Here is a 288,358-nt window from a genome sequence, read left to right as displayed (position 1 = left end):
AATAAATGGAGAGATATACAGCATGAGGTCTATATTTAATAATGCTGTATTGTATACTGGAAATTTGCTAAGAGAGTAGATTTCAGGTGCTCTCACCACAAAAAAAAGGTAGAACTATGTGAGGAAATGGATGTTTAATTTGCATGACTGTAGTAATAATTTCTCTATGAATATGTATATCAAAACATCCATCGTATTGTATACCTTAAATACATGTGCTAAAAAATTTTCACCAGACATATTCTTATTTTCTCACTAATGGAATTTGTAATGAGATTTTTAAAAACTGTCTAGTAAAAGGATGACAAACTATCACTGGAAAAGTTGGACTTAAAGACAATTTAGACAGAAAGGTTGCATTCCACTATTGATAAAGAAAACCACTTTATATCCCATGGAAATCTTGCCCATTCTGTGCATTCAAATATGGGCAAGGGCTAAAGCATTCTGGCAAAAGTTTCTTTCCTACTGGGCAATGTAACCTTAAGAGACAAAGTTCTGTTTGCAAATTGCTTAAGTTTCTTCAATATGACCCTTCATCCTGGAGTTGCTGCTGTTAACTGAGCAAAATAACATGGCTTTGAATTCCCATTTTCTTCCCAGCTGCTGATCTTCTATCTGAAAAGGATAATTAATGGAACTCACCTCCTTGGTGATGAGTTGATTATATTTTTTGCAGAGGAAAAATTTGGGAAAAGGCCATGAGTAAAAAATCTTTCCAACTTGAAAATGCATTAGGTTAAATGTGAATAAGTCAAAGTGCTGGGGGAAAAAATAACAATTTGTACCCTGATTTCTTCTCATTTTTCAGTTTGATAAAGGTGAAATAGAAGACCAAACTTATTAGTAGACACAACAAATGATAATTTCTCCCATCCTAGTACTAACTAGGCCCAACCCTGCTTAGCTTCCCATATCAGACGAGACTGGGCACATTCAGGGGTGGTATGGTCATAGACAGAACACATGATAACTTCTAATTGACAGAAATCTCTTATTTGGGCTAAGCTTAAACAGCTACTGTTGTTTTTTTTTTTTAATTTCAATAAATTTAGGGGGTACAAATTTTTTTGTTATATGGATGAATTGCATAGTGGTGAAGTCTGGGCTTCTAGTGTATCATTTAGAAGTCTAATGAATGACTATATATTTAAGCACCTTTTACAAATATGGAAGCTTTAGTTTTCTTCTAGAAAAGTGGGCAGCGGTGAGAGTGAGGAGAGGCAAATATAGAAGAGTAATGAGATTGTGGACAAATTGGATAATACTATGCATTTAGAACATTACTTTGGTCACTTTCCCATAGGCTGGTAGCTATTTTGTTATATCAAGTAAGCCTGTCATAAGAATCAGACAGTTACTAAAACCTTTTATAAACAAATCCAGTTTTGACAAAAATACAGCCTAAACCATGTCTGTTATTGAAACAATCTCCAAGTGAGGAGAATCATGTGTCTTTGGGACCTTGCTGGAAATGGCACGCAAAACCCTTAGACCTGAAGCTGGCTCTGCCCTCCTCACTCTGTGACCTCGTGTTCCTTTATCAATTCTGTGAAGGGGATACTTTGATGGTTATTAAAGGGAAGAAATAAGACCTTGCCTGGCTGCAGGCTCTGAGTATATGGTGCACATAACACCATGCTCCAAACCTGACCCCCAAACGGCACACCAGCCCAGCTCCCTCTAACTAACGTGGCTGCCCACAGGATGAAGTCCTAACTCCTTACATGCAAGGCCCTTCATGATCTGTCTCCTGTGTACTTCTCCAGCTATGACTCCTGACACTTTCTTAACACATTGACTGCCACACAAAAAACCCAGAAACTTTTCCTTGGGGCCACAGTGTTTTATTACAAAAATAGAATTAAAACTTTGATTGTAATTTAAAGGTAAACATAAATAGAAATTGACTTTCATTTAATTCACATTTTTAGAATTAAATTGTCAGTATTTATTGTAACAATAAGAACATCACCAAGATTTTATATATGCTTCATGCAGCTCCGGGGTCAAAACTAGAGTGAGTTAAGTACAACTCTCATGGCAGTTAATGTGTTAAAATCATCCTTAGCTGTAGCTGGTTCTGCAGACATCTCATGCAATCTCATTCCTCTATGCATTCTTAAAGGCTGGTCCCTCTGCCTGAAAATCCACCTGCCCCCAGTGCCCCCAACTTCCCCATTTAGCTAACTCCAGCTTGTCCTTTGTTATCAACTTAGATTTCACCTCCTTCAGAAGTAATAGTGTGTGACATTCAGATGTGATCATTGTTTATACCACGAGTGGGGAACCTCTTCATGTTGGAAGGCTGCATTAATTTAGCTATAATAAAATAAGGCTACATTCAAGAAACTTCAATTAGATATACTTTAAAATGTACATTATTTTGTAAAAATCTAACTACTATGTACTTAATAATTTCAAGAAATTTCAATTAGATATACTTAAAAATGTACATTATTTTGTAAAAATCTAACTACTATGTACTTAATAATTTCAAATAATGAGAACTATTTGTTAATCTTAAAGTTAACTAACCTTTCAATGTCTTTGTTGTGTCTGCTTTTTGTTGGAAAGTGTTTGAATATTTGGTTGCAGCATGGAGGTCCACAGTTTAAGTTGATCCTCTAGATGGGTGTCAGTCATTTGTGACCTTAAGGGTGTCTTGATTGGGTTAGGTAGGAAAATGTAGATTTGCAGCAATAAGTGGTTGAAAAACAAGAAAGCATTTTTTGGGCATGTTGCTGAAGGCATGGGTATTCTATTTCATTTTTCCATATTTCAGTTGGATCTTTCTTAGCATCAAACAATGACTTTAAAATGTCATCTACTGAGAGCTCAATCAATTTCATCTAGGCCAGGCGCGGTGGCTCACGCCTGTAATCCTAGCACTCTAGAAGGCTGAGGTGGGTGGATCGTTTGAGCTCAGGAGTTCAAGACCAACCTGAGCAACAGCAAGACCCCGTCTCTACTAAAAAAAAAAAAAATAGAAAGAAATTATCTGGACAACTAAAAATATATAGAGAAAAAATTAGCCAGGCATGGTGGCACATGCTGGTAGTCCCAGCTACTCAGGTGGCTAAGGCAGAAGGATTGCTAGAGCTGAGGAGTCTGAGGCCGCTGTGAGCTAGACTGATGCCACGGCACTCTAGCCTGGGAAACAGAGTGAGACTCTGTCTCAAAAAAAAAAATTTCATCTGTAGTTATTTAGGTGCCTTGGTGATATCAACTAGGTGAGGCTGAAATGCTAATTTGAGTGTGATGTCAGGATTCTCAAAGTCAGTGAACCTTTCATTATATTCTCCAATTAATAGGTCTGTAACAGCTGCATAGTCTTCAAATGATTTACATATATTAGCCTGCCCATCAATGACCTTTGCTAACTGGAGAAAATGTTCATCTGAAATTTCCTTTTGAAGAAGTGTTTTTTGGCTGGTCCGAAGGTAATGAGTTATCTCACTTGATTGTTCATAGTCAGTTACAGATTGAACTCCTTGTTCTACTACTTTCCCCCCTTCTCACTATTGCACTTGACTAGTCTTAAAAAAATAATAATAAAAAAAGAAGAAGTGTTTTGAAAAGAGATAGCTTTGTTCAAAATGCTTGATTTTTTTTGGCCACATATCATATACAGACTTAGTTTTACCTTGCAAAGAAATATTTAAGTCATTTTTTTTTTTTTTTGAGACAGAGTCTCACTTTGTTGTCTGGGCTAGAGTGAGTGCCGTGGCGTCAGCCTAGCTCACAGTAACCTCAAACTCCTGGGCTTAAGCGATCCTCCTGCCTCAGCCTCCCGGGTAGCTGGGACTACAGGCATGTGCCACCATGCCCGGCTAATGTTTTCTATATATATTTTAGTTGGCCAGATAATTTCTTTCTATTTTTAGTAGAGACGGGGTCTCGCTCTTGCTCAGGCTGGTCTCGAACTCCTGAGCTCAAACAATCCACCTGCCTCGGCCTCCCAGAGTGCTAGCATTACAGGCAACAACACCACGCCTGGCCCAAGTCATTTTGATTTGACATGATATCACACAGAAATGCTGCAGTCCTTTAGAAATCTTCTCTCAATAATTCACATTGCTAATTCTGTTCTTCATAAAATTTAATTATCTATTCTTACAGAGATAAAATTTTGGCTAACACCTGTCCCTGCAATAGCCAACACACTTTAGAATGATATGGCAAATCCATACTGAATATCTCATTGTTCAATTTCGCATGTTACAAAACTGAGGTTGCCATGTAGCATTTGCACAAATATAGTTAACAATACATATAACTTGTTGCAAAGTGTCACTTAAAATAGTAGCTTTAGCACAGAGATTTTGCTGATGCAAGATAGAATGAAAAGAATTGAGAGCATCTAGATCTGTTAATACTTTTTTTTCTATCTGTGCTGTAAACCCTTCATATTTTCCTGTCATGGAAGGTGCACTGTCTGTACATACCCTCACTAAATATAACAAATTTAGTCCAACTTCACAACATTTATCTTGAAAGTTGTCAAAGATATCTATTCCCCGTGTTCTGTTCACAAGAGGTGTTAGTTGATTCATCCAAAGCAATTGAATAATATTTTTTTGAAGTATTGCATGAAGTTGTTCTGTTAAGTTGAAAGCTAATTCATGCTGCCGATCAGTTATGGTTCTCCTTGAAAGAGGCAGTTGTTTGTACTTTGAAAGGTTATCAGGATCTAAGCATTCTACAACTTCGACAGTGCATTCTTTCACAATTTCTGCATCACTGAATGGCTTCCCTATTTTCTCTGAGTATATAAGCCACTTTATAAGTTGCTTCAGTGGCATGATTTCCATGTCTTATTGCTGCTTGAAACAATTTTCTTTTCTTTTGCTGTTCATCTTTTAATTTCTGCAATACAACCTTTCACACACACCTTTCCCTCTAGTTTATGCATGGTCCTTATGAGTGTTATAATGCTGACAAGCATTGAATTTCTTTAATGTTGATATTGCAGTATCACCAAGCAAGCAAATCATCTTATCTTTAGAAACAAGATAATGTTGCAATTCTCAATCCTCATTTAAAAAATCTGTTGTCTTCCCTTAGTGTTCTCTTGGTCTTCTTTGACACGACAGGTGGTTAAGTAGACAGAATTAAAAAATACTATTGAGCTGTGCAACTATTTACAAGTTCCACTTCAAACAGAAACAGAGTGCACTGTTGTCAAAAGCTGATAACAGACTAGTGTACTCAACCCCATAAACTCTCGCTAACCAGCTTTGTGTGGCAGTGGTGCCAATCAGGTGGGGGAAATTAGAACTAAATCATAAGCATAGCAGCCGTCAATTTAGCCTTTATGACTTACTAATGTTCTAATTGTGCTGGTCAATCTGGGAGGATTATTTCATTGGAACCTATTTTATTCTTTGATATTTTAAATACATTCACTTTTAAAATAAAATAAAAATATAAAAGATGAACAAAAATGTGTTAATAAAAATAAAAGGATTTGTTCTGTAAAATTTGGATTCAGCCAAAAGGCTACACTTAAGGACCTAGAAGGCCATATGTGGCCTTAAGGCCACAGGTTCCTCAGCCCTGGTTTGTACTTTCTGTCTCTCCCTTCAGGATGTGGGCTTCTTGAGGGCAGAAATTATTAATAACTTATACCACTCACACTTAGCACAGTGACCCTAACTTACAATAAACACTTCAGAAATATAGGGTAATAATATTTCATAAAGCCTTTGCTGTGTACTTCGTATTCTAGAGATATTTTACACTGGCTTATTCTCCTCAACATAATTATTCAATGTTGGAGTGTCTTAAAGCTTCGTCCCAGCCTCTCTTCTCTTTACCCTATATTCTCTCTCCTTCCACCCTCTTTCTCTATCTCAATCATCTATACCCACTTTTACAGTTTATCTCCCATATAAAGCTAACTGCCAAATTCATATCTCCAGTTCATATCTATTCTTGGCTCCAAAGCTTACATCTGTTTTGATGGCTCAATGACACCTCAAACCCCATGTGTCCAAAATTGAACATTTGATTTTCCTTCCCAAACCTGGTTCCCCATAGTGTTCTTTATATTTCAGTGAATGATACTCTTATCTGACCAACTGGGAAAGCCAGAAGTCTTATAGTAAGTAATACCAGACATCCTCCTGTCTCTCACCCTTCCCATGCAAAATCCATCACCAAGTCCTATCAATACTATCTCCTAAATAAATATACAGCAAATCTATTCACTTGTACTTCCACAACTATTATCTTCTGAACTACAGCATTAGCTTGCTACCTAGTCTCCCTATGTTATTTCCTGCCTTTTGTAGTTTATTCTTCATTCTGTAGCCAAGGTGATCTTGCCAAAACCCAAATATGATTATATGACCCCTTCTCTTGCTAAGTCATTTTAATAGATTCTAAAGCCCTTTCCATTGCCTATGAGGCTGTGCATGCCCATCTATATCTAATGATGCACCAACTTCAGCTTCAGCCTTATTATCTGGCCAAATCTGCTTTTCAGGTTTAGTTATGGCTTTGGCTTTTATATTTAAGGGCTGAATAGCCAAATATCTTCTTCAACATCAAATTACTTAGCTTTTTCTGCAGCAACAAACAACCCTAAAATTTCAGTGGTTTGCAATAACAGACATTTCCTGTTCATTTTACATGAAGGCTAATGGTTAGCTATAGTTTCCTGGACTTGGCTGGGTTCAGGTGGCTCCATGAATCTTCTCATTCAGGCACCCAATCTTAAAGAACTGCCACTCTCTTAGGCACACTCTTCTTTTGTTGGAAATCAAAAGCTCAAGGGAGACAAAGCCAAACCATGAAAGGATATTTAAAACTTCTGCTCTGATGTAGAGTATATCATGGCCACTGTATTAATCATCTATTGCTACATTACAAATTACCACAAACTTAGTGGCTTAAAACAACACATATTTTTTTTTGAGACAGAGTCTTGCTCTGTTGCCCAGGCTAGAGTGCCATGGCGCCAGGCTAGCTCACAGCAACCTCAAACTCCTGGGCTCAAGCAATCCTACTGCCTCAGCCTCCCGAGTAGCTGGGACTACAGGCATGCACCACCATGCCCAGCTAATTTTTTCTATATATTTTAGGTTGGCCAGATAATTTCTTTCTATTTTTAGTAGAGACGGGGTCTCGCTCTTGCTCAGGCTGGTCTCGAACTCCTGAGCTCAAACGATCTGCCCACCTCGGCCTCCCAAGTGCTAGGATTACAGGCAACAACACATATTTATTACTTCACTGTTTCTGTGGGTCAGGAGTCTGGTCATGACTTAGTTGGGTCCTCTACTTAAAGATTTTACAAGGCTGCAATCAAGGTGTCATTGTACAAAGGCATGAATGCCAGGAGGTGAGGATCAGGCAGGTCATCCTAGAGTCTGTACATCACATCTACTTACATTCTATTGACTGACATAAGTCACTGGCTAGTCAATCCTAAGAACAATGGGACAGTAAGGTACACACTACCTACAGGGTGGGAAAGCACTGAATAATTTTTAACAAATAATACAATCTACCAAAAGCATTATTTTTGATATTCTTAAACTTATATGTGTTCAACGATTATATGATCACCTACGCTGCTTGTCATGTTCATTAGCATAACAATGACAGTATTATGAATAATACGTGTCATTTGGAGTTATTGTTAATATCTTGATATTCACTTTCAAACATAGATAAACATTCTAGATATAACCTGGAGAGAAAATCTCATATGTTCTGTATGTTTTAATTCTATCAATCAGTTGAAAGATAAATGTTTATCTATTCTTACAAGAGTAAAATACAAAAATAATGCTGATTATAAGAACTGTTAATTTTATCTCAATAAAACTTAACAACTTCCAAATAGTTAAATATATAAGTAGATTGGCAGTTAATATAATTTATGAGAGTGTACACTCACTAGATAACCTTAGGAAGAATATTATATCAATTTTGAGACAAAAGCCCTTTAAAAATTTAAATAATAGAGATCCAAGTACATTATAATTCTAAATTACAGATTTGTTTGATATATTAGCATTCACAATAACCAAAATAACCTGTAAGTACATACTTAATTTTTAGTTAATAATTTCATGATTCTTTCAAAAAATCTTATTTACGAATTTTTCATATCTTATGAGGATGACTTAAAACCAGTATGTCAACTTTGCCAACCCAAATTTTTCAAGGAAGAAAAATCTCCAAAATGGAAGTTAAGGAAATCTTTCCAACGGAAGTCACAATTCAACTAAAACCTGAAGGAGTTAGCTAGGCAAAAATGGAGTGAAGGAGGGAGAGGAACATTCCAGGTAGAGGGAGTAGCAAATGAAAGACTGAGAATGTTGAATACAAGTCAGAGGGGCTGAAGTGCTGAGGGGGAGGTTTATTCCTCTACTATGCTACCACAACTTAATGACTTAAAACAACACACATTTATCATTTCACAGTTTCTGTGGGTTAAGAGTCCAGGAACTGCTTAACTGGGTCCTCTCTAAGGCTGCAATCAAGGCCTGGGCCAGAGCTGGGCTCTCATCTAGAGGCTCAACCAGGGAAGGGTCCACTTCCAAGCTCACTCTAGTTGTCAGCAGTTCCTTTCCTTGTGGCTTTAAGACTTATGGCAGGTTGCTTCTTCAAAGCCACCAATGGGGAGAGAAAGAGACTCTAAAGTCTGCTGGCAAGACAGAGTCTTCTATAATGTAACCACAGGAGTGACATCCATCACACTTGCTATATTCTATTGGTTAGACTCTAGCCACAGGTGCCACCACACCCGAGGGGATGGGATTACACAGGGGCATGAACACCAGGAGGTGAGGATCATAAGGGCCACCTCAAAATTTGTCCCCCACGGAGAGGCATGTGGTATAAGCTAGGTGGTAGAGGTTCACTTAATCTACAGTTTGGCCAAATGCTTCTTGGCCAGGCATCAAAATCAATATCAAGCCAAAGTTAAATCCAAATCCAAAAATCCTCATTATATATTGAAATCCTGATATACAGGCATAAATTTGAAATTATATAAAAATGTTAATCATAACAAATTTATTATAAAAATGTTAATAGCCAATTTTTTTGTTTATTATTACATTCTGGGAACAAAATTTGCAAGTAATGTCATACTTCTTGCTACACTATTGATCATTCCTTCATACCATTTTTACAGCCACAATGTTACATTTATTTGTATGACTTGCTCTTTAATATTTGAGTCCTGTGCTTGACTGTAATCTCCAAGACAGCAGTTGCCTGTGTCCAGTTTTGCTCATAATAGTACTTTTGGTGAAATAGGGTTTTTGGCTCCCAAATCTCCTTTGCTCCTACATATCCTCACCCCTGAGGGGAAGAGAGACTTTTAGTGTCATAAAATTGCATCAGAGTTACTCTATAAGAGGTAATCAGTAAATGGCCAGAGAGGGGTTTATCAACAAGGGAGTTAACTTAAAAATTTTTAATAATTGTGAAACCTTGGAAACAATTTTCCAACAGTAAAGAAATTGTTAATTATACCATGGTATATCCAATCCATGCAAGGAAAATGCCTCTATTAGGTGGTTACCCTGACCAAAGACACAGAAAACAAATGAGACTGTTGCCCAAGCAGTACCACATGCATTTCCTAATAACAATGTAGTAAAAAATTAATCCAAACAGATCTTTATTCAAACTCTAATTCTATCAATCTCGGATGGCCAAATGGAGGTCTACCTATCCTGAAAGAGGTTTGTCTAAAGCAGTGGTTCTCAAAGTGTAGTCCTTGAAGCAACAATGGCAGCATCACCTGAGAACATGTTAGAAATGCAAGTTTTCAAATCTCACTCCAAACATACTGAATCAGAAACTAGGGGAGTGGGGCCCAGCACTCTGTTTTAACAGCCCTCTAGGTGATTCTGATGCACACTCAAGTTGGTGACCCCAAATTAAACTCACATCTTTTTTTACCCAAGACCCTTGGTTATTGTGGTTTTCAACCACAAGGTGGCAACCTTTGTCTAAAGTCCCATAAGTTGACCAATGGTTACAGTAAGTGTACCTGGTCTAGGTACCTAACTGTCCAGAAGTAGTAAGTAGTGATGTAGGCAGTGATATGACATAGGGATGTGAGGGAGAAGTGGGAGGAAGAAAAGAGATGGAAGGAAGAATGGGAACTAGAAGAGGCTTTACCTCTGCTTTGAACACAGCAAGCAAAAGTCCCCAACCTTTTTGGCACCAGGGACCATTTTCACGGAAGACAATTTTTCCATGGAGGGGGCATTGGTAGGAGGCGGCACAGCTCTGCAGCCCAGCCCAAGAGTTGGGGACGACAGAGCTAGATGGGAGAGTGCTGAGGGTGCTGATATCAGGTTGTTTACTACCTAAAAATTCAGCCCATTCTGGATACAAAACAATGTGAAGCAATGTTGGGGAGTTTGTGGACAGCCAATTCCATCTATGCTTTTGATCCTTGTTATCCCCAGACACCACCCAAAGGCAAGCACCTCCCCCATACCATCACCTATCCTCTTCCTACCCTCATACTCAAATCATTAATTCCTTCCCCAATTCTCTTCCATCATTGATTCTCCTCTTTTTAAACCTTTCCCCATTTCTCCCTGGAACCCTGTTGCACAATAAGACAAGCTCATCCCATGAAAATATACAGAAATGTTGTTGTCCCTATTACTTGAACATTCCCTCCACATCCTTCCTTAATTGACACCTGGGACTCCCCTGAAGATTCTACTTCCCATACCACTTTCTCTGATGAAGTCCAATAATTTTCTCTTTCTCCATATGTTATAAGGTTTGACAAAGAGGGTAGAGGGTAGGAAAACCCAAAGACAGAAGTCTCAAAGGAGGATAAACTTTTCTCATCTCTGGGAATTGGATCCATGTAGACATGTCACCCAGTACTTTAACTTCTGAGCTCCATTGAATGCCTCAATTCTACTTCATGTCAGCCACTGTCATACAGGGCCACACAATGGATGTTTTCAATGCTTAGAGGAAATCCACATTGGAAGTCATTTTTGACTCATTTATTTTTTTCTTCTTTCCCTTTTTCTACTTAATAGATTGGATTTTCTTCTTCTGGTTTACAAGTTGTACCTTCTATTTTTGTTCTTAAGATGGTTGCCCTTCACTTAACACCCCTGTTTATTTAACCATATTAGTTTCTTAAATTTATCAATATCTATATTTTCCTCTTAACAATACAAGTACTTGAAAATGTTCACATGTACCTTGGATCGCACCACATCTTCCCCATCATTTTGAAAATGTTTAAAAATATTTAGTTCTGAGTTACTATGGAAATGCTTTTTCTTCTTTTTTGCTCAGTATTTCTGAATTTTTCAAGTCTCCAATGATCTACACCATAATATACATTCACCCTTACTTTCCATGTCTCTTGCAGGATCACCTATATTTTTGCTCTTTTCCTTTGAAGACCTCCTCCAAAATTGTCTTCAACGAGGGTCTTTGTGTGACAAACCTTGTGAGATATTGTATGCCCCAGAATATTTTTACTACTCTGCTATGTTTAAAGTAAAAAATGGCTGAATATAAAATTATAGGCTCAAAGTCATTTTAAATATTAGAGGTCCAGTCCTTTAAAAATATTACTGGATTGTCTTGTTATATTCAGTGTTGTTAGTAATATGTCTGTAATCAATTTAATTCTTTTCTTTGTAGAGGATTTAATTTTTCTATCTGGAAGCTTTGAGAAGTTTATTTTTGTGTTTGATATTCTTAAATTCTATAAGTGTGTGCATGTGTGCTTTACCTTCTCTCTATTAGTCTGTGTCAGCCTCAATGTGTTTGAGGAGTGGGGAAAGGAGATCCCCAGATAGCACAGAATGTGTTGTTCATTCCCATTTGCTGCCACTCTATTAGCAACTGCTGAGATCAAGGCTTCATCTTGAAACTCTTTGAAAGAGGCAGCACTGGGAGGTGTCAGTGTCCCCAGGTTGTAATCCACCAGCTTTAGTGATTTGAAAGGGGTGGAAGAGTAAATGGCCAAGAGGGGTTAGACCCTGTCTGTTTAGAATAGCCTCCCACTCAGGAGGGCTTTTTTGCTTCCCTAATATACTCTGATATTCCGCCAGACACTGGTAGCTTTGGTTGGGGATGGTTCTGCTGATTTCTGTAGGGAAAGGGTAAATAATGGAGGCAGACAATTAGAGGAGAGACAAGAACAAAATTTTAAAAGCTTTCCTTAAACTTATCCTCTCACTGCTGCCTCCAACTACCCTCTATACCAGGCTGCTGAAGAAAACCACACAGCTATACAGATTGAAGCCACCACAAAGAGATGGCTTCTTTTCTCAGCTGGACCTTCAACATCACTCAGCCATCTTTTTACTTGTCAGCTTCCTTTCCCACTTTTTCAGTTCCTATTCAAATCTCCACTGTACTCCTCAAGCCCTTCAAGTCCTTCTTACTTTCAGCAGTGGGCTGAGAAACAGCACCTTGCACAACTTCAGAGGCACCCTCTCCTATGTGATTGACAGTGCTAAAACACAACATAGAACATAGTGAGAATTATACCTCCAGTGTTATGCAAGGCTACAGCTCTGCAAGAGCTTTGATTCTTACTTCAAAGGAAAATGAAGACAAACAAAAAGACAAAAAGGAAAATTATAGGCTAATTTATATATCCAGTGAAAATATCCTTCAGGAATGAAGTAGAAATCAATACATTCTCATACAATGGAAAACTAAAAGAATTTTTCAGTGGTAGACCTTTGCTATGGCTAAAGTAAGTTCTTGAAACATAAAAAATGATTAAAGAAGGAATTTGAGAACATCAGAAAAGAAGAAAGACCACCAGAATTTGGATGGTCCTTTTTCCAAAAGAAGGAATTTGGGAACATCAGAAAAGAAGAAAGACCAAGGAAAGAGTAAAAATATGGGTAAGTGCGATAGAATTTCCTCCTCCACTTGAGTTTTCTAAATAATGTTTTTGATGGTCGAAATAAAAATTATAACATTATCTGATGTGGATGTGGTTCTTAATGTATGTAGAGGAAATATTTGAGAAAATTATAAATGGGGGAAAGTATAGGAATTTAAAGGGAAATAAAATTTCTATACCTCACTCAAACTGGTAAAATCTCTACACCACTGTAGACTTTGATAAGTTATATGTATGCATAATGTAATACTTATAGCAACCACTAAAAAACTATATGAAAAGATACAATAAAGAACACTATAGATAAATAAAAATAGAACTCTAAAAAATGTTGAAGTAACCCAAAGAAAGCATGGAAAAAAAAAAACCCAGAGAAATGAAAAGCAAAGGAAACAAACAGAACACAAAAAACAAAATGGAAGACTTAAGCCCTGACATATCAATAGTTACAATAAATGTAATGGTCTAGGGACTTTGATGCAGACAAGATGGCATAGACTCATTTCTCCCTGCTTCTGCTCACTAAGTACAATAACAACATAACACAAGAGGCAACCATAGGCAGACTCTGAATGGTGGAGAAAGGGGGATGGACTGGCTAGGGACCCCAGTACTAGAAGAACAACACAGCAGTTGTGCTTCTTACTACCCCTCACCCAGAGACAGAAGGCAACCCAAGCCTGGCATCTCCTGATCCTAATATAAAGGACCCTAATATAAAGGTGACTCAAGTAGGATCTAGCCTTCTCCAGATCAATTGGGAATCCTGCTAATAATTCTAGTTGGGCATAGTAGCACTGACAGAGGTGATCAAATGGGAGCTCCAGTAACAAGAAGTGGCCAAGGAATGTGCTTTTCATTATTGTGGGCCAGAGAGTTCTTTCCCTCATCTAGAGACATCCAGTGGCCACAGTGGCACCAGAAGGGGTGATCCCACCACAACAAATGGCCTAGCCTGGAAAGTATTCTTTGTACTCTGTGGGCTAGAGACTCTCCTCGCCCACCTAGAGACACTTGGAAGCCTACAAGTATTGGGGAGGGGAGCTGAATCACACTACCACAAGTGACCAAATATAGGAATACAAGGACAGGCAATGTTTTCCTTCTTATATGAAAAGTCCAGAAAAAGACAACATGTTAGAGAAGAAAGCAAGTTTCCTGGGATTGGGGATTCAAGGAACTGGTGGCAGGGGGTGAAAATGTTCTAAATTGGATTTGGTGATGGTTGTATAACTCTACAAATTTACTAAAATTCATTGAAATGTGTACTTATCATAGGTGAATTTTATAGTATGTGAATTATAGCTCAATAAAATATTTAAAGGAATAGAAGGACCTTCCTTAACCTAATAAAGTATATCTATAGCTAACATCATGCTTAATATACAAGATTGAATACTTTTCCCTTAAGGCCATGAAGAAGACAAGCATCCCCATTCTCACTACTTCTATTTAACATCATACTGGAAATCCTACCTAATGCAATAACACAAGAAAAAGAAATAAAAGGCATACAAAATATAAAAAGAAGAAATAAAACTATTTCTATTTACAGACAACATGATTGTCTATGTAGAAAATTTCATGGACTCTACAAAAGAACTATTAGCACTAATAAATGAGTTTAGCAAGGTCTCTGAATAAAGGTCAATATACAAAAATTAATGATATTTCTGTATACTAGTAATTAACAATTAGAAATTAAAAGTTTTTTAAAAAGTACAATTTACAATCACACCAGAAAAATGAAATACTTGGGTAAAAACCTAACAATATTTTCAAAGTATGTATACTGAAAGCTATAAAACATATATGAAAGATATCAAATAAAAACTAAAATAAATGGAGATATGAATTATGTTCATGGATTGGAAGACTCAATATTGCTAAGATGTCAATTCTCTCGAAGTTGATCTATAAATTCAATGCAAACTCAATTAAAACCCCAGCAGGACTTTTTCTAGATATTAACCAGCTGATTTTTAAATTCATATTGAAAGACAGGGGAACTAAAATAGTCAAAATAATTATGATAAAGAACAAAGTTGGAGGGCTCATAATATCTAAGTTCAAGACTTACTATTAACTATGGTAATCAAGATGGTGTGGTATTTGGAGGTATCACTCCATCTGATGTTAAGATTTACTATACAGCTGCAAAAATCAAGGTTTATTGTATTGGCAGAGGGGTAGACACATAGAACAATAGGAAAGAATTTAGAACCAGAAAATAGCCCAACACAAATAGAGTCAACTAATTTTTGACAAAAGTACAAAGGAAATTTAACAGAAAAGGTAGTCTTTCAACAAATGGTGCTGGGACATTTGGATATCCATATGTTACAAAATGAACGCTAATCATTTTTATATAAAAATAAACTCAAAATGGATCACAAGGCTAAACGTAAAACTACGAGACTTTGAGAAGAAAATATAGGAGAAAATCTTTGTGACCTTGGGTTAGAACCAAGAGTTCTTAGATACCATACCAGAAGCACATGTTATAAAAGAAAAAAGATTGATAAATTAGGCTTCATCAAAATTAAAATATTCTGCTCTGTGAAAGACATTATTATTAAGAGAATGAAAAGACAAGCCACATAAAATATTTGTAAAACTCATATTTGATAAAGGACTTGTATCCAAACATATAAAGAACTCTTAAAACTCATCAATAAAGAAATGATCTAATTTAAAAATGGACAAAAGATCTGAATAGACAACTCATCAAAGAAGATATGCAGATGGAAAATAAGCACATGGAAAGATGCTCAACATCATATGTCGTCAGGGACTTGCAAATTAAAACAATGAGATACTACACTGCACACATTTTAGAATGGCTAAAATCCTGAACACTGACAAAACCAAATGCTGGCAAGGATGTGGAGCAACAGGAACTCTCATTCATTGTTGGTGGTAATGCAAAATATTATAGCCACTTTGGAAGACAGTTTGGCAGTTTCTTACAATGCTAAACATAGTCTTGCCATATGATCCAACAATCATCTTCCTAGGTATTTAGCCAACTGATTTGAAAAAGCATGTTCACACAAAAACTGTGTGCAAATGTTTATATTAATAGCAGCTTTGTTCCTAAATTTCAAAAACCTGAAAGCAACCAAGGTGTCCTTCAAGGTGAATGAATAAACAAACTGTAGTACATTCATACTATGGAACACTATTCGTCAATTAAAAGGAATGAGCTATCATGCAATAACATGGATGAATCTTAAATGCACATGCTAAGTTAGAAAAGCCAGTCAAGTCAGAGAAAGCTACATACTACATACCACTTATATGACATTCTGGAAAAGGGAAAACTGTAGAGACTGAAAACAGATGAGTGGTTAACAGGGATTTGAGGAGGATAAAGTGTTAACTAGGTGAATCACAGGGGATTTAATAAGGCCAAGAACCTATTCTGTATGATACTGTACTGGTGGAAACATGACACTACACATTTGACAAAATTCATAGACCTTTACAACATAAAGAGTAAAATTTAATGTATGCAAATTTTAAAAGTCAATTAGGAAGTTGGGGATCTTGGAATGGAATGTAGACTGTAAAAAAATAATTTAACTGTATTATGTATTATAAACGTATGGCATAACCTTGCTGATGGGGATGGGGAAAAAGAGGTGCTGACCTAAGTCTCTTTGAAAATGACTGGACACTGCAAGACTAAAGACAATAGGAACTGTGCATAAATACTTTACCACAAGTTTTTTTCACGGGACACAGCTTAACAATTCTGAAACCACTATGCATGTTATACCAAGATTGAACAAATAAGTGGATGGTGGGAGCCAGGTTTCTCACTGTTGGAGTGGGAGGTTACAAATAAGCAAGAAAGAAAGGCTAGAATGAAGTGCGTAGTATTGTTCTGGAGTTGGAGACATCAGTGTGAACTCATGTTTATCTTAGCATAGATACTGATATAGAAAGAACTATACTTACCCATGGGTTAGTATACATACATATATTCCCTAGCACTGTCTACTGAGAGTGCCTAGAAGCAATGACACCCTAGTAGCAACAAGCACACCTAGCACCCAGATCTTGGTTTTTAATGTCATTTTCTAATAAAAGGAAGCAAGGCTCCTTGGAGTAATGACTGATTCTAGCCTGGGGCAAGAAATATTCAAGATGAGCCTGGAGCATCTTATAGTGCCAGAAAGTAAGGAAATGTTCAAAATAGCTACAATGATAGGGCTATGTTAAAGGGACACAGGTGCCAACTGAAAGAGCTTCCAATGGCCAAAGTTGGAACAATTTGAACAATAAAATAAAGTAGTATTGGATAATAAGCCAAAGTATAAAATAAATATCCATAAGTCCATACTGATACAAATAAGCAATTTTAAAAAAATAAATGGGGGTAAGACAAATCTTCTATGCATATGAATTCAAAATAATTTCTGTAGACACTCTACCCCCAAGGAGATGGAGCATAACTCCCCATTCATTAAGTATGGGCTGTGCATACAGACTTCCTTTCAAAGAGTATGATAGAGAAAGGAGGAAAAAAAGAGTAACTTTACAGTGGAGAAACCTGACAAACACTTACGTCAGCCAGGCATTCAAAGTTAACATCAACTATGAAAAATCATGTTGACGGTATGTACCCTTGATATGATGTTATGAGAATGACACTTTACCTCTGCGGTCTTCTCCAGAAACCAATAACTCCAGTGTAATCTTTAGAAAGACATCAGATAAATCTCGATTGAGGGACATTCTATAAAATACCTGACCAGCACTTCTCAAAACTGTAGAAATAATAAAAAACAGGGAAAGTCTGAGAAACTGTCACAGCTAAGAAGAGCCTACAGAGAAATGATGACTAAATGTAATGTGGTATCCTGGAAAAGGACATTAGGTAAAAACTAAGGAAATCTGAATTAATTAAGGATGTTATAAAATAATAATGTGCCAATATTGGCTCATTAATTATAAAAAATGCACCTTCCTAATCTAAACTATCAATAATAGGGGAAACTAGATGTGGGGAATTACGGGAAGTTTCTGTACTATCTCTGCAACTTTTCTGTAAATCTAAAACTGTTCTAAAAGTAAAGATTAGTTAAAAAGTAAAGGTGCTTGGCAAAGTGCAAACATTCTCAATATCATTAGACATTAGAGAAACGTGAATTAAAACCACCTCAAGGTACCACTATACAGCTATCAGAATGGCTAAAATTGTTTAAAAAGAAACTGACAATACCAAGTGCTGACAAGAACGCAGAGCAACGGGAACTCTTGTACATTGTTAGTGGAAATGAAAAATGATACAGTAACTTTGGAAAACAATTTGGCAAGTTCTTTTAAAGTTAAATATATACTTACCACATGATCCTGAAATCCCAATTCTGGGCAATTACCAAACTGAAATAAAAACTTATGTTCACACAACAGTCTGTACACAAATGTTTATTGCAGATTTATTCATAATTGCCCCAAACTGCAACAACCCAACTATCCCTCAAATGATGAAAGAATAAACAAACAATGGTACATCCATATAATGGAATACCACATATCAATGAAAAATAAGGAACTATCAACACATACAACAACTTGGATGAATCTCAAATGAATTATGCTAAATGAAAGGAGCCAGACTCTAAAGACTATATGATTCCATGTATATGACATTCTGGAAAAGGCAAAACTATAGGAATGGAGAACAGGTCAGTCAGTGACAGAGGTTAAGGGTTGGGGAGGAAGGTTGGACTACACAGAGGAGGCTTGGGGATATTTTGGGGGGTGATAGAATTATTCTATATCTTGATTGTGGTGGTGGTTAAACAACACTATGCATTTGTCAAAACTCACAGAATTGCACACCAAAAAGAGTAACTTTTACTATATCTAAATTAAAAATAAAACCTAAAAATTAATTACATATCTATGTTCCATTGACAAACAGAAAACAAAATTCTTAAAAGACACTCTTATATTAGCATCAAAAAGTACTGAAGACCTAGCACAAGTCTAACAAAAGATGTGCAATAACTCTTTAGGGAAAATTATGAAAATTAATTGAGAGGCATATTGAAGATCTTTATAAGGGTGGAGATACACCATATTCATGAATTGGATCACTCCTATAAATACTATAAAGATGTGAGTTCTCTCCGAATTGATCTATAGGTTCAATGCCATCCCAAAAATAATACAAACAGGATTTTTGGTGAATGTGTGTTTAGATATTGACCCATTTATTCTAACATATATGTGGAAATGCAACAAGGACAAGAATATTCAAGGCACTATTAACACAGAAGAATGAGGCAGGAAGACTTGCTTTACCAGATACCACAACTTGTTGTAATTAAGGTACTATGGTATTGACACAAGGATACACAAGTAAACCAATAAGACACACTGGAATACACCAAAGCAGTTTTTCACATATGTGGACACTTGTTTTATGCCAACATGGCAGTACAAAGCAGTGGATGAAGGAAGATTTTTTTCTAATAAATGGTGCTAGGAAAATGAGATATCCACATGGGAGACAAAATTAAATAGGAACCCTACTTCACATCAATATCAGGTAGGTTATAGACCTAAAATTGAGTGTCAAGCCTATAAAGCATTAGAAAATAATATAGGAGAATATTGTCATAACCTTGGAGTGGGATGAAAATATTTCCAAAACATATAACCCATAAAGAACTTGCATCTACAACATATATTTTAAAATCCTACATATCAGTAAGAGACAGCCCAATTGAAAATGAGGATAAGACTCGAGAAGTCACTTCACAAAAGAGGAAATGCAAATGATTAATAAACATAAAAGTACACTCACCTGTATATCTAAAATTTAAGAGTATGACAAATGGCAAATATAAGAGAGGATGTGGATCAACAATAACTTTTATACACCCATCGGTGGGAATGTAAATTGGTACAAGGACTTCGGAAAACAGTTTGGCATTATCAATTAAATTTGAAGATATTCTATGACCCAACTGGCATATCCTGGATAATAGACAGTACAGAAAGTTGTGTACGTATACACCAAATGATACATAGCTTTATTCATAACAGCCCAAACTAGACACAATCCAAATTTCCTTCAAAGTGGAATGATAAATTTTTTTCTGTATTCATATAATAGACTACCATACAGCAATTAAAATAAAGATATTACAGTACATGAAACAACATGGATATATCCCACAAACATAATCTTACACAAGAGAAGTCAGACACAAAATAAGATATAGTATATTATTGCAATCATATAAATTTCAAAAGAAACAAACTTTAACTGTAGTGTTCAGGGATACACACCTAGGTGGGTTAAGGTATAAAGAAATGCTAGGAAATGGTTACCACAAAAGTCACATCACAGTTATGTGATGGGGTAGAGGGGTAGTTGATAGAAAGGAACACTGGTAGGGGCTCTTACTGGGTGCTGACATTGTCTTATTTCTTATCCCAAGTGATGGTTACATATGTGTATTCACATTGTGATCATTCGTTGGGCTATACACTCATGATTTGCATACCTTTCTGTATGATACTTACATTTCATAATTTAAAAAATCTTTCAGAAGAAAAAATGGAAGGGCATTGAACATAAACTCTCTCTAGCCTCAAGGATAAGGCATCTCTTCTGCTACTCTGAGTCCCTTCACCACCAATTATCCTCTTTCTCCAACATCTTCTACCTCTCTCATTACACTGCTTCATCTTATAAATATGCTAAAATAATATAGTATGGCCCAACTCTTTATTTCTTTCTTCTTTTTCACCTTTCCCCTCATCTCCTTTCACAGTCAAACTTTTAAGAGATTAATTTATATACACACTGTCTCCATTTCACTCTTCAATCAATTGAAATCTGGTTTCCACACTTCCTCTCACTGCCCTTCCTCTTTATGTTCAACAATGGCCTCCTTCCTAATTGTCAAGGCCAATGGTCAAGTTTTAGGTGTCATCTTTTTGGTCCTTTCTACTGTATTTGATACTAGTAATCAAATTCTTTGAGATGCTCACCTTTGGCTTCCAGGTACTTTCATTTCCTGGGGTTCCTTTTGCTACTGTCACTACTACTACTAAGTAGAAATTCATCTTATATCTAACATGATATATAGTTTTTTCTATGTCCTCAGTGGCATTCTAATCATTTACATACAGTAACATGTTTAATCCTCATACAACTTCATATAATACATATCATTGCTATCATGCCCATTTTACAGATAAAGAAATGGAGGGACCACAAAGGTCACCAGAAAAAGTGGCAGAGGTGAGATTTGAACTCAAGCAATCTAGCTCTCAAATCTATTCTCTTAACTTCTACCTCTCTTGCCTACACACCTTTGAGACACACCATCGTGAGCTCTCTTTCCTACGTTTATTCTTGAACTGTTGGTGTTCGTTGGAGTTTATCCTCAATCCCCTCTGCTTTTCTCATTCTATGACTTTTACTTAGATAAACTCATCCAGTCTCATGATTTAAAAGATCATCTATATGCCAATGACTCCCAAATCCCTACCTTCCACCCTGACTTCTCGGCTAAGTTCAAGGCTAGCCTTGTGGACATGTGACCTGTGCAGTCTCACAGGGCCACATGCTTAGAAGGACCCTGCATTTGGTTTAATGTTCTGCTGTTGCCACCTTAAAATTCTTTATATTAATATTTTTTGAACAAGCAGCCCTACTTTTTAATTTTGCACCGGGACCTGCAAATTCTGTAGCTGGTCCTGTTTAAGCTTCTGACGTACATCCAGCTGCCCACTGGACACCTCTACCATTGTCTGTCCAAATCTTCATTCATATCTTTCCCATCCCAACCTTTATAATATTCCCCTATCTCTAGTTGATGGCAACATCCAATCACCTAACACAGAAACCTGGGGGTCATCCTTCACTTCCCCCTCTCACTCCTTTTCTACATCCAAACCTGCCAAGTCCTGCTACCTTAACTTTCTACCTTTTCCTTGAATTGTCTTTTCCTCTCCATACTACAGCTAATGCTCTAGTTCAGGTCCTTATTATCTTTTGTCTGGAATGTTGTAATAGTCCTCTTTAAGTGGCTGTCCTGCTTCTAGTCTTATCCCTTTAAAACCTCTCCTTCATAGTGCTGCCAAGCAGGGCTGCCACATTGTGTAACTCTAGGTACTATCATTCACACCATGCAATGTGTGGCCCTACTAACAAGACTGGTTTTTCTTAAATGCAAATATGGTTATATTAATACCCTACTTAAAACTCTCTAATGGCACTCCATCAACTGCAGGATGAATTCTAAGCTCCTTAGCATTCCATTCAAATACTCCATGATCCAGGCCCCCAAACCTCTCCTGTCCTTCATTTCATATTCTATAAAAACAGACCTATAGTCAGAATTTCCTGTTCACAGCATGCTTTTCTCTCTGCCTGGAATGTCCTCTCTCCGGCCTCCTACTCCTTAATTCTTCCACCTGGGTGATTTCCGTATCTATTTCAAAACTCAGTGCAAACAATCTCCTTCAGGAAGTTGCTTGAACTTTGACCCTCAACCCCAGACTGGTCTAGAAATCCCTCCCTCTATTATAGTACTTATGACACTGAATGATCACTCTCAGTTTATATGTCAGTCTCCCTCTCTGAGTATGAGCACCTTAAGGGCAGATTCTCTGCGTCCTCAGCACCTTAGCTAAGTGCCTGTCCAAGCTGAATTGACCCAAACACAAGACAGACTCTACCCTAACCTCAGGATATAAAATGATTTTTCAGAAATCTTCTTAGGACTATTCATAATGGTAAGGAACATGTTTAACAAGTAGCCCCAGCAGAGAGGATGAAAATGATAAATATATCCAGGGCTTATGTGAAGCTGGTACCCAATATTTCAGCCATAATGGTAGTAGAAATATCGAAATACTTTCATACCAAACAGTAAATAGCAATTTACTCAGGCTCTCCAAGTAACTCCATCACTATTGTGGGCCCTCCCCTAAAACTCTGTCAGATCTCTCCAACCAGCCCAAACTTGCTTCTACAACCCTGCTGTAATGCTATACATTGACTTTGTAACCTGAGACTTTCCTAAATTTATCAATTCCAGTAGTCTCATGGCAGAATCTTTGGGGTTTTCTAGATACAAGATCATATCTTCAGCAAAGAGTGATAGTTTGACCTATTCTGGCCCCATTTGGATACCCTTGATTTCCTTCTCTTGTCTGATTGCTCTGGCGAGGACTTCCAGCACTATGTTGAATAGAAGCAGTGATAGAGGGCAACCTTGTGTGGTTCCAGTTCTAAGCAAGAATGCTTGCAATTTTTCCCCATTCAGTATGATGTTGGCTGTGGGTTTGTCATATATACCTTTTATAATTTTTAAGTAAGTCCCATCTATGCCTATTTTATTAAGCATTCTTATCATAAAACGGTGCTGAATTTTGTCCAATGCTTTTTCTGCATCTATTGAGAGGATCACATGGTCTTTATTTTTACTTCTATTTATGTATTGAATTACATTTATAGATTTTCATATGTTGAACCATGCCTGCATCTCTGAGATGAAGCCCACTTGGCTGTGGTGGATTATTTTATTGATAAGCAATTGAATTCGGTTTGCTAGAATTTTCTTGAAAATTTTTGCATCTATATTCATAAGGGATATTGGTCTGTAGTATTTTTGTTATTATTGTTGTGTCCTTTCCTGGTTTTGGTATCAGGGTGATGTTGGCTTCATAAAACATGTTGGGGAGGACTCCCTCCTTCTCGATGCTGTGCAATAATTTCTGCAGGTATCGGTTCTTCTTTGTAGGTCTAGTAGAATTCGGGTGTGAAACCATCTAGTCTGGGACTTTTCTTTTTAGGAAGGTTTTTTATTGCTGCTTCAATTTCATTACTTGATATTGGTCTGTTCAGGAATTCTATTTCTTCCTGATTGAGCCTAGGGAGGCTGTGCGTTTCTAAGAATTTGTTCATCTCCTCCACATTTTCAAGTTTATGTGCATAGAGGTTTTTACAGTATTTATAGACCATATTTTGTATTTCTGTGGTATCAGTTGTGATTTCTCCTTATTCATTCCTGACAGAGCTTATTAGAGTCCTTTCTTTTCTGCTTCTCATTATTCTAGCAAGAGGTATGTCAATTTTGTTTATTTTTTCAAAGAACCAACCTTTTGTTTTATTAATCTTCCATATAGTTTTTTATTATAAATTTCATGCAGTTCTGTTCTGATCTTTGTTATTTATTTTCTTCTGCTGGGTTTGGGGTTGTTTTGCTCATCCTTTTCCAGTTCTTTGAAATGATTCATTAGATTGTTGATTTGTGATCTTTCTGTCTTCTGGATGTAGGCATTTATGGATATAAATTTTCCTCTCAGGACTGCTTTAGCTTTGTCCTACAGATTTTTATAACGTGTGTCTCCTTTATCATTTAGTTCAATGAATCTTTTGATTTCCAGCTTGACTTCCTCCTTAATCATTCAGCACAAGGTTGTTTAGTTTCCATGACTTTGTGTAGAGATGAGAGTTTCTGTTGGAGTTGATTTCTAATTTTATTCCACTGTGGTCTGAGAAGATGCATGATATAATTTCTATTTTTTTAAAATTTGTTCAGACATGCTTTGTGGCCTAGGGTATGGTCAGTCTTAGAGACTGTACCATGAGCTGATGAGAAAAATGTATATTCAGTGGTTTTGAGGTAGAATGTTCTGTAAATGTCAGTCAGGCCCATATGTTTATTTTCTGTTTGGAAGATCTGTCCTGTTCTGTCAGAGGGGTGTTGAAGTCTCCAACTATTATGCTTTTGTTGTGTATCATTTTGTTTAGATCAAGTAGGATTTGCTTTATGAATCTGGGTGCACCAGAGTTAGGCACATAAATATTTAGAAATGTTATGTCTTCTTGTTGAATTGTACCCTTCACCATTATATAGTGACCATCTTTGTCTTTCATTACTTTTGTTGATTTAAAGACTAAGTCATCTAAAATCAGAACTGCCATGCCATCTTTCTTTTGGCTTCCATTTGCTTGAAATATTTTTTCCATCCATTCACCCTAAGTCTGAATGCATCCTTGTGGGTTAAATATGTTTCCTGAAGACAGCAGATACTAGGCTTGTATATGTTTATCCATTTGGCCAGCCTATGTCTCTTTAGTGGGCAGTTCAAGCCACTCACATTTATTGAAAAAATTGATAAGTGGAGCAAATTTCTATTCATCCTGTTGAGTGGAAATGTGTTGCTTTGTTTTCTCTCTTGAGCCATTGTGATATCTGGCCTTTGACCTTTAGCTTTTGGATGATTTTACACTGGTGAGTGTTTATTGTGCTGATCTGTGTGTAACATTCTTCTGAGTACTTCCTGGAGGGCAGATGTTGTCTTGATGAATTCCTTCAGTCTTTGCTTGTCTGAAAAGGTCTTTATTTCTCCTTTGTATACAAAACTTAGTTTTGCAGGATACAAAATTCTAGGCTGGGCATTATTCTGTTTGAGAAGTGTGAGAATGGGGCCCCAGTCTCTTCTGGCTTGTAAAGTCTCAGTTGAGAAGTCTGCAGTTATTCTGTTTGACTTTCCTTTGTAGGTTACCTGCTTCTTTCACCTTACAGCTTGTAGGAGGGCCTCTTTGGTGGTTATTTTTGTCAGTCTCATGACTGTGTGTCGTGGTGTCTTCCTGTTTGCAATGAATCTCCCAGGAGTCCTTTGAGCTTCTTGTACCTGGAGATCTAAATTTCTAACAAGGCCAGGGAAATTTTCTTCCACTATATCCTCAAATAGTTTACCCAATCTGTGTAATTTCTTCTTCACTCTTAGGAATGCCTATAATTCTCACATTAGGCCTCTTCATATAATCTCACATTTCTTATAGGCTTTGTTCTTTTTTCTTATTTCTCTGCTCTATCTCTGCAACTGACTTGTTTAATTGAATTGTGTTATCTTCAGTCCATGAGATTCTTTCTTCTGTTTGATCTACCCTGTTCTTGAGGCTTTCCACTGTGTTTTGTAATTCCTTGAATAAATTCTTCATTTCCAGAAGTTCAGTTTGATTTTTCTTTAATATTTCAATTTCTTTAGTGAATTTTTCTTCCAAGTCCTGTATTTTTTTTGGTGGTTTCTCTGTGTTGGTTATTCATTTTCTCTTGCATTTTATTCATTTTTCTTACAATCCATGTTCAAAATTCTTCTGTCATTTTAGTGTTCTGAATTTGGTTGATATCCATTGCTAGATAGCTGGTGTTCACCTTTGGGAGTATCCTTTCAGTTTGATTCTTCATACTTTCAGAGTTCTTTTGTTGATTCCTTCCCATCTGGAGCAGGCATTGCTTCTTACCTTTGGATTTTCATTTAGATAATGACAGGCCCAGTTTAGTCTCTAAGCCAGTAGGTGGTGCTTGTGGGTGAGATTTGACCACACCCTGTTTGATGAATCAGTAAATGCAATAAAAGGACGTGCAAATTGACCTCTCTGTCAGTAGGTCAGTAGGGAGGAGCAAGCTGCAATGTTGTTTTTGGGTCCTGTAACCAGCTCTCCTTCCTCTGGAGAGGCATTCTAGTGCCTCAGGTGGTGAGTGGGGCCCTGGGACTTCTAGGTGTGTCCTTATTCTGCACCTTAGCAGGGGCAGCTGAGGGAGTGAGGCTGGGCAGGGCTGGGTTGAGTGAGCCTGCTCTTAAGCTCCACAAATGGTGTTAACAGGGGTCAAAGATCTGTTCTCTGCTTCTGGATAAAGCTGCCAAGGAGGAGCTGAAATGGTCCCACTCAGCCAAAAAGTCTGTGTGTGGAGGTGGGGCCTGTATGAGATCCACAGTCTAGAGCAAGCCTCGCTCCTTTCCACCCTCCCCTATTCTGCAGTTTCTCCTGGGCCTCTGCCGGTAGGCAGGACCTCAAGCCAGCAGAACTCCCCTGCTTGTGATGGCAGCCGGGAGGTTCCCTGCCCAGGATTGCAGCCTGAGCTGGAAGCATGGCCCTCCCATGGGGGGAGGGTTGCATCTTGAGCACACTGCAGCTAAGACCCACTCTTATCTGCCCCTGAAGGCATACATACTTCAGTAGATAGTTCACAAATATCCCTTCTATGCCCCTGGGCAATGCGATTGAGACCTGGGTGTATGGGATCTGGCCTGCAGGCCTGTCCTTTGGGCCTCAGAGATCAATCCCTAACCCTGCCAGGGAGAGGAATGCTGTTCTCAAGTCACCCACAGGGTGCCCAAGCTGGATCAATGTCTCTGTGAGTTGGGGTTTGCCCCGCTCTGGTGGAGTCACCAGACGAGCTGCACCAGGGAGGGCTAGGGGGGTAGGGAGCTCACAGTGCAAGTACCCCTCAGTCTGCTGCAGGGCCCCCAAAAGAAAAATCCCACTCTCTGTGGATGCCTCCAGGTGGTGGCTAATTTGTCTCTCTCAGCAGCCTCAGGTAGGTGAGGGGGAGTGGGAGGCAAGATGGCGGGAGAAATACCTCTAGCCAGAGTATCTCTGCAAGAAGGAAAGATTTTAGATGAAAGTGAAAAAAACAAACAGATCGAATGAGGTTCGGAAGGAAGGGTACCTGAACCTACAGGAGATTCCATGGGAAGAGATTGGGGAGCAGAACTGGAAGGAGAAATGCATCAACAGGGTCTAAACCCTGAGAGGATTGGAGACCAGTGACAAAGGTAGGTGGAGCAGTTAAATTTCTCCTCCCTTGCATCTGGGACTGCTGGTGGGTTCCTGAGCTGCTGGAGAGACCTGCCGACAACAGCCCAGAGACAGCTGCTGCTAGTGAGCCTCTTGCAGACAGGGCACTGGGTTCCCAGCTCCCTCGGGTCACTTTCCACCCCGCAGAGCCCTGCTGTAGTATTAATGTCTCTTCTGATTGGTTAGTGCCCAGATTAGGTTAGTTGTTAAATATTTTGGACATCATCTTTGAATCTACTCCTCCCCAATTGTGCAGCACTTCCTTCAGTAACATTTTCAGCTTATCTTTATGTTTCAGGGTCCTAGGGACCCTGGTTGCTCAGCTTAGACCCTAAGCTGAACAACCAAACATCCACTAGAAAGAGTAAACTACAGTCAAAGGGGATATTTAGTATCATCATGACTGATGGTTTTCAAGCTTTCTCTGGCATTGGATCTTCCCCACCACACGCACCTTTTTTGTTTTCCAAATTAAATTTTTATGTACATGGCAGGGTGATATACTACTAACTTAATGTCCAAATATCTTGCTCTTTAGCCTTTCAGTGGAATGGATTAATAAACGATAGCAAAACTTATGTATTCCACGTTTATGCCTACGCTGGAATTTATATAAAACAAAGCAAAAGCATAGTTCACAATAAAATACAATTTTCTCTATTTCTCAAATCAGAGAATCAATTTTAATTAAGCACTTAAAACATAGGTTACCTTACTTTTAATTTCTGATTAAATTTTTTATTTGGGATAATTATAGACTCACATGGAGTTATAAAAAATAATATAAAGCGTGGACCACCCTTCATTCAGTTACTCCCAGTAGGAAATAGTACAGTATCACACCTATGATATTGACATTGATACAATCCACTGACCTCATTCAGATTTCTCCAGTATTACTTGTACTCATTTCTGGGTATGTGTGTGTGTGTGCCTGTGTGTGTGTGTGTGTGTGTGTGTGTGTGTGTGTGTTTAGTTCTACACAATTTAATACATGTGTAGTCTGTGTACCTACCATCATAGACAAGATAGAGAATAACTCCATCACACATTTTGCTCTTTTATAACCACACCCACCTCCCTCCGCTGAACCAAAACCCTAAGTCCTGATAACCACTAAACTGTTCCCAATTTTGATGATTTTGTCATTTCAAAAATTTTATATAAATGGAGTCATACAGTATGTGACCTTTTGGGATTGGCTTTTTTCACTCAGCATAATTACCTAGGTTTTTTTTTCTGTTAATGTATTGTTCAGTTTGCATTTGGTTCTTTTTTTATAACTTCTGTTTCTTTGCTGAGATTTTCTATTTTTTCATTTGTTTCTATCATGTTCACAATTGCCCATTGAGGCATTTTTATGATGGGTGGTTTAAACTCTTTGTCAGATGATTCTAACATATGATTCATCTCGATATTGGCGTCATTTGGTTGCCTTTTCTCATTCAAATTATTTTCCTGGTTCTTAGTATGACATGATTTTTAAAAATATATTCTGCAAAATATCCACATTTTTGTTATTGTATTAGGAAACTCTGATAATTCTATGTAAATTCTCTATTTTAGGCAGTCTCTTTGTTTAGATTTAGCATGCAGGTCCTGTTCTACTTTTGTGTGCTGTGGTTCCAATGACAGTTTAATTTTCAGAGCCTTTGCTGTGCTTTGATCTGTTTGGTTTACCTGGTGCCTCTGAGGCTCTCACTGGTCTGTGCTGATACTGCCTGTGGAGGCAGAAAGTGCTTCCCCAGGTTAGGTCGTGTGGTGCCTCTAGGTGGGGAAAGGGAGTCTCCGTAAAGGACAAGGCTTCTGGCAGTTGGCCATGTGTTGTGCAAGATCCTCCTTCCCAGGGCAGCCAGGCCTCTCTGTGTGGGGGAGGGGGTTCTCAGCCCATGGACACAAGTAGCTTCCGGGCTGGGTCACTCATTCTGGAGTGATCCCACTTACAGGTTGACCTTCTAGCCACCAAGTGCAGTAGGGAAGAGAGTCTCAAGGCCCGCAGGAACAAAGGGGTTTATTACCAGAATTTATAGTTGTACCTAGTAGGGAGGAGCAAGGAGAAAAGAGACTATGTATGCCATCCTATCTGGACCACAAGACCTCTTTATTCTCTTTTCTGCCAGTTAAGATATTTTAGTATTAAACTCATCTCTTCCCCTTCTAAATTGTATAGAGCATTTTAAAAATATTGTTTTTGTTTTACATTTAAGAAACCTAACATCATCTCTAATTTCTATAGCTAAGTGGATTATTCATCAATACATTAACTGGAGCAGTCACTAGTGTTTTAGTCAATGTTATCACTTAAAAAAAGAAACACTTTTTCTTGAAGTGTAACAAATACAGAAAAGTGAATACATCTTAGGTTTACACACCAGCAAATTATCGCAAAATGAACATGCGGATGTATTTTCTTCGATTAAAAAAAAGAATCTGGAGATCTGTTTCACAAAAAATGTGAATGTAATTAACAATACTGAACTATACACTTAAAAATGGTTAAGATGGTAATTTTTATGGTATATGGGATTTTTTTAACCACAATTTTATGAAAGAATCTTAGGAGACAAAGCAGCTAAATTCTGGAGGATACCAATAATGTCTCCAGACTCACAGGCTAGCAGAGGTTGCTCACTGGAACAAATTCCCAGCATATAGGCCCTATGTCTTAAGCTTCTTTTCTTCTCCCAGAGTCAGGATTTATTTTTTATCTACCAAGAAATGATAAAGAAATGTGACATTTGTTGCACTTTAATTGTTGTGAACCCAAGCATAGCTGCTCTAGTTGAAGTCAAGATAGTATTAATAGAACAGCCCTGTCCTTTTCACTGGACTTTTCACCACACAGTCATCCTGTCATCAAGACGTTTGTGCAAATTAAGTGAAATAAAATAGGTAAAAGGTCTGCTACATGGCAGATGTTCTTTGAAAGTTTGCTGAATATGGAGATGAAATGAGACAGTAATACAGATCAGCTCATATTATTAATATAAACATATGGTTTCCTCTAAAAAGGAAAACGACAAGAGATATGCTCTTTATTTACTGCCAGGGAAGAACAGACAAGAAGTGGGACTTACTTTGTGTGTCAAGCACCATGAAAGCTGATTTATAAACGATATCTCATTTAAACCCCTACAATTAATGCTAAGAAAGACATACTATTAATTTTCCCACCTGACAGATGAGAAAACTGAAGCTCAGAAAAGTTAGGTAACTTGCATAGTGACACACAGTGAAAAAATAAAGGTGGTAAAACTAGGATTTGAACATCTACCCTCTAGCCCAGATCCAAAGCCAAGCCTGTCCAAAGAATAAAGCTCAAACCCCTCTTCATGGAGTGCAAAAATCCAGTCCAGGCAGATCTTTCCAGCCTTTTCTCTCCTCACTTCCCTGCTTTGTATTTTTTGCTCTGGTAATTGAATACTCCCTCCCTCAACCCTCCCTCAGCCAACCATTACACATTTGTAAATGTGTACCCTGCTGTTTCTCACTTCTGTGCCTTGTTCCTACTGTCCTCAGCTTGACATCATCTCCCCCTCCCTCTCCCTTTTACATGACTAAGCCACCTCTTCTTGGAAATCTTCCCAAGTCTCCCACTGTCCCTGTCTCCAAAACCTGCCCTCCATGCACTCCTACTATATTTTGTGTTTATCTATACTGAATTACCATTGTACATATTCTTTTCTGTGAGATCCTTGAAGGCAAGAACTATTTCTTATTCTTTACTCAGCTCTCTATTGTGTCTAACATAATATTTGGCACATAATCGTTATTCAGTAAATGTTTATTGAATGAATAAATGACTGAGTGAACAAATGAATGACTCAGGACAGTGTTTCTTCCACTTCAGCCATTTGGCTATCACATTCTAAATTATAGAGCCCTATTCTTGTGCCATCCACCTCTATTATTATTATTTACTTAATATGTTTCTTTGACTCAAGTCACTTTTCAGTATTTTAGATCAATTTAGCCTTGGCAGGGCACGGTGGCTCACACCTGTAATCCTAGCCCTTTGGGAGGCCGAGGTGGGAGGATTGCTTGAGGTCAGGAGTTCAAGACCAGACTGAGCAGACCGTCTCTACTAAAAATAAAAAAATTAACCAGGCACAGTGGTGTGTGCCTGCAGTCCCCAGCTGCTTGGAAGGCTGAGGCAGGAGGGTTGCTTGAGCCCAGGAGTTTGAGGTTGCAGTGAGCTATGATGATGCCACTGCACTCTAGCAAGGGTGACAGAGCAAGACCCTGTTTCAAAAAAAATTAGCCTTGTTTAAACAATAATATTTGTGAAATTACTGGCTGCATGTGTTGGGGATAGATATATATTTCTAATATACATCAAGATGAATACATAATTATTGAAATTAAAAATGCTCACCTGTTTATCTCCTAAATAATCTTGTGTACCTCTACTGATATGCATACTATGATTAAGGAAATAGTGACTCAATGTCACTGCTGCTGCTGCATTAAGCCTGGATCTGGTGAGCAGAGGAATCTGGGGAGGACGAATGGCAGCTTTCTACCTTCGTGATAATTGTCACTAGCGGGCAAGTCAGTCAATACTGAGACTGTCTTGACTGAGGCAAGAGATCCCCCAAACAGCAGCAGTTGCACATGGTACTGCTTTACCAGTCTCTGGACTATGGCATCCCAGAGTTGGCCCTGGGATGGGAAAATTTTCAAATTTTCTGAACTTTATTTTTATCGTCTGTAGAATATGGATGAAATATACATGTATATGCATATATATATTTGTGTGCATATGCATACCTCATGCAGTGGGTTCTCAACCCTGGCTGCACATTATAATTATCTGAGGAGCTTTAAATTCTTTTTGCTAGAAATTCCTATTTAATTGGTACGGTGGAGCCTGGGCACTGATTTTTTTTTCAAGTTCTCCAACATTTAGCTGAAGTTGAGAACTACTGGGTTCATTGGAGAATTAAATAAAAACATGCATAAAGCACCTGCTACACAAGAAATACACAAGAAACATAAGCTATCATTAATATTCTTATCATTTTATTAGGCGTATTCATCGGTTACCTTTTCTGGTTCTGGTAACCTATCCACAACCTGCCTTACTCTGGCAAACCCATGCATCTCTGGCCCCAAAGACCTGCCAAGTTGTTTCAATCATGTCTGCTGATGATGGCTTTGAACATCATAATTTGGCCTCCTAGCAGAATGTCTGTGATGAGCCCCTGCCATTGGAACAACAGGTATTCTACACACTCTGGTTGAAGCCACTCATGGCCAGGTTTGTGGGTGATTGTGAATAAGCCCCCATGTCCTGCTTCTCTGTGGAATCTGAGATGCAGCGGGTGGCCATGGCAATCACACGTTGCCTCTCTCCCCCTCCCTCTTATCCAGGGACATCAGGTTACAAGAGAACAAGCTGTTCTTCTGTCTTAGTAATGGGGTGGGGGAAGGGGAAAAGGACAGCTGTATGCATATGAGTCACATATGAGCTGCATATGAACCTCAGGTAAGTTTGTTGTTATGGATGTTGTTTTGCTTTTTTTTTTCATGCCATTAGCTACAGAAGCTGGCTTTGAGCCTAAGGAAGGCTGCTAATGTGGCTACTTGCTATGATCACCCTAAAAGCAGTAGTTAATGTTTATTTAACACCATGTACTATATTAAAGTGCTTATATATGGATGATATTATTTAATCTCCAGAGCAACCCTTTGAGACAGGGTCTATTTTTATCATCTTCAGTTTTTCAGATAAGAAAACTGAGAGGCCCAGAGAGGTGAAGTAATCTGTCTCAAGGTAGCAGAGGGAGAAGCCCAAGAAATTTGGCTCCAGAGACTGTACTTTTAACCAGATTTCTAGATTTAGTCCTAAAGACACAAGAGACCTGAGAGATCACCCAATCCAACTCCCTTATGTTATCAGTGGAGAAAACTGGGATGAAGCTAGAAAAAGGAAAATTTTCCTGAGCCATTAGCATCTTTTAAGGAAATTCATTTAACAAACATTTTGGGGCATCTACTAATGCCAGGCCCTGTGCTAGGTGCTGGAGATACCCAGCATTTTTTAAAAAAACAAAAATCCTTGTCCTCGTGAAGCTTATATTGCAGAGGGGGAGACAGATTATAAATAAATTAGTGAAGTAAATGTAGTATATTAGAAGATGATGAATACTGTAAGAAAAATAAAACAGGGAAGAGGCATAAAGTAGTATGGGTAGCTTAAACTTTAAATAAGGTAGTCAGGGAAGATCTCACTGAAAAAGGATATAATCTGAATTAAGATCTAAAGGAGATAAAGCAGTGAATTATTTGAATGTTTGGGGGAATATTTTTCTGGGCAGAGGGAACGGATAGTGCAAAGCCCCTGTGGCAGGGACGTGCCTGTCATATCCAAGGACCAGCAAAGAGGCCACTGTGGCTGGAACAGAGTGAATATGAGGCAAAATAGTAGGATGTGATATCGTAGAGCTAACTGAGGAAAAAAACCATGCAGGCATTTGTAAGCCATTTACTCTGAATGAGATAGGAAGTCATTGGAAGGTTTGGAGCAAAAAAAAAAAGTGGCATGATCTGACTTGAGCATTGGAAGTATTCTTCTGGCTGCTGTGAGGAAAACAGACTGCAGAGGGGCAACGGTGGAAATGGAGTGATGAATAAGGACGCCAATGAGTGAATGGTGGCTTAGAACAAAGCAGTAGTGGTGAAAAGGATGAAAGAGTGTTGTGAAGGTAGACCCCGTTGTGAGAGAAGAGCAATTATGAGGTGTGAGAGAAAAAAGATGAATCAAGAATGTCTAGTTCAGACTCCTCCATCACACTGTCTGTTGTGCCCAAGAATTACTTTGACCAAGAAGCTGCCATTAATTCTCATCCTCTCTTCCTGGTTTCAGTCCAACTCTGAGGATATTTAGTAGGTTGGTTAAGTGCACTGAGTCTACTGTCCTCTAGGGGATTACGGGAAAGAGCTGAAGCCAACAGAAACGTTGAGCCACTGTAGTGAAGGTTAGGCAACTTAGCTCGATGTGCTCTATCCCAATGCAGATGACCTGCCCCAGGACCACCGCAAAAAAAGAGAATATTCTGAAATTTGAGGCCATATGTGCCCATTTGCCTGCTGGGCAAGCCAGCAATTATGGACTCAACAAGAAATAGTGTGGCTCTGTGGCTCCCTGGACAAAGTCTGGAGACCCATTTTACAGACTGCAGATAGAATCCCAGATGGAGAATCCATTCTACCCCCTTTTCAGGTCACCTTTAAGAAGTGCCTCAGATCCCTAGGGAGACATTTGGAACTTCGGGAAGAGAAAACTCTTTGGTTTTCTATACTGAGTGACAGCTGTACATTAAGATATTTGCAGACATGTGAAAAGTGATTGGTTTTGCTCCTCTTCCCTCCCTGTTTTTTTGGGTCCTGTCTACTAGGAGTTACAGTTTCAAGGTTCTTGAGAATATCAGCTAATTCTACTCATGCTTTCAATTGCATGCCTCTAACAACTACATTTCCAGGAAGACATCAGGTGGGTTAAAAGTTTCCTTAGCAAATCCAAAAAATAAAATGGTAGAGTCATAACACTTCATCAGAGAGCAAATAGGGTGTACTAGGAAATGGGAAAGGTCAGAGAGCCAGCAGAATACCAAGACAGAACATGTGTTCCCACAGTTATTCACTGCTATCTGCCCAGAATTGGATGGATATAGATAAAAGAGACCAAGCAATGCAAACATCTCCAGAGTCTGGCAATGACTTTTGGACCAATATTAGGAAGAGAAATTGAGCTATATAGCCTCACTCTTTTTTAGCTGTTCCCACCCCAGTGGTAACACCCCAAAGGTCTCACCACCCCCAGGAATGGTGGGCACATATTTGGGGCAGCTTCTCTAACCCAAGCCAGTCTTTGGTCATACTTGCCAACTGGAAGGAAGGCACCAGCAACACAAGGCTATACAGGGCTCAGTAGTCTGAGTCACAAGCTACTAGGAAAGGAAATGACCCAAAAAAGTAAATGTGTTTTAACCAGGAATTTCACTTAGATGGGCCTTTGAGGAGTCACTGACTAAGAATATTAAAATACTTGTTCTGCAGCCTATGCTGAGAACTCTACAAGTCATAAATAATAATATTAAATAGTCATAGCTTCCACTTACAGTGATCTACTCTGTACTGGACACTTTATACACTTTTATTCATTTAATCTTCACAGCAACCTTACAAAATTAGTATTGACATACCCAGCTGAAAGATGAGGAAATGGAGGCCACCACTGACTTTGCCCCATGTCACATAACTAATCAATGGTAGATTCAGGATTCAAAGCTGGGCCTGCTGTGCTTGTTCTACAATACTTGATGCAAGTCTCTAGAATTCAAGATTCTTTGAAGTTGGCTCCCTCCTTACCTATCGAACTCTCCCACCTCATGGCTTCTCAGTTTCTGTAATACAGTTGGGCCTCCATCTTCCCACACGCTCATGAAAACACCTTGCACACTCCAGGAGGTAGGTGGGATATTAGTTAAGACTGCAGACTCTGGAGCCAGACTGTCTGGATTCATAGTGCCTCTTCTACCACTTACCTATGGTGTGGCCTCAGTTTTCTCATCTGTAAAATTGTGGTAATAGTACCTGTCTCATAGGGTTTTTTGTTTGTTTGTTTTTGAGACAGAGTCTCACTCTTGCCCAGGCTAGAGTGCTGTGGTGTCAGCCTAGCTCACAGCAACCTCTAACTCCTGGGCTCAAGCAATCCTTCTGCCGCAGCCTCCCGAGAGGTTGGGACTACAGGCATGTGCCACCATGCCCAGCTAATTTTTTTCTATATATTTTTAGTTTTCCAGCTAATTTCTTTCTATTTTTAGTAGAGACGGGGTCTGGCTCTTGCTCAGGCTGGTCTCGAACTCCTGACCTCAAACGATCCTCCTGCCTCGGCCTCCTAGAGTGCTAAGATTACAGGCATGAGCCACTGCGCCCGGCCCCCATAGGGTTGTTTTTGAGAATTAAATGAGCTAGTCCACATAAAGCTCTTGGAATGGTGTTTGGTACATAGTAAAAAAACTTTAAGTGTTGTGTTATTATTCCTATCTCTTTTCCTATTTCTGTTATGTTTTATTTAGAAAACTGTTCCTACCCTCTTCTTTCCATCCAGATACTTCTTAGCTAACCTTCAAAGCCCAGTTCAAACCCCATCTCCCCCAAGATTTCTCTTATCACCACAACTCTCCGGTACTTACTGTTGACATATTACTGACTCATTCTGTGTTCATAGTCCCTAGCCTAAGCCTGGAACCTAGGAGGTGCTCATTAAATGCTTGTGGAGATGCACAAATGTGTAAATAAAGGAGTGTTGTTGCTAGCTGTTTTTTATATGTGAAGATTCCTTTCAACCAACCCTGCCTCATGTCCAATTAGGCAATGTAGGCATTCCTGTCCTTTTATAACTTAGCCTAACAAGACTTGGATTTCAGGGTGGAATTTTTTGCCCAGGCAACTTGCTCATTTCTTACTCTCTCGCTGGTTTCCAGGAGAGAGACAAACACTAATTTGCCAACACTTTGCCTTCCTAACTAGGTATCTTAGCTATATAGTGGGAAAAGCATAACTTTCCTCCTTTATACTGGTCTGAGGAACACTGAGGGATTCTGATTTAAGGTTTTGAAGCTTCTCTTCCTAATCCAATTCCTGGGCTTTCTTCTCATCCCACTCTGTACTCCACCTGGGTGATTGCATTTATTCACATAGTTTTAATTACCACCTCCATGTTAATAGTTCCCCATGCGCTGGTGTGCTAGTAAATGTTTAACCACTGGCTCTCTGTCATCAATGGATGGGCATTTGGATTGTTTATACTTTTGGCTATTGTGAATAATGTTGCTGTAACATCTACCTCCTTTTAGAATACCATTTCCTCATCTTCCTTCTCTGGTAATTTCAAGTGTGAGCTCAGATGTCTGCACCTCCAAGAAGCCATCTTAGGCCTGTGTAAAAATTATGTAAGTTTCTACGTTACCCTTTGCCCCTACTTGGTACTTACCAGACTATATTGTAATCAAGTGTTTCCCCTCTTATTCCACAGGTAACTTGAGGGTAGAGACTATGTTTCTTTTTTTTAATTTCAGCTTATTATGGGGGTACAAAAGTTTAGGTTATGTATATTGCCCATGCCTCCCCCCACCCCTGCCCGAGTCAGAGCTTTAAGCGTGTCCATTCCCCAGACAGTGCACACCGCACTCATCATGTAAGTATATGCCCATCCCCACATTTGGGAATAACACCAATTGGGTGTCAGGTAGATGTGGGGGGTGGGGGGAGACTATGTTTCTTTTGTTGTTGTTGTTGTTTTTTTTTTTTTTTTTTTTTTGAGACAGAGTCTCGCTCTGTTGCCTGGGCTAGAGTGAGTGCCGTGGTGTCAGCATAGCTCACAGCAACCTCAAACTCCTGGACTTAAGCAATCCTCCTGCCTTAGCCTCCCGAGTAGCTGGGACTACAGGCACACGCCACCACGCCTGGCTAATTTTTCTATATATATTTTTAGCTGTCCGTATAATTTCTTTCTATTTTTAGTAGAGACGGGGTCTTGCTCTTGCTCAGGCTGGTCTCGAACTCCTGACCTCGAGCAATCCACCTGCCTCGGCCTCCCAGAGTGCTAGGATTACAGGTGTGAGCCACCGTGCCTGGCCTGTTTCTTAATCTCTGTATCCCCAGCCCTACCACAGTGTATGTCTTATAAGAAATATTCAGTAAACATTTGTGGAATGAGTGAATCAGCTCTTTCTTTACCCTCACCCTCCATCTCAATACATTTGTATCAGAGACCTTGCTCAGTCTGTTACCTTAACCCCCACTGAGAGCCCCCACACACTATTCTTCCTCTCTTTCCATTGGCACTTTTCCTCAGCCTATTGACCCTCTCTCTTTCAAACATTTCATTCATTGCCACCCTTCTTAAATGAGTCTTTGGAGCCCCCACAGGCATTCTCTCACCACCCATTCCTTTCAGAATTCTGTTAGGCTACGAGAACTCTATGGAAACTGCTGTTTTAAAAGCTTCCCTGCTGCCAAATTCAAGGGCACTTTCTCAGAAGCGTGCTCCCCTTTAGTCTAGCCTGAATCTAATATGACACATTCCCTCCCTACACATACAATTCCTCAAATTCTCTTTCTAGTCTTCTATAATAGTATCCTATGCAGGTGATCCTTCCACCTCTCAGGCTGTGCCTTCTTTGTTTTCTTCACTGCAGCCTCTTTGCCCCCTCATCACATTGGTAGTGATTCCCCAAATTCCATCTTGTCCAACTGAATCTTAATCAACATCCTCCAGAAAATTTCCCCTCTCTTTTTTCCTTCCCCCACACTCCTCTCACTTTGTGCCTCCAATTACAGACTTCTGATAAACGTTCCCATGTAGGCTACTCACTTCCTCTGCATCCCCTGAAAATTTCACCACCGAACCTATGAGCTCCCTCTCCTAATGAGCATTCCTACCCAACTTTCTTTCCTCTTTCAATGGATTAAATTTTTATGTCATCTTTGAATTCCCTTCCTTTATTCCAGAGGATCAATTAATTTCTAAATCCAATCACTTTTTTCTCTTTCCTCTCCACCTCTTTCTCTCTGGCCCCACTATAACCATCCTCTTCTTTACCCTCAAAACAGTGTGCTTGATCTTGTGCAGTAGCCTTTCAGCTGTTCTCCCTCCCTCTCTACCTTGCCACCAGTTCCAACTACTAAATGAATATTACTCAAGAAAAAACTATAATCATGTTCACCAAAAGACATGTACAAGATTGTTTATAGCAGCAGTACTTTTAAAACCTCCAAAGTTGATGCAATCTAAATGTCTAGCAACAGTAGAATGGATACATATATTGTGATATTTTCTATTTGTTTTCTCTGCTTTTCATTTTTCTATTTTCTTTTTTCTTCTCTCCTATGGTTTACTTAAGCATTTTTTAGAATTCTATTTTTATTTATGTATGGTGTTTTGGGATATATATTTTTGTTTTCATATTTTAGTGGTCACACCAATTATTTCATATATATATTTATATATACATAAATATAAAATATACTGATGTTTATGTTTTACCAGTTTGAGTGAAGCGTAGAAACCTTACCTCCCTTTATGTCCTTTTACCCTTCTCCCATTATTTATAATATAAATATCTCAAGGTCCCTAACTCTTCTACTTTCTTTTCTCCACCTTTTGATGCTTCTATCTAAGTTTATTTTACATGTAGTGTCCAAGGATTTTATCTGTACTTAGTTGGAGGAATATGAAAATGTATGTCTACTCCATCTTTCCAGAAGCATAAATCCAGGACATTTCCATTTGGGGTGATGAAAATGTTTTAAATTTAAATTTTAGTGATGGTTGTACAACCCTCTGCATGTATTTAACACCACTGAATTGTACACTTTCAATGGGCTATTTTATGATATGTGAATTACATCTCTACATAACTGTTAAAAAGTCAAAACAAAACCAGAAAGCAGTGAAGAGGTAGTTCAGTAGCTACAGTAGTAAATGAGGTGTTTTAGTTTGTTCTAAGGTGAATATCAAGGGAGGGGCAGCCTCTATTTCCGCCTCTCAATATTATTTCTGTTTGTTAATGACTGGCTCCAATGTCACAACCTCTGTGTTACCTTATCCATGAAATTTTTCTCCATGGCAAACTAAGTTTGTTGAGTGCCTACCTCAGCATTATTGTAGACGCTATGATAGCCATTATCACACTCAATCCTCCCGATGATCCTGCATGGTAAGTAGTGTTATTCCAATTTCAAAGTTGAGGAAGCTATGGTTCTACGAGGTTAAGCAACTTGTCCAAAGTCAAACAAATGAGAAGTGAGGAAGCTAAGATTTCCACTTTATCATCTTGCTGCTTTTACAGTGTTCTTCACTGTCCACCTTGCAGTACAGATATTTGTAAATTAATACCACTATCTGTACTAGGTTACAAGCTTCTTGAATACAGGAGTAATGTCTTATTCACATTTGGATGTTTTGCAGTGCCTGACACATAAGTGTCATGCTCAATACTGAAATGTTTGTTGAATGAATAGATAAATCAATGGCTGCAGTAAAGTCAATTAAATAAAAAAATATTATACAGTTGATCCTATCATCTTCCCCTGTTGGTAAACAGGAAGCCTTCCCTGAGTGACCCTGAATGAGTCAGGTTAGGAATAAGTGCCGCTATTCAGTGCTTCTACAATCCCCTGGGCTTAACTCCATATATAAATGTTTTCACACTAGGCTATAAATCTCCCTTTATATGTCTGTCTCCTGCTAAACTGTGACGTCCTTGAGGGCAAGGACTGTGTCTCAGTTATCTCTATACTGGTATTTTCTGGCCCTTCAACACCCTGAACAGCACCCAATAAAGATAGGTTGCCCAATGGATAGTTGCTGAATGAAATAATGAATCAATCAATCTTTATAATGCAGTTCCAAGGAGGGTAATAAAGAGAACTGGACTCTTTTTGTCTCACCACCCCATCCAATCCATCATCCAGTCCTGCTGGTTCCACCTTCAAAATATATCTCAAATCCAACCACCTTTTTCATAGCCCTCCGCTGCTGTTACCCTAGTACAACTTATCAACATTTTTAGACTGGACTATTTTAGAAGCTTCCCAACTGGTCTCTCTACCTCTATAGTTGACTCTTCCTACATTCAAACCTTCAAACAGCAGCTTTAGGAATCTTGTTTTTTGTTTTCTGGGGTTTTGGGGGGGGGCAGGGGGAGGTTGGTTTATTTTTTTAACAATCAGTTACCATCTTCATTCTTTTATTTTTTAAAAGTTCTCCATCTACCACCACCATAATCAGGATATCAAGCAGTTCCATTACTACCAAAAATATATGCAGGTTATCCCTTTATATAGCTACACCTCCCTCCCTCACACACACACACACACACACACACAATCTCTGAAAACCATTGATCTATTATGCATCATTATAGTTTTGTCTTTTCAACATGTAACGTGCATGGAATCATGCACTATGTAACCTTTTGAGACTACACTTCTTTCACTCAGCATAATGTCTTTGAGATTCATCCAAGTTATTGCATGTTTCAATACTTAATTCCTTTTTATTGCTGAGTAATATTCCATTGTTTGGATATACAGCAATTTGTGTATCTGTTCACCGTGAAAGGCCTTCTGAGTTTATAGTTTTGAATGATTATGAATAGAGCTCTTATAAACATTAATGCACAAGTTTTTGAATGAATGCAGTTTTTGTTTCTTTGTTATGTTTCTGTTTTCATCTCTCTAGAGTAAATACACAGGAGTAGGGTTCCTGTCATATTGTAAATCCATGTTTAACTTTATGAAAAACTGTCAAACTATTTTTCAGAGTGGCTATATCATTTTGCATTCCCGTGAGCATTATATGAGAGCTTCAGTCACTTGCCATCCTCACTAGCAGAATTGGTATTATCAGTAATTTTTTATTTTAGCCATTCTAACAGGTATGCAACGATATCTCATCATGGTTTAACTTGCATTTTCCTAATGGCTAATGATGTTGCACATCTTTTCATGTGCTTATATGACATCTTTATATCCCCTTTGTTCAAGTCTTTTTTTCACTTTTTAAAAGTTATGCTGTTTGGTTTATTGTTCAGTTTGAGAGTTCTTTATATATTCTGGATACAATTCCTTTGTTAGATATACTATTTTCAAATATATTTTCCCAGTCTGTAGCTTGTCTTTTCATACCCTTAACAATGTTTGTCACAGAGTGAAAGTTTTTAATTTTGATGCATTCCAATTTATGTGTATTTTCTTTTACCAGTATCACTTTTGGTATCATGTCTAAGAACTTTTCATCTAACCCCAGGTCCCCAAGATTCTCACCCATGATTCCTTTTTAAAGTTTTATAGTGGCTCTATGATCTATTTGAGTTAATTTTTGTATAATGCTTAGGTAAACATCCATTTATTTATCAATGACTGTCCAATTGTTCCAATACTATTTGTTGAAAAAAACTCTATTTTCTCTATTGAATTGCTTTTGCACATTTGTCAAAAATCAAATGGCCATATTTTTGTGGGTATATTTCTGGACTTCCTCTTCTCTTCCTATCTTTCTATTGCTTTGACTCTCATACTGTTTTGACTATTGTAGCATTATTCCAATTCTATAATCTGTTCCATTGATAAGTTTATCTATTCATTCACCAGTAGTATGCTGTCTTGATTACTGTAACTTTATAGTAAGCCTTAAATTCAGGTGGTGTCAGTCCTTCAACTTTGTTCTTCTTCTTCAGTATAGTGTTGGCTATCCTGTGTCTTTTGCCTTTCATATAAATGTTAGAATCAGTTTGTTTATAACCACAAAATAACTTGCTAGAGTTTTTATTGTGATCAGATGATTTTTGCTTTTTAGCCTGCTGATGTGATAGATTACATCAATTGATTTTTGAATGCTGAACCAGCCTTGCATATGTGGAATACATTCCATGTAGTCATGGTGTACAATTCTGTTTATACCTTGCTGGATTTGATTTGCTAATAGTTTGCTGAGGATTTTTGTATCTATGTTCATAAGAAATATTGGATCGCAGTTTTTCTTTCTTGTAAAGTCTTTATATGGTTTTGGTATTAGGATAATGCTGGCCTCATAGGATGAGTTAGGAAATGTTCCCTTCCATTTCTATTTTCTCAAAGAGATTGTAGAGAATTGGTATCATTTCTTTCTTGAATGCTTGGTAGAGTTCATCAGTAAAATTATCTGGGTCAAGTGCTTTATGTTTTGGAAGATTATTAATTATTGACTTAATTTCTATAATGGATATAGACATATTCAGATAATCTATTTCTTATTGTGTGAGTTTTGGTAGTTTGCGTTTTCCAAGGATTGGTCCATTTTATCTAGGTTATGATATTTGTGGGAATCAAATTGTTCATAGTATTCCTTTATTATCCTTTCTTATGCCCATTGGATCAGTAGTAATGACCTCTCTTTTATTTCTGACATTAATGATTCATGTGTTCTCTATTTTTTCATGGTTAGCCTGGTTACTGGTACATCAATTTTACTGATCTTTTCAAAGAACCAGCTTTTGGTTTGATTAATTTTCTCTGTTGATTTCCTGTTTTCAATCTTATTGATTTCTGATACAATTTTATTATTTATTTTCTTCTGCTTACTTTAGACTTATATTAATCTTCTTTCTCTAGTTTGCTGAAGTAGAAACTAGGATTATTGATTTTATATTTTTCTTTTATAATATATGCATTCAATGCTATAAATTTCCCTCTAAACACTGATTTGACAGCATCCTACAAATTTTAAGTTGTATTTTCATTTTCATTTGGTTCAAAATATTTGAAAATTTCTCATGGGACTTCTTTTCTGACCCATGTGCTATTTAGAAGTGTGTTACTTAATCTCCAAATATTTGGGGATTTTTCAGCTATCTTTCTGTTATTAACTTCTAGTTTCATTCCATTGTAATCTGAAAGGATATTTTGTATGATTTACATTCTTACATTCTTTTAAATTTGTTAATATAGGTGTTATGGCCCAAAATGTACTCTATCTTTGTATTGTTCCATGCAAACATGAGGATAATGTGTATTCTGCTCTTGTTGGATAAAGTATTCTGTAAATGTCAATTAAATCTAGTTGATTGATGGTGCTGTTTAGTGCATCTACATTCTTACTGATTTTCTGCCAACTGGATCTGTCAATTACTGATAAAAGGGTGGTGATGTCTCCAAGTATAAAAATGGGTTCATCTATTTCTCCTTGTATGTCTATCAGTTTTTGTCTCACATATTTTGATTCTCTGTCTTTATGTGCATACACATTCAGGATTGTTATATCCTCTTAGAGAATGTACCCCTTTAACACTATATAATATCCTTCTTTATCCCATAAACTTCCTTGCTCTGAGGCCTGCTTTCTGAAATTAATATAGCTAACCTAGCTTTCTTTTTTTTTTTTTTGTAGTTAGCATGGCATATCTTTTCTCATCCCTTTACTTTTAGTTTATCTATTTCTTTAAGTTTAAACATTTCATTTACACAACATACAGTTGGGTCTTGTTTATTATTCTACTCTGACATTCTCTGCCTTTTAATTAATGTAGTTATACCATACACATTTAAAGTAATTAGTGATATAGTCAGATTACTATCTGGCATGTCTTTAACTCTTTTGTATTTGTTGCACTTACTCTTTTTTTTCTTTTTTATCTTCTCTTTTTCTGACTTCTCTCATTTGAATTGAGTATATTGTATAATTCCATTTTCTCTCTTTTCTTAGCATATGATTATACTTTTTATAATTTCAGCAATTTTCTTAGAGTTTCAGTATACATTTACAATTTAGTATTATTTGCAATTAATACAAGTCCACTTTCAAATAATAGTATACTGCTTCACAGGTAGTGCAGGTATTTCATAACAGAATAATTGCAATTTCTCCCTCTCATCCCTCATAATGTTGCTGTCTTTCATTTCACTTATCCATAAACTACAATCACCAAATATATTGTTGCTATTATTATTTTTAGCAAACAATTATCTCTTAGATCAATTAGGAATAAGAAAAATAAAATATTTTATCTTACCTTCATTTATCCCTTCTTCAACATTCTTCTTTTACGTAAATCTGAGTTTCTGACCTGTATCATTTTCCTTCTCTCTGAAGAACTTTTAACATTTCTTGCAAAGCAGATCTACTAATGACAAACTCCTACAATTTTAGCTAGGAGTTAAATAAGGTTTGTGAAAGTTTTTATTTCTCCTTCACTTTTGAAGGATGCAGAACTCGAGGTTGATGGAGTTTTATTTTCTTTCAAAAATTAAATATTTTACTCCACTCTTCTTTTTGCTTACATGAGTTCTGAAGGGAAGAATGATGTAATTATTATCCTTGTTTCTCCATAGATAAGGTATTTTATTTTCCTCTGGCTTCTTGCACAATTTTTATTTTTCTATGGCTTTTTTCACAATTTTCTCTTTGACTTTGATTTTGTGAAATTTGAATATGATATGCCTAGGTGTAGATGTTTTGGTATTTATCCAGATTGGTGTTCTCTAGGCTTCCTGAATCTGTGCTTTGGTGTCTGTTATTAATTTTGGAAATTCTCAGCTATTATTACTTTAAATATTTTTTCTTTTCCTTTCTTTCTTTTTCTTCTGATATTCCCATTACACATATGTTACACCTTTTCTAATTGCCCTAAATTTTGTATTTTCCACTCTTTCTCCCTGCATTACAGTTTTGAAAGTTTCTGTTGATATATCGTCAAGCTCACTGATTCTTTCCTTAACAATGTCCAGTGTACTGATGAGCCCATCAAGGGCATTCTTAATTTCTGTTATGGTGGTTTTTTATTCCTAGAATTTACTTTTGATTCTTAGAGTTTCCATCTTTCTGCTTATGCTTCTGATCTGCTTTTGCATGTTGTCCACTTTTTCCATTAGAGCCCCCATCATGTTATTCATAGTTATTTTAAATTACCAGTCTGGTAATTCCAAAATCTCTGCCATATCTGAGCCTTGTTCTGATGCTTTTTATGTGCATGTCGTTTAGTGCTCCTTGTAATTTTTTGTTGAAAACCGGATATGATGTATCAGGCAATAGAAACAGAGGTAAATATGGTTTTAGTGTGTGGTATTATGTTTATCTGGCTAGGAACTAGGCTGTGTTAAATTTTTTTCTTTAGATGTAGGTAGCATGAACTTCAGTTTCCTCTAATGTCCTTGTTTTTGTCTTCCCAGATGTCTTTGGGTTTGGCTAGAAACTCCTTCCTAAATAGAGCTTGCAAGTTCTTTCAGCTATTAATATAATCCACTATTATTATAAAGGAAACCTGTTGATGTTGTGGTTAGATGTGAAGGAAAGGTAAGCCTTCTATAATCCTATTACTAAGTATTATCTTTCAGTGGGCCTGTTTTTTGTTTTGTTTACTTTTAGAGACAAGGTCCCACTCTGTTGCCTAGGCTAGAATGCAGTGGTGGGATCATAGCTCACTGCAACCTCAAACTCCTGGGTTCAAACCATCCTCCTGTCTCAGCCCCCCAAGTAGCTGGGACTACAGGCATGCGCCACATGCCCAGCTAATTTTTTATTTTCTTTTAGAGATGGGGATGCTATGTTGCCCAGGTTGGTCTTGAACTCTTGGGCTCAAGCAATCCTCCCACCATTATCTCTGGAGTCTCTTCTTACTTATCAAAATATGCTTTGATAGTCTATCTTTTAGGTTTTTCTTTCTCTACCTGCACCTTCAAACTTGAGTTTTCCCAGATTTCTCTCCCTATCACTTCTTCCTCTATATACTCTCCCTGGATAATCAAGTTCACCCTTTTGGTTTTAAGTACTACTGATATTAAAGCACCTCCCAAATTTACATCTATATAACCTACCTGGAACTTGATAGTTATGTATCTAAAAGCCCACTGAAAATCTTCACACAGCTGTTTATTTATTTGTTTTTTATTTCAGAATATTACAGTGGTACAAATATTTAGGTTACATATATTGCTTTTGCCCCACCCGAGTCAGAGCTACAAGCATTCCCATCCCCGAGACAGTTCACACTGTACCCATTAGGTGTGAATATACCCATCCCCTCCCCACTACCTGCCCGACACCCTATGAATGTTACTATCATATGTGCACATATGTGTTGATCAATTATATCCCTTGGCTATCTGGCAATATCCACAAATTCTTCCAGACTCATTTCCAATACCAACTCCTCCTTAAGATCATCCTTGACACCTCTATACTAAGTTAGCCATTTTCTCCTTCAATAGACCTGTGGGATTCCAAGTATAGTGTTCATTTCTGTATTTATGAGGCCTATCACAGTACCTAGCATATAACAGATGTGCTTTAAATTTTCAATAAACAAATAAATGATAGTTACCACTTACTGAGTTTCCATTACATGAAGGGTCCTCTACTATTTCTTTCTTTTTTAAAAACAATCTGTTAGTGCAATCCTGTCACTAGCACTACACAATTTTTGTTATTATCCCTATGCTATGGTTTGGATATTGTTTGTCCCCTTCAAAACTATGTTGAAATTTAATTGCCATTGTGAAAATATTGGGAATGAGACTTTTAAGGTGATTAGGCCATAAGGGCTCTGCTTTCATGAATGGATTATTGCCATTATCGTGGGAGTGGGTTTGTTATAAAAGGATGAGTTTGACCCCTTTTTGCCTCTCTCTCACACTCTTTTTAGCCCTTCCACCTTCCGCCATAGGAAAACACAGCAAGAAGACCTTTTCCAGGCGCTAGCCCCTCAATATTGGACTTTACAGCCTCCAGAATTGTGATGAAATAAATTTTTGTTCATTATAAATTACCCAGTCTCAGCTATTCTGCTATAGTAGCACAAAACATACAAAGATACCCTCTTTTACATAAGGAAACTGAGGCACAGAGAAGCAGAGCCCCTTGCTTAACGTCATGTGGCTGGTCAGTGGCAGAGCCCAAATTGGAACCCAGTTCTTCAGGACTCTGGAGCCTGAACATTACAAACTTCTGGAATGAACCTCAGTTGGGGGTACAGAGAATAGTATAAGGTACAGAATTGAGGAGACAGAAGACATATATGAGGAACAGTAAATAGCTGATGTGTAGACTTGCAGAAGCTGGCATAGTAGGAAGACATCTGAATGCAGATGGCCTAAAATGCCAAACAGAAACATGAACTTTATTCATCAGACATATATTGGAGTGACATGATGGATGTGTCCTTTTGAGAATATTAATCAAGTATTGCTACTGTGCAAGATGAATTTGAGGACAAGAGACTGAAGGGCAGGTGTCAAGTCAGGGCCCTTGATGCTACTTAGCAAACTTCTTGTTCCTCAGCACCTCCCTGTTTCCTTCCTCTCAGCAGTTTCTAAGTTTTAATACTTTTCTTTAAGCCCCTTAACCATCCTCATTACTTGCACTTTCAGCAGCTGACCTTTATTGAGCAAGTTAGAGGACTTAGGTAGGAATGTCTTCCATTTTTGGCTCTCTACTGCCATATTTACCCCTAGCTTACCCCTATCCTATTCTCATTAGTAATAATAGCTACCATTTTGATCAATTACTATCTTGTGTAATCCTTACAACTACACTGTGAGAAAGGTTTAGTTATTCTCAATTTGTAACTGAGAAAATTGAGACTTGAAGTGGTTAAGTACTTGTCAAGTTCACCCAGATAGCAAGTGGTAGAGATGGGATTTCAACCTAGGCCTGTTTGATTCCAAGATCACCATCATAACTACTATACTCTGGGAGTGAGTAATAACTGCATCACTCTCCTCTTGGGTGCCATTCTATCCTCTCCTCCATCTCCTTGGGGTCCCTCTCCAGCAATTATCCCCTGTCTTTCTCCTGTAAAGTCAAATTCGCTGTTCCCATGGACTTTTTCCTCTGAGTAAATATATACCTAAAATCTCATCTGCTAAAGAATGATATCAAATCGACAAAAGAGTCAACTTCACCATGTTTTTACCCATGAACATCATCTTAGATCATACTCTTTATTCCAAGTGTCTATAAATATTTGCCTACACTGTCTCTACTTCCTCACCTCCCCACAATGAAATCTGATTTCACTCTCTATACTACATGATATCACTTTTGCTAGAGTCACCAAATTAACCAATCCTATTTCAGTCCTCATATTAGTCTCTTTGTTTCCAGTACTCTCCTCCATTCCACTCTTCCACTATGTTCTCTCTTCTCAGTTTCCACACCATTACTTTACTTCAGATCCCCATCACCTCTTTCTGGATAAATCTGTTTCTCCACTCTTGCCATCTCCAATCCATTTTTCACGTTGGCTGTAAGAGTGGACTTTCTAAAATGTAAATCTAGCCACGGAACTGTCCCACTTAAAATCCTTCGACTCAAATACAGAACTACATAGTATGTAGTACATGGCTCTTATAGAATTATGGCCTTTGTTTAGGCTTTCAGACTCATCTCCCCCATCTCCTTCCTGTACACCCTAGGCTCCAGCCATATTGAGTGCCTTGCTTTTTCATACTATCATGCCTTTACATGTACTTTGCTCCCTCTGTTTCATACATTTCTTCTCCTTGGCCACTGGTTGAATTTCTCTTCCTTCAAGACTTAGTTGAAATGTAATCTCCTTTGTTCTGTCATTCCTGACTCACCTCCCTGCACCCTTTCCACCCCTGCCTCTTCTCTCATGTCCCAGTTTGTTGCTTTGCCCTCTATTTTAACAAAATGCCTCTAACAGCACAATTACAGAATCATTATATGCCCCATGAGAGTATCAATTCCTCAAAGTCAGAAACTGGGTCATAAACATTTTTTTTTTACCTTAAGTGCCTGGCACATATTAGGTGCTCAATGAATGTTTGTTGATCTTAAAGAATTAATGAGGTGGTCGATTTTGTCATGTATATAAAATAACAGAGACCCAAGCTATGGTAGCAGCCATAGGAATAGGAAATGGAAGAAAGAGTAGGCCTTGGTGAATGACTGAGTGTGAAAAAGACAGGGATGAGCAAAGTGGCAAAGATGATTGGGAATAACTGGGTACATGATAGTATCAATGGCAGAAAATGGAAAGCAAATAGGATGAGTTTCAAATGCTGAAATAGGACTGGCTATGGTGAATGTAAACATGACACATCCAGGTGGAGATTTGGGGCCATTAGAAATAGAAGTATGAAGCTTAAGAATGAAGTGGATGTTTCCAATAGAGAAAAGACCTGGAAATAGCCTTCTCTTATACAAACCAGATGTCAAAACAGGACTCAGTTTGATTGAAATTTCCCTGCATCACTTTCTTATCTCCCACAGATTTGGAGAATACAGTTATTAATAGCTAATAACAAGCCAGAACTAGATTATTGTAGTTTCAGGTATGTAAGTGAATGAGCGATGTGGACAGATGTTCAGGTTCCCTTTCAGTCACCCATTCATTCAACAAATATTCAGCAAGCACCTACTCTCTACGAGGGTCTGTGCTAGGTGCTGGTCTGAACAATAGACACTAAGTCACTGCTTTCACGTGACTCATTGGATTGTGAACAAAACACCATAAAACAAATAACCATATGAATATATGGAAAATAAATCATAAATTAGAAATTATGAAAACTACAATAAAGTAAAAGTAAAAATAATGGGGGCAACTTAAACTAGAGTGGGGCAGAGTGTGCAGTCAAGACTTCTTTGAGAAAGTATTATAACAATATCTAAGATGAGACCTTGATTTTTATCACTCTTTTCAGTGTTCAGTTACTTATAAATAGGGCAAAAACCATAAATAAGGAGTCATTCAACACTGAGGAGCTCAGTTGCATGTTTGCCTGATTTCCTCAACCTGATTCCTGTAAATATACACACCACTACCACCATTATCCCCATTCCACAAATCTCCCCAGTTATGGCTGCAGAGGGGCAAAGACAGGATTGGAGGATGGGAAGGGCTCTGTGGAAGCTACTCTCCAAATATGACCCTCCTCCCGCCCCATGAACTATCCTTTTCAGTGTTCACACTCTTGTATAGTTTCCTCCCACATTGACATTGGGGTGGCCCTGTGACTCATTCACCAATAGAACATGGCAGAAATAATGCTTTGTAACTTCTGAAGTTCATCTTAAAAGATCTGAAATTTCTGCTTTCAGCACTTGGTACACACCTTCTTGAGCTCATCTGTGTTGCTGTGAGGAAGCCCAAGCAGCCACATGAAGTGGACCATGTGAAGAAAACCCCAAGCCCTTAACCAACAATCCCAGATGAGCTCCCAGACAACAGCCAGCACCAAATGACCAGCCATGTCAATGAGACCATTTTGGACCTTCCAGCCATCTCAGCACCTCAACTGACAGCACATGAAGCAGAACTGCCAAGTCAACAAGCAGAATCATGAGAAATAATAAACCATTGTTGTTCTAAGCCACTAAGTTTTGCAGCAGTAACTGAAACAGATCCTTACAGCCTGGAAAGACCAAAAGTAAGACAATGTTTTAGGTTCAGTCTGCATGTATTATCTTCTTTGTGCTTTTTGGTTGTGTTTATTTTGTATTTTCCAGCCTTTTTTCTTTTATAATGATCAGCAATTTCCTTTATAATTAGAAAAAAATAAACATTTTCAGAATTAAAAAATAGCAGCATTCCTGGGGTGATTTAGATGTAGCCTTGGCCAGAGGCTTGCGTGGTCAGCCTGAGAGATGACTGCCCACACAATCCCTTTGATGACTCTCTGTTGACTGCACTAATGAGGACTGCATGTTTTTACAGAGCCAATGCGGTATTGGTAAAGTATCTTCCTGACTCACATGAGTCCAGGCTGCTGTTAGAGGTTGAATAAAAGGCATCCCAAATTATTTAAAGATTTGGAATAGAATGGAGGGAAGCAGGGAATGAAATTCAGTAATACAGAAGGAAATACACCAGGCAGCTAAAAGAGGTTGGAAGTTTTGAAGTCTTGGGCAGAGAATGTCTGAACATTTCTGAAAACATTTAGAACCATGCTAGTAGGAGAAAAAGTCTGGCGCAGAGACTAATAGGTATCTTAACAGGACTCTGGCTCTTATCAGTTCTCATCTTCCTTCTACTGATTTTTTTTTTTTTGGTTTGGCAAGAAGTATGCAGGTAAAGTAGGTATACTTCAACTTTCCAAATAAGCAGATCAAAATGATAGTCGTCCAACTGATATTATCTATTAGACAAGAATCCCTTTTTCTCTTGGTGAGATGACATCCCAGTTGGCACTCAGAAACTTTATGGCAGTAAAACAATGAAGAAAAGGAATTGGACACAAAAATGCATTTTCTTGTCACTTGCCACAAAAGCAGTAAGAGTTGGAAAGGCTACTTCAGCCTTTAAAAGAAAGGGGAAAAAAGCTTTTTTCATTTGGCAAAGGAGAGGTGAATTTTAAGATTTTTCTCCTCTATTATTCTATTCAATTATCAAGTGACAATCCATTTTCATCCAATATGTTGATTAAATGTGCATTACCTTATTCAAATTCAGTCAACCACCAACTTTGGTGATAGTCTCCTCCTCAGTGTTTACAGACATCAACAACTTGATTACAAATATTTCTGTTTTAACAATACATAATGCTATTTATTGCTCACCTCCAAATTAGAAATCAAAGCCAAGTTCAACATTCAAAATAAGACTAAACTCATTATGAAATAGCATAATGAGAGAAGAAGTGCTTTAACAATTTCAAGACGGACCAACAGTCCCAAATTTGTGGTTTTGGGAAAAGCTTTGCTAAAACCTGATTGTTAAAAGACACAGTCAAAGAAACACACAAAGGCATATGATTGGTAGGTTCTCATCTCATACCTTGATGATGTGGATGTTAGATTGTGCATGAGTTAATGGTGCAAGAAAATTGACTCTTGATAGCAAAAAGTGCTGTGCTCTACTTCTTTTTCAATCAAACATGGTTTGAAAATAGTCTCCCTGTTACCTTGGACTAGACTTACAAAAATGAAATTAATATGTAAATGCATTCTGGTTCAGCGAAATATCTGTCTGTGAAGATCAAGGTCTGCTGAAGTATGGAACCTTGCCTCCATTACAAATGGAAAGGCTAGTAGGGAGATGACTGAAATTAGTGCTCTTGGAGAAAATATGGGTTCTGAAATCAATGATGAAGGCTTTAAAACATGACCAGTTTAGGTATAGTTACTTCAAAGGTTGGGTACTTATAAGGAGCCTTAGTTCTAGGTGATTCTGTAGACAACATATAAGGAAGCTACAATATTCAGAATTTGACAGAAAGAGCCTTATTTCAGTCACCAGAAAAACTGTAAGTAAAAGCTCTGGTTTTAAATGAAAAGTAGTATTCATTCATTGATTTATTGAAAATTTATTTATTGAGATCCTACTCTATGCCATGCCCTATTATAGATGGTGGAGATATAGCAGTGAACAAAATAAATTCTCTGCTCTCACAGAGCCTACATTTTAGTAACTAAATTGAAAATGTCAGTAAGCACAATTTTAAAATACTTCTAAGAAAGGGATCTATTTGTGAGTGATGCTTGTAATTTCACTCATACAAGCTATGTCTGACTCATGAACAGCTAATTTAAATTACCTTATGGGTATCTCTGTATCAATATCAGGAAGCCACTCCTGCCCTCAAGATTCTCCTCTGTCTGCTTTAGCTCCTGCCCAACCATCCTTCATCTCCCTGATGCTGACCTTTGGGGATCAGGATGAATTAAGAAGTGAATGTTGACTCCACCTTGTAGAATATGCACCTCAGCTTGTGCTAGAGTCTCTAGCCTCAAAGGAAGGCCCTGAGTATCCCAATACATTGGCTGTAGGTCATGCCAGGTAAGAGAGGCTAGTGAGTGTGAAGGCAGGCCCAAAAGTAGGGGAATGGAGCTAAATTCTGACTCTAGTTGGATAGTTACTTTACTAGTAAGAGGCAGCTTTCTGTGGGACTATAAAACCAAGAGCAAATGATGCTGCCTGTGAGTAGTCAGACAGAGAGAGAGAGAAACAGAGAAGGACCATAGGCCAGGAGCAAATAGAATCTGAATCAGATTGTTAATAATTGTGCTTACTGGGTTAAAGAAATTTTATAACCTCCTGAATAAAAACATACAAGCCTTTGCTGCTTTTGTGAGCTAAGAAAAAAAAAACCCAAACTGAAAAATAAAGCAATCCTAATCATAGCTGGTACACATATGTGTAGTGTGAAAACACACCTGAATCAGGATAATTTTTGCATAAGTTTTGAAGTGAAAGTAAACATAAGGAAGAAGTAGCATCATCAGGCTCTAATGCACTTGAAACTTTCCAGAAGTTCCCTTCAGAATTTCCACAAAACTCTCAATCTGATCCTCCGCTAATTTAACCTGATTTTCCTCAAGCACTAGCATTTCAAATACATAAAATAGTTTCTTATTTGATTTTGTTGTTTTCTCATTTACTTATTTAAAAATATCACTTTCTACTCTTTTACATCACAAATGTCCCCATACTTCAGCTATATTGTAGACTAAATTGGTGTTATGGGCTAGCCTTGGAACCTAGCAACAACTTATAAAATATTTTTCTATGAAAAAACAAATTCTGTACTTCAGACAACTGACATACAAATCGACTTTGCAACTCAGACCATTTGTAAATTACTCATGATCTGTTTGTGACTGATAAATGTCAGATAATGTTACAGCCAATAGATGCTATTAGAATTCACGTGGAAAGAGCCCTCTGTATTCAAGATTCTGGTAGAGTATTTATAGGTGAGACAAGAAAGCATCCTAGGCAAGTGAACAGCAAGCAGTAGCTAGGGCATTAAAGCAGGAATTACCTAGGATGTATTTAGGGGATATTTCTGGAGTAAATGACTTGGATAGAAAATATGGCATGGAGCCAGATTATAGAGAGTGTGAGAGTCTAGAACTTCATAGCAAGAAATAGCAGTACACAGGGAACCTGAATTTCTATGATCTCCCCTGTTAGTATTCTCAACCAACTTAAACACAGAGCAACAACACACAGTTAGATGTAGGTCTCTGCATATATGTGTATGGAACTCAGTGCCTTTCACTCCAAATTATGGTCCATCTTTCCATTGTACCCCTAAACTCAGTGAATGACACCACCATCTACCCATCTGTACCAGGTAAAAACCTGATTAATTTTCCTCTCTATCTTCTTCACCTTCATTTCCACATACATGTCATCAGCAAATCCTGTGAGCTCTACCCCATAAACATAGCCACCTCTCTCCAGCCATGCTAGCCTCTACCGATTACCTCCATAGTCCAAGCCACCAACATCTCTCACCAGGACTACCTTGATATCCTCCTGCATGCATATTTGCCACCTTCAACCAATGCATTCCACACCACAGAGTGACCTTTACGGAAAGCCAATCTGATTGTGTTATACACACTCTTTAAACTCCTCAGTGGTTTCTCATTGCTTTTTGAAAACCAAACCACTTAACATAGCCTTTCATAGTGTGTCTCCTACTGCATCTCTGGTCACACCTGAAAACACACACCCCTTACTCTCTACACTCAGCCACATGAGCCTTGCTTAGTCCTTCCTCCTTCCCATGTTTCTTAGAGCCACAGGGACTTTGAACACACTGTTCCCTCAGCTTTGTATGTTATTCCTTTTCTTCAAATTTCACCTGCTTAATTCCTCTTCATTCCTCAGATCTCTACTACACAGCAGTGTCTCCTAAGGTTTCCTTGATTTGCCAGTCTAACTTAGGCCTTCATATTATTCTCTCACAGGACATAGAAGCTTTCCTTCCCAGCACTTTTCAAAGTTGGACCTTTAGATTTGCCTGTGTGATTATTTGGTATCTGTCTCTTATTAGACTATAAGCTCCAGGAGGGCAAGGAGTGGATTTGTTTTGCCTTCCATTGTATTCCTGATGCACAGTGAATGGCATACAGTTCGTGGTCAAAAGACATATGAATCCAATCTTCTTCCTCCCTTGAATTTCTAGCCACACTAGCCTCCATACTGTTTCACTAACCTGCTCCTCGAACACTCCTGTGCAGGGACTTTGGCACTTGCTCTTCTTTCTGCCTGGAAAATTCTCCCACCAGATCATTTCTTCACATTATCAGACCTCTGCTCTAACATATCCTCTTTGAACAGATGTTTGCGGCATGCACCGTTGCTCAGAGTGTTGCTACTTGGTGATGGTGAGGATTATTAACATAGCCCCGGTGGAATACAAGCTTCATGAGAACAAGGATGTTGATCTGTTTTGTTCACTGCTATATCCTTTAATGCCTGGAACACCTGGAATATGCTTGGTTCTCAACAAACATTTGTTGAAAAAATGGATTATCTCCAGGCACATAAGCAAAACTCTCTATAAGTGTTCTTATCTCTCTGCATCCACGCCAATGTTTATTGTTTTGGGACTTTTTGATCTAGCACCTCTTGTATTATCCTGGATAGAGCTGGAGTCCATTCTACCAAGGGAAGTATCACAAGAATGGAAAAACAAGCACCCCATGTACTCACCATCAAATTGGTTTTAACTGATCAACACATAGGTGCACATATAATAGTAACATTCATTGGGTGTTGGGCAGGTGGGAGGGGGAAGGAGGGGATTGACGTATTCACATCTAATGGATGTGGTGCACACTGTATGGGGGACGGACACGCTTGAAGCTCTGACTCGGGGGAGGGGGCAAAGACAATATACGTAACCTAAATATTTGTACCCCTGTAATATGCTGAATAAAATAAATAAATAAATAAATATAAACTGCCTATACCACGTAACAGGACAATTTGAAACACCATTGAAAAATGAAGATCATTGAGGAATTAGTGGGTGGATATCAGAGGCACTATTTATGAGGAGTAAATGTTGGCAGATTTACCAGTTCTTGGAGATTGTTTTTTTCCAGCTTTATTGTGATATAATTGACAAATAAAAATTGTATTTATTGAAAGTATATAATGTGATGTTTTGACATATGTATATATTGTGAAACAATCACCACAATCAAGCTACTTAACATATCCATAACCTCACATAGGTATTGAAGATTATTTTGAACTTAGATTATATTAATGGTGAGCACATCTTTTTAAATTTTTTTTTAGTTCAGCATATTACAGAGGTACAAATGTTTAGGTTACGTATATTGCCTTTGTCCCACCCGAGTCAGAGCTTCAAGCATGTCCGTCCCCCAGATAGTGCACACCACACTTATTAGGTATGTATATACCTTGCTGTAAAGTTGTGAATAAGACCAGATGTCTATACTTCAGAGTTTTACCAAACATACGAAGAAGAACTCATACCTATACTACAGAAATTATTCCACAACATTGAGAAAGATGGTATCCTCCCTAACTCATTCTACAAAGCCAATATCACCTTGATACCAACACTAGGAAAGGACACAACAAAAAAATAAAACTACAGACCAATATCCCTCATAGATATAGATGCAAAAATCCTCAACAAAATTTTAGCAAATCAAATTCATCAGCATATCAGAAAAATAATTCACCATGACCAGATGGGCTTTATACCAGAGATGCAAGGCTGTTTCAACATACGCAAATCTATAAATGCAATTCACCTCATAAATAAAAGCAAGAACAAAGACCATATCATTCTCTCGATAGATACAGAAAAAGCATTTGACAAAGTCCAGCACACCTTTATGATAAAAACTCTTAACAAAATAGGCATAGATGGGACATACCTTAAAATTATCAAGGCCATTTATGACAAACCCACAGCCAATATCATACTGAATGGGGAAAAATTGAAACCATTTTCATTTAGAACAGGAACCAGACAAGGTTGCCCACTATCTCCACTTCTATTCAACATAGTGCTGGAATTCCTTGCTAGAGCAATTAGGAAAGAGAAGGGAATTAAGGGCATCCAAATGGGGGCAGAAAAGATCAAACTCTCACTCTTTGCTGATGATATGATATTATATCTAGAAAACCCCAAGGATTCAACCAAGAGACTCCTGGAATTGAAAAATGAATTCAGTAAAGTCTCAGGATACATAATCAATACACACAAATCAGAGGCATTCATATACGCCAATAACAGTCAAGCTGAAATTCAAATCAAAAACGCAATACCTTTTTACAATAGCCTCAAAGAAAATTAAATATCTAGGAATATATTTAATGAAAGAAGTGAGAGACATATACAGGGAAAACTACGAGACACTAAGAAAAGAAACTGTAGAAGATGTAAACAGATGGAAAAATCTACCTTGTTCATGGATTGGTAGAATCAACATTGTTAAAATGTCCATACTACCTAAAGTGATCTACAAAATTAACACAATCCATATCAAAATATCATCATCATTCTGTACAGATCTAGAAAAAATAATTCTATGCTTTGTATGGAACCAGAGAAGAACCTAGTATAGCCAAAGCAATCTTAAGAAAAAGAACAAATTGGGAGGTATTAGTCTACCAGACTTCAAGCTGTACCACAAGGCTATAGTAACTAAAATAGCATGGTACTGGCACAAGAATAGAGACATAGGCCTTTGAAACAGGACTGAGAACTCAGATATGAAACCATCTGCATATTGTCATCTAATCTTTGACAAAGCAGACAAAAATATACACTGGGAAAAAGAATCTCTTTTCAATAAATGGTGCTGGGAAAACTGGATAGCTACATGCAGAAGATTGAAACTGGATCCCCACCTCTCACCTCTTACAAAAATCAATTCACGATGGATAACAGACTTAAACATAAGGCATGAAACCCTAAGAATCCTAGAAGAAGATGTAAGGAAGACCCTTTCAGACATCAGCCTAGGCAAAGAATTTTTGACGAAGACCCCCAAAGCAATCACAGCAGCAAAAAAATAAATAAATAAATGGGACCTGATCAAATTAAAAAGCATTTGCACAGCCAAGGAAACTATCATTAGAGCGAATAGACAGGCTACAGAATAGGAGAAAATATTTGCTCTCTACACATCCAATAACAGGCTGATAACAAGAATCTATGTAGAACTTAAAAAAATCAACAAGAAAAAATCAAATAACCCCATCTATAAATGGGCTAAGGACATGAACAGAAACTTTTCAAAAGAAGACAGAACAATGGCCAGCAAACATATAATAAAATACTCAACATCTCTAATCACTAGAGAAATGCAAATCAAAACCACAATGAGATATCACCTAACCCCAGTGAGATTGGCCTTTATCAAAAAACCCCAGAATAACAAATGCTGGCGAGGGTGTGGAGAGACAGGAATACTCTTACAGTGCAGGTGGGACTGCAAATTAGTGCAACCTCTGTGGAAAAGAATCTGGAGATACCTCAAAGAGCTAAAAATAGAAATACAATTTGCTCCAGCAATAGCACCATTAGGCATCTACCCAAAAGAACAAAAGTCATTTTATAATAAAGACATCTGCACCCGAATGTTTATGGTAGCACAATTCACTATTGCAAGCATGTGGAAACAACCCAAGTGCCCATCAATTCATGAGTGGATTAATAAAATTTGGTATATGTAAACAATGGAATACTACTCAATTACAAGAATCGATGGTGATTCAGCACCTCTTATATTTTCCTGGATAGAATTTGAGCCCATCCTCCGAAGTGAGGTATCACAAGAATGGAAAAATAGTCTCTACATGTACTCGCCATCAAAGTGGCACTAACTGATCAACACTATGGTGCTCATACAGTAGTAATATTCTTCAGGGATTTGGGGGTTGAGGGTGGGTAAATGCATAACTAATGGACGCAGTGAGCATTGTAGGGGTGAAAAGGCACACTTCAAATCATGGTTAGGGTGTGGCAAAGTCATAACATGTAACCAAAATGTACCCCCATAATATCCTGAAATAAATATATTTTAAAAAACCAAAAAAATAAAAAAATAAAACAAAGTTGTGAATTGGTTTCCTCATTTGTTTCCAGAAAATAATTTTAGTTATGAAGTCCCCTCCTCCCCCTCCTATCTGCCCAACACCCGATGAATGTAATTACTATATGTGCACTTAAGTGTTGGTCAGTTAATACTAATTTGATGGTGAGTACAAATGGTGCTTGTTTTTCCATTCTTGGGATACTTCACTTAGTAGAATGGGTCCACATCTTGAGGTCTCTCAGAAAGTCTCTCAAGTTTGAGTGTGAAGGATGTCTCAGCTTATATTATCTTCTTCCTAGAATTACCTAACCTTGACTTGAAATTTGTCCTGATATGGATTAGTCTGATCTTCCCAACTACTATAAACTCCTCAAGGCAAGGGATTATGTTTTCCTCTTGTCTCCAGGAGAGACTCAATTGTTGCCAACACACATGGAATGAGCCTTATTTAGGGAAATACTTCTAAAGTTTCATCTTAACTTTTGCTAGGGACCAATGCTCCCCTGTTCTTTTTTTCCCCTTCTCCCAGAAACACTGGAAGTCATGGGGAGAGGGGAATGGAGTTGTAACGATTGCTTCAGGAATAATCCCTGAGTGTTTCCATATAAGTAAGAAAGTTGTTTATTTCCACAGATGGGCAAATCAGTATATTAGAGAAATAGAATAGAGATGTTTTTCTTAATATGGTTAAAAAATGATGGCTTCTTCTCAATGGATCTAAAGGGCAATGGACTTCATAACTAAAATTATTTGCTAGAAACAAATGAGGAAACCAATTTACAACATTACAGCAAGGTTTATAATTCACATCACTGAAAGGGGTCTTTAGAATTCATCTAATCAGTCTCACAGGGCCCAGAGTGTGGTTCAAACATCAGAAACCAAATGCAAAGTGGACTAAAAGAAAGTTTTCAGCATTTTCGAGGTTACTAGTTAACAAACCTAAAGTTTTGGTTTTTTGTTTACTCTTCCATAGGTTTTGTGCCCTTTCAAGCTTCTTAAATAGACTATAACAGAATAATAACTAAAGAATGCAAATAGGCAGACTTTGAGGTTCTTGGGTGAAAATGAGTTTCAAACTACCACAACTATTATTTCCAATTATTCCAACAAAAGAGGAAAGGTGGTGGGTGCCTTTTTGTTTATTGTTATAAAGATAAGACATCAACTGAGCATTGCCAGGTTGCCTTTATAGAACTGACGGACCGTTATAATAGGGAAAGAACCAAACACCACAATACACACACTTCAAAGCCTTCAACCTACCAGGCCCATTTACAATGGACCCAATGTGTGGGTATGGAAAAGGTGCCAGGCAGGGGCCTGCCTTGGCACTGTGAGTTGATTCTTTGCAGCTTCCAATCTCCTGTAAAGATGACCCTCTCCCACATGCTAGTCTCCTATAAGCCTCTTGTGACATATGAGGCACATATTAAAATGCTCCCAGGTATATGGACAAGGGAATGTCAGATATGTAATCAGAAAAGGGAAATGGGCTACAAAACCAAAACAATCATATAGAATAAGAAACCAGCTTTGCCATATTTCAGACTGGTTTTAATTTGTATTCTTTTGTTTTTCAAGGGTAAGATATCCCCAAAGCCCACCCCCTCTATTGTTAACTGTTAACTATCTTGTCTTACAGTTAAGTGAGCAGATCCTAGAACCAGGCTACTCTATTCAAATCTCAGTTCTGCCATGTGAGCCTTGAGAAAATGAATTCATTCTCTGTGTCTCAATTTCCTCCTCTGTAAAATGGGGCTAATAATAGTACCTACCTCCTAGAGTTTCTGTGATAAGAAAATATGTTATAAATGACTTAATACAGTGCACAGCTCAGCAGACCTTGATGCTCAATAAAGTGTAATTATTATTATTATTCATTTAGCTAAGGGGCAGGGTAATTAGTCAGTTGTATCAGCTGGAACAAACTGCTTAAACTTAAGATTAAACATCCATGGTTTCTGAACTTCTCTCTTTCAATATGTTGGCATCTTGCTTGCTTTCCCCCTGGATTCCATTTTTTTTAAAAAAAAATACCATTTGGGTTCAAATCATGCCTACCACTTACTATTTGCATGACATTTATTAAGTTACTATACCTCTCTGTCTCAGTTTCTTCACTTACAAAAAGTGTAAAACAATAGCACCTTTATGAGAAGGTCATTGTGAAGATTAAAAGGGTTCATTCACATAAAATCCTTAAAACAGTGCCTTCTAGAAAGATTGGATGGAACTAGGGCAAGATTGAAGAAAGCCAGGGATGGTCAACTTCAAGATCAGGAAACTGGAAAACAGAGAGGTCAAGTAATGTCTAAAATTTTACAGCTAGAACTGGTGGGTCTAGGATTTGAGTACATTCTGAATGTATTAATACTTTTTTTCCTAGAGTTTTTTTCCCTTCCCTTCCCCAATTTTCCCTTGCATGAACTGCCTCCTTCAGGGTAGTATATTCACTGGTCCTCAGATATACCTTGTCTCAACACACCTTTGCACACACTGTATACCTTTCTCACAATGTCCTTTTCCCTTTCTTTATAGCTCTCTGAATCAGGCCCCAAATAAAATTCCACCTTGCAAAATGGAGCCCCACTGACTTGCTCTCCAACCTACACTGATTTCTTTGCCTCTCTACCCTGGAATTCACAGTGTTTACATCACACCCTTGACAGTACCACCAGTGACTAACACTTACTGACTGCTTAGTGTGTGCCTAGGCATCAGGCTAAGCAGTTACATGCATGGCTTCACTTAATCCTTCCAAAAAGCCCAGCTCCAAGTACTTTCATTATCAGCTTCATTTTGTAGATGAGGAAACCGAGTCTCAGCAAGGCTAATTAATTTGTTCCAGGCTAGTAAGTGGAGGACACAGGGTTTCAATCCAAGCCATGTGATCCCCAAGACCACACTCTTACCCACTCCACTCCACTCCACTGACTGGTGTCCTTAGGTTTCTCTTCACATGTTTCTCTTAGCTCCCCAGCTTGACTCTGAACTAATTGAGGGGAACAACTGTGTCTTATTTATCTTTATAGTTCCAGTGTATCTAGTAGCATAATGCTTGGCAAGGAATAGGGATCATAAATATCTATTTAATAAGAATCAGCTTCCAACTTAATCCACAATTTCACCTTGAAAATCAAACAGAAACAAACATGAATCATGTTTATGAATGAAATTAGGCAAGGTAGTGGAGCTTGATCATCAATTTCATTAGTCATCAGTGGCAGGGTGATGTCTGCATATTCTGGAACCCGAGATAAGCTCCTTTTTTGTCTTTTCTGTCTTTCTTTCATCATTCATTCATTCAACAAACTGTAATAGAGGTAAAAGCATGAATAGTGTGCTGTCGGAGCATAGAGAAAAGAACGGACTGGGGGAGGTAGGATGGGCAGAGGGAGGGAGATGGGGAAGGTTTCTCTGAGAAGGTGGCATAACCCTATTCAGCAACCACTGCAATATCATTTCAATAAGTGGATGAGTAACAAATGGCAGTAATAATATTACCATTACCTAAGTAAATAGTGTAAATGCAGTAGAGTTGGCAGAGATCACTTGATTTTAGAATTTTTAGTGAAAGTAAGTTAGGGAAAGGACCTTGACGCTTAAGGGCATGGAATTTCCAGGGCTGAAAGTATAGATTCTTTGTAAGAAATGTCCAATTTCCTTAAGTACTAAGTTTGACAGTTGATATCTCTGACATTTCACTTTTACACATCTTGTTTTATGTTTATTGTGAAGGTACATTCTTAGTCTTTCAAACGTACATTTTGGCTTGTGATTATCTTTCAAATTTTTTTTAGAACAATATTTGTGAAACCATGGATAAGTCCAAAATTCGTGTCATTTTCAAATATGAGTTCTGTCATGGAACCAGTGCAATGCAGACAGCTCAAAATATCAACAAAGTGTTTGGGAAGGATGTGGCTAATGAATGCACAGTACATTGATGGTTTGAGAAGTTCTGTTCTGGTGATTTTAATCTTGAAAATGAGCCATGTGGGTGACCAAGGTGGATAATGATGAGCTGAAAGCTGTAGTGGAAGCGAATCCATCTCAACCTGTGCATGAATTAGTGGCAAGGTTTGAGGTTACTATTCCAACAAAATTGGACCATTTGAAACAAATTGGCAAGATAAAGAAACTGTATATATGGGTTCTGCACAAATTAAATAAGCATCAGAAGAGAAATCATCTCAAAGCTTGCCTTCTTTGCTATCACGACATAAAGGTGAACCATTTCTACTCTGTATTGTTACGTGTGATGAAAAATGGATTTTTTTTTGACAATCGCAAGCATTCTGCACAATGGCTGGATAAAGATGAAGTGCTAAAACACAGTCCAAAACTGAATATCATCAAAAAAAGCTAATGGTGTTTGTTTGGTGGTCCAGCGCTGGTATTATCCACTACAGCTTCATGAAACCTGGTCAATCAGTTACAGCAAGTGTCTACTGAAACCAATTGGACAAAATGATGAGGATGTTTGCCATTAAGCAGCCAATATTGGTCAATGGCGACAGGCCAATCCTCTTGCAAGACAACACTGGACAACATGTCGCACAAACAATGCTGCTCGAACTACAGAAGCTGGATTTGGAAACTCTCCATCATTCACCATATTCACTAGACCTTGCACCAACTGACTACCACTTCTTCGGGGATTTGGATCACTGCTTGCAAGGAAACATATTGAATTCTCAACAAGCTGTGGAAAATGTCTTTCATGATTTCATCACCACTCACTCTCCAGGCTTCTTCACTGCTGGCATAAACAAGCCACAGTAAAGATGGCAGAATTGTGTGGATAGTTTAGGCACATACTTTGATTAATTGTACTGCTTCTTGTTTGAGATATAATAAACTACACTTTTGATTTGAAATCAGACATTTCATATTTAATGACCTAATAAAAGATGGGGGAATAAAAAAAGAATACCTAGACACTGAATGTCTGATAGATGACAGATGTTTTAGGTATGTTATTTCATTTAGTCCTCAAAGGAATCATATATGAGATGAGCATTTCCTCCCATTTTATGGTAATAATATTGAGGATAGGATTGTGAAGTGACATAAACAGTGAAGATCAGTTTGACTTCAGTTTCAGTGCTCTTTTCATGAATACTGGTGGCAGACCTTTATAGAGAGATTCTTACGTACCAAGCAGGTTTCTTACAGTGTTATATTTGTTAAGTTATTTAATCCTCTCAACCCCCACAATGAAGTAGGCACTAATATTATCATATTATTTTATAGATAATGAAACTGAGACACAAGAAAATTAAGCAATCTGGCCTAGATCAAACAGCAAAGAAAACAATGGAGCCAGAATTCAAACACAAGTCATCTCTCTCTTAAACCGCATACACTAGGCTGCTTCCACTATGTTAGCTAGAAGGAGACACTTTCCTTCCTACTTCTACCTGGCCATTTTGTACAAACTCTTCCTGTGACGGTGACTGACTGGGGTAGGTGGGATAGAGAGTTAGGAAATGAGATCGGGGGTCAGCAGAGGAAATCAGCATTTCTTACTGCCTCTTTTCTTCCCTTGCTTTCTCTGAAGGTCAAAGAGGGATATATGGCAGCCTAGGGGTATAGAAGTTACAAACGGCTTCCTCATCCTCGTTCCTGAGTCTAACAAGGGCATTGTCAATCTTTTTGGAGATACCCCTGTGACTAACCTCCAATCCCTTCCTAGAGAAATGCATTCTAGAGAAATTGGTGCTAGAGCCTTAAATTTCTCCTCAATTTTCCCTAATTACCAGGATGAATTCTATGCCAAAGAGAAATGCCAGAGAGAGTTAACTAGTGATGGGGTGTCACTTTTAAGGATCACAGTTAGGTGTCCCTCTTTAACACTATTATTAACATTCCTAAGATATAATTGTGATTTTCAGAGTCCCACAGTCAAGGGGCAGCAGCACATAGGGATAACCACACAAAAGGGGGCCTCTCCAATCTCCATTTCCAGAATGGAAGGGAATTGGCAAATTGGTAACCATCCCCAGCTTTCCTGGGGCTGGCTGGTATGGTTTAAGCCTTCTCTCAGTGTGGTAGAGACAGAAGGTTAGAAGAGGGCTGCTGAGCCTCAGAGGGGAATAGACTCAGACTGGGAAACCAGGAGACTAGGTAGGCTAACCATGATGAACAAAGACTCCTGGGTACAAAAGTTTGAACTTGTTTAGATCCCTGTTTCCTCTTTATTAGGCGGGGTGAAGCACAGACTAGAGGAGGAGGGGCATGACATTTTCTATCTCTGGACTGCAAGGACCCAACTTAAGAAGTGAAAGAATATTCCAGAATCCCCATGAGAACTCCCTGTCCTTCCAGCAACAGACCTGTTGATTTGTCCTGATATGGATTGTCAAAATCAATGTCTCCTCTTATCCTACCCCCCGACTATTCAACTTACATTTCATGTCTGTTGCCTTGTTTTTTGACAAAGTAGCTGGCTATATATCATCAACATTTGTAATGTCACTTTGGTAAATGCATTTCAGTAATGTTTGCTAGTTAGTTTCAATGGATAGCCAAGTACAGCAGACAGGAACCTTTATCATGGCTCTAGTCCAGACTGTATTTCCTAAAGCCACTCCTATCTGAAATACCAGTACCTTGCAGACATACCACTCAATGGCGTTCAACTCAGGCCCCTCCACATATTTGGAATTGAGCTTATCATGCCAGAGCCCCCACTGAGATAGCTAGGACATCCTAACTTACAGAAAGGCATACCTCAATTGAAATGGGCACCCCCCATCCTATCATGAATAAGAAATGAAGTATATACATGATCCCACCCATGTTTCCAATTTGCAAGTCAGTACAGATGATTGTCTGTAACAAGCCAGAGAATTACCATTCTAAGTGTTCTGCAGTTTGACTTTATTGTACATTTAATCAAATCGATGTGGTGGCACCTACCCCCAGAAGGGGTGGTAAAGGAAGATTAGCTCAGAGGATTTCTGAGGGAAGAAAGGGCATTTCCAACCTGTAGACAGAGAAAAACATTGGCTGAAACCAAGCCTACAGCAACTGTTCTGGGAAATGAAAGAGGGAGAAGGAAGGAGGAGGGGAAAGGAGATAAGAGACATATACAGAAGGGTGAAAGGGAATGGAATACTGGATGGCCAAGACCAGACAGAAAGTGAAAGATGCAACAGCTGCTGATCAAGCCCCATAGCACAGAACTGAGGTATCTGGAAAGGTTTTATTCTCTGGGAAATAACTAGATCAGTGAGCATATTAAGAACCTCACCCAGATAACAAATGTTGATGGGGGTGTGGAGAAAAGAGAACCCTAGTATACTGCTGGTGGGAATGTAGATTGGTACAGCCATTATAGAAAATAGTATGGAGGTTCCTAAAGAAATTAAAAATAGTTACACACAACCCAGCAGTCCCTCTTCTAGGTATGTACCCAAAGGAGATGAAACCACCACTTAGTAAAAATATCTGTGCTCCCATGTTCACTGTGGCATTTTTCACAACAGCCAAGGTATGTAAACAACCTAAATATCTACCAATGGATGAATGGATAAAGAAAATGTGGTGTGTATATACACAATGGAACACTATTCAGCCTTAAAAAAGGAGATCTTGCCATTTACCAAAACATGAAAGGCCCGAAGGACATGATGCTAAATTGAAATAAGCCAGATACAGAAAAAAATTTACATGATCTCACTTACATGTGGAATGTTTTTTAAAAAGCTCAAATACACAAAGAGAATAAAAGAGTGGTTACTATGGGCGGGTAGAGGGGAGAGGAAATGGAGAGGTATAGGTCAAAGGTTAGAAAGTAGCCAATCTGTAGGATGAACAAGTCTAAAGAGCTAATGTACAACATGAGGACTAAAGCTAATAAAATTGTATTGTATTAGGGATTTTTGTTAAATAAATAGATTTTAGCTGCTTTTGGCACAAAAAACTAACTATGTAAGATGATATATTATTGGGTTTTTTTGAGACATGGTCTTGCTCTGTCACCTAGGCCGGAGTGTAGTGATGTGACCATAGCTCACTGTAACCTTGAATTCCTGGGCTCAAGCAATCCTCCTGCCTCAGCCTCCTGAGTAACTGGGACTACAGGCACCAGTCACCACACCTGCCTAATTTTTCTATTTTTTGTAGAGACAGGGTCTCACTATGTTGCCCAGGCTGGTCTCAAACCCCTGGCCTCAAGTGGTCCTCCTGCCTCAGCCTCACAAAGTGCTGGCATGATAGATATGTTAGTCTGCTTTCCTATATTAGTCATTTTACTATCTATCTGTATCCCATAACATCATGTTGTAAACCTCAAATATACACAATAAAATTTATCTTAAAAATAAAAATAGAAAAAGAACCTCATTTAGCAGCACTTTGACTATAGCTGCTGTAGCTACGGAGTGGGGAGAGCAAAAGACAAGCTCTTGGATGTGGGAATGACTTGAGGGGGTGGAGGAGGATAGAGAAAAAAGGGAAAAATGCAACAATTTCTAAGAGAATAGAAAAAAAGCATTAAAGGGGGGATTCAGATGTTGACATTCTTTTTGTTGTTCGGTGTCAGAGTCTCACGGGGAAAGAAAGAATTGCACAATCCTCAAGGTGAAAGGAAGACACGTGCAGAATCACTGAGGGGAAGAGAAAACATCAGTAAACCATTCAGATGATGATTTGTTGTCAGGATTAGATACTCAGTGATATAAGTAAATATTCACACAGAGACTGTGTGGTGGGAGCATTAATAATTCATACATTGGGATGCTTTCCAGGGATCTATTTGCTACGATTCAAATCTGAGGCGTGACAGAATTTGATGTAAGTTGGAGGCCCCAGGGACAACTGCATATTGTGGGGTTAGAAATAAAGCTACAAAGGAAAGAATCAGATAAATTTCAGAACCAAAGAATCACCTAATTGAACTCCTTGACAGATAAAGACACCGTGGCTCAGAAAAGAAAGATATTTATCCAGTAAATTACTATGGGATCTGGGCTTTTAGGCCAGAACCCCATCCTTATCCCCATACAATTGGTTGCTTTTGCCACCTGTGTGGGTCCAGAACTAAGGAGAATTGGGACAAAGAGACACTCCAGCCAAATGCAATCCCTCCCCCCACCCCCATCTCCAGGAATCAGGAAGTGGAGAGATCCTGAAATGGGTAATAAACAAAAGGGGAAAAATGCCTGTAAGAAAGGCGGGGCCGCCACAGCAAGAAAAAAATGGGCTCTTCATCTCATTAGGTGAATTAAATAAATGAAAACAGCATCAAATCACATGAGGCCAAAATAATGCTCTAGCATTATCTATAAATCAAAAAGTACTTTTTGAGATACTTCTATGTACTCCATGGGTGAGACTGTGAGAGATGTGAGGCATGATACCTAATTTGCTCTTTCAAAGGAAATCTCTGTATCCGTGGGGAAAAATACTTCCAGCACAAGTGAATTTAGGGCTGGATTTTCCAGGTAGGCCCTCATTTAAAACATCAAGCTCCTTGATCCCCTTTGTGTGTTCATAGTTGCAAAACAGTGTCTCAGACTACTTGGGTTAGAAATATGATCCTCTCATTCATTCTTTTGACACGTACTTATTGGGTATCTGCTTTGTGACTAGCACTGTACATGGTACTAGGGATACAATTGTGACCAAGACACAGTCCCTGGCTTTGTGGAGTTCATGGTCTGGTTAGAGACACAGACACATAAACACATAATTATAGTCATATGGGATAAGTGTTATCAGAGACTGAAACATAACAATGCTACAGGGACATGGAGAAGGGGACACTTCTATGCCTTCTGAGGGCTAAAAGGGCTTCTGTGAGGAAATGATGGCTAAGCTAATGGCTGATGGACAAGTAGGAATTCACAAGGCAAAGGAGAGAGTGAGGAAGGGGAAGGAAGGATATTCCTGACACAGGGAATAGCATATACAAAGTCCCAAAGACAAGAAAGCAAAATATGGAAGTTATTTAAGATCAATTAAGTGTTAAATTGTTGGTTACAAACATTAAGTATATTACAGGGTCAGAAGAAGGAAAAAACTTAAATTTTTTGTTGAGGAGGGTGAGTGGGAACAAAGACTGGGAGAAATTCCAAAATGCTGGAAATTGGCAAATACAATTCTGACTTTCAGAAAAATGGAAACGAAATGATTCTGAAAACTATCGATCAGAGTGTTTGATGTTACTCTAGGTCTATATTTCTAAATGTATTGTTAATGGGCTGGTTTAAAAACATATTGTTTTTGCAGAGAAAGTAAACAAAGCAGAGCTTAGCAAGTGTTAGCCATGGCAGCCTAACTTCATTTTCTCTATTTATGGGATTACCAACTTAGGGAAATACTATAAACAGGGCTCCTGCTATCTTTTTCAACAACTGGAGAAATGAGTCTGGATGATAGTAGAATTTGATTAATTCCCAATAGGATGAATGACCATCCCCAAACATTCAAATGATAGGATATCAAATATGATGGAAAACAGAATAAGGAGTCACAAGGATCTTTTTTCTCAACCAGGCCATGAGTGCTCTATAATTTATCATCCAAACTAGAAGGTTTTCAGAGTGACAGGGGACATTTTTAACAATTATGTCAGCAAAACAAGCATAAACTAGGACTGTCCACAGGTAGACTGGGGGTATATGATCCCTGATCTATAATTATTTGTTGAATGAATGAATGAACAAATGCACCAGTGGATCTCATCTAAGAACTCCACTTCTCCTTAAGTCCTTTCTGGTGTGCCATAGTCAGGCAACAGTGTCAAGTATCTTTCTAGTTCTCTTCTGTTACTTCCAAAGAATTACTCGTCATGTAAAAGCCCTCTTTTTTTTTGAGGTTCATATCTTCAGCAGGTGGTCAATACCATATAAAAACCTCCTGGTAATTCTTCCACATTCATTAAATATTATGGAACTCATTCCTAATTTCTCCCTCTCTCATCCAAGCCTCCTGCCATCCCTGGGGGACTTCAATGATCACTAACCCATTCAACCCTCTGGTCTCACAGTTTCTGGTTCTCCTTAATTCTGATGACTTTGTCTTTTCTGCTTCAACTGTAACCACACCCTGGACTTTGTTGGTAATTAGAACTATTCCATTTCTGAAACTTTTCAGTTGAATATCCTACTGTCTGATCCCACCTTCCTATTCTTCCAACCCTCTCACTTCCTTACTCCTAGGACACCAATTCTTAAATCTCATTGTGACCTTAAACTATTTTCTTTAACCAGTATAGAACCCCTAAGTGACAACTTCACCTCTTCACTCTCCTCTCTCTGCTCTTCCCTTTGCATTTTGTCCCTCACAACCAAATTCTAATATGGGTCATCTGATCTTTCCTCACCTATCCCAGACTGAGTATGATTAGAGAAAAATCACACAAGTATGTGAATAACTACCACTATAAAATCTTGATCTCCAACCTTAGCTCAATCTTCAAGCAACCAGATAATCTTCCTATGTGACCCTAATCAGTTACCTCTCTCAATCTCCTCAGTGGTGATTTGAAACTTTCATCACATGCTTCAAGTCCCCTACCCATCATATCTCCCATCACATTTAGTAGATGACCTTCCCTCCTAAATCACCAAGAAAGCAGAGCTTATCAGGACAGGAACTCTCCCACCCTTATTCTTCTACCTGAAAACATAGCTGTACCTGCAACTATCCTAACCTGATCCCTCATGCCTCAGAGAAAAAGAGGTGGCCCCTTCTAAACAGGGTTTATCCCTCCACCTGTGCTCTTGGTCCCACACCCTCTGCTTCCTCAAGAACCTTGCTCCATTATCTTTTCTCTTTTCTGTATCTTCAACATTTCCCTCTTCACTGAAATGACTCTTTCAAAGGACTCCAGTGACTACTTGGGACACAAAATCATTTTTTTTTCAAAATTTGTTTAACTTTTTACTTTGAAATAATTACAGATTCACAGGAAATTGCAAAGAGAATACAGAGAGGTCTCATGTACCCTTCATTCAGTTTCCCCCAAAAGTAACATCTTACACAATTATAGTATACTATCAAAACAGGAAATTGACACTGGGACAGTGTGTGTGGATAGTTTTATGTTATTTTATCATACCTATTGATTCCTGCAACAACTACTGCAATCACTATATTGGACTATATATCATCACCACGAAGAGCTCCCCGTGTAGTCTCACTCACTCCCATTACCCTCATTATTCCTAACTCCTTGTAACCACTAAACTGTTTTCCATCTCTATAATTTTGTTATTTTGAGAATGTTATATAAATGAAATCATACGGTATGTGACCTTTAGAGACTGACTTTTTTCACTCAGCATAATGCCCTTGACATCCATTAAAGTTGTTGTATATATCAATAGTTTATTCATTTTCATTGCCAAATAGTATTCCATGATATGAATGTACGATAGTTTACCATCATTCACCTGTTGTAGGACATTTTGGTTGTTTTCAGTTTTGGGGCTATTAGAAAACAAAGATTGTTTTAACTATTCTAGGGCCTGTGCCTTTCCATATAAGTTTTATAATAAATTTATCTATGTCAAAAAGCAATCTTGCTGGAATTTTGATAGGGATTATATTAAACCTATATAACACTTTGGGGAGAATTGTCATCTTTACTATGTTGAATCTCCCAATCCATGAACACAGTATGTTTCTCAATTTATTTTAATATTTTTTCAACATAAGAGTCGTGTACATGTTTTGTTAGAATTACCCTTGTGTGCTTAATTTTCTTTTTTTTTAAGCGATTGTAATCGGCATTGTATTTTAAATTTCAGTTTTGTGTTCTTAGCTAGTACATACAAATATAGTTAATTTTTGTAGTTGATCTCATAACCTGTGACCTTGCTAAACTCATTTATTAGTTCTAGGAGTTTTTTGTGGCTTCTTTAGGAGTTTTTATGTAGACAATCATGTCTTCTGCAAATAGAGACAGTTTTATTTTTTCCTTTCCTATCTGCATGCATTTTGTTTCCTTATTGGACTGTCTAGAACTTCCAATACTGTGTTGAATAGCAGCAGTGAGAATGGATATCCTTGCTTTCTTTCAGTCTTTCACCATTAAATATGATGTTAGCTATAGGTTCTTCGTATGTATTTTTCATCAACTTGAGAATGTCTCCTGCTATTCTCAATTTGCTGAAAGTTTTTTATTATGAATGGGTGTTAAATTTTGTCAAATGCTTTTCTACATCAATTGATATGATCATGTGATTTTTGTCTTTTAGCCTTTTAATGTGCCAGATGACATTAATTGATTTTCAGATATCTAAGCAGCCTTGTATCCCTGGAATAAACCCTACTTGTATTTCTATTATTGATTTCTACTTTGATTCTATTACAGCCATAAAGCACACACTGTATGATTTCACTTCTTTTAAATTTGTTGAGGTTTGTTTTATGGCCTAAGATATATGCTATCTTGGTATATGTTGAGTACTTGAAAAGAATGAGTATTCTTTTTTTTATTTCAGCATATTATGGGGATACAAAAGTTTAGGTTACATATATTGCCCTTGCTCCCCCTCCCCCCCAAGTCAGAGCTTCAAGCGTGTCCATCCCCTAGACGGTGTGCATCGCACTCATCATGTATGCATACACCCATCCCCTCCCCCCCCACATCTGCTCAACACCTGATTAATGTTATTCCTAAATGTGCTCTTAGGTGATGATCAGTGAAAGCAATTTGATGGTGAGTACATGTGGTACTTATTTTTCCAGAATGCGTATTCTAATGTTTTTTGGTGAGGTGCTCTATAAATGTCTATTAGATCCTGTTAGCTCATGGTTGTCTTAGTCCATTCAGGTTGCTATAACAAAATACCTTAGACTGGGTAATTTATAAACAACATAAATTTATTAATCGTAGTTCTGGATGCTGGGAAGTCCATGAGCAAAGCACCAGCTGATTTGGTGTCAGGTGAGGGCTAGCTTTCTGCCTTATGGAAGGTGACTTCCAGCTGTGTCCTTACATGATGGAAGGAGTGAACAAGCTTCCTTGAGCCTCTTTTATAGGGCCATTAATCCCATTCACAAGGGTTTTGTCCTCATGACCTAATCACCTCCCAAAGGCCCCATCTCTTAATATCATCACTGTGGGGTTAGGTTTCAACATATGAATTTTAGGGAGACACAAACATTCAGACCATAGCAATAGTGTTGTTGAGTTCTATATCCTTGCTGATGTTCTGTTTAGTTGTTCTACCAATTGTTAAGGCAAGGGTGTTGAAGTCTCCAGCTATAATTCTAGATTTGTCTGTTTCTCCTTTCAGTTCTATCAGTTTTTGCTTCATATATTTTGCAGCTCTGTCGGTTTGTCCAAACACATTTAGGACTGTTATGTCTTTTGATGGCTTGATCCTTTTGTCATTATGTAATATTCCTCTCTGTCCGTGGTGATTTTCTTTGTTCTGAAGTCTATTTTATCTAAAAATTGATATAGCCACTCCCACCTTCTTTTGATTAATATTGGTTTGGTATGTATTTTGCCATCCTCTTACTTTCATCCTATATACATCATTATATTTGAGGTGAAATTCCTATAGATAGCATTTAGTTAGATCATGTTTTTAAAAAACTCACTTTGCCAATCTCTCTGTCTTTGAATTTGTGTATAGACCATTTGCATTTAATTCAGTTATTGATGTGTTAGGGCTTAAGTCTATGAACTTATTTTAAAAAAACCTATTTTTCTGTTGTCCTGTTTTTTTAGTTCTCGGAGTTTTCCCCTTGTAGGTTACTTGAACATTTTTAGCTCAGTTTAGTTTTTAATTTAACTATTTGTATAGCATTTTAGTAATTGTTCTTAGTATTCCACTATACATCCATAACTTATCACATTCTACTGGTGTCAAGATTTTTCCACTAAGAGTTAAGTGTAGGAACCTCACCTCCTTTTGCTCTCTCTCATTTGTAATATAATTGTCTCACATACTTTTCTTTGTACATTGAGAACAACTTTAATGTTTTCATTTTTACTTCAACCATCCAATATAATTTATAAAAATCACAAGGAGAAGGAAAGTATTAGCTTGCTAGAGCTGCCATAACAAGATACGACAGGCTGGGTGGCTTAAACAACAGAAATTTATTTTCTCACGGTCTAGAGGCTGGAAGAGTAAGGCGTTGGCAGGTTTGTTTTTTTTTCTGAGACATCTGTGCTTGGTTTGTAGATGGCCACCTTCTTGCTGTGTCTTCACATGATCTTTGTGTGAGTACATATCTACGTTCTAATTCTCCTCTTCTTGTAAGGACACCAGTCTTACTGGATTAAGCCCCATCCATATGACCTCATTTTACCTTAATTGCCTCTTTAAAGGCCCAATATCCAAATACAGTAGCATTCTGAGGTACTGGGGGTTACGGCTTCAACATATGAATTGGGGGGGGCAGTTTAGCCCATAACAGAAAGTCCATTGTATTTACTCATATTTGTACTCTTTCTGCTGTTCTTTCTTTGTTCCTAATGCCAATATTCCTTCTTTAATAATTTCCCTTCTGCTTTCAGAACTTCTTTTAGCCATTCTTTTAAAGTAAATAGGTCTACTAGTCACAAATTGTCATTTCCTTCCTCTGACAATGGCCATCACACCTAAAGAATATTTTCACTGAATATAGAATTCTGATTTGGCTATTATTTTCTTTCAGCTGTTGAAAAAATCTTGTACCGCTTCTTTCCACTCTCCATAGTTTTTGATGAGAAATTTGCTGTCATTTTATAGGACGTTCATCATTTTTCTATGGCTGCTTTCAAGATTGTTTTTCTTTGTCTTTAGTTTTCAGATGCTAGACTATGATGTGTCCTGACATGGACTTCTTTTATTATGTTTTGGGTTCATTTAGCATCTTGAATCTGTAAGCTTATGTCTTTTGCTAAATTTGGGGAAATTTAAGCCATTTTTCTCCAAACACTTTTTCAGTCTCATCCTTTTTTCCCACTCCTTCTGGAACTCCAATGATAAGGAGGTTAGACATTTTATTATAGTTCCATAGGTCCCTAAGGCTCTCTATTTTTTTTAGTCCATCAATGCTTTGAGTATTTTCCATTGCTCTATTTTAAAGTTTACTTATTCTTTCCTCTGTCTTCTCCATTATTATATTGAGCCCATTTATTGAGCTTTTGAATTTGGTATTGCATTTTTCAGCTCTCTCTAAAATTTCCATATGGTTCTTCTTTATATTTTCTATTTCTTTGCTGAGACTTTATATTTATTCATTTGTTTCAAGCATGTTTGTAATTTTTCTTTGAAATACTTTTATGACAGTTGCATTAAATTTTTTTAGATAATTCTAACATTTGTATCATCATGTCATTGATGTCTGTTGATTGTCTTTTGTCATTCAAGTGGAGATTATCCTATTTCTTGGTGTGATGAGTTATGTTTTATTACAACATAAACATGTTTGGTATTTTCTTAAGAAACTCTGTGTTATTTAAATATTTTGTTTAGCAGGCCTCCTCTGACACTGCTGTAGTATGACAGGGAGGATTCCACTTTATTACTGCCATGCTTGGATTAAAGTCTAGGTTCTCCATAAGCTTCCAATGATACTCAGGAGGGAGCATTTTTGAAAGTCCCAACTCTCCACAAGGCTTTCTCTGACATCACCCCAACAAGTAGAGGGTGAGATCCCTCATTACCACAGGTGGAGGTGAAAGTCCAAGCTCCCCATGAGGTTTACACTGACACTATAGAAGGAAGAGTCTCATTACTTCCTGGTAAGGATAAAAATCTCAGCTCCACACTCAGCATTCTCTGATATAACCCTGGCATGGGGTTGGGGTACCTTGTTACAACCTAGCCAAAGCAGAAGTCTAGCCTCCCAAACTGGTCTCTGCTGACAGTGGTGGGGATGGGGCCACTTTTTCCGGGGTGTTTGTTTAGAGTTTTCTGTCTTGCTGCTTTTCTCCTTTCCTGGCCCTTTTTCTAGAGAGAGCAGGCTTTTCTAGGGATTTTCTTTTGATCTGCACCTGTTGATCTTTCTGAGTTGCTGGCTTCTTTAGCACACAGTCTTGAATGTATGAGGTACAAATCCAGGAGATTGACTTCTGTATCATTCCTTGACACTCAAGGTCTCTAGCTGGCCTGCCTTTCTTTGCTATACCTTTCAGACTCTTCTTATTTTGTTGTATATGCAATTACCAGGGTTTTTTAGCTGTTTTTAGTGAACGAAATAGGGAAAAGTATGTCTACACCACCTTCCTGGAAGTAGAACTTCCAGAATCCCAAATGATAATTTTATATCTTTGACTTATTTGACCTCCCTGCAGTATTTGATTCTGTTGACTGTGCCCCCCTACTTGAAACTGTCTTCTTTTGGATTGTTACCCTACTCTTTACTTTTCTTTCAAATTCTCTTGTTGCTGAGTCTTAATCAACTTTATGCATTCCTTTTCCTCTGCCTGTCTAATAGATTTCTGGGCTCCCCAGGTTTCACCATCAAATTTCTAATTTCTCACTCTATATCCTATCATAATTGACTTTCAGATCTAAATATCAAGCTCAGATCTTTTTGTCAAACTCCCCATCCATATATCCAATCAAGGGTTGTAAACCCTTGAATACCACACATACATCACAAACTTAATGTGTCAAAAATTAACCTTGTCTCAAACCATGTTGAACAACTGAAAAAACAAAAAACAATTAACCTGATCAGTTTTCACCTCAAACCTGATATTCTTGTCTGTATTCTTGGACAGATATATGATCTAATGGTTAAATGCATACACTTTGGAGCCTACATTCAAATCCAAGTTCAGTTCATTACTAGCTACATAGGTATGGGCATTTTATTTAATTTTTCAGTGTACCAGTTTCATCATCTGTAAAATGGGATAGTAACTATCTCAGAGGTTGAACGATAGATTATTATGACTTAAAATTTTTCAAAGGCTACTATTCTCTTTTAGGATCCAATCCAAACCCATTACCATGACAAATAAGGCTTAGACCCATGTATTGAGACCTTCCCTGTCATCTCCTCCCCTATCAATGCCAATATAATCTATATTCTGCTCTACTAAACTTGCAATTTTCAAAATGTACCATGTTCTACCCCTACTGCCTGAAAGGTTTTGTCCTGCCCTTTTAAAGTAACTCTTCTCATCTCATAAGAAGCTGTTCACTCAAGATCAAGCTGCTAAAGAGCCTTCCTTGATTCATTTAACACTCACATAACCCTTACCATACTCCAGGAAGTGTTCTAAAAGCTCCACATGAATTATTAACAATTCGTTTTATCCATAACAATTCCACTATTATTATCCCCACTTTAACAATAAAGAAAGTGAGGCATAGAGCGATCACACAACTAGTAAGAGGCTAAGTGAATCTATTACTCTAAGATATCCCTCCCAAAACACAAGTTTAGACGGAGTGCCCTTTATATGTGCTTCCACATAATTCTAAGCACACTTCTAACTTAGCATTTATCTATCAGTCTATTCCCCCTATAATACATGAAGGTCAGGGGCTATCTTTGTATCCCAGTACCCAGCATGGGACCTGGCCCCCTGAATGTTTACTGAGTGAATGAATGGGATGATGAGTTAAATGAAACAAGCTGAAATTTAACAGAAATGAATATAAGGGATTTCTCCTGGGTCCCAAGGACCAGTTTTACAATGCAGAATGAGGAACAGTGTCATCACATCAGCCTGTGTGAAAACCATGTAGATTTATGGTTTGACAATGACCTTCATTTAAGCCAACAGTGGGATGTGGCTGTCAAAATTCTAAAGGGACAGCAACCCTCATTAGCTTGACCCTTCACAGCTAGAGTCACTGCAATCTCAGCCCTGCCTTCATCATGAGACAATCCTGGGGAGGCATGTAGTGCATTTCAAGTCTAAGGTGGCATCAAGTGGAAGTTACATGCAAGTTTCAAAAACATCAAAGTGAGCAATGGCTGAGAGCCATTGTAAGATGCCATTGATTTCAAGACCCTTTCTGTCTTCAAAGAAAGGCAAGGCATGCATCATAAATTTGATGAAATATCAGTAGTATCTGCATCCTTATCCCTACCACTTGGTGGGACCTAAAATAGCCTTACTAGCAATCCATTGGCAGTGCTAAAGCTAAACACAAAGTTTTTGTATAACCTCTGAGTTACAGCACCTCCTTAACATCTATTCCCCTTTCCCACTTCCTCCAACTTCTCTATGTTAACTGAGGCAGTACAATATAGTGTCTGTCTGTCTGTCTGTCTCCATGTCTTTCTTAAGATTGAATTCCTCTGGTCCTAGGGCCCTACTCCACATCCTAGTCCATATAGATGAATCTGGGCCCAGATCTCTGAACATTCTAGTCTCTAAGAAGAGTCTACAGTGAATAATTATTCGGAAGCCCCTGACTTTGAGGACCCCTCTACCCTTTGGGCTTCGGAGTCTCAATCAGCTTTTTCTGATGGCTTGAGCTTGCCCCACCCTTTGGACACTATGCATTAGACCTGCTGGTGGCCCTTCAGAGACTGGCCTTTGCAGCCCAGTTAGTGTCCCTGTTACTGCTTTGCTCCATTATGAAAAGCAGCCTTGCAGCTGCGACAAGAGCAGCTCCAAAAAACACTTCATCATGGCTTGAAGCCTGCCGCAGTGTTTAAAGCACATTCGCCACTTGATTATCAGCCTGTGGATCGTTTATTTTGTGAATTATATGTGGTCATTTAGAGTCCTAGTTCTCCCCTCCCCTGATTGCAGAAGCAGCATCCAGGCACCTCCACTCTCAACCACCAAGCTCCCCCTCCCTTTGCCAACAATTCTTTTGTGCTCAAGAAATGCAAACTCATTCTAATATCAACCCAGGAAAAACAGAATTAGGGGCAGAGGTGGCTATAAAACAAACTCTTAAATAACTTAAATAACAAATTCTCTGCCATAAGGAGATAATTCTCAGCTTATCAGTACCAATGATAACCTCGATTAGTGCATATAATTAAGAGTGGATTTTATTTTCTGAAGGCACTCTAAGGCACATATTTATAAATATGTATTCTGATAAAATACAGACAGCAGTAATAGGCATTATATATATTTTAGTTGTCCAGAGGTAGATCATGTTTGATATCTATCAGAGAACTAGACAAAACCCCAGAGAAAAAGAATGAGGTGGCCTGAAAGCTCATTGCCACTGAAAAATAAAAGACATAGATGCTAAAGAGATGGGGGGGTCAGGAGATGAAGAACTAAGAAACACAGTAGAGGAACTCAGAAGGAAGGAAAGGGGATGGGAGAGGGACTTTAGATGCCTGGGAATGTTTGATGTAACAACGATGAAGACAGAGAAGAAAACCAGCAATGCTGCTTACTGCCTGCTCTGCCTGCTGCAGGGTAGGGCAGTGAAAGGGGACTCTCAGGTAGAATGCAGTCCCGGGTTACTACAGCCAGAGGGGTGGCTCAGGGGTGTCTTTAGGGATGAGCTGCAGATACTTATATTCATTCTTCAGCCAGCTCAAAATGAAGAGGACAAGAAAGTGGTGGAGGAAAATGTTAAAAAGAAGCGATGAGGAAAAGAAAAACCAGAAAATGAAGCACTAACGAGGCTGGGGCCAGGAATAAGAGAAGCATGTAGTGATGATTGAAGCTAAAAAGTACTTGAGGTCCAGCTATTTTAAGTCTGGTGTGGAGAGACAAATGAGACACACCTTTGGTCATCATTGTGCCCTCAATGCCTAGTTCAGTGCCTGGCACATAACGAGTGTTCAAGAAAGCTATTTGTATGATTCAAGATGTGTGTGCTCGTGTGTGTGTGTGTGTGTGTGTGTGTGTGTGTGTGTGTGTAATAAAAATAGGAATACCTTAAAATTGGCCTTTTACCTAAAATGTGAGGTCACATTTTGCAGGCACGAGAGCTCTTCTCATGTAGTAGGAATATATTAAGGGATTTTTCCAGTAAGGTAGATTGACTAAGAACAGACTACTCTGATTCTCAGTATGACCTCCAGGGTCAGGACACTGTCTGGGAGGAGAAGGATTTAAATACAGTTTGCAGAGATGGATCCCAGTTTGCACACGATGAAAACTGTTCTTCGAAGTTCCTTAATGGAAACAGAACTAGGAGATGACAATGACACCAACATTTGCATATCACAATCTAGTTTGCAAAGGTTCCCTAGATCCGTTGTCACATTTAACCCTCATGGCCACCCTGTGAGCTACTCCTATAGTGTTGTGCGTGGGCTAAACGATAAAATTTCCTACAGACATATGAAAAACCTAGCTGAATTTATACCTGCCTCTATCTTCACCAAGGCATTGCCCTCCAGATCACATCAAGCCCCAATAATGGCCACCTTCTCAGGCCCCCAGCTGCCCAGCTGCCCTGTTTGTGGTACCCATCTTGCTCTGAGAATCTGATTATATAGTTTGCTGCTTTTTCTGTGCATTCATGGATGGTAGAGAGCAGTTGTTCACAGCACTACCTGGTACAGAGCTAGACACATAATAGGTGCTTGAAAGATGCAGAATGGGTGAATTAAATAAGTGGAAAATCCCAGTACTCTTCAGATAAATAGTGGCTTGATCTTATTCTCCAAGAAACTGCCTTAAGGTAGAAAGGTGGAGGGACAACTTCCCAGCAATGATGGCTGAAATTGACTTATTGCTTTGGAGAACAGGCAAGTGGGGCTGCTTGCTAACTCCTTCCACCTTCTCCCAGAGTGTCCTGACCCCAGAGGTCATACTGGGAATCAGAATACTCTGTTCCTAGCCAACCTACCTAGCTGCAAAACCCCCTTAATATATTCTTACTACATGAGGACATCTTTGGTGCATGTAAAAGTGTGACTTTACATTTTAGGTTAAAGATCAATTTTAAGGCATTCTTATCTTTATTATTTTTTCAGGAAAATAAATTTATCTCTGCACATTATATTAAAGGGTTTAAATGCAGTTTTCGGAGATTGATCCCATCTTGCACACAATGAAAAGTGTACTTAGAAATGCTTTAATGGAAAAAGAACTAGGAGATGACAATGACACCTAACATTTGCATAACACAATCTAGTTTGCAAAGGCTCTTTAGATCCTTTGTCACATTTAACTCTCATGGCCACCCTGTAAGGTACAGTTTATCATTTTACAGATTAAAAATTGAGGTTTGGAAAATTGAAGTGACTTGCTAGTAAATAATAGATGTAGGATTTGAACTTGCATATGTTGCAAGTATCAGCTCTGCCTAGAAACTCTTGCTGCCCAGTTCCACTGCAGTTTGCCATGTGCTGCTGATAACTGTCATTGATTTAAAGTTCCTTCCTTTGAGAACTGTTCTACCCCTCCATGAGGAGTCTGAATCACAGCTTGGCTTATCCTTCTGTCCCCTTAGTCTTCTTTTTGAGGGCCCAGTCTTTCACCTGGATGCAGCTAAATGGCCTATGTCAGGTCTGACTAGATGAACATGAAACAAGTCACTTAGCCACTATGAGCCTCATTTCATCTCCATGGAGCCATTATGAGGGTAAATTTTAACAATGCATGCCAATTTTCTTATTTATTCATTTATTTATTAAGGTATAATCGACAAATCCAGCACAGTGCTGACACTTAGTAAGAGCTCAGTGACTGTTTCCTCTTGGAGAACCTCTTCCGTGTCTAAAACCTCCCTCCAATCCTTCTTTCTCTCCCATCCTTCTCTCTCACCCTCATCAAGATGGTAGACTTTTCCTTTGCTTCCAGTTTATAAACTTTTCTCTTGTCTCTATATCTGATTCAAGCTTCATGGCCCCTTTGGTTAAACAGTTCATCATAGTTGCTTTGCCTAGTCCAAATTCATGGGTCTATCTGGCAAAAATTTTTTCTGGCTATTTCTCTGACTCCAAAGGAATATAATGGAAGAAAATCACACTTTCATATCTTCATTCAACCCGTATTTATTGAGCCACACACTCAGTAATTATTCCAGATACAAAGATGAATAAGATCTAAGGCATTATCTCTAGAGACTCAAAAGGAAGAATAGATATACAAATAAACATAACAGTGTTTATTACAACACAATTATTACATAATTGTGCTTATTACAACACAAGAGGATAAGTATTCTAATAGTTTGTTTCTTTATAGTACCCGTGGCAGCAGCATTCTCCCTTACAACATAACATCTGACTATTCCACAGTATTGTACCTGGCACTGTCTTGCATGTATATGAAATAACCACTTACCCGCCCCCAAGTACACTCTTTCCTTGCCTTCCCTATTCCCAAGTCTCAACAGGTCTACTTATCTGTACCTTTTAATATCATTGACCTGCCACTTTCTCCTTATTGATAGGGTTTCTTCCTCATCCTCTGTGTCTTTGGTTGTCCTCCTACTAATTACTCCTCTTCATCCATCTTCCTTGGCTTCTCACTTACACCCTAAATTGAGGTATTTCCCAAGGTTCTATCCTTAGCCAACTTGCCTTTTTTGCTATATCCCTTTCATGGGCTCTTTCATCCATTCCCATGCCTTCAGCTATCACCTATATATGGATAATACCCAAAGTAACATTTGAAGCAGTGGTTCTCAATGAGGATGATTTTGCCACAAGGGGACATTTGGCAATGTCTGGAGATATTTTTGGTTGCCACAGCTGAGAAGTGTTCCTCTACTGGCATATAGCAGGTAGAGGCCAGAGATGCTGCTAAACATCTTACAATGCGCAGGGCAGCTCCCCACAACAAAAAATTATCTGGCTCCAAATGTCAAGAGTGCTAAAGTTGAGAAACCCTGATTTTCAATCATAACTCTTATTCAGGAACAAATATTCTGTTTCATTCTCAAGCAACACCAGTCATTGTTAGACTAGGTGATCAGTCATTTTTCATTTAAGAAAATGTGACACACACAGAAACACACACACATACATGATTACATTTTGTGTGCATGCACACACACACACACACACACACACACACACACAAACACACACTCCAAACCCATATTTCCAATGGGTTTCTGGAGAGATCCATTCGGATTTCTCACAGTCACTTTAACATCAACATGTTGAAAATGGAATTCATTACCTTCCTCCATCTCAACTCTACCATCTGTGGTCCTTATAAACTGAGAATCATTTTTGACTCTTCCCATCTCAACACTTCCCCTAACAAATTAGTTGCAAATTCCCTTATTTCTACCTTCTTAACTTCTCTCAAACTTGTCTATTTGTCTTCATTTCTGCTACCCCAATCCTAACTTAGTCACCATTACCTTCTTATTAGGATTCCTGAAAGAGCCCTCACCAGGTTTTACTGCCTCTAGTCTCAGTCCCTCCAATCCATCCTTTCCATTGCATCCAAAGAAGGCATTCTAAAATGCATATTTGATCATGCCACTCCCATCTTCCATGGTTCCCCATTCTTGAAAGAGTCTTAGCACTCTGACTCTATATCTACCTTTATAGCTTCCCCACATACACCTTGTACTCCATCCATGTTGGGTTATTCAACAATCATTGGCAAAATTCTGCCCAACTTTTAACATCCATTCAGAAGTATTACTGCTTTATCTCACTATAAATATGGTCAAGAGACTTGAACAAGTGCTTACAAAATAAGATATCTAAATGGCCAATTAAACATACAAAAGGATGTTCAGCCACATTAGTGATTCAAGGAAATGCATATTAAAACCACAATGAGTTACCACTACATAGCTACCAGAATATCTATAATTAAAAGACTAAAAATACCAAGTGTTGGTGAGGGTGTGGAGCAAAAAGAACTCTCATATACCGCTAAATGGAATGTAAATTGGTTCAGCCACTTTGGAAAGCTGGTGTTATCTAGTAAAGATGAACATATGTGTGTCCTATAACCCAGCAACATTCCTAGATATATACCCAAAAGCAATGTGTGCATATATGTACATTGAAAGACTTGAACATGGTGGGGGGGGTAGTGGCTCATGCCTGTAATCCCAGCACTTTGGGAGGCCAAGGTGGGTGGATTGCTTGAGGCCAGGAGTTCAAGACCAGCCTGGGCAACATAGCAAGACCTTATCTCTACATTAAAAAAAAAAAAAAAAAGTTAGCCAGATGTGGTGGCCACACCTGTAGCCCACAGGTCAGCAGGCTGAGGCAGGAGGATCGCCTGAGCCTAGGAGTTTGAGGCTGCAGTGAGCTATGTTCATGCCACTGCACTCCAGCCTCAGCAACACAGTGAGATCCTGTCTTTAAAAATAAAATACAATTTTACAAAGACATGGGCAAGAATCTTCAGAGCACCCTTATCCATTATGCCCAAGGACTAGAAGGAACTCAAATGCCTGGCAGCAGTGGAATGAATAAATAAATTTTGATATATGTTCACAAAAGCATACTGTACAGCTACATGCAACAACAATGACTTTAACAAGCACAATGTTGAGTGAAAGCACTATATATAGTTTTAGAATACATATTTAGGTAGTAAAACTATAAAGAAAGGCAGGGAAATAATTATGATAAAAGATAGGATAGTGATTATATTTAGTGGACAGGGAGGGATTGTGATTGGTCAGAGACATACAAAAGGCTTCTGATGTACTGGTAATGTTCTATTTCTGGACTGGAGTGGGGGCTAGCCAATTATTTACTTTAAAATAATTTGTTAAGCTGTACATTTATGTTGTATGCATTTTTCAATATGTCTGTTATGGTTTACAAAAAAAGTTTTTAAAAAATTCTGTTGCTTTTGATTGATGAAGTGAATTGCGTACATGTGGAGATTGTTTGAAGTAGTTAAATGTAATAAGTGATTATAAGATAGTGCTTCTGAAATATGTAAAATAAATTGGTTGTCTTTATCACCTATGAAACAACATGCCAATAAGTAATAAGGCCTTCATTAACATCTAAATGCCCCATAAAAGGGGCTACCAAATGAAGGTAGTTACCTCTAGCAGACGTACAAGGATTAGTTTGGGGTGCAAATCTCTGAAAAAAATAGATTTTTAATATTGCTGTTCTCTATAATCCTGTTGACATTATCTGATGCCCAATGAGAAGATACAATGCTGCCATAGAAGAAACAAATACCCAAGAATGTGTGTCTCTCCCCTCTTCCCCAACCTATCCAGGTTGGGGAATATAAGAATGGTGGTAGAGCTACTGCACTATTGATTGTTGGGTATTTCTTTGTCTTAATCAAAGACACTTCATTAAGAGTAGCTAGTGGAAAAGAACCTGATTGCTAAGGAGCAGGTATATAAAATTTCCCACAGTACATTCAAGCTATGCCTTATCCAATAAACTATCAGGAAATTTCATTCACTGAATTGCTTTCATTCACCCTATTCTCTGTCTCCCTCTTCCCCTCCCTGTGCACACCACTAAACCTTACCACATGCTGCCTTCTCTGCCTAGAACAGTGTCCCCCATTCCCACCTCAGCTCTTACCCAGCCAACCTATACTCTTCCATATCAGTTTAGCTGACACCTGCTCCAAGAAGCCTATCCAAGCCTACCCAAGGCTATACTTGATGCTATTCATCTGTACTCCTGCAGCACCCTGTGCTCCCCACATAGCCATGCTCACACCACATTGTAATTGCTTGCCCAGGGTCTTGTTTACCATGGTAGTCCCAGCATCTATCACAGTTTTAGCATATAGTGGGTGCTTGATGAAGACTATTGAATGAATAAATGAAAGAAAATTAATTTCTATGAAGCCTTCTCCATCTCTCCCAGTCAGAAAAAAATTGCTCTTTCCACGTTTCATAGCACTTTTTTACAGCTCTCTATTCTAGGCTACCTCATGTTATAACTAGTTGTGTGCTGGCTGTCTTTCCTCACACTGTTTCATGCTTTCAGGAGGCAAGGAATTAACCTTATTTATCTTTATACTTTCCTTATGACCTACCTTCTTCTTTGTTTGTACAAAGTAGACCTCAACAAATGTTTGGTGAATTGAATTGAATTTCTCTGCTCTCTAGCCCCGCTGTCACACAGTTAATGATTAGAAATGATTGGCTCATGATCTGTAAACAAAAATTTAACTGCACTAGAGAAATTGCTATTTGAGAGAACAAGTTAGTGACTGGGAAAAGCAAAAAAATAAAAAAGAATAATGAGAAATGTGAATAATTATCTCCTAGTTTATCTGGTTTGTAAGTCCTAGATTTCAAAAACAGGGCTTTGAAGTTTGTTTTGGTTTGGTGTTTTTTTGCAAATGTAAGCATACCTGTGATTGTTTTAAATTTTGAAATTTTTCTGATTTTGCTCTTTGGGATATATATGAATTAGGTGCGGCCAGAATTAATTTTAGAGAACTAGATGAGAAGATGCTGAGATTCCATATGCATATGCAAACACACACACACACACAAACACACAACACTATACATGGAAAATGGGTTGTAAATTAGAGAGACCTCTTTGGTCTCAGCTCTAACCTGAAAGAGTCTCAGTTAACTGAGATGAGAGGCAGAATAATGAATAAAGCCCAACACTTTTGCAAGCCACTAATTTAAACTCAAGGCATGCATATTCAGTCTTTATAATTTGTTGCTTATATTGCACACTTGTCTGGTCACAACTTTAAAACATTAAATGGAACGTTGCCATCTCTACTTCCCTGGTCTCCCAGCTTCCACTCTTTCCCTTGCACAGTCCATTTTCCACACAGCTTTCCAGAGTGATCTTATGAAATATAAATCATATCATGTATGTTCACTGCTTTGAACTCTTCAATGGCTTCGCATCACATGAGAACAAAATGTAAACTTGCTACCTTTGCCTAACAGACCCTAAATGACACAACCCCTATCTACATCTTTTTACTATTTAACTTGCTCCAGTTATTTTTACAGTCCTTTGAACAAGCCAAGCTACTCCCAGTTTAGAGATTTTGCAAACATTGGTCCCCTTGTCAGGAATGCTCTTCCCTTAGATCTTCCCATGTCTGGTTCCTTATCACCTTTCTCATCTCAAGTCAAATATCATTCCCTGATCATGCTATTTAAAATAGCCCTGTATCCCAATGTTAATGACTTTCTAAATTATTACCTTCATAGCACTTATCACCATCTAATATCATTATCTTGTTTACATACTTGTGTATTGTGTACCTTCCTCTTTAAGAAAGTAAGTTCTATTAAAGCAGAGGCTTTACACACTGCTGTATCCCCAACAGCTAGAATAGTGCCTCAACCAGAATAAGTGCTTAATAAATATTTGTGAAATAAATTATTGTGAAAATCAGTTGGGATCTTTTTCCGTACTGAATTAGTTCAGTGTCTTGCCCAGAGGTGAGCAATTTGATGTGATTCAATTTAATTCAGTTCAACAAGCATTTATTTGTTTTATTCACCTCTGGTTCTCCAGAACCTAGGAACACTGCCTGGCACATATTAGATGCTCACCTAACAAAGGTTAAATGAATGAATGAATTTCATGCCTACTGTGTGCAACATTGAGATAGGGACAGCCACTGGAAAAGGGGGGTCACAGTATGAGGATAGCATCCCAGGAGCCATTTGTTGACTGCTAATAGGCCAGAGGCAAAGGCTGGGCCTGGTATCCATGGCAACTTTTCAATAGAAAGCATAGGAAGGAATCTATCTTACACTATTCCCCAATCCAATTAAGAGCTATAAGGAAGATCAGAAAAGGAGAGGCACTTTTCGAGGCCCACATGACCTCTCCTTTTCACTAACAGGGTGTGGCGCTCCAAACTGCTTACAGGGTATGTGAGGGGAGAGGCCTTCCATCAATTTTGTTCTCACCGGAGATCATTGATGGAGGAGTGCAGCACAGCGCCAGTTTCCCAGTAAAGTGATCCCTTGGGGCCTACCTGAATCACTGCGGGGGAGGAGTTTCCATGGAGAAGGCTGCTTCCCTTAAATCCATTAGGCCTGGGTGAAAGGTGGAGATGGCAAGGAGGAAGGGGCCTAGCCTGGATTAAAGCTGCAGCTTTTGAAGCAGGAGACAGGCTCTTTACCACTTCAGGGGCTCTTCCTACAGCTGCACCTCTCTCCTGCTGCCCTAATTACCCTATGGGTGGCATCTTTATGGGAAAACACCATCTACATTGCAGACTCTATAGAAAGGGTTTTTTGTTTTTTTTTTTTTCCCTAAAAGCACCAGCCCTGGACTACCTATTAAGAACTGGTCTCAAGATATATTATTTATGTTCCTCAAAACTCTCCAAAGTAGGATAATACTAGCCCCATTTTAAAAATGAGGAAACTGAGACTCAGACTGAATAGAAGTTGAAAAGCTCAGACTCCGGAGCCAGATTACCTGAGCTGAGATTTACCACTATGGGATCTTGGGCAACTCAAAGTCACAGAGCTTCAGCTTCCTCATCTCTAAAGTGAGGATAAAAATAATATCTAATTCCATATGGATCACACACACACACACACACACACACACACACAATAATCCCTTAAAAGTGCTTAGCAGGGCCACACACACTGGATCACACCTATAATCCCAGGACTTTGGGAGGCAGAGGCAGGAGGATCACTTGAGATCAGGAGTTTGAGACCAGCCTGGACAACTAGTGAGACCCCCCGTCTCTATAAAAAATTTAAAAGTTAGTTGAGTGTGGTGGTGCACACGTGCTGTCCCAGCTACTTAGTGGGCAGAGGCAGGATGATCACATGAGCTCAGGAGTTTGAGGTTACAGTGAGCTATGATGATGCCACTGCACTCAGTCTGGGTGACAGAGTAAGACCTAGTCTCTAAAAAAAATTTTTTTTAATTTTTGTTCATGTCCTTTGCCCACATTTTAATGGGGTTGTTTGGTTTTTTCCTTGCTGATTTGCTTGAGTTCTTTATAGATTCTAATTATCAGCCCTTTATCTGATGTATAGCATGCAAATATTTTCTCATTCTGTAGGTTGTCTATTCTCTCTAATGATTGTTTCCTTGGCTGTGCAGAAGCGTTTTAATTTTATCATAAAGACCCCACAGGTCTTCTTTGCCTAGTTCGATGTCTATAGAGTTTTTCCACATTTTCTTCTAGAATTCTTATGGTTTTATGCCTTAAGTTTAAGTCTATTATCCACCGTGAGTTGATATTTGTGAGAGGTGAGAGGTACAGATCCCGTTTCAGTCTTCTATATGTGCCTATCCAATTTTCCCAGCACCATTTACTGAATAGGGTTTCTTTTCCCCAGTGTATGTTTTTGTCTGCTTCATCAAAGGTCAGATGGAAATATGAGGACAGTTCCATATCTGGATTCTCAGTTCTGTTCCATTGGTCTGTGTCTTTGTTCTTGTGCCAGTACCATGCTGTTTTGGTTACTATAGCCTTGTAGTATAGCTTGAAGTCTGGTAAATTGATGCCTCCCAATTTGTTCTTTTTGCTTAAGGTTGCTTTGGCTATACCAGGTCTTCTCTGGTTCTGTACGAAGCATAGAATTATTTTTTCTAGATCTGCAAAAAATGATGTTGGTGTTTTAGTAGGGATTTTATTGAATCTGTAGATCACTTTGGGTAGTATGGACATTTTAACAATATTGATCCTGCTGATCCACGAGCATGGTATGGTTTTCCATATGCTTACATCCTTTGCTATTTCTTTCCTCAGTGTTTCATAGTTCTCCTTGTAGAGATCTTTTACCTCCTTAGTTAAATATATTCAGAAGAAGATAGACTAATGGCTAACAAACATACTAAAAAATGCTCAACATCTCTAATCATCAGGAAAATGCAAATCAAAACCACAATGAGATATCACTCAACTCTAGTGAGAATGGCTTTTATCAAAAAGTCCCAAAACAACAAATGCTGGTGTGGATGCAGAAAGATAGGAATACTTACACACTACTGGTACAACTCCAAACTAGTACAACCTCTATGGAATGTACTATGGAGATACCGCAAAGAACTAAAAGTAGACCTACCATTTGATCCAGCAATCCCACTACTAGGTATTTACCCAAAGGGGAAAAAGCTATTCTATAAAAAAGACATCTGCACTTGAATGCTTATAGCAACACAATTCACAATTGCAAAGATGTGGAAACAACCCAAGTGCCCATGAATACATGAGTGGATTAATGAAATGTGGTATATGTATACCATGGAGTACTACTCAGCCATAAAAAATGGTGAACCTCTTGTATTAAACTGGATGGAATTGGAGACCATTCTTCCAATTGAAGTATCACAAGAATGCAAAATAAACACCACATGTACTCAACATTAAATTGGAAATAATTGATCAACACTTATGTGCATATATGAAAATAACATTCATTGGGGATCAAGCAGGTAGGAGGGGGGAAGGAAGCGATGTGTAAAAACAACCAAAAATATTTTTAAAAAATTTAAGTGCTTAGCACATTATTTGGTAAATAGCATGTTGCTCAATAAGTATTAGTTGTTGTTATTATCCAAGGTTAACTAGATATTAATAGTATGGAGGAGACCAGATTCAAACCCAGGTCTGTCTGGCCTCAAAGCCCAAATTTCTTTCATTATACCAGGATTCTCAAATCTTACCATGCATCAAAATGACCTATAGCACTCGTTAAAACACAGGTTACTCATTAGGGACATGTAAATCAAAACCACAATGAGATATCCCCTAACTCCAGTGAGAATGGCCTTTATCAAAAAGTCCCAAAACTACAAATGCTGGCATGCATGTGGAGAGATTGGAACACTCTAACACTGCTGGTGTGACTGCAAATTAGTATAACCCCTAAAGTGGAAAGTAATTTGGAGATACCTCAAAGAGCAAAAAATAGAAATACCATTTGATCCAGCAATCCCACTACTAGGCATCCACCCAAAGGAAAAAAGACATTCTATAATAAAGACATCCACACTCAAATGTTTATGGCAGCACAATTCACAATTGCAAAGATGTGGAAACAACCCAAGTGCCCATCAATACATGAGTGGATTAATAAAATGTGGTATGTGTATACCATGGAATACTGCTCAACTACAAAACACAATGGTGAACTAGCACCTCTTATATTACCCTGGATAGAGCTTGAGCCCATCCTTCGAAGCGAGATACTACAAGAATGGAAAAACATGCTCCACATGTACTCACCATCATATTGGTACTAACTGATCAACACTAAGGTGCTCACATGGTAGTAATACTCACTGGGTGCCAGTCAGGTGGGAGGGGGTGATGGGGGTGGGTAAACTCACAACTAATGGGTGAGGAGCACACTATATGGGGGAAGGGCATGCTTATAGCCCTGGCTTGGATGAGGTAAAGGCATTACATGTAACCAAAATGTTTGTACCCCCATAATATCCTGAAATAAAAAAAAAAATAAAGTATATTCAAACCCAGTAAAAAAAATAAATAAATAAAAAATAAATAAAACACAGGTTACTGAGCTTCACCCCTAGAGTTTTAGCTCTGAATAGGACCTGAGAATTTACATTTCTAATAAGTTCTCAGGTGCCCCAGCTGCTGCTGCTGCTGGTCTGAGGACCAAGCTAAGAACCACTGCACTAAACTGCTAACATAGAGCTTTGCTCTCAAAGAGCATCTAGAAGCAGCTCAAGAGATTTTAGATGATAATAAAATGTGAATGCCCCCAGAGCAACTGCAGTTTAAATAGGGGATTATGGAAGCTGACATGCTACAGCTCTGCCTAAAGAGAAGCACAAAGTAGGGTTGCTTTTTAGAGTAAGGAACTTGCCCCTTCAATCACAAAAAGCTGTAAGCGAGCTCTTTATCCCAAGGCTGCACAGCTACTCTGTGCAACATGAGAAGGCCCTGGGGGAGAATCTCCTCTTGACTGCTCACCAAAGCCACAGTGGTAAACAGCCAGCCCTGGGGAGTGCTTTGGGCTTTTCTAGCCACATCCAAGCCACATTGTTGGCACTGGGTCAGGCCCAAGCTCACACCTTAGGGATTTGGTAGCTAGTGGGAGATATGGAGCCTATAGGTCTGATTTTACAGTCCATTTGGCTGGGATAGACTTCCTTTCAGTAGAACGACTACAAAATATTGTCTTACCAACAATTCATTTCAAAAAGGCTGGAACTTGGATACATGTGCCCTCTCAGTTCTCCCACAAACCAAAATCCATGCTTAGGTGGTCTGCATTCTGGAACATCCATGCTGACCTTCCTAAACTCCTATCTCTAGTCCAGCTACCACTGGTATAAATGGTGCACCACACAGGGTTTATACAGAGGCCCTTGCCCCACTGCTTCTTAAAGCCCTCTGCCCTATTCTTGAGGCCCATTGCAGGTGCCCATTTCCATTGCAGACTCTCCATTATCTAGTTTCCCCCACACCACCATGGGCGTCCACAAACCAGATTTCAGCCTCCTGGTAGGCAACTTTTCCTCACATTTCTCCCATAAACATTGGTTCAAATGCAGTTCTTTGACATAGATGCCTCAAAATGCAAATTTCCCTGGCAGAATAACACTTCAAAAACAATAAGTCTTAATACCTAAGTGTCAGGGAGTCTGGAGTCCTTGCCATATGTCAGAATGATAGGAAAATACAGAGCATAAAATTCAAGCTTCTGGAGGGCTGAGCCTATGACTGGTGCATCTCTATATTCATCCCCCCAAGAACACCCTGCTTTTATTCTGCCTTTTTTTTCATATTTTGTTATTTCTTCAGGAAAGGCAGGTTAGTGTCCATATACATTAGCTGCTAAGTCTTTCAAAACACATCTGCACATTAACAATGTGAAAATATTACATTACTGTCTCAGGTCCCCAATTTTCAATTTTGTAAACAATTGATAGCCTCCTTTCCAGAGAGTAAAAATTTCTCTCTCTCTCTCTCTCTCTCTCTCTCTCTCTCTCTCTCTCTCTCTCTCTCTCTCTCTCTCTCTCTCTCTCTCTATCTCCATGTTAAGTTAGAGCTGGAGATCCCTTAAAAATCATCTCTTGCCAGTATTTCTCAATTGCAAGTATGCATTATAATCAACTATGTCACTTTATAATATGACAGATATCTGGGTCCTACTCTATATCTAATGAGGCTCCCACAAGAGGGCATGGGCACCCAGATTTTCAAAAACATACCTCTGGTTGCTTCTAATGCAGACCCTTCATTCGTCTATTCCAAGCCCTTTATTTTAAAGATGTGGAACCTCAAGTCCAGAGAGGGAAGGGACTTGTCCAAAGTCACATAGCCAATTAGTGGCAGAGCTGACTTCCAAGTCCAATCTTGAAATAACCAATTCATTGCCTTTACTCACAACTATATGTTTAGAACTGCCCTTTCCCGGTGTAGATTACAAACTTAAATGTACCCAGCAAAAGCTATAAAGGAAAGAACTCTAAGAAAGAGGATAAAGGAAAAACAGGGAGAAGAAAAAAGAAAGCACAGTGGATTTCAAACTATTCAAAGACTTAGATGGGGATAAGAACCTGTGAAGGTCTGAAATTTCCAGTACTCACTAACTGGACAGAATCTGCATGGAAATGATTTGAGAGTCATACTGCAAGCACTATGGGAATTTTATGATTCCTGAGCTCAGTGGCTGCCATCTTTGTATTACTATTAATCAGCCAGGCTTGGTCCTCCATTCCCCAGTATAATCTCTTCAATTTTCACTAGCCCCAGATTATGTCATGTGACAGTGTCACCCTACACTGAATCCCACCCAATCTTCCATCTCTTTGCAAGTCAGATAGGCTCATAGTCATCCTTTCTGTATTAAAGCGACTTAAGAAGGGGCAGAGAAAATGACCCCATGGACCTACTTACAAGAGCTAGTTTTATCTTCAGATTTCTTGAGGGGAAGGGAAAGCTGAAAGCCTCCACAGCTTTTTCTGCCAACATATCAATAACATCCCAGTCTAGAGGAAGGATTTTTCACTGTCACAATTGTCTATTTGAAATAGGATCCTGAAAGAAATCAAGCTATCATAAATTCAAGATTAAGAAAAAGTGGCTAGGGGGTTGGTAGCACCAATTTCTCAACTACCTTAACCTTCTACCAATACACAAGTAACCCCTGCCTTCTGTATTTGTGATTTCTGCCCTTCTGAGCCTTGATAGAAGAAGTCACAAAATGATCCTTAAATCATTTTATGTATATAGCTTTCAGCTCCCCCATCTGTCACATACCTTCTCTGCTTATTCAAGCCCTCTCTACTCAATCTTGCCTCCCACCTTATTGAAATCAAAGTCATCCTAAGTGAGCTCCCTAGACTTCCCTTCCCCTTACATTTCTACCTAATATTGTATTTCCTTCTTTGTATCACCTATCTTCTCTGCAACGAATGAATGTATCCACCCACCCTTTCTTTAACTTCCAGCACTCTGGCTTCTATCCCCACCATTGTCTCACACTCTTTTATTTCGTCAGTAAACCCAACAAATGAGATCATACTTGTAAAGCATATAGCACAGCTTCTGACACGGAATAAGTGCTCAATAACATTGTAGTTCTTTCCAGCAAGTGCACACCTGCACATGTGCACACACACGCAGAGAATCAACTCCAGTGATTTTCCCTATCCCATCCTTTACCTCTTCATAACATTTGACACTGTTGACCACTCTCCTTCCATTTTTGAAACTTTCTCTCACCTGACTCTGGGAACACTATACATTAGTGTAGTACCTTATTACTTCTTTCTCTTTTGATAACTCTTTCTCCTCCTATACCCCTCCAAATGCAGTCACATCCAAAGGTTCAGAACTGAAATCTCTTCTCTTGTTAGATTCTTCCTTCCACAGAGCACTGCTGCCCAAACTGTAGTCCATGTACCAGTGCCCAAAGCAAACTGTCAGTTACTGGACCACAACAAGATAAGGAGCTTGTCCAGAATGTAAATCACTCACATCACTAAGCACATGGATTAGTTCAGCTGGCATTTTTTTTTTTTGGTAACAAAGCTCTTTCTCAATAAAAGAAGCAGTTCATTGATATATATTCTGCCACAAGTGCCTCCTTTCGTTACAGCCTGAAGCTTTGAGGAACATTACCTTTAAGGTCCCTAACACTTTTTGCCTTAAATATTCACCCCTATTCAAAGAACTTTGACTCAAATCAACATCTCTAACTCCAGCTTCTCCCCAAAGCTCCAAACCTGCACTCTAGCTGCCTGCCAGACCCCAACGACTGCCAACAACCTGGATATTCCATCAGCTCTTTAAAATCAACAAATCAAAAGCTAAACTCACACGTGAAATCCTTTTTGAAAACAAATAACAAACATACACATCTCCAAATATGTCTCTTTTATATATATTTTAATCATACACATAACACATGAATTCATTTTCCTTGTAAATATTTTGAAAGTTACACATAAGTTCCATTTTGCATACCACCAACAATCAAGGTCCACTCCCCTCCTCCCCAGAAATAACCATTGTTGACAGTTTGGATTTTGGTATCCTTCTAAATCTTTTTTCTATACATATGTACTTATAGAAAAGATAGGGCATTGTTTTGCTCTTTAAAAAAAAGTCTCAGTGTTATCATATAGTAATAGATCATTTTCAAATTGTTCTTTCCAATCATCAAAATATTCTGCAGATCTTTCCATGCCAATCCACATAGAGATATTTCATTTTTTTTCTTTTTTATTTCAGCATATTATGGGGGTACAAATGTTTAGGTTACGTATATTCGTATATTGCCCTTGCCCCACCCAAGTCAGAGCTTCAAGAGTATCCATCCCCCAGACGTTGTGCACTGTACCCATTAGGTGTGTATATACCCATCCCCTCCTCCCCATGAACACCTGCCTGACACCCGATGAATGTTATCACTATGTGTGCACTTAAGTGTTGATCAGTTAATACCAATTTGATGGTGAGTACATGTGGTGCTTATTTTTCCATTCTTGGGCTACTTCACTTAGTAAAATGGGTTCCAGCTGAGATATTGCATGCTTTTTAAAGCACTGAATAGCATTCCATAGACAAGACATCCACAATTTATTTAGCCATTATTTATTAATGGACATTGCAGCAGAGACATTGTTATATGTTCAGCAAACCACTCTATTTTCCTTCCGGGCACACAAGAGCTCACAGGTGGACAATATGACTAGTTATGGCCAATAGAATGGAGATGGAAATGATACATTCTACTTCTAGGCCTGGCCACTAAAATCTACAACAAATTCCTCTGCTCCTTTTCTTTCTCTTCTATGGTAACCAAAGAGGTCATATGTGGAAAATGGTGATATTACAAGATGGGAGAAAGTGGATTTCTGAATGACTATGAGGAATCATTCAGACTCCCCTCTCCTCATTGACCACATTGGACTTTCATGTGAGCAACCAATATATTTTTACTGTGTTAAGTCACTGAGATTTTAGGATTGTTTACTACAACAGCTATCATTGCTTATCCTAACTTTTTGGGTTTTTTGAGACAGAGTCTCATTCTGTCACCCAGGCTAGAGTGCAGTGACGTCATCATAGCTCACTGCAACATCAAACCCCTGGGGGCTCAAGAAATCCTCTTGCCTCAGCCTCCTGAGTAGCTCGGACTACAGGTGCGTGACACCACGCCTTGCTAATTTTTTCTATTTTTAGTAGAGACAGGATCTCGCTATTGCTCAGGTTGGTCTCAAACTCCTGAGCTCATGCAATCTTCCCACCTCAGCCTCCCAGAGTGCTAGGATTACAGGTGTGAGCCACCATGCCTGGCCTACTTAGCCTAACTTGTACTGAGCAAACAGGCTGGGTGGAAATTAAGGGCCAAGTGTTTAGGAGGTGAATATTTTCTTCTTTGTTCCATTCAGTGATTCAACTAAAAGCTCTAATTACAGTTGACGAGTATAAGAGCAGTGCTGATGCAACCAAATTAAAGAGTGAAGAGCCATATGCTTTAAAATAAAATTAAACATGATAAGGAACCCATGCAGTGTCCTCTAAAGTCCTTGAAAGTGCCAAAATTCCTATTCAGAATCTCCACAAAAGTCCTCATCTACTTTATCCCACTCCTAATTAAATCAGCTTCTCTCCGAGTACCAGCATTTAAAACCCATGTCTTATTCAGCTTGATAGTTCATTCTGCTTAATTATTAGTACCACAACAACATCATTTCATATTAATTTTCCTAACAAACAGAGAGAGAGTTTCAGCTATGTCATGGGAGAAATTGGATTGATGGGTCCACCTGTAAAGGTATGCATCCCTAGCAAGTTTCCAATATAAAATGAACTCTGAGTTCCAAGCAACTGCTTTACAACCCAGCTTTAAAAGCATCACCTATTCTTTATTTTTCCATATGATTATTTGAGGAAAAACAACAAACCTAGCCAAACAGCCCATAAGTGCCTCAAAGTACAGAATGTGTCATCTGCAACTCCTATCCCTTTCTGGTGCTACCCCAACACAGGGCCGGGCACACAGCCTACATTTTCTCCAGAGAAGAGGATAGGATTCACATAAAGAGTTCAGTTGAATGGCAAACTACACTTGCCTTCTCCATACCTGTTCCTTTTATTTTCTCTCTTCCTTCACCTCCACACTTCTTAAAAGAGTAGTCTGTCAGGGCAAATCACTCAACTTCTCTGACTCAGTTTCCACATGTGTATCATGGGGACACAGGAATTTACTTAACTGATGTAAAATGCTGAGGACAGTGTCTGACTATTTTTTAAGAAGTTTTTTTTTATTTCAAAATATTAAGGGGGTACAAAGATTTTTGTTACATGGATACCTTGTATAATGCGTAAGTCAGGGATTTTAGTGTGCCCGTCACTGAATAGTGTTCACTGTACCCAGTAAGTAAGTTTTTATCCCTCACATCCCCACCTCCCTCCTATCCTCCCCACCTCCAGTGTCTGACTATTTAACAAAAGTGATCCATCATTATTATCTTACCTCCTGGCTCACAATCAATGAATTACTGTTACTGATAATGCGAGTCAGGCCCCCCTCAGGTGTGTTGGAGTGAAAAAAGAGTTGAGCATCACTGTCTGAGATAGCACCTCTGTGGATTTCAGAACTTAGTCTTTGTAACTGCCTTGAGGAATGCTGATGGACTCAGGAGTACTTCCCAGCGTCGATTTGCAGACAAATCTTTATGTCCACTAAAAGCACACGGAAAGAACAGTGTTCCCAAAGTGAGTAAATTCAAATGCTTCCAGGGGTGTTGCACACACTGCATGATAACATCCCCCCTGTGTGGGGATAGGGCTGCTTTGAGGCAAGTAGGAGATTTTCCCAAACCAAAGGGGTCAGTAGGTCTGCAGACCTTCCTCTCCAGAACGGATCTTCAAAACTGATTGATTAATTATCTTATCAGAAACAAAAGATACCTTCATATATGTATATTTGTTCATATATATTATATAAACTATGGCACAGTATACAAAAAGAAATATTAAATATTAGGTACAGATAAAAATGGTCTTTTGCTGATTATCCCAGCTGTGTTGTTCAGTGTACAAGGGACCCTCAGGGCAAGGTTCATTGTTATTGGAATATTTATAAATCTATATTTCAAAGTTAAAAAAAAAAGAGTAGTCTGCTTCTCTTCAAGTACCAGCACTGAAGAGCCTCAATTCCTTCCCTCCCATTTGTGTCTCAGCCCACTTGGACTGGGCTCCTTTTGGTACCATTCTACTGAATCTGCTCTCTTAAAGGTCACTAACACTCTGAGTGCCGAATCGAGTGGGCCCTGCCACTGTTGTCATCTTTCTTGACCTCTATGCTGTATTTGACACTGTGGACCAGATCTTCCCTCTCTTCAGGTTTTCCTCCTGTTTCTCTGATTATTAATTCCCCTCCTTCATCAACTTCTCTTCCGCTGCCTAACCCTTAAAGTTTACCATTTCCAGAGATCCTATTCATGATGCCCTTCTCATATCATTCTGCAAACTCTCCCAGAGAAATCTTCTCCACTCCTGACTTCAACTACCACACTGATGATACATATTTTTTTCTCCAACCTACACATCTCTCCTCTACTCCAGACCCATATTTTAAACTGTCTACTGGACCTCTCCCACTGAGATCTCTATTTTGTTTGGAGACAGTGTCTCAGTCTGTCACCTAGGCTGGAGTACAGTGGTGCAATCATAGCTCACTGCAGCCTTGAACTCCTGGGCTCAAGCTATCCTCCTGCCTCAGCCTCCCAAATAGGACTACAAGCATGTGCCACCATGCCAGGCTAATTTTTCTACTTTTTAATTTTTTGTAGAGATGGAATCTCACTATGTTGCTCAGGCTGGTCTCAAACACCGGACCTCAAGGGATCCTCCCATCTCAGTCTCCCAAAGTGCTGGGATTACAAGTGTGAGCCACCATGCCCTGCCTCACTGATCTCTATTAATGGCACTGACACCTATCAAGTCACCTAAACTAGAAATCTGGGAGTCATACAAAACTTTTTCCTCTATCCAGTACCCAACCATATTCATTTGGTCACAAAGTCCTATTATATCTTGTTTGGAATTTCCCCTTAATCGTATTCCCTCCTCATTATTTCCAGTGTCACTGCCTTTGTTCTGACCCTTTATCATCTCTCACTTGGATTTTTGCAACAACCTTTTAATCACTCCCCTTGCATCCATTCTTGCCTCCTTTCAAACTGTCCTCTATGTAGTTGTTGAAGTGAACTTTAGAAATTGCCAGTAATAGTCTGTCCTGCCTCTGCCCCAAAATGGTCAATGCTAAATCCAAGTATTAATACTTTAGCATGACACAAGGAGGTCCTTCATAATCACTCTAACCTCCCTTTCTATCAAGATCATCTGACATTGTTTTAATCAAACTGAACTTCTTGCAGCTCCCTGAACACTCTATGCCCCTTTACATTTCTGTGTCGCTGCATATGCTATTTCTAATGCCTGGAATGACTTTTCCCTTCTTCTTCATTTTTGAAACATTGCTCAAATGTCACCTCCTTTGCGAACACTTTCCAGGTTCCCCAGAACAAAGATATACTATTCTTCCTCTGAGCTAGCATTTTGTCCAGGATAATCATCACACTTATTATTCTGTATTTCAAGGATTTATGTGGGGCTCGGTGTGGAAGACAGATCATGTGTGAAGCTATAAGTGCATTAAAGGCAGGAAATTGTATCTTATATGTCTTTAAATATCCAATACCTACCACAGTGTCTGGCACACAGTAAGTGCTCAATAAATGTTTGGTGAAAGGATGAATATGGTTGGCTCCTAGAAAGACACTAACCCCATTCTCATAAAAAAAAAATACCCCACAGAATTGCATGCATTGGGACGCATGCATTATTTAGAGCTCAAGCCTCTGGGTTCAGAGTGAATGACTATTTGAACTCTATTCTGAAGGTTCCTAGGGCAATAATTGAAAGCTCTGTAGCAGCAACCAGAACTACAATAAAGAAGAAACTAAGTTACTTAGTTACTTGTGGCACTGTGATATCTCTTTCTGTTCTCTATTACGTTCAGTTTTGGGACTGAAGAAGAAAAACACTGGCCCCGAGGCTAGTGCTGGAGGTGGGAGTGGACGGGGGATGAGAATTAGCTGACTCCGTCAGACTCATTCACACATTTTGGTTTCCATGGAGGAAAGAGAGCACACGTGTGATGTCGTCAAGACTACAAAATCTTCCCTTGTCATTCTTGTCTCCAAAGAAGTCAAACATCTTTCACAGTCTCTATTCTCTGAATTACCCTCACACCCATCACTAGTCACACAAAAAAACCTTTTTGAGGGAGGAAAGTCAATGATATTTTAGAATGTAGTCAGTCAATCTAATCACCTCTTTTTATCATCATACTAGAAGTATGTCTTGATGAAGCTTAATATAACACAAAAGAAAAAGATTTACAAAGGAATAAAATTCCAACCAGAACTCAGCAGAATAAAAGTGGCTAGAGGCAAAGAGTGTGAGTTCTAAAGGTGCTGTCATAGCTAATGGTACAAATAAAACACAGGAGTCTATGCAAATCTCACCTAGGTTTGCTCACTGACTTGGTTGTCAATGTCCTATGTTCTCAATTGTACCGATTAATACTAGGGGGAAGAATCAGTGAGGACCTGGCAAGGCAGAGCTTAATCTCTGCTATGGACTAAATTGTGTCCTTCTCAACATTCGTTATGTTGAAGCCCTAATCCCCACTGTGACTTGGAGACAGAGCCTATAAGGAGATAATTAAGGTTCAATGAAGTCATAAGAGTGGACCCGAATTCAATAGGATTAGTGTCCTTATAAGAAGAGATACCAGAGAACTTGTTCTCTTTCTCTCTCTCTCTACCATGTAAGGGCACAGCAAGAAGCTGGTCCCCTGCAAGCCAGGAAGAGTGCCCTTTCCAGAACTGGACCATGCTGGTTCCTGATCTCAGGCTTCTATCTTCCAGAACTGCGAGAAATAAATTTCTGTTGTTTAAGCCCCCTAGTCTATGGTATTTTGTTATGGCAGCCAGAGCTGACCAAGACATCCTTATAGGCTTTCTCCTAGGGATAGCAACCCCATGTAATTAGTAATGAGTTAATGTAGTATATATTGTCTGCTCCCAGTTCCCTCAATCCTTTCATTTCTCAAGAAGCTTGCAGCAAGTCTGAAATTGCATTAAAATCACTTCTCCCTGATCCACTTGTTGGTCCTTTTCTAGGCTTTGTTCATGTGAACAATTCAAGATATGTCTATTCTTATGCCTTTCATTCTTGAAATTCCACAGAAGTTTGCAGATTGGACAAAGTTCTCCACTCCAGGCCTCCATTTCTCCTACGAAGAAGTTTTGGAGTAGAATAAGGCTGCAGTTCTATGCTGCAGCTGGAGACAAAGTGAACATTCTTGGGAAATGATACAAACACAAGAGAGGATTTCAAGAACAAACAAAATTTCCAGGCAAGAATATGGGGAGGTGGTTAAATAGAAAAGCAGTATGACTACAGAGCAATGCATCATACGACAGGTGTGGAGTGGACAGCAAATGAGTAGGAATGACAACAGCTGGTGTGATGTGCCCTCCTATCACTTCTAGAGCCCCTATTACAATTTGTAGTGAAACTATCCTCCCCAGCACTTGATCGATTTGGAAAGAGTACACTTGAAGGATTCAATGGTAATGAATTACAGATGGGTATTTACTTCACAGGGCTGTTCGGGAAGTTAAGTGAAATAATATATGGAAAGTGCTTAACATGCAACCAGACTTATAGTAATCACTCCATAGGTGAGAGCAGTAGTAGTAATTGTTGGTTAAATTGAGGCCTTTTTTTTTTATTGCGGTAACTGTGTTCCTGGCAATGTTAGATTTGCTCTGAGTTGGTTTTGTAGTGGCATCGATTGTAGTGGTGAGGGGAGACACGTGTGTTGATAGCAGTCCTAGAAAATAACATGAAAACAATGAATCAAGAAATAGATGAAATGTGCCACTCATCCAGCTACACAAGGTTAAGAGTCATCAGTGACACCTTCCACTCTCTCTCTGCTACCTACTCTCAATCTACCATCAAGCTCTATCAATTTCTTCTCTTAAATATAAATATCTCTTGACTGGCTACCTATGTGTTTGCCAACTTCCATCTGTTACCCCTCCCTCATTGTCTATTCTTCACAAAAAGGTCAAAGGAATCTTTTTGACATGTAAATTAGGACACCCCAGTGACAATTTGAACTCGTGCATTTACCTCCACTCCTTTGCCAAACCCATTAAAATGACGGTGATTTTGGTAGAGAAGATAACAATGCAATTTTTGAAGCTAGAAAATAGTAATACAAGGAAACTGACTTAGCACACCTGAGGAAATTGAATCTAAAACTGGCAGTGGAAAAAGTTGACAAGCAACACAGTTCACAACAAAGAACCTCCAAACAGGCTCAAAAATTGGTGATACCAGTACTTCTGGAAGTGGAGGTGAAAGTGAGGCTGAAAAGGAAAGTGGTGGTTGAAATTTTTATTAAGCAGTTAGATCCCAAGATCTCATCCACAACTCCACACAGTTGGGTGATTTTTGTGACTGTTTCTGACGCCAACCCCCATAAGATGTGAGGTTTATTCTCTAGAGAGAGTAAAGCAAAGGGTTTCTGGACGGGGGAAACATTGAGCACAGTTGGGGAAAAGATACCATATGGAAAACAGGTTATGTTCCTGTTTACCTATCAATTGTTGAGACCTCCTAACCCCTTACCCCACTTAGTTCTCAGAATGCTGAAAGTCAGGCTTACAAACTCCAGGCAGGGTATAGGAAGATTCTTCTTTGGGAATGTGAAAAAACCCAGGAAAAATAACTAAAGGTGCTCATATAAGGGATTGTACAACGAAAAGACCCAGACAGATCACCTTGAAGTGAAACCCATTGTGGTAGACAGACCCTATGATAATTCTCAGTGATTCCCACCTCCTGGTGTTCATACCTTTGTGTAATTCTGTCTCTTGGAATACAGGTAGGAACTGTGACTTGCTTCTAATCTAACAGAATATGGCAAAGGTGATGGGATGTTGCTCTTCTGATTAAGTTATATTATATAAAAGGCTCTGCCTTAGCAGACTGAAGCCAGGGTCTCTTGTTGTGGGCTTGATGAAATAAGAGGCTATGTTGGAGAAGCTCACGTAGCAAGTAACTGCCAATGGCCTTAAGGAACTGTGGATGGCCTCTAAGACCTGAGGGCAGCCTCCAACCAACAGTTAGCAAAAAGCCAAGGTCCTTAGTTATGTGGCTTCCAGGAAATAAATTCTGCCAACAACATGAATAAACTTGGTAGCAAATTTTTCCCCAGTCAAAACTTTAGATGAGATTGCATCCTAACCAACACCTTGATTGCAATCTGGGGAGACCCTTAACAGAGCACTCAGCTACACCAGACCTGAACTCCTGATGCACAGAAACCATGAGATTATCATTATGTGGTGTTTTAAGCCACTAAATTTGTGGTAATTTGTTACACCACAATAGAAAATGAATACACTCATAGTCTGCAAGTCTCACTAAGGTCTGTGATCTTCTAATAGGCTTTTTAGGAGCCTACACACAAATATGAGCAAATGGCCAAAGACGATGAGGTATCTGAGGAAAGTCTCTGATATCAAAGAGACCTAAACCAACCAACAAACCAAAAACTTAAAAGAAACAAAGAGATGAAAATTCATAACCATTATTGTCCTCAAAGATATGAGAAGATATTGCATCCATCAAACAAGAACAAGATAACATTTTAAAAGATCCTCAGAGAGCAAAAAAAAAAATGCTCTTAAAAATTCCTTCCCTTTGACAGACTGCTGGTACTTTTTGCATGCATGATCTCTTTGCCAGTGGCTGAATAGTGATGTAGAACTTGCCTAAGAATTTAGTTCCCTTCATCGTTCCCTGTCCCTCACCCTGAAGGTGAGGTGGTAGGTGCTGTTTTGAAGTTGTCACTTTTGGGCTACTTAGAAACTCTTTTTTTACCCTTTTAACTAAGTAACTGTTTTTTTCTAGTAACATTTATTTGTTTTGAATTCTCTTTGTTCAAGTTACTGGTGTGTTTGTGTCTCCTCACGAGATTCTGGCTAATATATTGACAAATGAGAATCTAGATTCAGCAAGTGTGTTTCAAAATAATAAGAAATATTTTATTAAAAAATTAATAAAAGCAAATATTAAGAAAACTTTCAGATTCCTAGTCAACTCATACTGCAAAAAATCCTAAAGAAAGTTATTCAGGCTGGAGAATGGTTGAAATGTTCTTTCCTAATAATAGAGTTACACATTTTACAAGGATTTTTCTTCTCCTCACTAGCTATTTGGGGCTCTTAGATATCATTTTCCTGTGTATTAAACTAATATACTAAAATAACTAATATTTTTAGGTTAATATAACTATATTTATATCAAAATCTTTGTCTGTATATCCATACCTATATCTGTGTATTGCAGCTCCAGATTTTTGAGGACTTTGTTCACATGCATAAGCTTGTCAGTGGTATAGAGCCCTTCAAAGACTTTAAAGCATAAATTTTCTCTGTCAAAAGTATGCATTTTCTTGGTGGTTCTCTAAAATATCAATACTATTTTATATACTTGGAAAGAGAGTGCATTTCCCCTTGTTAGAACAGAATTATCAATAACACTAATCATTGTCCATGTGTTAAGTAGCATATATCTAAATTTTATTTAGATACTACAAATTTTAATTATTCCTGGGTTTTGAATATCCTCTTTTTTTATTTCAAAATATTAAGGGAATGCAAGTGTTTTTGTTATATGGATGAACTGAATAATGCTGAAGTCAGGGCGTTTAGTGTGCCTGTCACCAAAGTAGTATACATTGTATCCCATAGGTATGCTTGGATCATTTATATTTTTATTAATAATTTGTAATTAGATTTTCATTATTAATTTTTAAAGGAATATAAAATATTTTCCCTGTTTTTTGTTTCTTTCTTTATAGTATATATTTGAAAACATTTAAATATCTTATGTTTTAAGCCATATCTATTGCATTAAAATAATTCACCCAAATTTTTTACACTAGTGCATATATATGTGTACATATTTTTATGAATTGGATATGTCTAGGATTGTTTTGTTTTTACTAAGAGCAGTAATATAGAATTGAACTGTGATTTTTCCCTTTTATTTGTAATTGATTTGCTATATCTTCCAAAAATATTTCTAAAACAATCTATCATTTTGCAAGGATTTGTGAGGCTACATATTACATTTTATATGTACTTGAATCTATTTCTGTAACCTCTTCATTTACATCTTATTTGTGTGTATACACGTAATGGCAATATCTTAAAAAATAAAAATAAACACTGAAAATCCTGACTTGAAAAAAAAAATCCTTCCCTTGAATTTCTTATTAGAAAGTGTTGTATAATGAAGAATTCGTCTGATCTTTGGCCAGTTTCCTGGAATGGAGCACCTAAACTCTTGAAATTTCTTAAGTGATATGAGTGTCTTTATTATTTGTGGTGGGCCTTTGGGACCATGCTTGAATTTGTGCTAATGAGGTGACTCATGGTGGGCTCCTGGATAGTTTCAAGATTGGGGTTGACCATGTTGAAAAGACCAATCATGTGATTAGAAGGTTAAGGCTTTGAGCTAGATGATATCAGCCCAAGCTAACCTCTGGGGAGGGAAAGGGGGATTGGAGATTGAGTTAAATCACATGGTCAATGATTCAACCAGGCGTGCCCGTATAATGAAACCCCAGTGAAAACTCTGGACATCAAGGCTCAAGGTGAGTTTCTTGGAATACATTGATGTGCCAGGGGGTGACATATCCTGATTCCACAGGGGGAGGACATGGGAACTCCACAATTGGGACCCTCCTAGACCTCATCCTCTAGGTTTCTTCATTTGGCTAGTCCTGATTTGCATCCTTTAAAATAAAACTATTAATATAATCATAAACATAATGTTTTCCTGAGTTCTGGGAGTTATTCCACAGAATTATCAAACCCAAGGGGCTCATTGAAATCCCCAAATTAGTAGCCAGCTGGTCAGAAGTACAGGTGACCTAGGGACTCCTGAACTCGTGGCTGGTATCTGAAGGGAGGACAGTCTTGTTGGGGACTGTGCCATTAACCAGTAGACTTGATGCTAACTCTAGGTAGTTAGTGTCAGAATTGCATTGCAGTATTACAGAATGTGTAATACAGCTGTGGCGAATATCTATGTGTTTCTTCAAACTGCATATAAAGCAAAATTTTCAAAAAATAAAAACTACTTTTAAAAGAAAATTCAAATCAGATCATGTTACCAAATTGCTTAAAATCCTTAGTGGTTTACCATTGCAGTTAGAATAAAATCCTAATTCTTTCCCTTGATTTATATGCTTCATCATGATTTCAATCCTGCCTAACTATCTTATTTCATCTCATACCACTCTCTCCCTTGATCTCTAGGTTCCAGTCACTCTGGTTTACTTTATCTTCCTCCAACACAATAATAGGCTTATGCCCATCTCAGGCCCTTTTTCTTCCTATTCCCTTTGCCTAGAATCCCTTTCCCCAGATCTTTTCATAGTTACCTCTTTCTTTTCACAATAACCAGCTGAAAGTTGCCTCTTCAGAGAAGCCTTGCATGACCATTCAATCTCAAATAACCTCAAACAATCAGACAAACCCAAATTAAAGTCCATTCTACAAGTCAGCTGGCCTATACTCTTCAAAAAATGTCAATGTCATGAAAACAGGAACTATTCTAAATTAAAGGAGACTAAAGAGACAGAAGAACTAAACATAATCTATTATTTGACCCTATCAATATTTCCCTCCCAAAAAAAAAACCTATACAGAGCATTATTGGGGCAATTGGAGAAATTCAAATATTCATTGTATGCTAGATAATATTATCATTGTTAAATTTCCTGAGTATAATCATTGTATTGTGTGTGCAAGAGAATGTCCTCCCTCTTTATGAGATCCATGCTGAAATTACTTATGGATGGAGTGTCATTATGCCTGCAACTAACTTTCATTTGGCTCAGCTAAAAATAGATAGGTAGATATAATTATAGGTATCAAGTAAATGTCGCAAAAATGTTAACAACTGGTGAATATTGGTGAAGAATATTTGAGCATTCACTGTATTATTCTTGTGACTTTTCTGTAGGGTTGAAAATTTTCCAAATCAAAAGTTAGTGGGGAACTTTATTTAGTAGGTTTGTTGTTGGTAGTAGCACTGGTGAAGTAATTAACTTCAAACTATTTTTGATGTGTATAGGATTAAGGAAATGAGTAAATATGTTGATCAGAGTAGTCTTCCAGGCACTTTCTATCACATCATCGTGTTTTATTTCCTTTATCACATTTATCATTTTCTGAAACATTTTCTTATTTATGTGTTTATTTGTCTGTTTAATGTATTTCCCCAGCCCCTATCCTATAAATGCTGTTTAAGCAGAATTGATGTCTTCCTTGTTTTTTGGTGAATCCTCAGCATTCAAACAAGTGCCTGGCACATAGTAGATAGTAAATAATTACTTGTGGAATAGATGAATGAATGAAGCAATCCAAAGAAACCCTGAGTCAGGCAGCAGCAGTTTTGCTCCTAGGGCCAAGTTAAGGCCCTATGGCCCAGTTGGGAAAGGCCTTTGTTATGGTAGAGACCTGTGAAGCTGAGAGAGAGAAAGAGGGGAACTCAGCCTAGTTCTGCCATATGAAGTATAGATAAAGGGAAGGCCCTACTAGAAATAGCAGTGACCCCAAAGGTCATAACTAGAAGACAGGGACTTTTAAAACCAAAAGGTGAATGATGGCAGAGAGGTCCTGGAAATGATTTGCAATGCTTTAATCTCCATCTAAGATAACTGAGTTATGTGACAATTTGTCCTTTGTCACATAACTCAGTTATCTTAGATGGAGAAGTCTTCAATTGTGTAAAGACTCTTCCCTGAGATTCCCTCTTACCAGAGAATGGGTGAACTGTGCATTTTGAGCTAACTCTCAGTAAGGCAGAACTACAGGGGAAGAGAAAAATGGGCCACCAGGAACACTGCTGGTGATTCTTTAAAGGAAAGCAAAGCCACCTTCCTCCCTCCCCAACCGGTTTCATCACAGCAATTCTGCCTGTCAAACCCTCTTTTCTTAAATTCCTTTCCATGCCTGTTTCTTCCTCCTCTATCACTTTCCTTCCTAGAGTTGGTGTCAGAAAGAAGTGTGTGTGGAGACTGGTGAGGTAGTAAAGTAAATCTGTGCAGGGACAATTCTTGCTAACATTATCCTTTTTTTACCCCCTTTTTGGATAAGGACACTCACACATTCAAATACTGAGGATGAAGTGTCCACCTGCCTCCATTGTTGACACCACACCATGAGGGTTCTAAGACAGAATCTTTTCCACTCTCTAAACACCATCACATTGGGGTGATGTATCAACTCTACACTCTCTCTCTCACCTCTCTTGCGATCTGCCACACCATATTCCATCACTTTTTTCTCTATTCCATTAGAGCAATCTGTTTTTTCTTATTAATCTGAGCTCAGTTTAGATCCTTTGCAATTCAGGACTTCATGGCTGTTTCTCATCATCTTTCCTGCATATCTAAGTCATAGTAAGTTAAAGATTCTACAAAGATCCTTTTTTTTTTTTTTTTGTCATCCTTCTTCAAACTATCCTCCATCTCCTAATCTGCTTTCAGGTCCACAACCATCCCACTCATGCCTGCCTACAAAGACCTTTCTCTCATCCCCTGGTCATTCATCATCAGTTAGAATTTCAAATTAGGAATTCCATTAATATGTTGAGTCCATAGAAGCCAAATGACCCATTATGGACTGAAGCCAAATGTATAGGCAGGTGGTTAAGCAGGTAGGGCCAGCAGTCTTGGCACAAGCCTTTAACAAGACCTGAAACTAGAAGTTGCAGCAAAAATCAAGAAAGAATCATGATTTTACAAATTACCCCAAATTAGCTGGATGTCAGCTCAAGGGGAACAAAGCAGATTTGTAGATGCTTCCAGAACAATGTCAAGGATAATTTTTCTTACTGGTTGGTTTTACCATGTCACACCTATACTCAAACAACCTGCATTGGCTCCCAATTACCTTTAAAATCAAATCTTCAAATTCTTCAGTCTGGCATTCAAAGCCTTTTATATCTCTCTTCTCTCTACCACTCAGTTTACTCCAATCTCATCTCTCATTAATTCTTGGTATGGTCCCTCTGCCTCAACCAGCCTGGCTCATTCTCACCACCAGGTTTCCATTCTTGCCCCTCTCTTTGCCTGTAATGCTCTTCCCCTCCACTTCCACCTTGCTGATCTCTGTTAACTGCATTATTCAAGACCAAGTTCAAGACATGACCCCTTACAAGAAGCTGTTTCTTGTAAGACAGGATCACTGATATTTTGTGCTAAAACAGACTTCAGAGCTAGCTGATCAAGCTGAACTTTGTCCTCACCTCCATTCTTCAGATGAGAAAACTTGAAGCCAAAAGATATCAAATGATTTGTAAGAGATCATGCTGTGAGTGTAGTAGTAGAATCTTAATCTGAAGCCAGATTTCCTTACTCTCTGTGCAATTTCCTCTCTACTCTGTCACACTTTGTCCCTATCCCCTCAACACACCAGAAAAGTACAAAGTATAGTGTCATGATCATAAACTGGCATCTGTGTTTGGATTGTGTTTCACCTGTATTTGGCTTATCTTGACCACGAAGTTCTAATGATTTTTGTGAGAAGGATCGTGTCTAATATTTCTGTCCCTTTTCCATCTCCATGGCACCTAACAAAGGTGTATACATCTCAGACTGGCAGTAAATGCATCTTAACTGTGGAGTGCTTCATTTTAAGAAAATATAAAAATAGAACCAATAAAATAAGTACACTCTGGGTGGATTATTATATTACACATATATTCAGAAAGATTCCTCTAAACAGGGACCTCCTATAGTGAGCTTGGTTACAGATCATTAACTACTGTCCAGAGAGAGAGAGTGAGAGCTGAGAAACCTCAAGATAAAATTATAAGAGTCACTACTCCTCTTACAATCTCGAGAAAGAAAAGGACATTAAGGCAGGCTTCCCATTCTGCTATGCAGAGGATTTCCACAGCCCCTGTCTCACCATTCCCAGCTCAGCCTTGTGCTCTGCTCTCCCTCAGCTGGGAGTTGAGTGACACAAGTTCTAAATGTCTGTTCCACCACTAATTATCTCTGTGACCTAGGACATGGCACTTAATCTCACCGGACTTGTGTTTTCTCATCTGTAAAAGGTTAAGGGGCAGAGGTGTGCGATGAAAAGTACAGACTTGCTTGCCTCACACATTTGTTGTGAGGCTCAAGTGAGATAATATATGTGAAAGTACTTTAAAAATCAGAAGGCATTATATGAATGCAAGGTATTAACTTTTTAATGTTACAATCCTCTATCAATTAAATCCTAGGAGACTAGAGTGAGTGAAGCGTAACAAGTTTGTGTTTTAATCCCATGTAAATTAATTGTCTGAATCCTTGATCTTCTCCATAAGTGCTGCTCTTCATCCCATCTCTTTATTTTATTTAGTAGATTATTGTAAAGTTTGCTATTTTGGCTTTGCACATTGTCAAGGTGGCAGGGATGGGGGAGGTGGGCAGCCGCTAAGACTCAGGAGAGGCACTGATTTCTTCCCAAATTGCTTTATAAGGGAGGAATTAGGGAATTCGTAGCTACTGGTCAAGAGGGAAAGAGCTTTCACTCTAGCACTCCAGTGCCACTCTCTCATTCAATCATGAAAAGGAAATGAAAAAAATGGAGGGAGAAGAGATTTAATTTTGCCACATTTTTCACATTTTCTCTTCTTTGCCTCTCCAGAACTCCAAGCATGGTTGAAATCTAAGAATCTCCATACTGGCTTGGGTAAAGTTTATTTTGGATAGAATCAGGGTAAATGCTGGGGGAAGGGGCAAGGTAGTACATTACATATTAAAAAGATATGAGCCCACTGTACTCATCAATCCTTCATCCAGCCCAATCAGATAACTTATATAATATGCCCCAAATCCCAGGTTATGGACCATTTCTGCCCTGGGACATTCAGAACCATGTCCACCCAAGCCTCTGTGGAGATGGTCATCATTCCAGGTATGCCTGCTTGGAGAAATTTTTATGTAGCTCTTGGCCTTTTTATCAGTATTGTTCAATTAGAAAAGAGCCTCATAGGAGATTATTAATCATCTGAAATATCAAATACTGCTAAAAAGCTATACAGAAAACGACACCCTAACCAGTAACCTGCAATGAATCATCCACTTAACAGACATTACCTGAATCCTTACTATGGCCTCAGCTCTGGGTTAAGTTGTGAGGAAAATACACAAGCATCTAAGTAAAGCTTTCTCTGTTAAGAAACCATCAGGTTATGGCAGAAAGGAGGGTATATTAATTACAGCAAAGGTGCCTCCCCACATCAGGTGCCAATCAACCATTCTGACCATCCCTCCACCCACTCCCCCAATGTAAAGCATTGTATTCAGTGCTGGGCTGAGGAGAGGCAAAAGAAAACAAAACAAAACAAACAAACAAACAAAAAACACGCTTAGTATGACATAAGGCAGCTTGTGATGTGCTGAGAAATAATTTTTTAGAGCCCTCAAAACTAATCATAATATAATTCAGCCAGTATATCTCCAGTAACCCACCCTAATGAAGCAAAAGCCATGCATAAAGAACTATTTTAGCATTTAACATCAAAATGATCTTGCAGCAAGAGTTTAACATCATAAATTTGGACTCATTGTGATTGAGTATAAAATTATAGACAAGTGTTTCAATGAGCGTACATAAAGCAACAGCTCCAAGTTGTCCCCTGCTGGTGTCCTGCTTGACAACACACTGTCTATGCCAAACCCCATGCCATTGCTCTGTAATCCAAGAGGCCATCTTTACTCTGTGACTGCTCAGCCTTAAGCCCTTCTATTCATAGGCTGGAATTTAGTGAAAAGCAAAATTTAAATGTGGGATATTGGCCCCTTTTAAGGACAGGGATTTCATCAAGGTGTGAGAGCCTCCAGAAACAATCTCCAAGCCTGGGTTTACTGGCTGGTCAGATCTGGCACCTGTATGTTGCAATTCTGAACTCCTGAGTTTAAAGGCAGCTTGGCTGCTTGCGTATGGGGTAGGAGAGAGGAGAACAAGCCCAAGGAGAATGAAGAGAGTGGGCCATAAGGTGGATTTATTGGCAGGGGGAGACTTGATAGGGTTCACCTCCCCTGTGCTTCCCCATCCCCAGAAGTTAAGGATGATCCCTGAATTAGTTTAGTAGCTGCCAAGCAGTATGACACATCTCCAGGAGGGTGGGCTTGGGCTGCGATGCTGCAGCAAGGATCTGGGAAATGCAGACCTCATCAGAGATTCTGGTCTTTGGAGGGGGCTAGGTGAGATCGTGTTCTGCAGTATTATTTACTGCTGGGATGTGGTGTAGGTGACAGAAAAATGCTGCAGATTCTAGAAAATTCTGGGTGGGTCAGTGTCAGTTGGCAAAAGAAGAGGGAATAGTGGGAGATATGGTCTGGGAGGAGATGGCAAGAGGAGGGGCTGCAGAAGGAGGACTGCCATCCACAACTGCAGCATTATGTGTGTGGGAGATAAATTCATTTGACATATTTCAAATTAGGTTTATAGACGTTTCTCCTCTCCCAGCCCCCACCCAACAGTGGCTTAACAGGTGGTCTTCTCAAATTTTAGTTGCAATTGGCAGTATATTGGCATCTGAAGTCTAGGTCTGACTAAGATGATGGTTTGTATGTATGTGTACACGACTACAACCGAGAGAGCTTCTAAAGTCTCCGGATGTGGTGGGAAGGGTGCTGCGGTAGGGACCCGCTGTTCTCTTCGCAAGAGAATCTCCCATGCCTAATGTCAGAACGCTTTAGGAGGTGGAAAAGGTGTGGGTGTTGAGGTTAATTTCCCCAACCCAAGACACACACACACACACACACACACACGTTAGCAAGTTTGGTTAAAAAAAGAAAGAAACTCCTGCCGATGCTTGGAAAATCCAGCTAAAAGCACAAGGCAATCTCCTATTGCAAAGGCGAGCCAGCCAGACGCCCAGATAGCTGCGGAGACCAAGGTAGCCTCCACTCCCTTCCGAACGGGCAGCCCGGTTGCTGCTGCCAGGGCACTCGGCTTGCTCTCGGGGCTACATCTGCAGTCTGCCGAAAGCCAGGGCTCCAACCCTCCCTCATCACACTCCTTTCCTGAAGCATCCCAAACTCTACTCAACGGCCAATGACTCTGGTAAAGCTCAAAAACGCAAAACCCGAGGAGGGGGCAAATTTTACTGCAATCCATAGGAGGCTGAACCCCCCTCCACCACCTCCAGCCACCCCCACCCCCCACAGGCACACCCCAACCCCGTACCGCTTAAATTCTTTTCCCAGGTTAGATAAAAAGGATTACTTGCCCACTGAGGCTTGGAGATTGGGGGCAAGAGATTGGTCCGAGGTTAGGCTCACCTGCTGCTGAGGTGAGAGAGTAGACACAGGATGGAAGCTGTTAGAGCAGCATCACAGGGCTGAGTGGTTAGGGGGATTGCAAAGACCCTCAACTTCGCCTCTGTTTTTTTTTTTTTTTTTCCATTTGCGTCACTAAAGGGTTAAACGCGGCTGGGCTCCAATCCCCCCCCCACGTAGCTCCAATACCCCTCCCCTTTTTGTCGCCCCCCCCTTCCTGCGCGTCGCTAGGAGGTCATCAAGCGCTCTGCCCAGTCCGCATTCGCAAGCCCCTCTGCTTCCCGCCCATCGGACCCGTGGCTGCTTACGAAGAGGTGTGCGCTCACCGAGGGGCGTGTTCCAGCAAAGGGAGACGCCGAGCGCCCCCCAGTCAGACCTCAGAGCGGAGCCAGCCATGGAACACGGCGGGGGAAAGTTTGGCACCCTGCGAGGGGTTGTCGGACTGGAGTGGGCGGGCCGCCCGAGGGTACTTTAGCCCTCCAAGCTCTGGGGCGCGGGCTGCCCAGACCTGAGGTGGTGTGCAGCCATGGACCGCGGAGCTGCCGCGGCCCAGGGCACTGCCGGGGCTCAGGATGGAGAGCAGACCGCGGAGTCTCCGGAGCCGCCGCCGCCGTGGCCGCCGCCGCCACCGGCTCCGCCGCCGCTCCTCCAGCCTTCGCCAGAACCGGCACCAGAGCCCTGTCCAGAGCCTGCTCCAGGACCCTGTCCGGAGGCGACCTCAGAACCAGCCCTAGAACTAGACACAGAACCGACTCCAGAACCAGCCCCAGAGCCGGCCCCAGAGCCGACCCCAGAACCAGCTACAGAACCGGCCCCAGAGCTGACCCCAGAACCAGCCACAGAACCGGCCCCAGAGCCGGCCCCAGAACCAGCCACTGAACCGGCCCCAGAGCTGACCCCAGAACCAGCCACAGAACCGGCCCCAGAACCTGCCACAGAACCGGCCCTAGAGTCCTGCCCTGAGGCAGCTCCAGAGTCCGGTCCGAAGCCCAGTCCAGCACCATGTCTATTGCCATGTCCAGTGGACACTCGAGAGAAGAGTCTAAAGACCCTGTCATCTCCATCACCTCGATCGCCAATGTCGTGGTCCAGAATAAAGGTAAGAAAAAGATCCCCAGGAGCAGGGAAAGCAACAAGGCGAGGTCGGATGGTTATGGAGCTTGAGGGACTCGGGGTACCCCTTGCATCCCGTTTGGCTGCCACTGGCTGGCCAAGATGCTAGGAAAGATGTAGGGATGGGGGAGACCAGGGGAGTGGGAAGCGGTTGGGAGGCGGGAAGCAACATGTGGGAAGTGAGAGTGGGCTGTTTGGGGCTAGAAACTGGGGTGACAGCAGGGGGTGAGAATCATAGCAGTTTTCCCCACGGGGAGAAGCGACAGTGCTAGTGAGCGCCAATAATCTTGAAAAAGAGGAGGAAGACACCCTCGGGGGGGTGCAAGAGATCTGGAAAAGTGTTTGGGGCTGGCCCCAGTACACTGCGGACTAGATTGAGTAGGGGCGGTGGGACACACCTCTTAGCCCTGGTCACTGCTGCAGAGGCCCAAGCTGCGGAGCTGCCGCCTGTTTGTCCCCCTCCCTGCCACTGAGGAGGGGGCACCTCAGCTTGAGCGCAACTGGCAGCGCTCCGGGGAGGTGCCCGGCGCCTCTGCTGGCTGCTGGGCGCTGCTACTCCCTGTGGAAATAAGGGGATGGGCGGCGCCCCCGCGCACTGCAGGGGAAGGGCAGGGTTCGCCCGGGAGGAGGGGGAGAGCATGCGTGTGTTGAAGCCACCATTCCATCTGTCTGCAGGATTTCCCAGCAGGTAGGTGCAAACAGTGATACAATGATGCGCAGTGTCTCAAACGGGCAACTGGAATCCCGCCCCAGGGCCAGTTGGAATGGTACAGGAGTCCTGGTTTAGAGACACGCAAATAGGAGTTGGTATTTGAGAGCGTGTGAATGGGAACCCTCCTCTCTACCAATCTACAGCGACGCCTTATAAACCAATGCACATAGCGGGGGGGGGGGCAAAAAGATGAGTGAAGAATCCTCCAGCACTCACCCAGAGGGAAGGAGGGAGGAAGAAGGTTTTCTGTATTTGCCTTGGACCTATGAAAGCCCATCTGCTCGTCAGCGGGAGTCTGTCTTTCCTGCTTTCTCCCTGTTCCCCCTACTCTTCCTTTCCCCTAAACTTCGTTCCACGAAACTGTGAAAATCATGATAATGCATTCATAAACCTCAATTTAGCTTCCCCTGAAGGAAAACACACATACACACACACACGCACATACATACACACAGAGAAACAAACGAATAACACAACACAGCAACAATGTCTGTCCGTCCTGCCGCCTGGCAGAACGTAGCGACATGGCTCAGGAACCTTCTTCTGTGGACCGCACACTTGTAGAATGGGGACTGTAGTGGGGAGGGAGCAGAAATGGGCATAACGAAATGGAAGCGCAGGTTGCTTACTGACTTCTGAGGAGGGAGGCTTGAGTCTGCAAAATATCTGCAGTGATAAACGACTGAAAAAGAGGAAGGCTAAAGCGAAAAGTTTCACAGAAGATAAGTGCAGAGGTTTAAAAATAAATAAATAGGACGGTAAGGGACCCAGACAAATTAAAAAAAAAAAACACCCCGTTCTCACCAGGGGGTGGTGCAAATGCCCTTCCCTGCGGTGATCTCCAGAAGGGGAAAGGAGGGGCCACTGGACAAGGGAGATCACCCTAACCCAGTGCTTGCTCTTGTCTTTTTGGAAGAGTTTGCATTAAGCAGGTGGGAGAGAGACTAGCCAGAATCACCTGACCTGTGGCCATCTTAAGAGACATTTCCATAACATGGCTCAGAAACGGACACCTGGGGGTGTAATTACTAGGATGGCCAGTGAATACATCTCCTCTTTGGCCTCTGGAAGGCTTACTGGGGGCCCAACCTATGCATGAAAAGTATCCCCCAGTGTGAAAGCATCTCCTACCAGTTTGACAGGAAAATGTCTGTTGCCAGACAGATGAGGATCAAGCTAAGGGGAATCAGGTTTGATTCTTCTACATAGTGCCCACTCAGACAATTGGCAGCACTGGCAGGGACCAGGACCCCAGGGGTTTGATTTTGTCCTTGGTAGATCCAGACATTTGTTGAATCACTTATCTGTAGGATGGGGTTAAGAACCCTGACCATCCATCAAGAAGGCCATGTAGATTAACTAATCAGTGGCTCTGGAGGATTCTGAAGGATACAAAGGATCTGGGTAAATGCTCAAATTGCTGGGAGCCAGACCCTCTTACAACACCCTCAATATCAGTATGCTCTCTGGTGCAGTTGGGAACATCTGATCTTCAGTGACAGAATCATTCTCTGCTGCACCCTACTCAGACAAATAGCACCTACAACCAGCTGGCTTGCATCTTAACATTCAAGGCAAACAGGTTGCCATCTTAGCTGGGGTGGCATTGTTCTCAAACACTGCCTCCGTTAGGCAAGCTTGATAAAAAACAACCATACAACAAAACACACACACACCCTCACATACAAAATCTCAGGGAACAAAACAAAATACAGGTCTCATCACACAGTGAAATCCTACATAGCAGCCATGAAATTAGCCCGATAATTCAAAGGATGAAATGAGCAAAACCAAGCATTTGAATGTGACTGCAAGTTTCTCCCAGATAATTTTGCTGACTGGTATTGCAGTAAAAAAGCAACATTTACCAGCCTGTACCTGTTCTCTTTTTGGGTTTTCAGTAAGGTTTCAGAACCTGCTGGTTACAAATTCTATGCCAAGCATGAGGGTTGAGACTGAGAAAAGGGGGATCATGTTTCCTTTCCAAGTAGCTACCAGGGTAGCACAGTCTGTGAACCAAACATGTCTATTTCCTTCCTTTCTAAAATGTTTTGATTCCCAGGAAATGAGCCATCGTCTCCCACCTGGTGGCAGCAAGTGTAAATAAGGATGTGTGAATTAGTTCTTTAACAATTGTATAACTCTCTTGGGGGGAGGGGGCTTATATGAAGTAGACCCTATTTGTTTCTCTTCTCTCAGTTGTGCTTGAAGAAAGACAGTATATATTTTATTCATTGAGTTTTGACTAGGTATGAAATTATAATCACACCATATGAGGGATTGGTGAAAATCTTGGGAGAAATACACTTTTGTTTCTTTTATTTGTGGGGGAGTGAAAGGGGTCTGTTTATCCCTCCTGATGACTATACAGTAATTACCACTATCCCCAAACCATGACATAACAGTTTTACACACAAAACTGACATTTCTTGCACATATTTTCTTGCAAAATAGCAAGCATTTGTTGATGATGTCTGGTAATTCTTGCCTGAATATTTTATTATCTTACCTATTTCTGAGCTTCTCAAAAAAGGAGCCATCTTTTTCAGTGCCTAGTACAATGCAGCCCCCCATGTTTTTGCTCAATAAACACTTGCTGAAGCTTGAAACCTATCAATTCCATTTCCAGCAAAGTAGAGGCTGCTGCTGTGAATGAATGAAAATTCGTTCTCATTGGTTTTTAGAATGAGAAGTAAATGCTTATTTAAATAGCCTGAATATATAGCCCTTAAGGAAATGCAGTCAATCAATCTTTCTGTTTTCAGAGTGGATATTGGAACCATAATTAAGAGGGAAATTACTAACAATTTTTTTAAAAGGCTTGGAAAGTGTCCTTATTCCATGCAGCCCCGACAGCAGCAGACTAATGATATTGTTGGCTTCAGGCATAATAATTTTTTTTCTAAGTGAACAGAGTATCTGCAGTAACCGTAAACAGCTTTAAGATTATAGATTCGAATGTTTAACCTGTTGAAGGTTAGGATTAAATTGCTTTCTTTCCTCTTCGGTTCTTTCCCCCTTCCTTGCCAGGCTTTGATGATACCATCTGATTTATTTGGTATATTCTGAGAGCTCGTAAGCATTTGCTGCAGGATGTTCTAGAAAAGAAAATGAGGTATTTATTTGGTCAGTGGTCTTTCCTTTCTGAGAGTAAAATTCTTATGCGTTTTTTTTTTTAATCTCCACCCAGAGTTTCTGCAGATCTGCAGCCCAAAAGGCTGAGCATTTATCCAAAGTGCTTCCAAGGAAAGGAGAAAAAAATCCATAGAGGCCAGGAAACCATCCAGGGACATTATAATAAGGATTATATAATCCCTTCTGCTCCTATAGCACTTTACAGTTTACAGAATGGTTTCCTCTGCATTATTAACCCTTTTATTTCCCTGAACAAGGCAGCAGAGTGAAGAAGGGCAAAAATGAAACATGACGGCTAATAGGATGTTATGATTAAATTATCTATTGTGGATTTTTAGACAATATCCAACATGTGGCTTTCTGTGACACATAGGATCCTCATTTGTCTAAGAATAGTCTTTTAGCTGACATTTCATCAGCTCTGATATTTTTTTCCAAAGCAGTGATTGCTGCTCTACTTCTGGTGCTCCCAGAGGAGGCTAGCATAGAAGAGGAACCTGAGAAGGAAAGAGAAGAGGCAGAGACCCTGAACTGATTACTCATGAAGACCTTTTTTTGTTTTTTGGGGAAAGGAAATAAATAGAAATCCTGCTAAAGATAGGGTTGCCCAACCTTTCCAATGCCCACTGACTGTAATTCTGTCAGTGGAAAAAAAATAATTTTAAGGGTTAAAAAAAGAAAGCAAGCAGCCATTCTAAAGGAAGATGCCTTGCCTTCACCAAAGCAAATAGACCTTCTTCTCAAAATAGAAAAAACAAATTTATGAATTTTTTAAAAAAAATGGACAGTGACCCCAGATGATGAAACTTATCTCTCCTCTGAAAATTATTTTAAGTAAAAAATAGACAAAAAGTTCTAAAGGAAGGTTCTCCTCATCCTCATCAAAGCCCATGAAGCTTATATCCTCCAAAGAAAATTTTAAAAATGAATAGAAAGAGAAATCATCTTAAATTAAGCAGTATTTTTAACCTTAAAAAATTCATGAAATATATAAACTTTATTTGCACTCCACGGCCCATGCCCAATCCCTTGTGAAAATTATGGGGGCAAAAATAAATCTTCCAAAGGGGAGGTCCACTAATCTCACCAAAGCTCCCTAATATTATTTCTCCCAATTACATAAAATGTCCAGAATAGGCAAGTCCTTAGAGATGGAAAGGAGATGAGTAGTTGCCAGGGACTGGAGGAATATTGGAGGGGAAGTGGGAATAATGGCTAAGGGTACAGGGTTTCTTTTGGAGGTGATAAAAAATGTTCTAGAATTAGAGTGATGATGGCTGCACAACCTTGTGAATACACTAAACCCCACAGAATTGTACATGTTATGAATTTTATGTTATATAAAATGTACATGAATTTTATGTTATATAAATTACATCTCAATTTTTAAAAATAAGTAAAAGAAAGAGACCATCCCATCCCCCCAAGCTCAAGATAATGAGCCTACTATGCTCCCACAAACGAATTGAAAAAGAGAAATTGGAAAAAGGAACTAAAAGAAAGGGAGATCCTCTTAAGACAGAGCTTCCAACCTCACCAAGGAAAATAACCTTTATTTACCACCCCTTCAATTTTTTTTTTAAGAAAAACAAACAAAAGGAAATCTTTCAAAGGGCACTCTCAAAATCATCAAAGTCAATGAAATTTACTAATCCTCCCTCTAGATACACATATTTTAATTTAAAAAGAAAGAAATATTAAAGGACAGGTCCCTGGTTGTACTAAAGCTCTTGAATTTTTAATTCACAGAAAGGGAAAAATAGAAACAAAAGAAATGCCTCCCCCAGATTACCAAAGAACATGAAACTTATTCTTAAAATACAATTTTTTTAAGATTTAAAACAAAATTGAGAATGGAAAGGTACTTGTGTTTGTGAAGGGGATATTATTATTAATGAAATAAAAACAAAATCTTCTTAAAGAAGAAAAGTGCTTCAGCCTTACAAAGACCCATGGATTTCTCATAAAAACACAACAAATGCAATTTTTTTAAAAGAAGAAAAAATCCTTCTAATGGGAATTAACCCAAATTAACTCAGACTCAAAAGCTTTATTCTTTTTAATGTTATTTTTTAAAATTAATTTTATTTTTATTGATATATAATAGACATACATATTTTCAGGGTACATGTGATAATTTAATACATTCATATAATTTGCCAAAAGCTTCATTCTTAATATAGGGTTTTTAAAATTTACAGAATAAATAGCAAAGGTAGGGGAGAGACAGAAAGCCAAGAAAGTCCTCTTAAGTAAAAGTGTCCCCAGCCTCAAAAAAGCTGCCTTTTTTTCCTTAAAACAAGCAAATACATTTAGAATTGGGGGTGGGGAAGAAGCAAGAACTTGAATAGGATATTTTAAAAGAGAAATCTCCTTCTTAGGGAATGAAGATGCCCCCAAACTCACCAAAGTCCTAAAATATTTTTCTCAAAACAAAAAAGAGAGGCGCGGAGGGGAGGGGAAGAGGGGCCAGGGAGAGAGAGGAAGAGAGGGACAGGAGGGAGAGAGAGAGAAAGAAACAGAGAGAGGGAGAGAGTGAGATGGAGGGAGACAAAGAGTGAGGGGGAGGGAGAAAAGGGGAGGGAAAAGAAAGGAGGAAGGGGAGGAGGAGGAGGAAGGAAGGGAGAGAGGGTTGAGGAGAGAGAGGAAGAAAGAAAGAGGGGGAAGGAGGGAGGGAGAGGGAAAGGGGAGAGGAGGGAGCAAAGGAAATAGAGGACGACAGAAAGAGAGGAAGAAAAAAATAAATCAAGGGATCATTTTTTAAGGTTGAAAGGAAGAACTTCTCCCCTAGAAAGATGCACCAACACCTTACTGAAGAAACTGCATATTATTCCTGATGATCAACCCACTCCACTCTCCATGATAAGGAGAAAAAAACACATAAAAGTTCTTTCTCAAGCTTCTTCAAGGAGGGAGATGCACCCAATTTCACCCAATCCCAGGGACCTTATTTATCTTCCAGACTTTACTATTTCTTTTTCTTTCTTTTTTTTTCACTATTTCTTTTTGTTTAAAAAAAAAGGAAAGAAAAAGAAATTTATTCAAGGAGAGATGTTCCCAATCTAATTTTGTCCCAAATAAATTATTTCAAAGGAAAGGAAAGAAAGAAAAATCCTACTAGGAAGGGCTCTCCAACCTCATTAAAACAAGTGGCCTTTGTAGGTCCTCTCAACAAAACCTATTTTTTTAAAAATGGAAATCCTCCAAACTTAAAGAGAGGTGCACCCTCAACCGCACCAAAACAAGGCATCTTTTCCCTTGAGATATTTTCAAAGAAAAAAACCCTTCCATCATAACAGTATCTACTAAAGTAAAGTAAAGATACTTTCAACTTTACTAAAATCAATAGACCTTATTCCTCTCCACATCCAAAAGGGAAAAAAAAAAATTGAAAGAAAAAGAAGAAAAATCCTCCTAACCTAAGGCAAGTTGGTCATAATCTCACCAACACCATTGAACTTTTCTTCTCCTAAAGAGATTTTTTAAAGAGCAAAGAAGAGAGGGGAGGAAAAAGCCTGGCCTCTAAGAAAAAGTGCCCTCTCTACCCACCCTCTCTACAGACTGGTAAGTGTTATACAAAGAAAAGGTAATATCCCTCTCAAAGGTGCCAGTGAACCTTAAATTCAGCGCCTAAGGCTGAAGGGTGGTTTAATCCTAGGCTGGCCTCCCTCTGCCCCTGGCCCATTTCCTGCTGCCCTCCCCATTAGCCAGACACAGGCTGTGCTCTCAGGAAAGGCAAACCCTGTCCAAGGAAAAAAGAATTAGGAAGGCAAACCTGCTGGGGAAAAATCATACCTCTTTCCCAAAGCAAACAGAAATGATTTGAGGATTAGCTGCATCATTGTTACCCTCTAATACTACAGACAATCAAGAGTTGATGATAAACAGTGACACTCTTGCTATTAACTTCCAATTAGATACAGGCCCCTACCTAGCAGGGAAGCAGCATTAGCCAATTCAATAACGGGAGTGAACCATTCTACAGTGGTTTTCTCATCATGTGTTGGCTTCGATGTCTATTCTTGTATGGTGATAAAGGGCTTGATTATTGAAAATCCATAAAATTTGCAAAGTATATTTATAAGAATAAGACACAATAAGACTCAATTAATGTTTTCCAAATTTTTAAAATTCATTTGTTTCTTACAAAATTGAATACCTGCTCTGTGTGCTATGCGCTCAGCACTGAGGATTCTATGGTGAACAAAATCACATAGATGAGACTTTCTTGAAGCAAAACTGATAAATGAGAAAACCAATTACCAAAACAAATATACAGGTGGTGATTATTTGTTTTACCAGATGCTTTACTGAGGTATTCGCTATTATAGTCAATTATCTTAGCAGGGCTCCCCAACCTATGGTGAGCTGTATAATTATTTCATTATATATTACAATGTAATAATAATAGAAATAAAGTGCACAATAAATGTAGTATGCTTGATCATCCTGAAACCATCCTTCTGCCCCATCTCCTGGTCCATGGAAAAATTGTCTTCCATGAAAACGGTCCCTGGTGCCAAAAAGGTTGGGGACCACTGCCTTAGCATACCTCTTCTTAAACTAAAATTCAATATAGTAAAATAAAGGAATGTATGCTAATTTCAGAGAATGTGGAAAGTCAAAAATGCTTCCTAAAGTAAATAAAAATCATCTAGCACCCCACTACTCAGAGATAATCACTGTTAATATTTTGCTATATTTTTCATTTATTTTTTTTGAATATATGCTCATAGTCTGCAGTAAGACTTTAGGGAATGTACAGTTGTGTCTCTGGTTTCTCCCTGCCCCAACCACATCCCCCACTCTACCCGCCCCACACACACTTAGTTATTAGATCATGTTCATTGTTCTACATTGTATTTAGGAAACATTTGTTAATTTTAGCTTAAAGTTTATCTAGTCAAAGTTCTGTATGATCTGATTGGCAAACATGTGCTTGAAACATAACTTTTCAGGGATGTATTTGCTATGTAAAGCAATAAGAGTATAGATTTATGTAGATACAATTGTTGTGACTGCTCCCATATACAAAAGGTGGTTTGATCTCACGTTTACTTGCTGCATTTTCTTGGACACTCAGGTTTCCCTTGTCCAGCTAGTTTTTGTAACTTGGCCTCAGAGAAGGAAACCGCAAACAAAATCCACCTTTTTCCCACTGTCAAATTCCCAAAAGGAAAATCTAAATTTCTTTGGCTCCATTGAGTCACTTTTAACAATATGCCAAAAACAAAAAATCCTAATGGCCTTGTCTCTTGAACACAAAGTTACCTTTATCATGCTCAGCTGGGTACCTCCTACCCAGAAGGGAAATAAGTGTGTGTGAGGACATTAGTGATAATTATAAGGAGGTAGAATATTCAATTCATCCACTTTTCATTAATCAAGTGTGCTAGAAAATTGAGAGAGTTAATAAACTGTATACAATCCAACCAAGGTTGAATCGGTGATTTAAAAGGCAAGTGTAATGCATTACTAAGTAAGATCAGCATCTTCAGCCTTGCCTGTACTCTTTAGAGATTTTCATCTTCCGAAGCATTATAGGCATTTACTGTTTAAGCCTCTTGCTTTAAAGAGCCTGTAAAAGAGATATTGGCCCCTGAGGACAGGGATTCCTAACCCCAGTTTTCCTCAAGCACAGGGGTAGGACAAGAGGCTCCTAAACAATATTGCAGGATTCTGAGAGACTGGCTTGATGCTTCACCTGCCCAGAGCTTTGCACTGTTCTTTTGAAACGAGGCAGTGGGCCTGGGGACTGTGCCTGGCCCCTGCCTCCAGGAATAAGAGGGGGATCAAAGTACCACTTCCAAGACTCAACTAGGAACATTCACAATCCTGGATGTTCATTCATTTGCCTTCTCTGGCTGCTAATGTCTCTACCTATTCTCTTCTGGGATTTTAGCTTAAGGCAGGAAATGAAAGGTACCTGCTGAGTAAGATTTGTTAAGCTAATTGTCTGTGAGTAGAGAGACTTGAAACTGGGAAAGTTTTCGTTAACCCTGGGCTCTGTCAGTTGAGTCCTCAGTGTTCTGAGGTCAGCTCCAGCATCATGGCACCATCCTCTGAACCCCAAATCTAACAGTAGTTTCTGAGTCCCATTATATAATGACCTTGATTGTTAATTTTCCCTTGATAAGTGTCATTTGCATTTATTATGGACCTTTAACATATTATTTCATGGTTTATTCACAACACTGTACATGTCTGTTGCAGAATAAAGGAAAATGTGATGTAGCCTTATTAAAACAGCTAAGCATAAACAGTAAAGAGGGAAGTAAATGAAGCTAAAGAATAAGATTCTTGATTTCAGAAAATTAACAAGTTGGTACCCTTCTCACTAACCTCAATTAATGCTTACTGTGACAATTTCCCTCCTGCCGGGCTTGAGTAGAACATAACTTTTCTCTTACCCAGAATTTGGATATTTCTGTCCCTTTCTTCTCTTCTTCACCTCTAGCAGCAAACTACTTACTCCGCTTGACTGTTAAGACTAATTAAAATGATAGTTTCGACATTGCTATGGTCTTCTCTGCTTTAATTTACTCAAGTTGGTGACAAGATCTCCAGGACTTTTTTGGGGGATGGGGGGAACTTCACTTGGTTTCATTTGGAATCAAAGCACGAATTTTAGTAGCTCTCTTCATGGTTTTCTTATTATATTGCTTCTCACTAGTGAGTCCTCTGTTTTAGGCATTCTTGAAAAAGCCTTATTTTTCCTTTCCACAATCCCTCACCAGCACTTAATTTTTTTTAGTTCCTCCATCTTTTCTTTTAATGATGGAAAACAAAGATAGACATTTCTAGACAGCTTGACAGTTTGCTTTTTTGTTTCTTTTGTTTGTTTGTTTGTTTTGTTTTGTTTTGTTTTGTTTTGAGACAGGATCTTGCTCTCTCACCTGGGCTGGAGTGCAGTGGCCTCATCATAAATAGTTCACTGCAACCTCAAACTCCTGGGCTCAAGCGATCCTCTTGCCTCAGCCTCCCAAGTAGCTGGGACTACAGGTGTGCACCACAATGCCCAGTTAATTTTTCTATTTTTTGTAGAAATGGAGTCTCACTCTTGCTCAGGCTGGTCTCCAACTCCTGGGCTCAAGCCTCCCACCTCGGCTTCCCAAAATGCTAGGATTATAGGTGTAAGCCACTGCACCTGGCCCTGTTTGTTTCTTTTTATCCAGTATTGTACAGCATCATTGTGAACTACATGCAAACATATCTGCTAATTAGTCCAGTAAGTGTTCAATAATTAGGTACTTGGTGTTTTAAATGCTTTATAACGTTACATATTTGGAAGATTGTTACATGGGCATTGAAGAGTGTTTTAGTGATATTTGAAGGAATTGGTTGAGGTTTTTAGATGGAATGGGAATGTATTATTGCTTTTCCAACTTAAATAATGGAACAAAGTTTTCCACTATCCAAAATTCACCATCTAACTAGTTTTCAGCGATGGATTATATTCAGATATGAGGGATTGCCTGATAGAAAATTAGCTTTGATATAAGAATTTTAGGGGAAGGAGCATGATGGCCAAATAGAAACCTCCATTGATCGTCCCTCTGCATGAACACCAAATTCAACAATTATCCACACAAGCACATACCTTCACAAGAACCAAAAATCAGGTGAGCAATCATACTACCTAGCTATTTTTTTAAATTTTCTACCTAGCTTTAACATTATATCAAGGAAAGAGGCACTGAAGAGGGCAGAAAAAACAGTCTTGCATTGCTTATGCCACCCCTCCACCATCCTCCGGCAGTGCTACACCCAGTGTGCCCAGAGGAGGGAGAGTGAAGTGATTGTGGGACTTTGCACTGAAACTCAGGGACGCCCTGACAAAGGAGAACACAGCACAGGGCAGAATTTTACCTGTGCCAACGGAGAGAGCATTTTGAGGAGACTGGCCAGAGGGAAATCCTCTACCCCAAAACCTGAGTACCTGCTAGTCTCACCACTGGCTGACAAAAAGCAGCCTGGGGCCTGGACTAAATTCATAAGGCAGTCAGGCCACAAAGACTGCAGTCCTTGGGCAATTCCTGTGGCTGTGCTGGCTCAGAGCCAGTGGACTTGGGGATGCAAGTGACCCAGCAAGATACCAGCAGCTGTAGCCAGGCCAGTTCCTGTGTCACCCCTTCCCCAATTACAGGCAGCAGTGGCTCAGGATGAGTCTCCTTCCACCTGGGGAAAGGGAAGGGAAGAGCTCAGAGGACTTTGTTTTGCAACTTGGGTACCAGCTCAATCACAGTAAAATAAAGTACCAAGTAGACTCCTGAAGCCCCTGGGTCTAGGCTTTAGTTCCTGGATGGCATTTCTGGACCCACACTGGGCCAGAAGGAAACATGCTGCCCTGAAAGGAAGGACCCAGTCCTGGCAGGATTCAACACTTACCAACTAAGGAGCCCTTAGGCTTTGAATAAACATCAGAGGTAGCCAGGCAATAGTCACCACTGGCTTCGGGTGAGACTGGGCTAGCTTCAGATGTGATCTGGTTGGTGCTGGTGGCCATGGGAGAGTGACCACAGCACTCATCCCCCAACTCCAGCAGCCCAGCACAGAGAGTAAGGGAAGAGAGTGAGAGACTTGGCCTGGTAATCCAGGCAATTCTCTTGTGTCTTACCCAAGGTCACCAAGCAGTACCACCAAGAGTCTGCAAGAGTCACAGCATTACTGGGGTTGGGGCACCTCCAGTGCTGATATGGCTGCAGTGACCAAAGATTTAGATCACAGCAATCAATTCCCTTTGAATATCTGGAAAGCTTTCTCAAGAACGACAGGTTCAAACAAGCCAAGACTGTGACCATTAAAATAAATACCTAATTCTTCAATGCCCAGACATCGATGAACATACAGAAGCATCAAGGACATACAGGAAAACATGACCTCACCAAACGAAATATTAGTAAATAAGGTGCCAGTGACCAATCTTGGAGTGACAGAGATAGGTGACTTTTCAAACAAAGAATTCAAAATAACTGTCCTGAAGAAGCTCAACGAACTTCAAAACAACATAGAGAAGGAATTCGGAAGCCTATCAGACCTCAAAGAGCTACAAGTAGAACTGCCATTTGATCCAGCAATCCCATTACTGGTCATCTACCCAAAGTAACAAAAGACATTCTGTAAAAAAGACATCACTCGAATGTTTATAGCGGCACAATTCACAATTGCGAAAATAAGGAGACAACCCAAGTGCCCATCAATACATGAGTGGATTGATAAAATGTGGTATATGTATATCATGGAGTTCTACTCAGCCACAAAAAGTGATGGTGATCTAGCACCTCTTGTATTATCCTGGATAGAGCTGGAGCCCATTCTACTAAGTGAAGTATCCCAAGAATGGAAAAACAAGCACCATATGTACTCACCATCAAATTGGTATTAACTGATCAACACTTAAGTACACATATAGTAATAACATTCATTGGGTGTCGGGCAGATGGAGGGGATGGGTATATACACACCTAATGGGTGTGGTGCACACCGTCTGGAGGATGGACATGCTTGAAGCTCTGACTCAGCTGGGGCAAAGGAAATATATGTAACCTAAACATTTGTACCCACGTAATATGCTGAAATTTAAAAAAAATTAAAAAAACAGAAGCCTAACAGAGAAATTTAACAAACAGATTGAAATAATGAAAAAAATCAAGCGGAAGTTTAGGGGAAAAATGAAGCTATTTGAAGTAAGTGGGAACAATATATCCTCCTCAAACCTAGAGAGAAAACCAGTATTAAACTAGGCAGTGACAGTGAAAAGTATCAGTAGAAGTGAGATTATGCTTGAATTGGGCAGGTGAGGTCAGGACCAGGGAATCATAGGATGCAGACTAAAATATTGTGGAAAATAAAGTATATGGAGCAAGTCCTATTGAAATGTTAAAGGCAACTGACAAAATTTTGTATATCATCTGATTGATGACAGGCAACCATTGATTAGTGTAACATGACTGAAGTGGAAGGTTGGCTGATGGGTCATATAATTAAAAAGTATCCATCTTTCAATTTCTTTGTATGCCAAATTCCAATTTAAACTACAAAAGCTAAAAATGGGAGGAAATAATTATATTATCTAGTGTCCTTTTTCCTACTGCTTTGAGCCTTCTTTGATCCACATTCCACTTTTATAAGAGTCTGATCTGCTTTCTTGATGACATTTTTCCTATTTCATATCACAGTGTTTTCTACAGTAAAAGTAAGAAACCATGATGTGAATACAGTGGAACTTTGTATCTTCAGTATTATAGTCCCATAGAATGTCCTGGAAAGAGCCTTTGGGGATCAGCTAGTCCAGTGTTTTTAAAACCTTTTTAGTTGTAGAATCTTATATTTTTCTCAATGAAATCATAAATGAAAGCCCAATATTTAACACAAAACAAGTAGTATTTCATTAGTCCTCTTCCATGCTAAAGTGGGTTTGTAACTGACTTACCTTCCCAATTGTTTATTTTAGGCTAATAGGAGAGTGAGCTTGCACTCCCTGTTTATTACTGGCTCCTTAACAAGGAGGCTGGTGATGCAGGAGAACATTGGACAGGAAAAGGAAACAAGTCAGAGTTTAAAATTTGACCTATAATATTCCAGAAAGTAAATAATACTCTCAGAAACATGGCCATTCTAGAGAGCTCCTCTTTCCCCTTCCTCCATCCTAGAATGTCTTGCAACTATCTCCTAAAGTGGGTTGTTGTAACGTGCACTGCCTTTGCTGGTAAGAACATTATTATTATTGGGGATTGTGTTCCTGACCAAGAACACCACACCAAGTAAACTGTAGATATAACTAAAAATATATAGTAAAAGCAAATATATAATTGTAAGTCTCTGTAATCATGTAAATCAGCAAAATTGTTCTAAGTCCTATAAAATGGGCATAAATGTGCCATGCACATTGATTTTGCAGGGGGCCCCAGTGTACTATGAACTGTACATGAAGCACATAAAAGAGCCAATTCTACATAAATTTAATGTATTGTTTATTATTCATTTAGAATTTATACTCTGCCTAAATCCAGAAAGGATATGAAGTATCTTAGAAAATTAAATGCATATAAAACAGGGATAATTAAGCACAAATAAAAACAGGGCAAAGCCAATTCAAAGCAGTGGTGAATGAGACCTAAAACTAATAAGTGCTGGTTATAATAAACCGTAATTACACATTTAATTAGCAGTACTTTTGTTTGCTGCCTTTGGTGGTTGAAGGACTTTGGGGAATGATTTGAATGACTCAGGCCTCTTAAAGTTGGTATCCGAGGAAGTTTGAGCTGATGCAATACGTCTTCCTGTAGCATGCTGCAGCAACCACAAAATGAAGAACTAAAGGTTGCCAGGATTGTGGTATAGGTGTTAATTAGCTGTCCTAGAAAGCTGCAGCTTGGGTTGTTTTGGTGCCTTGCATTTTTCTAATATGCTAATGAATGTGTCTGCGAAGCATGTCAGTATGGAACTTTCTCAAATAAATCCTTGTTCCATGGTACCTTGTAGCCAGAGGTTCAAGAGTTTGACTCTTTCTTAGATTGAGAGTCACTTCACTTTGGTTCTAGTCATGATTCCCCTTTAGATGGCTGTGCAACATGGGGTAAATTTCTTAATCTTTCCCTGGCTTAGCTTTTGTGTCTCTTAAATGAAGCCAGCAGTCTCCTCCAGCAAGCCTTCACTGGTATCTCATCTGGGCTAGATCCCCTTCCCCTGGGCTCCCATAACACCCAATGCAAACCTTTGCTTCTCATTTGCCATATACTGAGATTACTAGTTTATGTACCCTATCAGGCAGTAAGAAGGGCCTAATGTATTGTCTGCCACTCAATAAATGGTGGTGGAACTACCTTAAAAGAATATCATAAAAACTGAATGAGAAATTAGTTTTTAAATGCATATTTAAAAATAAGAAATATGCAAATGCTAGCATATTTTAGTATCATTTGCATTAATATATGTGCCATGATCTTTGCTGTCATCATTTTCTATTGTTCAGGTATGCAGATAAGTTTCAATATATTCACCCCTCAAAACATGGACTTAGCAATTCAGGTGCATTACCAGTAGGTGATGGTAGGCAGGGCTGCCTCATATCTTCCCAGAGGGCAGTAGATTTTTTCTAACTCACACAGAGGCACTCTGTGCACTAGGAGCAGCCCTGTATTGATCATGTGGTCTTAAATTATTAGTCTTCAGTCATAAACACAGTTAACTTTGATAAAAGTGAGAACGACGTGTTATCTAGTCCATTCTTTAAAAACAAAACCAATGGAAATTTATTAAAATAAGCACAGCAACACTAAAGAATATTATACTTAAGTACAGTATAGAGAAAGCAGGTTTAAACAAATAATTAGGTACCATTTGGTACCCTTTTCGCTAATCTTAACTCTTGATCAGAATTTAATCTATTTATGGTATTCTTTTCACTTTAATTGAAAAGCTCTTAACTCCATTACCTTGGTGTCAAATTTCTCCTGTAGCTAGCACTTGAATTTGGAGCTAGGTGTCAGTAGAACTATTCCGAGGCTCTCCCTTTTTTTGAGGACTGAGAAGCAACAGCTAAGCTCTGATGTTCCTTTGGCAGTCCAAGTTTTATCCAAAATAGCTTTCTACTAATTACAGGAAAAGCTTTAACTTGTTTCACCAATGCCTTTGATCAGATTAACACCCTGAACTTGAAAACAGTCTGGTCAGGAAAGAGAATATGGAGTCTCTGCTCAGACAGCAGGGAGCCCTAGTAGTCTTGTTTCCAATCAGAAGGGACAACTTCTCCCTTAAATGAGATAGAAAACTACTGCCCTTTCTAGAATAGCTGCAGGACAGGATTACCACATAAAGTTGAACAGATTGTACACTATATGAGGATGCCATGTCTAAGGGGACACCTTTCACATCATAGACACCATGGATATATATATTTATTCTGATCATCTGACAGATGGCAGTCAAGTGTCTTGATCTGACAAAATTGGTATATTGTGAGAATTTTCTAACAAATGGAAGTAAACTATCTTTAGGAAAGGGTACCGTTTCCTGATGTGCCCAAAGAGGGATGACTCTGATATTAATTCCTTACATTTAAATACAATAGCTCCTTTAGCAACTCCTTAGAAGCCTATAAACCATATACTCAGAACTGATTTCCAAAAGTACATATTCTAGTCCATATCACATTTAATATGGGCATCATTTTAGAGAACATGGGATCAAGGTCAGGCTTAGTGGAATATTATTAGAGTTCAGTTTTGGAAAATTTGAATTTGAGGTATTTGTGAGACCAGAGCTCAAGATGGTGATTAGAGAGAAAGGCCAGAACTTAAGGGTTAAAGGACAAAATTGTGCATGTTTTGCCATAAAAGGTAGGCAGAGTGGAAAATGTCTCTGTGTCCCCCACCTGTACTGAAAGCAATGAAAATAAATTAACAGGATCAGATAAGGGAACAGAGATAGCAGTGGGCAAATAATGTTTGGCAAAATGGGTAGGGAAATAATACTGAATTAGAGGTTGAGGTATTCGAATAGAAGAGATAAAGAAGAGAATGTGCAATTTTTTAAGGAACATTTTCTTTTAAAATGTTGATCCTGAGTGATTTTTTTCATAACTTTTCTATTTTCTCCTTTGCTTATTTTCTCTTTGTTGATGAAATCCTCTGAATGGTTTTGATAGGAGAGGGAATATCGTTAACGTGTTGTCATCGAATAGAATGCAAGTGGCTTTTCTGTCATTACCCAGGTCCTTATTTTTAAGCCTTGGCATATACTGTGTTTAGGGAAACCAGTAAGGAAGGTTAATAGTTATCCAGTTATTAATAGGAGGAGCATGAGAACATTTTTTTTGTTAAAATAATGAGAATATATGGTTCTCTATATAAAGATTCTGAAGTTCTTTGCTATACATAGTAGGTGCTTAATAATTGTTAAATTAACAAGAACAACAGAACAACCATTCATTCATAGATAGATATTAAGAGATCTTCAAAGATAGCAAGCTGAGATATACTTAGGGTACTATAAGATTTGCTCTGAAAATGTTGAGGGAAGGTGGGAACTTTCTTAAAGAAAATCAGTCTTACCAAGTAAACCTTGTCTTTTAGGTATCAACTAAATAATAAGCCCCTTAAAATGGCTGCAGACAGTGGAGGAATCACAGGGAGGGCCAGACAGAATAATCAGGGAATAAACTGATAAATGTTTGCAAGTGAGAACTGAAGGCCTAGTACGTCCCCAGCCCTTTGCTGGTTGGTGTGGAAAGAACAAAATACATGTGAAGTATGCAATCTCACTTGGAAGACAAAACATGTACATTGGAGACAGGTATATAATAATATAAGGAAGATATGATTTTGTTACAGCATGTAAAGTGCAGAACATAATGCCATAGAATTATAAAAGAGGACCAATAAAGGATGGAGTAGTTCAGGAAGACTTCCTGATGGAGGTGAGATCAATTGAATTTAGATCTGTGGAGAGGAGAAAGCATTCCACTACAAGGGAGCAATATACACAAAGACTTGGAAGCAGCAAGAACTCTATTCAACTGATATCAAAGAGCTTTGAGAGAAAGACAGAGGTATTTGGACCTTATTCTGTACAGCAGGACATTACTTAAGATTTTTTTTTTTTTTTTTTTTTTTTTGAGACAGAGTCTCACTTTGTTGCCCGGGCTAGAGTGAGTGCCGTGGCGTCACCCTAGCTCACAGCAACCTCAAACTCCTGGGCTTAAGCGATCCTACTGCCTCAGCCTCCCGAGCAGCTGGGACTACAGGCATGCGCCACCATGCCCGGCTAATACTTAAGATTCTTGAGTAGGAGAAAGTAGTGAAAGTACTGCTTTTAAGATATATATTGTGACAGTGAAAAGGATAGATTGGAGGGGAACAAGAGAGAATGCTGGGAGCTTACTCAGGCTGTTGCAGAAATCTAGATGAGAGATGATGGTGGCCTGCTTATTTCAAGCAATGACAATCTGAAATCATTTATATAACACCTACTCTGTGTTGACCACTGTGCCAATAACTGTAATTTACCTGAAGGAAATTGTAGCCAAGTAAAGGAAATAAGACCAACTATACAAATAACTGTAATCCCACGCAGAAAATGGCCACAAGAGAAACTCTGAGTTCAAAAGAGATATGAATTGATTGGGGCCTAGCAGGATGGCATAGACTTGAGTTCAGCAATGAGTAAAAGGACATTCCAGAATTTTTCTTATTTGGGGGGAGATGCTGGCAGGAGTGATGAGAAGAGAATTCTAAGGAAGCAAAACAGTATGAGCAAAGGAACTGAGGTGGGAAAACACAGGTTTTTTTGGAGGCCAGAGGATGTGAAGCTTTGGGATATAGGAAGACATGAAGAACTAGGAGAAGTGAATGGGGACATGAGGAGGAAAAGAAATGGTCAAAGGAGGCAGCATAGGATATTGATAATTTCCCATTTTCTCTCTACTCTGTAACTCACCCTTTTATTAGACCATCTGGATTCTTTCATGCTGCCATCTGAGGGTCTGGGATGCTTTTGTTTCGTTTCTGGATTGCCCACTTCAATGCACCATCTTTCTCTGACATGAGAGCATCAGATCATAATTGACTTCAGAGATTCTCTGGTCTGAGAAGACAACTAATTCCCCCATGCATTTCATACAGGACCAGCTTCTACACGAAGGAACATCGATATTGTCTTTTGTATTCAAGAGAATCTTTCAGTCTCGGTTTTGCTATCTGTTGGATACGTCTGTTTGGCATACCTTTGGAAGGCCTTGTCATCCATGTAAGGAGCACAGCCCCTAATCTGCCTTTTCTGTGTGCTTATAATATTGAAATTGCAGATTGAGCCTTCAGGGACCCTTCAGGCATGTTATAGCCATAAAATGTAGTGGTCTTTGTAGACTACCACCTGATTTTTGTATCATACTCTACAGCCTTACAAAATGTTTCTGCATTTCTCATGTCCTCGGATTCTCACCCCAATCCTGTGTGGTTAGCTGTATTTGTTTCATTGCCATTGTGAAGATGAGAAAACTAAGGCTAAAGGACACTTAGCTACTAAGGATCAGAGTCAAGATTCGAGACCAAGGGTCCTGACTACAAAACCAATCCTAATCCGCTTCAGGCTAGTTATTACAAGGTTTTCAAAGCAGCCTCCTTGAGCCCAGAAATGATGGCTCCTCTAAACAAAGTGGGATAATGGGGGCCACCTACCTTCATTTTAGAACTAATTACCTTCTTTAAAGCTAACGAAATCCACAGACTTAAGATGAAGTACAGTTTTAAGGTGGTTGTAATGGTTGGGTTTCTTTTTTTAAAAAAAGCTAAAAAACACTTTAAAAATGCTTGTAATGATGATTCATCATTTAAATGGTTTGAGACTTCCTGAGACCAGAATTCTCCAAAGGTTCTACAATTCTTAAGAGATTAAAAACATACAAGTCTGGTGGTTTGGGCCCAGAACTGAGATTTAAGAGGCTGATTCTATCCCTAGCTGCGCCTTTGTGATTTGAGATAATTCCTTTAACCTCTCACTTCTTATTTATCGATTTGTAAATAAGCATATCTCCCACCATAGAATATCTGGAAAGCACTTTAAAATTCAAGGCTCAAAGGTATTTTTAAGCCTTACAAATTTTGTAAAGCACTTTGCATAGTTTCAAAATGAATGTGACATCAATACAAGGTGGAATTCGTTCATTAAAAAAAAGTAAAGAGCGTAGAGACGGGTTAGAGTACAGATTTCTGCCTGCCTACTACTATCTTGTAACAAGTGTAGCTCAGGACTACCCCACTTCCATCTCTGCCACAATGTGGTTTTGCCACAGCAAGTTGATCATCTTGCATATTATCTCCTATACGGTAGTATGTCACTAAGACTGATATCGCAGGATAGAGATTTTTCTAAGATATAAACCTAGTGAAAAAGGCTAATTCTTTATTTCCTCCCCCCACCCTTTGAAGGCTAGATTATAAGGAAGGAAAATTGTTTTAGACTCTTTGGAATAATACTTCTCTGTCCTATGCCTTAATGTCCTTGTCTGTAAAATAGAGTTAAGATCTGCTTCTACCTGCAGAGAGGACGATGTGAGGCTAAACATGGCAGTTGCAGTGTCATATAGTGGGCTTCAGAGTCAGACTCATTTGGGCTGCCATCCCAGCTCTGTCATTTCCTAGCTCTGTGACCTCGGGCAAAGACCCTCACTCACTTCTCTAAGTCTCATTTTCCTTATTTATCATATGAATCTAATAATTCCCACCTTGTAGTGTTGTTCTAAGGTTCAAATGATATATCAAAGTGCTTAGTTCAGTGGCTTGTGTCTAGTTGATTCTTTTTTAAAAATGGTAGCTGCTACTAAATGTTATACTTGCTCACTGCCTCTGTTCCCTTCCCTTTTCAAAGGAGGTGAGTGCCCATGCAGAAGAAGGAAAAAGTCAGAAAAACAAGGGTAGCTATCAATGCTTCTTAACAATGTATCTTAACCTCACAGTCGTATATCCCCTTTACTTACTGCTGTTTTCTTTTTCTTGTTAAAGGGACATGTCAAAAAGAGATCTGCAATTCAATTCAACAAGTATTTTTGAGCACTTTATATGTGCCTCTCTGACTTCTTTCATAATAAGATCTCTATTGTTCCATAATTAATTGGGGGTAGACATTTCATTGATATTAATAATTGTAGGATTTCCTAGGTTTTCAGCCAATAATTATTTCAATCTTTCCTGACATCTGAGCTACCAATATTACTGACTAATCCCTATTATATAGATATATAGAGAGATGGATAGATAGATATAATCTTCACAGTGCAAAGCACTTGCACCAATTTAATTTATCTGGCCTCAAGCAAGAATGTCAATAACACCTAGTGATCTTCCTTCAATCATCAAGGATTATGATGAACTTTCATCATTATGGATGATGATGAACTTCCTTCAGCAAAGATGATGATGAACTTTCATGATCAAGGTGTGAGAGTTTATAAAGTCTAGTATTATCTTTATTCCAACTTTTGAAGAAATCACTGCAGAACCCTAAGTCCTGAAAGAAGATCTTTTCACTTGAACTCCTTCCTAGGGAGATTTTTCAAGCAGTTAGAAGAGGCACTGATTCAATAGCTACATAGAGTTTTTTCTGTTAAAGGACTAGAGGAATGCCATTGAATTTCTAGGCTCCCTTTATTATATTTTCACTTATAAAGAAACAAAACTATTTGGTGTTGCCTCCCTTACCCACCACTCCTTTTTATAAGAGTTGTTCTGAATCTGCCACCAAAGAATACTGACAACTATATTTTCCTATGATTGCCTTGCAATTTGCGGTTGCAGCATAACAATCATGGCAGACACAATCTTTGAGGCATGGATTTATATCCATGAAAAGTGGAGTGAACAAGACTATTCATGCACTGTTATGGCAGCATTTGCTACTATTAAGAGATCTGAGTTCCGACATTAAGTTTGGCTGCCCTGACAAGGTCTCCAATATCCTAAGTTCCTTGCAATTGATGGTATTATGTATAACCAACCAACTTTCCACTGCTAGGTGAGATGAAGACAGATTTATTTCCTGGAGGAGGCTCACGGAAGAGCATGTCTGTTATCCTCTGGGAAATTCTTAGACGCAGTAGTTTAAAAATAACATGATTTCCAGCGATAGTCATGTGGACACTGCTGTGGTTAAATGGTTGTTTTTGTTAAGCACACACCTCAGAAGACAGACAAATGATTATAAATGGCTGTGCAGAGACAGCACTGCACTTCTGGGAACCATGAAACAAACGCAGCTTGTGCGTCATCCTGCAACAAGATCAGGTTCTGTCCACAGCTGACACACAGTGGAAAGCTGCCATTTAAATTTAAAGCCCACCGATGGAATAAAGTCAGCCATATCAAAAAGTCAGGGCAGGCCGGGCGCGGTGGCTCATGCCTGTAATCCTAGCACTCGGGGAGGCCGAGGTGGGAGGATCACTCGAGGTCAGGAGTTCAAGACCAGCCTGAACAAGAGCAAGACTCCGTCTCTACTAAAAAAATAGAAAGAAATTAGCTGGACAACTAAAAATACATAGAAAAAATTAGCCGGGCATGGTGGTGCATGCCTGTAGTCCCAGCTACTCGGGAGGCTGAGACAGAAGGATTGCTTAAGCCCAGGAGTTTGAGGTTTCTGTGAGCTAGGCTGATGCCACGGCACTCTAGCCAGGGCAAAAGAGCGAGACTTTGTCTCCCCCCCCAAAAAAAAAAATCAGGGCAGCAACATCCAAGTTCCCATCACACTTCTACTCATCTGAGTTGGTATTGTGTGGATTATAAATAGCAACTGGAAACTAAACAGCCAGTGTATGATGTGATGAGGTCATCTAAAGCCTAGAAGATGAAGAAAAGCTTTCAAGACACATTAAAATATAGCATGGCTTGGCCTTTGACTTCCTGCAAATGAGAGTGTATGTGCAGACCATTCTAATCAGAAACTCTCAGAAACAGGATGTCTGTTTACATATGGAGCCAAATCTGAATATTAGTATGAAAAAAATACCTGGCATAAGTAATGGATAAGGCTGGTCTCAAGGATAGGGTTTATGTGTAGAACATGGAAGAGATTGCCCACAATTATCTGCAGCCATGTGTATACATGACTAGTAATCACTCTCACCTGTACCACCTTCCAGCATGAAGGACAATATATGACTTATTTTTCAAGTCCATATCACAGTAGGCTGATGTACACATTTTCTATGATTTGGGGGAAAGAAAAGAAAAAACACCATAGACACCTAGTCATCCTTTCTAGGATAAAGTCAGTCCTAGGGACTGACTTTTGCTTGGTTACCAGGAAGACTTTTATGGGAAAAGTTAGAGTAGTATAGCTGGAGAAGTCAGCTATGTAAGTTTCAACTCAGTTGTATGAGCTATTGGATCCCTGTACACTCTATGTGTGTCTGAGCAAAAGCAGGAATCATACCAGTAGCGTAAACAGTAGTATAGGGGTGGTTGTGAGCCAACTCAGCTCTTGAGGCCAGAGTGCTTTATTGTCGCCTTTTCTTTTTAGGGAGCCCAGTTACTGGGGTGTCTGTGTATGACCCATTGCCTTCTTTGCTCAGAGGCAGCATAGTGTTTCTGTTCTCTGGCATGTGGCTTCTTTCTAACTGAGCAGAGGGAGAAAAAATAAACAAACAATCAAAGTAATCTGCCTTCTCTGTCCTCTGTGTCTTCTAGTTCCATCACTGTTGAACTCTGTCTTAGCTGTTTTGGTCAAGGCTCCCACCACAGCAGACACTTCCTTTGTGGGCTGGCTGTTGCTGGAGCATTTGACTATTTCATCACCTCCGGGCGGGCCTTTCCCAACTTCTGCTTGAAGAGGGGAAAAGTGGGTGGAGTGAGGGAGGAAAGGAGGCTCCAAGTGGCTAATATCTCGAATGCTATAACTTCCCCTCTAACTGCTCCCTGGGCTGCCACCCTAAGGGGCACATGGTTCTTGTTTTGGGGTGTCACCATGGGGTTGAGCATGTAACTCTCATTCCAGGCTTGGACTTCCTGCCCAGCAGTAGCAATGTAGTGGTGACCTCAACAAACAAGGAAACTGATAGTCTATGTGAGAAATCAAGCTGCTGTGGGCAGGCTCTTGAGGCTGTGGGCTGACAACAGTGACCTTACCCTGCCCCTGCTCAAGGAGAAAAGGTGCAAAGACTCACTATAGGTAAAGATGCCACTCAGTTCATTCTAATATCCTGACAATTATTTTGTTAGGGCAAATAGAGAGGCACCTCCCCATTCCTCCCAGCTTCACAGTCTCCTGCAGTCTCTCCGGGGCAGTGAAGACCATTATTCCTAGGGATTCCTGCAGGGGGAGTTCCAGGTCAGGGAGCAGGTAGGAGCCCTTAGCTTTTGTGGAATGCAATTTGGTTTACTGTTAGGACACCTTAGACTGTGACTCATAGTAGGCGCCTGATCTTCTGAGTCACCGCTATTAAGGGAGGCCTGTCATCCAGTGCTCATTGTGCGCTCTTCATAGCTATGCATACTTCACAGCTCCTCAGAAGGACAAGAGTGAAGCTCACTACCCCTATCTCACCCCCTGCGTGTGTTAGTGAGTCCATTTGTGGCTCCATATATACTTACACACATTCATATGGATTTGCCCCTGCTGATATATGTGTTTCTCTTCCTACTGGTATGAGTTAGTGTTTCTGTGTAGGAGTCTAGCATTATATTTTTTAGTCAAGTCCTGTGCGGGGCATTCTCAGGAAAATTAGTAGAGCAATTTGTTTAAAAAGCACTTCCCACCCCCAGATGTCCCTAAGTAGACTGGGCTGATCACAAAAAAGACCAATTCCAAATCAGAACTCTTCAGGGAGCCCCCAGAAGATTAAATAGCCTGACTTCAGGTTAGCCATTTGGGATCCAGGAAAAGGTATTGGGGCCAGAGCCTACAAGATGGAGGTACTAGAGATGGGATGGAAAAAAAAAAAGAAGAGAAAAGAGGTTTAGTAAAAGGTTAAAAATATTCCCCTACAAAAAAAGGACTTAGCCTCCGCCAGATGCCTAATTTCTTTTTCAATGTTTAGAAATACCACACAAATAGCTCTTGCATTTGAGTTCTCCAGGTGGCTGGAGATCTGTTTATTTTGCATTTAACAAAGGGTCAAAGGATCTTTGCTGATGTTTTTGCTTAAGGGTCTCAAATAAACTTTCCATCATATTTATCTGGAGGTGGAACTGGGGTGGGGGTAATTTGTTCTGTACTTAAGTTATTTTTAGATCACCTTTAAGTCACTCCTTTGGAAGAAAGCAGCATTTATGTCCTGAAGGACTTCTGAAAAGAATACAGAAAAGCTGAGTTACTGCCCCCTCCTTCCTGAGAGAATTTCCCACTGGGAATCCAAGCAAGTCATTTGGATTCTGCCCTGAACACAAAGGATTATTGTGCAAATAACAGGTATTGGTCAACTATTGATACAAACCAAGGTAAGGTGTCAGAAATCTAGCCCTACCTTAAGCCAAGTTGGGTTTCAAGAGTTGGCTGATAAAGACAACCAGTCAGTGCTTGCCAATATAAACTCATGGAATCTGATTGTCCTTGGATGGAACAGCTAAAACGAGTGTTCTGCTGTGAGTTTTAGTTTACCAGATTTTGGTTCACGTTGGTGCCTTACTAAAGTACATATGTTAAGCACTTGTACAGTGCCTTGGTCTCAATTTATGTGAAAGTATATAGATAGATCTATATCTAGCTATATATATATATACTGCTTATCCTAGAAGTTAAAGAATTTTAGATTTTTTTTTACTTGTATATGACCATATACTTTTCAAGGTAGAAATTTCACAGATTTATATAAGATCGTATGCATAGTAGTCATGCTTTCCTATTTATTTTTTCTAAATGGAGAGCAGAACAATTTGAAGAGGAATTCTAATTTTATGAGCTATTTCCTCCCCACTCATATCAGGCATGGTAAATAAACTCTCACTAGATAAAATATTTTGCAGTATTATATTCATCTCCAGGAGCTATGGTTCTATGAATTCCATCATAGTACATATGCATTAGTAATTATGCACAAGCAATAAGCTCAAATTCTTCTAGTTAGGCCAATCAGCATGCACACACATGAGCACATGCATGCATGTACACACACATGCACACACATATGTACACACACACACAGATAAAAGCCTCCAAAAGCATGAAAAACAGCAGAAAGAACTTCATGGGGAATGTTTCTCCAGAGGTTTTATATGACCAGCATATAACAATATGCTACCAAAAGCATGATCTATAAAAGTAAAAATTGATAAATTGGACCTCATCAAAATTCAAAACTTTTGCTCTGTGAAAGATCTTGTTAACAGGATGAAAAGACAAATTACAGACTGGAAGAAAATATTTTCAAATCACATATCCAACAAAGCACTTGTATCTAGAATCTATAAAGAACTCTAAAACTCAACATTTGAAAAACAAAAAATCTAATTAGAAAATGGGCAAAAGACATGCACAGACATTTCATCCAGGAGGATACACAATAGCAAATAAGCACATGAAAAGATGTTCAATATCATTAGCCATTAGGGAAATGCAGATTAAGAACACAATGAGCTATCACTACTCACCTATTAGAGTGGCCAAAATAAAAAAGTAGTGACAACGGCAAATGATATAGAGCATGTAAAGAAACTGTATCACTCATAAATTGCTGGCGGAAATGTAAAATGGTACAGTTAACTCTGGGAAATAGTTTGACAGTTTCTTTTAAAATTAAAAATGGACATACCATACAACCCAGCAAATGCACTCTTGGAAATATATTCTAGAGAAATGAAAACTTATTTTCATGCATAAATGTGTACACAAATGTTCATAGCAGCTTTATTCATAATGACCATTTTGACTAGAAACTACCCAAATGTCGTTGAGTGGGTGAATGGTTAAACACATCATGGTACATCCTTATCATAGAATACTACTCAGCAACACAACAACTTTGATGAATACCAAGGAAATTATGCTGAATGTAAAAAGCCAATCTCAAAAGGATAGATACTGAATGATTTCATTTACGTAACAAATGTGAAATGACAAATTATAGAGATAAAGAATAGATCTGTGGTTGCCAGAGATTAGGGATGGGAGAAGGCAGAAGGAGTGGGCATGGCTATCAAAGAGTAGCAGAAGGGAGCTTTGTGGTGATCGTACAATTCAATATCTTGATTGTGGTGATATTCATATTGTGGTCATTCGTGTTTCTGAGAATGTCTTTTGCTTTCTGTCTGTGTTCAAAGAAAATTCTACTTTGTATGGAAAACAAAACTCTTGGGACTGTCTGCAATCCCACTTCTTACTTGTGGATGTGACACACTTACTTTACACTTGCTTTGAGTCTCACTGAACTCCCATGCATTGTGGGTCCATTGGAATTCTGTACTCATGTGGCATCACAAAAGCTATACCTGAAAGAGATGGCAAGAAATGGTGGACACACATATAGCATGTATCTCATCTGCTCACCCTCATACTCCCTTATCCCATTGGACTTCATTTACAAAACATAATGTCAAAGATAAAATTAAGAATTTCAAGATGGTGACAGCAGAGCATTAAACACAGGGTGCGGGCTTCTGAATGTGGGGCTCAGTGGGACTGCACAGGTTCATGAAGTGGACCCTGGACCCATCAGAATATGATATTACATCCAAAAAGTATACTAATCTGACTCAAAAAAATCCATGAAAATTAATTTTGTTTTTACTGAAATTTTCTTGAGATTACTGAGGAAAGGGTGTCAAAACACATTACCAGGTAATATTTTCCACAAATCCTTTTTAAGTTTCTCTCTCACCAAAGTTCTCTTTTGAGGCAGCTGCTATGTTGGCAGACTCTGGCCCCTGAAGCTCCAGGCATTGGGATGAATGAGGGAGAGGATGGCCTGGCTTCATTTATAGCTAGGTTTATAGCTAGCTGGCCACAAGCACCTGCTTCTTTAAAGAAGCCAGTTGTCTAGGGAGAACCAGTTGGGATGGATCGAAGGACATATTTCCCCTTACTTTATCAGAATGGCTAACCCATTGTTCTCTTAATGAACATTATAAGACAACTGAATTTATTTTTGTAAGTTTGAGATAAAAGGTGGAATTTAAAGGAAAACAAATTAACAACTCTCTAGGGCATCATGCACATGGAAGTTAATCAGTGACCCCAAAGTGAAAGGTGCCACTGGGATTTGAACCCAGCTCTATCTGCCTCTAAAGCTGGGCTCTTTCCTTTGATCATGCTGGTCTCCACAAAAGGAAAGAAGACACCTCTTGAGCACCTACTGCTTGTTGGCCATGTGTAAGGTACTTTATGTACCAACTATGTGATGGAGTATTACTAATACTAGCTCCCATTTTCCTGATGAGGAGACTGAGGCTTGGTAGGGCTAAGTACCTTGCCCAAGGTCACAGAGCAAGTTAAGTGACAATCCCAAAACCCAGGTCATTTCTAAGTCCAAAATTGATGTATTTTCTCAGTTTGCACAGGGCTAGGGAGAACCCAGGTCTCCTAGCTTCCTCTTCATTGGTCTTTCCAGAATACCAGGCTGCTTCCATCATTAAATCCTTGTTGACTGATATTTGATAGACTCTAAAGGGCTGTTCTGTGCTTGTCCAGGGATATAGGACTTGATGTGGAGAAGGGAAGAGGGATTTCACCAATTGCCTCTTTATTCAAGTTCTCAATATTCAGCTCTCTTCCCCAGAGCCTGTTAACTTTTCTCCACTTTGGTTCTCCCCAGAACATTTGCTGGGGTTGGTGGGGTATAGGAGATGGCGATGGTCGGGAATGAGGAAATAAGAGGACCATTTTTGTAGCTTCTTTTCTTTTTGCCTCACCCCCAAACTCTGTTGGGATGTTTCTTCACACATGTTCCATGACCTGTCATCACAAGAATTTGCTGAGATATTATAGTTACCAAAGGCTGCACATGTGATACAATTTCATAGAGCTACCACACACACATACACATAAAATGAGTGCATGTATAACTGGTGAAATCTAAATAAATTCTATGGATTGTATCAATGTCAATCTTCTGCTTTTGATATCATACTATAGTTATGCAAGATGTTAACATTGGGAGAGCAAGGTGAAGGGCACACAGGACCTTCCTGTACATTTCTTCACACACTTCTTTCTTGTAAGTCTGTAATTGTTTCAAAATTTAAAAAAAAAATGGTTTTTAAAAACCCAGGAGTAACATTTTTTGAATATTGTATATTTTGTTTTATATGTAGGGCATAATTAATTTCTTTATTTTCTGTATTAAAAAAGAATTTCTGTTTTGGTTCTATCTGTGTCTTTTTGTGCCTGAATATAGTACAGTATATTAGAAAATACAGACTCATGTACAAGACATTAATTCTCTGGTGTAGGGATGTCATGGTGTAAATGGGAAGATTTATGCCACTGGACTTGGAGTTTCTTGGGGTAGAATTATTGATGTGTTGTGACAGACAGACTCTAAGGTGACCTCCAATGATCCCTGACTCCTGGTGGTGTTCATTCCTTGGTGCAATCCCCTCCCCTTGAGTGTGGGCAGGATCTGTGACTTTTTGTGCCTTGCTTCTAACCAACAGAATATGGCAAAGGTTATGGAATGCCACTCCTATGATAATGGATTATATATATATATATATATATATATACACACATATACATATATACATATATATATGTATGTGTGTGTGTGTATATATATATATATATATATATATATATATATATATATATATTGCTGTGTTGCTAGCAGATGAGCTAGACAGATTCCCCTTCACTGGCCTTGTAAGAGTAAGCAGCCATGAAATAAGTGGCCATGTTGGAGAAGTACATGTAGCAAGAAACTGTGGGTGGCCTGTAGGAGCTAAACATGGCCTCCAACAAGAAACTGAAGTCTCGGTCCTGCAAACACAAGGAACTGAATTCTACCAACAACCTGAGAGAGTTTGGAAGCATATCTTTCCCCGGCCAAGCCCCTGATGAGACCACAGCCCTGGCAGACACCTGGATCACAGTCTGGTGAGACCCTCAGCTAAGCTGAACTTCTGACCTACAGAAACTGTGAGATAATAAATGGGAGATTTTTTTAAGCCCCTAAGTTTGTGGTCATTTGTCACTCAGCAATAAAAACCTAATATCTGCATCAATCCCCTGCAGGGTCCCACTTAGAGTTGAGGCCACGACACACACAGATCCATTCCCCATGACCTGTCTCATCATCCTGAGACAGAGAGAGGTCAAAAAGAGGAGCTTTGCACTTCTCTTGTTGACCATGTTCTGAAATAACATTGTTGGCTTTTTTTGTTTGTTTGTTTTGGTAAAGGGGGGTACTTGTACACAGCTGAGCCCAGAGTCTTATGGCTCCATTGTTAAACTATAATTGACAAGTTTAATAGGGTTGTTTGTGTAGGATTTTGTAATAATCAGTTCTCAGTTATGCCATGACTAATCAAAATATATTTATATTTGACTTTTAGAGTGTGTTTTATATTTTCATTTAAATATGGTTATATAAACCTGAGTGACTTCATATTCCATTTGGAAAATAGATGGCATTACATCTTAGACTCGAGCAAAGTACCCAACTTAAGCAGAATGCCTGTCTTGAGACTTGAAAAAATGTGCATTTCGCATATTTCTTAGCTCTTAGTTGCTCTAGGATGTTTATTATGTGAAGAAGTGTCCTTGTGACATTTACCTTGAGGAAATTAATTAAGTGTTCTGGTTCAAGAAGTCTCTTTTGGGGCTGTAGGTTACATCAGAATACAGAACTCAGTAAGAGAATGTTATCAATGGACTGTCTCAAGATCCCTTGCTGAATTGTATCAATGAGACACTGAAAGCATCTTGGTCCAGGAAAATGGCATCATTTTTTATCATTTTTATTTACTTATATCAATTTACTAAAAGGTTTATACCTAAGCTAATATATATCTACACACACATTCTAAAAAAATATGTAAGTGGCAATAATACAAAATGAACATGGTCTGTAACACACTTTGACATTCTTAGAAATAGGTGCTATTTAGAAAATATGACATTTTACTGCACTTTAAACTTGGGGAAGGAAAAGCACTCTCTAAGTGTATCTACTGAGGCAATGAGTTATGAAAATGATAACCTACTTCCTCAACTGCCTTTGTGGGATGTTGAAAGGACAAATCAGGCAGAGTATATAAAACATTTTAAGCTTCATGGAAAACGTTTGCTTGATACTTTTTTTCCCTACAGTAAAAGGTTTTACACACTGAAGTTTGCCTTCCTGAAATCCTTTCACTGACAGCTTTTCCTTTAACTACCACTTCTCTCTTTGATTCTACTATTCATTCACTCCAGAACCACCTTCTCTCATCCAAATATGCATGTACTCACTCTAGTTTCAAGCCATCAGTCAACATGTCCTCTTACCTCTGAACATGTATATGTGGGACTTTATTAGGGAACTGAAATAGACCAAAGAGATACCAAGGCACCTCTGAGTCCTTGAATGAGGAGATAGCATGTGTACGCACTGTACACATTTTGAGGTCAGAAAGACTGACCTTTCACACTTACTCAAAGTTTATGAGGTTTTTAGTTCACATTTCCTTGTTATTTTTCATTATGTAACTTGCTACTCATGGGTAAAAACAGTGAATCAAGAGCCTGGAAAAGAGTCTCATCATGTCTTCAGGTGAGAAAGACCTGGAGAAATCAAAAAGCCCATCAAGTTAGGAACACCACAGTGGAAGTTCTGCCCATCTAGGGAGTTCCCTTATAGCTAATTTATCTGTAATAACCAGAGAAAGTTCATCAGCATGGGCTATGTTCACCTACTCCATAATCACTTCTCTGCATTAAAAGTACTCTTGGTTTTCCACTGGTCTCAGGTTGGTATAGCAAATCTCCAGCTGCTCCTGGCAGAATTGAGAGCTAAGCAGGATGACCATTTCCTTCCTCTGCATCAAAGATAAAAGGAAGAGGAGGAACTTTTAAGAAAGATAAGAACAGCCATTTGGAGGGGATAGCTTAGGTATATAGTCATCTCATATAGCCATGAGCAAGGAGATGTACTTTTGACTGTGAAGTCCACTCCAACCCTCTTAAGTTTTTCAAAGGTGCACAAATAAAATGAGAAGATGCATTTGCCAGTTTTCATTGTATAGCTCTACATTTAGATTTCCCTTGAGAGCCCAAAGCACATGAATGACAAAGTAGAATAAGAAAGAGTTGGGTTTTTGTTTTAGGATAAGTGCATGGTGGAAGCTATTATGTAGATAGTTGTAGACTTCTGTGTCTTGTCCAGTAAAGTTATAAACCTTGTTAAGTGGGTATGATAAAACCCCGCTCTTAGTTGTTTGTTAGGTGGGAAAAATGGCCTTGTGATATTTACCCTTATTTCACTTAACTAGTTTTGAGTCTGTAAGGTTCGACTCTAAAAGCTAGTGCTTTCTTCCTAGGTTACTGGCCTGGAATTAGGCCCTAAACGTGCCTGATCTCATTGGATATATTATGAATAGAATAAATTGCCACCAGGTAAATAGTGGTACCTTAGTTATGGCGAATTATAGCAGCTCTTAAAGCTACGTTGCCCATATTTGTGGCTAATGTAATACAATAGAAAAGGATGTTTTCAACTCAGTCATCCTTTGGGGCCTTCAAAAATTGCCTCACTGTTTTAATATAAATATTAGAGAGCATTATATTTGAAATGTCTATGTGCTAAATTTAAAGAGATACAAACACTTGGATTCACTAATACTAAGCGTTCTAATCACCACTTGTTCTAACACTGGTTTCTCTTCCAGGCTTAAATAGAACATTTCTTTTAACTTACCTTAAATCTTCATACCTATAATCAAGAACTCTTCTGATGCTCTAGGTTCTATTTTATTTCTGGGAAGCTGATAAGTCCTAGCACTATGAGTATCTTTATAGGGACAGCAGGCACAAATTCTTCCACAGACTTAAATTTGATTTTCTATTTATAGTCTTTGTTTCCTTTCCCAGTGATCTTTGCTCTAATAATACTCATGGGAAGGAGAGAGTCTGTGCTTTCATGGAATAATCCACAAAAATCAAAAGCACCCTAACCTCTAGTAGTAAAATCCCACTGGGCTTGGACTATTTATATGTAAATTATGCTCCCAAATTTGGGGCAAAACACTGATTTCAAATTGATCCCCCAATACCCTGTTGCAACCATATATACACTCATACTTGACGAGCCTTGTGTTCCAATTTAGGAGCCCAAAAATATAGCCACCATGGGCACAGAAGGAAAGAAGTATGTATTGCATTTCTACCTTACATTAGGTGTTTTCATGCATTATCTTGATCCTTATTGAGAGTTGATTAGCATTACATGTGTCATTATGGATAAAAATGCTGAGGATTTTAGTTAAATGACTTGCCCACAGACACACACCTACTAAGTGATGAAGCTGAATTTCAAATACGGGTTTATCTGAGTCCAAAATCTACACTCCTTTTTACTGTACTAAATTGGATTTTGCCTAAATATATGTGTTTGGACATATAAGAATCTTCAGCAAGTTTCCTACAATAGTGACTGGCTTGTAGGAGCCAATTGACAGGAAATAGATTTTTGAACATTCGAGAACACCCTTTCTCATTGTCTTCCTCAAGTGTGTTTTTCCCTGACTCGATTTCACTTTATAAACATTCATCAAGTGTCTACTATGGGTAAATTGTGGCACTTTGGGCACTGTGCCTATCAGATAACTTGGCTATGACACATATTTGTGAATTACCAAGAGTTTTATGCTGAGGTTTGCTTTCCTGACCTGCTCAGTTTTGAAATAAGACTGTATAGAGGGGTAGAAGGGGCAAAACTGAGCAGAGGCTAACCCTGCAGTTTTAAATTTGGTAGGAGGCTGCTTTATGGCAAAAGACCTGAGCAATATTAATAGTTTTTTTTTTCCTGTTATACCTTGGCTTCCCTTCATGAATCAAGTGCCGAATTTCCTTATCTTTATCCATAGTTCCTAGCAAGGAGATGGTGGCTTGGGGGAGTGGTATGATTTGCTCACACAGCAGGTTACTGCTGGTGGCCGTACTCCATGGAATTCAGAGTCCATTAAGTCTACTGTCTCTCCCAGGTGCCATATTGCTGCCCATATCGTACCTGTGTGCAAATGTTTCTGTGAAGACTCACAAGTGGTATCATTTAGATCTCTTGTGGTTTTGCAACCTATCCACCTTCTCTCCCACTACAAACCATCTCTCACTTCCCAGGAAAGAGAGGCAATGTGTGTGGCATAATGTCTAGGCTTTGGAATCAGATAGACTTGAATCAAAGTCATCCCCCTTTGTAACTGCGTGTGATCTTGGAGAAGTCAGTTAACCATTCTGAGCTTCAGTGCCTTCTCTGTAATATAAGGATGACAATACCTGCCTTGCAGTATTGTTGCAGTATTGTCTGACATTAGATGCCAGTCTGGTGAGAACATTACTTTTTATCATATGTACAGAGGGGTAGAAGAGGCAAAGAGGAAGATAGCTGTGTCTCTGTATTTCTCTGTGTTTCAATTTTGGTGTGTGCACATTGCTATTAGTGAGTTTGTTTCAGACTGGACCCTCCCCTGCCATATCCCCAGCTCCTTCCCTTTTTTAAGCCCTGTTTTTAAGGCCCTGCTTCCAATTAAAGGACAATCTCCTCCCCCATCCCAGGACTTTACCCACTGTTTATTTTTTTGTGCAATTCAAGACTAGCTGTCCCCTAGATCACAGCTGATAACCCTTCTCTTCCCACGTAAGTCACTGCTGCTTTCTCCCCAGCAACTTTGAACAGTAATCTCAGAGTCAGTGAAGTGATGGCTCAGAGATCTTTCCAGGACCAGTGAGAATCCTATGTGTCACTGGTGGGAAAATGTGCATTTATGTCATCTACAAATTCATGAGTGTTTACTGTCAACTCCAGCCATCCCTCCAATGTAAAATGCTCACCCAATTCTTATTTCTTTTTTACTCCTCTTCCAGGCCTCCCCCTTCCAGTCCTGTCAGATTGAGTTATAATACCACTGATCTCTTCCTTCCTCTCTCTCTTTCTCTCTCCCTTAGTGTGTTTGTACTTTTCTGGCCACCCCTTCTGGATAGGCCATCAGGAGTTGAGCAGCACAAAGTCCAGATGGTAACAATCAGCCTTGCTCTAAGCCCTGGCCAGTGGGTGTTAGAATTTGATTACTGTAGTTAGTGGCCATTTAGGAGTTGAGCAGCCTTAATCCCTTAAACATAGCCTGGCTTGAGAGGAGTGGAGGTGGGTGGTAATTTTACCAGGTGTTTTCCTACAGGGAGAAGTTGGAAAAGGATGCAGATCTGGGTGGTGTTTCAACAAGGAAATAAAGGGAGGCCCAAAACTGTGAAAAGGGTAGCAGCAGGTCTTAGGGTAAAACATCTGAACAAGCTGTGGGAAGTGACCCCTGGGAGGAGAGGCAACAGTAAGAGCAGCACTCTCAGTCTTTCCCAGTAAGATCCTTATGCAGTGCTTTTGGGAAGTGGTTGTATGGTCAAGTTAATGCTTTTTTATTACCAGGAGCCAGGTCAGAAAAGAATTTCCCTTTGGGTCCAGCATGGTATTATCTTCAATAACCAAGAGGATGCCTGCCACTGGCATGCTTGATTATCTCATACTTCTTCAACAGTGATGACAGAGAAATCTATTGCAGGGTGGTAGAAAAGGGGAAATCAGGACTTTGAAATATGGCCTTTTAATTAAAATGGTATCAAACAACACATAAAGTATAAAATGTAGAGATACAGTGAAAAGAGCCTTGTACTAGAAGTCAAAAAGCCAAAGCTAGTTTACTACATAGTGACCTTTGGCAAGTCACTTCACCTCCTTGAGTCACAGTGTTCTCATCTGAAAAAGAAGCCGATACCTTGTCTAGCCATCAGTTCTGTGTTCACAGTCAAGTGAGAATCTTCAAGGACTTTATAGCCTATAAAGTGCTATGTAAATTAAACAATTATTATTACTGTAATTACTTGAGCACTTAATATTAAAAACAAAAACAAAATGAACCAACAAGCTGTGATTCGCATCACTAATCTCCCCCCAATTCTGCCTCCTTCTGTTGATTGACTTAAAATAGGGTATAACTTCCAATAAGACCAGTGATTTAAACCTTCCTTTTTCTTCTTCCACCGATGGAATAACTAACTGGTTATCCATGTCCTGTGAAACCTCAAGAGGGATGTTAGCCCTGCCATTTATTAACCAATTAGGGATCACCATCCCGACACTACTTCATCTCTCCAAAATTCAGTTTCCCCACTATAAAATGAGGATTATCATGGCCCCTACCTTTTAGAGTCATTGTTAGGATCAAATGAGATAACTCATGTAATATAATTAGCGTAGTCCTTCCCACATAGTAAGGACTCACCAACTGTTAGCAATTCATCTCACCATTATTATGACTCCAGGAAGCTTGTCCCTGGTAGCCTCCTTTTACCAACTGGCACAGCTTTTCAGCCTTGTTACCTGGCCAGTAATTTCTCTAGAAGCAAGGCCCACAATATAGTCTCTTCTTTGACAGATTAGTGTCTCCCACAATCACTGTTCTTCCCTTCCTTTTTCCTCCAGGTTTGGTGGGCTGTCAAGCTACCATACCTCTGGCCTCCACGTGAGGTAATTTTGCTCAGCCAGGGGCAGTTCTCTGCTCAGAGGCAGCAAGGCTATCCACAGCTTTAGAGGTTGAGTGGAATCTCCCATGGATCTGTCATCACTCACCCTACCCCCAAGCTAATCTCACCCCTGAGGTGCCCTTACCTGATACCTTGCTCCTGCTCTCACCTACCATTGGTGGGACAGACCAGCCAAAGCATTCTCTCTCTCTCTCTCTCTCTCTCTCTCTCTCTCTCTCTCTCTCTCTCTCTCTCTCTTTTTCTCTCTCTCTCCCTCTCTCACACACACACAGACACACATACACACTCTTATTACCACCACTCACACACAACCACTAGAGAATTAGTGAATTTCATTGTCTGTAGACCCCTATTGCTACAAGAAGCAAGCAGAACCAACTGGTCTGGAATCAATTTCTGTCTACCCTCCTCATGATTCTTGTCAATGCCACTTCATAAAGCTGAGAAAAAATAGAAACCAAAACACACATATCCACTCTTTATTATCTAACCAATTCATCCCCAGAGGACTTTTTAGTGAATATATTCTTAGGTTCTGTTCAAGCCTTCAGATGGGTGTCTGCATGGGTCCAGTTTAGCGATAAGGCAATCTCCCCAACTCCAGGGTAAACATTTATTCCACAAGTACATGTGGTTAGGTGATATGGACTCACCATCTAAGAGGTATTTAAAAATTGCCTATTGGGTACAATACACACTATTCAGGTGATGAGTATATTAAAGTCCTAGACTTCATTACGCAACTCAGCCATGTAACAAAAAAATACTTGCACCCTCTAAATCTATTTTTAAAAATATTTTTAACCTAAACATTTGTACCCCCATAATATGCAAAAAAAATTTAAAAAGTAGTGGAACAGAAAAACATATTTTAAAAATAAAGCCATGGTTGGAAAGAGACAGGTGCTTCCTAAAACCAGAGCACCAACAGCACCAAAATTAAGTCTTCTTCACTGCTTTGCTGTTTAAGTGAGTTGTAGCCAAATGAGCTACATACAGTCATGTTCTGTTAATGGTGTCTTGGTGAACAATGGACTGCATATGCTATCATGGTCCCATAAAACAATAATACTGTATTTTTACTGTATTTTTTCTATGCTTAGATGCACACATACTTACCATTATGTTACAATTGCCTACAGTATTCAGTATAGTAATATGCTGTACAGGTTTTTAGCCTAGGAGTAACAGGCTGTACCATATAGCCTATGTGTGTAGTGGGCTGTACCATCTAGGTTTGTGTGAGTGCATTCTGATATTTGCACAATGATGAAATCGCCTAATGACACATTTCTCAGAATGCATCTCTGTTGTTAACTCACATATGTTATATTTGCATATTTGTAAGCTTCTTTTTTGGCCCTAGGTTGCAAGCATTTTAAAAAACCTTTAAAGGCTAAAGTCTCCAGATTTAGAAGCTCCTGGGCATGGTCTAGCATATTCTTAAGTATTAATATGTGAAATATATGAAAAATTTGGAATTGTGACGTTTCAGGTATCTCTCAAAAGGACTGTGATTTTTCCCCTCCCCGTTTGTGAAATAATTTGCAGGACATGATGCCCTTCAAGAAATTTAGCTTAACTAGTGGGAAATCTGCAGACATTACTCATCCATGGCTTTTCCTGTGGGGTTAAATAGTAGCCCCTGGGGGGAAAAAAGTAAATTGAGATGATCTCCAAGTCGGATCTGGCACCCAAGTCAGATCATGATGATCATCATCATGTAGCTGTTTGGTATTGAGGGGGGAACAGTAGAGTGAAGCAGATCAAGGTTCAGACCCCAGCTCTGCTACTCATTGTGACTTGGAACTAGTCACTTAACCTCTGTGAGGCTCAACTTCTCTACCTCTCTCACAGGACTGTTGTTGTGGGCATTAAATGAAATAATGCATGTAGAGCAAAGGCAAATAGCAGGCATTTGTCAGCCAGAAACAACTCTCTTCCTTTGAGGGGAGTGGTCCAAGACAAACTTAGAGAAGAAATTGCTGCTCCTGCTGCTTCTAAATGAAGACCATCACCAGAGTCAGAATAGGAGCCACTGGTCCCCTAGTAGATTGTTAGGATAAAGAGCACATGTGGCTTGGTGGTAGGAGCCCAGGGTTAGTTAGAAGCAGTGGAGGCATGTCCCCAAGAGAAGAAACATCCACAGAATGTTAGAAGAACCTTCACCTTTGGTGACTGATGGTCAGCTGAAAGGGTGGGGAAGAAGGCAGTTGGAGGCAGGTATTGCTTTATCATTTTTTGGCAAGTCAGTGGCACTAGATAAGCTGATTCACATCCTGACTTCTGTGATCTTGGTTAAGTTGAGGACCAGTGTCCAAAATACCTTGGTATCTTTCCTTTTGGGACTTTGTCTAACCACAGAACTTCATTTCTAGGCAGCAGCATTTGCTGCTGTAGCAATAGAGATCACCCACGAGGCTTCCACTTACACTGTTCCTTTCTTTGCATTTCCTGCTTCTAAGCTTTTGGCTCCCCCAAGGCTCAGAAACAAAGTTCCTTCCCCTACTCAGAACCTTCAGCCTTCCCTGCATTTGTAGAGCAAAATCAATCTTCTGCAGGAAGATTTCCCATAAGCCACTTTTTTCCTCAAACTTCCAAAGCTCTGACCCAGTCTTCCTCTTGATCCCACTCTTGGAGTCAAGCCATCTTCCTGCTGTCTTCTCACATCTCTTTCTAACTGTGCACGTGTTCCAGAAGGCACTGCCAATACAGAGCAAACTCAATGGCTGCAGTTATAGGGCACCTTCACTCACCTTAGGAAGGTCAGTGAGGAGTCCACACACCACTGAAATAGGGTGGCTTGAAGCCCAGGCCCAGTTCTGCCACTAATTAGCTGTTTGACTTTAGTAAGTGTAGCCATTCTTGGGGCCTTATTTTCATTATCTCTAACAGAGTGAGGAGAGCTAAGATTACTCACTGCTAAGGTCAAGGTTAGCTCAGACAGTTAAAACGCAGTTTTGTGGCATGAGAATAGACTTTGAACTACATAGACCAGAGTTCCTGTCCTCATCTTACCAAGTTAATAGTGGCATTTATAGCAGTGAAATGGCTTGCTCAAGGCTGCACAGCTAGTAAGCAGCAAAACCAGCATTCAAACCTGTGTGTAGTTCTGGGAGGGCTCAGCAGAGCAATTCCCCCTTCCTGGCTGCTCCTAGACCCAAGACAGTTGCTGACAGCCAGGTCACCACTTTCTGCACTTTGTCAGCCTGATCCCAGATTGCTCACCTCCTCCCCACTCCCCAATTAGTGATCCTTATCCTTCCTATGAAACTCCAGTAATAGAAAAAGGGAAGGGGGAGGGGACAGAGAGATTTGAGAACATACAGGCTTATAGGCTAAGCTTCCCCTTACACTGTTACTTTTGCTGGATTTCCTGCTTCTATGCCTTTGGCTTCCCCAAAACTTAGAAGTGTTTAGGCTTTATGGTTCCAGCAGGCTAGTTTTAAAGTCACCAACCCTTAATATTTATTTTATCAATGTACTCACACCAGTGTAAAATCATTGCAGTATTGTTTGTAATAAAATGATATTTGAAACCACTGTCTATCAATAGGGGACCATTTAAATAAATCACTTTACATTCATGCAGTGGAATGCTATGCAATTGTAAAAAGAATTTTACATACCAAGAGGCAGCTCAGTATTGAAAGAGCTCCATGATATATTAAGCGTGGAAAGCAAGAAACAAAACATTGTACGTAGAATGCTAAGATTTACGTGAAGAAAAAATATATGTATATATACATATTTGTTCACGTGTATAAAATATTCTTGAATGATATGCAAGGAACTGGTTAAGGTTTTTGCCTATTCAGAAAAAATAAATATAGCATCATCCTCAACTTTGCTTTATTTCACTAATAGAAAGTGGGAACATGGATGATACTCTATAGTTCTTCCATAGCACAGGAAGCAGTGGGACGGGATTTGCAGCTATAGTCCTTGCAGACCTGGGCAGTAGAAAGATCTGGCTTCTCAGTGCTGGGGCTGACCAACAGGTCTCTTCCCATGACGCTCCTTGCTTTAGTGCTGAAACTCCTAGAAAAACCAGGACAGTTGGTTACTGTGTTCCTCATTCTTCTGCTTCAGCCTTTAGCCAGTCAGGGAGGGAAGATTCCAGTAGTGGCATGAATGGGAACTATGGCAGCATCCCCTGTGTCCACAATCCACAAGGGACTCACAGATTGGCAGGCACATGCTCTGCAGGGTATCCTCATCTAACAGACAAGGAAATTGAGGCTCAGAGAGGTTAAGTGATTTCCCCAAGGTCACACAGCTGGTAAGTGCTGGAGCCAGTCTGTCTGACTCCTGCCACATCAAGGTGACCCTGGGAAATGTAAAGCTTTCAGTGAAGCAGCGGGTCTGGCCTTTCTTAAAGTCTAAAGCACCCGGAGTTGCATTTTAACCAAATCAAACACTGTTGCTCTGAATCAACTTTGGCAGGCCTGTGTTAGGAAATGTCTTTCTTCCCAGCACACCCACCCCCAAAGCAAAGAGAATAGATGCTCCAGGTCTTCTAACTGAAGGAGCCATAGGCAAAAGCCTGGCCTCCCCAGCTGTGCCCATGGTGGGAATCCATTTCTCACTTGGGGAGTGACAACCTACTCATCCCCCAACTTGGTCCAGCCTCCCTCACAAGAGAAGCATGAGAAATTAAAACAGAAGAGCAGCCAGCTAATAACAGGTAGTGGTGCATGTCATGATGCTTGCCTACTTTTTGTTTGGGTGGAATTCTATTTGGCTATGTAATAGGGACTTCTTTTGCTAGGAAAGGGTAAAAAACTCCCCAAAGCCTCATGCATCAAAAATCCACCAAGCCACAGAAAAGCAGACATAGCAGATAGTAGAAGCTTTGGGGATTTGGGAGGAGCACAGGAAAAGGTCACAGCGGCAGCTGTACTTGCCCTTTCCCAATTAAGCAGCAGGTGGGTGTTAATTATATATAGGAAACAGGGCTGCTTTACAGACCCTGTTGAGATATTTTACAAATATGGAGAGAGTGAAATGCTTACTCTTGTTGTTGGCAATTAATTCATGCATGCTGAGTTGTAAGAGGGGGGGGACTACCTGTGTCAGGGTGCAAGAATTTCTGGGAGTAATGGATTTGGGGACTGGCATATCAAAGAGGATCCAAAATGAAACTGAAGCAGAGTTTTCCAAAGCTCTAGCCTTTTCTGCAAGAGCTGCCACAGTTTTGGCAAAAACATTTTGTGTGAATGCTGTACACAGGACCTGAATTACCTATGCCTTGGAGTCCTGCATTCTTGGATTTGAATGAAGCCAATTGATCTCTCTGGTGATTGAACTCGGGACAATAGACTAATTAGCAGCATATTCATTCCCACTACAAAATAGCCAGCCTTGAGAGTTTAATAGTAGAGACCATAATGTTATTTGGGTTTTAATGTCAGATAGAACTGGAGGAAGAAATAGGAGGCCTGCCTGTAGTGTGTTCTGGTTTAAGAAGCAGCAGGTGGTATCATGGCATTCCAGTATGTACAAGGACCCTACAACCCTTCCTGACTTCTCCCTATCTGCAGCATCACAGATATTGCCACAAAATATGGCAGCTTGGACCAAGAGGATTACATGCGTGTCCCATTTTAGGAAATAGCTGTGTGCCTGTACAGGTGGCCACCAAGCAAAATTTCCCATGTAGAGTTCCATTCCTCATTGTCTTTCATGATAACACTAGAGATGCATTCTTCTGACAAATATTTTAGTCCCAAGGCACTGCAAAGTCTCAAAAGTGCAAAACACACATGGAAAATCTTATTTGAGAGGAACACTTTCAAATTCCTTGATAATGTCTTAAAAATAAAAATATATGGGCAAACCACTTGAAGAAACTAAATTTAGGATGTCTTTCATAGAATAGAATTGAGTTAGAAGGTGCTTTTTTCACTGCTTATTTCAGAAGGCTGTTGGGAGAATTCCATATGGAAGTAAAAGCACTTTATTAATTGCAAACTGCTATAGATATGTAAATTCTAATTACTCTTCCAGTTGATCTTGGACAGTCACTTTATAAAAAGGAAACTCCCTAGCACTCTGGGAGGCTGAGGCGGGTGGATCGCTCGAGGTCAGGAGTTCAAGACCAGCCTCAGCAAGAGCAAGACCCCATCTCCGCTAAAAATAGAAAGAAATTATCTGGCCAACTAAAAAATATATATACAAAAAATTAGCCGGGCATGGTAGCGCATGCCTGTAGTCCCAGCTACTCGGGAGGCTGAGGCAGGAGGATTGCTTAAGCCCAGGAGTTTGAGGTTGCTGTGAGCTAGGCTGACTCCATGGCACTCACTCTAGCCTGGGCAACACAGCGAGACTCTGTCTCAAAAAAAAAAAAAAAAAAAAAAAGGAAACTCCTCTCTTACTCACCATAGAACATTAGGTCTTTAGAAAAATAAGGATTACCGTTTGCTTCTTGGAGGGAAGCTCATTACCAGTTCCAGTACTGACCATTCAGAGCTGTTCACAGAACAACTTTTAATTTTTAGCTATCTGTGGTCTTGTCTTTCAGGACAAAGTTTAGTGAGGAGCAGGTGGAGTATGTGTTCACTCTATCATATATGTACTAATTAACCAGGCCCTCCCAGTTTTCTTATCATGAGGAGAGGAAGCGAGTCCATCAGCATTTTGTAACTGTGGGTCTTTGAGCAAAGTTAGGAACAATACCCAATCCTCAGATTTACCATCTAGAAATCGGACGTGACACTCCACATGGTTGTTCTGAGGGGGCAGTGAGATGATATTATCTGCAACAGGACTGGGAAGCACTGTGCAAATCCTCTTAGGAGCTAAGCAAGGGACCTCCCCTCAATCCCTGCCTTTGTAGGATGTGTGTGCTTGTTTGCTTGCTTCTTCCAGTGTGCATCTCAGGTCCTCAGGTTCAGTTTAGCAGCCCCAAGCAGGTAAACGTTGTTTTGCATTCACATATTGTATTTCATTGACTTAGGACAATCCATTGATTCAGTGATTGTTAGCTTCTGCCTATTCAAACTGGCTTTCTGGGGCTGCTTATTGGTTTTTTAAATAATTGTTTATTCAGAGACAGTAATTGGGTTAGTAGGGAAGTTTCTCTGAAGGAGGACAAAGTTTAAAAGAAAAAGGAATACAGGCGCTTTACCTTCTCCAAGATCCAAATTTAGGTATTTGTAGGAGTTCAGAGATGATTATTAGAACTTAAGAAACTCTTATAGGGCATTCTAATTCTTCTCCCCACTACATATAAATAAACTCTGAACTTACACACTACAACCTCTGATGTGACAGTAGCTACAGTTCAGAAGTGGCAAACTGGTTCCCTGTGGGCCAATCTTGGCCTGAAGGTATGTTTTCTTTGGCCCTCACACGTTTTTTAATTTTGTTTAGTTGCTAACATTTCAAAATTATGAAACTTCATACGAAAATTTACAGCTTGTCTTGAAAAGTGGAATGGAATCAGCATTGAAACATGGCAACATAGAACATAGTAGCAACTGGACTTGGGCTCTCCAGTTCTCCATACTCTCTACTAGGTCTTGTTGACTCTTCTGTTATCAACTAACCTTCTATGGGCATTGTTAGATAGCCCTATATTTAAAGTGTTTGTATTAAAACTGACCAGTTTAGTAGCACAGGACAGCTAGGAGATCATTGGGATTTGGCTGCTATACCCAATGACAGGGTGTATTCATGGATGACCATTGTCTTGGTGGAACCCTCCATTTGAACCAGAAGGTAAAACATTTAGGGCAATGAACATGAAGGTCCTATGGCTCTTTCAAATGATTCTCTAAGCTCACGTAACTTTGTGTTTGACTATATGAATTATCAGTTCCTCCCCCTCCACTCCTACCATCCATATTTTTGAGACAAGGAATGTGCCTGCAACTTCTTTAGCTGCCCCACAGGGCCTACAAAAGGTGGAGTCCACAATAGGAACTGAGAAAAGATAGATGAAGCAATCCCTCCAATGACAGATGCATCGCAAAGTCCTTCTTTTCTTTTCTTGACTGACAAATACTAGGTTCATAGAATGAGAACTAGAGGTTTTGATGATTTGCTATGTCCTTGGATGGGTAACAGGATGTCAGTAATTAGCAGGGCATAGATGAGAGAAGCAAAAGAGAACATTTCTTAAGTACCAGGAAGGAAAATTAAGGAGTGATCATTACTACTAAGGGTCGATAGAAGGAAGTAGCCGGGGAAAGAGGCTGAATTCTGCTTATATCAATAAGTATTTCAAATCACCAGGGTCTAGGAACTTTCTGGAGGAACCAGAAAGCCCAGGGTTCTGGGAATCTTCTGGAGGAACAAATCCCTCTCCGAATTTCCTCCTCACCTCCTCCCCTCATTATTCTACACCTGAAAGGAACAGGAGAAGAGAGAGCTTGTTATAGGAGGACACTTAAAGTTAAGGGAGGCTAAAGGGGTCTTTTGCAGCATTTTGGCTAGGGAGCCCAGGGTCACAGGTTATAAAAATGGAAAGAAATCAGAAGTTTTTAAAATGTGTAATCTCTAAGTGCTCGTTTCCAGATGACCTAAAAGTTGGTCTCCTGTAGTATTCATAATGTGAGGTGTTTGAGGTTAGAATTAATAATTTGCTTGTGCTTAACAAAAACCAGGTTTTAACTTCATCATTATTTTATTCAAGGCAATATTACTTCATTTGGTTCCTTCTGTCAGTGCACTCTTAGGTCTTTTAACTTGGTGAAGAGGTTTATGCAGCTAAACAATTTGAGAACCACAGAGCTTACCTACTCCTTAGCATTGACATTCTGTTCTTGTCGTGGCTGACTGTGCCCTCCCGCTTCCAGATGGTAATTTGGCTTTTGACACAAACAAAGTAATTTGACAGGCAAAAGGTCAATTCCCACAGGCTGCCAGCCCTGTTCAGGTGCCAAGGGATTATAAACTTTGGGTTGACAAGCCACAGCATCTGCCAGAGTAGCTCCAGATTTGATCCAAAATATGTTCATAATAATAACATTATTAGTATTTATAATGATTTGTTATTGGAAGGCAGCTCTATAACCTCACCGTCCACTTCAGGAATCCTCCTCATTCTCCATTAGTAGACACACATTGAAACTCTCCCTTTCTGCTTTATACCTCACCCCCTTGGTTTCAGGTATAAAAGAAATGGCCTCATTTCTGCCTTAAAGAACTCAAACAGCCACTCCCCCAAACAGCCAGACTGTAGACAGAGGTTTGGGTTTTTTTTAAATGAATATTCTGCATATACACGCCCCTGCCATGTCACATGGATATATGTTTATGTTCCTTTAATGATTTAAACATTTTAGTTCCTTTAATGATTTTTTTTATTATTGTAGGCTTTATGCTAGGTTTTAAAATCTAAACAGCAGCTAGTCCTCTCTTAATTACTCTTCTTTTTCAGAGTTTCCCTGGCTATTCTTGCTTGTTCATTTAGGAAAATTAATAGATAATTTTTTAGCAGTTTTAGGTTTTCAGAAAAATTAAGTGGAACGTAAAGAATGTTCCCACATACCCCCCTCACACCTCCCAGTTTCCCCTGTTATTAACGTCTTGCATTAGTGTAGTACAGTTGTTGCAATTGTGGGCCAATATTGGTTCATTATTAACTAAAGTCCATGGTTTACATTAGAGTTCACTTTTGGTGTTGTACATTCTATGGGTTTTTACAAATGTATAATAACACCAATATACCATTACAGTATCATACAGAGTAGCTTAACTGCTCTAAAAATCCCCTGTGCTCTACCTATTCATTCCTTCCTAACTCCTCTTGAATCTTTGGCAGCCACTGAGCTTTTTTACTGTCCCTATAGTTTTGCCTTTTCCATAATGTCACATAGTTGGATTGATAATGTATGCAGCCTTTTCATATTGGGTTCTTTTATTTAGCAATATGCACTTCAGAGTCCTCTATGTCTTTTCGTGGCTTGATAGCTCATTTCTTTTTATCACTGAATAATATACCATTGTGTAGATTTACCACAGTCTGTTTATCCATTCAACTATTGAGGGACATTTTGGTTGCTTCCAAGTTTGGGCAATTATGAATAAAGCTTCTATAAACATCTGTGTGTAGATTTTGTGTGGACATAAGTTTTCAATGCATTTGGGTAAATACCAAAGATTACCATATGCTGGAGCATATGGTAAGAATATGTTTGATTTTGTAAGAAACTGCCAAACTGTCTTCCAAACTGGTTGTATCACTTTGCATTGCCACAAGCAATGAGTGAGAGTTCCCATTGCTCCATATCCTTCCCAGCATTTGATGTTGTTAGTGTTTTGGACTTTAGTCATTCTAATAGATGTCTAGTGGTATTTCACTGTTGTTTTATGATTTTTTAACAATTTTTAAAGTTATTTTTCTGCTGCTTGCTCTAGGGATTACAGTATACATCTTAATTTATCAGAATCTACTTCAGATTTATACTAACTTAATTACAGTGAGCTATAGAAACCTTACTCCTATATACTTCTATTGTCTTTAATGATCCCCTGACTGGTAGAGCTTGGCTGGGGTCCCCTGAGTTAAGGCTGGGTGCTGAATTATTGAGAATAGGCTCTGAATAACCATGCAGGATGGTTTGCTGGGATAGGATATGTGATCTAAAGGTAGATAAAATAGGAACTTAAAAAAAGATAACCATTTCTCTTTCTTGCTCATAGTAATATCATAAAAGAGTTTGGCAAATGCCTAAGCTAAAATCTGGGTCCTCTTGGGCTATCATATTCACAGGTTATAAAGTAGGAGATCTTAGTTTACTGGTCCATGGCTTGCAATGCCTGAAAAATGGGTTCTTTAAGAATAAGTGCTTTCCAGAAGAGGCCAGGAGAATGTAGTTGTGTAGATATCTGACAGTCTGAGCTAAAAAGCTTTAAACTGAAAATGGAGTAAAGGGGAAAATATCCAGCCAAAACCTGTGAAATGAGCTAATATAGGGAACATTATATATGCAAACTAAGAACAGTAAAAGAAGCATTTAATAATTGACAAAGCAGAATAATGGGGAAAGGGCAGAAATAGTGGGTGTGGCTTCAGTTGCACAGAGTTGGAGCAATTAAAATCTAGAATTTAAGTCTCTAGCAGAAAGGGTTAAATAGGCCTGCCTAGGTATCATGAAGACTTAGTGTGGAAGAGTATATGAATAGAGGTGAGAGGGTTTGGATACAGAAAACCAAATGCCATCATTAAGAGTGTGTACTACAGGCCACCTGGCCAGAGAGAGGAAAGAAGTGATACATTCTTAATGCTTAGACAAGAGTTGTTTTCTCATGATGATTCAATTTCAACAATTTAAATATAATTTATCATTCTCTCTGCAACCTCCCCCCTTCCCACAAGATCTTATTGTTCTCTTTGTTCTGACTCCTCAGCACCATTCTTTTGCATCTCAAGGGTGAGACAATAACCTTGAAATTCCCATAAATTATCAAAAGGGTTCTGGTAAAATATGATTGCTCATGAACTGACTTTTCAGTTGAGATACAGAGACTCTGTCCATTAGTACTAGCTAATTGGTTAGAGAATTGAACATAGTGTATAAATGTGTGTGTGTGTGTGTGTGTGTGTGTGTGTGTGTGTGTGTGTTTGCCAGGAATGGCAAAGAATTGTTTAGATCATGGTCCCAAACTCAAATGCTTGCTGGAGTTAGGCACCCTCTCTGAAGGGGGCAGTTGCTACTTGGTTCCAGCAGATTGATGACATGTGAGAATATAAGTTCAATATTACCAGATGTTCTGATTTTTTTTTTTTTAGAGACAGGGTCTTGCTCTGTCACCCTGGCTGGAGTGCAGTGGCACAATAATAGCTCACTGTAGCCTCGAATTCCTGGCTCAAGTGATCCTCCTGCCTCAGCCTCTCAAGTAGCTGGGACTTACAAGTGTAAATGACTGTGCCCAGCCTATTCTGATTTTTTAAAAAGAAACAGGAAACTTGCATTTTATATGAAATCTTATATCTTTTAAATAATGAACCAATTAAAAGCTTTGAAAAACACTAGGTGGGCCTAACAAAACACTTCCACAGCCACCCAATAGTGAATTCTAATTTAGATGATAAATGGAATTCATGGTAGAGCCTTGATTAGTGACTTAAACTCAGTCTGGCTCTTTGTCCATTAAGTATGGATTTGGTTTCAGCTAGGTGAGGGTGAGTACTTCTCCCAAATGGCAAACTTGCATGTTGGTTTGTATCCTGTAATGTAACTGAGAACTTCCTAAATGGCAAAAATGGTAAGCGGACTCTAAGCTTGGTTAGGGTCAGTCTATCAGTGGTCAGGTTGTGAGACATGTAAAGAAAGTTACCAGAAGGTAGTTCTCTTTTGGTGCCCTTTTTATGTGCCTGCTTCCTCATCAGATCATGAATCCCCTGAAGGTCATGGTAAGGACTTTGGATTTGGTTCTAAAAGTGTTAAGAAGCTATTGGAGGCTTGTGAGCAGGGAAGGAACATGATCCAACTTAATATTCCAAAAGGAACACTATAAAAGAGCTGATAGGAGGGCCCTGTCTAGAGCTACAACATGGAGACTTCCAGGAAAGCTGCCTTTACACCCTTTTCCTCTACCACTAGTTCTTTCCTAGGATCATTGTTCTTATATTTATGTGTTCATGTCTCTCCCCACTACCCCCTACCACAAATGGAGATGCTCTCCATGGTTCTTGGGCTGTGTATCCTAAGAAACGTGAAGCCTATGTCATTCTGAATCTGTTATCCAAGGGTAAGCAATGTCTTTTCTGATTGAACTTACTTAATTGTGTTCCCTTCAGGCCATTTCTCAGCTATGTGACAGAGACAGAGCCTTCTAGATATTTGATCTTTCCATCTGAGAGAACAAGTGATATGGTCTTGCAAATTGATCTAATTACTCAACACTATGCTTCTATCTTTCAGAAAATACTGAAGGAAGGACCTCTGCTGAAGAACTGTAACTCCTTCAAGAGATGGAAGCTTAGATACTTCCTGGTTCAAGGACAGAAGCTCTGCTTTGCACACCATCCTGCGGTAACGTATATAATCTTGTCAATTGGGTTAGTGGGTGGGTGCCGGGAAATGTTTATGTGTGGAGATGGACCAATAGTTAAAGACATGTTGGCAAACATTAGGGTGAAAGTTGAAACCCTCTACTCTTTTTTTTTTAAACTTGTTCTTTTGGGACATATGGGGGGCACTTTTCTCTTCTTCCCCCTTCCTGTTTCCCTTCCATTTCATAGTTTCCTCAGTTAGCTTCTGCACCCAGAGCCAACTGACTATATAACTTTCGGGGCCCAATGTAAAATGAAACTGCAGGACCCCTTATTCAAAAAGCAGGGGAAAGTTCTATTAAAGGTACTAACAATTAATGCTTTATATTTATACTAAAATATAAAGCAATGACTTGTCATGGCATTTTTTATTTGCTATTTAATGTCATTCTAAGTAAATAAAAAATAAGATTTTAAATAATTAGCATGATTTTTACCATTCATCTGCACACTGTACAATGCTAGTTTTAAATGTAAATATAAGAGTATTTACATTAACTCATATGAAGAATTGTCAAAATTATGCCATTTGCATTAGTAGAACATACATGGATATATATTTTTTCACCAGTACACAAAACTAGCTCAACTGTTTTTATTTCACTACTTGATACTTGCACATTCTACCAACACTTTCTGAGTGAAAAGAAAAATAACTATGGGTTGCCCTATCTTTCCTTTTCCTTCCATGTCATCGTTTTTAGCATAAATGGTTGGCTAACACAGGGAAATAACATGAGTAAGGAAGAATACAATAGGGCTCCTTGGTTGTTCATGTTTCTTAGAAACCATTGCCTTTTTTCTACATTTGAAGCAAGTTCTGGTTCCAACAGAAAGTGTGTCCTCTCAGGGCTGTCAGCGGCCCCACTTAGTCCTAGATATAACACACTTACCTTGTACTTGCTTTGAGTCTTGCTGAACTCCCATGCATGATGAGTCCACTAGTATTCTATGTTCACGGGCATCACAAATGCACATGGAGAGACAAGACGTAGGGTAGACATGCACACTGTACATATTTCCTCGCTCATATGCATGATCCGTTGTCCCATTGGACTTCACTTGCCAAACACAAGCTCAAAAATAAAATTATTAAGACTTTCAAAGTGGCAATAGCATTAAACCAAGTGTGTGGCTTTCTGATCATGGGGCCCTATGTGACTGCACAGGTTGCATACTAGTAAAACCAGCCCTGTCTGTATCCATAGTACTGATTTCCTTCTGCTGGCTGGGTGGTATCTACTACTGCCAGTGTATGAGGAGACACAAGCCTCAAACTAGATGGGACTAGCAGCACTGTCAAAGGCTGCCCCCCAATAAAATAAGAGCTAATAACAATCTGCTCCACTAAATCACATCCCATTATCTTCTCCAGCATAAACCTTTATGTTTGAGTAATTCTGAATTGACCAATCCAAGCCTTCCCATAAATCCACGTAAATGTTTAGGGAAGAGTTGTGTTTTGATTTAGTTTGATTTGTTTTTTATTTGTCACATGATGTATGAATAAAAATCATGTTGCTAAATACATCCTAGCCCTCAAGCCAAAGAAATGATTGTACCATGACTGCCAAAAATGCCTGTCAGCAAGTGTGTGTGTATATGTGTGTGTCTGTTTACTTTTTAATGTCTCTTTGCCTCATTAACCAGACAGTTCCTTGTCCCTCTTCCTCTTATATCTTTTCAGTTTGCACGCTTTGAAACAATTGATCTGTCTCAGGTCGCCTTGGCAGAAACCAGCTGTAGAAACCTTTGTCACAGTTTTTGTGTAAGTAAGATTGGGAATGACTGAATGGGCAGGGGTGGGGGCTACCCGGAAAGAGGGGTTGCTGTACCCACTTGTTGCCTCTTTGATCTTCAGGTTTTCCAAGACTCCTCTGATCCCAAAGTGTTACTATTATTCAGGCAAACATTTTCTACCAGCCCACTTATGGGGGAAAAAGTGATGGTCTTGTTTCCTATTACCAGCCTGGTATAAAACTAAGCTGCTTTCAGGGGGCAGTATGAGGGTGTAACTATTACAAAAATCAGTCCTCCTGGTAAAGGTGATTTAGAAGAGTATCACTGGGAGGCTTTCAAGAGACTAATAATATGCTATAGAATTTAGCATGATAATCAAGTTACATGACATCTTCTCCTTTGATGAGGTAGATAAGAACCTAAATCCAAAGTGAAATCTGTCCCATGTTGAGATTACAGATGAGAATACCTCAAAGGAAGCAGAGGATTTCCTAGGGAAGTATTCAAGGACTTGGTGCACCTGGAATGTCATATGGCTTTGGTAATTCAAGTGAATCCAGACCAGAAAACTCACTGAAAAATAGCAAGTCTGTTGGCCGAGGAATTCCCACCTCCTCCCAGAACCGTCTTCTCTCAGCCTCAGTGGTGGGTTATGGAGACTGAGGTTCCTCTTAAGGCAGGTAGGGAATGGTACTTAGCAGACTAAAGAGCTGCAGACCCAATACCTTGCTTCCATGGCTGGTCCATGTTCCATGCACCGCTGGAAGGAGAGCAGCTGGATATAAGAAGGAGAACTTGCTTTTATTGCTCTCTCATTAAATCACACTGACCCAGGATAAAGCTGAGGGCTCTGTTGACCAGACTTAAAAAAGCTGAACTTTTGGGTTATGATCCTACAGGCTAATGTTTTTGGTCTTCATTCTATAAAGAAATCCCAAGGACTAGGCTGCCCCTTAGCACAGAGACACCCACCCAAGGATGGGTTTGGACCAAAGGAGCGGCCGTTATCACAATCCCAACTAGCTCCTATGTCCATTTACCACAGAATCACTCTGTGCTACATGTAAAAGGAGAAATAAATTGCACGTTGGTGTAGTGAGCTCTAGCTCCAAGATTTGGTGAGCTGGTAGTAAAGGCAAGTAGGGCCATGGAAGCAATGACTGATGCGGTAGCTATCCATGCTCCTTTATGCCCTCTGGGAAAACAGCAAGTCTTACCCATGATCTACATCTGCTAGACTCTTAGCATGGCTTTCTTATTATTCCTGCCTGGGTGCTTGCACTAAGCAGAATTAAGAGAAACAACTGTAAAATTCTCTTCAGTTTGTCCCTGACCATAAGAAAGAAAGAAACTAGATTTCTGGACACCTCACTCTCCTCCCAAACAAAAAGAGGCACGCTCTGATGAAGCATATATACTTTTACCACTTCAAGTAGACAGAGCAGTGGGAAGCAAGTAGGGTTTTCAGGCAACCTCACTTGAATAACAGATGGGTGCGTGGCTTAGTATTTAAGAGCATGAATTCTGGAGCCAAAGAATCTGGCTTAGCATTTTACCTGCTGGGTTACCCTGGGAAAATCGTTTAACTCTCTTTGCCTTGGTTTTTGTGACTATGAAATGAGAAAAATAACAATGCCCATTTCTTGGGGTTGTAATGAAGATTGTATAAAATAATATACATAAGGGGCTTTAGAATAGTCCTTGGCACATAGTAAGTGCCATTAAAGTGTTAGTTATTACTATTATGATTATTATTATTTTGGGTGGGTATCTAAGGAGCTGCAAGTGGCCCTGGGAACTTCTGTCTTACATTCAAGAAGTGCCTTGGGTTGTGCTTGGTAGATTTGTCTAGTTTCTTAAAGAGTTCACAGACTCTGTTTGGAGGCAAAGTTGTGGACTGAGAATCAGCTAATAATGTGACTTTCTGCTTAGGTTATTACACCGCAACGAAAAGTCACGCTGGCTGCACCCAACCGTAAAGACATGGAAGAATGGATTAACGTCATAAAAACCGTCCAACAGGGAGAGATTCGCAAGGTAAGAGAACTAGCAGAGAATCCACACAATTCCCATGGGTAAATACTTAATTAATTGCATTAGTCAAGCTACCTTTCAAACAGGGAAATAGTAATTTGGAAGCAGAGACCATCAGTTTAGGAATTCTAGGTAGATATCATTAGGAAACCTGTTTAGAACTATTCATAAATAAGAGTAATTCATTTAGACTTATCCTTTGTAAATATACAGTTTAGATACCTCTGTACACATCCACTTGATATGTAGATGTCAGTGTATGCCCAATGAATGAGGCACTGAAGATATATGTGAGCAGCTAAAATAGACACATTTAGGTTAGGAAAACTGCAATCAGCAGTCTTGACTTGGGTCTGCTGAATGACTACAATAACAGCTAAGGAAACTGAGGCTCAAAAAAGAAAGGAACTAGACCAAGGTGAAATAACCACTCAGTAGCAAACTCAGAATTTGGACCCAGGCTATGCGATTCCAAAGACTATGTGCTTAAACACTATGCAATTCTGCCTTTCTGTTTCCTGTCCACCACAAAAGAAATGTAGAGGGAAGAGCAAGGACCAATCCTCCACAAAGCTTATCAGGGTTCTTTTTCTCCCTGGCAATACCAAATCTCTGGCCACTGCTCCCTGTAACAAGAGATGCCACCATTCAAACTCTGGGCAATGCACTCTGCCCACTCTTCTGTAGATCTACTACAGTGGTTAGAAGTTATATAAGGTTCAAGAGGGGAGGGACTTGTGCCATTTCTTTAACTTAGCGCCATGTCTGGCACATAGTAGATGCTCAATAATTTTTTTCAAATGAATAAATGAATCTGAGGGCAATCTTGGAATCAGGGTTTAGGATGAACAAGTTCTTCTGTGAAGGTCTTTAAGATAAAAAACAAAGATGAATCCAGCCTTTAGAAGAACCTGATGTCTTAAATAACTAGCAATAGGCAGAGGATTGTTCTAGCCATTTTGGATGAAGCAGTGTGTGATACAGTTTGGTAATGATGAGGTTTAGAAATAAACATAATGCTGTTGGGAAAATCCATCCATTCCTACTCCCCTAGGATTTCTCAGACTTCTTACCACTTAGTCTCATAACTATGCATTCTGCTACCCATGGCTATGATGGGGAAACATGATAAAAAAGCTAATTTGCAACCTCTCCACATATCATTAAGGCATCTCCCAGGCCCACATTGTATATGCTTAATTGAGAGATCCTTTGCTTAGCATCTGGTGATGATTTTTATATGACTTAGCACACAAAATTTTACTTCATTATTTTCTTCTTCTTTTCCTGATAGAGAAGCACAATTCCAAGCCCCGCCCTGACCCCCAACACCGACCATGATGCCACTATGGCACAGCATTAGAGGTAGCCACAAAAAGTTGTGAATTCCATGCTCCTCTTCCATCTTCACCCCTGTAGACCAATCTCTTGGATTATCTCTATTCTAATTGGAATGCTTCTCATGAATCACATAACAATTTCAAATTGGCATAAAAGGTCACATAGTATATATTTGAATTTTAATTATTAGTTCAAGAATGCAAAAATGGCTAGAGAAAGCCACCAGAAAATTGATGTGCCAGTCCTGAGTTCATTGAATTAAACACATAGGTATTGACTAACCAGCACAAACTAGAAAGGAAAAAAAATAATCTGCCTGTTTACTCCCTTGGAAGAGTTATGAGTATCAGGTAGTAATCACAACTGCTGTAAAGATGCTCCTGGGACCTAAATCTATTAAGGAACATTTTTAGCTGATAGTGAAATGTCTCATCACCAGCATCTTAGCAATTCGTCTTGCTTGAGGCTTAAACAGTCAAGTATGCCTTAGCCCATATATGCCTTATCTCTCGTGGTCCCTTCCATCCTCTGTCATCACCAGTGTCTGACAAATGGGTTGAGAGCAGATTAATCATGGACTTAGTGGTCTGTTAAAGTGGTAACAAAGTAATTGGACAATCTATTAGAAACTAGTCAGTACACATTAATGAGCCAGCCCCTACTAGGTACCCAGTCCTATTCCACAGAGAGTTGGAAAAAAGGGTGCAATCTCCTGGCCTCAATGAGCTCCTTAGGTAGTTGGAGAGACAATATATACACAAAAAGAGTTAAATGACAGTAATCAAGGTAAATGACAATTTTCAGAGATGTTAAAGCAATGCATGATTGACTGCCAGATGAATGAAACAGACAATAAAGTGGTATGGAAAGTTCAGGGGAGGAAGAAATAAGTATGGGCTGGAGTCCTCTGGGAAGAGTTAATAGAAGAGAGATTTGAGACTGACCTTGAAATATAGGATTTTATCGGTGGCAGAGGATTGGTGGCAGGGGGAAGTCCTGAGCAAGGAAACTGGTATAAGCAAAAGCTGAGTAACAGGAAAACAGAACATCTTTGGAATAGAGTAAAAGGGGGAATCCATTTCACCAGAAGAGTTTGGGAAAGCGAGTCCAAAAGTATGTCTAGAGAGGTAGCTTGGGCCTGATTGTGGAGAATTTTCAATGCCAAGATAAAGAGTGGGGGAGATTTGCAATATGATCAAAGTTAGTTCAGTTTAAGGATAGATCAGCAAGAGAAGAGAATTGATCAGTGGAATACTTTAGAAATACAAGGATTAGACAAGGGAAAATTTAGAGGCCAGAAATTCAGAGAGGAGGCTATAGATTAAATCAGGCAACACAAAATTAAGCCACAGAATGAGGATAGAAAGGGAGGACAAATAGTAGATACTGAGTTGGGATCAGGCGAGAACCTAAATGTAAGAAAGAGGCAAAGAGGAGAGAGAGGTCACAGGCAGATGAAAGGCTTGAGCCTGGGGAAATTTAAAGAAATAATATAAAGGAGAAAACTAAAAATAAGGAGCTACTTGGAAGACTAGATTAAAAGGTTAGCTCATTCTAATGAATTGCCATGGAATCATTGACTATGAGAACAGAAATGAATCTTAAAAGTCATCTACACTCCAGATTCTAGAGCATCTGGAGATTGTAAGTCATGTAGCCTTTATTTGAACTCATCCATCTTTGGGAAAGTAAGTTTCTTGTAAGAGTCCAGTCAATGTTCCTAAAGCTCTAAACCTTAAGTTTTTTCTTAAACTTTGGTCTAGTAGAAGAAAAAAACTTTTTAACATTGACTGTAAGCTGCAGGGATAGCATCCACTGCCTCTTGAGGTAGAAATCTCCCTGTCATTGGAAATATTACAAATTATTTGAACAACTGCTTGTCAAGATGTGGTAAATTAATTTTGCAAGTGGGCAAAGTAGATGAACTCCAACATTCCTTTCAACTTGAAAAGCTTATGATTCCCAGATTTCATTAAAGCAATTGAGAAAAAAACCCTCAGAGAGGTTCAGTCGTCTTGCCTAAAATCATACAGTTCATTCTGGCAGAATTAAAATCGTAGCTCTTCTAACTCTTAATGTATGTTCTTGGAAGTACATCTTCAATTATGCCTAATTAATTGTCTTCTTTCTTTCCTCTAATCCCTGACCTTTGTGATTATGGGGTAGGAATACTGAGCTAGACAACTGAATTGTATAGATCAACAAATAAATAACTCTAGCTCATGCATTATGTCTCCATGGCTAGTGGTTTGCCCAGGCTGAACCCAGTTTATGCTTATCCCAGTATAATTATTAATAGCTCCCCTTTCACTGTTGAAAGTGTTGTGATTTGAACAATATGGTCACCCTACCAATGGCCAGTCTGGGAGGCCCTAACATTCTTCTGTAGTTACCCAAACCTTGATAGAATTGAGCAGTTGAGTTCATGTTACAGCATAAACCAGTGACTTTTTAAAATCTAAATTCAACCTTTCATCATATAAGCCATCCCAAACAAGGATCCTTTAAGGAATTACTTCTGTAGATTTTATGCTTTGTGGGATGTTTTACCTGAGACTTTTATGCACTTTGCAGACAATTTTAAATCCACACATTTGGAAAGTGCTTTAGAGCTTACAAAACACCTAGACTAACAAGATTTCATTTAACTAGCAGATAAATAATTAATATACATATCTGAGTTCTAGATTATGTTGAAAGGGATTCAGGATATGGGGAAAATACCCTTAGCTGCCCTAGAACAGTGATGTCTTAGTTCAGGCTGCTATAATGAAAATACCATAGACTGGGTGGCTTAAACGATAAACATTTATTTCTCACACTTGTGGAAGCTGGGGAGTCCAAGACCAAAGTGCTGGCAGATTCAGTATCTGGTGAGGGTCTGCTTCCTAATTCATGGATAGCCATATTTTCATTGTGTCCTCATATGGCAGAAAAGGGAGCAAGAGAGCTCTCCGGGGTTCCTTTTATAAGGGCACTAATCCCATTCATGAGGGCTCCACCATGTCCTTTAACCATCATAGTGGGGGTTAGACTATGAACATATGAATTGGGGAGGACACACGTTCAGCCCATTGCAATCTTGCCATTGTCCCCCAAAATGCATGTTCTTCTCATATGCAAAATACATTCATTCCATCCAAACAACCCCAAAAGTTTTAACTCATTCCAGCACAAATTCTAAAGTCCAAAGTGTCATTTAAATATCATTTAAATCAGATATGGGTGACATATCTTGAGGCAAAATTTGTTTCCAGCTGTGAACCTGTAAAGTCAAACAAGTTATGTGCTTCCAAAATAGAATGGTGGGACAGTGTAGGATAAAAGTTCTCATTCCAAAAGGGAGAAATAGGAAAGAAGGAGGGGGTGATGGGTCCCAAACAAGTCCAAAACCTAGCAAGGCAAACTCCTTGAGATCTTAAGTCTTGAGAATACAGACTCACAATTTTTCAACTTCACAATGGTGCAAAAGCAATATGCATCCAGTAGAAACTGTACCTCGAATTTTGATCTTTTTCTGAGCTAGTGATATGTGGTAGGATACTCTCTTGCAATGCTGGGCAGTGGCAGCGAACTGCAGCTCCCAGTCAGCCACTCAATCACAAGGATAAACAACCCACACTCTCCAGTGTACTGTGTTGCCAGCATTTTTTGGATATTGCATTTTAGATTTTCACATCCCATCATGTCTACAAAATGTCCATTTTCAATTTATGACATTTTCAATTTACAGTGGGTTGATCAGGATGTAACCCCGTCATAAGTCAGAGGAGTATCTGTAATCCACTTTGGCTTGATACTCTGCTTTCCAGACCAATGGGGGTAGCAATGCCTCCTTCTAAACCCACTGGGGCAAAGGGCTCACCTTTCAGACCTAATGGGGTGGCAATGCTACCCCCACAGATCTGTGGAACACTGCCAATGCTGTGGTTCTCTTCAGTGGCCCCATCCTTCCACGGTTCTCTGGTGGGGCAGGACAGGTCATGGCCCCAGGGCTCTGCCAGGCTACTCCACGACCACACCACTGCTAGGCATTGGTCCTTCCCTTTGAAACTGAGGTGGAGCCAGCCCTGCTCCGCTCCAGGCCTGTGGTGCAGTGGCAGCCCTGATGATCTCTGAATCAGTTTCAGGGTCATTCTTTCCTGGTCTTAAAGAAGTTCACAGCCGAATAATTCTATGGTCCAGTCCAAGAAGTCCTAAAGTCTTCCTTCATTTTGTCCCATTTGCTTGGTTTCCTTTAGTCTCAGCTGGCATATTTCTGCTAGTATAATCCTACCTCTATCCCTGGCTTTTGTGGAGATGGTTGATTAAATTGGTAGTTCACATTCACATCAATCTCCTTATCAAACAGTGGGTCTGCCACACCATTCCAAACACATTCTCATTTTTTGTAATGTGGAGAGACTGAGAATTTTCCAAATCTATAAATTCTAGGAATTATTTTTTGCTTAATAATTCCATCTTCAATTCATTTCTCTCTTCTCATTTTTTAAATTTTAATAATATATTTTATTAAACAAATATATCCACAATATTATCCTTTCAACTATAATCAAAATGAAAATGATTAATAAGCTATTTTTATTTATTTTTAATTTTAAAAAGTGTTCATATTAATTTTGATTGACAAATCATAATCACATACATTTATGGAATACAATGATTTTTGATATATGTATACAAGGTGGCACAATTAAATCTAGCTAATATTAATATGTGAATCACCTCACATATCATTTTTTGTAATGAAACATTTGAAATTTACTCTCTTAGTTATTTTGAAATACTGTATATAATTCAGTATTATTGACTATAGTCACCCTTCTGTGCAATAAATCTCAAAATCTATTCCTCCTGTCTATCTGATACTTAGTACCGTTTGATCAACATCTCCAATTCCCTCCTTCCCCCTCCACCACCATTCTACTCTACTTCTCTGAGTTAGACTTTATTAGGTTCCACCTGTAAGTGAGATCATGCAGTATGTGTCTTTCTGTGCCTGACTTACTTCACTTAACATAATATCCTCCAGATCCATCCATGTTTTCACAAATGACAGGATTCCACCCTTCTTTACGGCTAAATAGTATTCCATTCTGTATATACAACATATTTTCTTTATTCATTCATCCACTGATGGACACTTAGGCTGTTTCCATATCTTGGCTATTGTAAATAATGCCACAATGAACATGGGAGTGTAAATATCACTTTGACATATTGGTATCAGTTCCTTTGGATATATACCCAGAAATGGAATTACTAGATCCTATGGTAGTTCTATTTTTACATTGTTTGAGGAACCTCCATACTGTTTGCCATAATGGCTATCCTAATTTACATTCCTACCAATAATGCATAAGAGTTCCTTTTTCTCCATATCCTCTCTAACACTTATCTTTAATCTTTTTTGATCAAAAACCATTCTAACAGGTGTGAGGTGATGATATCTCATTGTGGTTTTAATTTGCATTTTCCTAATGGTTAGTGATGCTGAGAATTTTTTCATGTACCTATTGGCCATTTGTATGTCATCTTTTGAGAAATATCTATTCAGGTCCTCTGCCCATTTTTTAATTGGGTTATTTCCTTTCTTTTCTTTTCTTTCTTCTTCTTCTTTTTTTAGACATAGTCTTGCTCTGTTGCCCAGGCTAGAGTGCCATGGCATCAGCCTAGCTCACAGCAACCTCAAACTCCTGGGTTCAAGTGATCCTCCTGCCTCAGCCTCCCGAGTAGCAGGGACAACAGGCATGTGCTACCACACCCAGCTCATTTTTTTTCTATTTTTTAGTAGAGACAGGGTATCACTCTTCCTCAAGCTGGTCTCAGACTCCTGAGTTCAAGCAATCCTCCCATCTCAGCCTCCCAGAGTGCTAGGATTACAGGCATGAGCCACCGCACCTAGCCCAGGTTGTTTTCTTGCTATTGAGTTGTTAGAGTTCCTTAAATGTTTTGAATATTAACCCCTTATCAGATATATGGTTTGCAAATATTTTCTCCCATTCTGTGAGTTGTCTCTTCACTTTGTTAATTATTTCCTTTGCTGTGTAGAAGCTTTTTAGTTTGATATAATCTCATTTGTCTATTTTTGCTTTCATTGCCTGTGCTTTGGGGGTCAAACCCCCAAAATTCTGGCCCAAACCAATGTTGTGGAGCTTTCCTCCTGATATTATCTTCTATGTTTTACCGTTTCTGGTCTTATATTTAAGTTTTTAACCCATTTTGAATTGATTTTTGTATATGGTGTAAGATAAGAGTCTATTTTCATTCTTCTGAATGTGGATATCCACTTTTCCCAGCACCATTAATTGAAAAAACTGCCCTTTACCCATTTTCTGTTCTTGGCAACTTTGTCAAAAATCAGTTGTCCATAAATACATGGGTTTGTTTCTGGGTTTTCTATTCTGTTCCATTGGTCAGTGTCTGTTTTTATCCTAGAACCATGCTGTTTTGATTGCAATCACTTTATGTTTTAAAATCAGGGAGTGTGATGCTTCTGGCTTTGTTCTTTTTTCTCCAAGTTGTTTTGGCTGTTTGGGGTCTTTTCTGGTTCCATACCAATTTAAGGATTGTCTTTTTCCATTTCTGTGAAAAATGACATCAGAATTTTGATAAGGATTTCACTAAATCTGTAGATCACTTTGGGTAGTATCAGTATTTTCACAATACTAACTCTTCCAATCCATGAACATGGACTATCTTTCTATTTATTTGTATTTTCTTCCATTTTTTCATCAGTCTTTTATAGTTTTCAATGTACAGGTCTTTTACCTCCTTGGTTAAATTTATACCTAAGTATTTATTTAATTATTTTTGCTGCTATTGTAAATGGGATTGTCTTCTTAATTTCCTTTTCAGATAGTTCATTATTAGTATAGGTTGAGCATCCTGAAAATCTGAAATCCAAAATGCTCTAAAATCCAAAACTTTTTGAGCACCAACATGATGCTAACAGGAACTGCTCATTGGAGCATTTTGAATTTTAGATTTTTGGATTTGGGATGCTCAATCAGTATCATACAAATATTTCAAAATCTGAAAAAATTTGAAACACTTCTGGTCCCAAGCATTTTGGATAAAGGGATACTCAACCTGTATATAGAAATGCTATTGATTTTGTATGTTGAATTTTGTATCCTATAGCTTTACTGAATTTGTTTATCAGTTCTGACAATTTTTTGTTAGAATCTTTAGGATTTTTTATATATAAAATCATGTCATCAGCAAATAGAGACAATTTCACTTCTTTCTTTCCTATTAGGATATCTTTTATTTCTTTTCCCTGCCTAATTGCTCTGGTTGTAACTTTCAGAGCTATGTTGAAAAGAAGTGGTGAAAGTGGGCATCTTTGTCTTGTCCCTGATATTGGAGGAAAAGTTTTCAACTTTTCTATAAGAATGATATTAGAACTGATAACCAAATGCTTATATATCTCATCCTTAAAACAGGCTAATTTAAGCTGAAAACAACTTGCCTTTAATTGCATACAAAAATGCTACAATTTCACTCCCCCAACCTTTTATAATTTTGATGTCAAAATTTATATTTCTTTTTGTAATTTCTATCCCTTAACAATTTTTTGTAGCTACATTTTAAATAGTTTTATCTTTTTGCCCTCCTAGTAGAGATAAAATTGCTTTATGTATTACCCTTAAAAGTATTACAGAATTATGAGTATGACTATGTATTACTAATACCATTGTGTTTCTTACTTTCATATGTTTTTTGTTATTAATCAGCCGCCATACATTTCAGCTTAAAGAAGTCCCTTTAGCAATTTCTGTAAAGCAGGCCTAATGATGACAAACTTAACTTTTATTTGTCTGGGAAAGTGTTTATTGCTCCCTCATTTCTGAAGGACAGCTTTGCTGGGTGAAGTATTCTCAGCTTGCAGGGTTTTTTTTTTTTTTTTTTTCCTTCAGCACTTCAAATATATCATCCCGTTCTCCCCTGGCCTATAGAGTTTCTGCTGAGAAATGTACTGAAAGCTGTGTTGGGGTTCCCTTGAATGTGATATTTTTCTTATCTCTTGCTGCTTTTAGTATTCTTTGTTTGTCTTTGATTTTTGAAAATTTGATTATGATGTGTCTTGGTGATCTCCTCTTTGGATTGAATTTGACTGGCAACATCTGAGCTTCCTTTCTCAGGATGGTGTTGTCTTTCCCAAAATTTGGGAAATTTTCAGCAATTATTTTCTTAAATATGCTTTATAGGCCTTTATCTCTCTCTTCTTCGGGAATTCCAATGATGTGAGGATAAGTTCAGTTAATGTTGAACCAGAACCATAATTTCTGTAGGCCTTCCTCATTCTTTTCTATTCTTTTTTTTTCTTTTTGCTCCTCTGATTGTATAATTTCAAATGCCCTGTCTTTGAGCTCACTGATTCCTTCTTCTGCTTGATCAAGTCTGCTGTTGAAACCTTTTATTGAATTTTCAGTTCAGTTATTGTATTCTTTATCTCTAGAAATTCTATTTGTTTTGTTATTATTGTTTCTATTTCTTTTTCAAACTTCTCATTTTGTTCATGAATTGTTTCCAAATTTCATTTAATTTTCTATACATATTTTCTTGTAGTTCCCTGAACTTCCTTCAGGGGCTTATTTTAAATTCTTTGTCAGCGACTTCATAGATCTTCATTTCATCTGAGTCCATTACTGGAGCTTTATTAGTTTCTTTCTTTCTTTGGGTCAGCTGACAGCAACCTCCGACAGGCTGGCCTTGGTGTCAAGTTCTCTAGATAGACTATGTCACTTTCTATGCTCTGAGGTTGAATGGTATTGCTGGCTGTTCTCCATGGTCCAGTGAGACCAGTGGCTATACTCTGTCATCATATGGGACTGCTGGCTGAGCTCTGAAGCCATCTCTAATAGGGCAGATTGCAGGTTGTCTTCCTTGGCTGGGTGGTACTGTTGTTGGAATCTGTAGTTGTACAAGGCTGTGTGATGGCCTCCAGGGCTGGGTGAAGTCTCTGGGATTGCTGCTGGCAGGGCTAGAAGCTGTGCTCCACAGATATATGTGGACTTGGGCTTTCCTCTCAGCCTATGTTAGGCTCAAGAAGAATACTAAGGATTAGTGTAGTCACTGCTCTGCAGCTGAGGTTGAGTGGGATCAGATGCTCCCTCTGTGGGTAATCACTGACCTGCAGTTGCTTCCTAGTCTGAAAATGACTTATTATGGTCATTGGAAATTATTGACTCACCTCTCTGCTGCTAGGGTTGGGTGGGGGTAGGTGTTCCCTCCGTGGGTAATTGCTGACCTAACAGTTGCCCCTCAGCCTAGGAAAGACTTAATTAGAGCATCCAGGCTGTGTAGAGATGTTGGCTAGGGATTCAAGCCTGGAAGACCCATGGACTATGCTGCAGCATGATGCTACTGTCTAGTTTCTCTGGAATGGCACCTCCATTGGCAGGAATGCAGAACAGCCACCAAGATCTGTGTACTGGCCACTGTGAGCCCCACCCCCATTCTTCATTTCTAACTGATCCTAGGTGGTCTAGCCCTGCTGGTACCTGTAAGACAGGAGTGAGCCTCCTGCAAAGGGTCTCAGAATAGTGAGGAAGCTGAATGTCCCTGCAAACTATCTTTTCCTGCTGTAGAAACCATGACTCCAGGGAAATTCTTTGTGTGGCACTGTGCTACCCTAGAGGAGGGATGGCACAGTCAAAACACATCATTCCTCTTACCATTTGATCACAGATTTTCTTGGTTCTGCGGTCCAAGGGCTTGTCTCAGCCTCACTCCTGGGTTCTGAGATATTCATGATGGTATTCTTGCCTGCAGATAGTTGTAAGTTGGATTTCTGTTGGTTGAGGGGAATGAAGCTGGACAACTCCTATTTTGCCATCTTGCTGATATCACTCCTTCTCTCACATTTTACTGTAAGCAGTCAGGAGGAGCCAAATACCTCAGCTAAATATCCAATGTCATCATTCACAAGTTATACTTTCCACAAGATACTAGAATACAAGCACAATTCAGCCAAGTTGTTTGCCACTTTATAACAAAGATCACTTTTTCTCTATTGTCCAATAATGTGTTCCTCATTTTCATCTGAGACTTCATCAGGAGGGCCTTTGCTGTCACTATTTCTACCAACATTTTGTTCACGATTACATAGGTATTCTCTAAGATGGAAGCTTTCTCCACAGTTCTTTTTTCTTTCTGAGCTCTCACCAAAATCATCTTTAAAATTCCATTCATGGCAATGTAGGCTTTTTTAAAGCATGTACCTCACAACTCTTCCAGCCTCTACTCATTGCCCAGTTCCAAAGTTGTTTCCACATTTTTATGTATTTATTACAGCAGTACCCCCACTTCTCAGTACCAATTCCTGTCTTAGTCAGTTTGGGCTCTTATAACAAAATAACACAGACTGGGTGACTTAAGCAGCAAATATTTATTTCTCACACATCGGGAGGCTGAGGAGTCCAAGATCAAGGCACTGGCAGACTCGGTGTCTGGTGAGGACCCACTTCCTGGTTCATAGACAGCTATCTTCTCATGTTCTCATAGGGTGGGAAAGGGAGTGATAAAGGTCTCTGGGGTCTCTTTTGTAAAGGCACTAATCCTATTCATGAGGAACTCCACCCTTATGACCTAATCACTTCCTAAAGGCCCTACCTCCTATTGAAGGTTAGGATTTCAACATATGATATGAGGGGGTGATACACATTCAGATACACATTGCAAGTGAGGAATCTTATTGGAGCAATGGACTCTACTGAATATATTCACTTAAGTATTGTAGAGAGGATAAAAATCAAACACAAAAACCTAACAACCACACACTGAAAGCTTTAAGCAAACCTACCTTCTTTAGCATTTAGAGATCAGTGGTTTGTGTACGTGCCACAGTTTTGAGTCTGTCTTCAAAATGGATTTTATTTTCAGGAAATGACAGGGATGGGTAAATTTTTTAAAAAGAAAAAAATCAAAATGAATTTTTAATCTGTGTCAACAAGTAAAAAGGCCTGTAATGACATACCATATTAGTTTCCTAGGGCTGCTGTAACAAATCACCACAAACTTTGTGACTTAAAACAACAGAAATCTATTCTCTCACAGTCCTGGAGGCTAGAAGTCTGAAATCAAGGTGTCAGCAGGGCCACAATCTCTCTGAAGTCTTTAAGGGAGGATTCTTCTTTGCCTCCTCCTAGCTTCTGTTGGTTGTTGATAATTCTTGGTGTTCCTTAGCTTGCAGACACAATCTCTGCCTCTATCATCACATAGTCTTCTCCCCTGTGTCTTTGCACTCTATACCTTCACATGGTGTTCTCCTCTCTGTGTGTATCTTTGTTCAAATTTCCCTTTTTTTATAAGAATACCAGTCATTGGATTGAGGCCCATCCTAATCCAGTATGACCTAATCTTAAATTGATTATACCCTCAAAGACCTCAATTCCAAATAAGATCACATTCACAGATACTGGAGGTTAGAATTTGAACCTATTTTTTTTTGGGGGGGGACACAATTCAACCTCACAACATTCCACTAGAAATTCCAATTCTAGTCCCCCAAAATTTATGTCCTTCTCACATACAAAATACATTCACCCTCATCTCAACATTCCCCAAAGCCTTAGCCCATTCTAGCATTAACTCTTAAATTCAAAATATCATTTTCTAAATAATCTAAATTAGGTATGAGTGAGATTGTGTGTATGGTCCATCCTGGGGCAAAATTCCTGTCCATCTGTGGACCTGTGAGCCTATGAAGTTATCTGTGTCCAATATACAATGTAGGGACAGGCATAGGATAGACATTGCCATTCTGAAAGGGAGAAAATGGAAGGAATAAAAAAATTACTGGTCTAAAGAAAGTTGCCATCCCAGCAGGGTAAATTCCATCAGGTTTTCCAGGCCTGAGAATAATTCTCTGTGGCTTGAGGTTCTGTTCTCCGGCCCTACACTCTCAGCCCACTAGAGTGGCAGCTCCCCTCAATAACCAAAGAGGTAGCCCCACCTTCTAAAACCAAGGAAGCAGCGCCACCCTCCGGAATCAAGGAGGCAGTGACTCTGCTGGCACTCTTTGGGTCTGTGGTGGCAACAGCAGCACTTCTGGCCTCTGAGCCTCTCTCAGCAGACTTGCTGGCCTTTGAGCCACCCTTGGAAGTCATTCTTCCATTTTCTTTAAGGATAATACATGTTCACAGCTGAGTGGATTTATCAGTCCATTTCATGTCTGTAGAATTTCACAAGTCTGGCAACCTTCCTTCGTTTTGTCCTATGTCTGTACCCTTCCATCCAAGCTGATAGTGTTCTACTGAAATAGTTAATTGGATCCATGTGTCCCACACCTAATCTCTCCAGCAAAAGTTTGTCCAGCCACACCCTTGGTATTCTCTCCAGAGTACATTTTCTTGGGTTTTGGAATATGGATAGGCTAAGAATTTTCAAATCTTCAAGTTCTGGTGACTTTTTACTTAATAGTTCTTCTATGGACTGAATTGTGTGCCCTCCACTCAAATTCATATGTTGGAGTCCTAACTCCCAATGTGACTGTATTTGAAGACAGGACTTTAAAGAAGTAATTGAAGTTAAATGAGGTTGTAAGGGTGGGGACCTATTCTGATAAGATAGTGGCCTTATAAGAAGAGGAAAAGAGGAAAAGATGCACATACCTAATAAAAGCCATGTGAGCATACATCAAAAAGGTATCCATCTACAAGCCAGGAAGGGAGCCCTCACCAGGAACTGAATTGGTTGACACCTTGATGTTGGACATCCTAGCTCTTAACTGTGAGAAAATAAATTTCTGTTGGTTGAGCCATCAGTCTATGATATTTTGTTATGGCAGCCTGAGAAGACTAACACAAGTTCCTTCCTCAATGTATCTCTTTTCTTTCACATTTTACTATAAACAACAAAGAGAAACCAAGCCACACCTTCTATACTTTCCTTGGAAATCTCCTCAACTAACTATTCAAGTTTATTGCTTACATGTTCTACTTTCCATACAATAGTAGAAAAAATTCAGCCAACTCCTCTGTCACTTTATAAAAACTATCACCTTTCTCCAATTTCCAATAATATGTTCCTCTTTGCTACCTGAGACTTCACCAGAAGTACCTTTAAAGTTTGTATTTTTAGCAGAATTCTGTTCAAGGCAATCTAGGCTTTTTGTATCTTGTGCCACAAAACTCTTCTAGCCTTTACCCATTTCACAATTCCAAAGCCACTACCATATTTTTAGGTATCTGTTACAGAAGCACATCACTTCCCAGTACCAAAATCTGTATTAGTTTCCTAGGATTGGCATAACAAATAACCACAAGCTGGGTGGATTAAAACAATAGTATTGTATTCTCTCACAATTCTGGAGTCTACAAATCCCAAATAAAGATGTCTTCAGGGCCATGCTCTCTCTCTGAAGGTTCTAGGGGAGGATCTCTCTTTGTCTCTTCCTAGCTTCTGGTTATTTCAGGCAAATCTTGGCATTCCTTGGCTTGCAGATGTATCAATCCAATCTCTGCCCTCATTGTTACATGGTATTCTCCCCTATGTCCATGTTTGCTGTTTCTTCACAAGGTGTTCTCCTCTTTGTGTGTGTGTACAAATTTCCCTCTTCTTATAAGGACACTTGTCATTGGATTAGGACCGACTCTAATCCAGTATGACCTCATCTTAACTTGATTACGTCTGTAAAGAGCCTATTTCCAAATAAGGTCACATTCATATGTACCAGGGGTTAGGATTTGAACATATTACGTGGGGGTCACAATTCAACCCACCACACATACTCATCCAGGGTTGGATGCATCAAGGTTCTCTTATACAATAGGATGCACACAAGAAATATAAATTCCATCTCCTCAACTGCTGAACCTAAGCAATGTCCATTTTATATATTCTTTTATATTCTATAGGCAATTGGGCCATGAAATTCAATATTTTACCAGGCAGAATTTTGCATTTCTTCCATTTAGTCCTATAGAACCCTGCACATGCTAGAAGAGCTCACTGTCACTCTGTACTGGAATGATTTGTTTCAGAATTTGTCTCCTCCAGTAGACTATGAGCTCCTTGAAGGAAACAACTGTGGCTCATATATCTCTGTAGCTTCAGTGTCTAACATGGTATATGGCACATAGTAAGCTCTTAGTAATTATTGGAGGAGGGAAGGAGACTTAGAAGAGAAAAGGAAGAAGCTTATAGAATTACAATTTAGTGGCTTGGAGAGTAGAAAGGTGCTGAGAGCTCAGAGTGCCAAAGCCAGGGCTATGCCACTTCCTCAGAACTCTCTACCTTCTATTCTGATCTTCCTAGAGCTTTCCAGCATCTCAATGTACAATAAACATTGCAATTACAAAGCAATCCCAGAACACGTGAGCTTTTAGCTCATCAAAGTAGCTTTTCCTTCTAGAAGCTTCCAGGTCAATTCACCAGTAGCTTAGCACATAGCCAGAATGTCAGAAAGGGGAAGGAGGGATCAGATAGTGCTGTGTGCAGGCTGTGTCTTAGATGGCTAATACCTGTAAATTGATCAAGGTTGAACACTTAATGTGCTAGAGCCCTCAATAGCTCTCTCTCTAATGGACCACTATCAGCTGATGTCATGGAGAAAATATAGTGCTTTTTAAAGTCTTGTCATGCCTTTACACAGCCAACCCATTATAATGTCAAGAATAAAAAGCTGTGTGTATACCTATGTCTAAACTCCAGAGGAAGGAAGAAAAGGAGAAAATCAGACATTCACAGGAATTAGAGAAAATGTGGAAGGGACCTGTGGAAGGCACACCTAGAAGAAACCTGGGTTTCTCCTTTCAGTCTACAAACTGTTGCTGGTATACCCTGTGCTTTCCCTACAGTGATGAAAGTCAGGCTGTGATATGCAAATGCAGCATTCACAGGCATGTTAACAAAAAAGGTCAAGTTCAATACCATGAAAGAGAACACCAAGCAGAATGCCACTCCATAAGGTCAAAGACTTTGTCTTGTTCATCACTATATCTCAAATGCCTTGAAAAATGCCAAGCACCTAATGGTTACTCAGTAAATGCTTGTTTAATGAATTATCGAATGAATTGATTAACCAGAAAACTGCCATAGGCAGTCAGAGTGTGGTATTCAGAAAAGAATACTTGATCAAGAAGCCCATGAGATAAAACTATTGTCCAGATAAAGCAATGGTCTGCTCACCTGGCAGCCAGGAAGGGAAGTGCACATCTCTAGGAAGTAGTTAAAGCCTGACAAGATTCCTTATCCCAGAGTCAGAGCTCTGCCTCCCCCATTCCTTCCCTGCCCACAGCATTTGGATATCACTGAATGTCCAACTCACCACTTCCTTTTGCTTATTACTTAAAGAGAACCAAGGCCAAGGCTAACAGAACAAATTTTGCTTGTATTAAACCAATAGAGTGGTTGGCCAAGCAGTATAAAGACCGTTGTTCCGTCGTCAGCTTCTTTTCCAGGATCTGCCCCTCTATTATTTTCCCTTTCTAAAACCACTAGCAAAAACAAAACAAAACAAAACAAAACAAAAAAAGCAAAAACAAAAATCCCAGGTATTGGCTCCAACTTTCAGTCTTCCCCTTCACACACTCTGACACCTATATAGCAGGCCATTTTAGCCTTAGCAGCAGATTTTCTGGCCTTCCCTAATCTGTCTCTGTGATTAACCCTCCATTCTCTCTTCTCTGATTTATTTTAGATACCTGCAGCAGAAAACAACCCTTTCCTTGTTGGAATGCACTATTGGTACTCCAGCTACAGCCACCGGACACAGCACTGCAATGTTTGTCGAGAGAGCATTCCTGCCTTATCTAGAGATTCTATCATCTGTGAAGGTACATTTCTGATTCCTTTAGAAGTGGAGCTCATGAGTGAAGATAGGGGTGAAGGAACTCATTTGTCTTTAGTATCATTGACTCACACTAGTTCACTGACTCTGGCATGAGGTTAAGGCTGACTGAAGAAAGCTTTGAGAAAGGAGGAAACTAGCATGAGGGGGAATTCTCATGAATTAAAATAGAGGGTTGAGTATGGAGGGATGGGACCATATGGTCACAAGGGTTGAAAAGACAGAAATCACCTCATTCTTAACATCAATTTCCATTCCAGTCAGATACTAGAAAGTTTTGCCAATAGGAGTAAAAAGGAACTGGATCATACTGAAAATAGGTCTTTGGAGGTGGATCAGAACTATTTAGAATGCATCTGGGTTCTAACTTTCAGAGAAGTTTAGGGAAAGGAATTAGAATATTCATTATCACCAGATTCACATCCATCTTTTTCTTCTTCTCACAGTGTGCAAAGTGAAATCTCACAGATTATGTGCTTTGAGAGCAAGCAAAGACTGCAAGTGGAATACGTTGTCTATCACTGATGACCTCCTTCTGCCTGCAGATGAAGTAGTAAGTACCAGCCCTACCCTCCCAGAGTCACCCTCTCCCATCTCCCCTTCACCAGGAAAAACAGGGGTAAAAAGACTTCTTCCTATCTCCAGACATGCAAAGTAAGACTCCTCCCCAGGCTTACAATCTAACCAATCTGGAAGAATGAAAACCCCCAACTTCCACTTGTCATTGGTCACTAGCATTGGAGCAGGGAGGGCAGGACCATGAAGAACTTGGGGTTTTTACCTAATGTCCTCCATGGGGTAGTACAATTATTCTAGCTGGCCCTTCCTCTCCTTATATCTCCAACTTCTACCTCTTGTCTCTTTTTACCCTCCAGCAGACCATGCCCCATCAATGGGTAGAAGGAAACATGCCTGTCAGCTCTCAGTGTGCAGTATGTCATGAGAGCTGTGGCAGCTATCAGAGACTTCAAGACTTCCGCTGTCTGTGGTGTAATTCCACGGTAAGACTCTTCCCATCTCCTTGATACATAAAGAACTTGATTTCTGGGGAAGGGGTGGATTGGAGCTTGACTATGCATATATGTAGATATAAATCTCAGAAACCCTTATCCCAAAATAGATTATATAGATTCCACAGTATAGAGCTCAGTGTCCTGCCTTTCCAGATCTGGCTATGGAGGCTTTGGGAGAAAGATTTAAGACTCCTATCTTTGATGATTCTTAATTGGCAAGGCCTACTAGCAAATGGGAAAAGCTGAACTCTTTAATGATAGTATGGGCAATTTCAAAATAACTTCTGAGTCTACCTTTAAGAAAACTTCTCCCTTTCTTATTAACTATCTCCTAGAAATTTGTAATCTTTGTTAATTAATAGTGGTTAATAATATTAACACATTATTCTTGCTACTATATTTTGAGTGCTTTATACACATGATCTCATTTAATCCTTACAACAATCCTAACTCAGGCCTCATTATCCCCATTTTACAGATAAGGAAAGAGAGGTTTAGAAAAGTAAGGTGATTTGCCCAAGATCATGCAGCCAGTCAGAAAAAGAGTCTTGATTCATACATAATTCTGCAAAGACCATGCTCTTAGCTACAACACTACCGTGCCTCTAAACCAGTGGTCCTCAACTGGGGGTAATTTCCCCCCCCAGAAGACATTTGGCAATGCCTGGAGACATTTTTTATTGTTACATCTCAAGGCAGGGGGACAGTGCTACTGGCATCTAGTGAGTATAGGCCTGGGATTCTGCTAAACTTCCTACATTGCATAGGATAGCCTCCCACCACAAAGAACTATCTGGCCCAAAATATGAATAATGTCGAGGTTAAGAGACCCTGATCTAGACTTTCTAGGCTTCTGGATGCTTCTCTTAAACTGAGTTTTCTTCAGTTTCAGAAGAAACTGAAGTATAAGCTTCTTCTTAGAAGGCTCTGTTTGTCCTCTTGCTTGCTTTCAATTGGTTTTGAATAACCAGGCCAGGTTCATGGCCCCTAGAAACTGTGTAATTGTCCAGGAAGTGGTGCTTGACAATGTCAGAAATCTGGGAAGAATGGCCACTTGTGGAAAAGGTGGCAGAATCTCAGCTGTGTACTTCCCAGCTGTTTGACCTTGGGCAACACCCTTTACCTCTCTGAGCTTTGGTATCCTCATTTCTAAAATGAACCCAATAATGTCTTCTCTACCACACAGTTGTTGTAAGGATTAAAGTATAATTACAGATGATCAGGATTAACCCTCTTATGATCCCCATTCTGTACAGAATGCAAGTAAATTACACATTCTGTAGGCCACTAAGATTGTGCCTCTGGACTGGTGACTTCTCAGTGCCTGTAGATAGGTATCTTTTGAAAGTTACCTTTGAAAGGACCAGAGTTCTGAAGCTACACTCAGGGACAGTGCAGGCTCAGGGTGGAGTGAGGGTGTTCAGGTGAATTAGGGGTATGTGTATGGCACCAAATCGCAAAACGGGGGATTTAAATACTAAGGATCTAAATCTTGGGATTGGAACTCAAGACTGATCAATGTTACCCTTTTCTCTCCCCCCTCCTTTTTTTTCTCTGCTCTGCTCTTGTCGTTTCAGGTGCATGATGACTGTAGGAGACGGTTTTCCAAGGAATGTTGCTTCGGAAGTCATCGCTCATCAGTCATTCCTCCCACTGCTCTAAGCGACCCCAAAGGCGATGGTAAGTAGCTAAACCTTAACCTCAGAGACACATTGCGAGGTGTGGGGGGAAGGTGCAATGGCTGAGAAGAAGGACTGCAATTAAATTATTCTCTTCAACCAAACATTTTGGGGCAGTAAGAATGTATAATGTGTGTATAGATAGCTCATGGTTTTCTCTTTAGACCTTTGGGATGGTGAATGTTGGTCTCTCTGGTGTATATGTATGTGGGCATGTTCTCTGTAGCCTCTGTCACATTGTTTATGATTGATCAGAATTGATTTCAGCTTTTTCCTGATTTCCAAACAAAAGATAATCTACAAAATAAGTTTGTTTGTGTCTAGGTGGTCAAGGAAGAACTGCATGAAAGCCCAGGTTATATTACTTTTAAACTGGAAACTAACATCAAGTTTGTTCCCAGACCTGAAACTAACATGATCATTGCCCCAACACTCTTCACTGGTGCTTTGTCAATTCCTGGACACTAGTGATTTACTGAGAAATCTAATCAAAAGATGTCTAAAGGTTACAGAGAGATCTAAAACATGGGCATTGCCAGAACTAATGATTACTGTGGATCTAGGATATTGATATACTACAATTAATATTTTAATGTAGCATATGCTAAGTGCCAAAGGAATGGTAGAGACACTTGGAAATCAGAAAATGTTAGGAGGTTAAGCAGAAATGAGGTAGTAATGAAATCAGTATAGCAAGAGTAAACTTTTAGAGTCTTCTATCAAGAGGTCTAGCAATGTTAGAACAGAGAAAGCAGGAGCCAAGGAGAAGTTTGTTTTTAGTTTTGTGTTTGTTTTTTAAGAATAGATAAGACAAGGAGGCAGCATGGTGTAAGGAAAAAAAGGGCCAGGCAACCATGAGTTTTAGTCACTTACTAGCCAGGTGACCTTGGGTAAGTCACTTATATTCTCTGAGCTTTACTTCCCCATCTGTAAATGGGAATGAATCTGCCTATTGTGAGGATAAATGATAATATATAAAGGGCCTAGGTATCTAGAAACATGATCCCAAAGGACCATAAAACTAAATCTTCTTGGGTGACTAAACACCTAGTCATCTAGCCTAATGAAAACTGTAGACCCTCACAGAGATGATTCATTCTTTGGCACTTGTTAATGATGCATTTTTGAGTTCATCTCTCCTTCCCTACTTTTTCTTTGCTTCTGAGAGACTCTTCTTTCTGCTATTGAATGGTTCATTTGCTATTCCCATCACTCAATATTAAAGATTGGAAGCTGACAAGATCAAAATCATATATCACAGCTAAAAAGACCTGACCTATTTTACTAACACTAAGAAATACAGAATTCTAATATACTTGCCACTGACATACTACTGTTTCACTAAGCCAGGGAAGAGATCATGAATTTCAGTTTGTGGATGGCTAGTTTCACTCTATATATGGTCAATTTCACTTACAGGAGGAAAGCTCAAATCCTTCCCAGAAAGGTTTTATCTGTATTTCTCTAATATGCTAATTTATCCATCACTGACACATGGGATGTCCCTTGGTCCAAGAGTGATTAGTGAACCACCATTTCATTGACTTAAAAATTGTCCACATATTGATGGTTTTTGCTCACTTCATTGCCAGGGAAGAGCCAGCATTAGCTAGAAGCAAAGAAAGGAAAAGAAATAAGAGTAAATGGTTTCTTTAGTCAGGGAACAGAAGGGGACAAAGATTCCTGTAGCCATTACAACACAGTTTCAGAACTAGACATAGTACATGTGTACCTGTGTGTTCATGTATGTATTCACACACACACATACACACACACACACAGAGCCAGTTAGTCTCTTCCAGTTCTTTCTCCAGCCCTAACACAGATAAAGATAGACCTTAGTACATGGAATGAGCCACTCACACAGGTTTCTGCAGGCAAGTATACTCATATGTCCCCATAATGACATGAACAGACATAAAAATGGACTTACTCAGGGATGCATGCATATATTATTCTCAGATCTACTCAAATATTTATCTACATAGTTACCCCCCAGATAGTTGACTAGAGAGGTGATGAGACTGATGACTTGGTAAGTAAGAGATGCTTGATTGGATGGAATGAAGGAAGAAAACGTGGTTAATACAAAAGAAAAAGTGGCAAACTAGTCAGTTGAGCAAACTCAGGCCATAGTGAACTAAACCTAGTTTTGAATCTGAGACATATTGCTCACCCCCATAGGGACCTGAGGAAGATGTCTTTGAGCAGAGGGCCCACCTCAGCATCCCACAAATCACCTCAAGCAGGTGTTAAGGAGTATGCCACTTCTCCTTTATAACTGGGCTAAACATGCTCTGTGCTTCCTGTTCTTAGGGAAGTTAGTGAGTTTTAAAAATTTGTTTGTTTTTTCCTATCCTATATCTTGTTATAGTTTGTCAACTAATGGCATTGCTACTTTCTTTTGCTTTCCACCAATGATATAATATTATTGCTTAGGAGCACCTAGGCTAAGCTATTCTTTTTGTGTAGTGTCTCATTTAACGCCCCATAAGTTAGTTTTTAGCCTTTCTTCCTAGTCATCTGCATTCTTGATCCAACTGAATCTCACTCTCTGACAGCCCTTCTTTCTATCATGCATTACTTGGCCTGAGACTTCTTAGGAATGTCTTCCAAGACCTCCCTATCTTCTTAACTCTTCCTGGCTTCTTCCAGTTACAGAATCTTAGAAATGGTGAGTTCCTTAAAGATGATCTGGTTTGACACCCCCTGGCCAGGCTAGGGAATCCCTTCTCCAGCATTCAGGGTGAGGGCATCAGCTGATGACTTTCCAAGGAAACCCGCGCCAATGCTGAGTAACACTCATCTATTCACACATTCATTTTTTCAGACAACAGACTCTAATTTCTGAGAATGCCTTCAAATTACCCCCTTTCCCTACCCAGTCTGCTTGGTAAATTCCTTCTCTCATCCTTTAAAGTCCAGCTCAAAATCAGACATTATATTCTTTGTTTGATGGCTTCTATAATGGCCTCTTCCCACTTCCCTAAATTAATTATTTCTTTTGATGTAAACCAAGAACACGTATCTCAGAGCACCTGACACGTGACATTATATAGTTCAGCACATGTCTGTCTCCCACCCCAGACTCCCTAGCACTTAACTCAGATCTGGGTACATGGTATTTGCACAGTCAAGATTTGTTACATGAATTCATTAATACATTTTCTGAATACTGCCTGTATGTAAGGCTCAATGCTGAGCAATTTAGAGAATAAGAAATGACTAAGACAGCATCACTGATTCATATGGAGGCTAAATAGTGTAGTGCAGTGGTTGTTGAACATGAGCATGCATAGGAATCATCTAGAAGCTTTGTTAAAACACAGAATTCTGGGCCCTACCCCCAGAACTTTTGATTTCAGTATCTGGGTGGGGTGCAAAAGTTTGTATTTCTAACAAGCCCCCAGATGCTGCTGATGCTAGTAGTCCTGGAAGCATGCTCCAACATTTAGTGTGTGACCCTGGACAAGTTACTTAACTTCTCTGTGCCTCATCTGTTATTTGTTTTCTGCCAATAGGGAATGATAGTTGTACTCAGGTGCATTAGGAAAGTTAAATGAGTTGATATTTGTAAAAAGATTTTAAACAGGGAGGGGAAACAGTAAGCCAACCTTATGCCAATTTAGCATCCTTCTGTGGTGTGAACAGAACAAATTTGAGTGGAACTGTTGGCTTCTTGGTTTGGGGCACTGTGATTGTATTAATACAGCTCAAAGGAACATGGGCTTTTTATGAAAGGTTCTTTCAAGCTGTTGACTCATCTGGAGCTTAAAGTCAACTAAATCCCCTAAGCCCTTTTCACACTGGATGCTGCCAAGTCAAGTCCCTCTTGTCCTGTTCTGGTCCAATTTATGTCCTCGAGCCTAAAGGCCAAGCTTCACATTTATTCCCTTTACATCTCATCAGTTGACTTTGACCCATTGGCCTGTCGAGGCCATTTTGCAGTCTTGATTCTGTCATCCAGTAGCTCTTCCTGCAGCTTTGGGTACTTCAAAGGTCACAAGCCAGCCTTCTATGTTTCCATGTAAATTGTCAATGAAAATTGTGGAATAACACAGGACACTCCCATATGATTAACATCAGCCTATTCAAAAGCAATCTTGTGAGCAGGGTTATTTACCTGGTTATAAAGCGGCCTAACATTATTACATTCCAGCCCACAATGGCACCTATTTTTGTCACCTTGTTCACAAGATTCTCTTGAAAAACCTGGCATTGCTCAAATTCAGATATTCTCTGCCTCTGGGGTAAAATGCTAGATGGGGCTGCCCCTGTATTCTCCTGGGACTGGCTTCCTGCCAGGGCTGCTTCCATTGTCTTTGCATTAGTGACCAAATAAGGTTTGACACTGAAGTTCATGTTGCCTTAATTACATAATTTTCTCTGTAGCAGCTTCCCATCTCCACCCTGGATTATTTTATCAATCATTGCACATGCTAGTATTGTACATAAAGAGAAAAGAACACCCAGAGAAGTTAAGATGTTTGCTCTAGGTTAGTGAATAAACTTGTAGGGCAACCAGCTGCAGTACACAGGTGCAGTCTCTTATAGAAGTATACTACAAAAGGCAGCCTGTGCCCCAAGCTGCAAAATAGATCTAAAAATGATTCCAGCTATGCCCTCATGGCTATTTAACTTACAGATAGTATTAGCATAATTCTTTTTGTCGTATTTCTTAATTTAATTCTTGACTAGTTAATATATTCACATGGTTCAATTTTTTTAAAAAAAGAAAAACACACACATAATATTTAATAAAAAATCTTGCTATCTTTTCTCTGATCTTCTCACTCTCCTACAGCCCCCCTCATTCCCACTTACAAACAGATGACTACTGCCATTAGTTTCTTGAATACCTTCCAGTGGCTTTTCATGTATAAACTGGTAAATGTAAATAGGTATTCTTGTCCCCCCTTTTTAATACTATGCACATTATTTTGTGCCTTGCTCTTTTTCCCATCACAGTGTATTTTAGAGATCTTTCCATGTCAACAAAAAATTGTTAACTCCTTTGTAAAGCTACAAGATATCCCATTATATGGCTATACCATAACTTAACCAGTCCTCTATTGATGGATGTTTTGGTAGTTTTCAGCCTTTTGCTAATACAAATAATACTGCTATGAACAACCTCATGCATGGCATTTTACATATTACATCTACAGGAAAAATTCCCAGAAGTGGAATTACTAGGTCAGAACGCATATGCCTTTGTAATTTTCACAGATACAGTCAAATTGCCCTCCACAGAGCTTGTGTCACTTCATACTTCCATCCTTAGTGTATGAGAGGGTCTGTTTCCCCATGGCCTCCTCAATCAAGTGTGTTATCTAATTTTTCAAAAATTTTGCCAATCTTCTACACAATAAAAAAGTGGTACCATGGCCTAGTTTTAATTTGTATCTTTCTTATTATAAGTAAGTTAGACCATCTTTTCATCTTTAGGAGCCAAGTTGTATTTCCTTTTCTCAACAGCATAATGCTTAGCCAATAAAGGTTAATTTTCATCTAAGCCCTGGGAAACTAGTTAGGTTTTTGAATGATCCATTTTGCAGATAAGGAAACTGAGGCCCAAATAGCACATACTAGTTGGTCCCACTGCCACTGCTACCTCCCCTTTAGAGAGGGACTACCCCCAAAGGGCCTTTGACACTCTTAAAAAACATTGGGGGCATAGACAGGTCTATTCCAGGACCTCTGGCAGGAGACATCGTTGCTTCCAAACACATGTCACAGATCCACTAAATGTTAGCAGGAAGCTGTTTCCACCAGTCCTTTAATTAGGATATATATCCAAAGTCACATGCTCACCTAGAGGGTGTTGACAGGAGGTTGCTGAGTGAGAAAAGGAAGCACAGAGCAGAGCCAGGTTCTAAAACAAAGGAGAGGTAAGCCTAAGGCTAGGCTATGATTTGGGGCCTGCATTGTTGGTTGGTAGGGGAGCAAACACATAAAAAGATAACACCCTTTGACTCCTTTCTTTATAAATCTTATGACCTGTCCCCTAATGTTTCAATTCTATACTGAAAAGCCTCATCCTCATTTTTGCACTGCTTCCTCTAATATCTTGTCATTTGATATGGCCCCTGTCACCTCTCTGACCTCTTCTGCCACTCGCCCCCTCACTTGCTCCATAGCAGCCATGCTGTGCTCTTCACTGGTCCTTAGGCACTGGAGACAGTCTCGCTTCTCAGGGTCTTAGCACTTATTCTTCCTCCTGCCCCCCAAAACTTTTCCACCAGATACCTGCATTGCTTACTCCCTCACTCCACTCAATTCTCATCTCAAATGTCACCTCCCCAGAGAAGCCATTTCTGACCACCCTGTTTAAAATAACATTCCCTTCTATCTCTGCCCCCTTTCTTTGCCTTATTTTTCTCCACAACACATTATCTTTTATAATTATTTATTATGACTTGTCTCCTCCATTAATATATAAGTTCCACAAGGGCAGACACTGTTTCTATCTTGTCCACCATTGTGTTCTCAGAACATAAAGCAAGGACAGGCACAGAGAATGCCCTCAATACATATTTGTTGAATGAATGGATTAATGTGTCTTAACTACCATTGTGTCAACATATTACTTTTGTAAAAAAAGAAAAAACTTTCAAAAAGGTACTACTGTTGGATAATGTGTTCAGAGAAAGTAACTACTTCCAAGCTATGCTACTGAGGTGACACAGCAGACTCCCCTTGTAGCTGTGAGTCCTGGCAAGCACTGAAAATTTGGTGCATGGCTGGCTAGCTGGCTTGGGACACCTTCAAGCTCTACTAGCCAGTGAGTGGGAATTGGCCCACAGAGGAAGCCTGCCTTAGATTTTTCCAGGAAGACCAGCCATGAAATCTGTTCAAGCAGATTTCCTTCAGGCTCCCTTTCACCCAGGTTAAAACAAATGAGACTTCTGAACCTACCTCCCCACCACCACCATTGAAAAGTGAGCCACATGCTTTTTGCCCTATGTATTTATTTTTGCTGGGGCATCCATGGCAAGCCACAAGCTCTGAGGTTGGGGGGCTCACTATTTGTCTAGTGTCTCCTAGGGGACCATAGAACACTGCCCGTCTCCCTGCCAACAGGCTCTAAGACTCAGCACAAGCTGGCAGGCTTTGGCTATTTAGACTGTTATAACTCCACTTCTCTATGGGTAACTTCAGTGTTGGGGATTATTAAAGCCTCTCTCTTGTTCAGACAATTTCCCTATAGTCTAGTTTCCCCTGGAAGTTGGTGTGATAGCACAGATTGCTCTGCCAGAGCCATAGAGAAGTGATTAAAGCTCTTTATTTCATCCCGCCTTGATGTGTTCTGTCATTAGCTCCTGGCTAAATGACAGCCTTTCCTCCCCCTCTCTTCTGATCTGGTATCTTCTCACTGTGAGCACTGAGCTATCCCAGGCAGAGAAAGGACTAGTTGGTGTGCTAGTCCTCCTCCTGGGCTCTCAATCCTCTCCTTCCTCAGTTTCCCCACAGAGTTTTACTAATACTTGATTGTGGCTCCAATTTCCTTATTCCTTGTGTTCCAACATACTCTGTGTATGAGTCTGTCTCCCGAGCTTGAGCACAGGGACTATACCGCAGCAGTATCTAGTTGCTCAGTAAATGTCATTTGCCTGACAACAGCTGGAAAAAGAATTTTTAAGTCCCTCTGGATGTTGTCTTGACTTTCCCTCTGCTCCTCAGTCTCAGGAGACTGGGACTTGTACTCAAAAAGTCCTTGCAAAATGTGATGTTAAGTCATGTCTAATTTCCATCTGAATGACCCTGTTCTTTTTTTCTTCTTTTTCTTTTTGGTGTGTGTGTGTGTGTGTGTGTGTGTGTGTGTGTGTGTGTGTGTGTGTATCAGGCCAATTAGTAGTATCTGAAGACTTCTGGAATCTTGATTGGTCATCAGCCTGTTCATGCCCCCTGCTCATCTTCATCAACTCCAAAAGTGGCGATCATCAAGGCATCATCTTCCTCCGAAAATTCAAACAATACCTTAATCCGTCTCAAGTGTTCGACCTAGCGAAGGGTGGACCTGAAGCCGGGTAAGCATGGGGTAAGGGATATAGTTGGGTATGTAAGAGACTCCTCCCTCTGTACCTTCTAGACTAGGATAGGCTTCCTGGAATCAGTTCTTGTACTTGGGCAGGAAAGATCTATTTTCTCACATCAGGACACAAACATATGACTCCAGAGCATTTGTTGTTGGCTGGTTGGAGGACTTTTATCCCTCTCCCAGAAATCCTTTCAAGCCCATGTCCTGCTCTCAGATTTGCTTCACTTTTTTCTAGCTGGAAGAGGTAAAGCTACATCCCCTGACCTCACAGGAAGAAGCAAATGGATATTGCTGTCTACCTTTCCTGCCACTCACTCTTTTTCCTGAGGCCAAATAGATATATGTCTATTACAGATCTGTTTTATTTGGGGACCATCTGGCTGCTCAGTCCTGGTTCCTGTGAGCCCACTGGCCACTGTGCAAGGCATTCTTCTTGGGCCTCAGCAAGTAGCTTTGGCTAGGTTACTACTGGCTTCCAGAGCAAAGTTGGGCACAGAATAGTATAAGTTGAGGCAAGGCCTGATCTCTGGGAGTGCCTGTGAGAAGTTGCCTGTGGTCTTAGGTACATAGAGAGATAGGGGTTAATATAAGGCAGGTAGCCTGTTAGCAGGGTGCCGAAGCAGCAGTCCTTATGTCCTGACATGTTGTAGGAAAGAGTTATAAAACTCAGCTGTTCATGAAATGACTCCCTTTCCCCTTCTTCCTTTCAGGCTGTGCATGTTCAAGAACTTTGCTCGCTTTCGTGTTCTGGTTTGTGGTGGAGATGGCAGCGTGAGCTGGGTCTTATCTCTGATTGATGCCTTTGGATTACATGAAAGGGTAAGTCCCCAGCTGACTCAATTTAGCCATTGCTAGAAGGAGTAGGGGTGTGGAACTGCCCATCCCAAGAAGTCCTGAGTCTTCATTCTCCCTGTCTGTAAAATACATATTTCCCACAGGTTTCATAGTCAACCTGACTGGTAGATTTCCAATCTAAGCCTGCTCACCTAGACCATTTTCTGGCCGTCTATCTGTACAAAGGAGAAATGAAGGAGTTAGCAGAAAGAACGAGTAGTGCTCTATTCCCCAGGCTTCAGAGTGAAGGGTTAAAGGGGAAGAGAGCATGCGGAAAAGAAGTGGCCTCAGACATCATTCAGCTCCCAATTTCCTTCCCTTCCTGAGGCCACCAATCTTTCTCCCTGAGTCTCAAGAGTGGCAGAAACTTTCCTCTACCTTTCAACACTCTCCCTAGGCAGCCCTCTGTTCTTGTGACTCCAGTGGTTTTGTCTCCTGAGGCACCCCACCTCCTTGGCCCAGCCCAGATAGAAATTGACGGTTACATTTCTCTTTTATAAGCATGGCTATAAATATTAGCATATTCCAGCAACTTTCCCCTTTAGTGAGTAGTTTCTATATTGCTAATACTGGGGTCCAACTCCTTAGCCAAAATTTTATCCAACTTCAAACATCCTCCTCTTATACTTCCTGGAATCTTAAATCTCTTAAAACCACTAGCTTTAAGGCCATAATTCTTCCACCAGGGTGTCCTGTGGGTTCTTTCATGGGTGAAGCTTGGTAAAAGGACTGTCTGAAAAGGGTGCCCCCTTTTGTTCTTGCAGTGTCAGCTGGCAGTCATCCCACTTGGAACTGGCAATGATCTGGCCCGTGTCCTGGGTTGGGGTGCGTTCTGGAACAAAAGCAAATCACCTCTGGATATCCTCAACAGAGTGGAGCAGGCTAGTGTGAGGATTCTAGACAGGTGAGTTGCTAAAAGACTGGGTCCCTGTGCCTCTTCCAGACTCACATGAGTTATTCCCATTTATATCATCTCAATCAGGAATACTCTAATCTCTCTCACAGAGCCTCATTTCCTTTCTGGCTTCAGTGCACAGCAGTTTGAGGGATCTTGTCTTTTGGGAAGCTGTGGTCTGCCATGTGTCCCTCAAACATCATTAAATCCCCTCTTTAAAACTAAAAGACCCTAGAGCTCGGGCCCCATGAATAAATTTCAAGGGTTCTGTGAACTTTCTTCAACTTGTATAGCCAATTATCTATGTAAGCATATTTTTTGCTGGGAAAAATCTACAGTTTCATCAGGTTTTCAAAGAAACTAAAAAAGTTGGGGGGTGGGTAGAAATAACTGGATGAGATTGTCTCTGCTCTAGAGAAGAGAGAATATTGCCATCCTATCTCCTGAGGGGGGAAAAAAAGACTTTATATGCTGTGGCATAAATGAGTATTTGATTTATTGCTGCCCATGAGGATCTCTTGGGTAGATTTTTCAAGATACCAAACTGGGCCCCACTACAAAGATTCAGTAGGTCTTGGGTAGGGCCCTGATATGTGTATTTTACAAAAGCACCTCAGGTAATCTTGATGGTTACCTCTGGTTGAGAATCACTGCTCTCTGAGAACCCTGTGAGGGAATTCCTTCCATCACACTGGCCTGCAGAAGTCATGAGGCAGAGGACCCTCTTGTGGTATACCTTGAGATCAGGTGACCAGAGATTGCTTGGGCATCCCATACAACATGCCTCCCCCCATCACATAAATATTTTGACCTCTTTATTGAACTTTGAAGCATTGATTCCCATCTGTGATGAAACACAACCCTAAATATCTATCTGTCTTTGAACTTCATTTCAGATGGAGTGTGATGATCCGTGAGACTCCCAGACAAACCCCGCTGCTAAAAGGACAGGTTGAAATGGATGTACCACGATTTGAGGTAACTACTGCCCAGCTATAATTCAGGCCAACATCTTTGTTACATGGTGAAATAGTTGGCAAAGTCCAGAGAGAAGCTTTTGTATTGTCCATGGACTCAATGAGGATGAGATCATTGAGGATTGGGGACATGTCAGTCAGCAGCTATTTACCAAGAACTATGTTAGGCACTGGAGATATAATTCATTTAGACATTTACTTATTCATTCATTCAAAATATTTATAGAATAACTACTATATGTGACATACTGTTCTAGGAGCTGTTCTTATATGCTAGTGGGTAAAGAAGAATGACATAGTCCCTGCTGTCATGGAGTGCATAGTCTACTTAGAGAGATGGTAGAATAAATCGTTTTAATCAAGTAATATGAGTGTTAGTATATAAGGAAGTAGAGGGAGTTGGGAACACACAGCAGGGGGATCTATCTCAGTCTGGGGGGAATCAGGGAAAGTTTCTCAGAGGAAGTGCAATTCCAGAAGAGACCTGAGGACCAGAGGGAGTTAACTAGGAGAATAAGAAAGAGGAGGCCTGTTCCATACAGAGGGAACAGCATGTGTTGTTCCAAAGGCAAGAGAGAGCATGGACTACTCACAGAACTGAAATACATCCATAATGGCTGGGTCACAGGAGCCAGGAAGGGGCATGCAGGGAGGGTAACCAAGATGAGGCTGGAGAAGTAATCAGAGGCCAGGTGAGGAGGGGCCCGGTAAACCATATTAGGAAGTTCAGACTTTTATCCTGAGAGCAATGAGAATTATAGAAGGGTTTTTTCTTATTTTATTATGAAAATTTCCAAACATATAGAAAAGTTGAAATGGTAGATTCTACCACTAACATTTCCCTATATCCGCTTTGTCACATATCCTGCTATCTACCCAGATATCCTGCTATCTAATAGAAGAGGTTTAAGCAGAAGGTTCCATGATATGTAAAGAAACAATTAAAGGAATAAAAACTAGAGGCAGGGAGAAAAGCTAGGAGATATAATTGTCTAGGCAAGAGATGAGGATGATTTGGACTGGTGAAGCGGTAACAGGGATGAGGAAAAGTGGACATATTTGATACATACTGAAGAAATAGAATTATCAGGACTTGGTAGATGTTCGAAAGTAGGGGGTGACAGAAAGGGAGGAGTAGAAGTTGTAATTAAGAGTACAGACTCAAGAACCCAACTACCTGGAATTGAATTCTGGATCTGCCACTTATTATTGTCCCCTTCTCTATGCCTCAGTTTTCTCCTCTGTGAAATGGGGATAATAATAATCTTTATCTCATAGGGTTGTTATGAGGATTGCATGGCACACAGTCAGTGCTACATAAGTGGATGCTGTTATTATTAGTAATATTATAATTAAGAAGTGACATTCTAGCATTGGAAAGATGTGGATTTGAATCCCAGCTCTATTCTTTACTAGCTATGTAATATGAGGTTGTTTGTTCATTGACACATGAAACAAACAGTACCTCCTTCATATGAGTTTTCAATTATTAATTTAAATGAGAGGAAATAAAATGCATCTACATTTTTAGAATGACCACAGATCTAAGATTATCTCTGGGGACCTTCAACAAGAATCCTTTGATCATTTCCAGAGAGGCAGTTGAGCTGTGGGGGATGAGGATGGGCAGCACACTGTCACAGTGCTAAGAGGTCAGAGCTAAGCACTCCTTTTGCCCCTAGGCTGCCGCCATCCAACACTTAGAATCAGCAGCCACTGAGTTGAACAAAATCCTGAAGGCCAAATACCCCACAGAGATGATCATCGCAACCAGGTCAGTCTTCCTTTGGCTCTCATCCTCTAGGGTGACTTTTGCCCCTCACGGGTTGTTCCCAGGTCAGATATGGTGTTCACTTTAATAGTTTTAGGGTGTTGAGGCCAAGGAAAGTATATATTATCTTCCCAAATCAGATTTGTCCCAACTCGAATCTCCTGAATGGAAAGTTTAGAAAGAAAAATGAAACTGAGGCTCCTGCTCCTCCAAAACGACAAAATTGCAAGCCAGGGATTTTGAAGGAGAGTTACAGAAGGGAAACAACATTCTAGACCATTCAAGAAAGAGCATAGCTTAGCTCCCTGCAGTACAGACACGTTGTTTTCCACCTTTGACACCAGGAAAGGTCTTTGTAGTACCTACCTACAGCTGCTCTCTCATAATCTGAGCAACATATTCTCCCCCTCTAAACATGTGGCTTATTTGTTCCTTCTGGGAGTTCTTTGCGGGGGATGTTCCTGCACAGTCTACCATACTGTCCTCTGAGAAACACTCCCCACAGGGAGAGTCCTCCCAATGTCATTATATTTGCACTAAATTAGCTGGGCCCTTGAACCATAGCTGATTGACCCGGGGTGAAAATCTGACCCAAGTTGGACCAAATGAATTGTCTTTTATGGAAATTCAGAATTAGTACTAAGAAACGCTGGTCAAACTCAGGTACTTGACTTGGGAAGTGGTGTGAAACTGGACAGAAGTGGAGATGGAGCATATTTCACCATATGTACAAAAAAAAAGCAGACAGGGAGAGGGGCCTGGGGGAGAGGGAGAGAGAGGGAGGCAGGAGAGATAAGGAAACAGGAGGAGGAGAAAGATGGAGACCGATGACGTTATAAGAAAGAAGGGCTCTGGACCTCAGGACCCATGTCACAACATGCCATCTATCTTATCTTTCCAGATTCCTGTGTTCAGCCGTGGAAGATTTTGTGGTTGATATTGTGAAGGCCTGGGGTCGGATCAAACAGAACAATACAGCAATAGAGTCTGTGATTTTGAAAGTAAGTTTCCATTCCTTTTGTCTTATTCTTTTTGTGGATCCAAGGGCCCCTTTTTGACAAAAGCAAATGTGCCCTTCACTGGGAATTGTAAAAGAAATGCAAGGAGGGGCAGCTGGTAAGCCTCCCTGATGGGGAATGTCCAACTTCATCAAACTTCCATCTTTTGCCAAATGAAGAATGGCACTATGCGTGCATATACACATGCTATGCACCTAGGCATATGACTAGCATTTGCCCACAACTAGACATAAGTGTACACCAAACATGTATTCACATGGTTGGATACTTCAACATGCTTGAAAATGTGTACATACAGATACACACTAGAAACATGCCCATGTTCACCTCTATGACAACAGTAACACTTATAGGGCACTTACTCTGTGCCAGAGACTATTCTGAGTGCCTTGAATGTATTAATTTATTTAATCCTCACAACTTCCCTAGAATATAGAGGCTCAGAGAGGTTACGTAGCTTGCCTCAGGTCACAAACCATGAAGTGATAAAACTGGGAATCAAAGCCTTAAATCCTGTAGCAGATGTAGGTCCCCAAACCTAGCCACGCACAAAGGCAGACCCCAAGTACCCATGCAGAGGCACATCCACATCCATAGGAGCATGCCCATGAAAACGCCAGTCTAGAAACGTTTATCTTGCCTCAAGTTTGCCATGTTACACATTATTTTACAAGCCAGTCTGAGGTAAGAAAAACTTGGCAATATACATTGATGCCAGGGCTGCTCAGAAACAAATGACATGTATTTGATCCCCTAACACCCTTTGGTTGTCTCATTACATCTACCCAACAACTTTTTTCCCCACATACTTTATCTCCCAGTATGTGCTTTCTATGCTCAGTGTTCCTGGCCAACCCCTCCCCTCTCCACTGCCACTCCTCATTCTGCTCTCTCAAACACTGGTCCCTCCTAACAATGTCCCATCTCCTTCCTCACTATACAGAGTGACATAATGTATGATAAGCTCATTGTCCTGATTGATGTTCTGGCTGAGGAGTCAGCAGCTACCTCTGCTGAGAAGAGTGCAGACAGCAGCAAGGCAGATGGAAAGCCCTTCGTTCCTCAAATAGACCACATAACCAAGTGCAAGTTGGAGCTGGCCAAAAAGGCCCAGAATCTCCAGAAATCCTTGAAACTCATCATATTCCAAGTTGAACAAGGTAAGGTTCCCCAGAATGTAGTGACTGAGGTAGGGGAAAGAGAAGGTTCTGGTGGATGGTTTACTGGTCTCCCTCACTCTGGGTTTGCTATCTGACTCCACTACCAAAACTTGACTAGATTCTGCGTGCATATTGCATCCAAAGTCAGTGCTCACATTGCTGATTTGAGAAGCCTCAGTCCTGATAAGCTGCCCCATTGGCTCCTCCTACCTCCCAGGCCCTCAACTCTTGCTACTAACTTATTTTGGGAACCAACATTCATTCTAAACAAGGACGGATGCTAAGTGGCCTGGCTTATAGCTCTGTCAGCATCCACCAGCAGCCACAGAATTTTTTCCTACCTGCTCCTGTTTCTTTCCAACCACCAAACCTGTGACTATTTTAGAAAGAAACTGGTGTTCATCTCTGCATGGCTTGCACAGTACTAATTAGGCACAACACCCCTGACAGTGGTCCTGATGGTTCTAGCATTGATTGCCATCGCCCAGAACTCATAACAGTCTGCAAACTTTCCAACTCAGTATGAAAGCTCTTTCAACTCCCCCAACTTCTTCATTTAACATTTTGGTGACAACTTCTTCCCCAAAATGCTTCATTGACAAACAGAAGGTAGCATAAGACTAAGTGTGTTCTGAGTTACTGAAATTAAGCAGAAGTCCCATGCAGCAAGGAAGTCTCTTTGGCTGGCCTTTGACTTTTAGCCATGGTATCTTGCCCCACGTCGGTACCTTTAAGTACATCAGCCAAGTTTCCAAGAAAGAAAGGAAATCTTCCTTCTGCACTGTGGAAGAATTAGTCAGTTTGCCTCTATTTCTAAAGTTTCCAAGCAGTAGGGATCAGATTAATCTGATGTAGCCATAACTCTGCCGCAACCAACCTTCAGTCTGCTCCATCAACACCTATGTTAGATTTAGAGGTGCAGCTTCTGGTGACAGGACAGAGAAAGGCACCCCCAGCAGGGTAGGGATTGAACCTGAGCTTTGGTACAAGTGAGCACCTGAGCTATACAACACATAGGCTAGTGAAAGGAAGGAAACTTCTCAAATGTTCTGGGGATGGGTGAGACAATTGAGTGAAAGAGTGGCATGGGCTCAATTCTGGACAAAAGCCACATCAATAAATGAACTAACAGAATGGAGGTAGAAGGGCAGAGGGTTTCCCTCCCTGCTGCCTCCAGCCCCAGCCCCAAGTTTCCACTCACAACCACATGTACTGGGTGACAGAAAAAGAATAACCAGTATAACAGAGAAAGCTCGGGCATGAATATGAACACATGGCAGCAACACTGTAAAGAAGCTGGGACTACAAACAGACTGTGGAGGAGAGGTTATGGTCAAATGGCAGTTTCTATCATTTCCTCACACACTGACTGGTATTAACTAAGCAAAATAGATGCTCAACAAATGTTTGATAAGTGTGATCAATCCTCCCTCCCTCTCTTCTTCCTCTCTTTCTCCCTCTGTCCTTCCTTCCTTTCTCCTTCCCTCCCTCCTTTCCTTCCTTCTTTCACTCCTTCCTCCCACTTTTTCTCTATAGTTCTGGATGAGGAAATCAGACAGACAATATCTGTTAAGAACTTTGCTTCAACTTTCTTCCTGGAAGATGACTCAGAGGATAGTAACCAGACGAGCCCAAGACACCGTAAGGATTTTTCTCTTCTCTTATTCTAGCCTTCATCACTGTTGCCTAGCTCCCAAAGAATAAATATTTGTTTTTCATGCATACTCTCTTAGCCATAATCCTGCAGTGGATACCTCTCCCTCTTTCCCAGAAATCTCACACTATAAGATCCCATGCCAACGTCCAGAGTAATGACTCCATTAGGAACTTTGAAAAGGCTGTCCTGATGAAGCTCAAGATTTGAAGCTGTTTTCTGCCAGCCAGCAAGCAGTCCAGCCCAACATTACTATTCTCTTAGTGGGAATCCCTATCCATCCAAAAGGCTCCCTCTTTGGCATAAGAACCCTGAATGTTACCTAAGAGAAGATCATTGAGCTTGACCATGTCCCACAGAGAAAATAGGATGAAATATAAATGGGGAGAAGGGCTTTTATTGTTTGCATCTCACACCAAGGTGATGTCTTTTGTGCCCAGGTTCTCGTCATGGTACTCTATCTTCTATATCTTCTCTCAAAAGTGAGGACCTAGATAACCTCAACTTGGAATACTTACATTTTACACCAGAAACTATGTGAGTATTTAACACTTATATCACCTCTTAATGGCTTCGTCCTTTTTCTGGTTAAGAGCATAATCTCAAGATACCCAGAGTCAAATCCTAACTCTACTTACTAGTTGTGTGACCTATGCAAGTGACTCAACCAAAGTGAGCCTTAGTTTCCTCACATGTAGAATGAAGTAATTTTAGAATTTGCCACATATATTTATTGCATTTATTGAGCTTATATATGAAACGTGCTTGCATTGAGCAGAAATTGGCAACCATAGTTAAGTTTTATATGTGTTAGCAGTTATTATCATTATTATTGTTATAAACACTTAATAAATGTTAGTTGTTATTTCATAGGCCTTGTTTTGCCACTGTTGCCTTTAACTGTAAATGATTGAAGATACTAAAAAGTAAATGGTCATTAGGGGACTGGGTAGTAAATCTAAGGACATCTGTCTCACCAGTCCTACCTTTCTAGAATATTCCCAGCAGCCAAGTTCTGCCACATTCACTCATTTTGAGTTCCATTAAGAAGATCAGTTTGGACATCAGTTAGAGAAATTCCAATTTCTGGACTGTGGTTGAGAGAGGCAAATCTCAAGAGATCAAGGAAGGGTCAGTTTAGAAATAAAAAGTAATCTCTGACTAAATAGCTAAACTGTATCTATTTTCAGTTTCTCAAATGAAGGACACAGCTAGCAATTATTTATGTTTTCTTAACTAATTTATTTAGGAAAACAATTCTTATTCCTATCTCCAACCCCCAACTCCCCTCCACTTCACCATTGGCTTAAGGTTATATCTGAGGTTTCATGGATCTACTCAATAAATTTTGATCAATAGTGTGCTGGCTGAGGGTGCTGACTCGGGGAGGTGGGGGGGGGAAGGGATGGAGGTATGACTACATGGTGAGTGCCAGGCGCACTGTCTGGTGAATGGACATGCTTGAGGCTCTGACTCGGGGGTATGGGCGGGACATGGACAATGTATATATCCTGAACTTATGTACCCCCATGATGAGCTGAAATAAAAAAATAATAATAATAATAAAAATAAAATAAAATAGTGTGCTGGTAAGTATTTAAAAAACAGGTCTCTTGGGGGAAAAAAAAGCCCTGATTTATTTCTGGTGTAAATCCTCCTGCCATGGCCTATTTCAAGCTACTAATATAATGCCCTTAAATGTGAAGTTGAAAGAGATGTGCATAATCAGTTTACATGAGCTAGCACGAACCGGCTCTAGCACACTGCTGGTTTTGATGTTGACACCCTAGATGGATGTGGGAGACTTGAAAAACGGCTTGACTTTTTTTGTTGTGTACGTATCTGCCATCTTTTTTCAGTCTTTCCCCCCAAATGTGCAGTCACTTTGCCCTTTGATGTCAGACATCACTGAGGGCAGTAGTGCAGACTTAACTCTCATGACACATTTGTATCTGGGATACTCAAAAGTTCTTTATGGGAATAAGCCAATGACTCTACTTCCCTTTATTACATGTATAAAAAATGCAGGCCACTCATATACGAGGCCTCCAAAGATAACTAAGATTATGAATGTTGCTTCTTTACTATGAGTCCTAATCCCACTGAAGCTTCCCAACTGGCTGGGCGCTCTGTCTTACAGTTAACAAGCTAGTTGTTAACACAGTAGGACACCTACATGTGCTTCTCAAGAACATTATGGTTTGTGCCCAATGTGGAGGAGGCCTGCCCTTGGTGATTTTCCATCATGCGAATTCATCTGCATGCCCAATGATAGTGGCACTTCTTTCCTGCACCAATGTTTGTCCTTTCCTTTGGCTAATTTCAGACGCTTCAAAGAAAAATGTGTCATGAACAACTACTTTGGAATTGGACTGGATGCTAAAATTTCTCTGGATTTCAACACCAGAAGAAATGAACACCCAGGACAATACAAGTAAGGAAAAGAAATTTCCCTCCCTATATGCAAACACACAATCACAATACACATGTGTATTCCTACATTCCCTCTCAGACAAGCAACAGAAAGAAAGAGATGCTTTGGAATTGAAATGCATTCATGCCAAGACTAACCTAGTGGGACAGCTTGCCCCAAATGTTGGGCTGGTCTATGATGACTGCACTGGCATCCTGTGCTGCCTTCATAGTTTAGATCTGTGGATTGTTGTGTAAACACAGCTACCTGTGTTACTATTACAGATTACACTGACTCCATTCAGCAAATCGTCCATCTTTGTTCTGTCTGTGAGAGTGTAACCAAATCTTAGGAGTGGCTTCAGGTCTGGTTTTGCTTGGCAAGGCTGCAGAGCATCAAAGATCCCCCTATTGGTTCCTGGTGTTCCTAACCTGGTTCCCCTAGACTCATTCATTTTACCCCATCCAGTGTTGGCCTGCTTGGCTCTTTCTGGTACTTTTGTACTACAGACATGACCTAAGGCAGCCTCAGAGTTCCTGTAGTAAATTGGAACTACAAGTAAAAAGATGCATGCCACCCCCACCCTACCCCTGCCACTGCCACTAGAACTTCTTTCTCAGAGCAGGCCTGAGCTGAGGAACAGGTACTTTATCAGATATGTGATTTGCAAAAATTTTCTCCCAGTCTGTTGCTTGTCTTTTCATCTTCTTAGTGGTACCTTTTGAAGTACAAAAGTTGAATTTTGATGAGGTCCGATTGATCAATTTTTTTTCTTTATGGACCACAGTTTTGGTGCTAGATCTAAGAAATCTTTGCTTAACTTAGGGTCTTAACAATTTTCTACTAAGTTTTCTTTTAAAATTTTTATTGTGTTAGCACTCACATTTAATTCTATGATCTACTTTGAGTTAATTTTTATGTATGGTGTGAGGTAAGGATCTAAGTTTATCTTTTTTACACGTGGATATTCAATTATCCAAGCACCATTTTTTACAAAAGCTATCCTTTCCCCAGTGAATTGTGTTGGTACCTTTGTTGAAAATCAATTTACCACAAATGTAAGGGTTTATTTCTGGACTCTCAGTTCTATTCCATTGATTTATGTGTCTATCCTACGCAAGTACCACACTTTCTTGATAACTGTAGCTTTATACTAATTTTTGAAATTGGGAGATGAAAGTCCTCCAACTTTATTCTTTGTTTATAATTGTTGTAGTTTTTCTAGATGTTTTGTATTTCCATACAATTAAACCCCTGTTTTTATAGATGAGGAAACTAAGGTGCTCAGAGAACTTATGGTTTTAAACAGAATCTAAATAATTTTGTGCTAGACTTCTTACATTTCAAAAATTATTCCCTGTGGTAGCTCATTTCTGTGGCTCTACCTTACAAGTTCATAGTAAACTATATCCAGCCTTTCTAGTGATTGTATACTCCCCACTTGTATTTGTCAGAGATCCTACAGTCAGCAGGACCCTGTCCTTCCCACCTCCACCCCAAGCCTCCTAATATCCTTACCTATCTCATATTTTTCTCCACTGGCTGGCTCTTCCTCTAAAATCTCCCTATTAAGTTTAGTTCTGTTCTATGGTACTGAATTAAGCATTTAATATACAAGTCTGGTGTTTGGAAAAGCCCTCCAATTTGCCAGAAAAGTTTCTGCTTCAAAAAAAAAATTAGTCTAAGCATCAGATGTTTCAAATGAAATTGATTCCAGGCAGCTAAAATCTTGTGCTCCTGGAGTGACACTGCCAGAGTAGCTGGTTTGTATCAGCCAGCTATGCTCACAGCTTTTTGTGAGCATTGCTTTCTGATTATGGCATGTTTCTTCCAAGTCTGGACCAATATCAGTAGCAAGGAGAAGTGGAAAATTTATCTATTGATAGGATGCTGAGGCTTCAGTTGGTTCCAGGAACCCATTTCTGTAAGTATTTGCATGGGAATACCAGTTACACTATCCTAGCAGCCCCTCTTGTGTCCTCTTGAAACCATTCAGCATGACCCATCTCTATATAAAAAGGCACTTGAGAAAAAAGATGGTATCCCTTCCTGTCTTCCCCATCCATTTATCTTTATATTATTCACCCTCAGACTATCTCTACCCTTATCTCCCCATAGTAGCCGCCTTAAGAACAAGATGTGGTATGGCCTTCTGGGAAGCAAGGAACTTCTGCAGCGCTCTTACAGGAAACTGGAAGAACGTGTGCACCTGGAGGTTAGTGGAAAAGGGGGTGTCCCTTCCTGGACACAGAGAAAGGGAATTTCATGGCCTTGGGAATCAACTTTCCCCCTATGTCCTTGGTTCTTCCTGAGCTTTAACTCTGTGATCCTCACTCACAACTCACAGGAGGAAGGCATGGAGATAGATTTCCATTTTAGGGTTAAGAAAATGATAGGATAAAGAGAAGATAGAGCCCCTTCCCCATCTTTGTAAATGTCCCTTTATATTGGCACATGAAGATCTAGCCAATGAGAGCTACTCTTTTCTTTCAGTGTGATGGAGAAGCCATCTCCTTGCCAAACCTGCAAGGCATTGTAGTGCTCAACATTACCAGCTATGCCGGAGGTGTCAACTTCTGGGGAAGCAACACAGTGACCACAGTGAGTGTGGAACAAATAACAGGGAGGAAGAAAGGCATGATCCTACTGAGGTCTCACAGAAAGGAGTGTTGGGTTGTCTAGAAGGGGAAGTGGACAACTGGGGAAGAGGATATGGGCTGGAAACCTTTATTAGCAGCAGCCAAATGATCAGTTTTTTAGGCAACTACTATCCCAGAGCACAAAAATCAACCAAAATCTTCAATATTAGGTCAAGTCTTAGGTGTGGCCTAGGCTTCGAATTTTCCACTCCTTAGGCCTGACAGATCCTTTAAAGGCTACCTAGGCCGTGGTTTTTTATCCAAGGAATCTGTTAATAAAATCCTCTGGGAGTTTACCTCCCCCGCCCCAACTCCCTAATCCCTGGAGAATATTACTAACATGTGTGCACCATAGTGTTGATCAGTCAGTGCCAATTTGATGGCGAGTACATGTGGAGCCTATTCTTCCAATTTTGTGATACCTCACTTCAGATAATGGGCTCATTGTAGAGGGGAAGGGTATGCCTCTAATAATCCTTGCTTGGGTGAGGCAAAGACATAAAATGTAACCCTCATAACATCCTGAATGTTTGTACCCTCATAATATCCTGAACCAAAAGCAAAAATAAAAGACAAAAAAAATAAAATAAAATAAAATGAAAAAAAAAATCCTCTGGGAGACTGACCCATAACCTCTGAGCTCATCCAAGAAGGCCATGAGGCCAATAAAACTGGCCTTTAGGATTTATGATGCTGGATTGGACAAGAAGGGAACTGGCTAAGAGTTGTGATCTCCAAAGGGGCTAAGAGTTGTAATCTCAGTATCCTTTTCCAGATTGTCTTCCTGACCTTATCTTTTCCCCCTTTAATAGTGCAGTTTTTCCACTCTTCTTGGGCTACAAAAATTCTTGCTAAGAGCCTTCAAAGTATACCTGCTTATTATAGACAAAGTATGGTTTCTCAAGGGTGGAAAATGTGACACAATTCCTCCTCCTCAGGAATATGAGGCTCCTGCAATAGATGATGGGAAGCTGGAGGTAGTGGCAATCTTTGGTTCTGTGCAGATGGCAATGTCCCGAATCATCAACCTGCATCATCATCGCATCGCCCAGGTAGGCAGGGGCTGTGTTGGCATGAGGAAGGTACTGACTTTTTTGGTTGCAGCCCAGGATGTGGAGTAGTCCCAAGAATTAACTGGCTATAAGAGTGCTGGGGTAGAGGGAGCAGGTTATCTGGTGGGCAGCAAGGTGTTGGCTGAAGTTAGAAACAGAGGTGGCAGGGACTGATCGAGCAAAAAGCCCATAGGAAACAGGTGTTTCTCCCTGGGATAATCTGATTCACATCCTTGCCAGTGCTACTTCAGATACACATTCAGGCTGTAACTGTGAGATTATCAGATTGGTATATAGCAGTTGCGTCATTTTTCTCTCCCATTCTCCCTCATCTTCTCTGGCAGTGCCGTGAGGTAATGATAACCATTGATGGTGAAGAAGGTATCCCAGTGCAAGTGGATGGGGAAGCCTGGGTTCAGAAGCCAGGTCTTATCAAGATTAGATACAAGAATGCTGCCCAGATGCTGGCAAGAGATCGGGTAAGAGGGGAAAGGCTCATCTTGGGCTCCCACACTGCCTCATCTATAGCTGTCACTTGAGTACTAAAAACTCCCGGTCAAGCAGAATTCCTCAAAGGGAGGTCTGCATGCCTCTTGCATCAGAGTCACCTGCACATTCCTGGGGGCGAGTAGTTCCCAGGAATCTGCATTTGTAAACAAGTGCCTCAAGACATTCTAATATATGCTGACATTTGCAAACCACTGTCCAAGAGAGTGAGACAAGGAGCTTCCTCCCCTGGTTTTGGATAAGGTCACCTTCTCCCACTGCACAGAGAGCCAAAGGCCTCTGTGGTTTTGGAAAAATCTGCTCCTTCAACACTGGATTCTGCATTGAATATGTTCTTTAGATTCCTGTAAGGTTCCTTAAAATGTTGCATTCATAAATGTCATCCATTTCAGCTAAACCTTCTAAAGCTTAGAAAGAAGCCATTATTGATCAGATATTCAGTGCTTGGAGGCTATCTTGCACTCTGACCTGTGAACAGTCCAAAGAAACAGCAATAGAGAGGGGTGAGAAAGTCCACTTATAAACTGCCTACTTTGTGCTAGGCACGTCACATTTCTCTCCTCTAGGTCCTCCCAACAGTCCTATAAGATGGACACACTTATCTCCATTTTACAGATGAGGAAAATAAGGACCAGGGAGGTTAAATAATTTGCTAACAGTCACACAACTAGTAAATGACAGAAGCATGATTCAAAATTAAATTAGATATGTTCTGGTTTTAAACTGCATCACAACATATTGCCTAGATTTGGCCAAGGAGGGAACATTAAAGGTGCTCCACTATTTTATCAGTCATGATGCCCTCATAAAGGAGTTTCTGGAAGGCAGGCATCTGTCTGATCCAAGCATGGTATCCCAAGACCCAACATATTGACAATAACAAAATCTAAAAATGCCTAGTCCAAAAGAGACATTGAATAAAATGATGGATAGATCTGTAGGTGTATAGATTGGTGTATGGGGGAATGGAGACCCTCTTTCCCCTTTACCCACTCTACCTACACATTGATAAACATCAGACTCATAGACAGATCTGTCACATGCCCTCTTAAATACAGCAATCATTAGGATCTGCCACTGCATTCATTTCCAGGACTTTGAGAACTCAATGAAAATGTGGGAATGCAAGCATACTGAAATTCAAGCTGCCCCTCAACCCCAGCTGGACTCCCAGGAATCTCAAGATAGCCTCTCTGATGAAGAGTATGCCCAGATGCAGCACTTAGCTCGGCTTGCAGAAAATCTCATCAGCAGGTAAGTTGAGTGGCCTACATACAGGGCTGGGAATACTAAGGAAGGATACAAAGAAGAAGCCAATTTGTGTCTATTGGCTACTGGGGAGCCTGGCCTCAGAAAGGAGTTGTGCCTAGAGCTCTGAAGATTTACTGGGACCCTGAAAATCCTGGCAGGAAAAATTCTTTGTGCTCAGCAATAAGCCAGCTTGCACATCTCCCATTAGGCCCAGAGATGAATTCGGATCTCCTCCTGCTGCCCCTGATCCAACAGGACTGAGAATGTTTATCCTTGCCCTTAACTAAAAGGAGTGCCTTGGAGTTCCCAGAGTCTGCTGCCCTCCTCTATTCTAGCCTCCTGCCCTCCCCAAGTTCCCAGTATCTAAATTCTAGTGAGACAAGGATGGATGGATGGATGGATAAAGGTAAATACCTAGAGAAGAGGAAAAACGCTTTACAGCATAGGTGGCTACCTAAAGAAGAGCAGAAACAACAGAAGGGAGTAAAGAGTCCAAGTCAGGAATCCAGGGCTTTCATTTCAGCCCTTATACCAACCTTCACCAGCACCCCAGGCCAGAAGTCCTTCAGAATTCTGATTCATCTATCTGTCCTTTATTTATTACAGACTTAATGACCTGAGCAAGGTCCACCAGCATGTGTCTGTCCTCATGGATTCTGTGAATGCCAGTGCTAACATCCTGAATGATGTATTTTATGACCAAGACAGTGGCAATGAGGCAGGTGCAACTTCCTGTACTCCCATTGAGGTAAAGGGGGAAGGGGCAGATGAATGAAAGTAGTCAAACCACATAGGAAAGGTGATGGAAGGGAAGGAAGGGGAGCCAGAGGCTAGATGGAGAAACTGGGCAAAGGATATGGCAGGAAACTGATGGATAGAGTAGACAGGAAGGCAGGAATCCCTTGACTTGTTACAGGTCTAAGTGGCTGCTGGGGGAAATACCACAGCAGATATTATCAACCTGAGAGCTAGCCCTCTTCTTGGTAGCCATCCACCACACCAGTGTCAGGGAGAGAAATGGACAATGAATAGAAAGAAACTTGGCCTTGGCTCTTCCTCATCCCAGGTGGATCCCTGTATAACTTGATAAAGTGATGTCTGTCATTGGAACCAGAGCACCTGGGTGTCTTGGTTTCCCTCTTGAGAGAAGGGTCCAGATCAGGAAGGACACTTAATATTAAATGTGCCATCCCATGACTTTATCCACTGCCAGAAGATTTAAGTGATGCTTTTCAAAAGTAACTTTAGTGCTAGGAGAAAGATACAATAGGGTCGGGGCCTGATATTAGCTGGAAGAGGCCTGGAGCTCCAAGAAGAAAGATGGTAGGGCCTAGCTCCACCTGTCATGGGAAAGGTGGTTTTAGCCTAGGGACAACAAATAACCTCAAACTTACTCTGTGGTTCACATATTTCCTATTTTCCCATACCTACTGCAACCAATAAATGATGCCAAAAGCCAAGTGTGCTGTGCCACTTCATAGGACACACCAATGCAACTGTACCAGTAGTTGACAGCTGGCATCAGTTCTGATTGGTTGGTTCCTATGCTGTACTAGTTGTGCTATATTTTGAATATTACTTTTTCACCTATAGCCACATCCTACTAGCTTGCTCCTACCTTCCCACAGAGAAGCCAGCTGCATGCTTACTAACCAACAACTCCTCTGTCTTTGTCCTTTCCCTTCCTTTCTTTTCCTTTCTTCTCCTCTCAGACTATAAGCAGAAATGATGCAGTAGATGTTACATTTAGTCTTAAAGGGCTCTACGATGACACCAAAGCTTTCCTGGATGAAAACTTGGTGAGTGCAGGGGGTTTGAGCATGGGAGGGCAAAATATCCCATGTGAAAATGGTCATCGTCTGTGCTTGGTTCTAGAGCACTGGAGACATGTAGGAGCATTTTGGCCAGGTACTTGCCTGACAGTCCCTACCATGTCACCCGGGATTATTGTTGATTGTATCACTTCATGGGTTATGCTAATCCATAGGGACTACCATACCCTTGAAAGAAAGTCTCAACCTCTCCTTTGGCAAATGTCTCCTGGGTCCAAACCAGGCCAATCAAAAGTAGGGTATCTTCATCATACCTGATACAGCTGCAGTAGAAAAAAGTGAGCTCTTTTAAGCTACTCTGTATCTCCCAAGTTTCTACATACCTCTTTCACCATGTGAGAAGGTGGTATAGAATAGTGGGAAAATTTGGGGAACTCTGGTTTCAAATCCCAAATCTGCCACTTACTAGCTTTATTAGTTTCCTAAGTCTGCCATAACAAAGTACCAAGAACTGGTGACTCAAAGCAACAGAAATTTATTGCCTCACTCTTCTGGAAGCTAGAAGTCCAAAATCAAGGTGTCAGCAGGGCCATGCTCCCTCTGAAACCTGTAAAAGAATCCTTCCTTACCTCTTCCTAGCTTCTGGGGGTTCCTTGGCTTGTAAATGCATCACTCCAATCCTCTATCTTTACATGATGTTCTCCCTGTGTCTCTGTCTTCAAATGGCCATCTTCTTACAAGGACACCAGTCATATTGGATTGGAGCCTACCCTATCCAGTATGACCTCAATTTAACAACTAATTATATCTGCAATGACCCTATTTCCAAATAAGGTCACATTCGGAGGTACTGGGGATTATATCTTCAACATATATATTTTTAGGGGGGACATAATTCAACCCATAACACTAGCTGTATGAAGTAACTTCACCTCTCTGGGTCTTAGTTTCCATATCTACAAAATAGGAATTATAATCCCTATCTCTCCAGCTTGTTGTGAGGATTAAACAAACTATGAAATGCCTATCAGTGCCTAGCAGATAGTAGCAGCTTGATAGATGGTAGCTTTTATTAGTACTAGGGAGGATGGACTGAGGCTCCATTTGGGGGCTACAAGACTAGTTGCATGTTTCCCAGGATGTAAAGCCCACAGGCACACTTGGTGAGTGCGCTCTGATGAGGTGACTAATCATGATCAGTCTGCTTTGGGGCTGGCTGCTTAGGCCCTGAGGCAGGTGCTGTGCTTGCCTCTCATCTAATTAAGGCTTATTTGAAGAGGGGCTTCTGAGTTGATATTGCAAGAAGAGCATCCATTTCCTCCTTTCATTTGCACACTTAACTGGCACACTGCACAGGAGGCAGAGTGGCTAAGGCAATCAGGCCAGGCTGTCCCAGCATCTGAGCCCCGAGCTAAAGTCTTTCAGCTTTAGACAACAGCAACAGAAGTACCTTCTATATATAGGGAGAGTTCAATGGCCTTGCAGCAGGAAGTATGAGAGTTTGGTCTCTTATTGCCACTCAGGCTCTCTTGAGAATTGGTCTGAAAATTGGTTTGTGCCAGCCAACAACCCAGCTTGAGCACATACCACACTTGAGAAGGCTCCCACCCCATAGGACCCAGTGAGGACCCCCCCAACATATACACACATCCCGATGAGGCCAGGAGGCAGACAGCAGCTAAGAATGACCATGTATCCCCAGAAAGGCTGTCACAGAGATGGGATGGAAATAATGCTTGTTTCATTCGGTTGTTATTCTTCCTCTTGAAGAAGGACAGCAGTAAGATGCTCAGTGTTAGCAAAGGGATGTAGATTTATGATGAAATGAATTCTACTCAGTAATTCCCACTTCCCTTATTTGGCACACACATGTCCCATGCATCTGGGATACTCTGTTGTCCTAAATCATTAGTTGTAAAGAAAAGAGATTTGTCAGCACTGACACTTGTTTCTCCCTCAGTATCCCATCTTGACTGACTATAACCTCACACTCCACCCTCTCCCATTCATCTGCCACCCATTTGTGACAGCCAGCAAGGCTCAACCTATAGCTGTAGCAGCAAGTGCCCATGCACAGCAAGAAGCCACATAAGTGCCAGACTGAAAATAGAGCTTGTGCCAGTGGGGAGAGATGAGGCCAGGTTAGGTGGCCTCAGCATGCATCTGTTCTCTTAGCTCACTACTTACTGGAACATGAACTATCTCACTTGTGTTGCTGGTCTAGAATTTGGTTCTTCTGAGTTAGAGATGGTCCCAAAAGAATCCATTTTAAGTCTCCCATGGACTGTACAGAGTTCATCTGGTGGGTGCTAAGGGTTACTAGGGAACACTTAAGCTTTGTTTCCTGAACCTATAACTGAAGCTGTCTAGAACTTGTTGCTTAATTACTAAGAGTGAGTAGCAAGGGACTAAAGCACAGCCTGGGGAGGCAAGACCTACTTTTCCAGGAAGGGAAAAGTTGAGCCAGTCTCTCTCTAGCTCTCTCCTTGCTTCACAAAACAGCCTTTAAATTACAGTGTGTGTGTAATAAATATTCTCCCCAGAATCTGGCTTCCCCACATGTCGTTTCTGGGACAGTGTTGTATAGATGGCAGGCTATAAGAGTTAAACAGATCTGGGTTCTGTCTAGCTATGCGATCTTGAGCACTAAACTTCTTTGAGTCTGTTTTCTTACCTGTGCAATGAGAACTACAGTGCCTTGTAAGGTATTGTAAGGTTATTGGGAAGACTGCATGAAATTATGTATGCACAGTGCCTGGCATACATATGTGCTCAAAACTTGGTAGCTGTTATCTAGGGGTACACTGAGATGTCTCTAGGGATTTGAGGTCAAGAGTATGACCCTTGTCCTGGACCCTAAGCTATAGGGGTAGAACTCAATGTTAATTGATGATAGTCAGAAGGCCTCTCTGCTTGCCAAACTGTGAGCATGCCCAGCCTCAAGGAGAGCCCCACTATCTGGTTGTTTTATGGATCTCCCTATTGAGAAAGAAAAGAGCTGGCTATGGGCCAAAGGAAATACAAGTTGGTACCCTGTGGTCTCTTGGTCACTAGCAGGGACTGGGAGTAGAGGAGAGGGCAAGAGTCTACAAAGGTGCTAGGCATTGACACTCCTCTCTTTTTTATGTCTGTACCAGCTAAGAAATACGAAGGATGAGGCCACACTACAAACCACCCTCGATGCCATCAATAAGGAGTTTGAAAAGCTATCTGAGATCTACTGGATATATCCAATCCTTGTTCCAGAGGTGTGTGAGCTGGGGATTGGGAAACAAAGGGGAAGCAAGATTCTTTCTTATTGCCTTACTTTCCAGTGTGGGCCAGGACACAATGACTGATATAGAAGAGGGGTCCGATGGTGGCTTTCAGCTGCAGCTTAATGGAGTTTCCTCCCTCCCCCTATCTCCTCAACACAGGTTGACAGGACAAGACAGGAAACACACTGAAAAATTAGGTGACCATGGGAAAATTACTAGAAAGAAGATCCACTGTGTAGCAAGAGATATCAAGAAAGAATAAGCAAGATAGTTTTTTTTTCTATGTTGTTCTCTTGGCTGCACATTCCCTCTCCCTGCTCAGTACCTGTTGCCAGGACTGAACTTTATCTGGTCATACCAGTATGGCCATACCAGTTGTTTACAGCCAACATCTGTTCTCAATGGTTGGTGCCCAGGCTATACTGGTGGTTAAATCTTTCAAATAGTACCTCTCCCTGCTGTTTCCTGTCTCTTCCCCTCTGGGAGGTTAGTAGGCTCATCTTAGTGCCTCCCCCTACCAACCAGGTATGTGGCTTAAAAGAAAATCAAGCACGGCAGTAGTGGCTACAATATAGCTGTAGGGATGCTGTCATTTTTGAACAACTCTGTTTTCCTAAAATTGAAAAATAGTTCCATCTCATAAGTCAAATGACTCAAAGTGATGTCCACCTATCACTAGGTAAATTACTCCCTTTATGGTCTGACAGGGTTTTTTTTCCTTGAAAATTCCCCAACCATAGAATCACTCATTTCAACCTGTTGGGATCTCTGGTCCCCCTACTCATCATATCTGTTTTCTAGCTTCACTCACCAGTTATGTGCATGTGAGCAAGCCATACAGGCATATTTGGACTAGAGCAACAATCAGGCTACCCTTTCAGAGAAGAATCCACATACAAACTCAGGTCTTAAAGGATTGAACAACTTTCTCACGTGCCTTTGCTGATGACCCAGGCACTTTCCAAGGCCCTTTGCAGCCCTCTGGGGAAAGAAAATATACTGTTAGGCAGAAAAGGAAGCAAACTCTTATTGCACCCCCTTCCATTATTGCCCAGTTCAGCTCTCTCACCAAGCTCCTGAGCTAGGCAAATGGCCTGGATTTTGAGAGAAATGAGACAAACACAGTCCATGCCCTCAGGGCCCACTTGATATGTGAACCTGCCTGGCCTGGGCCATAATCTCTTTTCTGGGCTCCAGTATTTCCACAGAGATAAAGAAGTGAGGCTCTAACAAAGGGCAGAGTGGATTGAAAGAAATCCAGGAAGATGTTGCTCATTCACTTGACACCAAACTTGCCACCTTAAGGCCACAGAAGATTCAGATCCACTTTAGTGGGGAAAAGCAAAATGAGAGTCAATTATTCACTGGGCTTTCCAAAGCTTTGGCTGAGGGGAAAGTCCTGGGCCCTTTTTTGAAATTGCTTCTAAACTGTAATTCTAAAGGCTAGTGTACATAGCCAGGAGCAGAACCAGAGGAAGAACAGGAAGAGGAAGAGGACGGGTTTATACTCTTCTAATGAAGGTGATCAGATATATAAATAATCATGAAAGGAAAATGATCCCAAAGCTTCTTGAAATGTGTTTGGCTGGATTTTCTGGTAACAAAGTTAACCTCAAAATTAGGTTTTATTGAGTCCAGTAGTAAGTAAAATGAGCACACTTTGACAGGAGTAAGAAACTGGGAGACCAAGCTGGAATTACACAGCCTGCATGGTCCACACAGAAGAGAACCCACATCCCACATTTATAATTAAGAGCTATGTTTAGAGAAACTCTTTGCATTCCAGACAGGGAAGCAGGTGGCCTGGGAGGCAGGGCCTTCCCTATAGGAAGATACTGGGCAAAGGGGGTGAATAGGAGCTCACCAAACTACATGTCTGAAGGAAGGGATGCTTTTTTCTAATTCATGCAGAGCCATATAAGCTAGCAGTGACCCTAGCGATTTCACCTTTCTAATCCCTAGCCACATGACTTCAGGTGAAATATTTAACGTCTCTGAGCCTCTGCTTCCTCATTTCTCATATATGTATGATAGCCACTTTGCAAGGTTGTCTTGAAGCTTGTATGACATGAGCATTTCTTAATGCTAGCAAAGCACCTGGCCTGAGTAGGCTCTTGGTAAAGATCAATTGCTTTCCGAGGGTATGTGACCAGTGACCACCTGGATAGAGAGCAGATCTGCTTGCTTTCTGCTGCCATCCATGTTCACCACCTTGGCAGGCCTCTGGGAATTATTTCTGAATGTTAGGCAACTAACATTTTGACCTTCCTCTGTTACTGTGGTTTCCCAGGAAAAATCTTCAGACACTGACAGTAGAAGCCTCAAGTTGAAAGTTAAGTTTCCCAAATTGGGGAAGAAGAAGCTAGAAGAGGAAGACAAGCCTAAATCAGGCCAAGGAGTCCAGGGTTTTATCGGTAAGTCTTCCCCACAGGCATAGGGGTCATGAAGACTTCCCCAGCAGCCTGGCTACTGCCTGGGGACCTAAAGCCCTCATTAGAAATGTTCATGGGCATGACAGTGATAGAGGGGGAGGCCAGCCTTAGCTAATGCCAAGCTAGAAAGTGATATGGGCACTGATAGGGGATAACCTGTGTGGTCTCCATGATGTATACAGCTGAAAAGAAAAATGCAAACAGGCAGTGATTTTTTTTTTTTGCTTGACCTATTCCTAAGGGTCAGAAAGAGGATCCATGACCCATCTAAACACTTTGTCCCTATCTGTTACAGTCGGTCCCCAGAAATGCAAAATCTCTGTATGATTTACTGTTTAAATTTTAGTTCCATCCTTTCCTGCCCCAGAATCTGTCCTAAGCATTATATCAGTGGGATTCAAAAGAAGGTTCTTTTAGAGTTGCCAGTTGTGTCAATTCTGATGTCCATGGTCTCACCTAAATTTTGGGCCTAGACAACCTGGAAGCTTGAGAGATACAGCAATAGTGATCATGGGAAAAAAGGGACAGGGGGTAGCAGTTTGTTTCTGAGGAACTAAGAATTTGCACAGATGCCAGGAGAGAATCTCTTGGACCAAGCTGTATTTTCTCAGGTATGGTCTGTTTGATTCCCTGATGGAGTTGATAGCTGTTCCACAGATTATCAGGTTCTGAGAATTCATCCCATTTGTCTTTGGCTCACGTAGTGTCAGCTGGTTTTCTCTGATGATACCGAGATGGTTGGTACAATAGGAACAAACCAGTCTGTCTCCTAACAGACTCTTTGCACTCTTTGGGGTTCACATATTTGAGCATCTGGCGATGTGCTAACCTCATTATTTCTCTACTTTCTTTTTCTCTGAAGGCAGTTTGTGGCACCGCAGAAATCGTGAAGATGACGCAAAAGATGATCCTCCAACACCATCAAGATCTCAATTATAGCCCTTGAAAGCTTGGAAGGAGAACTCACAACATTTAGAATTCTACTAAAAAACTCTCAAAACCTCAATACAGGCTAGACTAAATCATTTCAGAACAAACATGAGCACCACCAAGACCCTCCAATTCTTTATACTAATACATTTTTCCTGGACTCAATCAGGTCTCCTTAGAGGTTTACATTTTCTCATTGGCCAAAGATTCTTGTTCCGAGTTGTCTTGTTCAGTTCTCCTTCTCTTTGCACATCTTGAGCAACTACAGTATTTACTGGGATAAGCTCTTCATGAATGGCCTGGGATCTACAAAGGATTCAAGGGAATTCACCACTTCAGGGAGTTTGGAAATGGTTTTCTCTGAGTGGCAGAGAAACTGTTAATGCTAAGGAATGAAAGACTCAGGGAGATGAAGAGAGGGGGCAGGGCACCCAGGCTTGGTTGTGTGTCTCCCCCAATCCCTGTCAACTGCAACTTGCAACTTCAGATTTCTTCTGGTTGGCTCATTAAAATGAGACTAGATCCTGGGGGCTTGTCCATTTGCCTGTTAAAGATGACCATGTGGAATCTTTTCTTGTATACGTGGTAACCGCTCTCTGCAAACCCTTTGTGTTTTTCCATTTGTGCATGTATGTCTTTGCACATGTCCAGGTGGTGCTCTGGTGGCTGGGTGGGACCATTGGTTGGAACTCACCCCTTCTGGCAACCATACAGGCTCCCTTCCTATTGCCTTGATGCTAGCCTGCATGCCTCTATGGAGTGTTTGCCTGCATTCTTGCTGGATTTTTAACTAAATGTTTTGCCGCTGTGCTGCAGTATAGATTATGTATAGAGACAAAGATGTGTATATATGTGTGTGTGTGTGTGTGTGTGTGTGTGTGTATATATATATATATATATATATTTTCAAGAACTGAAAGTACAACTCGACCTCTAAGTGATCCTATAATTTATTGTGCTAACCCAGGAATCCGTCCCCACCCCCCATTACCCTACACACACATACACCTCTACCAACTGCCCTAGTTCTTGGTGGAGTTTCTAATCTTTTGGTGCATTTTCAGTGTCTTAGAGGTGGCTGGGATCTACTGACAGCCCAGCTGATTCTGACGCCCCCTTAAAGTTCTGAGCCAGGCCACAAAAAGGGGAACAAAAACACCAATGCCCTAGAGAAGGGGGCTAAGCTGGCATGCTGCCTTTTTGCTCTATTTGTCCAAGACTCTACATCAGCAACTGCCCTGACCCGTGCTGTTCCCTTCCCCCAGTAAAAAGACTATATGGAGCAACCAGGCCTTGAGCTCTGTGACTTAGATTCCTGAGCTAGGGACTGCCCGACAATCAAGTCACAGCCTAGGCCCTTCCCCACAAGCTCCATCTTGGCCTGCATCTTCTGGACAGGCTGTTGGGTCAGTCCCAAAATCAACTTCAAAATCTCCCATCTGGCCCCATTCCCTTGAGTACAGGGGGCACTCAGAGTGACCAGAAAAAGAAAAAAAAAAAACACAGGCCTGGAGAAATAGAGGCTGAAAGCTTCTGCTTCCCCATGGTTCTTCTTCCAAATTTCTCATGAAAACAAACGAGGCCTAAATTGCTCCAAATCCCAATTCAATTTGTTTTAATGCCTGCTCCCAGTCGGGTAAATTTAATCAAACCCTGGTGCCCAGAGACGTTCTCTCTGGTTTGCCTTGCGTCCCCATCCCACCTTCAACTCATACCCTTGGGTAAGTGTCCCTTCCCACTTGTCAAGAGAAAACTGGCCTCTCCCCACTTCTCAAACAAACTTAGCGTGCTCAATTACCTGACTCAGTCCAATGGCTGGTTCATTGAGGTGCACAATCCAGACTTCAAGCACTGGTTCTCAACTCTGGAACTCCACCAGCCTAACCTACTTAAACCAGCCACCTGTGTTCCACCTCTGCAGGGGTGAGGAGAAAAATACTAACAAGGGGTTAGTCCCCAAATGTCTGATTGCCATGCCAAACAAACAAAAAAGTTCTAGCTCTACAACTAGAGAAGAAAGTCAATGGAAAAAGCTGACAGAATGCATTTAAAACTTATTTAAGCATTCAAATGTCTTAACTTTTGTATGTATTTGAGTGGGGAGTGCGATGTTGCTGTGTCTTTGGCTTTCTCTGCATCATCCTTTCTTCCTAGGAAGGAGGTATTAGATCAAATCAGCAAGGTCACATTGCAGCCTGACTTGTCTCCTCCATGGTTGTACACATTAACACCTACACACACACTCAACAGAGTTGGGAACCAAGTTGCATTTTCCTCAGAAGAGCCTTTTACACAAGGGAAAATTTCTAAATGAGCAAATTTAAGGAAACAGAAGGAAGTCCTGGGAAAGGGTAGCTTTATCTTGTTAGTGACCAAGCAAGGCTGTGTCTTGTAATTATTTTTATCAGTGATGATACTAAACTGTAATAGGACTCCATCTCTTGTGCTTACTTTGCTGCAGTGCTATAGGTCTTTGCACACTGTAATGCTGTTGTTGCTCTGTTGTACCATCTGGATCCCCTTCCACCCACCCCGTCCTCTAACCCTAAGTCAGAATGATATTGAATGAAACCACTAGGATTTGGGGCTAGAGTCAGCTCATGGCATGGAGTTGATACATGGCAAGGCCGAGAAGATGTGACTTGCTAAATCGCTCAGTTGCCTCCTAAATTGCTAAGTTACCAGTAGCTTCCTGAAAATGAAGACAGCTTGCCAAGCACTTGTTCTTGCATGTACTCACTTGGAAACAAAGCAAGAAGTGGCCCCTCCTCTCAAGGGAGTTGCCTTAGCCCCTGGAAGCATAACCTCCTTTCAGGACTTCATTGTTAACTACTTGCAGTACTACAATTGCTTGGGTGGTAGGACCAGACACAACCTGACACCAAATATCCATCTTAATTATGTTCAGGCACCATTAAGGGCCAAAGCTCTGGGGTTTGGTTGAATTTTTGGTAGCAGTTTCTGAGGAATTAATTGAATGAGCAATTCCTGGCCAACTGCCACCAACTGCTTCTGGTGTCAATACCACAGGAGGTCAACAGCTATCAGTCCCCTCTCCACAAAGGCCCTATGCTGTATCCAACAGGGCAGGGGAAGAGTAAGAAAGAGATATGCAACTTAATAAATTAAATGCTGGCCAGAAGAAGCCATTCGAGTCAACATCATCTTCCCTCAGGACACAAGTGGAAGAATTTTAGTTTCACAAGAGGTAGAAACTAATACCAAAGCAACCAAATCCATTAGCACCATTCCATCCTATAAGGGACCTTGATTGGCTATATGATTTGTAGAATTACATTTGTCTGCTAATCTGTAATCCATTGTTGTTTTCTGTTCTGTGATTTTTGTATCCTCAGAGGCCCTTGCAAATAAGCAGCAGGGCCAGGGGCTGGTTAGGGGAGGAAGCTGGGATAGCCATGGGGTAACAGGAAAAAGCAGGAAGAAAAGGTCCACAAAGTGTGCCTATTCCTCTTCTCCCCCAAAAATGGAACACCAGTCCTCAAAGTTAATAAAGTATTGCTTCTTAAAATATTTTAATAAATGGATAAACATAATCAACACCATTGCCTCATCATTTACCTTAGCATGGGGGCGGAGCTTAATGGTGGTGGAGATGGGGGAGGTGAGCTTGGGGTGAACTTGGGTGGTCATCCAAACTGTAAACAAGCACGTGTAGGTTGGGATGGCAGGGGAGGGAGGACAGCAGCAGCACAAGCCAAGAACATCCAGCAGGGTTGATCATAACACTAAAAGGGCTGCCACAAAGAGTTCTAAAACCTAGCTGCAAGTCAGGACGATCCTGTGGGGAAATATTAATACTTGCCACTGCAATTATTCTAGAAGCCAATTCCCTGTAGGATACAGATCTCAGTGAAATGACTTAGCTACTGGAGAGGTAAAGTGGAAGGGAGAAGTACAGCCCAGACTATTAAATAGATGCATAAAACACCTTGAAAATCTTTTGACAATGCAATCTGTTCCCCTAATACATACATCACACGCCCCTTCATCTCCACCAGAAGGGTTTGAGGTGGGAAGGAATATTTGTTCAGTCACAAAATCGTTTAGGCCAGGCATCAAAAATGGCTTAATTTCTGCCATATTAATAGTGATCCCAGGGGAGCCAGTTCTTAGTCACATTTAATAGGCAGGCAACTGAGGCTGTACTAGACCAGGATTTCACAACATGCAACACTAGAGTGAGAACTCAGGTCTTCTATATCCTTGACTTTCCAATACTAAAAACTGTCTTATTTAGAGACAATACATTTCTGATCTTCAGGACCAGTCTTTCAGTCTACCCTCACAAAAACTACATTCTTAGGCTTTATGAGGGGAAACAGGCCTGTTACTGAGGAACTGCCACCAGGGTTGGCCCAGTAACCCATGTTAATCAGTTTGCACCGCATCCCATAGGCTAGTGAAGCACCATCTTTTTTTTTTTAAGAATTTAAATTTTTAAGTCGATTTTTTAAATTGTCATACAATAAAATTGCCCTTTTCTTTTGGTGTAGAGTTCAGTGAATTTTAACACATGTAGAGATTCAACTATCAGGATACAGAACACTCTCCACTGCCTCATAAATCTCCTTCATATTATTCCTTTACAGTCATGCCTTAACCCTACCCCTAACCACTGATCTGTTTTTATCACCACAGCTTTGTCCTTTCAAGAATGTCATAGAATATGTAACCTTTTGAGACAGGTTTCTTTAATTCAGTATAACGTCTTTTATATTCTTTCACGTTGTCATACAAACCAATAGTTTGTTCCTTTTTTATTGCCAAATAGTATTCCCATCCTATGGATCCAGCAGTTTCTTTATCCATTCACCCATGGAAGGACCTTTGAGGTGGTTTCCAGTTTCTTTGATCCATAGATTATTTACAAGTATGTTATTTCTAAATATTTGGAGATTTTACTATTATTTGTTATTGATTATTAATTTAATTCCATTGTGGTTAGAGAACATAGTTGGTATGATTTCAATTCTTTTTCATTGGTTAAGATTTATGACCTAGGTTATGGTCTATCTTGGTGAATGTTCCATGTGCCACTTGAGAAGAATGTGTATTCTGCTGCTGTTTGGTGGAGCATTCTATGTCAGTTGTATTCAGTTGGCTGATGGTGTTATTCATTTCTTCAATATCCTTTCTGATTTTCTGTCTGCTAGCTTCCATCAATTGCTGGAACTATAATTATGGATTTGTTCATTTCTTTGTTCAGTTTAATCAATTTTGCTTCTTGTATTTTGACCTCTTATTAGAAACAAACATTTAGGATTGTCTTATTGATGAATTGACACTTTTATCAATATATAATGTCCCTCTTTATGACTGACATCTTTTTTTTGCTTCAAAGTCAACTTTGCCTGGTGTTCATATAGCCACTCCAGACTTCTTTTGATTAGATTTCAATGGTATCTGCTTTCAGTCTTTTACTTTTAACTATCTATATCATCACATTTGGAGTTTCTGTTGGCAACATATGGTTGAGTCATGCTTTTCAAATCCATTCTGATAATATCTTTCACTGGCAATGTTAATGTAATTATTGATGAGACTGGATTTAGATTTGCCATTTTATTATTTATTTTCTGCTTGGCCCCTTTTTACTTCTCTGTTCTCCTTTTCCTGTCTTATTTCAGATGATTTTTAGTATCCTATTTTAATCTATCTATTATGGCTTTGACATCTCTATATATAATTTTTTTAGAAGTTGCTCTAGAGATTAAAATATACACTTGAGTCTACTCAAAATCAATATTTTGACACTTCAGCACATATAGCAGTAACATTTATCGGGCATCAGGCAGATGGGAGTGGGGAGGAGGGGATGGGTATATACACACATAATGAGTGCAATGTGCACCGTCTGGGGGATGGACACGCTTGAAGCTCTGACTCGGGGGCAGGGGCAAGGGCAATATACATAACCTAAACATTTGTATCCCTATAATATGCTGAAATAAAAACATATATATTTTAACACTTCAATTGCAACATAAAAACCTTGCCAGCATATTGGGCCCTTTATGCTATCATTGTCTTATGTATTACATCTACATATGTTGAAAATCCTATTAGAAAATGTAATTTTTGCTTTTAATCAAAGATGTTTTTCAAAGCTCAAGAGAATAGTAGTCAATTATATTTGCCCAGATATTTACCATTTTTGTTGCTCTTCCTTCATTCCCGATGTTACAATTTTCCTTCTGGTGTCATTTCTATAGGAAGAAATTCCTTCAGCAATTCTTTTAGAGCAGGTCTGCTTGCTATGAATTTTCTTAGTTTTCTTCATATGGAACTGTGTTTTAAGTTTTACTTTCATTCCCGAAAGACATTTTTTGCTGGATATTGAATTCTGGGTTGATAATTCTTTTCTTTCAACATTTGAAAAATCTGTGTTGCTTCCTTCTGGTCTACATGGTTTCTGATGATAAATCTGTAGTCATTCAAATAATTGTTCCCCTATACAGTACATAATGTGTCATTTCTATTTTTTTGGTCTTTATTTTTCAGAAGTTTGACTGTGATTTATCTATTTTGTAGGTTTGTTTTAGTTTATCCTGCTTAAGGTTCACCCATTTTCTCAAATCTATAGGTTGGCATCTTTCACCAAACTTGGGAACCTTTCAGTCATTATTTCTTCAAAGACTTTTTTCAGCATTGCTTTCTCCTCTCCTTCTAGAACTCCAATAGCATGATTGATAGACCTTTTGTTATTGTCCCACAAGTCCCTGAGGAACTATTTTTTTCAATCTTTTTTCTGTCATTCTCATTGCATCATTTCTATTTATCTAGTTTACTGACCCTTTCCTCTGTCGTCTCTCTTCTGCTATTGAGTCCATTCAGTGTTTTTAAAAAAATTCAGTTATCATATTCTCTAATTCTAAAATTTCCATTTGGTTCTCTTTATATCTTTTATTCTGATGAGACTTTGTATTTTATCATTTGTTCCAAGAGTGTTTGGAATTGTTCGAGTTTTTTATGGTAGCTGACTTAAAGTCTTTGTCAGATAATTCCAACATCTGTATCCTCTTGTCATTGATGTCTGTCAATTGTTGTCATGCAAGCTGACATGTCTGTGGTTCTTCAAATGCCTAGTAATTCTGGAGTATGTCCTGGACTATTTGAATATGACATTATAAGATTGTAGGTCTTGTTTAAGTTCTGTGGAAAATGTTGACATTTTTGCTTTAGCAGTCAATCTGATTAGGTTCAGACCAAATGTTTTCATCTGTCTTCTGTGGGCTGAGAGTCCAAAGTCAGTTCAGTTTTCAAAGCCTTTGCAGTGCTATTCAGATCTGTCTGGGGGGTGTATGTGTGAGTGTGTGCCACTAAGTGGTGAGTCTGGACCTAGATGGATGTCTGTTACCTCAGTTCTCAAATTCTTTGTTATGCTAATTAGGATCTGATCAACATGTATACAGGTTCAACACATGTACAGGTTGATGGTACGCATCCAGGAGCACATCTAGGAGCACACTTTATGGGGTCACTCTTCTGAGTTCCTACCGCTCCACATTTTCCCCAGTATCACTCAGTTCCTGGTGTTTCCCTTTCTGTCCTCTAGTCGGAAATTGTTCACATCTGCAATTGTGCCACATCTGGAGATAAGCACTGGGAGGACAAAGATATAAAAAAGCAACAGTGTGTGACTCTGCTCTCTTAGGGCTACAGCTCCATCAAATAGAGATTATGGGTCCCCCCTCCAAGAGTATTCGTTCCTGAAGGCTCCCATTGCTATCACTGTTGCTGCCACTGAATGCCTAAGAGTTGGGGTATGAAAGAAGAGAGAAATAAAAAAAAAATAGGGATTTCCTTCCTCTTTCTGAGCTTTAGGAATTCCCTCCCTCATTTCTCAAGCTATAATAGAACTCCAAAGCTTCTCCTGGAGTTCTCCATCTGTGCCACAGTGTTCTTTCAGGTTTCCAACTGGATTGAAAGTTCAGCCTGGGGAATCCCAGAAGAAAAAAAAGTGGGGAAACTCACCACCAGTGTGTTGCTTCTTCAAATTCTGGTATTCTCCAATCTGCTTGCTGCGATTTACTTTTCAGAATTCTCTGTGCCAGACATTCTGTCCAGGATTTATGATTGTGTTCAGTGGGAGACAAAGGGTGGCAAATGCTTAACTATCTTACCCAGAACTGTAATCCTAAAATTGAATTTTAAATAAATCGTTCTGGTGGTTTTACGGAAGGCAAATTTGAAGGGATAAGACTGAAGATAGGGAGAGCAGTTAGGATACTCCCGAGGGTCTGGTTTGGGTGACTAGGTGGATGGTGACCGAGATAGAGGAGACACAAAGTATAAAAGATAGGACCAAGTTATCAGGAAGAAAAATTCAGCTTTGGACATGTTTAGTTTGAGGTAACTATGTGACATTCAGATGAATATGGCCAACAGAGCATAAATATAAGCCACAGGTTTGGGCTGAAGACCAACTCTCAAAAGTTAATGGCTTGCATTTAATCTTTGACAAACCAGACAAAAACATACTCTGGGGAAAAGAATCCTTATTCAATAAATGGTGCTGGGAAAACTGGATAGCCACATATAGACGACTGAAACAGGACCCACACCTTTCAGCTCTCATAAAAATCAAATCACGGTGGATAACAGACTTAAACCTTAGGAGTGAAACTATTAGAATTCTAGAAGAAAATGTGGGAAAGACTCTTATAGACATTGGCCTAGGCAAAGAATTTATGAAGAAGACCCCAAAGGCAATCACAGCAACAACAAAAATAAATAAATGGGACCTGATTAAATTAAAAAGCTTCTGAACAGCCAAAGAAACTGTCACAAGAGTAAATAGACAACCTACAGAATGGGAAAAAAATTTTGCATGCTACACATCCAATAAAGGACTGATAACTAGAATGTATTTAGAACTCAGGAAAATCGGCAAGAAAAAATCAAACAACACTATCGAAAAGTGGGCAAAGGACATGAATAGAAAATTTTCAAAAGAAGACAGAAGAATGGCCAACAAACATATGAAAAAATGCTCAACATCTCTAATCATCAGGGAAATGCAAATCAAAACCACAATGAGATATCACTTAACTCCAGTGAGAATGGCCTTTATCAAAAAGTCCCATAACAACAAATGTTGGCATGGATGTGGAGAGACAGGAACACTCATACACTGCTGGTGGGACTGCAAATTAGTGCAACCTCTGTGGAAAGCAATATGGAGATATCTTAAACAGATACAAGTAGACCTACCATTTTATCCAGCAATCCCATTATTGGGCATCTACCCAAAAGAACAAAAGATATTCTATAACAAAGATATCCGCATCCAAATGTTTATAGCAGCACAATTCACAATTGCAAAGATGTGGAAACAACCCGAGAGCCCATCAATACATGAGTGGATTAATAAAATGTGGTATATGTATACCATGGAGTACTACTCAGCTATAAGAAACAATGGTGACATAGCACCTCTTGTATTTTCCTGGAAAGAGTTGGAACCCATTCTACTAAGTGAAGTATCCCAAGAATGGAAAAATAAGCACCACATGTACTCACCATCAAATTGGTTTCACTGATCATCACCTAAGAGCACATTTAGGAATGACATTGATCCAGTGTTGGGCAGACGTGGGTGGGGGAGGGGATGGGTGTATACATACATAATGAGTGCGATATGCACTGTCTAGGGGATGGACACGTTTGAAGCTCTGACTTGGGGCGGGGGGCAAGGGCAATATACATAACCTAAACTTCTGTACCCCCACAATATGCTGAAATAAGAATAAAAAAAAAGTTAATGGCTTGGTGGTAGTTGAAGTTATGGGAGTAGCTGAGATCACCCAGGGAGATAAATCAGAAGGCCAAAGCTGGAAACCAAGGGAACACCAATTTTTGAGGGACAGATGGTAGAAAAATGGCCTACAAAGAAGATAGGAAAGGATGGTCAGAAAAATGAGAAAACCAGAAAAATCCAATGGCCCAGAAACCAAGAGACTAGAGAATACCAAGAAGGAATAAAAAGATACCAGGGTCAAAGGCAGCAAAAGGAGTCCAGTGAAACAGAGCTGAAAGCATCTACTGGATTTGCCAACCAGAAAATCAATGGTTTCAGCAAAAGGCACATCAATGAAGTGCTAGAGGGTAAAATCTAGATTACAATGGGTCAAGGACTTAATGGAACATGAGTAAGTAGAAATGGTGAGTCAATGTACTTTTTAAAGAAGTTTAGTAAGAGCAAGAGATGAACTGAAAACAGGTAAGAAGGGGAAGCAGATAAAGAGTTTTATTTTGTTTTGTTTTTCATTCTGTGTGGGTGTGGCAAGAGAGTCTTGAGCATGTTTTTAAATTAGAAGAAGAGAATAGAAAAGAGGAAGAGAATGAAAGTATAGGAAATGGTGGCAGGGAAAAGCAGAAAGAGGGCTGAGAAGAGTGAGGAAAATTGATGGATAAAAATCCCAAGGTAGATGAATTGCCTTGGACAGAAGGTGGGTCAGTCCATCCTTTAAGACAGGAAATAAAGATACTTGACATAGGTGAAGAGATAAATATGTTTGTAGGGAATTGCAAATCAAAGCCACAATAAGATACCACTTCACACCCACTAGGATGGCTATAATCAAAAAGACAGATAATAACAAGTGTTGAAGAGGATGTAGAGAAATTAGAACCTTCAAACACTGCCTATGGGAATGTAAAATGGTGCAGCCACTTTGGAAAACAATCCAACAGTTACTCAAATGGTTAAACATAGTTACCATATGATCCGGCAATTCCACTCTTAAGTATATATCTGAGAGAAATGAAAACAGATGTCTACACAAACACTTACACATGAATGTTCATACCAGAATTATTCCCAATAACCAAAAAGTAGAAATAACCCAAATTTCCACCAACTGATGACTTGATAAACAAAATGTATGTATCCATACAATGGAATATTATTCGGCAATAACAGAAAATGAAGTACTGATACAAACTACAACATAGATGACCCTTGAAAACATTATGCTAAGTGAAAGAAGCCAGACAAACAAAGCAACACATTGTATGATTTAATTTAATTTATATGAAATATCTGGAAGAGTCAAATCTATAGAAATAGAAAGTAAATTAGTGGTTGCCTAGGGCTCACAGAGGTTGGGGGGGTGGAGATTAACTGCTAGTGGATTTGGGGTTTCTTTTTTGAAAATGTTCCAAATTCGATTATGGTGATGGTTGCACAATTCTGTGAATCTACTAAAAACCATTAAATTATATACTTTAAATGAGCCAATTGTATGGTATTGAATTATATCTCAATAAAACTGTTAAAAATACATAAGGTTATAAGGAAAGCCAGTCATAATGAACTAGAGTCATTAAAATACAAAAGCAAATTCTTGATAAATAGATGTGCTTCATTAGGGACTAAATAACAAAATCCAGTTCAAACAGCTATCTTAATTTTGAAGTAGTGAGGAATATAAAATAAATTTTGAGGCATTTGCAATGACAATAAAAATGATTGATGGTTTCATTAGCACCTCTAAAGAACAAGGCTAGACAAAAGGGGGAAGGAAAATAATTCAACTAGTTAATTTTTTCTCTTGATTGAAGTTCCAAAATTAAAAAGTGGCTCAAGATACTCCTTTTTAGTGAGGCTGGAGATTTTGCAAAGTGGCTTCCAGCCCAGTGCTTTTAGGACATTTATGCAAAGTTGGCTATGCCAGCAGAATCACTGCCAAGCAGCTTGGACCTCTTTGGCTGTACCCTTTGGTCATCTTGCAACATAGTAGAATGGGGTAGGATGGAACCTAATGATGTCTGGTCTCCAAGTCAAAGCAAGTTGGGAGGAGGAATGGGAGAGGCATTTTTCTGTAACTTCTTCACTGACTGTCCCTTCCACCAGATGTCTAACCTAGGACTGATATTTCAAATATTTGACAAGTGGTAACACAGGTTCCCAGACCAACCAGAACAGTTGCCAGCCACAGTACTAGAGTAAAATCCTGTAGGTCTCCTGCTGTGGCAGACATTACTTGCTGGATTATGGAGAGGTCCTAGAGGTAGGACTGAGGCAGTGGCATAGAGGATGTTCAGCTCCTCTGATAACAATGCAAATAAACTGTCCCAGTACAACATCCCCCCAAAGTTAGGATAGAGAGAGAAAGAGCAGAACCTCTTAAGGCCGTACAAATTAAAGATCAGGCAAGTGGTTGATGCTTGCGTTGTGGGAAATCTTGCTTATTTCACACGTAGAAATTTCTTTTCTTGGCAGAAGACAAGGGCAAAAATGATGGTTTCAGCACATTACTCTAAGCATTTTTTCATATTTAGACTCTAGAAAGCCACCTAACTACCAAAGTAGGGCTACATTTGGGTTAAAATCTGGATCCCCATCTTTTCATCGTCTAGGAAGAAGCAAAGAAAGCAACCTGGGATTAGGACCAAAGGGGATTAGCCTACACTACCAGTTGTACCAGCTCTGAACAGTGAGGCCTGCCTGTCAGGTAGGGGCTTTCTCCTTAGACTGGGCACCACCACCTGGAATACTCCTTCTATAGACCCATCTATCAGTTCACCCTTAGCTCAATTCCTCTTCTCATGAGGAGAAAGCATCCAAACAGAAGATGACATTGGATAAGCTAGACCCTAAGGCAAAGCCCGTACTAGGAAGAAAAAAATTCCAGGGTTATGCATGGGGCTCCTGAGCGAAAAGAGGGGACGTGAGCCATTTTAACAATCATTAATTTCTTTTATTAACTTTTAAATATGACAATTTTTTCTCTTTCATTAAAAAAACAACTTAAATATTTACAACATTATCAGTTTGGGAAAAGACAAACAAAGTAGGAAAAGAAGAAAAGTGACCAAAAGACAAATTCAAGCACAGAATAAATATAGCCTATTAACATGGTGCCTGGCCCTGTGACTGCTGCCAGAATGCCAGGTCCTCAGTCTCATAATTAGCAGTTCAGTATCAAATCCAGCTTCCATATTTTCACAGGGGGTATTTTGGCAACTTTACGGAAGGCCCTGCAAAAGGAAAGGGGGTCTGCTCAGTGTAAAATAGGCCAAAGCCGAACAGGCTGCATAAAACAAGTAGGACATGGGGCCCTTGGTTCCCTATCTTGCTTTAACCCTTTAGTAGAAAGGAAGGTGAAAATTATCTAAATCCTTTTGTCTTAAATAAGGCTAGTGTAGGCCTAGTGGTTTAAAGCTTCCCCATGAATGAGCATAAACCCAACCTCACCCAGGGCTTGGTACTTACCGGCGAGAATACTTGGAATACACAGTCTTGAGCCTACCACGAGAACACGTAGTCAGCATCATGTTCAGCCGCCTGACCAATGGGTGAAGCTCAGAGGCCTTGTAGCCACTGTAACACTCCAGGGCAGGAATCTGGAAGAAGCAGTGTGAACAGTGACTTTCTACTACAGGAAGCACACTCCTCTCCATCTCTGCTATCTCAAGTCTAAACTTCCCATCCATTGTTTAGACAGGGATGATATTCAAAACTTTTCAAAGACTCATATGATACAAACATTGACCAATAATTAAAGGGTACTATCAAGAATGGGTTCCAGCCACAAACTACTGCGATGGCTATATCCATACAAACCAGTTAGAGATTAGCCCTGGTCACACGTGTTCGTGTAAGTTGAAATCAACCAAAGTCCTAAGCAACAGGACTGATTTTGTAATTTACTCTCTCTCAGGTTCAGATCCAATGGCCAGGAAAACCCCAGAGCAAACTTTAAGTCCCAGCTCAACAGCCAACAGGAACTTAAGGCTGTTGTTCCTCCTCTCTGGCTCTAACAGCTATCATTCTATACATTCATTTTCACACTGAACTTTAAGAATGCCTATTATGTGGCAGAAGCAGTATATCAGTGTTTAAGAACAAAGGTTCTGGAGGCAAACTGCTTCAGTTCAAATTCTAGCTTCACTAACGGCATGGCCTTGAGCCAGTTATTTAACCTCTTGGGGCCTCAGTTTCTCAATCTGCCAAATGGATATCATCATAGTAATTACATCATAGGATTAAGAGAGTGTGTGTGTGTATTTGTGTGTGTGTGCATATATATCTTTCACATAGAACAGAGTCTAGCACATAGTAAAAGTCCAAATGATGTTAGCTAGGATCAGTATTGCCAAGCCCTATGTAGGATGCTGTGAATACAAAGATGAATGAGGCACCTGCTCGAGGAGTAGTCTAGTGGAAGAGACAGACATGCAAATACAGAGTTTCAAAATGTTTGATAAGTGCTATGATTAAAGTGAGCATGGAATACTGGAGGAACAGAGCATCAGGACCCACAAACTCTGTCCAGGAGGGTCACAGAAAGCTTCACAGAGAAGGGCATGTCTGCAATGAGTGGCAAAAGTCAAGTGGGAACTCAACAGGCAGAGAAAGGAAGAGAATTTATTCTCTAAACCAGTGGTTTCCTAAAAATGTCTTAAATTATTTTCTCTGAACTCCTTTTTTTCCAACCTGGAAGTCCAAGTATCTTACCCAGAAGTGTGGTGGGGGAAGGGGCTAATAAGCCCACCAATTTGGATCATTTTACATTTTACATGTCCCCGAGATACTTCTGCAGGAAACCCAGGGCTCCTGTGAATACTATTTGGAAACCACTGTCACAGGCAAAAGGCAGTCACTGGCATGCAGGGGAATAACACACGGGGGTAACACAGTATATTTGGTGTGTTAAATAAGATTAAATGGCCCCATAGCCACTGTGTCAGTTCAAGCCCTCAATGCCTCACCTTGACTGTTACAACAGCCTACTCACTGGTATTCCCAACTTTATATTCTCTCTTATCTAATATACCTTCTATACTGCCATACCAGTACTGTTTTTAAAACACACAAACAGGATTATGTCACTTCCCTGCCTAAAAAACCTTCCATGCTTTAGTATAAAGTGGGTTTCTCAGCATGGCAAATAAGATCCCTTCACAATCTGACTCCAACCTACCCTCCTGGTCCCACCTTTCACTATTAACATCATTAGCATCTCTCCCATTAGTGTACCCTATGCTACCATCTGTAGGAGATGTCTCATTCTGCCCCAAACACATCACACTCCTTCCTTAGTGCTTCCATGTCTTTTTAATTATTGCTCCCTCTACCTAGAATGCACAAATTCTGGCTTATCTTTCAAGACCCAGCTCAAAAGTAACCTTTTCTGTGAAGCCTTCCTTATCTACAGGAGAGGCAGTATCCATAACACACAAAGAACTATGGAGCCAGACTACCTGAGTCCAGATTAGGGCTGACATTTAGCTGATACACACTAGTTTAGCCACCAAGTGTTAAAACAGCAAAATATTTCTATCCTAGTTGGCACACAATTTGCTAACCTAAACCTTTCCACTGTTCCTGGCAGGACTTACTAGACTTCTGCAGTATCCAAGGGTCAAAGCCTGGCCCAGCATGAGGCCTCCAGAACCTTAGCTCCAGAGCTATGTCCGTACCCATTCTGATTATACAGTAGGTTTAGACTGTGAACACCACTCCTAGTTCCCAAAGCCTAGCTCTGCCTCCCAAAAGATGTATAAACATGGGAAGTTATTTCTTATCTGTAAAATAGGAATAACAGTACTGATCTTGTAGGGTTGTTATGAAGATTAAATGAGTTAATATACAAAGTGTTCATATCACTGTCTAAGCACTCAATAAATGCTAGTCATTATTACTTTATTCTTTTTTATCATCACTACCATCTATTGAATGCTTTCTCTGTCCCAAGAAATTTCAATATGACTTGTCCAAGTTCATACACTATTTAAGCGATTCTTTCTCAGCATGCAGAACTCCTCCCATCAGTAGTGGTTCCAGGACTGCTAGGTAGGAGGGGCTTAGGAGTGGTTGGGCAGGGGGGCTGCATTTGCAAGTATACTCTTTCTACTGGATTACATGTTACACATACCAGTAAGAATTCAAAGTTCTCTAAAATGGCTTTTACCCATAACGTCTCATAAAATTGACAATGCATCAAATCTGAGTTTTATTTGTATTGGGGTATGAAGCTCTGGGGGCCTTACTCTTCAGAAGCCAGCACTATAGTCATGCCTCTGAGTGCTCTGTTATATACACAGATGGCTGCTTTCACTAGTCTACTCGTCTACTCTTTGGGTCATTGCTTTTCTTTTTCTTTTTCCTTTTTTTCTGAGACAGGGTCTCAGCTCTGTTGCCCAGGCTAGAGTACAGTGGCATCATCATAGCTCACTGCAATGTCAAACTCCTGGGCTCAAGCAATCCTCCTGCCTCAGCCTCCTGAGTAGCTGGGACTACAGGCATGTGCTGACACACCCAGCTAATTTTTTTCTATTTTTTGGCAGAGACAGAGGTCTCTCTATTGCTCAGGCTGGTCTTGCTCTTGCTTAGGCTGGTCTCAAACTCCTGAGCTCAAGCAATCCTCCCGCCTTGGCCTCCCAGAGTACTAGGACTATAGGCATGAGCCACCCACCCGGCCCAGGGTCAGTGCTTTCCAAACCCTTTTCCAATGACCTCCCTCAAGGGCAAACTTTGCTGAGGGGACTGCAAGGGGCAGGAGGGGAATAGAGTCAGGGATAGCAAGTGGGCTACCCTTACCCCCTGTGACAACCAAAATAACTTTACAGTCTATTTTGTAATACTGGGCTTTTAGGTAAGCTTTGTTTGTTTGTTTGTTTGTTTGTTTGTTTTGGAACAAAGGGTACTTTGAATAAGAAAAATGAAATCAAATATTTTAAAACCATTGATGTAGAAACTCTTGCCTTTAAATTGTCCAGGTGTTAAAGAATCCATAACTGTGAGCATATGGCAGTTTTGTCCCTGAGAGCTTCCCATGGCCCAAATTTATACCTTTCCCCTGAGCCCAGCCTGTGCTTTTAAATCCCTGCCATCCCCATACAAGTGTTTACCAGACATTGGAGCTTCTGTATGTAGAGGGCAAGGAGGTAGGAGCCAGCGGCTAGCTTGGAAGCCCTCTCTTGGATATAGTCGTATTCCTGCAGGGTCAACTCACAGATGAAGTGGGACAACATCACTGTCTTGACACTGCAACGGATACACTAAAAGCAACAAGAAGATAGGCTCAGAAAGCAATTCAGAAAACTGGCACCAAGCAGAAGACTCCCTCTCCAGTCATCTCAGCCGAAGCCTAAATGACTCTGTACTTGAGTAATGTACCTCTGTCTTCTCACCATGACTCATGCTAAATTCCCTACCTGTAGAAGCAGACTCTTTAGGGGAGATTCTGAAATGGGCAGTGGGATTTGCCACCTTTAGGGTTTGTAACCAAATTATCAAGTATGTTTTCTGTACCCTCCCACCTCTCCTTTCTGTATGAGTCATCCTTTGGAAAGCCAAAGTCCCCGAACTGTGATTTTTGCACCTGGTTCTAACCCTAGGAAGTACTCTATACTCTAAAATCCCTTCTCTTTCCTTAAAAAAAAAATTATAACCTATGAAACACACAAAGAGAAAAGTACATACCACACTTGTAGAATACAATGAATAATTATAAAGTGACCTCTCTTGTAACCAATATTTAGGCAAAGAAAGAGAACATTGCCAGCATGCCCCCAAAACTTCTCATGTGTCCCTTCCTGATCAGAGAATCCTTTCCACCCCCTCTGCTACTCTGCCTGCACCTCAAAACCTTATAGGCACACCATGGAAATCTACAACTTGCCCCCCACCCCTACTTCAGAAAGATTGCCAACCCTTAACCTAGGAGGTTGGACGGAAGAAGAAAACTCCCCTGCCCCCCGTTGTCCCTTTCCTACTACTCAGGCAGCCACTCCGGGTATAGAGGACACTAACTCAGCAGTGGGAGAATGAAAATGTGCCTCCTCATTCTTACCGATGCGTATCTGCGCAGAAAATGATATGCGACAGGAATGTTGATGTCAAACTTGAGGGCTTTCAGGATGCTGATTTCCATGGCGTGGATCTCATGTCGACAATAAATATTAGCGCAGCTGTACATTAATTCATCCACACTAGGTGGGTAGAGCTCCTACAGGTGGAGAGCAGATGCAGTCACAACCAGGCAGACAGCCCTCTCCTCTCTGCTTAGAGGTGAAAGGAAGGGGAAAAGGGTGAAGGATAGGAGGCAATCACATTTCCTGGCATAAAACAGCAGGGTAGATCTAAGAGCCAGCTTCTGGGTGATATGAGTGGCTCATCAGAAAAACAAAATAAAGAAAGGAGAGGAGAGGCCTGTCCCCAAACTGTACTACCATGAGAGAAAGAGGACCCTCCTAGGGTGGATTTATACAGTGCCAGAAGCAATATAATAGGGCACAGGGCCTGAGAGCAGCGGTCTTCCCTCTGAGAACCACAAAAGGCTTGTTCTGGGGCGAGTGAGTGAAGGAGGCCACAGAAAGGGGAGCTAGAGATAGAAAATGAGCCTGCACTTTGTGTCTTAGACGGTTAAGGAATGAGTAAGGATGTTTGAGGAGGGCAACACCAGGTACCAGGTAGTGAAAGAGAGAGAGGAAGTTGAGGCACATAGACATAGAGGGAGCCTAAGCAGAAAATGTGCAAATGCCCATGGAGGCAGGACAAGGAAAGGCCAGGCTGAGGTCACATGAGAAGAACCTTGGAGCACCTTCTCATACCCTGTCTTCTGGAGGTTAAACCTTGGTTTTGGAGAGATGAGGAGGAGACAGGAAGACCCCTATCTCTATTCACTACCTGCAGCTCAGTACTCACCCCAGCTTTCTTCTCCCACCTTTTCTCTCTCCATTTTCAGATCATAGACTGGATCAACCCTCTGGTTTTACAGACAAGGAAATCAAGGCCCAGAGAGAAGTGTCATGCTCAGATTCACACAGCAAGCTAGTAGCAACACCAGGGAAGGAATCTCCCTTCTACCGCTCTGTTCCCCAGCTGCTGCCTCCTTTCTTCTCTCCTCATCCTATTCCCAACTTCCCCTTACAAAAGTCTGTGAGGGGAAGACACTCCTCCTCCATAGGACCAAGTAGGGGCTCTCTGTCCTGGACAACAGAGACAGGGTGCTCCAAGTCCCAAGATTTGCTAAGAGGTGCCCCTCCCTCCTTCCCTTTCCCTCTCTTCCTCTTTAAGTTGGCCAGAAACTATCAGATGTGTTCTTAACACCCCTGTGGCTAAGGCACAGGGTGTCCCTTCAAGCCACAAGGAGAGCCATCCAGGGAGAAAGTGGGAGATGAAAGGAGGAAGTAGGCAAAGGAGGGAACAAGGGAGGAGGTGAGGTGGGCAGGGGGTGGTAAGGGAGGAGCAAGAAATGGGTGAGAAAGTAGGCCACGGAGAAAGAGAAGGAGAGAGAGATTAAGGGAGGGAGGGTGGAATGGAAAGATCAGGTGAGAGAGGAAGGGAAGGCTCAGCAGGCTAGAAAGGGTGAGAGCCAGGAAGGGAAGGGTAGGGATCCAGGGAAGGGGGTAAGGGGGGAGCCATCCAGAGAAAAGGAGGGAAGGAGAAAAGGGAGGAAGGAAGGAAGGAGGGAGGGAGCATGAGAGCAGAAGGTGGAGGGTGAGAGAGGTCCCATAGGCTAGGGAGGGAGAGATGGAGCAAGCCAGAGAGCTAGCAAGGAAGAAAGAGGAAGACTGAGCTAAGCAGAACGCAATGGAGGGAGGGAAGGAGCAAGGGAGGGAAAGATCCAGAGAGTAAACAAGCCAGGGAAGGAGGAAGCTAGTGAGCCAGGGAGTGAGAGAGTAGGCAAGCAGGGAGAAAGGGATCCATGGAAGGAGGGAGGGAGGGAGGGAAAGGAGTGAGCAGATGAGATAAGGAGGGAAAGGAGGAGGAAGAGAAGAGGGAGGGAGCAAGCAATCAGGGGAATGGGGGGGATGAAGCAATGGAGGGAGGGTTCAAGTGAAAGGCCCCAGCCAGAGTGAGGGGGCAGTGAAGGAGTGGGTGAGGTGGGAAAGGGTAGTAAGCAGAGGCAAACAATCAGGGAAGGGAAGGTAGGAGGGAAAGGAGGGAGGGAACAAGCTAGGGAGAAAACACATTAGGGAGGGCAAGAGGGAGGGAAGGGGCCAGCAATCTGAGGAGGGAAGAAGGGAAAGGAAGTAAGAGAGAGGAGAGAAGGAGAAGGGAAGAAGGGACAGAGCAAGCGAGGGGAGGGCAGTGAACCTGTGGGGGCAAGGTGGGTGAAAGGAGGGAGCCAACACAAAAACAAACCCCCAGTCCCCACAGCTCTTTGAACTCCTTTGTAAAAGTTGCTACCTCTCTGCACACAAACCCTAAGGTTTTTATACAACTAGCACAGCTGGAGGAAAAATGAGAGTTGAACAAGATCAGTTAGCACCAAGGGAGGGAAAAAGAATCAGAGATGTTACCTAGATGGATTATGGTTGTGAAGAAAAACCTAGCTACTCGCTTTTATACTGCTACTTCCAAAATTACTATTTCACCTTTAGACTAACTACCATCTACACCAGGCTATTTTATCTTAAATGTGTCCCTCACCCTAGTTTGGAAATGCTTTGTTATATAAGCAGACCAAGACTCCACCAGATGGGGATGGAGTTGCTGGAACAAGAAAAGGGGGGAGGCAGAGAATCATGGGCCAGAAAGAAGCTTTACAAAGAACTACCCATTTAATTAGGCACCTGCCCATATAACACACCTTCAAAGAGGAAATGGAAAAACCTTGCTGATGCCAGAGAGCAAATATACTACCATTGCCAACCAACACCAGCTTTCTTGCTTTAGGAAGACAGGCAAAAAATTTGGTAGGAAAACATTATTTGTATGTTTGTATGTAATTGTATACATAAATGTATACATACATATATGTGTGTATATGTATGTATGAATAGATACACAGTCATGTGTCACTTAATGACAGGGATACATTCTGAGAAATTTGTCATTTTCATCCTTGCATGAACATCATAGAGTATAGTCACACAAACTTACAGGGTATAGCCTACTACACACCTAGGCTATAAACCTGTACAGCATGTTACTAAACTAAATACCACTGGTAATTGTAACACAATGCTGTACAGCATGTTACTAAACTAAATACCACCGGTAATTGTAACACAATGCTGTACAGCAAGTTACTATACTAAATACCACTGGTAATTGTAACACAATGCTAAGTATTTGTGCATCTAAATATAGCTAAACATAGAAAAGTTACAGTAAAAACAGTATAAAAGATAAAAAAATGGTACACCGGTATAAGGTACTTACCATGAATTGAGCTGGCAGGATGGGAAGTTGCTCTGGGTGAGTCAGTGAGTGGTGAGTGAATGTGAAGGCCTCAGACATTACTATACACTACTGTACACTTTATAAACACTCTACACTTTGGCTACACTAAATTTATTTTTTTTTAATTTCTTTCTTCAATAATAAATTAACCTTAGCTTACTGTAACTTTTTTATTTTATAAACTTTAATTTTTTTATTTTTGACTCCTGTAATAACAGCTTAAAATACACACATTAGACAGTTGTACAAAAATATTTTCTTTCTTTATATCCTTACTATGTAAGATTTTTCTATTTAATTTTTTTTTTACTTTTTAAATTTTTTTGTTAAAAACTAAGACACAAACACACATATTAGCCTAGGCGTACACAGGGTCAGGTTCATCAATACCACTGTCTTTCACCTCCACATCTTGTCCCACTGGAAGGGCTTCAGGGGCAATAACACACATGGAGCTGTCATCTTCTGTCATAACAACGCCTTCTTCTGGAATACTTCCTGAAGGACCTGCCTTAGGCTGTTTTATAGTTAATTTATTTAATAAATAGAAGGAATATACTCTAAGGGTAAAAAGCATAGCATAGTAAATACATAAACCAGTAACATAGTCATTTATTATCAAGTATTATGTACTGCACGTAATTGTATGTGCTATACTTTTATATGACTGGCAGTACAGGTTTACATCAGCATCACCATAAACATATAAGCATTGCATTGCATTACAATGTTACAATAGCTAAGATGTCACCAGACATAGAAATTTTTCAGCTCCATTATAATCTTATGGGACCGTGGTCCTATAAGCAGTCCATCATTGACTAAAAGGTTGTTACACAGCGCATAACTGTATAATATCCATTCACTGTTTTAGATAGAAATATGATTAGTTCTCTCCAGGCCTTAGGGACTCAGGCTCACCTCGAATTTTGCGGCAATCAGAAAAGCAGTACAACCAAGGAGTTGTAACTTATACTTCTTGCATTCTACCTCCATTAGGTAGTGATCCACCAGCTTCACTGCCAAGTACAGGGTCTCGTGATTCATCTGAAAGGACATCTGAAGGAATACAGAAACAGGGCAGAAATCTGTATATTGTCCAGCTCCATAGCCACCTCCAGATATATCTAGCTACCTGGACTATCTGCAGCATCAAGCACAGTCTTGGCCAGCTGGGACTCAGCTAGGAATGCAGAAACTGCTTCAGCCAGGTGCCCATGTATATCTCCTGTGCCTTTGAAGACCCTGGCATTATTTATCCTTACATATATGGGTAGATGACCAGCCTTACAAATCAGAGAGAGATGTTCTGGCTTCTCTGTGAACACCTTGAGTAGACATACCCTCTCCTCTTAATCTCTAATACTTATAGGTTTTTGCTTTCCCCATTTGCTACTAACTTATACAATTAACTCCCAAAAGAGATCATATTCATTTGGCTCTGAAATACAGAGACTTACTAGTTTATTCATTTATTAGTTTCTCCTCCCTAGATATGTTATTAGAATATACCAGTTGGGAGAATGTACCAATAGCACCATTTAGAAGTGCTAGGTTTGTGTTGGCCCATCTAGCCCCTTTGTGAAAATGAGAAAAAAGTTCCTTCTTTGAGTGAATGTAGCCCTTCAAGCATACATCTTATGGTAAAGGTAGATAATACCTTTATATGAATTAGCCAAAAGTTGCCTCTGCCTCAGGGCACAGAAGCCCCATAAGCAGAATGTACAGCTTCCAAATGAAGTGCGAGCTGGATTCCACTGGCTGCTTTGGCTGGAGGCCTTGTGTAGGCACAATTTGCACATCTGTACACAGGGGTCCCACCAGATCCTCAGTAATGCTTCTTCCTCACAAGCCCTCAGGTTCTTAAGATTTAAGAACCATAAAATCTGTCCTAGTCCAACACCTCAACCAATGCATGAATACTCTCTTTAACATCTCCATGAAATAGTTGTTTAGTTCCTGCCATACAAACCTCCAAATACAACCCAATCTTTAATGGCTTTAACAGGAAATTCTTCCTTATACTGAGTGGCATTACCCTCCCTGTAAGCTTCACCTCATTGGGCCACTTCTTGTACAGGCTATTCTTATTGACTAGAACCTAGATGACCAAAAAGTAGGTCAATGAGAAACACTAGAGAAACGGAGGTATATTTGCACAAACAAATGACTATCAGATGGTTGAATACAACAGTTCATCAATACACACATTACGTTTCTGACTAACAGAAATACCAAGAAACTATTCTTACTGTTCCTGGAATATGGCTTTGGATCTTCTCAGAAATCTGTATTAGTTTCCTATTGCTGCTATAATAAATTATCACAAACTTAATGGCTTAAAACAACACAAATTCATTATATTATAGATCTGGAGGTCAGAAGTCCAAAATGGGTCCCACTGGGCTAAAAATCAAGGTGTCAGCAGGGCTGTGTTCCTTTCTGGAGGTTCTAGTAGAGAATCCATTTTCTTGCTTTTTCTACCTTCTAGAGACAGCCCACATTCCTTGGTTTGTGACCCCTTCCACCTTCAAAGCCAGCAATAGCCAGCCAAGTCTTTCTTGCATCACATCATCCTCTGCCTCCCTCTTCCACATTTAAGGATCCTCGTCATTACATTGGGCCTACTCCAATAATCAAGAATAATTGCTCTAACTTAAATTGATTAATAACCTTAATTCCATCTGTTACCTTAATTCCTGTTTATCATGCAAGGTAACATATTTACAAGTTCTGGGGATTAGGACATGGACATTTTATTCTGCCTACAAAACCATCTAAAGAAATGTCAGAAGAAAGGGATGGGAAGAGCTCATGCAGATGAAAGGTAATAACTACCACCTTAAGTATCCAGAAATTGAGGTAAGATAATTATAAAAAATAAAAATAAAAGAGGGTATTAATGGAAAGCAGCAGTTCTTGGAAGATAATACCTCTGTGAGCAAATGACACAGCCAGTACTTACAGAAGCCTCCTTCTAGTACCTCACATAGGCACGTAGCCACTTGTGCATGCATGTTGGTATTAAGTGGTAACATCTAAATGTGAGGGTTATATTTGAATGAATGGCTGAAATTTGGATTCATCAAATATTTAAATCAGCCACTCTGTCAATTATAGTAACCTTCCTTCCAAGAAGGTAAGACATAATTCTATCACTTGGAACTACAAGGAACAAGTCTAATCATTCTTGTGACAACCCTTCAGCTACTGAAGGCAGTTATTATATCCCCTATAAATCTTTCCCACTCTAGACCAAATAACTTGACTTCTTCTAACTATTCTTCACATGATATGGTTTTCTGTTTTCTCAATATCAGGCTCCAAGTGAGGGTCTTTGTGCCATCAGAGAAGAGTGTCAGTGCTCTGGGTAATCTCAAGCAGCTACAACAAATGTGGGTAAGAAGCACTTCAGCACAGTAGCAATATTCTCTCCTCCCTCACAAATGTCTCTAGCTAGAGAACTCTTCCAATTCTTTCTAAATAACTATTTTCCTCATCTGGAGATGGGTAAGAGAAAACAAAAGGGAAGTAATAAATTAATCAAAACTATAGAACATATAGATTACTCTTAGTCTCAGACTAGGAGACGAATCTGATAAATCCCATCTCAAATTCCAAAACTCAAAGACTATCTTCCAAAAAGATGAATAAACAGAGAAAATCAAACAGATATATGAAAAAGAACAAGTAGTTTTTAAAGGAGACACATTCTGAAGAATCAGAGCAAGTATCTATCTATGAAACTATTTCACTCCAAAAAACTGGAATAAACTTTTAAAAAGTATACTCTCTTTTTATAAGGCTGAGAAGTACTCTATGGTATCCATACATGACATTTTATTAATCTACTCATAAATTGATGGGCACTCAGGTTGATTCCGTATCTTTGCAATTGTGAATTGTGCTGCAATAAACATTCAAGTGTAGGTGTCTTTTTGATGAAAAGTCCTTTTTTTCTTTGGGTAAATGCCTAATATTGGAATGGCTGGATCAAATGGTAGGTCTAGTTTTAGTTCTTTGAGGAATCTGCATTCTATTTGCCATAGAGGTTGTACTAATTTGCAGTCCCACCAACAGTGTGTAAGTGTTCCTTTCTCTCTGCATCCATGCGGGCATCTATTGTTTTTAGACTTTTTGATAAATGCCATTTTAGCTAGGATAAGGTGATATCTCATTATGGGTTTAATTTGCATTTCTCTGATGATTAATGACATTGAGCATTTTTTCATGTTTATTGGCCATTTGTCTTTCTTCTTTTGAGAAGCTCAAGTTCATGTCTTTTGCCCATTTTTTATTATAATAGGGGTGTTTGATTTTTCTTGCTGACTTGCTTGATTTATTTGAGCTTTCACTGTCATTTTAAATAATACTTTCTTAAAATCATATTAGGTATTCATATGGATTCCTTCAACCATGATTCTCCTACAAATCCCCAGCACACAGTGATGTCTTAATAAATAGATTAGTGAATTTAAAAAAAAGTATACTCTCAACAATACCTGACAGGACACTGAACCTATGAAAAGAGAACACTCTGGGATCCAGAAGGACTGGTTTCTGATGAAAATGCAATTAATTAATTTTTTAAATGAAACAGAGGCAGTGAACAGCATATTAGATACTGCAAAAAATGAATCAATTATTCCAAAGGCTACTACTTAAAGAAATTTGCCCAGAACTAATAGGCAAGAGAAAGTTGAAGATAATAAATGAAAACTTGAGAGACATGGGGAATAGATTCTGGAGATACACAAACACACACACACACACACACACACACACACACACACACACACACACACAAACACACATACTCAAAAGGAGAGAAAAGGAAGAAGTATAATAATGCCAAAGAAATAACAGATAAAAATTTCTCTATGTCAAAAAAGATTAAACTTTTAGATTGATAGGACTCAAAATATACTAGACAAAATTAAGGAAAATAGGCTTACAGTTAAAAATAATTATTCATAGAGCATATAATGTATTAAACAATAATAATCTGGAACTGAAAGTCTAAATTATTTTAACTAAAAACAGAAGAAATGAGCTAAATATATGCAAATTATATCATCTCACTTGAGGGGAAATTAACAGATCAGGTCCATCAAAGGAGTTGGTTAACGAAACAAAGAGGATATTCATATAATGGAATATCCTGCAATAGCTTAGAAGGCGGTAGATCTATGCTGATATGGAAAGATTATTAAGACTTATTCTTAAGAGAAAAGAGCACACTGCAGAGCAATGTGTATACCATGACCTATTCATATAACAAAAATATCATAAAACCCACACCCATTAAAAAGCTATATTTCAGAAGGGCAAGATGGCAGACAAGAAAAACAGCCAGTCAGAGTGTCTCTGCAAGAAAGACAGATTTTAGAAGAAAGTGAAAAAAAATAAACAGGCAGACAAAGACAGATTGGATGAGAGGCGGAAGGAAGGGTGCCTGAAACTACAGGAGACTCCACGGGAAGAAGTTGCAGAGGAGAACTGGAAGGAGAAAGCCACCCCGCCCCGGGAGGTTTGGAGACAGCGACAAGGGTAGGTGGAGCAGTTAAATTTCCCCTCCCTTGCATCTCGGACTGCTGGTGGGCTCCTGAGCTGCTGGAGAGACCTGCCAACGCTAGCCCAGAGACGGCCACCAGCAGTGAGTGATGAGCCTCTTGCGGACAGGGCACGAGGCTCCCAACTCCCTCGGGGCACCTCCCAGCCCACAGACCCCAGCCAACTGGCAGGCGCCATATTGTTTTATTCTCCTCTTCCCCTTCCCTACCCGCAGCTGCCGACACAGACAATTTAGCCACCACTCAGAGGCATCTGCAGGGAACTGGACCTTTCCTTTTGGGGCCCTAAAATGGACTGAGGGGTACTCAGACTGTGAGCTCCCTACCAGCCAGCCCTCCCAGGTGCTGCTTGCCAGGAGACTCCAGGAGAGTGGGGCAAATCCCTAGGCGGAGAGACATGGATCCAGCTTGGGCACCCCGTAGGTGACTTGAGACCAGCACTCCTCTCCCTGGCAGGGTCAGGGGTTGATATTTGGGGCCCAGAGGACAGGCCTGCAGACCAGATCCTGTATACACAAGTCTCCATTGCATTACCCCAGGGCACACAAGGGATATTTGTGAATGACCCTACTGAGGTGTGTGTGCTTTGAGGGGCAGATCAGCATGCTTGAGGGGAAACCCTCTTCCCACGGGAGTGCCATGCACCCAGCTCAGACTCCGATCCTGGGCAGGAACCCTCCTGGCCTGCATCACAGTGAGCGGAGATCCACTGGCCTGAGGTCCTGCCTGCTGGCAAAGACCCGGGAGAAACTGTGGAAAGGGCGAGGCCTGCTCCAGACTGCAGGTCTCAGACAGACCCACTCCCACAGGCAGACTTTTCCAATGAGTGGGGCCATTTCAGCCCCTCCCTGGCAGCTTTGCCCAGAAGCAGAGCACAGAACTTTGACCCCTGCTAATAGCATTTGTGGTGCTTGAGGGCAGGCTCACCCAACCCAGCTCCACCCAGACTCACTCACACACATGCCCCTACTGAGGTAGAGAATAAGGACACACCTGGAAGTCCCAGGGCACCACCCACCACCTGAGGCACTAGAGTGCCTCTCCGGAGGAACAAGAGCTGGTTACAGGACCCAAAAACAACACTGCAGCCTGCTCCTCCCAGCAAGCGCCACCTACTGACAGGGAGGTCATTCTGCACACACTTTAAGTGCATCTACTGACTCATCATACACTGTGTGATCAAATCTCACTCACAAACGCCACCTACTGGCTCAGAGAAAACAGGGCATGTCATTACTCAAACGAAAATCTAAAGGTAAGAAGCAACAGCTGATCCAGATGGAAAGGAATTGGCGAAAGAACTCTGGAAGCATGAAGAATCAAATGGAAAGCACATCCCCAAAGGGGAACACCAGCTCTCTAGCAATGGACATCAACCAAATTCAGAGCACTAAAATGACAGAAGAATTTCGAACATGGATTATAAGAAAACTCAATATATGCAAGAAAAAATGGATAACCAACACAAAGAAACCACAAAAAAAGTCCAGGACTTGGAAGAAAAATTCACTAAAGAAATTGAAATATTAAAGAAAAATCAAACAGAACCTCTGGAAATAAAAAATTTATTCGAAGAATTACAAAACACAGTGGAAAGCCTCAAGAACAGAGAAGATCAAACAGAAGAAAGAATCTCAGGGACTGAAGATAACAACTTTCAATTAAATAAGTTAGTCACAGAGACAGAACAGAGAAATAAAAGAGCAAAACCTACATGAAATGTTGGATTATGTGAAGAGGCCTAACGTGTGAACCATAGGCATCCCTGAGGGTGAAGAAGAAAATACACAAGGGTTTGATAACCTATATGAGGATACAATAGAGTAAAATTTCCTAGGCCTTGCTAAAAATCTAGATATCCAGGTACAAGAAGCTCAAAGGACTCCTGGGAGATTCATCACAAACAGGAAAACATCATGGCACACAGTCATCAGACTGACAAAAATAACCACCAAAGGGGCCCTCCTACGAGCTGCGAGGTGAAAGAAGCAGGTAACCTACAAAGGAAAACCCATCAGAATAACGTCAGACTTCTCAACTGAGACCTTACAAACAAGAAGAGACTGGGGTCCCATTCTCACTCTTCTCAAACAGAATAATACCCAGCCTAGAATCTTGTACCCTGCAAAACTAAGTTTTGTATATGAAGGAGAAATAAAGACCTTCTCAGATAAGCAAAGACTGAGGGAATTCATCAAGACAAGACCTGCCCTCCAGGAAGTACTCAAAACAGCGTTACACACAGATCAGCACAACAAACACTCACGAATATAAAATAATCCAAAAGCTAAAGGTCAAAGGCCAGGTATCACAATAGCTCAAGAGAGAACACAAAGAAACAAAGTTCAACTCAACAGGATGAACATAAATCTGCCCCACTTACCAATTCTCACAATAAATGTGAGTGGCTTTAACTGCCCACTAAAGAGACATAGGCTGGCCAAATGGATAAATATATACAAGCCAAGTATCTGCTGTCTTCAGGAAACACATCTAAACCACAAGGATGCATTCAGACTCAGGGTGAATGGATGGAAAACAATATTTCAAGCAAATGGAAGCCAAAAGAAAGTCAGTATGGCAGATTTGATTTAAGATAACTTAGTCTTCAAATCAACAAAAGTGATGAAAGACAAAGAGGGTCACTATATAATGGTAAAGGGTACAATTCAACAAGAAGACATAACAATTCTAAATATTTATGCACCTAACTCAGGTGCACCCAGATACATAAAGCAAATCCTACTTGATCTAAACAAAATGATAAACAGCAACACCATAATAGCCATAGACTTCAACACTCTTCTGAGAGAACAGGACAGGTCCTCCAAACAGAAAATAAATAAAAACAATGGACTTAAACAGAACTCTAGAACAAATGGGCCTCACTGACATTTACAAAACATTCTACCCAAAACTCACTGAGTACATGTGTTTCTCATCAGCTCATGGGACATTCTCTAAGACTGACCATATCCTAGGCCACAGAGCATGCCTCAAAAAATTTTAAAAACTAGAAATTATACCATGCATCTTCTCAGACCACAGTGGAATAAAATTAGAAATCAACTCCAACAGAAACTCTCATCTCTACACAAAGTCATGGAAACTAAAAAACTTTTTGCTGAATGAATGATTATTGCATTAAGGAGGAAACCAAGAAGGAAATAAAAAGATTCTTTGAACTAAATGATAAAGAAGACACAAGTTATCAAAATCTGTAATCTGTGACATAGCTAAAGCAGTCCTGAGAGGAAAATTTATATCCATAAATGCCTACATCCAAAAGACAGAAAGATCACAAATAAACAATCTCATGAATCCTCTCAAAGAACTGGAAAAGGATCAGCAAACTGACCCCAAACCCAGCAAAAGAAAATAAATAACAAAGATCAGACCAAAACTAAATGAAATTAATAAAATAACTATACAGAAGATTAATAAAACAGAAAGTTTGTTCTATGAAGAAATAAACTAAATTGACATGCCTCTGGCTAGATTAACAAGAAGCAGAAAAGAAAGAACTTTAATAAGCTCCACCAAGAATGAAAAAGGAGAAAATACAACTGATACCATGGAAATACAAAATATCATCTATGAATACCATAAAAACCTCTATGCACATGAACCGCACAATGGGAAGGAAATGGAAAAATTCTTAGAAACACACAGCCTCCCTAGGCTCAATCAGGAAGAAACAGAATTCCTGAACAGACCCATATCAAGTACCAAAATTGAAACAGCAATAAAAAACCTTCCTAAAAAGAAAAGTCTGGAACAGACAGTTTCACATTTGAATTTTACTAGACCTACAAAGAAGAATTGGTGCCTATCCTACAGAAATTATCCTACAACATTGAGAAGGAAGGAATCCTCTCCAACATGTTTTATGAAGCCAATATCACCCTGATGCCAAAACCAGGAAAGCACGCAACAAAAAAACTACAGACCAATATCCCTTAAGAATATACATGAAAAAATTCTCAACAAAATCCTAGCAAACTGAATTCAGGTGCTTATCAAAAAAAAAAAGTCCATCATGACCAAGTGGGCTTCAACCCAGCGATGCAGGGTGGTTCAACATACACAAATCTATAAATGTAATTCACCCCTCATGAGAAGCAAAAACAAAGACCATAAGATCCTCTCAATAGACACAGAAAAAGCATTCCACAAAATTCAGCACCCTTTTATGATAAGAACACTTAACAAAATAGGCATAAGACAGCACTTACCTAAAAATGATACAAGCCATATATGACGAACCCACAGCCAACATCATACTGAATGGGGAAAAACTGAAAGCATTCCCACTTAGAACTGGAACCAGACAAGGTTGCCCTTTATCACCGCTTCTATCCAACTTAGTGCTAGAAGTCCCAGCCAGAGCAATCAGACAACAGAAAGAAATCAAGGGCATCCAAATGAGGGCAGAAGGGGTCAAACTATTGCTCTTTGTGGACAATATGATCTTATATCTAGAAAACCCCAAAGATTCTGCCACGAGACTACTGGAATTGATAAACAAATTCAGCAAAGTCTCAGGTTACAAATTCAATGTACACAAATCAGTAGCATTCCTATATGTCAACAACATTCAACTGAGCATCGAATCAAAGACTCCATACCCTTCACAATGGCAACAAAGAAAGCAAAATTCCTAGGAATAATATTTAACTAAGGAGGTAAAAAACCTCTACAGGGAGAACTATGAAACACTGGGGAAGGAAACAGCAGAGGACGTAAACAGGTGGAAAACCATACCATGCTCATGGGTGGGCAGAATCAACATTGTTAAAATGTCTATGATACCCAAAGTGATCTACGGATTCAATGCAATCCCTATTAAAATAGAAACAGACCCACAAAAATTGTTTTTAGCAAAAGTGAAAAAGTAATTCAGTGGAGAAAGTTATAGTGTTCCCCCCACACATGGTATTAGAACAATGGGACATCCATATGCAAAAAATGAACCTTGACCTAAACCTCACACCTTATACAAAAATTAACTATAGACTATAGATTTAATGTAAAGTGTAAAACTATATAGGAGAAAATATTCATGAGCTAGGTTTAAGCAAAGTTCTTAGATATGACACAAAAAGTACAACCCATAAAGAAAACATTGATAAACTAGAGTTTATCAAAATTAAAAACTTGTGCTCTGTGAAAGACACTCTGGTAAAAGAATAAAAAAACTACAGACTGTGAAGATATATTTGCAAATCACATATCCAACAAAGGCTTTGTATCCAGCATATGTAAAGAACTCTTATAACTTGATGCTAAGAAAATAAGCTACTCGATTTATAAGTAGACAAAAGATTTGAACAGACACTTCATCAGAGAGGACATATGTATGACAAATAAATATGATTACCAACATTATTAGCCCTTGAGAAAATATTAATAAAAATTAAAACCATAAGATTCCTCTGCACACCTATTAGACAGCTAAAATAAAAAAATGCTAATAAAACCAAACGCTGACAAGAATGCAGAACAACTAGAACTCTCAGACATTGCAAGTGAGAATGCAAGATGTACAAGTCACTCTGTGGCAGTTTCTTATTAAGTTAAACATATTTTCATGTGATCCAACAATCCCACTCGTAGGTATTGACATTGAAAATGAAAACATATATTCACATAAAAACCTGTACATGAATGTACAATTCTTTTCACAGTTATCAAAGACTGGAAACAACCCAAACCTTCCAAAAAACAGAGCAGATAAACAAACTGGGATATATCTAACCATGGAATACTACTCAGAAATAAAAAGGACTGAATTATTGATACATAACAACTTGGATGGATCTCAAGGGAATTATGGTAAAAATCAAGTGCAAAAGACTATGCATTGTATGATTCTGTTTGTATAATGTGTGAAATGACAAAATTATAGAGACATAACAGATTATTTGTCAGGGACAGGAAGGTGGAGAGGGAGAGATGGTAGCACGAGGAATCCTTGTGGTGATGGAACAGTTCTATATCTTAACTGTTATGGTAATTATGAAATTTACACATGATCAAATAGACTCAATACACACACACACAAATGAGTGCATGTAAAACTGATGAAATCTAAATAAGGTCTGTGGATTGTACCAAAGACAATTTCCTGATTCTGACACTATACTACAGTTATGCAAAATGTCACCTTTGGAAGAAACTAGGTGAAGGTACACAGGATCTCTCTGTACTAAGTTTTGCAAATTCTTATGAATCTATTATTTCAAAATAAATGTTAAAATTTCATAGACCTGTACACCAAAAAGCCAATTTTATTGTTTATTTAAGCAATATTAAAAATAAAAGTTACAAAAAACTATATATAACTAAAGTTATAAAAATATGATATTTTCTAGAACTATGATTCTCTATCAAGGGGTATACATTTGCATCATTTGTGAAGCTTTATTAAAATACGTGTGCCTGGGCCACATGCCCACAATTTTGACTAGGTTAGTCTGTGACGGGACCTGGGCATCTGTGATTCTGAGGTACACTCCTAGTGGATAATCACTTCTTAAAGATGGGGTAATAATGTACAAAAACAGATGGTAACAGTGCTTGTGGATTGTGGGATCACAGTTAATTAAAATGTCTTACTTTACCATAATAAATGTGTATTTTGAGCAATAAAAATAACAAAAGCTTTAAAAAAAATCAGTTCATTATTCCAGCTGGTAGAGATCTCTGTTATCCATTTATTTTCCATCCCTACTCCCAGTTTCATGCCATCCAGGAATTTGATGAATAGATCTTCTCTGTTTTCATCTACATCACTAAAGAGAATGTTGATCAGAACAAAGCCCAATGGCAATCCACTTGAAATCTCTTTCTAGCTCGGTAATGATCAGCAGCCTTTGGGTTCTATTTCACTTATTTAAGATCTACCCAAATTCTACTGTTATCTAATTTACTATTCTCTATCATTTCCATTAGATAAGAGATATTTTCATGCTTTGCTGATGTCCAGATATACTGTGTCTATCTGTGTCTATTTCCCTGTTTTATTACTTCAAAGTGAACCTGAACCACTCCTCTGGTACTTAATAAAGGATATAAAACTATATTACCTTTTCTTCTTAATGACATAGTAAAACTCTGCTGGGCACAGACTGACTATGCCTTATGTTTCTTTGCAAGCTCCCTAGCAAATCATTCAACTCTATTAATGTGACAAATATTATTGACTCCCTACTATGTGCCAAGTACTATTCTAGGCTCTCCTTCCTTAGTATAAAATAATATTTATAGCAGTACTCCTTCCACATCCAATGCTGGACAAACAGCTGCCTGCCATGTTGTCCATCCCACGAACCATCCCACCCTAAGCTTGAAAGACCTTGTCACCAACTCTAATCCAAATCACTACATATACTTTTATAAGGCTTTAAGAATGATAAAGATAAAACTACCATACCATCACTGCCTTTTCTAGAAATAGTAGCTCCTTCCACTGAGTTCTCATAGTATTTTATTTATAATATTCTTAGAGTACTTAGCATATTCTACTTTGTATTGTACCTATTTGTCTGCATATCTTATCTTGTCCCCTAAATCATAAGCTCCTTGAGGGCAGGAACCATGGCTTATTCAACTGTATAGACTCAGTAAAATTTTATAATACCACATTTTTGCCTAGCAGTGCTGAATAACTAACCAAGAAAGAATAGCAGCTCCTTAAGGCCGCAGTGGTCAGGCTTACCTGCATGTCCACCAACCAGTCCACAAGAATGGCCCTCATGTCACTGTTGATTTCAGTCTGCCTGTTCATGTATTTTGTAAGTATGAACTTTTCCTGGCAGTAATGAGAAATAAATGTTGATAAACTCTTCTTGTAGTTCAAAATTGTAACTTAACAATTAACTTCTCCCTCACAGTTCTAACTCACTATTTTCAGCTGGTATCAGATAGGGGCAGATCAAAGTATCCTTTTTCAGGCAAGTTCCAATTATCCTTGGGAAATGGGCATGTGTGGTATTCAAGTGTCAGAGTGGATATCGAAGAGTCCAGGGGGAATAGGGCAGAAACACACCTATGGCTATAAACAAATGCCAAAAAGGTTCTTCCCCTTCTTTGCAATTCAATCTAAAGCACAATAGCATGCTATGTGGAGCAGTGCTTCTCAAACTTTAACACACATATGTACCACTTAAGGATCTTGTAAAACTTCAGACTCTGATTTAGAAGATCTGGGGTGGGGCTAGGTTTCTGAATTTCTAACAAGATCCCAAGCAAACTGATACTGCTGAGCCAAGGCTTACACTTTTAGGATAACAAAGTTGTCTCTTACTTCCTCTAAGGTATACTAGAAAAAGTGTAGGCTTTGGAGTCAGACAGTTTATCAGTCACACTCTCTCTAGAGAGAGAGGATGGTATATTTGCCCACCCTCTTACATGTGGCCTGCTAAAAATTCTAGTTGATAGATAATTTTGGTCCCGTCTGCTCTGTTGTGAGAGATAGAAGAAACTTTGGAATTGATGAACATTAGTGGTAAAGGAGACTGGCAGATTTCAAAGGAGAAAGGAAACTTCACCAGGTTGGATAGCTGAAACAAAGGGTATGATTTTACATACAATGACAAAAACATGCATAAGGAAAGAAAAAGATCTCTAAGAACACTCAGAGACTACTTGACTATTTTTGTGTCTGAGACTATTTCCTTAACAATTAGAGGAGTAGGATTACTATCTTCAAGGTAATCAGATTTTAGTCCATATCCCAGCTTTACCACACACCAGTTATGTGACTCTGGGCAGTTTCCCCATCTGTAAAATGGAGATAACGATACCTACCCATTATGAAGTTGTTGAGAGAATTAAACAGGATAATGTCTAAAAATCCCTTAGTACAATGTCCAATTCATAGTAAGCTACCAATAGATGTTAGTTGTCACTATTATTGTTATTTTCATCATTATTACCACCCCTTTCAAACTGCATGTTGGCAATGGAATGATGAGGAAATGAGAACTAGAAATCATTGCCCACTTCTCAGCCACCTACAAACCTCTCTCTCCTTCATGTAACTGAAGATATCCTTGGCATATGGTGTGTTGAATAATGGATCATTGTCCTTGTCAACATCTTCCACTAGGTGGGTCATCGGCTTGGGAATCACCAAAAAACAAAAACAAAAACATATTAGGAGGAGAACGATTCCAAGGAAGACTTAACACATACACATCAAGAATGACTCCTTTCTCCCCACTGTCATCTTTTGCTAAAGTTTCTCAAGTTTCATATATCCTAGGCCATAACAGAGTATCCCTTGGCCTTGCAATCCTCAACTATCTAGTGAATAAGAACTCCTTAGTCTTCCTTGTACATGTCTGCTCTATTGTGAACGGGCAACCATTTTACAGGTAAGCTCAAAATTCTCCAAGAAAGACACATTCTTATTTTATTATTTTAGCTATGTCATCTGTCTTCTTAGGTCCCTTGTTATGTCCCAATGTTTTGATCTGGCCCAATTCATCTTCTTGGTAGCCTTTTCCTCCTTTCTACACCTTTACCCAGGCTGTTTTGCCTAGAGTAGGATATTTCTCCTCCTGCTTGCTAAACCTCATTCCTTCATTCTTCAAATTTATAACTTAAAGACCACGTTCCTTGGGGAGATTCCCCCATGAACTTTGCCCATCTTTGACTGAAGCCCACTGTGATGCAGATTGCAATTACTTTGAAAGGCAATTTCCTGAAATTATTTAACCACTATTGCAAAGCCCAAGTATACAGCACAATATTCCAGACCCTTGTGGGTATTCCTAGAATAAATACTTTCTGATTGCTTAGGTCTATCACTATGCGAATCAGGAAGTCAAGAGATTCCACAAGGGCAACTTAATTTAAGAGAAACATGCCACAAAGCCTGGTAAATTTATCCCATATCATGGGTAACCTCAGGCTACAAAAGGTAAGAAGAAGTAATTCTGCATCACCTATCATTAAATAAAACCAGAAATAAATCCAAGAAATATCATTCTCTCACTAGTTAGAGGATCCATCCCCCTCCATAACTTAATATATACAGCTCAATTGCTTAGGAAGGCAAAAAAAAAATCTCTGCCAGCAACCACCTCCAGGACAACAAAGAACACTTCATCTAATTTAAGAAGAAAGAGAGACAAATACCTCTTTTGGTGTTCTCTTGCCCTCTGATGAGAAAAGTTTATTGGAACCAGATTCACATGCACTGGACTTTCTGGTGGCACTGGACTTGACTACGCTGGACTTGCCTGTTCTGGATTCAGGGGCAGTGATAGACACATGTGGTCTGGTCTCAACTTGGGAGATCAATGTTTTGAGAGAGGTGTCTTCCTTGTGAGTGGGATTCTCATCCAAGGCCAATGGCTCTTTGGAGGACAACTCCTCAGTGGTAGGTTTCTCATTCACAGCTAATACCTCCGGGAAGAGGAATGCTTCAGGGATGGCAGGCTTCTGCTGCAAGATGAATGACTCCTTGAGGAGGGCTTCCTTCACAGTGTTGAGCTTCTCCTGCAAAGCTAACACCTCTCTCATGATGGCCTCTTTCTCAACTCCGGGCTTCTTCTGTAGGGGCAAGGGTTCCTTAAGTAAGGTCTCTTTCTCAATGCTGGCCTTCTCCTGCAAGGCCAAGGGCTCCTTGAAGTGAGCCTGTGTGTCAGTGGTGGGCTCCTTGAGGATAGCCTCCTCCTCAATGCTGGGCTTCTCCTGCATAGTGAAGGGCTCCTTGAAGGAAGCCTCCTTGTTAATGATGGGATACTTCTCCAAGGCCAGTGGCTGGTTAATAAGGGACTCCTCATCATTGGTGATGTTCTCATGCAAGGCCAACTGCTTCTTCAAGAGGACTACCTCCCCCTGGACAGTGGGTTTCTTCTTTAAAGATGATTTCTTCTTTGTGCTTATTGCTGCCTCAGAGGAGGGGTCCTTCTTCATAACCAAGGGCTTCTTGAGAAGGGACTCCTCTTCAATAATGCTTTTCTCCTGCAAGACCAACAGCTTCTTCAAGGAGTCTTCTTTGGTATAAGTCTTCTCTTGCAAGACCAAAGTCTTCTGGAAGAAAGACTCATCTTTGTTGGTAGGCTTATCATGAGATGAAAATTGCTCCTGAAAGAGGGATTCCTCCTCAGTGGTAGGCTTCTCTTTCAAGGGCAATAGTTCCTTAATATATGATTCTTTTTCAGTGGTAGACTCCTGTAAAGCCAATGACTCTTTTGAGAGGGATGCCTCCTGCTCAGTGGTATGCTTCTCTTGCAATGTAGATGGCTCCTGGAAAAGGAACTCTTCTTCAGTTGTAGATTTCTTCTTAAAAGGCAACAGTTTCTTACAGAATGACTCTTCTTCAGAGGTGGTCTTCTGCAAGACCAGTGGCTTCTTTGAGAATGATATCTGCTCCTGAGTCATTGTCTTCTTTAAAAACAATGATTTCTTGGTGATGAATACCTCCTCAGTTTTAGGATTCTCTTTAAATGGCACTGGCTCCATAAGGAAGGAATTCTCATCTTCTTCATCCTCATCTGAAGTGTCAAACAGCTCTTCCCAGAAATACTTCACCTGAGTGGTACATTTTTCCTTCTTTAGAGACACTTTTTCTTCCGATGGCTCCTTAATAAGTGACTTTTCTCCAGAGGTAGTTTTCTGCAATGCTACTGGCTGCTTCAAGCAGGACATCTTCCCTTGAGTAGTGTGCTTCTTATTTAAAGGTAAAGCCTCATTAGTGAGGGTTGCCTCCTCAATGGTACGCTTCTTCTTAAAAGCCAAAGCCTCCTTAGAAAGTGACTCCTTCTCAGTAGGAGACTTTTGCAAGGCCAAGGGCTTCTTCAAGGTGGACACCTTCTCCTGAGTGGTGTGCTTCTCTGACATCCCCTGCAATGCCCATGGCTTCTTCAAGATGTCTACGTCTCCCTGAGTGGTGCACTTCTTTTGCAACATAGATGGCTCCTGGATGAAAGATTTCTCCTCAGTGGTAGTCTTCTTTTTAAAGGACAATGGCTTTGCAGTGAGTGACTTCTTTCCAGAGATGGTCTTCTGCAATATTGGTTGCTTCCTCATGCTGGACACCATCCCCTCAGTGGGATATTTGGTTTTTAATATTAATGGCTTCCTGGTAAGGTTTGATGCCTCAGTTTTAGGCTTCTTCCTAAAATTCACTGGCTCCAGAAAAAAGTAATCCTCTTCAACATCAGTGTCCTGCAAGGCTAACTCCTCCTCCTGGCAGGATTGATTCCCCTGATGTGTGCTTAACTTCCTCTTTAAGGATAATGTCCTCTTGCTGTTGACCTCACTGTTATGTTTTACCCTAAAAGTCATTGGTTCTACAACAAACTGAGTATCTTCATCAGTCTCTTCCAGCAAGGTTAGTGGCTTCTCCAATTGGGGTACCTTTTTATGATATGTGTACTTCTTTAATGACTTCTTGATGGAGATTGTCTCTGTAGTAGGGGGTTCCTCTTCTAAAATTATTGGTTTTTTCATGAGAGATGCCTCCTCGGTAGTGGGTGTTTTAGAGATGGTGGGTATCTCCAGAGTACGTGGTTTCTCCACAATGTTTGGAGCCAAGGTGGTAGAGGCTACTACTGGTGAGGATTCCGGTTTATACCTATAAAGGAAACAATGTCTGAGTAAGAAAAATGTAGCTCCTGGAATCCTCACCTACCATCTCATAAGTTGCTATACTTACTAAAGGTATGAAAATGGAAAGGACTTCAACCCCAAAAGACAGATTAGAGGGTAAAAAAAAAAATCAATGGGTATCCATGGTGAATCAGGTAAGTAGTACATTATATAGTTTCTATGGCCAAGATCCCTACACTTTTCTATAATTTTCTCCTGAAATCTGTTATGCTTTCTCATATATGATTAATAAATTTCATTTATATTCAAAAGATTTTATTATAATACTTATCACATTGTATACATTATCTACTTATACATCAGTCTCCCTTACTAGCTGCATTTATTTTCTTTGTCTATCACCATCAGGCATCTGGTAAAATGCAGGTTGAAATTAATATTGTTTGAAGGCTAATGAGAGAGGCAGGCTGGTAATTAATATTGGTGGTATCTAACCACATTCCATTCACCCTGGGCTATTTAGGAGACACACTCCTAATGGAGGTAATAAAAATACCAAAGTAGAAATTTGTCACGTGTCAGATGCAAAGCTTTGTTTTGAATAAGATTTCATGTCCAATTAGAGTGACTAACCTAGTGAGACCAAATCATTGGAAGACTAGAAATCAGAATAAGAAAAGAGAGAGAATTGAAGGCAAATATAATCACCAGCCTGAACAGAAAGAGTAAGTACTTCTAAAACACCAGATATCATATGAGTTAATTTATACGAAATATCCAGAACAGACATATCCATAGAGGTATATCCATAACAAAAAGCAGATTAGTGTTTACCAGAGGCTGAAACAGGGGTGGGAGGCAGAAACGGGGACTGGGAAAGGAAAGAAACTCCTAATAGGCTTGGAGTTGTTTTTTTTTTTGGAGGGAAAGGTTGAAAATTTTCTAAAATTAGATTGTGGTGATGGCCGCACAACTAGAATAAAAATCACTGAAGCCGGGTGTGGTGGCTCATGCCTGTAATCCCAGCTACTCAGAAGGATGAGATGGGAAGATCACTTGAGGCCAGGAGTTTGAGGCTGCAGTGAACTATGATTGTGCCACTGTACTCCAGCCTGAGTGACAGAGCAAGACCCTGTCTCTAAAAAACAAAACCACTGAATTGTTACAAAAAAAAAAAAAGAAAGAAAGAGTAAGTGCCTCAAAAGTTTCTGCCTGACCAGATAGGTTCAATGTTCTCCAGTAAGAACTTTTAGAGGTAGTCTTCAGGTAGTCTAGTTATGGTGCAAACATACATCCTGGAGCTACACTGCCTGGATTCAAATCCTGGCTCCTCTACTTACTAGCTGGGTGACCTTAGGAAAGTTAACTTTCTGTACTTCAGTTTTTTCACCTATAAAATGATGATCATAATAATAACTCCTTCATGGGCTCACTATGAAGATTCAATAAATTAATATGCTTAAAAACAATTAAAGGTATGTTATAAACAATTGCATCCCAATAAATTAGATAATTTAGATGAAATGGACAAATTCCTAGAAAGATACAAACTATTAAGGGTACTAAGTATGAAATGTCTGATTTCTTTAAGTACTAAGTTTGACAGTTGATATCTCTGACATTTCACTTTGACACTTTTTTTTTTCTGAGACAGAGTCTTGCTCTGTTGCCTGGGCTAGTGTCCCATGGCATCAGCCTAGCTCACAGCAACCTCAAACTCCTGGGCTCAAGCAATCCTCCTGCCTCAGCCTCCCAAGTAGCTGGGACTACAGGCATGTACCATGACACCCAGCTAATTTTTCTATTTTTAGTAGAGACGGGGTCTCGCTCTTGCTCAGGCTGGTCTCAAATCCCTGATCTCAAGCAATCCTCCCACCTCGGCCTCCCAGAGTTCTAGCATTATAGGTGTGGGCCACCACACCTGGCCAACACCTCTTGTTTTATGTTTACCATGACAGTACATCCTCAGTCTTTCAAATGCATGTTTTGGCTTGTCATTATTTTTCATAGTTTTTTAGAGTAATTTTTGTGAAACCATGGATAAGTCAAAAATTCATGTTATTTTCGAATATGAGTTCCATCATGGAACCAAATGTAGCACAGACAGCTCAAAATATCAATGAAGTGCTTGGGAAGGATGTGGCTAATGAATACACAGTACATCAATGGCTGGAGAAGCTTCATTCCAGTGATTTTTATCTTAAAAATGAGCTACATGAGTAACCTGAGACCAAGATGGATAATGATGAGCTGAAAGCTATAGTGGAAGCAAATCCATCTCAACTTATGTGTGAATTAGCAGCAAGGTTTGACGTTACTATTCCAACAATATTGGACCATTTGAGACAAACTGGCAAGGTAAAGAAGCTGGATAGGTGGGTTCCACATGAATTAAACAAGCATCAGAAGAGAAATCATCTCAAAGCTTGCCTTTCTTTGCTGTCATGACATACAGGTGAACCATTTCTACACCATATTATTACATGTGATGAAAAATGGATTCTTTTTCACAATCGCAAGCATTCAGTACAACAATTGGACAAAGATGAAATGCCAAAACATAGTCCAAAACTGAATATTCATCAAAAAAAGGTAATGGTGTCTGTTTGGTGATCCAGCACTGTTATTATCCACTCCAGCTTTATGAAACCTGGTCAATCAATTACAGCAGATGTCTTCTGCAACCGATTAGATGCAATGATGAGGATGCTTGTGATTAAGCAGCTGAGATTAGTCAATAGAGACAAGCCAATCCTCTTGCAAGACAATGCTGGACCACATGTAGCACAAATAATACTGCTCAAGCTACAGCAACTGGACTTGGAAACTCTCCGTCAACCACCATATTCACCAGACCTTACACCAACTGGCTACCACTTCTTCCAGGCTTTGGACCACTTCTTGCAAGGAAAAATATTCAGTTCTCAACAAGCTGTGGCTCTTCCACAGGAGGCCTGCACGCCACTGCTCATGCCATGTCTCTAGTGATCCCTGAGAAGTTCCAGCACATTTTGCAAATACTCAACACCAACATCAATGGGTGGCGGAAAATAGCTTTTGCCATCACGGCCATTAAGGGTGTGGGTCAAAGATATGCTCATGTGGTGTTGAGGAAAGCAGACATTGACCTCACCAAGAGGGCAGGAGAATTCACCGAGGATGAAGTGGAATGTATGATCACCATTATGCAGAAACCATACCAGCACAAGATCCCAGACTGGTTTTTGAACAGACAGGATGTAAAGGATGGAAAATATAGCCAGGTCCTGGCCAATGGTCTGGACAACAAGCTCCATGAAGACCTGGAGAAGCTAAAGAAGATTCAGGCCCATAGAGGGCTGCACCATTTCTGGGGCCTTCATGTCCAAGGCCAGCACACCAAGACCACTGGCTGCCGAGGCCATACCATGGGTGTGAAACTCTATAGGCCTCGTCTGTTAATAAATAGTTTATATAAAAAAAAAAACAACAACAACAACAACAAAAAATCACCAAGCTGTGGAAAATGCCTTTCACAATTTCATCACCACTCACTCCAGGCTTCTTTGCTGCTGGCAAAAACAAGCTACTGTTAAGATGGCAAAACTGTATTGATAGTTTAGGCGCCAACTTTGATTAATCTATACTGCTTCTTGTTTGAGAGATAATACACTACACTTTCAATTTGAAATCGGACATTTCATATTTAATGGCCTAATGGAATTCATGTACCCTTCCATATTAATGGAATAAAAAATAAAAACTACATTATAATCTCAATAGATCCAAGGAAATCATTTGACAAAAATCCAACACTCTCTCATGATAAAAGCACTCAACAAACTAGGAATTGAAAGGAGACTCCTCAACATGATAAAGGACATCTATGAAAAACCCAAAGTGAACATCATACTTAATGGTGAAAGAATGATGCTTTCCTCCTTTAAGATCAGGGAAAAGACAAGAATGTCCAACTCTTTATACTTTTACTCAACATTGTACAAGAGGTTCTAGCCAGGGAAAGCAGGCAAGAAAATTAAATAAAAGGCATCCAACTTAGAAAGGAAGAAATAAAGCTATCTGTATTAGGAGAAGACATGATCTTATATAGAAAAAATACTAATACACACAGAAATTATAAGAACTAATAAAAAAGTTCAACAAGGTTCTAGGACACAAGATCAATATACAATAACCAAATGTGTTTTTATGTACTTACAATGAAAAATCTGAAAATGAAATCAAGGAAACAATTCCATTTCCAATAGCATCAAGAATAAAATGCTTAGAAATAAATTTAACAAAATAAACACAAAACTTATACTCTGAAAACTGTAAAAACTGTTGAAAAAAATTAAAGATCTAAATAAATGGGAAGATATCCCATGTTCATGAATTGAAAGATTTATTATTGTTAAGATATCAATACTTCCCAAGTTAATTTATAGATTCAAGGCAATTTCTACAAGAATTCCAGCTGGTTTCTTTGTAGAAATTGGCAAGCTGATTTTAAAATTTCTGTGGAATTGCAAGGAACTCAGAATAGCCAAATCAATCTTGAAAAAGAACAAAGTTTGGATTTTTTTCTTTTTTTAATATAAAAGAAGAACAAAGTTTAGAGGAATCATACTTCCCAAATTCAAAATGCAATACAAAGCTGTAATAACCAAGACAATGTGGTACTGGCATAATGATAGATAATGACAGATATATAGATCAGTGGAATACAATTGAGAGTCCAGAAAGAAATACATATTTATGTTCAACTGATTTTTGACAAGGGTGCCAAGACAATTAAGTGAAGAAAGATTAGTATTCTCAACAAATAGTGCTGGGAAAACTGGATATCCACATACATACAAAACAATGAAGTTAGACCGCTAACACATACCACCAACAAAAATTAACTCAAAATAGATCAAAAACCTAAGTTAAAAGCTAATACTATAAAACTCTTAGAAGAAAACAAGTGTAAATCTTCATAATCTTGGAGTTAGCAATGGTTTCTTAGATATGACATCAAAAGCATAAGCAACAAAAGAAAAAATAAATAGGACTTCATCAAAATTAAAAATTAGTGTGTTTCAAAGGATTTCATCAACAAAGTGAAAAGATAACCCACAAAATGGATGAAAATATTTGCAACTCATATTTGATCAGGGACTTGTATCTAGAATACATAAAGAACACTTATCGCTCAATAATAAAAAGACCAATAACTATATATAATTATGATGTGCCAATTAAAAAAATAACATTTTTAAAAATTTAAGAAAAGCACAAAAAATGGGCAAAAGATCTGCATAGACATTCCTCCAAAGAAGATACACAAATAGCCAATAAGCACATGAAAGACGCTCAACATCAAAAAACATCTCCAGAAAATAACAAGGGCTGATAAAGATATGGAAAACTGAAAACTCTCATACATTGCTGGTGGGAATGTAAAATAATGCAGCCACCATGGAATACAGCTTGACAGTTCCCCTATACATTCAACATAGAACTACCATATGAACCAGCAACCGAACTCCTCGGGATCTAACAAAAGACTTGAAAACAGATATTCAAACAAAAACTTGTACATAAATGTTCATAGCAGCACTATTCACAATAACCAAAAGGTAGAAACTCTAAACAAATGTGAACTTGAAATAGCCAGTCCTTCAAGATGGATTCCAAGGGGCTAACTGGGCTTAAATTTAAAATAGAGCCAATCAGCCATTATCTGACTAGAGGTCACAAACATACTCTGAGTTCCCAGAACCTTTTTAACTTTAGGATTTTCAGAGCTCACCTGCCTCGACCACTCAGGGTTCAGCTGCCTCAACCAATGAGAACTAAGTGAGCTTCAATCCTTCATTTGCATAAGCAAGCCTGATTGGGAACCTGGGCAGGAATTTTTGCTATAAAACAGCCTTCCCGCTGGGCGGTGGCTCAAGCCCATAATCCTAGCACTCTGGGAGGCCAAGGCAGGAGGATTGATTGAGGCCAAGAGTTCAAGACTGCCTGAGCAAATGCAACCCCAGGCTCTATTAAAAAATTAGCTGGGGGCAGTGGCACGCACTACTAAAAACAAAAAAAATTAGCTGGGCGCACTGGTGCACGCATATAGTCCCAGCTACTACAGAGGCTGGGGCAGGAGGATCGCTTGAGCCCAGGAGTTTGAGGTTGCAGTGAGCTATGATGGCACCACTGCAAACTGAGCCTTCCCTTTGTTCTCTGGAACACACCTTCATTTTACACGGAAAGCTATGTCTCCCTGGTTTGTAGACTATTCACTGGAATAAAGTCTCTTTCCTCCAAATTCCTTTTCAGAGAACTTTCGTTCACACAACCCAAATGTCCATCAACTGACAAATGGATGCAGAAAATGTGCTGTATATATGCAATGGAATATTATTTGGCAATAAAAAATGAAGCACTTATACCCGCTACGACATGGATGAACTTTGAAAACATTATGCTAAGTGAAAGAAGCTAGACACAAAAGATCACATATTGTACAATTCCATTTATATGACATATACAGAATAGGGAAATCTATATAGAGACAGAAAGTAGATGAGTGGTTGCCTTGAGCTGGGGAGGACTGGGGAAATTGAGAGGTGACAGCTAAAGGTATAGGGTTTCTTTTGGGGTTGATGAAAATGTTCTAAAATTGATTGTGATGGCTACATAACTGTGAATATACTAAACACCATTGAATTGTATGGTTCAAATTATATGATATGCAAATTATGTCTCAATAAAGCTGTTACAAAAAAGACTTAGTCATTATACTTGTGTGATTATAGTGAGCTCTCAATAAATGGTAGCTATTACTAGTTCTAGTACTATTATTAGTGTCCATTCCAATGAACCCTGAATGAAGGGAAGAATGTTTATCACATTTGTGAGGGTTTGCCTGCTAAAATCAGAATGATGAAAGAAATTGAAAAGAAAATATGCAGAAAATTAAGGTCAAAATATGCATACAAACCCCAGGAATTCCATTTCAGCAGGAAACCAAGTAGGGCTAAATGCTAATCTTCTTTCTGTTGGGTAATTAGCAAAGTATCCTGTGGACCTTGCATTTTAATTTTCTAGAGTTCTCCAACCTTTTTACCTTACCCTTTTGAACTCATTCTTAGCCCTGCTATAGCCATCTATATAATTTATTCAAATGCAGATTAGTTAGTCCCTGAAAAAGTAATTCCCACTAGAATGAGAAGAGAATATAGAAAAGTCTCACTCCACTTTCTAAGTCATCTTTCAATAAAAGTTCTCCTAGGGGTAAATTCTTTTTCCAATCCTAAATGGAAATGCGTATCTGTACTTGCAGAACCTGTGAACAGTTACCTGTAACAGCTGGAAGACACATGTTTTTGGCCTAGGAAGATGGTAATTTCTCTCCAGTAGCAAAGGACAAATCTCCCCCAAAGTTTCTAATGGAATAAGCAGACTAGCAAGCTGCTGAAAGTTCCTTAAAAATTAAGCTGCTCCTACATTCCCAAGCACAGACTAGCTAACACAGAGACTGAATTACTAAAAGAGAGAAAAGATGAGCACAAGGTCTTTTAGCAAATTCCCCAATGACAACAGCACTTTCAATATGCACAAACACCATAGGAAAAGAAAATGAAAAGAGCCCTATAACTCTTCAGGGACTACAGCTGGGTCTGCCTCAGCACCCAGGGTTAATGTGATGGTCACCACTATGGCTCATTAAACATGTTCTCAACAGGGACAAAACAGGGACAAAAGAATGTCACACACTCTCCTTTACCATCTAAACCAATGCCATCTGAGTCCTCTCTTACTTACCCTTCTAGAGCCATCTCAGTGTTTTTGTCCAACTCTATAACATATGTGTTCCTGTTTATCTTCCTGAAAACAGGTTTTAGAAACTCCGTATTGGCTTCCTTCTCGGGCTGATCAGGTTTACTTTTAACAGCCTGCAAAAATAAATAAATAAATAAATAGGTGGGTGGAGGGAGAAGGTGGCAGGGAAATGAAGAAAACCACAAATTACCTAAGAGGCGGCTCTTATAGGAAACTCCTGACCCACATGGACAGGTTTTTTGGGTGTCCCCAGGAGTGATAATCCAAACATCTCACAATAAGTATGACACTGGGCTGACCAATCACAGTGGAAGCTAGCAACAAACAACCAATGCATTAATACTGCTATAGGTTGGCTAAATAGCAGCCCTAACTGCTTCCAGGGGATACAGGATATAGTTCTGATCTCCATGCCAGGCATATTGGCTGTCAAACAATTGAAAAGATGCTTTGTTAACATCACATTCCACTTTGACCTCATTCAGAGGGGAGAAAAGGCAATATGACTGGCTTTGCTGTCTGGGTATGCCAAGATCAACTAGCTTTTCAGGATAGACCAGTACCATAATACTACCTGCGATACATCTACCCCATTTCATTAAGTGGTATTTACTTCACACAGGAATCTGGGGAGTTCCACCACAAACTCTAATCCTGACTAACGCTAATAAACAGTAGGAGAGATCATGGGGCTGTGAATAATGTCAGTAAAAATAAACTTAAAATTATGCCTTTAAAATAAAACAAATTAACCTAATTATATTTCAAATAAATACCCTAAACACAATAAAGAAAAAAAGAAAGAAGGGCTGAAAGATGGCGGAGTGGTGGTGACCTCCTGGATTCGTGCTCCTGGAGAGGAAGGCATGGATCTCAGTCTGCCACAATGCTAGAGGATAGCTCCCCCACACGAACAGCAGTGTGAATCCACGGAGAATCAGCGTGGGACACAGAGAGCAAGAAAAGACTGAGGGGAACGAAAAATCTTATCAGGAAAATCTGGAGAGTGCCGGAGGGACAATAGAGAGGGGAATGTGCGTCGGCTGTACCCGCCTCACCAGCGAGTGAGGGGGGTCAGCTCCACAGGAAAGCAGCCTGTTTCCCCACTGACCCCCACCCCCACTCAATTAGGGATCTGCCTGAAGCCGGTGCGGAATCACCACGGGAGACGCGGGGCTCTGTGGAGAGGAAACAATAGCGGGAGGCATTTTGAACCCCGGAGCCCCGTGGGCAGACTGCAACCCACGGGAGAGGGTTCACGCGGGGCTGCGGCGAAAGATACCTGAGGGACGCCGAACTGTCTTCTTTACACGGGCGGCCGGGCTCCCGCAATCCCGGCTCCTCCGGCCCCTGCTGGACCCTGAACATTCGCCCCCAGCGCCGGCGACAGGCACGCGGGCAGCCGCCATTGTCGGGGTCCACAGCCTAGCCGCTGCAGAGCGACTGGGAACCGGGCGGCTCCATCCTCTGGTCCGCGGCCCCCGACTAGGAGCTCCGCCTGTGCGTGAACACTGAGGGCTTCCCCAGTCATGAGGGAGCAGAGCATGGACCTTGCGGACACTGGGGCGGGCGGAACATCGCCCCCAGGAGCTGCAGCAGCTGGGGTGCTGGGCGAATGAGGGCACCCCTCCTCCCCCCAGCCGCTGTCTTTCACGCAGAGAGAGAGGCAGAAACCACCTCAGGACAGGAAGAGGCAAGGAAAAAGTCGCTTTCCGTCTGCAATTAAATCAGCCCAGGGACGGGACTCTCAAACTGGTTTCGGGCCAAATTAATTCTCTGGGGCTGGACTCAACAGGAGCAGCCCCCCAGCTGAGGCAGCAAAATCCTGAACAACACGTGAAGGGCTCCCCCTAGTGACAGAGGAGGCAGCTCACCTGGGCCGCTGCACAGCCCAAGATCCACACGCACGGAGAGCCTCTGTCCAGCCTAAAGCTAGCTGAAAGAAGGGACCTGAGGATTGATCCAGATGGGAAGGCCTCAGCAAAGAACTCTGGGAGTTCAAAGAATCAAGCTAAAACCTCGCCTTCAAAGAGGATTACTAATTCTCCACCAATTGACACAAATCAAACGCGAAATAGCAATATGTCACAGGAAGAATTTCAATCATGGATCATAAATAGGCTGAATTTTATGCAAGAAAAAATGGATAGCCAACACAAAGATACCACAAAAAAGATCCAGGACTTGGAAGAAAAATTCACTAAAGAAATCGAAATATTGAAGAAAAATCAAACTAAACTCCTGGAAATGAAGAATTTATTCAGGGAGCTACAAAACACAGTGGAAAGTCTCAAGAGCAGGGTAGATCAAACAAAAGAAAGGATCTCAGAGATCGAAGATGACACTTTCCAATTAAATAAGTCAGTCACAGAGAAGGAGCAAAGAAATAAGAGAAATGACCAGAGCCTACAAGAAATGTGCGATTATGTGAAGAAGCCTAATGTGAGAGTTATCGGCATTCCTGAGGGTGAAGAAGACAATAAGCAAGGGCTAGATAAGCTATTTGAAGAAATAATTGAGGAAAATTTCCCAGGTCTTGCCAAAACTCTAGATATACAGGTTCAAGAAGCTTAAAAGAACCCCTGGCAGATTCACACCAAATAGGAAGACACCACGTCATGCAGTTATTTGACTGACAAAAATTTCCACTAAAGAGGCCATTCTACGAGCTGTAAGGAAGAAGAAACAAGTTACATACAAAGGAAAATCCATCCGAATTACGCCAGATTTCTCAGCTGAAACCTTACAAGCAAGAAGAGACTGGGGCCCCATTCTCACTCTTCTGAAACAAAATAATGCCCAGGCTAGGCTCTTATACCCAGTTAAGCTCAGATTTATATATGAAGGTGAAATTAAGACATTCTCAGATAAACAAAAACTCAAAGAATTCACCAAGACAAGACCACCTCTCCAAGAAGTACTCAAAACAGGGCTACACACGGACCAGCACAAGAAAGACCCACGAATATAAAACTACTCATGAGAAGAAAAAAAACCAGTTATCACAATGGCTCAAGTGAGAAAACAGAATAATGAAATTCAAGCCAAGATGAGGAACAGAAATCAGTCTCACTTATCAGTTCTCTCAATAAATGTGAATGGATTGAATTCCCCACTCAAGAGACATAGGCCGGCCCAACGGTTAAAAAAGTACAAGCCAAGTATCTGCTGTCTTCAGGAAACTCATCTAACCTGCAAAGATGCATTTAGACTGAAAATAAAAGGGTGGAAATCGATATTTCAAGCAAATGGAAGCGAAAAGAAAGCGGGTGTGGCAGTTTTAATCTCCGATAACTTAGTTTTTAAATCAATAAAAGTAATGAAAGACAAAGATGGTTACTATATACTGGTGAAGGGTACAATTCAACAAGAAGACATAACTATACTTAATATATATGCACCCAACTTAGGTGCACCCAGATTCATAAAGCAAACCCTACTTGAATTGGACAAAATGATAGATAAGAGCACTTTGATAGTCAGACATTTTAACACTCCGCTGACAGTACAGGACAGATCCTCCAAACAAAAAATAAATGAAGAAACAAAGGATTTAAATAGAATGCTAGAACAAAGGGGCCTGACCGACATCTACAGGACATTCTACCCAAAATCCACTGAATATACTTTCTTCTCATCAGCCCATGGGACATTCTCCAAGATTGACCATATCCTAGGACATAAAGCATGTCTTAAAAAATTTAAAAAAATAGAAATTATACCATGCATTTTCTCAGATCACAGCGGAATAAAAGTAATAATGAACCCTAACAGAAACTCTCATTCCTACTCAATGTCATGGAAGCTAAACAACCTTCTCCTGAACGATTATTTTATAAATGAAGAAATCAAGACGAAAATCAAAAGATTCTTTGAATTAAACGACAATGGAGACACAACTTAAAAAAATCTGTGGGACACAGCTAAAGCAGTCCTGAGAGGAAAATTTATTTCCATAAATACCTATATCAAAAAGTCAGAAAACTTACAAATAGACAATCTAATGAATAGACTCAAAGAGCTGGAGAAGGAAGAACAGATCGACCCCAAACCCAGCAGAAGGAGAGAAATTATTAAGATCAAATCAGAACTGAATGAAAAAGACAACAAACAAACCATAAGGGAGATTAATAAATCAAAAAGTTAGTTCTCTGAAAACATAAACAAGATTCACACACCTCTGGCTAGGCTAACCAAGAGCAGAAAAGAAAAAACTCTAATTACCTCCATCAGGAACATGAAAGGAGAAATCACGACCGATGCCACAGAGATACAGGACATCATCTACGAATTTTACAAAAATCTTTATGCACACAAATTGGAAAATGAGGAGGAAATGGACCAATTTTTAGAAACACACAGCCTTCCCAGGCTCAACCAGGAAGAAATAAAATTCCCGAATAGACCAATATCTAGATCTGAAATCGAAACAGCAATAAAACAACCTTCCCAAAAAGAAAAGCCCTGGACCAGATGGGTTCACACCTGAATTTTACCATACCTACAAAGAAGAACTGGTGCCCATCCTACATAAACTATTCTCCAGTATCAAGAAAGATGGAATTCTCCCCAGCACATTTTACCAAGCCAACATAATTTTAATACCAAAACCAGGAAAGGATGCAACAAAAAAAGAAAACTACAGACCAATATCCTTTATGAATATAGATGCAAAAATTCTCAATAAAGTCCTAGCAAATCGAATCCAAGTGCTTATCAAAAAAATAATCCATCACGACCAAGTGGGCTTCATCCCAGAGATGCAGGGATGGTTTAACATACGCAAATCTATAAACGTAATTCACCACATAAATAGAAGCAAAAATAAAGATCATATGATCCTCTCAATAGATGCAGAAAAAGCATTTGACAAAATTCAACACCCTTTTATGATAAGAACACTTAACAAAATAGGCATAGACGGGGCCTATCTAAAAATGATACAAGCCATATATGACAAACCCACAGCCACCATCATACTGAATGGGGAAAAATTGAAAGCATTCTCACTTCGAACTGGAACCAGACAAGGCTGCCCACTGTCCCCCTTACTTTTCAACATAGTATTGGAAGTTCTTGCGAGAGCTATCAGGCAAGAGAGCAGAATCAAGGGAGTCCAAATAGGGAAAGAAGAGATCAAACTCTCACTCTTTGCTGATGATATGATGTTATATCTAGAAAACCCCAAGGATTCAACCAAGAGACTCCTGGAATTGATCAATGAATTCAGGAAAGTCTCGGGATACAAAATCAACACACACAAATCAGAAGCATTCATATACACCAATAACAGTCAAACGGAGAACCAAATTAAGGACTCAATACCCTTCAAAATAGCAACAAAGAAAATAAAATACCTAGGAATATATTTACCTAAGGAGGTAAAGGACCTCTATAGGGAGAACTACGAAACACTGAGGAAGAAAATCGCAGAACATGTAAATAGGTGGAAAACCATACCATGCTCGTGGATCGGAAGAATCAACATCGTTAAAATGACTATTCTGCCCAAAGTTATCTACAGATTCAATGCAATCCCTATTAAATTACCAACATCATTTTTCACAGATACAGAAAAAATAATACTACGCTTTTTTGTGGAACCAGAGAAGACCCCGTTTAGCAAAGCAATTTTAAGCAACAAAAACAAAATGGGAGGTATTAATTTACCAGACTTCAAACTATACTACAAAGCTGTGATTATTAAAACTGCTTGGTATTGGCACAAGTGCAGGGACACAGACCAATGGAACAGAACAGAAAATCCAAACATAAAACCATCCTCATATAGCCATCTAATCTTTGACAAAGCAGACAAAAACATACTCTGGGGAAAAGATTCCTTATTTAATAAATGGTGCTGGGAAAACTGGATAACCACATGTAGAAGACTAAAACAGGACCCACAGCTTTCACCTCTCACAAAAATCAAATCACGGTGGCTAACAGATTTAAATCTTAGGGGGGAAACTATTAGAATTCTAGAAGAAAATGTAGGACAGACTCTTACAGACATTGGTCTAGGCAAAGAATTTATGAAGAAAACCCCTAAGGCAATCACAGCAACAACAAAAATAAATGAATGGGACTTGATTAAATTAAAAAGCTTCTGCACAGCCAAAGAAACAGTCACGAAAATAAACAGACAGCCTACAGAATGGGAAAAAATTTTCGCATACTACACATCAGATAAAGGTCTGATAACAAGAATCTATTTAGAACTCAGGAAAATCAGCAAGAAAAAATCAAACAACCCTATCAAAAAGTGGGCAAACGACATGAATAGAAATTTTTCAAAAGAAGATATAAGAATGGCTAACAAACATATGAAAAAATGCTCAACGTCCCTAATCATCAGGGAAATGCAAATCAAAACCACAATGAGGTATCACTTAACTCCAGTGAGAATGGCCTTTATCAAAAAGTCCCAAAACAACACATGTTGACGTGGATGCGGAGAGACAGGAACACTCATACACTGCTGGTGGGACTGCAAACTAGTGCAACCCCTGTGGAAAGCATTATGAAGATACCTTAAACAGATTCAGGTAGACCTACCATTCAATCCAGCAATCCCATTATTGGGCATCTACCCAGAAGAACAAAAGTCATTCTACAACAAAGACACCTGTACCCAAATGTTTATAGCAGCACAATTCACAATTGCAAAGATGTGGAAACAACCCAGATGCACATCAATCCACGAATGGATTAGTAAACTGTGGTATATGTATACCATGGAGTATTACTCAGCTATAAGAAATAACGGTGATACAACATCTCTTTAGTTCTCCTGGAGAGTTGGAACCCATTATATTAAGTGATGTATCCAAAGAATGGAAAAACAAGCATCACACGTACTCACCAGAAAATTGGTTTCCCTGATCATCACCTAAATGCACATCGGGGAAGGGTACCAATTAGATATCAGACTGAGACGGGGGGTGGGGGGAGGGGATGGGTGTATGCCTACATGATGAGTGCGTTGCACACCCTCTGGGGAATGGTCATGCTTGAAGGTGCTGACTCGGGGAGGTGGGGGGGGGAAGGGATGGAGGTATGACTACATGGTGAGTGCCAGGCGTACTGTCTGGTGAATGGACATGCTTGAGGCTCTGACTTGGGGTGATAGGCAGGACATGGGCAATGTATATAACCTGAACTTATGTACCCCCATGATGAGCTGAAATAAAAAAAAAAGAAAAGAAAAAAAGAAAACAGAAGACAAGAAACAACCAATCCAAGTAACTTACAAATACAGTATTTGACTATATATCCTAAAAGTACAAATCCTTAATTAGGATGGGTTTGTTAGGGTGGATATTGCTAATAAATCTGGAACTCTTTTTAATAGGTTTATTATAGTGGTATCAATGCAGTAATTTTGAAACTCTCTTAGATGTATTACAGTATTAAGTAAATGTGTTGACGTTCTTGGGAACCAGGGCTGTCATTGTAGAAGGAGGAACATACAAATATGAATTGGGGAATGCAAGAAAGAATCTTGTGTGCTGGAATTGAAGCTGTGCAATTTTCTTTCTTAAGAAAGGTATGATTTCTTAAACAGGTATGTGTGTGTGTGTATATATATATATATATATATATATATATATATATAGCTGTGTATATAGGTATATGTGTATATAAATCTATGTATATAGATATAAGTACACGTGTTTATATGTGTGTGTGTATATACCTACAGATATTTCCTAGCTTTGTCTGCTGAAAGAGCAGAAAAAGCAGATACCCCAGTAGCACACCTAACATTGAGATCTTGGTTTCTAATACCATTCCCCACCAAAAGGAGCCAGAACTCTTTGGAGAAATAGTTGACTCCAGGGCTGGGACAAAGTAGGCATAAGATGAGCCTGGAACATCTGTTTATGCTAGAAAGAAAATGTTAAAAAAATTATGAGAGCTTGTCACAAGGACACAGTAGTCAGATTGAAGGGGATCCTAACAGGCCAAATCTAGGACAAGTTGAGCACCAAAATAAAGTATAATAATGAACAATAAACCACTGAAAAATAAGAATTCATGAGTCCATACCAATATTATATAGGGGACAAGGGAAGGCTTATGCTTGCAGAAGAATGCCCAGGGAAGACTGGTAAATGGGAAGCAAATGCTAGAGTTGGAAAAAATCATAATAAAAGATTAAGGCATGAATCACCAATGGATGCTAAATCTAGAGGACATTTTGATGAAGAGCAGGCTATTTTTAGGTTCTTAAGAGTATTTCCCACAGACTTCCTAATAGTTACAAAAGAAAAATAAATTAAACTAATTGTATAGTGGAAAAACCAGGCACCATCTTGATCAGGTGATTAAAATTAACATCATCAACAAGGGACAGATAGACATTGTGTGCCTCTAGATGTGATACCTTGAGGAGGACAGAAAGAATATCACCTACAATATCTAGCCAAGAATGTATAAAATCATCTAATCATGAGGAAACATCAGACAAACACAAAATGAGGACCATTTTATTTTACAAAGGGGAGAGTTGCATAAGATTATATCCTTCAAAAATGGCAATGCCATAAAAAAAAGAAAGGCCATGGAAATGTTCCAGATTTAGAGGCTAAAAAGATAAGTAAATGTAATACATAAACCTAGACTGGATCTTTTACTGGAGGGGGAAAATGCTACACGGGTGCTACAAGGTCAACTGATAAAACTGGAATATAGACAATTGATTACATAAAACTGCTGTATTAATGTACATTTAGACAGTTGATAAGTGCCTTGTGATTATATAAGACAATTTCTCTATTCTTAGGAAATCCACATGGAAGTACTTGGGGTAAAGGACCATGATACATGTAAGTGAATGATAAAGCTAGTGTCATAAAATGTTAACAATAGGTAACCTAGGTGAAGGGGATATGGGTGTTCTTTGCACTATTTTTTTATTTTTGCAACAGCTTGTAAATTTGAAGTTATTTCCAAATGAAATATAGAAAAAAAAGTATGTCTTTGTATCATCAGATCATAATAAGCAATTATAATCTAATTCTTTTTAGGACTTCAAGTCATCCACCTCTGCTTTTCAAAGAGCATGGCAGTTTTCATTTTAACTTCACCTAAAATTTTAGAAACTCCCTATACATGCCATCAAGATTCAGAATGGGAAGAGAAGTACATTCTTGGCAGGAGAGAGGTAGAGACCCTAACCTCCAAAGTGAAACTTTCTACTTGCCATATGTACAGGTTCAAAGCACTGATATTTTCAGAGCTAGGCTCAAGGGAACTTTGACCTATACTTCCCCATAATTCTTTCATCATGAAATAGGAGAACAGAAATGAAAGTCCTACTTACACAAAACCATATAGATAAACATGGATATAGGCCCTATCTCCTTGTCTGCTGGCTTAGCACCAGCTCTTATATATTATCAAAAGTCCTTTATCATTTCCCAGCCTGGAAATGATAAGGGAGGGGGAAAGAAAAACTCACAGCAGATTAACTAATTAAAACAGATCAATTCTTCTTGGCAGGCCAGGACCTCATTGTGGCAAATGTTGAGAAGAAGATAGAGATAGGGACATAGAGACCTAGTAATACTGACAGAAAGAAGCAAATCATTATGTAGGGAATCCCCAAAATTCAGAAAGAAAGGAGCCTTCAACTCTCAAATAGATGAGCTCAGATATCAACTGAAATGCCCAACCCTAGGAATGACTTAGGTACATTGTAATGATGGAATGAACTTTCTCTGGAAAGCACCAAAGACCCTTCAAGGTAACCAAGGTGAATCTTCAGAACTTGAATGCAAAAGGGAAATGGGTTTTCTGAGCTGCTGGAAAGTTAGCAGCATAGATTACTGCTTCAGAATGCCTTGCTCCCCACTGCCCTGTCCCCATGAGGATGTGGCCAAACAGATATTGAATTTGGTTGGAGAATCAAGAGGGTCCTGGATACCTGCAAGGGTTTCCTATTATTGTTACAGTTAATTTGTGTCTGTTCTTTCTGAATGGTATAATAAAACTCATGAAAAAGAAAGGACTGAGACATAGCAAGAAAATCAGTTTCTCACATGCTATGATGCCTTACTGCTATAGTCTGTGTCCCCCTAAAATTCATATGTTGAAACCTAATCCCTAATATGACAGTATTAAGAGGAGAGGCCTTTTGAGAGGTGATTAAGTCATAAGGGCAGAGCCCACATGAACAGGATTAGTTACCTTATAAAGGAGGCCCAAGGGAGCTTGTTTGCCCCTTCTGCCATGTGAGGACACAGCAAGAAGATGCCATCTATGAGGAATGGGCCCTCACCAAATAACAAATCTGCCAGCACTTTGATCTTGGACTTTTCAGCCTCCAGAACTGTGAGCAATAAATTTCTGTCGTTTATAAGTTACCCAGTCTAAGGTATTTTGTTATAGTGGCCCAAATAGACTAAGACACTTACCTTGCACAGTGTCACTGTACTCCCATCAGGAACTCTGAAGGCCAAGGGAAGTTAAACTCATCTGCTCCTGATTTGTACCTTATTTCAGCCAAGTTTCTAGATCCATGGTTAAATAAATCAGGAAATGAATCTAACCTTATAGGTATGTGTGTGGGGGGGGCTCTTTCTACCAATCGATAGAAAGTTTGAAATTAGACAGAAAGATATAACTTAAAAACATGTTGTAATCTCCATGGGGAAGAGATTGCACTACCAAAAAGGTGGTCATGCAGAATCTAAAGTACAGGGATCCAAAAGAAAGAACTTTGCCAATGCTTATCTGATCCTGCCCAAGGGGATAAAACATATCTAGTAGATGTAAGTATTCTGGTAGCCACAGAAGTATACTCTATTATGTAGGGCAAGAATAGCTCACCAGGCTTCTCTGCAGCCTAGATGAAATAGACTTCAAAACCAATAATGGGAAAATCCTCATCTGTAAAGTAGAGATGATTATAGTATGTACCTCATAGGGTCATATGAGGATTAAGTGAGCTGATACAGGAAAAAGTGCTTAAAATAGGGGCTGGCATGTGGTAAGCACTTAGTAGATATCAGTTGTTATTATATTCTAAGACCCAATATTACCTTTGGCCTGATTCTCTATTCAATTAACAACAATTCTATTAATTCTATTTTTACTAGTACTTTATTAATCCAAGAAGGGAGGTGACTTAGAAGGGAATTCAAGAATTCTAGTCAAAATTGAGTTTCTAGATCTTCATAGTTGAAGACCAGATCATGGAACTGTGGTTCTCAGCAGTTCTGTACATTTGGAAGCATTTTTGATTGTCACTATCACTGGGCTCCTGCTGGAATTTAATGCCTAGGGGTCAGGGATGCTGATTGTGGTCAGTCCTACACAATAGAAAAACTGCCCTGCCCAAAACACCCATAGTGCTCAAATAGATAAACACTGCCCTAGACTACAATGATTCCACCAAAGTACTTACCTCCAAGGCCTAAGCAGCCAGCTGAGCCATCTCTAAACTGTATCTAAATGCAATATCCCACAGTTCTCACATTATCTACAATTTCATATCTGTTAATCACTCTGCTGCTTCCAGATAACTCCACCAATTGACCCAGATGGTATGTGCCAGTAGAAGAGCTCCTGCAGTTTCTGAAATTGGGTCACTGATGCCAAATAAAATCTGTTCTCAACATTCCAGAGAGGGTCCGAGTTTGGTAAAATGGAAAAATCCCTCAAGGAAGAGGTTGTCTAAGCCTTACACAAAACCGTATCAGGGGATTGGACTAGCATACTCACATTGGTGAGATCTTCAAAAGCTAATCTCTTTTTGAGTGCTTCCTGAAGTGAAGATGGAGATATATTTGCTTGGTAATTCTCCCCCCTCTACAAAAGTAAAAGACATAAATGAGTATATCCATCCAATTGTGAACAGTCTCTTCAGGGAATTTGCGTTATCTTCAGGGTTCAGCTGAAACACCAGAATCTCAAAGGAACCAGGGATGCACATCATAAACTCCAATAAAATACAACAAAAGGACATTTTGGCACTCAGAGCTGCTTTTTGAGTCCCTAAAGATGGTAGTCACTCATGATGGGAACAGGTCTGCGAAGAGACGAGATGATCTTCAGCGTAACTCTTAAAATGAGCAAAATATAACCTGGTAGAGCTAATTTTTCCTCTTACTTCTCTCATATTTATAGTTATCCTATCCACGATGAACCATTACCTCCCCCACCACTCCTAGTTATTCCTTTAATATGGATGCTTTCAGGTAAATCAGTTTAACAATTTAACAAATATTTAAGTATCTCTTATATTAAGTAGCTTTTTAAAGACATTTCCAATAAGGATAATAGTGCACATACCTATACACTGGTCCAGGATCGGTTCTTTACTAGCTGTTGACCTTGGATAAGTCACTTAATCTCTGAGCCTCAATTTTCTTATCAGTAAAATTAAAATGATAACTTACCTCAGAGTCCTTGAGAATCAAATAAGAGAATATGTGTTTTTAAAAAGTCTGTATAAACTATAAATGGATGGAAACAGTATTTTAAAATGTGTAGACTGATATGACTGTAAACCTAACAGGGAAAATTTTGTATTTTAAGAAAAAAGTTTTGTAATCCAGATTAATCTCTAATTGTTAGCGTATATAAAGGAGAGACAGGGGCAAGGAGGAGGGGTGAATATTTTGGAGCAGAGGGAGCTTTCTTTCTAGGTATTTTGTATCTGTGCATGCCTTACCTCACACTCCCAGAATACGACCATCTTTATGGGGTTCGAGGATAGGGCAAATCACACTATAGGGCTCTTCTACCCCCTAACAGCTTTTACATGGTAAAAGTCTCCTATATCTCAGATTTTCCTTATGAAATTCTAAGAACCTGCCCTACCTATACCAGAGAGTTGTTATAATGTGAAGCAGGATGCTGGGATCTTTGCTTTGTTCTCCATTTAGGCCATTAACAAACAGTACATGGCACAGTAAGTGATCAGAAATTTAAAGAACTGGATTTATGATACAATAGATCAATCTGGTACAATAGAGTAATCCCGGAATGGCTGAGAAGAATTATTTCTGTTCTCTAATTGATTAAGCCAAGAAATAAGTAGACTATTAGTCTTTTATCTAGTTCATGATAAATAATCCTAGTAGAAATAATTAGCAAAATATAAAATATTATTTTCTCACACATTATCTAAGAAATAAACTCTCAGTCTGTTATCCAATTCCTACTTAATATTACTGGTAGAAATAACCAACCAAAAATAAAATTACAGCTGAAACTGAACTCAGTTAAACTTAAGATTTACAAAATGTGCTCCAAGAAAGTTGTATTTGGTAAAATAACTGCCACAAAAGAAAACTTACAGTGGTAGAATTCTAATCAGAAAATTTGATATGGACAAAATCCCATAAATGTGTACAAGCTTTCTTGACAAATTTACATGGGAAATAAATTTGGCCACTCCATGAAAATCATTTTAGTAAAACAAAAATGAAAATGATTAGCAAATATTTATCTGTGCTGAGAGAAAACCAATCAAGGAAATTAAATTCATCTAATGATGTTTGCTCCAGGAAATACTTTCTTGATTACAATTCATCAGCGTTAATATAATTCTGATTATGTACGATGATGAACACAGAACATCCCAAGGTTAGAATAACAATGTCAAACTACCCATAAAGTCAAAACAGTAGTGTAAAAAATACACTCATTTATCAAATTTAATAGCTGTAAAGAGCACGATAATATATTTGCTGATGTAATCTTCTTATCAGGAGGTACCAAATAGCCTCTCAGCAAGGTGCTTTGAGCTTCTCAGAGAAAGTAAGAGTGATGAGGGCTGAGTGTTGTTTGGTTTTGAGGGTTGTGGAAGTGGCCTTCATTTAAGCACTACATTTATGGGAAGGAGAGTTCACACTTCCTCCCCATGTTCTAATTTGCTGGTATTCTCCAACTACAAGGGCTGCCACCCATTCCCAATTTCTCAGATTAAACCAGACATATTCCAAAAGATCCAAGAGTGAGGATGGGTACTGAACCAACACAGGAAGAAACTACCTGACACACTGTTGAGAAAGATAGCTTGCTCTCACCTTTTCATGTTGGTTATGATCACTGGGCACAATTTCGCTGGATGGAGATTTCTTAGTCTTGGGTTTGGAGCTTTGGGGTGGTGGTGGTAGTGGCATCTTTTAAAGATTCAGTAGTGTCTTGTCCAAGGTAGAGCTGCAATCAGAAAAGTACTCTTTAAAACACCATTTGCCAGAAACACCATAGAATTCTCTGGAAACTGTTGAGAAAACATGGTCTTTCTATAGCATCCCTAGGAGAAAAAGGACTTTGAAGTTGGACAGATCTGGGTTCCAATCTTGGTTGTATCACAATTAACCTTGGGCAAATGACTTAAACTCCCTGGGCTTCAGTTACCTCATCTGTTAAATGGTGATAAGTATACCTACCTCTGCAGGCTATTGTTCAAATTAAATGAGATACTCTATGTAAAAAGCCCAGAACAGTGCCTGCCATCCTCTGTGGACACTGGGATGTGGCCTAGCGCCTAGTTTAGACTTAGCGACACTGTAGACAAATTATGCGGTAGTTTTGCATTGAAAACAATGAAGAACTTGACAGTTCACATAATATGGAGGCTAGCTAGTAGAGTTAATGTTCTTTAAAAGACATGGGTTCCTGGCAACAGCAATTATAATGACCCTACAGAGAAGGCAAGAGAATGACTGCACATGCACGTATACATGATAGGCCAAACAGTATTCAAAGGATGCATTCAATCAGAAGAAACTGTAACCCAATTCCAGATACCTGGTAGGAAAAACAAAATTCAAAAGATGAGATAAACAGCAGAAGGAACTAACTTATTAAAACTCACTTGACGTAAGAATTTAACAGTCATTACTTGATCCTAATATCCTTGGAGGGGATTACCTTTGCCCCATCTCAGTGTGGGACCCATTTTATATTCCTTAGGTTCTTCAAGTTTGTGAGTCTTCAATATTTAGGATACACATATGTGTCTTACAAGCAAATACATAATTAGGAAGAATCATTGTTTGGATACACAAAAGACTCTTTCCACCCAGATACATCTGCCCTTCTAACCCCACTCACATTCAATTTCCAAGTTCAACTGCATTTGACAAAGAACAGGCTTCCCTAAGAGACACCTAAAGGCAATGCAACAAACTTACCACTATGTACCAGATACTTCAGGCAATGGAGACATAAACACAAATCATAGATCTTATCCTGTAAGTATTCACATACACAGCTCTAATGTTAACAAAAATGTGACAAATGATTTAATAAAGGTAGATACAAAGTACTTGTTATGGACTGAATGTTCCCATCCATCTGCCCAAAATTCATGTTGCTATTCTTCCATTCGGTTTTTTTTTTTGTTTTTGTTTTTTGTAGAGATGGGATCTCACTATTTTGTCCAGGCTGGCCTTAAAATCCTGGCCTCAAGTGATCCTCCCACCTCAGCCTCCCAAAGTGCTGGGGATGACAGATGTGAGCCACCATGTCCAGCCCATATGTTGACATTCTAACCCCCAATGTGACAATATTAGGAGATGAGGCCTTTGGGAGATGTTTAGGTCTGAGGGTAGAGCCCTTGTGAATGGGATTAGTGCCCTTATAAACAACAGACACACCCTACCCCCCCCCCCCCCCGCCACAAAGAGAGCTCTCTTATCTTTTTCTGCCATGTGAGGATACAACAACAAAATAGCCATCTATGAACCCAGAAGGAGGAAGCAGACACCAAATCTGCCAGTGCCTTGATCTTAGACTTCTTAGCCTCCAGAACTGTGAGAACTAAATTTCTGTTGTTTAAGCCACCCACTCCATGGCACTTTATTATAGCAACCCCAACTAAGACAGTACCTTAGAAACATAATGGAAAGTCAGTAATCCTTTCCAGAATGGGGTAGAGGAAGCAACATTTGATCAGGTTTTAAATGGCAAACAAGTTCCCAAGGTGACTAAGGAGCTTTCCAAGCAAAGAAAGCCTGAGCCCAGGCAGAGGCATGAACACACAGAGTTCAGGGACATCCCAGATGTCTGGAGTATGGAACATAAAGAATGTGTTAGGGAGGAGTTAGAAACGAGCTGAAAATCTAGGCTAGGGCCAGGATGGTAAGAAAAGCATGCAGAGAAGACTGTAGCTTGAGGGGAAAGTTTAAGAAAGGAAAAAGGCTGATTTAGGTTTTGCTTTGGATGGAGAAGTATTAGACATTTTGTAGGTGAGGAAAAGCCAGTACAAGCATGTGCCTTCACATTTATTACTTCAGTTGATCCTCACAACAAAACTGCAAGTGTAAACAGGACAGATACAATTCTCTCCATTTCATGGTCTCAGATGAGCTAAGTGACTTACTACCCAGGACAAACTATTAAGTGGCATAGATCACCCAGCTCTTTCCAGGGCACTTTCTAAAATACCATGAAGTCTCTCGGATCTCACTCAAAAACATTCCAAAACAGTGAAAAGCCATAATGTGAGGAGGTAGAATGAGTACAGGCTTTGGAATCTGTGCAACTGGGCTTCTAAATCAGCCAACAGCTATAACACCACTTACTTGCAGAGGACTCCTGTGGCTCAAATGTAAATTTATATGTACAAAACCTGACCCACAGTAGGCACTCGATAAATGGTACATCTTACTCTCCTTCTCTTCCCTCAAATCCAAGCCTATTTTCCATCTCATCCCTCAAAACTCAGCCAAGCAGCAATAAAGCTAAATTGTGTGCACCCACCCTTAACACTACACTCTATGAAAACCACCTACCTCACTATTATTCATGCCTCATACAATTTTTTATGGATGATCAAAGGCACATGCTCTGAAACCTTTACCTTTCAAAGGGAAAGAAATCTGGAGTCCACAGGCTAGAAAACTCTCAGTTTATGACACTACAGGTTAACTAAATCTCAGAGAAAATAATATTATTCATATAATGGTCACATACCACATTCATTATCCTGAACACTAATCATTTACTTTGGGGGACACACACACTGACAGGTAAACTAATTTCCCTGCTGCTGGGGGTAGGGAGGGGAAGAACAGAGGGGATTGACACCACCAAAAACATCCTTTCATAAAAGGATACTCTCTGCAGGACACTCTCACCTTCTACCACCTACAGAACCCTGAGCCTTACTTAGACAAGAAAATTAGAATCCTTTCCCCTTTTCTGACTTTCCATTTCCCCTACATACACACTGACAAGTGTTACAGACCCCGTTGGGCATCCCAGGGCTGGTGCTGAAACCCATACAGGGGCAGCAGAGCTAAGCTAATCAAAACAGTCTACAGTAAGGAGTAGCAACTTCATTTTTATGTACAAAGGCAGGTTACAGACAGCAAGGCACTGAGGAGAGAAAGCAGCATGGTGTCAATAAAGCAGCACTGGGCTGGGAAGGATGCCTAGGGTCTAGTTCTGGCCCTGCCCCCAGCTGGGTGACACTGGGCAAGAACCTTTCCCTCCCTGGGCCTCAGTTTCTCCACCTAATAAAAAGACGCAATGGGACCAGAGCCTCCTATTCAGTGTAGTCAATGGACAAGCAACATTAGCATCACCTGGAAGCTTGTTAGCAATTTAAAATCTCAGGCCCCAAACTAGGGCTACCAAATCGAAATCTGAAAATTAACCATATTCTCAAGTGATCTGTATACCCTTTTAAGTTTAAGAACCATTGTTCTAGGGTCCCTTTGACCTCTGACCTTCTAGGATTCTAAGTGGACCATAGCAGAGGTTGGTGGGAAAGCCAGACCTGAAGGGGGTTGGAGGCGGGGATAGAAGAGAGCCAGTGGAGATGAAAGGTACGACAAGGCAGTAAGTACACGTGTCCATCCTCCCTTCCTCTCCTTCAACCTGTAATTCAAAAGACATCCTGCTAGCAGCATTCTATGACTGAAATATTTCTGATCCCTCAGCACTTGTAGATGACATTAATCCTGCACACTTTCACTCGTGAAAAGACGTTTTGTAAAAGTACTCTGAGTCAGGCACATGTACTAATCGCTCCATCTAAATGCTGGGATCCAGTCTCGTTTGCTCTGCCATCTCACCCCCTAATACACACTCCCTGCCCAAGCTCGTGCAGGGCTCACTCCGCAGATTGCTGACTGGAAGGAGTACGAGACAAAATTTAGTCGCAGGGACGCTGTGCATCCCGGCAAGAGAGGACAGCGTGTAACAAGGGGCTGGAGTGACGCCCAAGGACTGACCGGCGGGCGACAGAGCCGGACACTCGAGCCGGTAGTACAAGCCCAAAGACGCCTACCTCACACGGAGATTGAGGACAAACAGGAAAGACCACGGACGCACCCCTAGACCAGGGAAATGAAAGGAGCTCCTTGTCCTAGCGACCTGAGTCCGTCCCCACCTGGCCTGTACGCCCTCCATCCGGTTCAGGTGGGGATTTTGAAAACTACAGCCCTGAGGAAGCTCAGTGGCGATTGGCCAGCAGAGGGCCAATCAGCGTGCACAGCTGTTTCATGCACACGCCTAGCAAGGAGGGGCCGGGCTGGATATTTTTAAAGTGACCTCTGCAGCTAATGGACTTCGCATTGGGGCGTGGTTTCGAGTACAACTGATTGCACCGGGTCTCTTTAAAGATACTTTTTCATTTAAATCTGCTGGAGGATGGTGAGAGCAGAGCAGCCATATGATGTAGGTTTAGACCTATTAAAACATTAATATTAATAACCTCTTACAGAGTCAAGCATTAACTCCTGCAGGTTTCACAAGTGGCCTTGTGAAGGAAGCAGGGCAGAAGTTACTGCCCTATTTCATGAATGAGCACCCGAAATGCAGACAGCTAATAGTACTAGTTAACATTAATGCAGCACTAGCTCTGTGCTACTTGCTATAAATTTTTTATTACTTTAAATCCTGTCCCCAAAAGCAAGTATTTTTATTATTGCCATTTTACAGATAACAATATTGTAGTTTGCTAACTGCTCAATATCACAAAGCTACATTATGGCAAAGTAGGTACTACAACACAGATATTCATTTCATTCATACATTAGTTCAGTTTTTAAACAAATATTTATTGAACACCTGCTTTGTGCCAGGAACTAGAAAAAATATATATGAGGGATTGACAAAGGATTTAAAGAATTTATAACACTGCCCTGTCCTCTGAGGGGGCAAAGAGAAAATGGAGATGCCAGGTATAAAATCTAGGACTTCCTGCATATTCAGCACGTACTCTACGACTGAACTACATCCTTAGATTTATTATTAGCCCATTCTCCTTTTAGTATCTTGTAGCCTCTACATTAAGGGTAATATATGGTCCAGGCCCTCTTTTTAATCTCCCTAGCTTATCTCATCCAGAGCCATGAATTTAAATATCATCTAAAAACTGGCCATAGACTCCAGACTCATAAATCCAAATTACTACTCCATATCTCCACTTGGA

The 288,358-nt window shown here is 39.9% G+C and overlaps 3 protein-coding genes across 8 annotated transcripts; 2 read left to right on the top strand and 1 right to left on the bottom strand.

The window, feature by feature from the left end:
• Positions 1 to 114,987: 114,987 nt before the first annotated feature.
• On the top strand, positions 114,988 to 221,899 carry DGKK (diacylglycerol kinase kappa). Of its 2 annotated transcripts, none has more exons than XM_045538465.1 (28): positions 114,988 to 115,620; positions 165,504 to 165,614; positions 167,322 to 167,402; positions 169,307 to 169,411; positions 186,399 to 186,534; positions 186,995 to 187,101; positions 187,427 to 187,549; positions 189,139 to 189,241; positions 197,087 to 197,270; positions 197,992 to 198,100; positions 198,880 to 199,019; positions 199,907 to 199,988; positions 201,670 to 201,761; positions 202,660 to 202,759; positions 203,721 to 203,937; positions 205,474 to 205,578; positions 206,032 to 206,128; positions 207,918 to 208,025; positions 210,123 to 210,219; positions 210,498 to 210,605; positions 211,582 to 211,695; positions 212,040 to 212,174; positions 213,296 to 213,456; positions 214,060 to 214,201; positions 215,166 to 215,252; positions 218,363 to 218,473; positions 220,773 to 220,896; positions 221,777 to 221,899. In XM_045538465.1, the coding sequence occupies exons 1-28, from the start codon at positions 115,048 to 115,050 to the stop codon at positions 221,851 to 221,853; spliced, it is 3,729 nt and encodes a 1,242-aa protein (XP_045394421.1). In that variant the 5' UTR covers positions 114,988 to 115,047; the 3' UTR covers positions 221,854 to 221,899. The 2 variants fall into 2 exon arrangements, with proteins under 2 accessions (XP_045394421.1, XP_045394422.1); XM_045538466.1 differs by having other exon boundaries at positions 115,048 to 115,620; positions 220,773 to 220,900; positions 221,781 to 221,853.
• A 12,702-nt stretch (positions 221,900 to 234,601) lies between these two features.
• CCNB3 (cyclin B3) lies at positions 234,602 to 287,328 on the bottom strand. 5 transcript variants are annotated; one of them, XM_045538462.1, is made up of 12 exons: positions 287,315 to 287,328; positions 282,996 to 283,128; positions 280,684 to 280,770; positions 268,936 to 269,066; positions 258,730 to 261,175; positions 257,609 to 257,707; positions 256,304 to 256,396; positions 243,932 to 244,069; positions 239,670 to 239,825; positions 238,726 to 238,875; positions 235,085 to 235,215; positions 234,602 to 234,849 (listed from the first exon to the last, which is right to left on the bottom strand). In XM_045538462.1, exons 2-12 carry the CDS (start codon positions 283,089 to 283,091, stop codon positions 234,780 to 234,782), a joined length of 3,597 nt encoding a protein of 1,198 aa, XP_045394418.1. In that variant the 5' UTR covers positions 283,092 to 283,128; positions 287,315 to 287,328; the 3' UTR covers positions 234,602 to 234,779. The 5 variants fall into 5 exon arrangements, with proteins under 5 accessions (XP_045394418.1, XP_045394416.1, XP_045394415.1 ...); XM_045538460.1 differs by having other exon boundaries at positions 287,257 to 287,320; XM_045538459.1 differs by having other exon boundaries at positions 287,213 to 287,319.
• LOC123628811 (40S ribosomal protein S18-like) lies at positions 264,126 to 266,966 on the top strand. Its single transcript, XM_045538769.1, has 2 exons — positions 264,126 to 264,582; positions 266,911 to 266,966. The coding sequence occupies exons 1-2, from the start codon at positions 264,126 to 264,128 to the stop codon at positions 266,964 to 266,966; spliced, it is 513 nt and encodes a 170-aa protein (XP_045394725.1).
• Positions 287,329 to 288,358: the final 1,030 nt, after the last annotated feature.

This window comes from Lemur catta, chromosome X (assembly GCF_020740605.2).
Source record: "Lemur catta isolate mLemCat1 chromosome X, mLemCat1.pri, whole genome shotgun sequence".
In the NCBI taxonomy this organism is placed as follows: Eukaryota; Metazoa; Chordata; class Mammalia; order Primates; family Lemuridae; genus Lemur; species Lemur catta.
This window is presented reverse-complemented; position numbering and strand designations above follow the sequence as displayed.

Excerpts from the sequence above, each read along its gene's own strand:
- DGKK (XM_045538465.1), top strand. The coding sequence starts at position 115,048 with ATGGACCGCGGAGCTGCCGCGGCCCAGGGCACTGCCGGGGCTCAGGAT. Across the intron at positions 167,403-169,306 it reads ACCTTTGTCACAGTTTTTGT|GTTATTACACCGCAACGAAA; the intron begins GTAAGTAAGATT and ends CTTTCTGCTTAG. Across the intron at positions 187,102-187,426 it reads TTCTGCCTGCAGATGAAGTA|ACCATGCCCCATCAATGGGT; the intron begins GTAAGTACCAGC and ends ACCCTCCAGCAG.
- LOC123628811 (XM_045538769.1), top strand. The coding sequence starts at position 264,126 with ATGTCTCTAGTGATCCCTGAGAAGTTCCAGCACATTTTGCAAATACTC. Across the intron at positions 264,583-266,910 it reads TGTGAAACTCTATAGGCCTC|GATTTTCAGAGCTCACCTGC; the intron begins GTCTGTTAATAA and ends TTTTAACTTTAG.
- CCNB3 (XM_045538462.1), bottom strand. The coding sequence starts at position 283,091 with ATGCCACTACCACCACCACCCCAAAGCTCCAAACCCAAGACTAAGAAA. Across the intron at positions 256,397-257,608 it reads GTTACATGAAGGAGAGAGAG|GAAAAGTTCATACTTACAAA; the intron begins GTTTGTAGGTGG and ends CATTACTGCCAG. Across the intron at positions 239,826-243,931 it reads TGATTGCCGCAAAATTCGAG|GAGCTCTACCCACCTAGTGT; the intron begins GTGAGCCTGAGT and ends CTCCACCTGTAG.